Source organism: Amphiura filiformis, chromosome 16 (genome assembly GCF_039555335.1).
Source record: "Amphiura filiformis chromosome 16, Afil_fr2py, whole genome shotgun sequence".
Lineage (NCBI taxonomy): Eukaryota > Metazoa > Echinodermata > Ophiuroidea > Amphilepidida > Amphiuridae > Amphiura > Amphiura filiformis.
The window spans coordinates 44012575-44289370 of NC_092643.1; the positions used below are offsets into that span (position 1 = coordinate 44012575).

A 276796-nucleotide genomic window follows, 5' to 3' on the forward strand; every position below is an offset into this window, starting at 1 on the left:
TAGCCTATTTCTTCGGTAATATTTCACTATAATGCAAAAACTGGAGAGAAAGCACGACGGATTGGAAGTAATCTTGATTTCATGCGTGGAGTGCCGTGATTTGATTATTTACTGATGATGCATAACATTGTGCCTTGTAAACTCTAACAACACAGTTAATTCAATCATCTTCTCATCGTTGACAAACATGTTATTCTAAATCTAAGGGTGTTCGAAAAGTGAACCCGACTAATTATGGTTCAATCCAAACCTATATTATTGACGTAATAACGTTTTAACAATTACGAAGTGACGTGACAACAAACCATGATTACCGGAAGTAATTTTCAGTCAAAATCAAATGTGATTCATTCTTTATTCAGAATTTTGTAAAATGGACACCCGGTATAATATTGAATACCTAAATGCAGTTTGTATGATATGTTTTGATTTTTAAAATACTAAATAATTCGAACCGGAAACATGGAGAAAGGAAATCAGGAAGGTCAGGACATACATCGATGTTTTAAAGCAAGACATCGGACTTGATGCAACAGACCTTGGGACAACAATGTTGGGCAAGAAATTGTGGTACACCATTACGAGGACACCACTCGGTGCTGTAAGTAACAAAGTATGCTAATACATATAACAATATAGCAGGAAAAGTAGAATTATGGGTAAGGAGTATGTTTGTATAGGTAAGGAGTATGTTTGTATAGGTTCCATACTTTTCCAAAGGCAAGTACCCTGACCACCATGACCACTTGGCCACGCTATCCGGCCCGGTCTCCGACACCAAACGTATACCAAATTGGACCCCTTCTGTCTCAGAACATACAGTCAGCCCAGAAAATAAGTTAACAGATAATAAATCATAGCCTTATAGCCAAAGTGAGGGTCGATTTCAAAAATCAAGGTGACCATAATGACTGCAAGGATGTTTTCTTTGATTTGAGAAGGCAACGATACAGAAAAAACCAAGTTATAAAACTGAAACCGATGGAAGGTACAAATGCAAAACTTGCAACCCTATGGTTCGTATGCACAAATGATTTAGACCGGGTCTAAAGTTAGACCTGGTCTTAAGTGAAATTTAGTCTCAGGAGAAAGGACATTTTCCTTAAAATTCGCTTAAGTTACTTTGTATTATTTTTGAACTTTGCATTAAAATCTTTAGAATTTGCTAGCTACTATTGGAAGGAAACAATAGTAAAGGACCATTCCTGATGCAACTAAATTCCACTTAGACCAGGTCCAACTTTAGACCCGGTCTAAGTCTTTTGTGCATACGGACCTATTGGTTTGTGCACACGGCATGTCTTGAGTTTTCACTTTACCGTCAATATGGTCAACATTTAACAGAGCAAGCCCCATTGCCCCTGGCACTCACCGTTAGTGAACATGTTAAGTTGTTGTCATTACAATGTGCACAAACCAGAAGAGCTGCAACTTTTGAATCCGTACCTTCTATCGGTTTTAGGTTCATCTTGATTTTTGAAACGACCCTCACTTAAGGTTCGTTCATACTACCACCGCATTTGCGATGCGTTGCTTTGCGATGCCGATATATCGATTACTTTTTGCCGCAACTCAAGGCAACTCGTCGCATTTCCAAGTTAAAATGTATTTAACTTCATTGCGATATCGCAATGCAGTAGTTTGCAGTACGATGCGATGCGGCATCGCAGATGCGGTGGTAGTATGAACGAACCTTTAGGCTATAAGGTCATGCTTAATATGAACTGCTTCCTTGTGTTATGCTGACTGCATGTTTTGAAACATAACAAAGTGCTGAAGTGATGTGATTAGTAAATTTGAGAGCGTGTTTATGGTACTTGCTTTTGGAGCATGAGGTCCCATGTTCAACCTCCAACCGGCGGGGCTAAATTGGGAAATCAGACTTCCGCTTTTCCCAGGGTGCATTTGGAATTTGGTAAATTAACTATGAGATTATACTCCGTTCCTTAGCTCAAGACCAAGTTAGCCTAGAGCATGAAAATACCACATCGTACTGTCCAAACACCCATAAGTACATGATACACCGTGCGAGTGACCAGCATGCTGAACAGCAACACTGCAGCAACATAATGCAAACACGGCAATATATTGTGCACTTGGGTCGATGACTCTGAATGTAGAGTTATTGACTCCATGTTAACACCGACTCCTTTTGAGAGTCAGTGTCAAAATAACTACCACACCTTGCACTTCAGTGCTTGTTCACTCCAATTTGAGAGTATGTATATAGTTGAATACAGTAGTGGAGTGGAGTGGAGTAGTGGTATTTTTACTTCTACTTCTAATCCTACTTCTGTACTCGGTAGGATCCACGTGTGGCTCTATAGCCGAGGGACTTCTTTGTCCATGAGCGGTGCAAGAGTGAGTGTGCCAGTGCGTATAATAGTGTGCGAGTAAACAAGCAACAGCTGCAAACTAGATTGATGCAGCCACAGCTCCCCTGAAAGTCTCAACAGACGGTGAGACTAGGATGGTGCCAGGAAGTGAGTTCCACCATGTGACTGTATGAGGAAGGAAGGATTTGGCGTACAATTTAATGCTGGCTGGTATTTGTTAGGGTGGTAGACTCTGGTGCTAGTTGGAAGAGCTGGAGACATATATTGATCCGGGTTAACTGCAATCATGTTGTTTTGCATCTGTACAAAAGGATGAGGCTTGCAACTTGACGTCTCTTCTATAAGGTGTCCCACTGGAGAGTGTTAAGCAAGTCAGACACGCTTTCTGTACGATGGTACTTCTGAAGAACGAATCTGGCAGCCCTGCGTTGGATCGCTTCAATCCTTACTATGTTTTTCTTTGTGTACGGACTCCACACCGGGCTACAGTACTCAAGGTGGGGTCGAACAAGAGATACATACGCTTGCTGGCGGATTTTGGTGGAGCACTTACGCTTCACAAGGCCAATCATCCTATTTGCACGTAATGTGATGATGTTGATATGTTTCTGCCAAGACGTATTATTTGCAAAGGTGAGTCCCAGGTACGGACTATCAGTTACAGTGGCGAGGTTACTCCCTTCAATTCCAAGATGGTATTCAGCCAAGGTGGTATTACGGCGAAGGGTGAAATGCATCGTAAAACACTTTTCAACGTTGAACTGCATTTGCCATGTTTGAGACCAACGATGTAGACGATTAAGATCCTCCTGTAATTTGCGGTTGTCTTCTGATTTCAAGATGGTACGGTACATGAGGCAATCGTCCGCAAATAGACGCAGATGAAGAGATGTCATCAGGCAGGTCGTTGATGAAGGAAAGGAACAATAAGGGTCCCAAGACTGTGCCCTGTGGGACACCTGAATGAACAGGAACCCATTCAGATGATTGACCATCTGCTACCACTCGCAGACTACGTTGCGTGAGAAAGTTCTCAATCCAAAGGAGAAGTGGCCCTCTTATGCCATAATGATTTAACTTAGACATCAACCGTTGGTGAGGTACTCGATCAAAGGCTTTTGAAGTTGCGTCTCACACGAACGACCTGGACGGAATCCATGTTGGGCATCAACTAGGACGCTGTTCTTATGATAGTGGTCCATAATGCTACTGAAGATTATATGCTCTATCAATTTACTACAGATAGAGGTGATTTTGATTTTTTTTATCTGATTTGTTCGGCTTTTGACAACCCTGGATAACCCAAGAAAGCCTCTATTGAAGCTTATTTCCATTGGGGTCCATTTGAACACCGGGACGGGTTGGGAACAGTCAGGGGTTAACACCCTACTCTTTACGAAACTGGCTGCGAGATACATGTACAGGTATGGCTCTCTGTACACGGGTCCGACGGTTTAACGTCCCCTCCGAAGGACGGAGTACTTTCATGATTCGTTTACCCAATTTTAAATGAACCATGGGGAGAGCGGAAGTCTGAATTTAATCTACAGAAGTTGCCAATTAATTTCAGACTGTTTTTCCAAGTCAATATCCCAGCAAATCGCCACCGCCGGGAATCGAACCGGGACCTCATGCACTAAAGGCAAGTACCCTAACCATTGCGCCACGCTCTCCCTGATGGATACTAGTCTATAGTTAGACGGTGTGCTTCTATCCCCCTTCTTGTAGATAGGAGAATATGAAAAAGAGGATATGGTGTACTAAAATGGTTCAATGACTCCAGTCAATGTTATTTTACAGTTGGTGCAATTTTAATGCAATAATAGAGAAACTATTTAGTTGACATTTACTTTCATTACATGTTTAATTTTAGATTGGTTTTTAATGCAAGGAATAATATTTAGAGAAAACACAAGAAGAAAAATGACTATAAAGTTCGTGGGAATTTTGAGAGAACATAATGTATGTTTTAATAAGCAAGATGAATATGATGTTCGTGAACTCTATACCACGCCATTGATGGGTGGACTTTTGTGATCACGTTTGGCCCACTGATGGCGCTACTAGAATTCCTATGATATTGTAAGTTATCTTTTTACTCACTTACTACTCACCCACGTACTCCTTGCTGGCGTACTGCCTGACCAAAAGGTATCACGAGCACACGGCTGTCTGTCTGCCTAGTAGACGCCGCCATATTGTTCTGTTACATTTTGTGTATACGCGTTAAGTCGATATCTATATAATAATAAATGCTCTTAAGATTTTTACATACTTCTTGATGTTAAGATCTTCAGAAATAGATAATACAAACTTGACATTAAGTATGGAATATTTCTTAACGAAGTGCCAAGACTAGTCAGAAAGGGTTATGTATAAACCGCATGGGGTGAGTCGGGAGATGGGGTCAAATAATCTTTAATACAAAATGTGCTTTCTATCCGTTTACATTATGGTGTTCATAATGTATGGAATTATCCTAAAATGGCTTTACGTAACCGAGACTGAATTTGTAACATTTCCATAGTTGGACAACATTGTTCTGATATCATCAAATGTTATTGAGGTTCGAGGAGATATTTACTTATTTACTGTACCTAAAACCCAATTAGTGTCGGTCAGAACTGAAATACACTTGTAATGTATTCAGTTTTGAAAGTGGGAGCTTTAAAGAATTATGTCTCTTAAAAATGGTACGTACTCAGAAAGTTTGAATGGCCTCCTGGGGCCAAATGTTATAAAACTTACTGTACACAAAGAAGTTCATTGGACAACCAGGAATCCACGCAGTTGTTTTTAGTTTATTACATTTGACCCCAGAGTACGTACCACTTTTAAGAGCCATATCTTAAATTATCCTATCATTTTCAGAAAAATTGGTACATTGCAAGTGCATCAGCTCTGACGAATGCCAATAATATTGCTGTCCAAGTTTAGGAAATATCACCTCAAACCCCAATAAATTTGATAATAACAGAACAATGCTGCATGAAGTCCGAAATTGTATCCCCACAAAGCTTAAATTAAGTCTCCATAAATCTATCATTTTTGGCACATTTACTACATTAAACTCATTGAAAGCACATTTTCTATTAAACAATTATTCTACACCATCTCCCGACACCCCAAATTAATATTTAGTCGGTGCGATTTATGCAGACCCCTGCCAGGATAGTCAACGGGATTTATTTTAGTGACATACTGCCCTGCATTATTTGGGTTTAGGGTTAGGGTACTGCTTTTCGGACTGGCGACCCCTTCCTAATTTTCGGACTAGCCAACCTTACGATAAGCGAACCTTGGGGATAGCGGATCCACGCCTGCTGCAAGGGTGGTACCACAAATGACGAACGTTCATTGCTTCCTCAGCTTTGGTACTGGGCATTACCCATTTTGTTAACATTTGGGCCTTCCTGATGCACCACATAATGCTCCAGAAGGGTCACTATAGTTCAAATGAAGAAGACATTCCCATGTGGTGTATGTATAAAAAAATATATCTTTTTATTCATTCGCATTTATGTTTTTAGGAAAGACGTGATGTTTGAATTGACCAATTTCACAAGGAGGTGATCATAGTAATGTTTGACCAATGTTTAAACCAATTTCCAATATTATTTCACTTATAAAAGAAACCATCGTCCATCCGTATGTTGAGTTGAATGTATAAAACATTAATGAAAAAGCTTTCAGTGACATTCGGTTCAAAATTTACCGGATATCAGAATAATATAGACATCTAGCGGCTAGGAATGATACATTTGTGCAAAAGATTTAACCTCTCTCGGTGTTTACTTTGTAAAATTATACGTTCCCTGTATATTTAGGCCTATATAACAAGTTTGCGCAAAACATTTTTGTATCCATACCTTTCATGTGGCGGTATAAAAGGTGTTATTTATATTATTTTTTTTTCATTTATTGTTATAAATAGTATAATAGTTCAAAATATTTAAAACTATTTTATATACTAATTTCAAATAAATTTAGTTTATACAATGAAATGGTCTTAATATCAAACCTTTCTTCCTCGTATTACTAAGGGGTGCACCAATTTTTTTCGGTGCACTAATAGTCTTAACACCCTAGTGCTCTCAATCTTTTTGTACGCATGTGAGTCGTGGACCCTGACGGCAGAACTACAGAGAAAGATCCAAGCTGTAGAAATGAGATGCTTACGAAGGCTCCTTGGCATATCATATACCGACCACATCACCAACGAGGAAGTGCGCAGAAGAATATCACAACACATGAGAAATTACGAGACCTGAAAGAAAGTGAAAGTGGTATGGCCATGTAACAAGATCCAGTGGCCTATCTAAGACGATCCTACAGGGAACAGTGCAGGGAAAGAGAAGAAGAGGCCGGCAGAGAAAGACATGGATGGACAACATCACAGAATGGACTGGGATGAACTTCTCTCAGACTCAAACCCTGGCACACAACCGAGACAGATGGAGGATGTTGGTGGAGTGGTATGTCATGCAGTGCCCCTACTAAGTAAGTAACACTCTTAAAATAAGCCCTCAAATTACTTTTTCTAATCGTAAGTTCATCTCTTGCGTTCATTTCTGTGAAAAAAGTTTGATTCACCACTTTACTGAGGTATTTGAGCATAAGGTGCAATTTTTCAATCTGTACCTTCTATCGGTTTTAGGATCATACCTTTGTTATTTCTACATTGTTTGCCATCCCTGATATCTGAAATTCAAGAAAACATCGATGCGTTTATTATTATTATTATTATGATCACATTTTTTTTTGTTAATAACCAGAATTTCCGACTTTTGCTAGACCGCACTTATTCTATAGTGCAGGTCATGTAGAAAATATTGGTACTTATTTTGGTATCACTGGATAGAAGAGACCGATATCCATAGAGGTGTTGGTGTAACCCTCAACTTTTAGCAAAGAGTGCAACAACAAAACAAATGTTAGTAAGACAAAGTATATCCAATAAGCTCGGTATTATATCACGTCATGTTAGAACTTAAATAATTGTTGCTTACAACACCATCCCTCGGTAAGATGTAAAATATACACATGATTACGATTAACCTTAGTCCTACGAAGAGGGTTGGAAGTTTTTTCATTTGGCATACTAAAACGCGTGTTCACCCCCAAATTACTCATTTAATTGTAGAGCCATCATTTGCGCTCATTTTATTGTTCGATCATCGGATCATCAAACAACGAGGTTGGGGAGATCTACAATACTTTTACACATGCGTATGACTAACCCTAGTCCTGCGGAGGGGGCTGGTAGGTTTTTCATTCGGCATACTAAAACACCTGTCTTTACCCCTAATGACTAAAGTTAATTGTAGAACCACCTTTTGCGCTCGTTTTATTGTCCAATCATCAATCATCGAGATTGGGGTCAGTGAAGCCAATATTTCTCTTGTAAAATTATTCTAAGGGAAATAGATCATCGTGGGATTTTCAGCTGAAAATCAATTTTGCCAGTATTTTTGCACATAGCGAAAACTTTCCCAATTTCGCGAAATCGCGCTCAAATTAGAACTTCATGGCGTCATTGCGTTTGTACTTATATTTTGATATCACTGAATAGATGAGACCCATAGCTATAAACATTGGTATCAAATATAACAATATCATTTTTGACGTTTAATAAAGAAGCATTATATAGGGTAGGTTACCACAACCCTCTTCATAGTTAGTGCTACAAAACCGGCATCATCAGAGGGCATTATATATAGCTTAGATGGACTCGCGCTCCAGTGGCCTTCGGTTCGAATCCTGCTTCACCTTTGATCCCTTCCTCGTTTAATAATGCTGTCTGGTCAGTTTCTCTGTATTATACTGTTTAAAATTGGTCGCAGTAGGAAGAGTGTTAGCGAAGCGATAAGAAACAACAATGGGAAAAAAACAATGGGTCGGTTCAAATCGTTCGTATTGCATTACAATTCTGAATTCTTGTCCTGTTCAGGTCTAAGGAGCGATTGCCAAATAGGGTGCAAATCTACTAGTCTTATTACAAGACTGCCATACCCCAACCCTAAGCCCTAACCCTAAACTCCGTAAACGAGGACTGGATTAAATTACATCTTGGGACACACTATTTTATAACTCATATTGTTAAATTTCGTTGACAGGCCACTAGTGTAGACTCGGTTTCGCTAGTCCTATTATGAAGAAAAATTGAATGCATTATATAGGAAAATTCCAACGGCTCGATACATTTGATTCTGAATTGATATGGATTCGGATCGGCAGAAGGATTAGGCTTGGAATAAAGAGTTCCTCTAAATTGTTTCGGTTCAGATTGATTTTCAAGGCGTATTCGTACTTATTAACAAGCGTACTATATTCGTACTTATTAACAAGCGTACTATATTCGTACTTATTAACAAGCGTACTATATTCGTACTTATTTACAAGCGTACTATATTCGTACTTATTAACAAGCGTACTACACAGAGCCGTTAAAAGGTTCTACATTCGTCACGTTGGTCCGGATTAATATGAAACGCGTGGACACGACCATTAGCGATGTATACTTGGAACTCGAATCGACCTTACGAATGAGGCCTGAGCGGGTGTGAGGTTATAATGCCAAAGTGTAAATGGAAAATATGCTGGTACACTTTGAACATAAATCAGTGTCAAGTAGTATTGACCACCGAGCTCACTCTGAATCTGAGGTAAAGAAAGAGATGAATATAGTTGTCAACACCATCGTAATTCTTTGACATCATGCCGATACCATTGTCAAGTATTGCATCGAGGAATTTATATAGGACTTTGACCTTGACTGCCAGTGAGTTAAGTGGCTAAGTTAGGTACCTAAATCGATACGTAAATCAAATCAAGTGTGGTATACACTATACTCTCAGACATTCACTTAGCTTCTGGCGAGCAAGCAAACCTGGGTTAATAAAGTTCACACATGTCATCTGCTAATAATATATAATTAGATTTTTGTGAGAAATGAAGACGGGATTTTATTGGCAGTCAACAACATTCGATATGGATAGTCAAATGTCTTGTCTACTCCGTAGAGGACAATTAAGGCCGCAAAAACTTCCGGTGTTTTGACGAGTAAATTTGAGGCTTCATCATACATTGAATGTTACTATTAATTACAACACATGCGCCAACTGACGAGGATTTAAAGGAAAAATTTATATGATTGAGAATAATATGTAAGATGACAATTTATAGCATGTACAATTTGTGGTACTGTATTTGGTATATACCAGTAATTTAATACGCATCACATGATGTTTGTCCATGTAAGACGAATGAGTTGATGTAAAGTTTTAAGATAATTGAGTGGTATGAAATGATTGCCATGCTATAGTATGTTCAGTATATGATGCAACATGACCCCATCCATTAACCATTATTATCTCATACACCATCTTCCATCTTCTCTAAATGATATCTAACAACTAAAGTGTGTTCTAAAGCGAGTATAAACTTGGCAACGTGATCCCTTTGTCCCGCTCGTATTAAATACGTGCATTTTGGAGTAGGTCGTAGTCCACATTATACTATAGAAACTATAATAGTGTTCCTGTCGCATAGGCGTCAGTGACTCTCCTACTGAATGGCAATTAGAGATCAATCAAATTCTGACACCACTGAATGTATATTGTACAAAGGCACTAATCAAGAAAGTCATCACTAATCATCACACACAATCTCAGCACTGAGTGAAAGTGCCAAAGAAAACCATACAAGCAACATTATATCGTATTATACCAAAAGGATATTTGATTCATAAATCGTGACGAGTGAACATAGTTAATAAATTACAACCAATTATGATACAACAAATGTCATGTGTCATGTCATGGCAAGAATTAATCAGTGTCTCATCGGTAAGCTTTTACATTATTAAGTTAGCCACGCGTAAGGCCAGTGTATATATGATTTGACATGTGTTTACAGTTGCTACGCCTTCTGTTGATCTGAGATATACAAACTCCTCAACAAAAGTTTGGAAAGTTTTTTCAGCATCTATTTCTCATATTATTTGTGACATGTTCATATCGTGTTGCATATCAATGGACAACTAATGTATTCTCCTTTACAATGACACCACATTCGAAACAATCACCTTTTTTCACGGCTGAGTACATGTTTTGTAAATGTAGTGAGGTCTCAAACAGAATGTGCCAAATTGACTAGTATTCTGTTCAGCAAGCTGCAATCACATATCCTCTCAATCTGGGACCTAAGGGACGCACCATTAGATTCTCAGGGGGGGGCATGGGAGTTTGGGTCAGACAGAATTTTTTTTGTTCGCCGCCGAAGGCGGCAGAATTTTTTTTTTTTCGCCTCCAAGAGCACCAAATTTTGTTTTTTCGCCGCCTTCGGCGGCGAAGTTATTTTTTTTTCAATTTTAATGTACATTTATATACAAAGTTGGGTGGGGAAATTTTTTTTACTCATCAGTGAGGCAAATTTTTTTTTTTTTTCTCACTAGTGGGCAAAGTTTTTTTTTTTTTCTCACTAGTGGGCAAAGTTTTTTTTTTTCAAAAAACTCCCATGCCCCCCCTGGAAATCTAATGGTGCGCCCCTAATGTAATCCTCCAAGATAACTAGTCGTATGAAATCACAACTATTCCAGACGACACTAATCACTGCTAATAATTTGAGATATGAGACATTTCTTTTTCCACTCCACAGGCAATTACAGAAAATTGGCGCTTTCGCTAGATTTCGTTATTGCACTGCAATACCGAATTCAGCAGCTCAGTCCCCCATTTAAATGGCTCAGGTGTACAATGACACGATACCGTAGCTCATTGGTACGAGCTTCGTTCGACTCGTAAACACGAGACTGCAGCAGTGGCATAGCCAGGAGCAAGGGGTAGCGTTTCCCCTGTTAGAATATGCCCCCACTTGCCACCTCAGTTGGATGCTAGCCACCTGATATTGATATTTAGGATTTCTAAGCCTTTAGGCAAGGCGTGTGTTAAGAAAGTAAGCATCATTCAATGGTCTCAACCCTGCGAATAATTAACCGAAACCAAATTCAGAAGACAGAATATGAGCATCTACTAGAGCATTATCGTCACTTTCGTACCCTTTGGAATCATATTTGATACACAACTATAAACCTCAATATTTTCATTGAAGGAACCCCGAGATGGTTATTGAATAAAAATGTATCAAACGTCAAATATCCTCAATCTGCTTATTTGAATAGAAAAGCTCTGGTATTTATATGAAGACTCTAGCGTAATCACATAACCTCGGCATTTTTCTTTGCAAATACCCAGACAGTGACAGCTTCCACGATACCAATCTGGTAGGTAAATCAACCAATACACCCTGACAACGAATGGTAAATACATTGGTTTGTACTTTAATTTTCCTTACTCATGTGACTTTTATTAGTTGGTATTATTCTAAGCCATTCTACGATAGATAAGGTTATATCCAGGGAAAGCTTTTGGTAGATTTGTGGGGTTTATGTGCAAGTAGCGGAGTAAAGGACTTCATCATCAAAGGCAAATTGATTTTGAATCGTTAAGACTGAGACCTAATAAAGGTGGTAATGTTTGAAAGCAAGGTAACGTACGGTATATATATATAATCTCGCCATTGGAGTAGTAGAGTCAAATGGACAATTCCATCATCTGGGCATGGCCAAGCAAGGTTACATTTCAGGGTATAATCGCTAGGAGCGTAGCGTTTGTATTTTGTTTTGTTTTTTGTTGTTGTTTGTTTGTTTTGTTCATGGGGGTTGCCGGAATATAATTATGTCACTGAATAGATTCATCAGGTTTGTAGATAAACAGATTAATAAATTTCGTATGCACAAAACCAGAAATTTACTCACGATTGACGGTTTCGTCTATCATGGTCGATAGACATCTTCAGAATGATGATGGTAGATCCTCACCACTTCCGGTTTGCCGGATCCCGACTGTAGATGGGAATCCGCGCGATTAATGAGCTTAAAAATGAAAAATCTGTGCTTATACTCCCAGCGGATAAGGGTAAAGCTACGGTTATCATGGAGGTCTCGGAGTATAAGGATAAATTGTCAGACATGTTGAGTGATGCAAGAACGTACGAGCAGCTTGCATCGGACCCTACGCAAAAGTACAAGCGAGAGTTAGTGACAATCTTGAGTAGACTAAAGAAAGAGGAAAAAATAACTAGATCACAATACGATCTCCTCTACCCCACAGCGGAAAATGTCCCTAGAATATATGGTACACCCAAGATCCACAAAGCAGGTAATAAGGTTCGTCCGATTGTGGATTACACTGGTACTATCGGATACCAGACTTCGCGAGCCTTAGCTGATATTCTAGGTCCGCTTGTTGGTGGTACGGAACACCACGTTAATAATTCTAAGCATTTAGCGGAAGAGATGGCGGAGGTTTTGATCGAAGATGGTGAGATTTTTAACTCCCATGATGTTGTGTCGTTATTCAACAACACAAATCCTTGGAAGTGATAAAGACTCGGTTGGAAGCAGATAAAACCTTGAAAAAGAGAACTCTACTTTCGGTTACGGATGTTTTGGACCTCCTACGCTTTGTTCTCACGACGACATATTTCTTATTTCGTGGAAAAATTTACAAACAACGGTTTGGAGCAGCCATGGGGAGCCCGGTGTCACCGGTAGTGGCTAATTTGTACATGGAATTCCTTGAACAACATGCGCTAGCTTCAGCCCCGTTAGATTGTAAACCAAGACTTTGGAAAAGATATGTCGACGACATCCTAGAGGTGGTCAAAGAAGACCAGGTCGACAATCTTACCAACCATATAAACCAGAGCGATCCCACAGGCAATATTAAATTCACGTATGAGAAAGAGCAAGAGGGCACCATCCCGTTTCTGGACACTCTCATAGTTAGAAAAGCTGATGGCTCGGTAAAGCTTCTCGTCTACAGAAAGGTCACTCATACAGACCAATATCTCAACTTTAATTCTCACCGCCCTCTACACCACAAACTGGGTGTAGTGCGCACTCTCCTTGATAGGATGAACAGTATTGTGACGGAAGAGGGAGACAAGAAACAGGAAGAGGATAAGATCAAGCAAGCGCTAAGCCGGTGTGGCTATCCTAGTTGGTCGTTCAAGCAGGTGAAAGAGAAAATGGCTAACAAGCAGGTTAAGCCCAAGACCAAGAAAGACAGTGATAACAAGACAAAGGGCTTAGTAGTAGTCCCGTACGTAGAGGGATTGTCACAGAAAGCCAACAGAATTTTCCGCAAACATGGTATAGCCACAGCAATGAAACCTAATAACACTCTTCGTAAGATTCTTGTGCATCCTAAGGATAAAATCGACCCCCGTAACACTACTGATTGCGTCTACGAAATTCCATGCACCAACTGCAACCATTCCTACGTGGGCGAAACTGGTCGCAAATTCGAGACTCGTCTCAACGAACACCAGAAAGAAACAGCCAGGGTGTCAAAGAACAAGCAAAACTTTACCCCAAGCTCGAAAACAATCGTCAAGTGAACAGTCAAAATCAGCCATAGCAGATCATGCTGTGCAACACAATCACATCATTAACTGGGACAATGCAAAGATCCTTTGTAAGGAGTGTGACTCCAACTCTAGACACATCAGAGAATCCATCTGGATCAGGAGAAGGGGAACCAACGTCATGAATAGAGACGAGGGGGCCCACTACTTAAGTCACGTATACGATCCTCTCCTGGCTGAAACACCATCTACAGTCGGGAAGTGGTGAGGATCTACCATCATCATTCTGAAGATGTCTATCGACCATGATAGACGAAACCGTCAATCGTGAGTACATTTCTGGTTTTGTGCATACGAAATTTATTTAATCTATACACCAATCCGACTAAGCCATTACTGCGGTGTCCCCGACCCTGCCTGCACGTAAAACTGCGGTGTCCCAAGGTCGGGGGTTCTATCATTTACTTGTTAGTGTGCTATACAGAATTGTACACAACAGTGATTTTCAATACACGATCATGAATTCATTGAACAAGTTAAATCTCCCGCACTGGTACAACTGTGGTACCGTCAATAGAGGGCCAAATACAGTAAACGCTTCTCGGATTGGTGTATAATTATGTCGCTTACAAGAAAAGCGATTGCGATATCCGATCGAAAGTCGCTGGCATGCTCTAGCGTCAAGTCGCAAGCAGTTGACTTGAAGGTAACGTTGTCGCTACGTCGCTGGTAGCGATTGTGAAAACGGTACTACTTTAATACAAGCGATTCTGAAAATCGCACGCTGACATGCTCTTAAGGGGATAAATCATATGCGCCCAATGGGACAAATTGCGGGAATATTATAAAATGGGTGACAACCTGGCAAACAGGCTTTATAAAGAATTTTGATATAACAAAAAAAAACCATGGTGTACAATGCAAGCTATTTCTTCACCGATTTACGGTACGCAGCATATTAAGTGCAGCACATATGGACATTCTATTACAACTCAAGTTACAGGAAGTTTCATTTCCCTTTTTGGTATCTTAGCCCCAGTTTATAGATACGCATGTACTTTTCTGCTACTCTGCAAATATGCCCTATATTGTGAATACCCTCCGAATCCTAGATGCAAAGAAAGGAGTTCTTGATTTTACGATTTTCCGAATGGGCTTTCAACCGGACATAACCTTTGAACACGAATATTAAAAGAACCCAACTATATGGTCCACAACTTATAAGTTCCCCCTAAATACTTTTTTAAATAAATCGAAAAATATTAGACGAGATGCAAACGTGTAAAAAGGTATTGGTAGCCGTCATTGCGTTCAGTCACAATGGTTCATTATGTTAAAAAAGAGACCGTTATAAACAGTATTAAAAGTTGCATCTGAGACCATAGGAATCAGCTCTCAAACAATACAGTAGGCCAGGTCTATTCATTAAAGAAAACCTGACTGCTATGGACTCAGGTGCAACTTTTAAAACGGCGTCTTTTCTTACACAATTAACCATTGTGACTGAACTCAATGACGTATGACGCTATAAATTGGTCCACATATGTAAAACAAATAGGGCTATTATACATACCTTTTTACATTTTTACGATTCGTCAAATATTTTTGGACTTATTTTAAAAAGTATTAGGAGGGAACTTATAAGTTGTGAGCCCTATACAATGCTGCTGTGGCCTCGAAGTTATTATGCTATTGTGCTTTTTTTTTTTTATTATATAAAAAAAAAATGAAATTGTAGATTGTTCTCTTTTACACTACAGCCTGTACTATGATTTTATCCTACCCACAATGGCCAAAATTATTGCAACATCACTCACTAAAAAGAAGAATTGGGCAAACTGTAAGTTCAAAATTCATCCAATATCCTGCGATTTCACTTTGCGTACTCTATGGTCATGTTCTTTGCATGAAATAAGTAAGATCATGCTAATAAATGGGATGGAAGGTGTCACCTGTGATGACATCATGCACATATTACAGTACTTACAATGGTGGAATAATGGAAATCGATTTGACGGCAGAGACAGAGAAAAGTTTCCAAGTCGAAACAAAATGACCAGTTACCTTTAACAAAATGATTAACTGTGACCATCCACGACGAATTCAGTGTAAAGTCGCACTTTTGAGTTTCTTAGGTTATTAAACAGTTGAAATATCCATTAAACAAGCTTTTAAATGATATCCCAGCAAACACCGCAAAAACGTTTTAAAAACATTTTAAATAAGTTATATTTTGGCTTTTGGTTTAGGTTAAAACGTTTTAATAACATTAAAATGTCGGGTTATATAAAGGTCATGATAACGTTTTAAAACGTTTTCTATGAAAACACACTATAACAATATTTTTAAATGTTTTCAAACAATGTTAGTGTAAACTATTTTTGCAAACATTTTTGCCAAATATTGTGTAAATACTTAAATAACATTATGTTAAAATATTTGAAACCAGCAAACACAGAAATGTTCTTAAAATGGTTTTTCAAAACCTTTTAATAACATTTAAATGTCGGGTTATATAAAGGTCATGAAAACGTTTTTAAATATTTTGGGCAAACATTTTTTGCAAAATATTTTTTCAACTCCAAAATAACATTCTGTTTAGAATGTTTTGTATCAAGTTTTCAAGAATGTTTTGGGAATGTTATTAAAACGTTTTTATACCCTTTATATAACCCGACATTTAAACGTTTTCTGTAAAACATTTTTGTTTGCTGAGCAGTAGATGATCAAAAAATGTCTTTAAGGTCATGAAAACGTTTGACACTCTAAATATACCCTTTATATAACCCGACATTTAAACGTTTTCTGACAACCTTTTATAACCTTTTGCGAATTATGTCGAAAACGTTTTGTGTTTGCTGGGATATCACTTGTCATAAATGCTTGGGAAATAGGTGCTCAAAAATCAATTTTGCTCTTGAAATTCTATTAATTTCTGTAATGCTTTATTGGTCCATATCTCTGAATAAGCACTGGCGACTTCACACTGGATTCGTGGTGGATGGTCACAAATAGGTTCTGGAAGGTATCAGGATATGGATATGGAGGAAGGTTGCTCGGAAGTGATGCTTGGACGAAAATAAAAGTCACAGATTCTAGACAGAGGGTTAAAAGACTCTGTAATTTTAATTGCAATAATAAGGTCACATGGCTTACTCCATAATGTCATATAAACACATAATGATTACACAAGACAATATTTTGGTGTGATTCAATTATTTCTTCTGAGTGCCCCAGAACTAGAAGAACCTTTAACTTCGAAGGCTATGAATTTTCCTCCACCCAATACTTCCATGAATCATTCTGTCACCACCATTTTCTTGATTCCTTGCAGAAAAAAAGAAACAAACACGGCATCTGTACATTTTGTTTACAAAGGTTTCCGCATTCAAACCAATTTATGTGTTTCCGTCATTGCAATCACTGGAATACGCGAGTAATGTCACAATAGGTGACACCTTCCATCCCATCGATTAGCATAGTTCATAGTTATTTCATGCAAAAAACATTATCATCTAGTATATAATGTGAAATCGACAGGATATTGGATGAATGTTTAACTTACATTGTGCCGAATTATTCTTTTACAGCGATCTTGCAATACTTTGGGCCAGTGTGTAGATTGTCACAGTTACCTGTTTAATTTTGAGAGATAATTTTTATACTTAGCACATATTTAGCACTCCCGAATCAGTGATATCATCATGTTACATACCAACACATGAGTGTAAAAGCGAGTCACCGCGAGCCATCTTATGCAATGATCCCTGGAAAATATACGATGGTCACTGCATGCATTGAGAAAGCAATAACAATATTATTTGATTATTTTAATTGATTAGTTTGCAATAGACGAAAAAATGGTAGAACAATACTAATTCAGCCGTCATACGAAAACTGTGTCATCCAATGTACCTATTCTAAATCTTATAAATGCCTTTTATCCGTTGCATCCGCCTTAGAGGAGAAATGAAAATATGTAATTTTCCTCATTACGACAGTAAACCAACAATTCATCATCCCAAAATCAATTGCCCGAGGATAAGTGGGAAGTCGTCGTGTTTGGAAGCAAGTGATTATGCTGTTAGTTGTTTTCTCTCACCGTGTTGCTTAAAACAATTACTCTTCCTGCAATAAGCTTACTGATAATTGGTTTTATTAACAACCCTTTTCATGAAATAGAGGGCGCTTAACTAACCAGGTGATAACTGTCCCTTTTAAGGATCTGATGTTGGAAGTACAACTGCTGCTTGAATAAGATAATATAGCTATGTGGTATGATAAAACATTAGAAGGAAGTCTTTTGTTACAGATTATGACTGCGCATCAGTACTGTTATTTGGAGGGCATTGTGAAAATTGTAAATATTTTGTCTTTGGAACTGAGGATATTCCGAAGTCCAAAGCAAAATGTTTCGATTTTTCACAATGCTCGACATACAACTGATGTAAAGTTATTAACCGAATACATAACCGTCACTTCTAATCTTTATTTAAATTTCTGACATTTGTTGAAATAACAATTTTAATCACAACTCACATTTTGCCCTTAACGGACTTACCGATCACAGCAGTGCAAAATCACGCCATGTGCAAATGCGGAAGTTTCTCATGCGTGAAATATTCCAGCAAAGAAAGCCATTTTACGCGGAATTTCTAGTCATTGGTGGATATCAATAACCTCTGCGAGCGATTTGATTGGGCCGCAATATAAGAGGTGGTACGCGGAGGTTATGAATATATTTTAAATTGTAATAAATACGCAACTAATTTCATTTACAAATAAATAAACGACTAAATAAATAAACAAATTACTTACGAGGTAGTTTTTTATTTTTATCGTGTTGTAGTTTCGGAATATACATTTTCATAACCGTTAGTTTGTGTCTCCCAAGTTTATAATTACACAAACTTGCGGAAATGCATTTTAACCACTAAACACGTATACATTTATTGGATCGACAGGGTGTCAACATGTTAATTTTGTTATATGTCATCAAAAAACCCACAATTTTCAACATGGGAGTTGCGTTACTTCTAATCATAACGTTTATATCAAGTTATTTCTTGTGGGATTTCGTAACGCACATCACATAAACGGGTACATAATGGAAGAAATAATGAACCGTCTGTCGTATTCATCCTGCTTTTATATCATTTGCATTCATATTGGATAATTTTGACTAGCGTTATGAAAAGCACAACGTTTCGTCCTTACACTTATTTCAACCATTGTTGATTTTCAACAAAAATTCACCCGGGAATTACTGCACGCATCGTATATACTCGGAATTACATAGCGACTAACCAGTCGGTCGGTCACCCTATTAAATATGGGTAAAAGACATCCCATAGTAAATTCTTTGTCATTTGCACGGAACGTAAAATATTCTGTTTGTTTTGTCTGTGTTCAGGCACTTTATTACAAGCTAAGATATATGAAAAATATTCATGGGCGTGTAATTAAATAAGCTTTTGATATTCTATTTACACATAAAAGGAAATGTCAATCTCACTTACGGCTGCATCGAGAAAACGTTTATAAAGAGAAAATAATTTATAAATATTTCTAACTTTTTTGTTAACGCCATCAGTGAAACATGATAGAAAACATCGCATATAATAAGTCATTAAGGGGTCACCCACCTTTGCACAGTGTTTTGGAGGGCCTGAGAACACATCAGACATACCAAATTGCATTATTCTGAATACGAAATGCAATTACGAAATGTCTTTCTGATATCAAATAATTTTGATTTTTTTAATTCTCTCCTCAGATCCCACAAAATTACTATGCAAACGTCGCTATCCGAGTCCTTTATATCTGTATCATCGGAACATCTCTCTGTCTCACTTTCCTGCAGCTGCCCATTCAGTATTCATTCAGTGTCCTTTCTTTAAACCAGGCATTAGGGCAGAAGCGTTTGCTTTGTCTGATACATCGCGGATGAGTCCACTGTATATACAATATATACATGAAGATCAATGTACCATACATTTTGGATTACCCGGCGGGTGCTTCCATATGGGGCGGATGCATGGGCTATCACAAGAATGGCTTGCACAGGAGTGTCAGAGTACACAGCCTGGAACCAAAAAAGTTTGAGCTGATGATAATTCGCCATCCAAACGAAGAGTGTTTCTAATACTGCTATCGTTTGACTACTGTCCCCAAATTATCTACCCACCAAGACTATTACATCAGCATCCTGTCATCATCGATAGTGGCTGACCAGCAAATCCCCAACGGATGAAGAAGGCAGGACCGCTTTTAATTTCTGACGCAGGACCTCACACACACATCGCTACCTTGTCACACCAGTTACCATTTACCACAACATTGGAACATCAGATCACTACTTTGGCAAAACAACAAAAAACCTCACTATTGTATAATGTGACTGTACCAAGGCAAACGTGGCTTTACAATAAAGCTGACTTGAATAGACTGAGAAACCATATTGCAGCTGCTCCACGGAACGCGGAATAGTCATCTCACAAGAGACTGCCCAAGGAATGTGAGAATTTTAACAACACGTCATGCAACAATTCATACCACAAATGAAGACCAACGCTTTTGTTGAAGACCAACACTTTTGTAAAGTACATAGAATGGCGGGATGAAGGCTGCGAAAAGGCTCTAAAATGAAAGACAGCGCTTGGAGACAACTGCTCGCCTTAGTCACAACAAAGTTAGAAACGAAAACACATCTGTTTCTAGGAAAGCTGCTTCCTCTCATAAAACCGGAGTAAGAGAGAAAATGCCATATGAGCTCCAGATAGGATCCGAGTCCTATACTTTGATCAGCAGGTAATTGGCGGGAATTGTTAGGCTTTTACCAATACGCCAAAAAGTAGACCCATACTAAGAGTGATATACAGTAGTTGACCTGTCTGGTGTGCGTATTAAAGAAAGTATATAGATAAAGTATTGACTTTAATGTGGCTTCTAATCTCTTTAACGGTATCTCAAGTTTTTGTGACGCGGCTCGAAGATTGTGCAAGACTAAGTCTGTCTCGTCCACAGAGGAGTAAGATAAGACAGAGCGCGTACCACCAGTCAAAGTCTCCGCCTCATCCGATAATGAGGGCCGATTGTTCCATGAAATGCGACAGGCGAGACTGCTACGCAATTACCGTGTATTTTCATGGTCTATCGCGTAATCGCGAAAGCACGCAACGCTCTATCGCGTATACGCGAAGGCACGCAGCGCTGGCGTGATTGTTTGACACAGCACGATCGAACAATCGGCCCTCATGAATATGCGAGAACTGGTACCATACAATACACGGGGACTTTGACTGGTGGTACGCGCTCTGTCTTATCTTACTCCTCTGTGGTCTCGTCTCAAGTTAAGAGTAACGCCACAATGTTGGATTCTGAAGTGGCAAGTTCAAATCACGCGCGCCAACCTATTCCCGCGGGGAGTATACCCAAGTAGAAGGGCGTTTTGTCGGTATGCTGGCGACGCAACCGCGTAAACGCACTGATTCGAGTCTTCCACTACAACATCCAACATGGCGTTACTCTCAGCTTGAGACGAGACACAATATAGCCAACTTAGTGTCCATCATTTTTAGAAACAAATATTATTAATAATACTGTAGCTTCTTATATCCAACTGTATACGGTGTGGTTATACCTGTATTCTTTGGCGTGAATTTGAGGATGAAAAAAAAAGATTTTACCCTGTAAGTTATTCACAAATGGCTCTTTTAAAATCAGATTAATACCTGGTCCCCAGTATTGGTTGATATATACAGAAACCGACAGAGAAGTATAAACACTCCAATTCAAATCAGAATGGTACAAGTAAGTCGATAACGGTCAGGGCGATTGAATAATGAATCAAAAAATTCGTGCATGTTGTGTAACCTGTTTCACAATAATGATGAAAGAACTCAGGAAATTGGCCGTATTTAATTTCGTTGTTGAGACCTTATCGCTCGTGACTATGGATATTAAATAGGACTGGTCACCACATGCACCAGTTACATAATTCAATAGATGATACGTTGCGGTTTTATCTGGGACATGTATTGGAAAAGAAAAGGATAGCTGACCAATTTGTAGTCGGAAATTGAAGCAAGAATTTTCATGTCATTGACCTGTTTAGGTCTTGGGATGGTTGAGTCAGGACCCACATCACCCTACGCAAAACATAAATTCGACTTGCCCGATTTCCCTAAAATGAACATTGTGGATCTTTAAGGGGGTACTACACCCATGTGGTAAATTTATGACTATTTTTGCATTTTTCTCAAAAAATAATTACACACACTCTTGTTCCGGCAGTTAAGAGTCGCCAAGTATAAGAAGAAAAGTTTAAGATTTTTAAACAATTACTGTTCAAAGGCGTGATTTTGCGCTTAATCTGCAAAGTTTAACGTATGTTAAAAGACTGTTAAACTCGAGCGTATAAAGGTGGTTATTTTTTGTTACGTTAAAAGGCGTTAAACTGTGTAATGTTTAGTGGAATTGTACTTTACCTGTTTAACAGCCGGCGTTGCGGAAACAAATGTATGCCGTTGTTGATGAGTATCCGAGTTGCATTTTAATGTAATAAAATGTATATTGAAGCTTGTTAACCCTAATTAAATAACTGCAGTATTTATGTCATTTTAAAGCAAACAAACTTGAATCGTTTTTGACCTCAAAATATGTAAATAAGTAAAAAGCTGCATCAAATAGTTGCGAGTACGATCCTTTGTTCATTACTCCGTACCTTCCACCGGACCTTCGCGGCGCCGCGGCGGCAACCAAATTAAACAACTCTTGTTTTAACTAATCAAGCATGGCGGACGAGTGGGTCGCAACGACACTGGAGTCCTGGGGACTCCTGGAACTTGTGCCGAAATTTGAAGATAAGAGAATGTTTTTAATTGTTATAGTTTTATTATTAATGTTAGAGAGCGAACGCTGATATTAAAGAATCACAAGAACTGCCAAATAGGCCCTGTTTAGAGTTATTAAGCAAATATTGATTAAAAGACCTTAAACAACCTAGTTGGTTAAGCACTTAAACTTGAAGCTGGTTAAAGTGCTATATGCATTTATTGGTTAAAAGTTTTAACCAACTATTGATTTGAGCCTTAAACAACAAGAAAATTAAGGGCCCTTAACCAATATTTCGACGAGAGGACCACGTAACTAACACGAGTTTAAGATTGATTAAGATTGTTTAAGACTTTTTTAATTGGCGAAATAAGAGTGCACTGGTAACAAAAGTTATGTATATTATTGGGGCAAGGAATCCAATTACTACATTAAAATTTCAGTGACTAAAGACAAGCGGTTCAGTATTATATGATTATACATCCTAGCTGTACCTTATTTCTGGTCATAAATAACAAACCGCTTGTCTTGGGTCACTGAAATTCCAGTGTAGTAATTGGATTCCTTGCCCCTATAATATACATAACTTTTGTTACCACTGTGTTATTAGTTTTTGAGAAAAATGCAAAAATAGACACACATTTATCGAGGGGTGTAGAACCCCCTTAAATCAATCAATGTTTACTGATAAATACCAACCACAAAAAACAAGAACAGGCGCTTCAATGAGTCAGTGACGGGACAGTGACGTCATAGCGTGGACGCAATTGTGTTTAATATGTGCACTTGCTTTGTTTACAAAACATTTTAAAATGTTCCAGCATTTTGGCAAAAATAACTTTATTTTGACCAGAATCCGATTTCAAACTCATTCGTTGACTGTAGATTGATTTAAACCTGTTGTGCTAGGAATGGTGTATTAAAATCCATACGAATCTCAGCAAAAAGATTGTTGTTAATAAGACTTTGCAAAAGGTGCTGATAACAGCTATAACAGCTTAGAGGAATTGTCTATATCTATTGATATCAGGTAATTAAAATGTTCATCTCATAAGCACAACATACATTGTTATTCTTAAAAGTTAATGGAAATATGTTCCGTGCATATTACACTAAAACAGACATGTATGTTAAATACCATAATATATCAAAAAATAGATGAATGAATTTCAATCAAAGCTTTTAGTAGCTTCAAATATGACACTGAGAAAACATCATCATCTAGGAACTTTTGAAAAGGAGGTTATTGCCCGATTTAACTAGTTATTTTGATGCATTGCGCATGCGTAATACTGTTGTATCTCATTGTTATACTATTATGCACTTGAGATGTGACGATTTAATTGAGTAACAAAAACAAAAATGGCAAAATAGGAACAATTTAACATTTACACACAAAGGACTAATCATACATTTGTGTAAACTTCGAATCGACTGAGACACCCGTCCTGGCACCATTAGCTTTCAGCTTACACTAATTAAGTATAGTAAAAGCTATCATTAAATTATTCTTGTTGATTTTCAGGAAGGTTTTTAAAAACTGTGATGTTATATCTGACAGAAGGTTTGGAAGGAAAAACAGGTTAACTATGTGCTGGTTATAACTTCTATGCGTCCTTCATTATTATCGTGTTTAATAGCAGTTTACTAGTAAACAGCTGCCTTCGACTATATTTATAAATACGTATTTATAAATACGCACGTGACCCATGGGCACGACACACCAAGACCAGTAAGCGTGACCAAATCCTCATGCCATTGAAATGGATAAGAACTCTTGAGATAAATATCATCAAATTTCCGCATTAATTCAATAGCAAAATTATTACACATGGGGGGATTCCGTATTTGTAATTATGTTATCAAAACCAACGGCCTTTATATTCAAATATACAAGAAGACCACCCGCTATATAGAAGGTCACTTCGAGACTTACTGTCTACATGCGGTTATGGTAGCGCGGAGGTGGTCACATGCGTATTTATAAATACTTATTTATAAATATAGTCGAAGCATACTGGTAGAGAGTAGATAATTGAAATTAAGCGTGGACGAGTCAGTGACGTCATAGTGTGGACGCAAAAGTGTATTTTTATGTGTATATCTTTACGCGTGTATACTAAAGTCATCGCCTCACCTCATATTGTTCAGTGTGATGATTTATAATCTGTATTAAGGAAGATGTCACCGTTTATTGTCGACATTATAATTAACAGTAAATTAGTCATATTTACTAGTGTATTACAATTTGTTTATAAGTGTGTTCAATTATCTGGAACAACATCATTCACATTATAATTACCACTAATCTGTTTTTGTTCACAGAAGCTTCTTTAAACTCGTAAATAAAGTGAAGCAATTTATTTTTAATCATCACCACAATTAAAATATGGCCCATAACAACCCTGCGGTGAAAAACGTATTTAAAATCTGGGTCAATGTGATCTAGTGATTAGTCAAGTCTGTGCCCTAATGAGGCAATCTAGTAAATATAATTCCACCCATTCTTTTTGACTCGATTCGGCATTGAAGCGATAAGACTTACATCTTGTGGTGATGAAAATTGGCGGTCAGATTTCCTTCTCCTAACCTTACCCGTCTGCGATGTGCTTCATTTTACAGGGGCAATTCCATTTATCTCGTAAATGCTGATGAAAACAATATTGAAGGTCGGTTTATTCCTAAGGGCTCCGAAATAAATCTCACGTAAAGTGGCTTATGTTATTACAAGTTTATTGGAGCTTATTATTTCATTGACGTACCATAAGTCTTTTGTGTTCACACAATTATTACAATATCCGTGAACTTCATAGATGTATATAAAATATAGGTCGAGTTGATTTTCTGCTAAAACATCATACAGATTTTTGTGATTTTCGCAGTATAAGGTATTTGAGGTCTTTATCATATCGAATATTTTTTATCAAAAATGTTTTTCTCACTATCGCCTTACCTTCGTTATTTTGTTTCAGAATCTTGCATCATTTACCGGGAGCAGCGTGGCATACTGGTAAAAGTATTTGTCTTTTTTGTGAGAAAGGTTCAATTCTTCCAAGGACCAAAGAAAATCTAATTTCATTTCTCCACTCGGCTGGTAAAGGTGGAGAAGGTAACCTCTGATTGGCTACACTTGCCTGTCTGTCCTGTAAAAAAGCTCCGAGCAGCTATCTATGGCGAAGTTTCGTCAGGGATATCTCCTAGATTATTTCACCACTCAGACCACTACATGCTCAGGAAGGCTATTCTGAAAATATAATAGTGATACGGTTGGATACATCAAATTTGTACTTTCGGCAATATTTTAAAAACTCATACCTCATCGAATGAATATGTGTTTTGTGCACATGTTATATTCCTGTTTTTTATCTTACATTGAAGCCTACCATTAAAACAATATGTTTCCAAAATTTGATGTACCTTATTTCTTAACATATTTAGCAAATTTATCAGGGGTGTAGTACCCCCTTAAATACTTTAGGAGGCCGCAAAAATCATCGTAACCACAATAATTGATGATTTTGATGCTTTTAATAAAAGTAAAATGACCGAATTCAATCAGGATTCGTCAGTCCTAGCAGGGTAAGTATCTGCATGAGCCAGAAGGTCGCTACAATGAGCGCAAAGCATGGTTCTACAATTAGCCAAAGTGATTTGGCGTATCATCCTCTGTTGGTATAATACAATAATAGTACATTCATGTCAATAGTTTGGTTAGTTGAATGACATGCATGTTTTAAATAATTGAATTTTCTTTAAGCTTGTTACATATTTTAGTTTTAATTTGATGGTTCACTGATAGCAGAATTGAATACGTGGATATGACTGAAAATTTGATCCGTCTGAATTAGAATTTGTAAAGTACAAATGCTACATATCAATATTGAGGTTTGATAAAGCTTTGTTCATAATGATTATCTAGGGATTTTCATTACGATGGTGTTGAATTATTCTTTTATGTGGGCTTGTTTTGTTTGTTTGTTTGTTTGTTTATGGTGGCCTTTGTTTGCTTGTTTGTTTGTGTTAGTTTAATTTGATATCCGAAATTATTTCAAATCACTATGATCATAATTATGTTTGAATGTATAACCATGTGAAATTCTGCAATAATAATATCGGAACACATTATAATAATATTTCTACTATATGTACTCCGAATGCATTTCGTTTTTTTGGGACCAATGAGTTTCACGAAGCTCGTAAATTTGTCTCGAAATATATCATCATAATTTTCCATACGCCATGTATGGTGCTCTTGACAAAAGACATATTTATGATTGTAGGAAGTTGAATTCTACAGATTTGGGTTAATAACGCCAATCTTCTTTCATGCAAGTTGTTATTCTGTCTTGATTAGTGTGGTTGTGGCTCCGGAAATGAGGCCAACATTGCGACAGACTCCAATCCGTATTTTCTTGCAAAAAATAGTGTAATCAGCGTGCCATCTTGATTGAAACGATTGCGATGATAATTCAAACATTAAGCTTTTAGGTATACATAGACACAGAAATTTGATGTTTTGTATTTTGTGTGGAATTTGGCAATGAAGAAAACTGGAACTTATACCACAAAAAGATATGAAGCATCTTCTTCTTATAGTTCGTGTGTGCGGCATTTTAGTGTGGTAATAATTGGGCTATTCCATTCAAAATCCATACTACCTTTGTGGAAGATTTTTAAAATATCTTCCACAGGGGAAGTATGAATTTCAAATGAAATGAGCACATTAGGCATAAATGTTGAATCTTTCTCAGCGGGTGTAAGAGATTCAAATAGAGCTACCTAATGTGTTCATCCCATTTGTAATTCTTACTCCCCTGTGGAAGGTATTTCCAAAATCTTCCACAGTGGTAGTGTGGATATTAAATGGAATAGCCCATTTGACCTCGTCGTCCTTTATTATAGAGTAGGACACGTTTGTCATATTTGTCCACAAATATTCACAAATTTTCAAAATTAATATTGGATGGTTCTCTAAAATAGACAGTTCCATGCAGATGGTTGTCGAATTCTACAACCCTACACTAAAGTTTTCCCTCAAACTTGTCTCATGTGTGTTTTATTTGATAAATTTACTGACTTCGCCAAAAATCATCAACGTTATCGCACTCTTCGGGTAAGCAGGTCCATACTGCAATGAAACGCAAAAATAGATATAATCAGAAAATTCTACGATAAACAGTAGCGGCCTGTGATTATCCTATTATCCGCACTCCACTAAATGGGCGTGTATATATCCGGGGTTTACGGCCAAATATAAATACATTTTGACCCGTTTTCAATCACAGAAAGTGGTGCTCCTTGCTTACTCTAGGTAAAATTGAACTGTACTCGTATTGATATAAGAGTTAATTTGACAGTTGAAATTCTGGCGATGAACGACTAATAATTGACCAATGAGATCACTTGTTACATCATGAATTGAAATGTACGATCGAGTTAAGTGATCGAAAAAGCAATCGCTTATTTACAAGCCAGTTGTAATATAAATGTAGTTTTAGAGTTTACCGTTGGTCAGATTGAACAAGGTGTCCTTCTTTAATCAACACTGTCAAGATAGTCCAATTGAGTTGATGATATAGGGTGGAATTTGCGGCAAATAGCAGAGTATTTACATACGATTGCGTGAAGTGTGTCTAAGGGAATAGGAGTTTTCCTATAGAGGCAATGAATGTATACGACGGTTGTGAAGTAATTCAAGTACTGCATTTATTTAAATAATAAAATCGGAATAATATCCCATGTGTATATACAAAAAGTTGAATAGCCTTTTGCGTTGAATTGGTTTGCTCAGTCTCATATATGTATTGAGGATCTTGTTGAACCAAAATTGGAATCAAAGACTTTACCTATGCACTCGGGAGACACGTTAATATAAAATATTAAATGTGAATGCATTTTACAATTTATTAACTCTCTCCATTCGGGTGTTGATTGCAGACGACAATTTTTTTAATTAAAAAATTTCAGAATTGTACATTCTTATGCTTATATTTGGAATCAGTTTGTAAAATGCATTAAAATGAGTACAAACAAGCCTAGTATTGGTTCAGTGGTTCTTAAGATAGCTCTTGATATTTTTAGAAAGTATCTCAAAATTTCCAACTTTTTATGTTGGAGCACGATGAGCAAATAAAATTGAGAGAACAAAATAATGCACTTTAGGATAGCTTTAACATTGTTTAAGAATTCAATTCAATGTATTTTTATATTCAACCTAAATACCGATATAATTAGATGGTAACATGTCATTTAACATACGAACATTATCTAAAGAAAATTTAACAGAAGAGGTTGTTAATCATCAGTTTCGGTATAAATAATAGAAAACGTTCAATATTAATGGTAATTTGTTACAACTAGTCATTGGAGTAAAATGTATACGATTTGTTTACTTGATATCCCCTAATATAATGGGCTATTCCACTTGAATTATACACTACCCCTGTTGAAGATTATGGAAATATCTTCCAGAGAGAGAGTACGAATTTCAAATGGAATTAGCACATCAACCAACTCTATTTGAAACTCACCTCTAACTCTTTGGAAGTTTCCGGTAGAATCTTTCTCAGAAGGTGTATGAAATTCAAATGGAGCTGCCTAATGTGCCCATTCCACTTGAAATTCATACCCCTTCTGTGGAAGATATTTCCAAAATCTTCCATAGGGATAGTGTGGATTTTAAATGGAATAGTCCAATATCACTTGCACAAGTCGGATTACAATAATCAGATGCCTTATTTGAAATGGTCTCTAGTGACTGGATATAGAATAAAACTAGTGGCAGAATATTTTATTTATGACTATTGCCTTTTTTCATAAATGACTGAATCTATTGATACAGTCATATCCAATGCGCGTAGGAAACATGATAATCTTAACCACAACCATGATTTCCAATATAAATGAATCGTACCATTTTTAATAACTTCCATTCCAATAAATCATTTTTTTCTGACACACTATAATTAATTTGATCCGGTACAAAATACAGGCAAAGCATAAGACCTATGTATACTTCGTTTAGCTACAACGCAATTCTATATGGGTGCTGACCTAGTTCTGTGACTGGTAAAATTTGGCCGTTGATGGCGCATGCCGCTGAAAATAGCATTAGGAAGAAAATAACGCTGGAAGAATGTGAAATAACACTAGAATTTGTAAATAATCATTACCTTTAATTGATTTTGTTTCATTTTCGGTTGGTTAGGGTGTCGGTACATGTACTTCATCTGATGACACTTTCATAGAGGGTTTTTGTTATTAATTGCTGATAGGTTGGTGTCTGTGTTTTGCTTGCTTGTGTTTTTTTGTATGTGGGGTGAAGGGTGGGTGTCCCGTTCAGTGGCGTGCTTTTTGTCAGTCATTTTTGTCAGTCAGTCGGGGGAAATGCACCCATTCGGAGGGAAATTGGTGAATTAGCTTTTGCGGGGAGCAGAGCGAGTCGCAAATTTTAGAACAGACGGCGGAATCGAGACGCGACTGTTGTAAACCTACGCACGCCACCGGTCCCTTTTTTATTTGGTTCTGATTCTTTACATTAGTGTGGAATTTGGAATCATTTATAGCAGAGGTCATTGGTACACAACCTTTGTAAAGGTAAAAACTACGTCGGTAATAATAACGTTGTAAAATTTCTTATGTGTCATCGGCCACTGAAGATGTTTAAAGCAAAACCTCCTTTTTTACCTCTTAGCAGTTTTGTTTTAAACATTTTCAAGGGCCACAAGTACATAATAACGATAATAATCAGAAAGAACACCTTTTTTTAATATCAATGCGATGCGTGATGCACTTAACCTTATTCACATTTCATTACTTAATTTCCCTTCATTTTGTTTTCCTTTGTTTTCAGAATCACTTTCACCTGTGTAACATAATAAGAGTAAAATACAGTGCCGAAACGAAACTGTCAAGACGTTGTCCTCACGTCGTAAATCACTTCTACACCCACGGACAGTGACTACTAATAATTAACTCCTGTTTTCTTAATTACCGGGTCTACCTGATTGACTGACCATTACGCTTTACAAGAAGCTTTTTTACGCGGTCTAGCCAAGATTAACTCAATGAGCCACGACTGTAATAGTCAACTACTGAGTCCCATGTGTGGGCAGACGGATATATTACGCTGACCTGGAAGAAACAGCCTTACCCTTCATGACGTATTGTTTGGTTATACGCTTACTATGGGAGGATTGTGACTTTATACAAAATTGATTTTGGGCTAAAAATTGTACAAACACTGAAAATACTACTCTAATCTCGATATCAAGTTTGAACTCAGTATCAGTTGGAATATTTTTATCAGAGCAAAAATAAAAATCGCAATATCTCTATTAACTGTCGGAGTTTGACCGACTACCCTACTTCCCTGTACGATCACAGATCTGTGGTACGATGTGCAATGCTGGTGTGCAATAATTATGACCCCCCCCCTAAAATGTCTACACTGCAAAAAAAAAAAAGCTTGCCCCCCCCCCCCCTCTCACCCTTCTCGGCCTGCCACAAATTGCTTTCCCCCTTCTCAGCCTGCCGAAAAATCGTTCATTTTTGGGTTCTCACATCCCCGGCTAAAACATATTTTTCTTATCATTCTCATTCCCAGCAAACACAAAACGTTTTCAACATCATTCGCAAAAGGTTATAAACGGTTGTCAGAAAACGTTTAAATGTCGGGTTATATAAAGGGTATAATTCAGAGTATAAAACGTTTTTATAACCTTACAAAACATTTTTGATAATCTACTGCTCAGCAAACAAAAATGTTTTACAGAAAACGTTTAAATGTCGGGTTATATAAAGGGTATAAAAACGTTTTAATAACATTCCAAAAACATTCTTGAAAACTTGATACAAAACATTCTAAACAGAATGTTATTTTGGGGTTGAAAAATATTTTGCGAAAAATATTTGCCCAAAATATTTGCAATAACGTTTTAAAAACGTTTTCATGACCTTTATATAACCCGACATTTAAATGTTATTAAAAGGTTTTGAAAAAACATTTTCTGTGTTTGCTGGGTTCAAATATTTTAACATAATGTTATTTAAGTATTGACAAAATATTTGGCAACAATGTTTCAAAAATAGATTACTATAACATTTTTTGAAAACATGAAAAAATATTGTTATAGTGTGTTTTCATACAAAACGTTTTAAAACGTTATCATGACCTTTATATAACCCGACATTTTAATGTTATTAAAACGTTTTTACCTAAACCAAAAGCCAAAATATAACTTATTTAAAACGTTTTTAAAACGTTTTTGTGTTTGCTGGGTTCTTACACAAATAATAAGCCCTTCAGTTTGTACAAATTTCGGATCTGTGTACAAAGCCTTAATGTTAAATTCTCTTAAACCTATCTTGCTACTATTACTACGAAGATAGTACAAGCAGCAACGCATGATGAGACACCACTCTGTTCTTCCACATTCTGGATACTGGTGACATGGCTGTAGTCATGGTAGTGTAGGTTAGAATTAATATTTGTATTTTAAGAGTGAGTTTTGTTCCGGATTGACTGAAAAACTTTAAACTGCCGAATAAGAGTGCGGTAAGATTATATATTGTTTTCATAGTTAACCTCAACTAGTATCACTGTTGTACATACACCAACTGATTGTTCAATATCTTCGACTGACCTCCATATGATCACGTGGACCACTAGAGGAGGCACAACATCTACCTCATCCTCTGTGATTTTGATGCCAGATTAGGAATAGGTAGTCATATCAACCTTGGTTTATGGGCCCCTACTGCTGTACCGAATCAACAATGGTGAGCGACTGGTCAACAATTTACCAGGAGTATGTACAACCTTAGGCCTACTAAAATCAGATTACCCATTTCTTTGGACTTTTCTGGACCGCCACGTCAATGGGTTACAAAGAATGGGGAACTCTCCCTCCTTACGACAAATCACTGCAGTATTGCAATAATGTCTCTGCCACGGTTGTTTCATGAGATCATTTATTGTTTTAAGAAAACATTATGTTATGTGGAAAATTATTCATCTTTTTCCTTCTTTTTTGTGGTAATTTTTATTATATAAACTGCACATTTGTGTGCAAATTGAGGGCGCTATTCATATACATTTTGAATTTAAATTAAATAATATGAGTTATCTTTACATCTTATGATAAAAAGATTTTTTGAAAAATTTCTTGCCTTTAGTTAATCTTTTTTATGTTCTAATGCCATTATACAAGTGCCCTTCTAAACAAAGATGCAAATAAGATTTAAGATAAAAAGCGCCATCGTTGTTCATCTTTTCTTTAAAATGACTACAGTTTACATGCCATCAAACAACCGTGATGCTATTACGACAAGATCCTTCTGAGCAGGATTCAATCTCATATTGAAACAGAATAGTTTTAGACACATCTGGTGCTCAGCAACAATACATCTTGAGGAGTACCAACTCAAGGAGTATCAACTGACCCTGAAAGTCACTTTTGTCAACTTCAAGAAAGGAATACCTAGGGTTGTGGTCAGTGTCATCTAGGAGTTTTACCATGTTCATTGTCCTGGTAGACTACCTTCTGGAGTCGATCCTTGAGTTGTGACACATCCACGCCGAACGTGTCTTGCAAGCTTGCTGCATGATCTGGATTTCGCTTATGACATTGCCCTATTTGAATCTTCAAGATCAGTTCGAGTCTTCTAGTGTGAAGAATTTATATGGAGTCCAACTACATACAACGTACACTTGTATTTTAGTGATTTGGTCACCATGTATGCCCTGTTTTGATTTCAGCTTCTGAATACCTCGGCGTTTCCTACATAAAAAAGAACATAAATTCTAAAATCTTTAACAAAGTTTATAAATTTGCATTCCTATGGACTTTGAGACTTGTACTAACATTGTGCTAGATCTCTCATCATCTTCCGTCTAGACTACTGTAATCTTCTGTTAAATGGTATGAAAGATCTCAATTGTTTGCATAAGCTCCAAAACAAATATGCCCAGCTGATTTACCAACAACCAAAATCACCCCTTTGCTCACTGACTTGCATTGGCCCCGTATTGAAGACCGCGTCAAGTTCAAACTCCCCCTGTGCGAGTGTGCGTGTATGAGGCAATAGAACCAAATTAGTTCGATCTTTTGATCGATCATCAATGCTTGGTCGACCCTTATTATTTATAAAAATCAATTAATTGACTGGTGTTAATTATGATTACATATGAATCTGTGCATGATATTCACCAATACAAATTTGCCAGTAACTCTGATTAATTAGCTCATTAAGGGGGTACTACACCCCTGGTCAATTTAGTGCTTATTTTTGCATTTTTCTCAAAAATTATAGCACATGGTGACAAGTAAGATATGTATATTGATTATAGGGGCACGAACTACAACTACTGTACTGAAAATTCAGCAACTCAAAGCAAGTAGTTATTGATTTATTGATCAAATATTGGTTTCCCTCATTTTTGACTGTAACTCCACAACTGTTGTCTGTGCTGAAATAAAAATTTCCAGTGCAGTAGTTCTAGTCCTTGCCCCTATAATATTCATATCTTACTTGTCCCTAATCCGCTATAATTTTTGAGAAAAATGCAAAAATAGGCACAGGCAGGGTAGGGGTGTAGTACCCCCTTAATAACAAGCTTCGAAGAGGCATCGACGTTCGATCCAAAGATAAAACAAATTTGGTTCTGGTGCCTAAGTTACTGAATGGACTCTGTCCCTAGTACAAGAAAGACCGTCTGTGAAAAAAACACGTCTTAGGCCAGCAGCCAATTATTTCCCGTTCTTGTCAAGAGCTGAACCTATAGACAAGGTCTTCTCAGTGGCTGGTCATAGACCTTGGAATAATCTTCCAAATCATATCCGTAATTCTCCAACAGTTTCAAGACTGCTCTCAAAACTCATCTGTTTTAGATTTCCTATGTTTAATTTCTCTCGCTTTTTGCTTCTCTGTTTTTATAAGATTACGCTTTGAATCCAGCGGTAAATACGCTTTATAAGTGTTGATTAATGTAATGTTATGGGTATAGCTAACTGCTGCGTTGTTCTTTATATAATTAGCTTAATTTTAATAATGACATTGATGAATGAGATAATTAAGTACATTATTATGTTATGATGGATTAATATTTGGCAAGTTTATATATAACAGAGAGCCTGGAAAATGAAAGTATATTTACTTATCTATAATCGGGAGCGCCATGGGTATTTAATTATTTCCCTGATCTATGTGAGTATATGGTGATTTTGGATGACCCCTATTTAATGCCTTTTTGGCTTGGAAAATTTAATTATTAAGAAACTCATTTTAAAATACAGAATTAATTTTGAATTTCAATATTGGAGCATCATGATGGCATACACTAGATGACCGAGTGTTGACATTTTGTTATTTACTTTTCGAAGCCTTCTTGGTGGAAGTTGAACTATGTGCTCCAAATTCAAACGACCTATAACCATGATATTAAACGGCCATCCTTCACATACACAAACCTTATCAATGCACGTATTTGTCTGCTGGCCATTGGGTTATTCCAGTTAAAATCCACACTACCCCTGTGGCAGATTTGGGAAATATCTTCCACAGGGGAGTATGTTTTTCAAATGTAATTGGTCAGGGTTAATCATTTTGAATCTCATACTCCCCCTGTATTATGGCTTTACCTATATCATCCACAGCTGGAGTGAAATGGGTCTATGGCTATATCAAATGGGTGTTATCCAACTGTCTATTCTATTCAAAACGCATACTCCCTCTGTGGAAGACTTTAGCTAAATCTTCCACAGGGGGAATGTGGATTTCAATCGGAATAGCCCATCGCCTATGTACACATGATATCATCTGATCATAATCAAACAAACAATCGCACAGTACATACTAGGTAATCATAACAACATTATAAGCATATTTGAATTACATTCCAATGAGTGATATATTCTCTCAACAAACTTGTAATCAAAGGAGGCAATTACTAGGTTATTCAACCTCACCAATAGTTGAATACACATATTATATGGGGCTTTGATTTGCTGTTCTCACTAAATTGAACATTTTTATTTGCACATTGGTTGAATAAGACATTTTTATAGTGGATTATAATGCTTATTTTAGTATTAAATATTTATTTCATAATTTATGTTCATAATAAGCAACGGTTTGGAATTATTAAAAATCCCAAACGGTATGTGGAAACTTAATGTCGATGGTCCTCGTAATTTCGGCGTTATTATGCGCTACCACTTACCACCCACCCCCATGAACTCGTCTACCCCCATGCACACCACTCCATACATAAACACACGTATATATAACCACCCAACACGCCCCTACGTACACGACACTTTTTGTGGGGTCCACCATTAGGCCAGGGGTTCTTTATGGGGTATATTTGTAGCACACCATTCTTGTGGGTAACGAAAAACATGCCCCTGTGTGGTACCTCTAAAATAGCATTTCTGCACGTTCCAGGCCTTACGGGGTCCTGTAAGCTATTTTTAGTAGGATCCATAATTTGTACCCCACAAAGATATTGTACCCCACCCCACAAGCTACTACTGCAACCTCTCTGTGCAGCAACTTACACAGTACCACGCGCGAATGCTTACACATAAGAGTCTAATTGCTAATGCCCGGGATGGCTTGCAAATGGTTAAGTTAGTAACATGATCCGTTGGGGGCGTTCAACGTCAACTTGCATGACAAATGCACAGTTAAGACAAAAAGACAAAGTTATTTAAGTAACAGGAAACAATATGTATCTTATAATTGCCATTCATCAGAATTGAAAAATGTAATTTGCGGAGTTCCGCAATGATCTATTCTCGGCCCTCTTTTATTTATACTATATATAAATGATATAACTAATACATCTAATATACTTGATTTCATCCTCTTTGCAGATGATACAACAATTTTATATTCACATGAAAACATAGAAAAGCAAGTCAATCTTATAAACAAAGAACTAGAGGAAGTGAGCAATTGGTTCAGAGCAAATAAATTGTCTGTTAATGCCAGTAAAACAAATTACATGATACTAGGAACGCCAAATATGACACAAATTAATGATCTGAGAATCATACTTAACTACACTTCCTTAGAAAGAGTACAACAAACCAAGTTTCTTGGTGTGTTAATAGATGAATGTCTCACTTGGAAAAGCCACATAGATTGTATTTCAAAACAGTGTCAAGAAATGTTGGTGTCATGACCAAACTAAAACATTATGTACCAGAACGTATTTTACATACCCTTTATTGTACTTTGATAATGCCCTATCTTAATTATGGAATACTTGTATGGGGGATACCTGTAAAACTTACTTAAGTAAATTAATGAAACTCCAAAAGTGGGCTATAAGAACGATAGCAAACAGTCACTACAGAGAACATACAGGACCGTTGTTTGCAAACTATAACATCTTAACTATCGAAGATATGTACACACTAGATTTGGGTACATTCATGTACAAGTATTCTATTAATGAACTCCCTCTTATATTTAATAATTATTTTTCCAAACGCTCTGATGTACATAACTACAAGACAAGACATGTAAACGTTGTGATTAACTACCCAAAAGTAGAATGAGGTTCCCGCCGACTGATAACTAAATGTTTCGGATTTCATAAGCTTATATACCACCAGTGCAAATTGTATCTGACCATAGACCGTTGCATGTTCAGACCAATATGCATATATCTGAAACAGAATTCCTTATTTTTATCATCCACAGATGACGAGGTTCAGGAGCTTAATTTCTTTAAAGGACAGATCAGCACGTATAAATTGCGATGGCGATCTAGATTAAAATAGACGATGTGATATAGAGGTGATGAAATGGTCATATAATCATGTGGTTCTGCTCACTTCCTTAAGCTAAAGGTTTGGTATAGTATAGTGTCCTAAAATAACCGTAATTGCAATTTCATGTGTTTTTATTGTTCTTCGTACTGACATCATTAAGTTACGAAATCATGAAAGATTGATACCATGCCCATATTAATTTTGATATGCTTGTAGAATTCTTCATAATGGTACCGATGGCCGCAATGTTGTCATAATGTTGAGGTTTTTCAGATTGTGTTTAGATTACACTGTCCATAATGACGATGACATCTTTATTCAATTCATTATCCCGAATACATGTTCACTCCATAGCTGCTTGCTGATATTTCCTTTATCCGTCCATCTCGGCCTGAATCGGAAGAACATTTCCCAGACCATGAGGATAAAAATACACTTTTTATTGTCTTTCCTAATTGCCACTCTTAAATCTGAGGCGAAAATTTCTCTAAAGAGTCGATGTGTAAACAAATGGTTAAGTTAGTAACATGATCCGTTGGGGGCGTTCAACGTCAACTTGTATGACAAATGCACAGTTAAGAAAAAATACAAAAACGTCTACCCCGGCCTAAAAATCGGAAGAACATTTCCAGACAATGAGGATAAAAATCTTTAATACAGATTTAAAAAAAAGTGATTATTATTAGTCAGGTTGGTCATAAGTTCACGGATCAGACACGATATTGTCTTTGATGTCACCGACGCTGTGATTAACTACCTAAAAGTAGAATGAGGTTCCTGCCGACTGATAACTAAAAGTTTCGGATTTCATAAGCTTATATACCACCAGTGCAAATTGTATCTGACCATAGACCGTAGCTTGTTTAGACCAATATGCATATATCTGAAATAGAATTCCTCATTTTATAAACCACAGATGATGAGGTTTGGAGCTTAATTTCTTTAAAGGACAGATCAGCACGTATAAATTGCGATGGCGATCTAGATTAAAATAGACGATGTGATATAGAGGTGATGAAATGGTCATATAATCATGTGGTTCTGCTCACTTCCTTAAGCTAAAGGTTTGGTATAGTATAGTGTCCTAAAATAACCGTAATTGCAATTTCATGTGTTTTTATTTTTCTTCGTACTGACATCATTAAGTTACGAAATCATGAAAGATTGATACCATGCCCATATTAATTTTGATATGCTTGTAGAATTCTTCATAATGGTACCGATGGCCGCAATGTTGTCATAATGTTGAGGTTTTTCAGATTGTGTTTAGATTACACTGTCCATAATGACGATGACATCTTTATTCAATTCATTATCCCGAATACATGTTCACTCCATAGCTGCTTGCTGATATTTCCTTTATCCGTCCATCTCGGCCTGAATCGGAAGAACATTTCCCAGACCATGAGGATAAAAATACACTTTTTATTGTCTTTCCTAATTGCCACTCTTAAATCTGAGGCGAAAATTTCTCTAAAGAGTCGATGTGTAAACAAATGGTTAAGTTAGTAACATGATCCGTTGGGGGCGTTCAACGTCAACTTGTATGACAAATGCACAGTTAAGAAAAAATACAAAAACGTCTACCCCGGCCTAAAAATCGGAAGAACATTTCCAGACAATGAGGATAAAAATCTTTAATACAGATTTAAAAAAAAGTGATTATTATTAGTCAGGTTGGTCATAAGTTCACGGATCAGACACGATATTGTCTTTGATGTCACCGACGCTGTGATTAACTACCTAAAAGTAGAATGAGGTTCCTGCCGACTGATAACTAAAAGTTTCGGATTTCATAAGCTTATATACCACCAGTGCAAATTGTATCTGACCATAGACCGTAGCTTGTTTAGACCAATATGCATATATCTGAAATAGAATTCCTCATTTTATAAACCACAGATGATGAGGTTTGGAGCTTAATTTCTTTAAAGGACAGATCAGCACGTATAAATTGCGATGGCGATCTAGATTAAAATAGAAGATGTGATATAGAGGTGATGAAATGGTCATATAATCGTATGGTTCTGCTCACTCCCTGAAGCTAAAGGTTGGGTATAGTATAGTTTCCTAAAAAATAACCAACTTTTGTCTTATCGCAATTGCAATTTCATATGTTTTTAATTTTCTTCGTACTGACATCATTAAGTTGGCATGATTGGTACCATGCCCATATTAATTTTGATATTGTTATTGTAAAATTCTTCATAATGGTACTGATGGCCGCAATGTTGTCATAATGTTGAGGGTTTTCAGATTGTGTTTAGATTACAATGTCCATAATGACGATGCCATCTTTATTCAATTCATTATTCCGAATACATGTTCACTCCATAGCTGCTTGCTGATATTTCCTTTATCCGTCCATCCCGGCCTGAATCGGAAGAACATTTCCCAGACCATGAGGATAAAAATACACTTTTTATTGTCTTTCCTAATTGCCACTCTTAAATCTGAGGCGAAAATTTCTCTAAAGAATCAATGTGTAAACAAATGGTTAAGTTAGTAACATGATCCGTTGGGGGCGTTCAACGTCAACTTGTATGTCAAATGCACAGTTAAGAAAAAAATACAAACACGTCTACCCCGGCCTGAATCGGAAGAACATTCCCAGACCATGAGGATAAAAATCTTTAATACGGATTAACAAAAAGTGATTATTATTAGTCAGGTTGGTCATAAGTTCACGGATCAGCGTCTTTGATGTCACCGACGCTGTGATTAACTACCCAAAAGTAGAATGAGGTTTCCGTCGACTGATAAGTAAAAGTTTCGGATTTCATAAGCTTATATATACCACCAGTGCAAATTGTATCTGACCATAGACCGTAGCATGTTCAGACCAATATGCATATATCTGAAATATAATTCCGCATTTTATCAACCACTGATGATGAGGTTTGGAGCTTAATTTCTTTAAAGGAGAGATCAGCACGTATAGATTGCGATGGCGATTTAGATTAATATAAAAGATGTGATATAGAGGTGATAAAATGGTCATATAATCACGTGGTTCTGCTCACTCCATGAAGCTAAAGGCTAGGTATAGTATAGTGTCCTAAAATAACAATCTTGTTTCGTCGAAATTGCAATTTCATATGTTTTTTATTTTTCTTCGTACTGACATTATTAAGTTACGAAATCATGAAAGATTGGTACCATGACCATGTTAATTTGATATTGCTTGGTAGAATTCTTCATAATGATACCTATGACCGCAATGTTGTCATAATGGGTTTTTTCAGATTGTGTTTAGATTACACTATCCATAATGACGATGTCATCTTTATTCAATTCATTATCCCCAATACATGTTTAATCCATTATCTCCAAAATAGCTGTTTTTCTTCATCTGTTCATTCCCGTACTACGATGACTACTTCCTATCAACTCCCTAAAGATACCATCGCGTCAGTTTTTACAGGTTTGTAGCTGAACTCAAGGTTCAGATACATTATTGTCAATACATTTCATCGTCATTTAGTAATGTATAATTCTCGCTTCCTCTTTTCAACACGCAGACATATTAATGGCTACAAAATGTACCACAAAATGAGGTCACGTCAAACACCCACCCATGCACCCCCGCACGCTCGTCCCCAACCTGCCTCTCCGCGTGTCTCTCTGCGTCTGTCTCTATGCGCCTCTATCTAATACGCACATATTTTTTTATGGATATAGCACACATAAAACACCAGTAATACCAGTATTTTTCATGCTGATGTGTGCTGGTTTTCTTTATCAGTTCTCACACAATCCCCTTTAGTCTTGTATGAGTCTGGCGAGACGGTGCTCCCTCACAGGTCTGGAAGCTTGGTACACCTCGGTTTTGATCTGTGTTACATTCTGTTCAAGTTGATTTGTTGAATGAATGAATTAATTTTTAGATGTTAAACACTTAACGATTCATTTTCATCTTGACACTAAATTTTAATAACGAATTGTAAGTAGCTACTAGTACTGCCCTAAACGATTGACACCGAACTTGATAAACTTCTCAAAGATGATCACAAAAGTGTGCTTCTTTTAATTACTTCAAACCTATTTCAACCGTTAACATATACGTGATACATTTCGTGCATTTTGTATTGTATTGAGATTGCAAAATTTGTTTGAAACGTTTGAAACAAAAAGCATCTCATGCAAATGCCTTGTTAAATGAACTGTATAACTCCCGTTGTGGTACTTAGATTTGGCTCGTCGTAGCAATGTGAAACATATCTGTGTGTTTCATTAACTTACCAGTCATTTTTCATTTAAATCGTGACATCTGATGCTGATAACATGATTTCTACCCCCTCCATGCGTGTCTCGTAAATGTTACAAATAATCAGCGTGAATGTAGTTGGACGAGGATGATACGGGAAGCTGAATAAGAGCTGATCATTATTTTGTATATTGGTGAATTTATATGAAAGATGTTACAATTCTGCATGTAGCCAAATGCAACCGTTAAAGGAAGAATTTGAACTCTTCTGTGTAAAAATATTTTGCCTCAACTGTACCACCAAATTTAAATGGGCTATTGCAGTTAAAATCCACACTACCCTTGCAGAAGATTTTGGCAATATCTTCCACCGGAGGAGTATATTTTTCAAATGTAATTGGTCAGAGTTTATCATTACTTCCCCTGTACCTATAACTTTACCTATATATTCCACAACTGGAGTGGGTATTTCAAATGGATGTTACCCAAAAGCCAAAAGTGTATTCTATTCAAAACTTATACTCCCTCTGTGGTAGACTTTAGCTACAACTTCCATAGGGGTAGTTTGGATTTTAAATGGAATAGCCCAATAGGTCAATAGTTGATGGCTTGTGCTGGTATGTTAACAATGATTCTCAATTCGACGGTCTTACTTGCACGACAATAGTCCAATTATTCTTCCTTGTCATCTTCTCTAAAACGCTAAAACACTAAACTAAATATGTCACTGACTTTCCATGTAATACTTTATAAAGCATCTTTCGTTAAAATGAATATAGGCAACGTGAACACCACTTATTAACGATTTTAAAAGAATGCTTTCCCGTAAATTGGAATATTGACCTTCTATGAACGGACAATATGCTTGTGAAATGAGAATTTCAAATAGCTTATTTTGCCTTGGGACGTTACATGTATTGCTCAATCACGTGGTACATAAACAGGAATATTATTTGTTTTTCTACACAGCGCTAAAAATACCCGCAGGAATCGGGGGAAGGAAGGAATAAGAATCGTGATCAAGTGGCATCCTGCGCAAGAGAGTAGGTGGCAGTCAACTCGGTGTACTTATGGAACCATAGCTAATGGGGGCCAGTTTCTACATCGTGTTCTTGACTGAACTTAGTTCTGTCTAGTCATTGTGCATGGCTAGTCTTTTTTCTTTTTTGGTTATGGCCTCTTTTATTTCCTTTGCGCTATTTATTCCAATATCATCGCCTCAATGTCATGAATTCAACCTCTGGCCACTTCTCTGACTCATATCAGTTTACTGTGGCTGTCAAATGAAATTCTCCTTGACCATCAGGTGTTTTGATTTCTTTAACGCTCGTTCTTGGGGTCCCAGCGAACAAACATAATAATCTACAATTTGTTATCCATTCGAAATACATGTTACTGTTCTACCAAATATTTTAGATTTTTGTATTTGTTGAAAATGTCAAGAAATTGTTTTGGGAATATTATTTGATCATGTTTTATCTTGTTCTAACTTCCAGCGGGTTTTTAGAATTAAAAGACTAAGCTTTGCAAAAATGATTGTATAATATTATAAACGGTCAAAGGGATGTTTATAGTTTTTTAGTTATATTACATTATAATATGTACAGGTCCATTAGATAAATACAAAATATCCGACTTGATGCGATTATTTCCGTTAGACACAAAGAATCTTTGTGGGGAAAATGTGTCGGCTATGCTCTCCCCCCTAAGTCCTAAGTAGGTTAGCACTGTACCTGTATATTAAACGGTTAAGCAGGCTCTGTTGAATAAATGATAATGTCTTTACCGGTTGTCTGCATTGGTTTAGGTAAGGAAAAGGTCTGGTATTCAACTTTTTTTAAAGTGGGGAATCAAGTCGATTAAATCTGTCCCTACAGACAGACTTTATTGCTGTTTTTTATCGTTAGTCATCCACAGAAACGTTCCTTGTTGGGGAAGTTTACGATATAGACTGATCTGGATATGCACTTGCTTTTGTTTTTAATATTGAATAATTCTGTTCTTGTTTACGCGTCAATACATGAAGAGACTTTGTTAATTTTACCCAAAAGCATAGTGATTAGATTTGTCATTACTCACAAACAACAGATTGTAAGTCTCTAACTTCATAGTAATTATCATCGTTGTGAATATGCAAATCCTGTGCAAGAATGTCAAGAATTTCGGTACAATTTTTGTTTTTACACTAATTTTCATCATTCCTACCTCATTCTTGTCTTTGTCCTATGTATATTAACAATAGAGGGCGCTAGGTGAACGAGCGTGAACGCGGTACCTAAACGTGCGATGTCACGTGATGTCAATATAACCAATCGCTATTCTTTTATGACACCAAATTGACATCCTGCGTTCACATACCGCGTTCATGTTCAATTACCTAGAGTTACCTAGAATTATATACCTTAATTTGCCTACATACATGATGAACATTGCTTAATCGCTTCCGACATCATGGAAGACAAAACTGGTCAGGTGTAAAGCTTAATTTATACCCCATCGCTGAGCGACGGGTGATTGGTAATTGGCCAGTAAGATAGCTCTCTTTTCCCATTGGCTAAAAACCTCATCGCGCGCTATCCCTCAGCGATGTAGTAAAGATTCAGCTTAAAGGTAAAACAGATGCACTTAATACATCATTGCTTTCAGTTTCGGTCTAAAATTAATTTTCTGGTGAATCAATTATACATAGAGTAACAAATATATTTTCAAAAAGGCTGTTAGTAATATATTAAACAGTGGATAGTAGACAATGTTGCACCCAGTCGTACATTTCGTGAGGAAGTCTATAAATAAACTTAGGTCTGGGAATGTAATCAACACGTTTTTGCTCCAATAAAATTCCAATGTGTGAAGAGAAGGGATTACTAAACGAAAACTGACTTTGATGAATTGCATTAGACTGGATTCGGCAACCGTTAGTTATTATAAGCTTAGCTATTATTTAGTATTTTCTATTTTTTCAATGAGGAGATGTTGACAGAATTTACTGAAGTCCACCATTTTGTAGAAATGAGATATAATCATACCAATAACTTATCCAGTGTACATTTTTGGTACTACGATCTGTCAATTGTAGATATAAACACGAAATATTCTATTCAGACATGTGCCTCATAAAATAATGATTACTCTCTACACAGTATTCGTAAGTTGTATATAATCGGAACTTATTCTTACACTTTCATACAAAGTACAATACTTTGACATTAGTGTTGGCAAGAAATATCTTTAGAGAGAAATGATTTTAATCATGTCAAATATGCGGTCTTTAATTTACACTTCAACTAGCCATTTGTGTTGTTCAAATAGTTTCCTCTGCCGCAGTGGTTTTATATCGTTTTGTCCGCAGTACATGACTTGCAATTGTTACCCGGGGACATAACAGATTTCAAAAGCCGTTTTCACTATGAAGAGCAAGGGAAGACGGTTATATGAAGACAAACTCAACAGATGTAACAGATCGAGTATAATTAAGTTACAGTTATGTAAGCAAACATGCGATGGGCGGTATATCTGATCACTGATTGCTGATTGAGCAGTAACTGATAACTGATTGGTCAATAACTGATTGGTCGATAACTGATTACTGATCAGGTCACTGATTGCTAATTGAGCAGTATCTGACAACTGATTGGTCAGTAACTGATTGCTGATTGGTCAGTAACTAATTACTGATATCTGAATTAACAGTGTTGCATTTGTGAGCTTAAAATTCAAGAGATGAATACACATATTGATAAAACAATTGGCACTGACTTACAAACAATAGCATTTGTTTATTTGTTTATCGCGTGCAAGGTGTGGGTATAAAATTAAATATACTTATTGTTCAAACAATATAATAATGTTTTGCTAAACAGGGGACCAGATAGGAACAAGTAACGCTCAGAATTATACTTATTCTTAGTCAGTTTAGTCATCGGATGGGACACGATATCGTTCTTTGATGCCACCGATATTGTAATTACCCAAAGGTAATATGATCAGGTTCCCGTTTTACTGATAAGTAAAACTTTCAAATATCATAAGCTTCTACCACTAATTAAAATTATTAAGATGGGAGGTGGAGTAGAGGCCTTCTTTCTGAGGAGTGCAACATACGAAACTGTTACACATATACCGCTTTTTGTACGATCTTTTGCCTAAAGGCGAAGCCGCACAACGCTATGTCGCGTAAACGCGAGGACACACAACTTTCTGTCGCGGACACACAACGTTCTGTCGGGTAAACGCGAGGGCACACAACACGTGTGTGATTTCTTAGGTACGTGAACTTTGCCTGTTGATTAATTGTCTGTATCATTTTAGTCGATGGGTAGAGGTGATAAATTTAAAATCATGTGCTACTGACATCATTAAGTTATGAAACCGTGAAGGATTGGCACCATGACTATATTAATTGTGATATTGCTACGGTAGGACTCATCATAATAATACCAATGACCGCAATGTTGAATAATGGTGTTAATTTTACAAGATGGTGAATAGACACTCTCCATAATGACGATGTCAACTTTATTCAATCCATTGTCCTACTTATTTTGATGTGCTTGCAGATATTTTCCTGTATTTCTAGGCATTAACTGGATAATACATTATATCAGAGCACCACAAGGTTCAGATATAGCCTAATTGTCAGTTGCATACAACTTTTTTTTTCTGCAAATGCCGTGTTAAATAAACCAAATGCTCCGTTGTGGTACTTGTATTTGTCTCATCGTAGCTGTGTGAAGCATATCTTTGTGTTTCACTTAACTTACCAGTCTTTTTTCATTTAAATCGTGACAATCGCGACACATGATGGTAATAACATGATTTCTACACCCCCATGCGTGTCTCATAAATGTTACAAATAATCATAGTGAATGTAGTTGGACGAGGATGATACGGGAATAAGAGCTGATCATTATTTTGTATATTGCTGAATCCATTGAAGCCCCCCTCCCCAACAACAACAACAACGTTTTAAGTGATTGTTTTCTATACCTTGCAAACAAGAAACAGGGTTATGTCATTGTAAAGCTACTTTGAGGATAATTTCAATGTCCAATAATGCCGAGATTAAAGCCTTTTTCGGCGGGATTGTCACATACAGACTTGACATTTAGTATGGAATATTATTTCGAAAAGTATCAAGACTGGTCTGTAAGGGGTTTGCATAAACCGCAGGGGCAAAATATAATTGGGATGTGTCGGGAGATGGTGTAAAATAATTGTTTGATAGAAAATGTGCTTCTCATGAGTTTACATTATGGTTCTCATAATGTAGCGAATCTGCCTAAAATGGCGGATTTAGGGAGGCTAAATTTGAGCTTTGTGGGGGACACAATTTCGGACTTTATGCAACATTGTTCTGTTGTTATCAAATTTATAGGGGTTTGAGGTGATATTTCCTAAACTTCGTCAGCAATTGGCATTCATCACAGCTGAAATAAACTTGCAATGTATCAATTTTTTTGAACATGGGAGGAGCTTAAAATATGGCTTTTAAAAGTGGTACGTACTCTGAAAGTTTGAATGGCCTCCCTGAGGTCAAATGTTATAACCTTAAGGTACAAATCAACTGCGCGGATTCTTGGTTTTCCAATGAACTCACACACTTTCTTTGTGTACAGTAAATTTCTGAGTGCGTGCCACTTTACAGAGCCATATTTTTAAAGCTCCTCCCACTTTCAAAACTGGTAGATTACAAGTGCATTTCAGTCGAACACTCATTGGTATTTAGGTTCAGTAAATCTCACCTCAAACCTCAATAAATTTGATAATATCAGAATAATGTTGCTCAAATTCAGAAATTTTAACCCCCACAAAAATGGAATTCAGTCTACATAAATCCGCCATTTTAGGCTAATTCACTACATCATGAGAACCATAATTTAAACTAATGGACAGCACAGTTTCCCGTGCTTTCCCGTAAATTGGAATATTGACCTTCTATGAGCGGACAATATGCTTGTGAAATGAGAATTTCAAATAGCTTATTTTGCCTTGGGACGTTACATGTATTGCTCAATCACGTGGTACATATAACAGGAATATTATTTGTTTTTCTACACATCGCTAAAAATACCCGCAGGAATCGGGGGAAGGAAGGAATAAGAATCGTGATCAAGTGGCATCCTGTGCAAGAGAGTAGGTGGCAGTCGACTCGGTGTACTTATGGAACCATAGCTAATGGGGGCCAGTTTCTACATCGTGTTCTTGACTGAACTTGGATTTGTCTAGTCACTGTGCATGGCTTTTTTCTTTTTTGTTTATGGCCTCTTTTATTTCTTTTGCGCTATTTATTCCAATGTCATCGCCTTTATCTCTTGAATTCAACCTCTAGCCACTTTTCAGACTCATATCAGTTTTCTGTGCCTGTCAAATGAATTTCTCCTTGACCATCAGGTGTTTTTATATCTTTAACGCTCGTTCTTGGGGTCCCAGCGAACAAACATAATATTCTACAATTTGTTATCCATTCGAAATTCATGTTGCTGTTTTAAATTACACGTCAACTTGCCATTTGTGTCGTTCAAATAGTTTCCTCTGGTGCAGTGGTTTTATATCGTTTTGTCCGTAGTACATGACTTGTAATAGGTACCCGGGGACATAACAGATTTCAAAAGACGTTTTCACTATGAAGAGCAGGAGAAGACGGGTATATGAAGACAAACTCAACAGATGTAACAGATCGAGTATAATTAAATTACAGTTATGTATAAGCAAACATGCGATGGGCGGTATGTCTGCTCACTGATTGCTGATTGGGCAGTAACTGATAACTGATTGGTCGGTAACTGACTGCTAAACAGGTCACTGGTTGCTAATTGAACAGTATCTGATAACTAATTGGTCAGTAACTGATAGCTGATTGGTCAGTAACTGATTACTGATTTGGTTACCACTGGGTACCAACAGTTTCTCCTACACCCTAACTAAAGTTTGATCTGAATTAACAGTGTTGCATTTGTGAGCTTGTGAACAATTGGCACTGACTTTCAAACAATATCATTTGTTTATCGCGTGTAAGGTTTGGGTATAAAATTAAATATACTCATTACTCAAACAATATAATAACGTTTTGCTAAACAGGGGACCAGATAGGAACAAGTTACACTCAGAATTATACTTATTATTAGTCAGTTTAGTCATCGGATGGGACACGATATCGCGATATCGTTCTTTGATGCCACCGATATTGTAATTACCCAAAGGTACTATGATCAGGTTCCCGTTTTACTGATAAGTAAAACTTTCAAATATCATAAGCTTCTACCACTAATTAAAATTATATCTGACCATAGATTGTAGAATTTTCTGACCAAGCTGCATATAATCGAAATAAGAATTCTTCATTTTACCGAGCAGAGATGATGAGATTTGGAGGTAGTTTCCCAGGTATGGATTAGGACGGTGATAGAGATTAAGATGGGAGGTGGAGTAGAAGCCTAATTTCTGAGGAGTGCATTCAGTGCAACATACAAAACTGCTATACATATACCGCGTTTTGTACGGTCTTTTGCGTAAACGCGAAGGCACACATCGTTTTGTCGCGTAAACGCGAGGGCACACAACGCGTGTGTGATTTCTTAGGTACGTGAACTTTGCCTGTTGATTAATTGTCTGTATCTCTTTAGTCGATGGGTAGAGTGAATAAATTTAAAATCATGTGTTTCTGACATCATTAAGTTATGAAACCGTGAAGGATTGGCACCATGACTATATTAATTGTGATATTGCTACGGTATGACTCATCATAATGATACCAATGACCGCAATGTTGAATAATGTTTTACCAGATGGTGTATAGACACTCTCCATAATGACGATGTCAACTTTATTCAATCCATTATCCTACTTATTTTGATGTGCTTGCAGATATTTTCATGTATTTCTAGGCATTAACTGGATAATATATCATATCAGATCGCCATACGGTTCAGATATAGCCTAATTGTCAATGTAGCTCATTATGAGATACATTTCAGTTGCATACAACTTTTTTTCTGCAAATGCCGTGTTAAATAAAACAAGTAACTCCGTTGTGGTACTTGTATTTGTCTCATCGTAGCTGTGTGAAGCATATCTTTGTGTTTCACTTAACTTACCAGTCATTTTTCATTTAAATCGTGACAATCGCGACACATGACGGTAATAACATGATTTCTACATCCCCCATGCGTGTCTCGTAAATGTTACAAATAATCATAGTGAATGGCTTTGGACGAGGAAGATACAGGAATAAGAGCTGATCATTATTTAGTATATTGTTGAATCCATTGAACAACCCCCCCCCCCCCACAACAAGAACAGAAAGAGATTTCACAACGTTTTAAGTGATTGTTTTCTATACATTGCAAACAAGCAACAGGGTTACGTCATTGAAAGCTAATTTTGAGGACAATTTGAATGTCCAATAATGCCAAGATTGAAGCCTTTGCGTGCGGCGGGATTGTCACATATATTCGATCTTTCTTTAACCAGGAGTAGCCCCTTTAGGAACTGGTACTGATCTCTATGGGGCCCTTCAAGGAGAGCCATATGTAATTCACCTATTTACGTATGTATTTTAACCATTGTTCCCAAATTTGACACCCTCACTGTTTTGAGAATGAATTTATCTTTTACCATAAAACCAGAGTTTGTCTTTATTAGTTTTCTGGTTAGCAAACCACTGATTATCCATAAGAGCAAGTCTGCAAATACTACATATTCCAGTTAGTACCTCTCATCTACATCTCTTAGAAACTTAACTGAATATTTCACTGACTAAGTCTGGAATGAGCGTTTTGAGCGTTTCAACAGTATTTTTTGTGGGACATGAGAGCACATCAGACATATCGAATTGCATTCTGAATACAAAGAATGTCTTTCTGATATCAAATAATTATCATTTTTTGAAATTCACGATATAATACAAATTTTATGACAAATTATTAAAATTGGATATTTTTTACATTTTTGATATATAACAGTCCTCGAAGTAAATCTTATAAATCTAATGATATATTCTTAAAGTGTATGTAGCTGGGAGGAAAAGCCGACGATCAATTGAAAATTTTGACCTTTCATATTGAAGATATGGATTTTTTCCGCAAAAGACCTAATTTTTGTGGGTGTTTTGGGAAAAAATCCGTATCTTCAATACAAAAGGTCAAAATTTTCAATTGATCGTCGGCTTTTCATCCCACCTACATACACTTTAAGTATAAATCATCAGATTTATAAAGTTTACTTCGAGTACTGTTAAATATTAAAAATATAAATTTTTAATCATTTGTCATAAAATGTGTATTACATTGCGAATTTGATATCAGAAGGACATTCTTCGTATTCTGATGTGCTCTAATGTCCCACAATAAATACTGTCCAAACGTTCATACGCCATCCCTTAAAAGAGATTTACATGTTATAACTTATAAAGCTAATTGCTTGTTTAACATTGGCAACGTGAACACCACTTATTAACGATTTTAAAAGAATGCTTTCCCGTAAATTGGAATATTGACCTTCTATGAGCGGACAATATGCTCGTGAAATGAGAATTTCAAATAGCTTATTTTGCCTTGGGACGTTACATGTATTGCTCAATCACGTGGTACATAAACAGGAATATTATTTGTTTTTCTACACAGCGCTAAAATACCCGCAGGAATCGGGGGAAGGAAGGAATAAGAATCGTGACCAAGTGGCATCCTGCGTAAGAGAGTAGGTGGCAGTCGACTCGGTGTACTTATGGAACCATAGCTAATGGGGGCCAGTTTCTACATCGTGTTCTTGACTGAACTTAGATCTGTCTAGTCATTGTGCATGGCTAGTGTTTTTTCTTTTTTGGTTATGGCCTCTTTTATTTCCTTTGCGCTATTTATTCCAATATCATCGCCTCAATGTCTTCAATTCAACCTCTGGCTACTTTTCAGACTCATATCAGTTTTCTGTGGCTGTCAAATGAAATTCTCCTTGACCACCAGGTGTTTTGATTTCTTTAACGCTCGTTCTTGGGGTCCCAGCGAACAAACATAATAATCTACAATTTGTTATTCATTCGAAACACATGTAGTTGATGTTCTACAACCTATTTCGAATTTAGAGTTTCTTATTTGTTGAAAATGTCACGAAATTGTTGGACAATATATTTGATGGTGTTTTATCTGGTCTTTTATGCATCATTTTATCCTATCTGTCATGAATAGATGATAAAACACAGAGCCCTTTTATTCATGCACAGGTCTGACATCATTTATCACAAATCTATAAGAGTACCTAAGGTTAATTTACAGATTTGGTGGTGAGGTATGATAAGGTATGATGAGGTATTCATGGTATTACACAAATAAAATAAACATCCAGCGGGTTTTTAGAATTAAAAGGCTAAGCTATGCAAAAATGATTGTATAATGTTATAATCCGTCAAAGGGATGATTATAGTTTTTTAGTTATCGTCAAAAGTGTGGTCTTTTTTTAAATGTTACATATATGTATAGGCCTATTAAACAAAAAACCAAATATACGTCTTGATACGATTATTCCGTTTGACGCAAACAATCTTCGTGGTGAACTTTTATGGGCTATGCTAATTAGTTTGGGTGTATATTGATCATTTAATATGGTTGAAAAACACTTGGACAAAATGGAAAAAATGGCTAATTGTGAGTAAAATATCACCATGACCTATTTTATGGTTCCAAATCACACAGCAGTATACTTTCATCAAGTGGATCCGCAAGTCTCCATCTGACGGATATTAAGTGAGGTATGAAAAGAAGCAGGTAGCCATATTAGTGCCTTTTGTCTAACAACAATGCCAAAGCCATATTGGTTCCTTTTGAGCCCTTTTGTCTGACAACGTATTTAAATGTTTGTCGGAAGTTGGATTAACCACATCCATATCCAGCAGAGAAATACATAAGCATATGGTAAGCAACCTCAAATCACGTTCATGTATTCAGCCAATTCAACCTTGACAGATGGATCAAAGTACAATACCTTTCTTCTGTTTGGTTATCTGCTACCATCCGGGTCTACCATCAATCTTACAGGGTGTAACCTACAGGAAATAGCATAAGCAAATATACGAGGATGTCAGATAATATCGGAGCTTTCAATATAGCATAGCATGTCTACATCACTGGTGTGATTAATGTACAGTACATGTGCTTACCTTTCACAATTGTCGTGTAAGTTGATGATTCATTAGAAAGTAATAAATCCGTTTAAGGTTGACGTCTCTAGCAGTGTAGCCTAATTATAGTTCAAATTATTAGTATTTACATTCGAGTATTCTAGCTTGTTTAGCTTAGTAAGAAGAAAGTCTGGTATTCAAGGGTTTTTTTACAGTGGGAATCAAGTCGACTCAAATTATCCCTTACGAAAGACTTTTTTTACTACTTTTTATCGTTTATCCGCAGAAACATAGAAATATATTAACCTTGCCTAACTGTGAAAGATTACATTGGGTTATAACAGTTGAGATACATACACCCCCTATGGAAGACATGACCTTAATCTCCTATACAAAGGATGTAGAGTCACCGATTCAGGTAACCCAATTTAAATTTCTATTCTACCTGTGTGGAATATTATGGAATGTATGGAATGGCAAATTGCCAACGGACCTAATAAGCACTTGCTTTGGATTCCTGATTATGGAATGATTCTGTTCTGTTTATCGTTATCAGCGTCTAAACATGAAGAGGATTTGTGAAATTTACCCAAAAGCATACTGTTTAGATTTTTACGACTCGCAAACACCATATACTAAGTGTTCTAACTTCTTAGTAATCATTGTTAATGTGCCAAGAGACTTAGTTTACTACTGTCGGCATACTGTGCATATGTAATATCGAAGTTAGGAATTTCTTTACATTGTATTTTACTCGTAACATTATATTTTACTCGTAATAGTGGATTTTATTCTCAGTTGTATTTATTGTTCATAATTCCTATCTTATTCCCGACTTCGTCCTAAGTAGGTCAACACTGTACTGGTATACTTGAGGTTAAGCAGGCTCTGTTGAATAAAAAAAATGTCTTTACGATGTAGTAAAGATTCAGCTTAAAGGTAAAACAGATGCCCTTAATACATCATTGCTTTGAGTTTCGGTCTAAAATTAATTTTCTGGTGAATCAATTATACATAGAGTAACAAATATATTTTCAAAAAGGCTATTAGTAATATATTAAACAGTGGATAGTAGACAATGTTGCACCCAATAATACACTTTGTGAGCAAGTCTATGAATAAACTTAGGTCTGGGAATGTAATCAACACGTTTTTGCTCCAATAAAATTCCAATGTGTGAAGAGAAGGGATTACTAAACGAAAACTGACTTTGATGAATTGCATTAGACTGGATTCGGCAACCGTTAGTTATTATAAGCTTTGCTATTATTTAGTGTTTTCTATTTTTTCAATGAGGAGATGTTGACAGCATTCATAGAAGTCCACCATTTTGAATGAGATATAATCATACCTATAACGTATCCAATGTACATTTTCGGTACTTCGATCTGTCCATTGTAGATATAAACACGAATTCTACTCAGACATGTGCCTCATAAATATTATTATTCTCTACACAGTATCCGTAAGTTGTATATAATCGGAACTTATTCTTACACTTTCATACAAAGTACAATACTTTGACATTAGTAATTAGTTGTGTTGGCAAGAAATATCTTTAGAGAGAAATGATTTTAATCATGTCACATGTGGTCTTTAATTTACACGTCAACTAGTCATTTGTGTCGTTCAAATAGTTTCCTCTGCCGCAGTGGTTTTATATCGTTTTGTCCGCAGTACATGACTTGCAATAGTTACCCGGGGACATAACATATTTCAAAAGACGTTTTCACTATGAAGAGCAAGGAAAGACGGTTATATGAAGACAAACTCAACAGATGTAACAGATTGAGTATAATTAAATTAGAGTTATGTATAAGCAAACATGCGAAAGGCGGTATGTCTGATCACTGATTGGGCAGTAAGTTCAGTAACTGATAACTGATTGGTCGGTAACTGATTACTGATCAGGTCACTGATTGCTAATTGAGCAGTAACTGATTACTGATTGTCAGAAACTGATTACTGATTGGTCAGTAACTGATTGGTTGCCGCAAAGTACCCACAGTTCCCCCTACACCCTTGTTCTGAATTAACAGTGTTGCATTTGTGAGCTTAAAGTTCAAGAGAGATATTTTGATAAAACAATTGGCACTAACTTTCAAACAATATCATTTGACTCTGTTTATCGCATGTATGGTGAGGGTATAAAATTAAATATACTGATTGCTCAAACAATATAATAACGTTTTTTTCTAAACATATAGGATAGGAACAAGTAACGCTCAGAATTATACTTATTATTAGTCAGTTTGGTCATCGGATTGGACACGATATCGTTCTTTGATGCCACCGATACTGTAATTACCCAAAAGTAATATGATGAGGTTCCCGTTTTACTGATAAGTAAAAGTTTTAGATATCATAAGCTTATAAAACTAATTAAAATTATATCTGACCATAGATTGTAGAATTTTTTGACCAAGCTGCATATAGTCGAAAATAGAATTCTTCATTTTACCGAGCACAGATGATGAGATTTGGAGGTAATTTCTCAGGTATGGATTAGGACGGCGATTTAGATTAAGAGGTGGAGTATTTGGGAGGTGGAGTAGAAGCCTTCTTTCTGAGGAGTGCAACATACGACACTGCTACACATATATACCGCTTTTTGTACGGTCTTTTGCGTAAACGCGAAGACACACAACGTTCTGTCGCGTAAACGCGAGGGCACACAACGCTTGTGTGATTTCTTAGGTACGTGAACTTTGCCTGTTGATTAATTGTCTGTATCTCTTTAGTCGATGGGTTGAGGTGATAAAGTTAAAATCATGTGTTTCTGACATCATTATGAAACCGTGAAAGATCGGCACCATGACTATATTAATTGTGACATTGCTACGGTTGGACTCATCATAATGATACCAATGACCGCAATGTTGAATAATGTTTTCCATTTTACCAGATGGTGTATAGATACTCTCCATAATGACGATGTCAACTTTATTCGATCCATTATCCTAAATTATTATATAGATATGCTTGCAGATATTTTCCTGTATTACTTGGCATTAACTGATTTATATATCATATCAGAGCGCCATACGGTTCAGATACAATTTGCCAATTTTAGCCCCAAAAGTGCTAATTTTCGCGAGCTACGCGCGCATTTATTCTACTTTTACACCATATTTCGTCAGTTTAGCTTCAAAATAGCAAAATTTTCGCGCGCGTCGCGCGCAATTGTACCATAAACTTATTTTGTTGCCAAAAAGTGCTGGATTGACTATACTTGAAGATTTTTTTTCCAACTCCACCCCCCTGTCAAAAAGAAATCTACGCCACTGCCCCTGTGGAAGGTTTTGGAACTATCTTCCACAGGGGGAGTATGTTTTTTAAATGTAATTGGTCCATACTCCCCCTGTATTATGGTTTTACCTATTCGCTGTCGTAGTGCACGTTAGAATATGTCCGTTGCTTTCTTTTTTACGAACCACTGATCGAAATGATCACAACACAAAGCCTATGGCATATCAAAATTCGGAACGACAGCAAATATCTTCCACAACTGGGTGAGTATTTCAATTGGAAGTTATCCAATTGTCTAATCTATTCAAAACTTATACTCCCTCTGTAGAAGACTTTAGCTAAATCTTCCATAGGGGTAATATATATTTTAAATGGAATAGCCCAATAGGTCAATAGTCGATTGCTTTAGCTTTAGCTTTAGCTTTAACCATTGTTATACAAATTTGACGGTCTAACTTACGCAACAATAGTTCAATTACCGTTCCAATTATCATCTACTCTAAAACGCTAAAACACTTAACTAAATATGTCACTGACCATGCTGACTGAGATATTTACATGTAATAATTTATAAAGCATCTTTCTTTAACTTGAACGTAGGCAACGCGAACACCACTTATTAACGATTTTAAAAGAATGCTTTCCCGTAAATTGGAATATTGACCTTCTATGAGCGGACAATATGCTTGTGAAATGAGAATTTCAAATAGCTTATTTTGCCTTGGGACGTTACATGTATTGCTCAATCACGTGGTACATAAACAGGAATATTATTTGTTTTTCTACACAGCGCTAAAAATACCCGCAGGAATCGGGGGAAGGAAGGAATAAGAATCGTGATCAAGTGGCATCCTGCGCAAGAGAGTAGGTGGCAGTCGACTCGGTGTCCGTATGGACCCATAGCTTATGGGAGCCAGTTTCTACACCGTGTTCTTGACTGAACTTAGTTCTGTCTAGTCATTGTACATGGCTAGTCTTTTTTCTTTTTTGGTTATGGCCTCTTTTATTTCCTTTGCGCTATTTATTCCAATATCATCGCCTCAATGTCTTGAATTTAACCTCTGGCCACTTCTCTGACTCATATCAGTTTTCTGTGCCTGTCAAATGAATTTAGCCTTGACCATCAGGTGTTTTTATTTCTTTAACGTTCGTTCGTGGGGTCCCGGCGAACAAACATACTAATCTACAATTTGTTATCTATTCGAAACACACGTAGTTGGTGTTTTACAAGATATTTCATTTTTTGGTTTTGGTATTTGTTGAAAATGTCAAGAAATTGTTGGACAATTAAATTATGTATTATCTGGTCTTTTAACACACAGGCCTTGAATTCAGGCATAGGTCTGACATCATTTATCAACATTTTTGATATATAAGAGTACCTAAGGTTGATTTACAGATTCAGTGGTGAGGTATGAACTCAAAATAAAATAAACTTCCAGCGGGTTTTTAGAATTAAAAGGCTAAGCTATGCAAAAAAATGATTGTATAATGTTATAAACGGTCAAAGGGATGTTTATAGTTTTTTTTAGCTATGGTGAAAAGTGTGGTTGTTTTACATGTTACATGTATAGGCCTATTAAACAAATACAAAATATCCGACCTAATACGATATTTCCTTTAGATGCAAACAATCTTTGTGGGGAAAATTTGTGTGCTATGCTAATTAATTTAGGTGTATATTGGTCATTTAATGTGGTTGAAAAACACTTGGATAAAATGGAAAAAATGGCTAATTGTGAGTAAAATATCACCATGACCTATTTTTATGGTTCCAAATCACGCAGCCGTATACTTTAATCAAGTGGATCCGCAAGTCACCATCTGACGGATAAAGTGGCGCGTGAATAGATACAGGTAGCCATATTAGTTTCTTTTGTCTAACAACTATGTCAAAGCCATATTGGTTCCTTTTGAGCCCTTTTGTCTGACAACGTATTTTTTAAGTTTATCGGAAGTTGGATTAACCACAGCCAACAGAGAGCAAACATAAGCATATGGTAAGCAACCTTAAATCACGTTCATGTATTCAGCCAATTCAACCTTGACAGATGGATCAAAGTACAATACCTTTCTTCTGTTTGGTTATCTGCTACCATCCGGATCTACCATCAATCTTACAGGGTGTAACCTACCGGAAATAACATAAGCAAATATACCAGGATGTCAGATAGTACCGGAGCTTTCAATATAACACAGCATATCTACCTCACTGGTGTGATTAATGTACATGTACTTACCTTTCACAATTGTCGTGTAAGTTGACGAATCATTTAAGTAATAAATCCGTTTAAGGTTGGCGTCTCTAGCCGTGTATAAATTATAGTTCAAATTATTAGTATTTACATTCGAGTAGACTAGGCTGTTTAGCTTAGTAATAAGAAAGTCTGGTATTCAGGGTTTTTTACAGTGGGAATCAAGTCGACTTAATCTGTCCCTTAAGAATTTTTTTTTACATTTTTTACTATTATTTATCGTTTACCGCAGAAACATAGAAATATATTTACCTTGCCTAACTGGGAAAGATTACATTGGGTTATAACAGTTGAGATACATACACCCCCTATGGAAGACATGACCTTAATCTGCTATACAAAGGATGTAGATTTTGAATGGAGTCACCGATTCAGGTAACCCAATTTGAAATTTTATTCTACCTGTGTGGAATTTTACGGTTATGTTTTCTATAGGGGTGTATGGATTTCAACTGGAATGTAAAATTGCAAACGGATCTGATAAGCACTTGCTTTTGATTCCTGATTATGAAATGATTCTGTTCTGTTTATCGTTATCAGCGTCTAAACATGAAGAGGATTTGTGAATTTTACCCAAAAGCATACTGTTTAGATTTTTCACGACTCACAAACAACATTATACTAAGACTTCTAATTCTTTGTAATCATCATCATTGTTAATGTGCCAAGAGACTTAGTTTACTACTGTTGTCATCCTGCGCATAATATTATTTAATATCAAAGTCATGAATTTCTTTACACTGTTCTTTTAGTAATTTTAGTAATAGTGGATTTTATTCTCAGTTGTACTTATTTTTTCATAATTCCTACCTCCCTCCCCCCCGACTGGTCCTAAGTAGGTTAGCATTGTACCGGTATATTTAACGGTCAAGCAGGCTCTGTTGAATAAATGATAATGTCTTTACCGGTTGTCTGCATTGATTTAGGTAAGGAAAAAGTCTGGTATTCAACTTTTTTTAAAGTGGGGAATCAAGTCGACTCAATCTGTCCCTAAAGACAGACTTTATTGCTGTTTTTTTATCGTCAGTCATCAGCAGAAACGTGGAAATCTGAAACTTTCCTTGTTGGGGACGTTTACGATTTAGACTGATTTGGATATGCACTCGCTTTTGGTTTTGATATTGAATGATTCTGTTCTTGTTTATTTTTTATTTATTACATCATATTTACCCAGGGTAACCCGATCAGCAAAAATACGTCAATACATGAAGAGACTTTGTTAATTTTACCCAAAAGCATAGTGATTAGATTTGTCATTACTCACAAACAACAGATGCTAAGTCACTAACTTCATAGTAATTATCATCGTTGTGAATATACCAATCCTGTGCAAGAATGTCAAGAATTTCGGTATAATTTTTGTTTTTACACTAATTTTTCATAATTCCTACCTCATTCTTGTCTTTGTCCTATGTATATTAACAATAGAGGGCGTTAGCTGAACGAGTGTAAACGCGGTACCTAAACGCGCGATGTCACGTGATGTCAATATAACCAATCGCTATTTGTTTATGACACCAAATTGACATCCCGCGTTCACATACCGCGTTCATGTTCAATTACCTAGAGCTGTATACCGTACCGTTGCTTAATTTGCCTACATACATGATGAACATTGCTTAATCGCTTCCGACACATCTTTGAGGTCATCATGGAAGACAAAACTGGTCAGGTGTAAAGCTGAATTTATACCCCATCGCTGAGCGACGAGCGATTGGTAATTGGCCAGTAAGTTAGCTCTCTTTTCTCATTGGCTAAAAACTCATCGCGCGCTATCGCTCAGCGATGTAGTAAAGATTCAGCTTAAAGGTAAAACAGATCATTGCTTTCAGTTTCGGTCTAAAATTAATTTTCTGGTCAATCATTTATACATAGAGTAACAAATATATTTTCAAAAAGGCTAGTAGTAATATATTAAACAGTGGATAGTAGACAATGTTGCACCCAGTCATACACTTTGATAACAGGTCTATGAATAAGCTTAGGTCTGGGAATGTAATCAACACGTTTTTGCTCCAATAAAAATCCAATGTGTTAAGAGAAGGGATTACTAAACGAAAACTGACTTTGATGAATTGCATTAGACTGGATTCGGCAACCGTTAGTTATTATAAGCTTAGCTATTATTCAGTGTTTTCTATTTTTTCAATGAGGAGATGTTGACAGCATTCACAGCAGTCCACTTTTTTTGTAAAAATCAAAGAAATGAGATATAATCATACCAATAACGTATTTTTGTTGGTACTACGATCTATCCATTGTAGATATAAACACGAATTCTACTCAGACATGTGCCTCATCAAAAATATTACTCTTTACACAGTATTCGTAAGTTGTATATAGTCGGAACTTATTCTTGTACTTCCATACAAAGTACAACACTCTGACATTAGTAATTAGCTGTGTTAGCAAGAAATATCTTTACAGAGAAATTATTTGAATTATGTCAAATAAGCGGTTTTAATTTACACGTCGACTCTCCATCTTTGTTGTTCAAATAGTTTCCTCTGCCGCAGTGGTTTTATATCGTTTTGTCCGCAGTACATGACTTGCAATAGTTACCCGGGGACATAACAGATTTCAAAAGACGTTTTCACTATGAAGAGCAAGGGAAGAGGGTTATATGAAGAGAAACTCAACAGATGTAACAGATCGAGTATAATTAAATTACAGTTATGTATAAGCAAACATGCGATGGGCGGTATGTCTGATCACTGATTGCTGATTGAGCAGTAACTGATAACTGATTGGTCGATAACTGATTATTGATCAGGTAACTGATTGCTAATTGAACAGTATCTGATAACTAATTGGTCAGTAACTGATTGCTGATTGGTCAGTAACTGATTGCTGATTGGTTACCACTAAGTACCAACAGTTTCCCCTACACCCTAACTAAAGTTTGATCTGAATTAACAGTATTGCATTTGTGAGCTTAAAATTCAACAGATGAATGCATATATATATTGATAAACCAATTGGCACTGACTTTCAAACAATATCATTTGTTTAAATTTGTTTATCGCGTGTATGATGTGGGTATAAAATTAAATATATTCATTGCTCAAACAATATAATAACATTTTGTAGAACAGATAGGAACAAGTAACGCTAAGAATTATATTTATTATAAGTCAGCAGATGATGAGATGTGGAGGTAATTTCTCAGGTATGGATTAGGACGGCGATTTAGATTAAGATGGGAGGTGGAGTAGAAGCATTCTTTCTGAGGAATGCAACATACGAAACTGCTACACATATACCGCTTTTTGTACGGTCTTTTGCGTAAACGTGAAGACACACAACGTTATGTCGCGTAAACGCGAGGGCACACAACGCGTGTGTGATTTCTTAGGTACATGAACTTTGCCTGTTGATTAATTAATCTGTATCTCTTGAGTCGATGGGTAGAGGTGATAAATTTAAAATCATGTGTTTCTGACATCATTAAGTTATGAAACCGTGAAGGATTGGCACCATGACTATATTAATTGTGATATTGCTACGGTAGGACTCATCATAATGATACCAATGACCGCAATGTTGAATAATGTTTTCAATTTTACCAGATGGTGTATAGACACTCTCCATAATGACGATGTCAACTTTATTCGATCCATTATCCTAAACTATTATATAGATATTTTCCTGTATTACTTGGCATTAACTGATTTATATATCATATCAGATCGCCATACGGTTCAGATATAATTTGCTAATTTTAGCCCCAGAAGTGCTAATTTTCGCCCGCTACGCGCGCATGCGCATTTATTCTACTTTTACACCATATTTCATCAGTTTAGCTTCAAAATAGCACAATTTTCGCGCAATTGTACCATAAACTTATTATGTTGCCAAAAAGTGCTGGATTGACTATACTTGAAGAATTTTTTCCAACTACATCACCCCCCCATGTCAAAAAGAAATCTACGCCACTGCCCCTGTGGAAGATTTTGGAACTATCTTCCACACGGGGGAGTATGTTTTTTAAATGTAATTGGTCCATACTCCCCCTGTATTATGGTTTTACCTATTCGTTGTCGTAGTGCACGTTAGAATATGACCGTTGCTAGGTCAACTAGATCACGGTTATCTTTTTTACGAACCACTGATCGAAATGATCACAACACAAAGCCTATGGCATATCAAAATTCGGAACGACAGCAAATATCTTCCACAACTGGGTGAGTATTTTAATTGGAAGTTATCCAATTGTCTAGTCTATTCAAAACTAATACTCCCTCTGTAGAAGACTTTAGCTAAATCTTCCATAGGGGTAATATATATTTTAAATGGAATAGCACAATAGGTCAATAGTCGATTGCTTTAGCTTTAGCTTTAGCTTTAACCATTGTTATACAAATTTGACGGTCTAATTTACGCAACAATAGTCCAATTACCGTTCCAATTATCATCTACTCTAAAACACTAAAACTCTTAACTAAATATGTCACTGACCATGCTGACTGAGATATTTACATGCAATAATTTATAAAGCATCTTACTTTAACTTGAACGTAGGCAACGTGAACACCACTTATTAACGATTTTAAAAGAATGCTTTCCCGTAAATTGGAATATTGACCTTCTATGAGCGGACAATATGCTTGTGAAATGAGAATTTCAAATAGCTTATTTTGCCTTGGGACGTTACATGCAATGCTCAATCACGTGGTACATAAACAGGAATATTATTTGTTTTTCTACACAGCGCTAAAAATACCCGCAGGAATCGGGGGAAGGAAGGAATAAGAATCGTGATCAAGTGGCATCCTGCGCAAGAGAGTAGGTGGCAGTCGACTCGGTGTACTTATGGAACCATAGCTAATGGGGGCCAGTTTCTATATCGTGTTCTTGACTGAACTTAGTTCTGTCTAGTCATTGTACATGGCTAGTCTTTTTTTCTTTTTTGGTTATGGCCTCTTATATTTCCTTTGCGCTATTTATTCCAATATCATCGCCTCAATGTCTTGAATTCAACCTCTGGCCACTTCTCTGACTCATATCAGTTTTCTGTGCCTGTCAAATGAATTTCGCCTTGACCATCAGGTGTTTTTATTTCTTTAACGTTCGTTCTTATGGTCCCGGTGAACAAACATACTAATCTACAATTTGTTATCCATTCGAAATACATGTTGCTGTTCTACCAACTATTTGAAATTCATTCATGAAGATAAAACACAGAACCCTTTTATTCAGGCACAGGTCTGACATCATTTATCACAATCCTTGATCTATAAGAGAACCTAAGGTTAATTTACAGATTCAGTGGTGAGGTATGATAAGGTATGATGAGGTATTACACAAATAAAATAAACATCCAGCGGGTTTTCAGAATTGAAAGGCTAAGCTATGCAAAAGTGATGGTATAATGTTGTAAACTGTCAAAAGGATATAATGATGTCAAAAGGATGTTTGCAGTCTTTTAGTTATGGTGAAAAATTTGGGTTTTTTTACATGTTACACATATTTATCAACCTAAACAAATACAAAATATCCGACTTGATACGAGTATTTCTTTTAGACACGAACAACCTTTGAGGGAAAATTTGCGGGTTATGCCAATTAACTTGGACAAAATGGGAAAAATTGGCTAATTATGATTTTAAAAAAAATCTCCATGACCTATTTTTATGGTTCCTAATCACACAGCCGTATATTTTCATCAAGTGGATCCGCAAGTCTCCATCTGACGGATAAAATAAGGCGTGAATAGATACAGGTAGCCATAATTTTTGTCTAAGAACAATGTCAAAGCCATATTGGTTCCTTTTGAGCCCTTTTGTCTGACAGCGCATTTAAATGTTTGAAGTTGGATTAACCACAGCCAGCAGAGATACTACATAAGCGTATGGTAAGCAACCTTAAATCACGTTCATGTATTCAGCCAATTCAACCTTGACAGATGAATCAAAGTACAATAGAGGGTATGCAATACTACGTCACTCATGACAGAGTCATCCTCATTTAATTAAAGTTCTGTCCTCCGTAAGGTACCACAGGGCAATTCGCATGATAATACAATAAAACAGAGAATATGTATGAATGGTTGTGGAATCGATCTAGAGACCTGTCCCTCTGTCATCTTAAGCTATCTTAGAACTGTCCTCCAACATGTCTGCCATTTCAATTGTTATACCGTTCCGGTTGGTTTATTGCATAGGGTCTATACCTTTCTTCTGTTTGGTTATCTGCTACCATCCGGGGCTACCATCAATCTTACAGGGCGTAACCTAGAGGATATAGCACAAACAAATAAACGAGTATGTCAGATAGTACCGGAGTTTTCAATATAGCATAGCATGTCTACATTACCGGTGTGATTAATGTACATGTACTTACCTTTAACAATTGTCGTGTAAATTGAGGAATCATTAGAAAGTAATAAATCCATTTAAGGTTGACGTCTCTAGCAGTGTAGCCTAATTATATTTCAAATTGTTAGTATTTACATTCGAGTAGTCTAGCTTGTTTAGCTTAGTAAGAAGAAAGTCTGGTATTCAAGGGTTTTTTACTGTGGGAATCAAGTCAACTCAAATTATCCCTTACGAAAGACTTTTTTTACTACTTTTTATCGTTTATCCGCAGAAACATAGAAATATATTAACGTTGCCTAACTGGGAAAGATTACATTGGGTTATAACAGTTGAGATGCATACACCCGGCCCCCTATGGAAGACATGACCTTAATCTCAAAGGATGTAGATTTTTAATGGAGTCACCGATTCAGGTAACCCAATTTGAAATTTTATTCTACCTGTGTGGAATATTACGGTTATGGTTTCTATAGGGGGTGTATGGATTTCAACTGGAATGGCAAATTGCCAACGGACCTAAGAAGCACTTGCTTTTGATTCCTGATTATGGAATGATTCTGTTCTGTTTATCGTTATCAGCGTCTAAACATGAAGAGGATTTGTGAATTTTACCCAAAAGCATACTGTTTAGATTCTTCACGACTCACAAACAACATTATACTAAGACTTCTAACTTCTTTGTAATCATCATCATTGTTAATGTGCCAAGAGACTTAGTTCACTACTGTTATCATCCTGCGCATAAAATTATTTAATATCAAAGTCATGAATTTCTTTACACTGTATTTTTAGTAATAGTGGATTTTATTCTCAGTTGTTTCATAATTCCTACCTCTCCCCCGACGGGTCCTAAGTAGGTTAGCACTGTACCGGTATACTTAACGGTTAAGCAGGCTCTGTTGAATAAATGATAATGTCTTTACCGGTTGTCTGCATTGATTTAGGTAAGGAAAAAGTCTGGTATTCAACTTTTTTTTAAAGTGGGGAATCAAGTCGACTCAATCTGTCCCTAAAGACAGACTTTATTGCTGCTTTTTTTTATCGTTAGTCATCCACAGAAGCGTGGAAATCTGAAACTTTCCTTGTTGGGGACGTTTACGATTTAGACTGATTTGGATATGCACTTGCTTTTGGTTTTGATATTGAATGATTCTGTTCTTGTTTATGCGTCAATACATGAAGAGACTTTGTTAATTTTACCCAAAAGCATTAGATTTGTCATTACTCACAAACAACAGATGCTAAGTCTCTAACTTCATAGTAATTATCATCGTTGTGAATATACCAATCCTGTTCAAGAATGTCAAGAATGTCGGTACAATTTTTGTTTTGACACTAATTTTTCATCATTCCTACCTCATTCTTGTCTTTGTCCTATGTATATTAACAATAGAGGGCGCTAGGTGAACGAGCGTGAACGCGGTACCTAAACGCGCGATGTCACGTGATGTCAATATAACCAATCGCTATTGTTTTATGACACCAAATTGACATCCCGCGGTCACATATCGCGTTCATTTTCAATTTATACCTAGAGCTGTATACTGTACCGTACATACATGATGAACATTGCTTAATCGCTTCCGACACATCTTTAAGGTCATCATGGAAGACAAAACTGGTCAGGTGTAAAGCTGAATTTATACCCCATCGCTGAGCGACGAGCGATTGGTAATTGGCCAGTATTAAAGTCAGCTCTCTTTTCCCATTGGCTAAAAACTCATCGCGCGCTATCGCTCAGCGATGTGGTAAAGATTCAGCTTAAAGGTAAAACAGATGCACTTAATACATCATTGCTTTCAGTTTCGGTCTAAAATTAATTTTCTGGTGAATCAATTATACATACAGCAACACAACAAAAATATTTTCAAAAAGGCTATTAGTAATATATTAAACAGTGGATAGTAGACAATGTTGCACCCAGTAATACATTTTGTGAGCGAGTCTATGAATAAACTTAGGTCTGGGAATGCAATCAACACGTTTTTGCTCCAATAAAATTCCAATGTGTGAAGAGAAGGGATTACTAAACGAAAACTGACTTTGATGAATTGCATTAGACTGGATTCGGCAACCGTTAGTTATTATACGCTTTGCTATTATTTAGTATTTTCTATTTTTTTCAATGAGGAGATGTTAACAGCATTCATAGAAGTCCACTATTTTTGTAAAAATCAAAGAAATGAGATATAATCATACCAATAACGTACCCAGTGTACATTGTTGGTACTACGATCTATCCATTGTAGATATAAACACGAATTCTACTCAGACATGTGCCACATAATTAATATTATTCTCTACATAGTATTCGTAAGTTGTATATAATCGGAACTTATTCTTACACTTTCATAAAAAGTACAACACTTTGACATTAGTAATTAGTTGTGTTGGCAAGAAATATCTTTAGAGAGAAATGATTTTAATCATGTCAAATATGTGGTCTTTAATTTACACGTCAACTAGCCATTCTTGTCGTTCAAATAGTTTCCTCTGCCGCAGTGGTTTTATATCGTTTTGTCCGCAGTACATGACTTGCAGTTGTTACCCGGGGACATATTTCAAAAGACGTTTTCACTATGAAGAGCAAGAGAAGACGGTTATATGAAGACAAACTCAACAGATGTAACAGATCGAGTATAATTAAATTACAGTTTTGTATAAGCAAACATGCGATGGGCGGTATGTCTGATCACTGATTGCTGGTTGGGCAGTAACTGATAACTGATTGGTCGGTAACTGATTACTGATCAGGTCATTGATTGCTAATTGGGTAGTAACTGATTACTGATTGGTCAGTAACTGATTGCTGATTGGGCAATAACTATAAAACAATTGGCAGTGACTTTCAAACAATATCATTTGAGTCTGTTTATCGCGTCTATGGCATGTATGGTGTGGGTATAAAATTAAATATACTCATTGTTCAAACAATGTAATAACGTTTTGCTAAACAGGGGACCGGATAGGAACAAGTAACGATCAGAATTGTACTTATTATTAGTCAGTTTGGTCATCGGATGGGACACGATATCGTTCTTTGATGCCACCGATACTGTAATTACCCAAGAGTAATATGATGAGGTTCCCGTTTTACTGATAAGTAAAAGTTTCAGATATCATAAGCTTCTACCACTAATTAAAATTATATCTGACCATAGATTGTAGAAATTTCTGACCAAGCTGCATTTAATCGAAAATAGAATTCTTCATTTTACCGAGCACAGATGATGAGATTTGGAGGTAATTTTTTACGTATAGATTAGGACGGCGATTTAGATTAAGATGGGAGGTGGAGTAGAAGCCTTCTTTCTGAGGAGTGCAACATACGAAACTGCTACACATATACCGCTTTTTGTACTGTCCTTTGCGTAAACGCGAAGACACACAACGTTCTGTCGGGTAAACGCGAGGGCACACAACGCGTGTGTTGAGGTACGTGAACTTTGCCTGTTGATTAATTGTCTGTATCTCTTTAGTCGATGGGTAGAGGTGATAAATTTAAAATCATGTGTTTCTGACATCATTAAGTTATGAAACCGTGAAGGATTGGCACCATGACTATATTAATTGTGATATTGCTACGGTAGGAGTCATCATAATGATACCAATGACCGCAATGTTGAATAATGTTTTCAATTTTACCAGATGGTGTATAGACACTCTCCATAATGACGATGTCAACTTTATTCAATCCATTATCCTAAATATATAGATATGCTTGCAGCTATTTTCCTGTAATTACTTGGCATTAACTGATATATCATATATCATATCAGAGCGCCATACGGTTCAGATATAGCCTAATTATCAATGTAGCTCATTATGAGATACATTTCAGTTGCATACAACTTTTTCTCTGCAAATGCCGTGTTAAATAAACCAAGTAACTCCGTTGTGGTACTTGTATTTGTCTCATTGTAGCTGTGTGAAGCATATCTTTGTGTTTCACTTAATTTACCAGTCATTTTTCATTTAAATCGTGACAATCGCGACACATGACGGTAATAACATGATTTCTACACCCTCCATGCGTGTCACGTAAATGCTACAAATACTCATCGTGAATGTAGTTGGACGAGGATGATACAGGAATAAGAGCTGATCATTATTTTGTATATTGCTGAATCCATTGAACCCCCCCCCCCCTCCAACAACAAAACAACGAAATTGTTTGCATTTTTCCTCCTTTGCACTAAATTTGGACGTTACGGCTTGCATGCATTTTCCATGATTTCAACTTATTTTCTATTCCATATGATTTACCTCATTATGTTTTGTGCAATGATTTTGAGTAAATCAGTTCACCATGTTCTATACAAGTGGTTGAGTTTTACAGTGTATTATATTGATCATCAGTTTATACCACTTAACACTTCAAATCTGTCTTCTTTTGAGAGTGCCATAATTTATGAGATTTTGATTAACTTGTTTGTTGTGTACTTTGCCTAGTAGCATGTATTCATTATTCGATGTGATAACGCATTATTTTGTTGATCGTGGTTTTCGTAAACATAGTCCTATTATCGGCACTCGATAATATACTCGTATCTGCATCAGCCATCTATATACATCGATAATTTCAAGATATATTTGTCAATTCGTTTTATATATTGCTATTTAGTTGTTTTCATCGATGGTTATGATCAACCAGTTAAACGATTTTGCTTCATTTACATTTTCATAAAATGTTGGTATATTTAGTTTAAAATCATCTGAATTACTGTCTCAGGTGCAAGACAAATTTTTACTGTGTTGATTTGCTCAGTTCCTTAAAATTGATTGCTTAGACATGTTTTTAAAAAATTTCATTTTGGTCGAGAGGCCAGGTGCTGCAAAAAAAAAAAAAAATTTTGCAGGTATATTGTTTGTTTGTGTAAATTTGTCTTATTATTTATCTTATTAGTTAGCTTAAATTACTTTCAAATGCTGAATGCACACATCTGTATTATTTGTTCCAAATATGTTAATGAAATTGATAACAACCATAATTACTGCATTGTATGTCATGGTTATGCTCACAATGATTGCATCCTTGTAAACAGGAATGAAATATCTTCAAATCTTTGGAGTTGTTCTGAATGTACCACAAGAATAGTTAATTTTCCTTTTAATCATTATAGTGATGATGATGATTTCACTGATGCTATTGAAGGATCAGATGCAGACTTTCATGTTAATGCTGATAATATTCATTGTTATGATCACTTGTGTTTTAATCCTCTAAGAGATGATGATGATCTCAATTCAAATGAAAGCGAGCAAAACACAAACTGTAACAGCACTTATTTCACCTATGATAGCTTTAACAGTCATGTTAACAACTCGAGCTCAATCAGTGAAGGTACATCTTGTCTTTCAATTTTCATCTTAATATAGACAGTATGAACAAGCATTTTGATGAACTGAAGTTATTGTTGCAATCCATCAACCAACAGTTCTCGATCATTGCCGTCACCGAAACTTACTTTAAATGTACACCACCTGATTATTTTCAGCTACCAGGTTACCAATTTGTGTATAAAAACAGAGTAGATAGACCCAAAGGTGGTGTTGGCATTTTTTTTTATTATGACATAAATTTCAAAATTAGATCTGACTTAACTGAAATAACATCTCAAACATTTGAATCAGTGTTTGTTGAAATTGAAAGAGAAAATTGCAAGAATATTATTGTAGGAGCTATCTACAGACCTCCGGGAAATGATAACCCCATTGCCCATTTCAACTCTGAGTTTGATTATACTTTGAATAAAATTTCGAATGAGAATAAAATCAGCTACTTACTCGGTGATTATAACATAGACCTGCTGAAGGAAGAGATTCATAGACCAATAGGCGATTTTCTGAACATGGTATATTCTTATACATTTCATCCAATAATTAATAAGCCAACCAGAATCACCAAAACTTCTGCTACTATTATTGACAACATAATTACGAATAACAACACTCAGTATCATTCTGGTATATTTGTAGCAGATATCAGTGATCATCTTCCAATCTTTGCCAGGACTAATATTGATTTAAATAGTAAAAAAAAAAAATCTATGCAAAGAAAATAAAAGTAACTATAAAAGGCAATTTACAGATGATAACATAAACTTACTAAACAACAGACTTTCTTTAGTCAACTGGGATGAATTCTTAAATTGTCAATCACCAAATGATGCTAACGCAATGTATATTAAATTCATGGATAAATTTAGTATTTTATATGATGAGTGTATTCCCACCAAGAAAATAAAAAATAGGAGGAAAAATGAGCCGATTTCGCCATGGATAACTAAAGGTATTCTGAATTCAATTAATCATAAAATAAATTATACAAATCGTTTCTGAAACACCGAACGGCTGATAAACAAGATCGATATAAACTTTATAGAAACAAATTAAATTCAGTGCTAAGGAAAGCTAAGAAAAATTATTTCACTCATAAATTAGAAAATTACAAGCATGATATGAGAAATACTTGGAAAACTTTAAAAATATTTTGAATAAGAATAAAGTTTTAAAACAGTCTAATAAATTTCGGGACAAAAATAAAGTTTACACTAATTCAAAGGATATTGCTAATGGCTTTAACGAGTTCTTTGTAAACATTGGTCCAAATCTAGGTCAATCAATTGACAGTATTCCTGGCATTGACTATTCACATTTTCTTTCAAAGAGTAAGATTGCGAACAACAACAGCGTCCTATTTACACCCATCACTGAACATGAAATTCTCAAAATAATCACTAAACTTGATTCAAATAAAAGTCCAGGCCAGGATGGTCTTGGTTCATTCATCATCAAAAGGTAGCTCCTGGAATAGTGCATCCACTTGTAACCATTTTCAATGTATCCATTTCCACTGGCAGAGTACCAGACAGTCTTAAAATAGCAAAGGTCATTCCCTGTATAAGAAGGATGAATGTGATTTGTTTTCAAACTATCGTCCTGTTTCTGTTTTACCCATTCTATCAAAGATTCTTGAACGTCTTGTATTCAACAGATCTGTATCATACTTAGATACACATAGCATTTTGTATAAGCGCCAATATGGTTTTAGAAAGAACCACAGTACATATATGGCAGTGATAGATTTGGTGAATAAAATTACGGACGCAGTAAATGAAAACAAATTTACTGCTGGTATCTTCCTGGATTTATCGAAAGCGTTCAATACAATTGATCACTCAATACTTCTTAGTAAACTATACCATTATGGCTTTAGAGGTGTATGTTATGACTGGTTTAAAGACTATCTGTGTAACAGAAAACAGTTTGTAACTTACAATGGTGTTTCATCAGAGAGCAGAAATATCACTTGTGGCGTGCCTCAGGGGTCAATATTGGGGCCACTGCTCTTTATTCTGTATGTGAATGATATCCATCTCGTTACAAATTCTCTCGATGTTATATCCTTTGCAGATGATACCAACTTGTTTTTCTCACACAGCCAACTTGAGGAGGTAGAAACAGTAATGAATAAAGAGCTTACTCATATAGACAGATGGTTTAAAGTAAACAAACTATCTGTAAACGCCAAAAAACCAACTACATGTTACTTGGCAGTGGTAAAAATACATGCTCTGACTATACTCTACATCTTTGTCTTGACTCAAATGATAGTGAAGTCACCCCTCTTGAAAGAGTCACCAGCACAAAGTTTCTAGGCCTTCAAATTGATCAAAATCTTACTTGGAAGGAGCATATTGTAAATGTCATTAAAACTTGTTCTCGAAATGTCGGCGTTATTAACAGAGTTAAACATTTTCTACCCAGTGAAGCTTTGTATACATTATATTGTTCGTTAGTCTTGCCGTACATGAATTATAGTATTTTAGCATGGGGATGTGCCTGCTCTTCATATATTCATAATCTGTTTAAAATTCAAAAAAGAGCATTGCGTATTATTAGTAACAGTAATTACAGATCTAGAACTAATCCTCTGTTACTTAAATATAATACTTTAAGCATCAAAGATATGTACGCTCTAGAGCTTGGGACATTCATGTATAAACATACAAATTGCTTATTACCCAATGTTTTTGACGACCTTTTGACAAAGCACTCTGAAATTCACGCTATAAACACTAGATATAGAAACAATCTCATCTTACCTCGAGTCAAGAAAGTCTTTTGTGAGAAATCTATTAAATATGCAGGTATAAAGCTTTGGAATGCTATTGATTCTGATATCAAGTGCTCGTCATCAGTGAAGCAATTCCGGAAAAAGTATAAACAACATCTTATGCAAAGCTATTCTTAGTCTTTCAATCATGTGTACCTCACCAATATTTTGTTCACTAATTTCATTAATTTACTTCAATAATTAGTTTTTGATATGTGCATTTTGTTTTTCTTTGTTTTTCCTTAAATGTTAACATAGGATATGTCATTGATGGACATGACAGCTGGTTGGTTGGACTCGGCATTTTGTTGTCTACCAACCTGCTGCCATGTCAAATAAATGCCATATACCTGTATCAAGGGGTTACAGAGCTACAGGCCTTTGGGCCTTTACTGTAATTCCTTCACTCATCGTTGTATTATGCATTTCCATAATTATTATATTTGTATTATTATTTATATCTTTATAATGTATTATTCTTATGTATTTTTCTTGTATCATGTAATGAGTGAAAAGATAATAATAAATCTATCATCTATCTAACAACAACAACAGAAAAGAGATTTCACAACGTTTCAAGTGACTGTTTTCTATACCTTGCAAACAAGCAACCGGGTTATGTCATTGTAAAGCTAATTTTGAGGATAATTTGAATGTCCAATAATGCCGAGATTAAAGCCTTTTACGGCGGGATTGTCACATATATTCGATCTTTCTTTAACCAGGAGTAGCCCCTTTAGGAACTGGTACTGATCTCAAATGGGCCCTTCAAGGGGAGCCATATGTACTCTATTTCTTTAACAAGTTTACTTTACAAGTGACTATCTTTGGAATTATAGAGTGCTCAAACTCTTTAAAGGTGAGCTAAGAAACCAATTCATAGTATAGACCTCTGGTAAGGCAACTACTAATAGTTTCACGGAAGACCCTCACTTACGATCATTGGGTATACCGATCATCAGACGGATAATTTGTCATGATTTCGACTTAACAGATATGCGTATACATGTATACACATTCTGTGGTGTCAAAACCATGACAAACCCTGGTTTGTCATGGTTTTGGCATACTTCCTCCCTAACTCATATCCAGCACCAAGAGGAAATTTCACGCATGAGTGCCCATAAAAAAATAATAGAAAACATACATTAGTATACACGGAGATTGCCACAAAATAGAAAAACAGCAGAACTTAAAATGAAGATACCTTTTAATTAAAATTACATCTGACTAAGAACTGTGTCCCGTTGGAAATTTAAAAAAAGTTGTTGAGTTTGAGTTGTGAAGTCTGATTGCTTTCGGAGACCAGATAAGCAGACCAGATATCGGGTAGCAGAAGACAAACGCATTCGGCCAGATCTTGGAATCAGCTGAGATGAGAAAAGATCAGGTAGATGTCCAGGGTCATCCATCAGAGTCATATATCACAACAGTCAGATGTTTACTCAACAGATCAGCATAGAGAGCTTCAAAATCCTGCAGCGACAAACTGATGATCCTTCCAGCTTCATTCAAAATTCTATCAATTTCTTTCCCTATCAACATATGCAAAATTCCCTTCTCAACATAATAAACAATCTAGGCCATGGGTGTTATATTCTAATATTATAATCGATACACCAGAGAAAGAGTTAAGATTTTGCCATATCGAATGATACCATTTCCATTTTTAATTATGATAGCCAATTTGTGACATATCGACGGTAATATCAGTAATATCACTGATTACCGATCAAAGGGCTTGCATTTGTTTTTTGATATCATTTAAAAGAGACTTTGAACTTAAAGTTCACGTTCACTCTAATCAAATACATATGTGCTTGTATGGAAAAACTTCAATCTGGTGTATAGAAAAAGTTTCTCGTATCATTCCGAATCTATCTACGCTGATCGTCGCAATGTCGCTGTCAAAACCAACTTCGCCTGTCGAATCTAGCACCCAGGACTTCATTACTGTGTGTGGTATATGCCTATCAACCTATGAGGTTCCCAAAGCGCTTCCATGTTTGCATTCATTTTGTCTGGGATGTATTCGCGAGTGGGCTTCTCATGACAGCAACATAGAGGCAAGTGAAAGTCAAGTCGTTTCGTGTCCAAATTGTCGCAAAGAGTATGTGCTTTCAGCCGCTGGTGTTGACGGTCTACCGATGAACTTCTTCATCACGAAGCGAAATCAAGGTGACAAGCCACCGGTGTGTAGTTCTTGTGAAACTCATAATCGTGAAATAGTAGCTAGATGTCGCGAATGTGGATTTGTGTGTAATGAATGCTTGCTTCCACATAAATTCATGGGTACTTTGAAGAACCATTCTGTAATTATGCTCGACTCTCTTCGAGTTGGAAAAACTGGCAAACGGCTTGCGAGGTTAGGCATCGGTGAGGCTGAAGCTTGTAATGTACCAGGGAATGGTACATTTAAACTTGAGAAGACGATAGATTTGACGAGTGTCAACAGTTGCTACTACGCGTACTGCTGTGCGATAACATCTGCATCAAGATCACCCTTCCAGGTAGCGGTACCCTCATATACCTCTAGTAAAGTTTACGTTTTCAGTGTTGATGGCAAACTAAACCTGGTCATTAATACTAACCAAGGCCTCATTCCCGGAAGTTCAAGCAAACCGTGGGATATCACCAAGAGTGCTGATGGTCTTTACTACATTACTGATACCAATCCATGGGTTAAGGTTCACGACCAAGAAGGGAGATTCATGCGTCTGTTTCAATTAGTTGATGTCAATGGAAAGAGGTGTGTCAAAGGTTACGCAAGAGGGATAACGATTGATAACAAGGGACAAATCATTGTCGGAATTGTCGGAGAATCCCACAGCAAGATGATTAGCATTTACAACCCCAACGAATCGTTTGTCAGAGCATTCAAAGTTGATATCGTACCAAGTTATGTAACTACTAAACACTCTGATACCAATGTTCTTTTAGTTTCCTCTTTAGACGAGGGAAGCGTACTTGAAATAGATTACTCTGGCAAAGTCCTTAACAAAGTCACATCACCCGTCGCAAATATAAACTGGAAACCTAAAGGCATATGTTGCAGCAAGATTGGTGAGATCTTTGTCGTCAATAGCGCGGAATGTTTTTGCTGTGTATGTCGCTTTACAAGCTCTTCGCAGTACAGTGGTTGTGTGATACCAGACCTGGATACACCACGCGGAATAGCAATAAGTGAAGATGGTGAGCTGATAGCCGTTGTCGACAATTATGGCAAGAAACTAAAGATATTTCGACGCAGTTAAATCTCATCAGAGAGATCGCACTACCGGTAACACTGACAAGATGAAACGCGATCGGCGTGACTATATCTTTGACAACGTTTTACGTTCACACATAGAATCAGATATTTAAAAATATTGATACAGAGTATTATTATGACGTACATACATTACGAAATGGTATTGAATTAATTTTGTTCTGGAACTTAGTAATAAGTTTATGCAGAGTGTGGATGGGGCTGGCTACATTTATAAAGACCTCACAAAAAGTATCTCAGTTATAAATACGCCTTTAGTTTTCTAAGTATTAGCTGTATTTGATATTTGAAAACACAGGAAAAGACAATTATTGGGTACAATTGTTACCATTGATGGAGTATTGTGGTCACAGTATAAGTGTGAAGGTGACAAGTACCCATTTGTATTTTTGCGGTACGTAAATTGTATGGATTTGAATTCAGCGCGAAGATAATGGCGAGTTTTGCATGACACAATGCTTGCGTTAACAATTTTAACGATTAAAATCGTTGTAAAGTGCAACTTTCAAATTCAGGTATTTTTCTTTAAAAACACTACTGTGTTGGTAATATTGAACGACATTGGACGAATGAGGTATCAAAATCCGCGTAAATAAACCATCGTTCATTCTATGTTAAAATATTGTGAATACAATCAATAGTTCTGAAGCTATAGGCGTATTTATGACGGCTGTGTTACTTTTTATGAAGTCTTTATTTCAACTTGCTTGGTCATCAGCGTGCACAGGCTTTCAAAAAGAACCAATATTTCTTATTTTTCCATTTTTAGCACATTATAACACCTATTGAAATATACCTCTTGCTTTGGTTATGATAGACTAAAAAGCAATTATTTACATAATAGTGATGTAAATTAGACCCGTACTCCGATACTCCCTTAGCTCATTCATTCATTTGTTGTATTTTATTAAGTACGTAGGCCTCCAGCCCATAGTACAAAGCAAATAATAATTACACGGTGACAGACATTATTTACATGCATATGAAAGAAAAATCAACCATTTAGATAAATAGAGAAACATTATGTGTCAGAATGCATATTATACCTGAGTTTGAGAGCAATATAAATAAACTCTGAAAGTGTATGAATAACATTAATATCTTCATTTTTCATCAAAGAATTTAATGATGGATTGACTCTATAAAAAACAGCAATGTACTTTTCTCTTAAAATCCAAAAAAAAGGGACATACCAAAACAAAGTGATATTCATCTTCAACACTACCATCATTGCGCAATTCGCAAAACCTCTCCTCGGCGTTTATTTTATTCCACCTGCCAGTTTCAAGTCTGAGAGGGTGATCGGAACATCTTAATTTTGCCATTTTTAGCAAGATACTCAAGTATCTGACATTTAGTATGGAATATTTCTTAAAGAAATGCCAGGACTAATCTGAAAGGGGTATACATATACCCCACGGGTTAAATTTTTATTGGGGTGTGTCGGGAGATGGTGTCAAATAATTTTTGATAAAAATAGGCTTTCTATCCAAAACTATTTGACACCATCTCCCGACACCATCTCCACGACTCATGGAAAGCACATTTTCTATCAAAAACTATTAACGCCATCTCCCGACAAATAATTAACCCGTGGGGTTAATGCTAACCCATGGGGTTAATGCAGATCCCTTTCAGATTAGTCCTGACAATTTGTGAAGAAGTATTCTATACTTAAATGCCCAGTCTGGATATTTACGTGACCATAAAAAAGTAACCCGTTTCCTTAGTTTTAGTTAATTGTTGTACGCGGATGATAATTCCAATAACCCACTTGGGAGACTGACCAGTAATTAGTAATTAAAATAGAACAAGGATTTTGATTAGTTGTTTTATGCACATTATGCCATCGATCATGTCAATGTTGCAAACAATGTTTGTTCTAAATTTAGATGAACAAACATTAACAGGGATTAAGTTTAGAAAATAGAGTTTTCAAAAAATATATATACAAAGAATTCGAGTGCATCCTGAGCATATTTATTTAGGCCCTCATCTGAATGTCAACGAAAAAAGAATATTCCCCGTAATATTTTATCGAAATTTTGAAAGCGCGCGAAACATGTTGCTATGTTGAAGCTAAAATGGTAAAATATGGTGCAAAAGTGGAACAAATCCGTACGAAAAGCGCAAAAAATGCACTTTTTAGACGAAAATGGCCAAATATGAGGTCATTTAAGGTCAGAAATCAATATACAGGCGTCAACATGGGGTAGTGATTGTATGAACCACCCCTCTTTTCAAAATAAGGGGGACTGGGGAATTTATCCCCACCCCCTTTATTATATTGGTATGTCATCGGCCTGCAACAAACCGCTATTTAACAGAAATAAATCAACATAATGCAACAAACCTTGTATTTTATTTTACGATGCCCGCCGATTCACTCCGTAAGTACAAATACCATCAATCTAACATGGTGTAACCATTGGAAATAACATAAACAAATAATACCAGGATATCAGATAGTATACTAGCAACATCAATATAACTGTCTACATCACTGGTGTGATTCATGTGCTTATCTTTCACGATTGTCGTGTAAGTTGATGAACCATTACAAAGTAATAAATCCGTTTGAAGTCTGTAGCCGTGTAATTATAGTTCATATTACCACACTGTTTACATCCCAAGTATTCTTAAGGTTAAACAGGCTCTCTTGAATAAATAATATGTCTTTACCGGTTTCCATAACTTGGTTTGTGTCTTCATTGGTAGCTTGGTAAGGACAGAGTCTGGTATTCAACTGTTTTGAAAGTGGGGAATCAAGTCGACTCAAACTCTCCCTGAAGACAGACTTGGTTGCTTTTTTTATCGTCAGTCATCCACAGAAACGTGGAAATCTGAAACTTTCCTTGTTGGGGAAGTTTACGATTTAGACTGATCTGAATATGCACTTGCTTTTGGTTCTGATATGGAATGGAATGATGTTATCAGCGGCAATCCATGGAGAGGCGTATGAAGTTAACCCAAAAGCAAACTATTTAAGTTTGTCACGACGCGTAAACAACAGATGCTAACCTCTTTGTAACCATCATCATTGTTAATGTGTCACGACACTAAGTTTACTACCTTTGGCATCCAGTGCATATTTAATAGCAAGCCCAACAAACACAAAGTGTTTTGAAACGTTTTAAACAGGTAATATTGATTTTTTGTTTTAATAACATTAAATGTCGGGTTTGATAAAGGTCAAAGGTTTTAAAACGTTTTGTATGAAAATACAACACAGTTATAAATTTGTTTGCAAACATACATAAATAACATTATTTTAGAATATTTTGCAATAAGTTTTCAAAAAATGTTTTGGAATGTTATGAAACCTTTTCTTACCTTTTGCGAATAATGTTGAAAACTTTCTGTGTTTTCAGGAATTTCGGTTCACTGTATTTAGTGGATTGTACTCATTTTTCATCATTCCTATCATACCCGACTTTGTAGATTAACACTGTGTACCAGTATTTTTTCAGCTTCTAGGTATACATACACTGGTGATAAATTTAGATATGCCATAGGGTACCATTGCTCCCTATCTTTCATTGTGTGGACAGAAGTGTTTGGACACTTACAACTCGGAATCTACTGACCATTTTGGGAATTGCCGAAATACTTTGCAACGTCATTTCATCGTCAATGTGCATGCATAATCAGTCGAGTCGAAAGTGCCAAATGACCTTGACGTTGTTTCGGTTTGTTTGGCAAAGGATTTCGGGAAGTATCGAAATGTTAACTATTAGCAACAAATAACTCATTGTTGAAAGCAACATTGGTCATTTATTGTAAAGGTGACTAAAGATACGCATAACAAATTATTGCTTTTAGTTTATTTTTGAATACATTTTGGTGAATTAATTATACATACAGAAACAAATACATTTTTAATATAGTAATATATTAAACAGTGGATAGTAGACAATGTTGCACCCAGTCATACAGTTTGTGAGCAAGTCTATGAATAAACTTAGGTCTGGGAATGTAATCAACACGTTTTTGCTCCAAAAAATTCCAATGTGTGAAGAGAAGGGATTACTAAACGAAAACTGACTTTGATGAATTGCATCCGACCGAGTACAGCAACCGTTAACTATACGGTTTAAAATTATTTGTTATTTTTGTTAATGGAAAAATGTTAACATAATTCATACTAGTCAATTATTTTTTAAATCAATGTAAAAGATCAGAAGATTAGTGAGTTATTCACTGACAAAATGTGATTTTTTTAAAATTTTACATGGCCAAGATATGTTAGGGATGAAATCAAAATTCGAACGGCGGCTGACCGCGGTTGACCGCCGATCGATCGAGTCCAATTCCGTCCGGTTTCTATTGTTCTAAACAATAGAAACCGGACGGAACTGGGCGAAACCGCCGGTCGAGTTTTGATTTCATCCCTTAATGGATTTATCTGAGCACTGATGTAGTGAAAATAGGACTGAAATGCTATATTGTCTGTGGTCTTTCAATAATTGGAAAGAGCAGGAAGAAAACATACCGGTTCTTTACCATAAGGTCCAAGGAAAGCCGTGACGTATGTAACGCTTCGACTGTCTAGACTTATTCGTTACTGGACCTTTATGCCGTATTTGACCATGACCTATTTTGCGATGTTGCTTAGATAACGAAGATAATGCCTAGATAATGACGGTGAAAAAAAAGCTATTCCCTTTTTGGCTAATTTGTACATGATTAACAATTGAGACCAGTTTCGTTGAAATCGGAGCACTTTTCACCTTTTGACTTTTGACCTGTTTGCTTAACATGAGAACGATACGCAAATAAGTCAAACTATACTTTTCTGAATCCTTATGAAAAACAGTTTGGTATGGTTTTTGACCAAAATTGAAATTTGACCCCTATATTAGTGCAATAATTATGAGCCGAGCCCTGGGGAGGGTAAAATTGGGGGGGGGGGGCAAGAAGTTTTTTTGGGGGCAAGCAATTTTTGGCAAGCCGAGAGGGGGACAAGCGATTTTTGGCACGCATTCATGTGGCGCCTTTTTAATAAAACGCTCTAAAAGGCTTAAAGAAAACAGTACGTAAATGCTTAAATATGCAAATTTTCATGCTCGCTGCGCTCGTAATATACATCTAGACCATTTAAGGTTTGCAATTTGGGATCCCAAAAATTGGCATGTTCAAGGGGGGGCAAAGAATTTTGGCGGGCCGAGAGGGGTGGCAAGCGATTTTTGGAAAGCGATTTTTGGAAAATTTACCCCCCCCGGGGCTCATAATTATTGCATATCCCCTTACCCTTTAATGTCAAATTTGAAGTACACATAAATCATGATTCCGAATCACTACTTCCAACTTGACCAAGATCCACCCTAAAACATTTTGTAGCTCCCAATACAGACACCTTCTCAATTAGCCGCCTCTGGAGCCCAAACTATGTATGCTTGAGTGATGTCTGCGAACGGCTTCGGTTTTTGGAACTACAATCTACGCATTGTAGATATAAACGTCTTATACTCAAACATGTATCTTGTAAATAATATTACCCCTTTACACCATATTTTAATCGGAACTTATCCTGACACATTCATACAAAGAGTAACACTCTGGCATTGGCGATGAATTATGTTAACAAGATACATCTTTAGAGGGCAATTATTTTAATTATGTCAAAGATGCAGTCTTTAATTTACACATAAGCCCTCCGTTGTTGTTGAAATAGTTTCCTCTAGTGTGGTTGTTTTATATCGCTTAATTCACAGCACAGCGACTGTCTTTGACTAGCAATTGTTACCCGGGGACATAACACATTTCAAACGACGTTTTCACCACGAGGTGCAAGGGAAGCCGGGTATATGTCGACAAACGTGACAGATGTAACAGATCGAGTATGGTTAGGTTACAGTTATGATTATTATAAGGGCGAACATACGATAGACGGTATGTAGACATCATTACCAACACTTCATAATGATAACCAAGGCTGTGTGAGTTTATTCATTCAAGAGATGAAAATATTTGTTGACGTGATTGGCGCTGACTTTCAAACAAAGATCAACGAACTATTATATGAGTCTATTGTTTGTATGGTGTGAGTAGTAATAGAAATAATATACATATCTCTCAAATAATATTAAACTTAATTCTAAACAGAAGACTTATTAGTAACAAGTAGCGCTCAGAACGTGCATAATTATAAGCTGCCTTAAAAATGCCTGTCCAGGGAAGAGATCAGTCAAAGGAAGACCTGCATTTACTGTGTTTGTTTTCCATTTCAAAATCAAACATATGCATCAGTACAGTACGTGTTGAATGCCAGCAACGTGTTATGTATATATCCTAGTCTACGGTCTGTGCGTTATACACTGTATAATACTGAAACATGTAGCTGCTAAACATTTACAATATTTTCCTTTGTATATAATCAAAACTTGTCTACGCAAATTCATACAAAGAGTAGCGTTAGTGAACTCGACCTTTATATGGCCCTCACGAGAGTTATATTAACAAGATATATCTTTAGAGGGCGATGATTTTAATTATGTCAAAGAAGCTGTCTTTAATTTACACACAAACAATCTGTTGTTGTAATAGTTGCCTCTATGTAGTGCGGATTTGTTTTGTATCGCTTTTCTGTCTTTGACGCCGGGCTTTGACGCGCAATTGTTACCCGGAACATAACACATTTCAAAGACGTTTTCGCTACGAGGTGCAAGGTAAGTCGGGTATATGAAGACAAACGTGACGGATGTAAGAGATCAAGTATGGTTAGGTTGAAGTTTTAATCATAAGGCGAACATACGATAGACGGCATGTAGACATGATTACCTACAGTTTATCCTCACCAACGCTTGGTCTAAATGTATAGCGGAGGTCTAAATGTATAGCGGAGGTCTAAATGTATAGCGTTGTTTTTGTGAGTTTATCAAGTCATGAGATAAATAAATTTTGTCGAAGTGTTTGGCACCGACGTTTAAAAAAGATCAATGAATTTTGAAAATCGTTATTGTTTTGGTATTAGAAGAAATACGATGGGGATGTAATGTAAGGTAGATAAGGTAAAATACGGTGTTGAAGCGGGATAGTTTTCTAAATATGTGACCGTCCACGGCGAATGAGCCGTAAATTCCTCCCTCGGTCAATTTTGTTTGATTTCGTGTTTAAAAAATAAACATCATAAACTTAAAAATGGTATATCATTTGACTTCAAACGATATCCAGAAGCGGGGTTATGGTTTGTTAAACTTGGCTCCTTCAACAAAATTATAGCTTTTTACGTTTTTACATGTGTCTCTTTTTCCACATTGTTGGCAATAAATATCAAACAGTCATAATTGGCGGTCATTTCAAATCATCCCCAAGTCAACGAGGTTGAAGAAAGTTCTCTCATTGTTAATTGTTGGTTATGCATAACTGTACAAAATACAATGCCTGGTAACCCACCACTTGAACAGGATTTAGCAATATAAGCAAACAAAGACCAGAGCTATTAAATGTTCTATAGCCATCTAAGGTAGAAGCTTATTATCCACTTCAACAATAGGATTATTGATTAGATTTTGACTATCGAAATGAGACGGATGTCGGGCCAGCTTAAGTTACCGAGGAATATGACCTTCGTACACATTTTACACCGTAACTCAGAATACAATTTAGGGAATTTACGGCTCATTTGTGCTGCCGGGTCACATATGGTAAAAATGGAACAAGTAACGGTAAAATTATATACTGCCTTAGAAACATCTTCAAGGAACAATAATTTGTCAAAGGAAGATTCGCATTTTGCCTTAGAAAGATTTGTCCAGAAAATAATCTGCCACATGGAGACTTTTATTTCACAAACATCATGGACGATTGTGTAGAATACGTGTTACATACCAATAAAGTATCAAGTATTAATTATTGGTAAGGTCTGCGCATTGCTGATAGAAACGTGTACTATATTCAAATGTGTATCTCCAGTAAAACCCTCTAAAACATATTCTAGAGTATGTTAAGTTGTGCATAATTGGAACTTACTCCAACACATTCATACAAAGAGCAACTCTCTAACAGAAGTGAACTTGTCCTTTGTATGGCTCTCACAAAAAGTATTAAGAAGATACCTCTTTAAAGAGAAATGATTTTAATTATGTCAAAGATTTAGTCTTTAATTTACACGTACACCCTCAGTTGCTTTTATTTTGCTCAGTGTACAGTTCAGCGACTGTCTTTGACTCGCAATTGTTACCCGGGGACAAAGCACTCATTTTAAACGATGTTTTCACCACGAGGTGCAAGGGGAGACGGGTATATGCAGACAGACGTGACAGATGTAACGGGTCGAGTATGCGATAGACGGTATGTACATGTAGACATGATAACCACATAATGCGTTGTCTTTTGAGTGTATTGGGCTATACAATTTAAAATCCACACTCCCCCTGTGGAAGATTTGTGTAATATCTTCCACAAGGGGAGTGTGAATTTCAAATGGAATGAACACATAAGGCAATATCATACACCCTCTGAGAAAGATTCAACCCGAATCTTTCACAGAGGGAGAGTGGGTTTCAAATGGAGCTGCTATTGTCTTAATTCCATTTGAAATTCATACTGCCTCTGTGGAAAATATTTCCAAAATCATCCAAAGGGGAGTGTGGATTTTAAATGGAATTCAAGAGATGAACCATTGGTTGAAACGATTGACTGATCTTCAAACAAAGATTAATGAAGTACTAACCCGTCTGGGGTCTGTTCAGAGATTTGTCTGCCATATTGCAAGCCTGGGACCTGGATCATGACAGTTTCTTTTCCCAAACTGACCCCTCTCTTGAGGTCCGTCGTGAATCCTTCACTGTGCGCCATGCTGCAAGATTATTGCCGGCTTTCACCAGATTTTAATGTTTTCACACCTCACTCACGTTCCAACTCGAGATGTAACCACTCCCGCGTTCTCTTCCCACCTTTCAGTCGTCTTACACTTTGTCAAAGAAGTTTCTTCTATCTTGGACCCAAGTTGTGGAATGACTTACCTGGACATGTTGTCTCTTGTTCCACGTTGCCTGCCTTCAAGAATACTACTTTTGCTCGCTATCCTTCCTTCTATACTTGTCTGTTTGCCTTGTTTTCCTTATTTGGGTTAAGTTTTTGTTTGCTTTTATGCGGGGGCTTCCCCTTAATTAAGTGGTCCTTGAACACTATTGGTTTCTACTTGTGCGCATTGCCAAATAAAGAAATAAATTATTTATATGATTTAGGTATAACCAAATTAATCAAATATTGACAACATTGATCAAATTAATAATGTATTTCTAAACAGAAGAAATTATAAACTGACTTAAACAATATCTACCCAGAAGAGTGATAAGTCAAAGGAAGACCTGCATTTATTGTGTTTGTTTTTCATTTCAAAATCAAACATATGGTTCAGTATAATACGTGTTGGATACCAATGACGTGTACAGTATAAATCCTAGGTACTACGGTAGACATGTACATTTAGTATACTCAAACCTCATAATCCTTTACAATGTCTTACTGTATAGTAATCAGAACTTGTCCTCGCACTCGCACATGCATACAAAGAGCAACTCTAACGTTAGTTAGCTCGTCCTTTATATGGCCCTCGTGAGAGTTATATTAACAAGGTTTAGAGGGCGATTATTTTAATTATGTCAAAGATGCAGTATTTAATTTACACATAAATCCTCCGCTGTTGTTGAAATAGTTCCTCAAGTGTGGTGCTTTTATATTGCTTGGCTTACTGTTCAGTGACTGTCTTCGACGCGCAATTGTTACCCGGGGATATAACACATTTCAAACGACGTTTTCACCACGAGGTGCAAGGGAAGCCGGGTATATGAAGACAAACGTGACAGATGTAACAGATCGAGTGTGGTTAGATTGCAGTTATAATCATAAGGGCAACATACGATCGACAGTATGTAGACATGATTACCTACGGTTCACCCTAACCATAGCTTGGTCTAAATTGATCGCGTTGTCTTCATGAGTTTATTATATTCAAGAGATGAATATTATTTGTTACAGCGATTGGCACTGACTTTTAAACTAAGATCAATGAACTTTGAATGTCTTTATTGCTTTTGGTATTAAAAGAGAATGAAAGGCAATTCGTACAGGGGCTACAATCACAAACGACAAAATATAAAGACAATACACCAACAGGCAAAGTCGCTGTTCTATCTATGCTGTGAATTCTTGCATATCCATGAGGGTCGATCGTTCGATCACACCGATTTTGCGTGCCTTCGCGTTGTGCGATAACGCGTTGTTTGTCTCCACGTTTACGCGAATGAACATACAAATACGCGGTATGTGCGTTACATTTCCGTCTTTCGCACTTCATGGTACGATCGGCCCTCATTAACGGGTGATGTTGGGACTTTGCCTGTTGGTGGGTTGGTCTGTATAATTTTCACGTTTTTTCTCGGGATTTCTCTAATGATATTATCGCATGTAACGACACAGTACCTACTTCACCAGTCTATTCCAGTTGAAATCCATACACCCCTATGAAAGACATGACCTTAATATCTTACACATGGGGGTGTAGATTTCAAATGTATTCACCCATTCAGGGCACCCCATTTGAAATTCACACTCCCTGTGCGGAAGATTAATACCATGTCTTCCATAGGAGGTGTTTGGATTTCAACTGGAACAGGCTATTACCAACAAATATTTTGTTTTGAGAGTGGTAAAGAATAAAAGACAGTATATGTCATGTATGTGATGAGATCAAGCAAAATCAGTCGGAAGTCCCAAATATTGATTGCCAGATATAGACAAACAAAGGATTTCAATGGGGTTTTCTGCAAAATGTAGCTTTGCAAATGCATTATACAATCAGGTAGAAAACTGAAAATTGAATATGCCCGACTTCAGACTGATTTTGTTTGATCACACTACATATTTGTACTTTGGTAGTGGACTGGTGCAAAACTATCTCATTTTCAGAATTTAAGGGACGAAGACCAAATAAACATATATCACAAACGAAATTTTAATAAGGGATGAAATCAAAACTCGATATGCGGTTGACCGCCGGTTCCGTCCGGTTTCCTTTGTTTAGAAAATACAATCCGGACAGAACCGGCGGTCAATCGCCGGTCGAGTTTTGATTTCATCCCTGACAATATGTCCAAGTTATATGAATATCAATGTTGAACTATAATTAGAGAAGCGTAGTACATTGATGCATCAAATACAACTTACCATGTTATTTGAGTGTTTTAGATGCTAACATGATTAGTTTTACCAACTGCGCTAATAAAAGGTAATCATTTCCTTTTTATATTGAAAAACAACAGTTGAAATAGTTAAATAAAAATATCGGTTTATATGACATTTATTCTAAGATTATACTAAATTACGATTGTTGTAAAGATGGAAATATATGTAATCGCTTAAAACTATCTATGTTTTAGAATTGCATACGCGTGCTTTTTTTTAAAGTAAGTACCATTCCAATTATTTGGCAAACTCCTTTGAGCGACAAAGCCAAGTATGTCGGCGTTCTGTGATCAGTGCTACCGCTCTATCGTTATCATGATGACGTTACAAGTTTAATGAAATAACTTATCCGATCGACTGTATTAATTGCTTAATTTGATATTTTTACAACAAGCCTTGTGGGTGGTTATGTTTAGCAATTTACCATTCCATTGAGACAAACACGGGTAAGCGACCATATACATGTTACACAAATTATCATCATGTTTTTTTACACATTCTTCTCATGGATAGATCGTTTAAAACCAATGTTCATTAATAATTTCATTACCTCCTCGTATTTTCTACTTCACGCGCTCGTGAACAGGAAATTGAAAAAGATACACAGCAGAAAAAATTGTTGCAAATGGTTTGAATAATCAGGAAATTATATCGTAATTTATTAATATAATGCACACAAAATGTATTCCATCTGAATTTAATAGCCATTAAGAAGGTGGAATTATTTTGCTTATCATAGCAAATTAATAGATGTGTGCCTTCAAGAATTGCATATCCTGGGATATTTTTGTGTTAACCATATGCGTGTGTCGTGGCTCACAACGATACCAGTACTTCCAATACCTGCCACACCACACGGCCACTGTACTTTTAATAATGATAATGATATCACTAATAATGATGATGATGATGATAATAATATACCCTTATCTTATCTTATTATCTAACATATGTTTAAATCAGTAAAAGTGGTTAAAATGTAAATGTGGTTAATTTTGGACAATGTTACATTAAGGTTACTGTTTCTTTCTTGCCCCGCGGGGATCTTATATTGGGGTCCCATTTGGAGTGCTTAGTCGCCGGCCCTGCGACCTTGATGTTTTTTGTTGATACTGGGGCAAGAAAGCAATAGTAACCTTAATGGTTACTTTTTGTACTTTTTACCCCATAATTTCCATCATTCTTCAGGCCTGCCCTTTATCGGGAGCAAAGTTATATTTTAAGCTTGTTGGATATCAATATTTCGCGGGTAGTGGTTCTTTGTAGCCCTGCAGGGCAAATTAGTCAGATATCCACATTTCGCGGTTAGTGGTTCTTTTTAATATAATAATAATAATAATAATAAGAAGAAGAAGAAGAAGAAGAAGAAGAAGAAGAAGAATAATAATAATAATAATAATAATAATAATAATAATAATAATAACAATGATGATAAAAAATATTAATAATACTACTACTACTGCTATACTAATAATGATGATGATAATAATAACATTATATCATAATGACATAACATCTTTAAAACAATATACGTATATAATGATAAACAATACATTTTATAGAAACACTGATTATTTCCTTTTTCATTTCATCCCAACAGGTATCCAGGTATGTATGTTTACACATTAATTGAGTGATTCATCAGAGGTGAGTATAGGGGCAGTGTATTAAGTGGTATGTCAACTGGGTGCTGAATTTTACGCCAATGGGAAAATTTGTTCTCTCTTTTCCTAATGAACACAGGAAAGTAAATTGAAGTAGTTTATACAGCCAGTGGTTATTTTAGGAACATATTGGAGGGTAAAGACAGTTGATTCCTTTTTAGAACCAAAGCAAATTGAATGTAAGCTGATATAGCTGGAGTATCGTGAGTACATTGAAGTGTGTTATTCCAGGTGCCTATTGTGCATCGCGCAATGATTCTCTGTTCATTAATGTGGTTTTCATGTCTCAAATTCGGTACTTGTCCATCTCCAATTGATAGTGGTAAACGCGTCAACATGGCATTTTCCCAGGTGCCAGTTGTAGACTTGAGCGATGTTGCTGACCTGACATCTTAATATACTTATTAAAACAAACCTTGTATTATTATGCACTTACAAAACATATTTAGACTATCCCGGCAAGTTAACACATTGTTGTGCCAGTTGTGAACAACAACCCTGGTCCAATCTGGATAACCGGGAAGTTGATGGCAATGTGTTGGCTGCCACACATTATTTTTTTAAATATTATAGGCTAGTTTATTTTTCAATCGTTAAGTGGAGCATTCATTAAACAAGTTACATTTACATTACACTTAAATGGCAATACCGTACTGTTTAGTAATGTTTATAATGTACGTTTAACCATCTGTGTGTCTTCATATCAATTGCACAACTAAGAAAATGTTAACGAGACTTTATGGCGATGTTTGTATTGTGATAAAGTTTTTAGAAATTGATAGAGAAACAGCTACCTGGCTTCTTTTCGTGTTGTCTTTATTAATGTCAAAAATCGTCCTTGGAGTTATGTAACTTTACACAAAAAAGGTTTTGACATTACAATCTGAACTTTTGGTTATATTCATGTTGCAAAACCTGAAACAAAGGTATAGCTGACACCAATATTATATCAAGCACGTGCTGAACGACTGGTAACTGTATTTTGACCGAACTACGTAGAATGCATTGAAATAGACGATGAATTCAAGAACTTGATTTCACTTGGATCCGAACTAAACTCATCCACCAGGACAAAATTCTGTAACCCCAATATGCTTTTATACCGACAGAATAACATTTGAATATGTTTGGTACAAAAACTCATACTCAACAACTTGAGGTCAAATTTGGAGCTATGATGATTGAATGAATGTTATTGAACTGTACCACTGGAAACACGATTACATTAGCTCCTAGTCTTTGCACCTCTATGACTTAAACCTGTAGATATAAAGTTTCTGTCTGAGGAGGTAAAGATGGCGTTTAATTTAAGGCATTGATACCACATAACGAGTGCTAATTGGCGTCAAAAATACGAATAGTGTTTGAAGCAAAAAACGAGGTTTGTTGGCCGTGTACCAACAAATGCAAATGTACATGTAGTATGGGTTTTCTTTCCTTCTATACATTGAGAGTTAAAGCTGAATTGTGCTTGAAACATCAACAACCAATACTTGGTTGTTGCTGTTGTTGCTGTTGCTGTTGTTGTTGCTGTTGTTGTTGCTGTTGTTGTTGCTGTTGTTGCTGCTGTTGTTGCTGTTGCTATTGTTGTTGCTGTTACCATGCTGTTGAATGTCCTATTTTCCCTTCTCAGTCTGTAGTAAAGCAGGTAAATGGTAAAATGAGATTGCGTTTTGTAGAGCAGGTAGTTGTTGCATGACCTTCAATTAACCTGATATTAATGTAATGATAAAATTACAGCGAAGAGAATTGAAATGGAAAAGAGGAAGAAACACGATGGTAAGAGAAATGAGAAATAAATTAACGAAACACAAGTGACATAGAGGGACAGTGAAAATCACAAGAAAAAATGACAATGTCTTTCAGAAACGTGAGTGATGAAAGATAGAATATAGAATAAAATGCATGCAATAACAGAGACATAATAAGCTATAATCCGTGTCATCATCAAATCAGATCAAAATTATTAAACAACGACATAAAATGATTATCAAACAGCTTTTAGTGATTCTTAAATGATTACTCATTTGGTGGTTTAATCAAATATTTTAACGAAGTCCTGCACAAACATTTCTTTCTTGATTTATGGTGCAAAATCTATATATATGCGCCCAACAAACACATTTTAACACTTTAAATTAAAGTTGTAACATTTTCACAACATTTTCATAATTGAAAATATTATCGTAAGATATGTTTACATACCTTTTATATAACCCGATATTTAAATGTTTGACAAAATCCAAGACGCGTTTATAACACATTTATAACATTTTTAAGAGCATTTTTTTTTGGTTTTTAATTCAAAATAATACGTATCTTCTTTATTAGGTATAAGCAGAGAGGTGTTAACATTGTTAACAGGTTAAGGTAAGGTATAAAATACAAATCCAGATATGTAGGTTGTTGTGTTGGTGGACATTAGTGAGATATCGGTCAGACCTCTATTTGTGTATCTTATTTCCAAACCTTTTTTGTGTACTCACATTTACTTGAATAATCGATCAAGCAGTGGGCTTTCCATTCTGATATCACTTTATATACCAAGTGTAAGTGAACTTAGTAGTTTAGGCACGACTGACATATACCACTAAATGCAAGATCACATCACCAGCAAAATGAGTACGATAGAGATGCCACCGATAACAAAGCGTCACAATTATACAATATCAGTGCGTTTTTTCCTTCTCGCTTACTCTTACACACCCGGGAGCTCTAGATAGCAAGTAGTCCTTAAAATACAAAACACCCATCGCCTCAAGGTGCACCACGAGAGCCCTCAGTAACACATGCACCCGCATTGAGATGTTTCTATTTTTCAAGCTTTCCATTTCAACTTTGATTCGTGTGAGACATTTTTACATTCGTGTTAAATGTTTTACAGCTACAATGCCCTTATGATGAGCGGTAAATGAATAGACATCATATGAGAGAAATAAGAAAACTGTTAATGACATCCAGACGCTAATGTATAATTAGCCGTCGGCTACTTTCATTGACATGCACAATGAAAATTGACATAGCTGTCATAAAGAAAATTGATTGACTTGTCACGGAAAAATTAAACTGCTTGCATATCGTGGTTTTACCGATTTCACATAACATTAAATAGCGGAACAATATTAAAGAAAGATCACAGATGTAATAACAATGTGGTGCAGATTACTTCAAAGGCCAGATTTACTCTTATTATCATTGAATAATAGTGCATGAATGCATTTGCAACCTAATTCGCATGAGACTCCAAAAAGTGAAGATTTTATTTGCTCTACGTTATTTGCCTGTTTCGAAACGGTTATGTACATTGTTAAAATAGGAAAGACGACGGGTACGAATTCAACAAAATTATAGAGCCAAAAACGAAATAATCAAAGCAACACTACCAAACTAATTATGAAATCCAGATAGAGTTTGAAATTATAAGTAGAGGGTTGTCGCCTTTTTGAAATTATTAAAACATGATCTACTACATATTGCACCGTGGTCATATTTGTACTATAATCCTTCTTCTCCTGTTGGGATTCTTTCTGTGAACTATTCAAATTATTCAAAATAGCAAGAAATGTTAATAGTGCTCTATTATTTTTCGAGCCTTAAATAACAGATCGAGACGTGTTTCATAATTGAACTAGGACCCTTCTTTTCCTGTGGGGGTTTATTTCTGTGCATTATTCAAGTTATTCAAAATAACCAAAACAATTAATAGTTCCCTTTTATTTTCTAAGCCTTAACTCTATTCACGCGGGTGTCGGCTGCATACGACTAGTTTCAAATTTCATAAATGTAAATTTTCATGACCATATTTGGAATCAGCATGACAAATGCATTAAAATGAGTACAAACAAGCCAGGTATAGGATCAGTAGTTCTTAACTTAAGATAGCTCTTGATATTTTGAGAAAATATTTCAAAACTTGAACTTTTTTTCTGTTGAAGCACATGGCTAGCACGCAGAGCATTAAATAACAGATAGATACGGTATGTGTTTCATAATGAAAAACATCGTCTACCATTTCTTTTCTGGTAAAAGACATACATGTATAATAATAATAAGGAACAAAATACCTTTGTTAAATGCTAGAAGCATTCTGACCAGACGATCACCAATCGACATGACCAAGTTTCTATTATGGTTTCATTGATAAAAGTTTTATAAAAAAAAATACCTTGTATTCTTCGGGGAGATATTTTTTATGTATAAGGAAGCGGTTGTTTATACGAAATCTATTTCATTCGTCTTCCCCTGTTGCGATTTCCCTCTCCAGTATTGTTCAAAATAACAACAAAGCATAGTTCTCTTCTATTTTGTGAGGCTTAATTGAAATTTTGATTATGTTTCATATTGTATTGATAAACCAGCCACCGTCAACAGGTTGTTTTCTGGTGTAAGACGTATTACAATAATAAGAAACAAATACCCGTGTTAGGTGCTAGGAGCATTTGACACGACCAAATTCTGTTACAATTCCTTCTGACAAAGGTTTTACACAAAATCTTGTATTCTTAGGGGAACTTTTTTTATATGCAGGGTAGCATTTGTTTACATGTTATCTATTTTACTCTTACTCTACAAGTATTCTCTCTGGTCATGGTATAAGTATTATGACGCATACATACTTGTTTACAATAAGTAGTTCCCTTGTGGTAGAAGTAAGCCTGCTAATGTATTTGATTGCCCAGAGTGTTTATCAAAAAACTTCAAGAAACATCGCAAGCCCTCAAGTTCATTTTTGAGCAATCGTACACAGATTTTAATCAGACAGGCGGAAAAGCAGCAGAACTATGAGTTGGCTCCTAATACCATCAATTAGATGCGCTCATTAATTTTGTACTTTGCAAAATATCCATCCATAAAAGAAGTATATAAGTCGAATATTGAATCAGGGCAGGTGGAAACAAAGCGGTTTTGATATTTAATATCACGGTGTATAGGTGGATGAATATATCAATATTATATTCATGGATGATAATAAGCAAGCGATAAAAGGCTACGTGAACACTGATATCAGCACCTTACCCGGGGGCAAGACCGGCCATCAAAATGAACAGGGTGTGAGGCACACCATTGGTTTCTTTAGTAAAATCAATGATTTTCATTTCGCTCTTGTACAATTATTCCAAGATCTACTGACTTTTTACTGGTTAGTTAGATTTAAATAGTCATTTCCTTTTATATTGAACAGACATTTTGGTGAACATCGCATTTTCATGGAATTTTTTTAGCCGAAAATCAATTTTGCCTATATTTTTGTACACAGCCAGAATTTCCCAAATTTGCATGGGCGCCCACACATTATGACGTCATAGCGACATTCTGTGGGGAATGTTTATACTTATTTTGGTATCACTGAATAGAGGAGACCCATAGCTATGCATCGGTACCAAATATAACGGTATATGACGATTGGATATTACAAATGAAAATCGTAGTCCGTGTTACAAAACATTGCTCAATAGTGCCAGGGTTAAGTTTCATTGTCGTTTGAATTGAAACAGACGGCCTTTATTTTAACCTAGTAGGACTTAAGAAAATCTGGTACAAGAGAATATAAGTGATGATCGCATACAAAGGATGTAAATCCCAAGTAATAAATATTAATGAAACCAAGGCAAAAATATTTAAAAAGTCCGAACCGGTGGGGTTTGAACTGGCACACACCCGATTACCGGTCGAATTATTGTTATTCAGCTACGTCACAGGCAATGCTAGCTATTATGACTTCATTTTGCAAATGTCTCAACGGCTTCTTACGTATTCATTGAAATTAAAACATTAATTTTCATTTAAAAAAAACCTTCAAAACCCTATTTTCTAAAGATGGTGGCCCGATCGTATTTGCATAATGCCGATGTAAAAACGTTTTAAAATTAAAATGAGATCACAGCCTATTTATATCAATTATGTAAACGGAGCTATGGAGTTATTGGAGTTATAGAACTTAACACAGATCATTATACTGGCGTGTTGTTTGCACAGACATTTTTAAATCAGTTTAGTTAGTTAAATTATATATTTGTTACAAAGCCTGCAAAATCTCAATATGGCTGAAATGGCTACATTTTCTCGTGCAAACCATAAATATCAAGCGCATGTTGAACGACGGGTAACTGTTATTTTCACATTTTGACCGAACCAAGTAGAATGCATTGAAATATACGATGAATTCAGGAACTTGATTTCACTTGGATTCAAAATAAACTCAACCACCTGGACAAAGTTCTGTAATCCCAATAAGCTTTTATACCGACAGAATAACATTTGAATATGTGGGTACAAAAACGCATACTCAAAAACTTGAGGTCAAATTTGGAGCTATAATGGTTGAATGGATATTATTTAACGTTGCCAATGGAAATGCGATCATTTTAGCTCTTAGTGTTTGCACCTCTATGACTTAAACCTGTGGAGATAAAGTTTCTGTCTGAGGAGGTAAAGATGGCGTTTAACTTAAGGCATTGATACTACACAACGAGTGCTAATTGGCGTCAAAAATACGAAGAGTGTTTGAAGCAAAAACGAGGTTTGTTGGTCGTGCACCAACAAATGATAATGTAGTATGGGTTTTCTTTCCTTCTACATGTAGAGTTAAAGATGAATTGTGTTTGAAACACCATTAACCAATACATAGTTTTGTTGTTGTTGCTGTTGTCACTACTGTTAAATTTCCTAGTGTCCCTTCTCAGTCTATAGTAAAGCAGGTAAAAGGTAAAATGAGATTGCGTTTTGTAGAGCAGGTAGTTGTTGTATGACATTCAATTAACCTGTAATTATTGTAATGATAAGATTACAGCGAGACCATAATTGAAAGGGAAAAGAGGGAAAAACACGATGGTAAAAGAAATGGGAAATAAATATTAAAGAACCTCAGTGACATACAAGAAGAGTGAAAATCACAACATAAAGATGATGTTTTTGAGCAACGTAAGGAGGCACACTTAATGAAAGACAGAATAAAAGTTAGATTTAAGAATAATAAGAGAGATATAATAAGCTACAATCTGTGATATCATCAATCAGATCAAAATTAACGACGATATAAAATTGTTATATAACCGCGCTGAGTTCATTGAGCAAATACCGATTTAGGTGGTTTAATCAAACATTTTACGCCGTTGACAAAATTACAATCCTCTACAAACTTTTTTTTCGTATTTCATGTAACAAAATAGTGATTTAATATCTATATTTTCCTTGTGTATTTTGTTATAGATCAGTAGTAGTACAAACTAATCATAAACGAATTTCTGATGTTGTCTAATTCACATAATATCGTGTATTTTCGTTTTCAGTTATAAGCAGTTGTTAAGGTATAAATACAAATCCAGATATGTAGGTTGTTGTGTTGGTGGACATTAGTGAGATATCGGTCAGACCTCTATTTGTGTATCTTATTTCCAAACCTTTTTATGTGTACTCACATTTACTTGAATAATCGATCAAGCAGTGGGCTTTCCAATCTGATATCACTTTATATGCCAAGTGTAAGTGAACTTAGTAGTTTAGGCACGACTGACATATACCACTAAATGCAAGATCACATCACCAGCAAAATGAGTACGATAGAGATGCCACCGATAACAACGCGTCACAATTATACAATATCAGTGCGGTTTTTTTCTTCTCGCTTACTATTACCCACCCGGGAGCTCTAGATAGCAAGTAGTCCTTAAAAAACAAAACACCCATTGCCTCAAGGTGCACCACGAGAGCCCTCAATAACACATGTACCCGCATGGAGAAGGTTATTTCTTTCTTAAGCTTTTCATTACAACTTTGATTCGTGTATTACATTTTTACATTCGTGTTAAAATGTTTTACAGCTACAATGCTCTTATGATAAGCGGTAAATGGATAGACATCTTTAGATAGAAATAAGAAAACTGTTAATGACATCCAGACGCTAATGTATAATACGGTAAGCCGTCGGCGACTTTCATTGACATGTACAATGAAAATTGACATAGCTGTCATAAAGAAAATTGATTTATCTTGTCACGGAAAAATTAAATTGCTTGCACATCGTGGTTTTACCGATTTCATATAACATTAAATGGCGGAAAACAATATTAAAGAAAGATCACAGATGTAATAACAGTATGGTGCAGATTGTATCACAGGCCAGTTTCACTCTTATTATCATTGAATAATACTTTATGAATGCATTTGCTATTTTATTCGCGTGAGACTCCAAAAGTGAAGATTTTATTTACTCTACGTTATTTGCCTGTTTCGTAACGGTTGTGTACATATTAAAATAGGAAAGACAACGGGTACGAATTCAACAAAATTATAGAGCCAAAAACGAAATAATCAAAGCAACACTACCAAACTTAGTACTAGAGGGTTGTCGCTTTTTTGCAAATTATTAAAGCATGATCTACTACATATTGCATCATGGTCATATTTGTTCTAGGATCCTTCTTCTCCTGTTGGGAGTTCGTTCTGTGAATTATTCAAATTATTCAAAATAGCAAGAAATGTTAATTGTGCTCTATTATTTAAATAACAGATCGAGATGTGTTTCATAATTGTACTAGGATCCTTCTTCTCCTGTGGGGGTTTATTTCTGTGCATTATTCAAGTTATTCAAAATAACCAAAACAATTAATAGTTCCATGTTCCTTTCTAAGCCTTAACTCTATTCACGCGGGTGTCGACTGCATACGACTAGTTTCAAATTTTGTTTAAAATTCAAAAATTTCATAAATGTAAATTTTTATGACCATATTTGGAATCAGCATGAAAATGCATTAAAATGAGTACAAACAAGCCTGGTATAGGATCAGTAGTTCTTAACTTAAGATGGCTCTTGATATTTTGAGAAAATATTTCAAAACTTTTTTCTGTTGAAGCGCGTGGCTAGCACGCAGAGCATTAAATAACAGATAGATATGTGTTTCATAATGAAAAACATCGTCTTCCAATTCTTTTCTGGTAAAGACGTATAATAATAATAAGGAACAAAATACCTTTGTTAAATGCTAGCAGCATTCTGACCAGACGATCAACATTCGACCTGACCAGGTTTCTATTATGATTTCATTTGATAAAAGTTATATACAAAACTTTGTATTCTTAGGAGAGATATTTTTTATTTATAAGGAAGCACTTGTTTACACGAAATCTATTTCATTCGTCTTCCCCTGTTGCGATTTTCCTCTGCAGAATCATTCAACATAACAACAAAGCATAATAGTTCTCTAATATTTTTGAAGCTTAATTGAAATATGGCTATGTGTTTCATATTATATTGAAAAACCAACCATTGTCAACCGGTTGTTTTCTGGTCTAAGACGTATTACAATAATAAGAAATAGATACCTTTGTTAGGTTCTAAGAGCATTTGACACGACCAAATTCTGTTACAATTCCTTCTGACAAAAGTTTTACACAAAATCTTGTATTCTTAGGGGAACTTTTTTTATATGCAGGGTAGCATTTGTTTACATGTAATCTATTTTACTCTTACTCTACAAGTATTCTCTCTGGTCGTGGTATAAATATTATGACGCATACACACTTGTTTACAATACGTAGTTCCCTTGTGGTAGAAGTAAGCCTGTTAAGGTAATACACTATTTTAAAGTGTTGCGATTTGGTAGTTCACACCATCTTGCGAATGGTAGTGAGCTTTGGCAAAAATTGCATTGCTCATTTCCTTGCGAGCGTGTAGAAGAATTCAAATATCACAGAAATATTTTGTAGGTCCTGTGGTTCTTGAGTTATGTTGTAAAGAGGGCTGAAACAACAACACTTTTGTAAAATGTACATAACTTATTAGCAATTAAGCAAGTTTTCAAAGTATATGATTTGTATAATGAACTTTTGCAAAACATCAAAGTGTTATTTTTCAATAATATATTGATTTAGACAATAAAAATCGATGTATTTGAATTCCCAGAGTGTTTATCAAAAAACTTCAAGAAACTTCACAAGACCTCAAGTCCATTTTTGAGCATTCGTATACAGATTTTAATCAGACAGGCGGAAAAGCAGCACAACTATGAGTTGACTCCAAAAACCCTCAATTAGATGCGCTCATTAATGTTGTACTTTGCAAAATATCCATCCATGAAAGAAGTATATAAGTCGAATATTGAATCAAAGGGCAGGTGAAAACAAAGCGGTTTTGATATTTAATATCACGGTGTATAGGTGGATGAATACATCAATATTATATTCATTGCTGATAATAAGCAAGCGATAAAAGGCTACGTGAACACTGATATCAGCACCTTACCCGGGGACAGGACCGGCCATCAAAATGAACAGGGTGTGAGGCACACCATTGGTTTCTATAGTAAAATCAATGATTTTCATTTCGCTCTTGTACAATTATTCCAAGATCTACTGACATTTTACTGGTTAGTTAGATTTAAATAGTCATTTTCTTTTATATTGAACAGACATTTTGGTGAACATCGCACTTTCGTATAAGTTTTAGCCTAAAATCAATTTTGCCTATATTTTTGTACACAGCCAGAATTCCCCAAATTTGCATGGGCGCCCACACATTATGACGTCATAGCGACATTATGTGGGGAATGTTTATACTTATTTTGGTATCACTGAATACATGGAATAGAGGAGACCCATAGCTATGCATCGGTACCAAATATAACGGTATATGACGATTGAAAATCGTAGTCCGTGTTACAAAACATGGCTCAATAGTGCTATGGTTAAGTTTCATTGTCATTTGAAACAGGCGGCCTTTATTTTAACCTAGTAGGACTTAAGAAAATCCGGTACAAGAGAATATAAGTGATGATCGCATACAAAGGATGCAGATCCCAAGTAATAAATATCCCAAGGCAAAAATATTTTTAAAAATCAGAACCGGTAGGGTTTGAACTGGCACACACCCGATTACCGGTCGAATTATTGTTATTCAGCTATGTCACAGGAGCAAATTAATGTTCAAGCAATGCTAGCCATTATGACTTCATTTTGCAAATGCCTCAACGGCTTCTTACGTATTCATTGAAATTAAAACATTAATTTTCATTTAAAAAAATCTTCAAACCCCTATTTTCTAAAGATGGTGGCCTGCTCGTATTTGCATAATGCCGATGTAAAAACGTTTTAAAATTAAAATTAGATCACAGCCTATTTATATCAATTATGTAAACGGAGCTATGGAGTTATTGGAGTTATAGAACTTAACACAGATCATTATACTGGCGTGTTGTTTGTACAGACGTTTTTAAATCAGGAAAATGTTTCTTTAAAACATTACAATTGGACCTTTTAGTTAAATTATATATTTGTTACAAAGCCTGCAAAATCTCAGTATGGCTGAAATGGCTACATTTTTTCGTGCAAAACATATATATCAAGCGCATGTTGAACGACGAGTAACTGTATTTCACATTTTGACCGAACCAAGTAGAATGCATTGAAATATACGATGAATTCAGGAACTTGATTTCACTTGGATTCAAAATAAACTCAACCACCAGAACAAAGTTCTGTAACCCCAATATGCTTTTATAATAACATTTGAATATGTGGGTACAAAAACTCATACTCAACAACTTGAGGTCAAATTTGGAGCTATGATGGTTGAATGGGAATTATTGAACTGCGCCAATGGAAATGCGATTACATTAGCTCCTAGTGTTTGCACCTCAATGACTTAAACCTGTAGAGATAAAGTTTCTGTCTGAGGAGGTAAAGATGGCGTTTAACTTGCTAATTGGCGTCAAAAATGCGAATAGTGTTTGAAGCAAAAAACGAGGTTTGTTGGTCGTACACCACCAAATGATAATGTAGTATGGGTTTTCTCCTTCTACATTGAGAGTTAAAGATGAATTGTGTTTGAAACATCAACAACCAATACTTGGTTGTTGCTATTGCTGTTGTCACTGCTGTTGAATGTCCTGTTGTCCCTTCTCAGTCTATAGTAAAGCAGGTAAATGGTAAAATGAGATTGTGTTTTGTAGAGCAGGTAGTTGTTGTATGACATTCAATTAACCTGAAATTATTGTAATGATAAAATTACAGCGAGACCATATTGAAAGGGAAAAGAGGGAAAACACGATGGTAAAAGAAATGAGAAATAAATTAAAGAATCTCAGTGACATACAAGAAGAGCGAAAATCACAACATAAAGATGATGTTTTTGAGAAACGTAAGGAGGCACACTTAATGAAAGACAGAATAAAAGGCCGGTTTAAAAATAATAAGATAAGATATCAAAATTAACAACGACGTAAAATTGTTATATAACCGCGCTGAATTCATTGACACAATACTGATTTACATAGTTTAATCAATTATTTTTTAACTTTGACAAAAATACGGTCCTCTACAAACGGTTTTTATTTTCGTATTTCATGTAAAAATATTTAAGTGGTCTAATATTTATACTTTCCTTGTGTATATTGTTATATATCAGTAGTTGTACAAATTAATCATAAACGAATTTCTGATTTTGTCTAATTCACATAATATCGTGTATTTTCGTTATTTTATAAGCAGTTGTTAAGGTACAAATGCAAATCCAGATATGTAGGTTGTTGTGTTGGTGGACATTAGTGAGATATCGGTCCGACCTCTATTTGTGTATCTTATTTCCAAACCTTTTTATGTGTACTCACATTTACTTGAATAATCGATCAAGCAGTGGGCTTTCCATTCTGATATCACTTTAGATGCCAAATGTAAGTGAAGTTAGTAGTTTAGGCACGACTGACATATACCACTAAATGCAAGATCACATCAAGCAAAATGAGTACGATAGAGATGCCACCGATAACAAGGTGTCACAATTATACAATATCAGTGCGTTTTTTATTCTCGCTTACTCTTACACACCCGGGAGCTCTAGATAGCAAGTAGTCCTTAAAAACAAAACACCCATTGCCTCAAGGTGCACCACGAGAGCCCTCAGTAACACATGTACCGCATTGAGAAGTTTTTATTTTTCATGCTTTCCGTTTCAACTTTGATTCGTGTGAGACATTTTTACATTCGTGTTAAAATGTTTTACAGCTACAATGCTCTTATGATAAGCGGTAAATGAATAGACATCTTAAGATAGAAATAAGAAAACTGTTAATGACATCCAGACGCTAATGTATAATAAGCCGTCGGCTACTTCCATTGACATGTACAATGAAAATTGACATAGATGTCATAAAGAAAATTGATGTCACGGAAAAATTAAACTGCTTGCACATCGTGGTTTTACCGATTTCACATAACATTAAATGGCGGAAAAATATTAAAGAAAGATTACAGATGAATATAGGAGTAGATTAGTTGCCAAATGAAATAATGTTGTTATTTCAAAGTGAAATACGAATTCACTGCCATGGTCATTGAACATGTTGAATGATAATGTATGAACATATTTGTCATTATCTTACGTGAGACTCGAGACTCTGAAATTGAAGATGTATTTGCTAAACGATGTTTTGTCTATTTAAAAACAGTTTTGCACTTAATGAAAATGTAACAAAATTTCATTTATAAACGTCATATACAGTTATATTTGGTACAATGTGTAGCTGTGGTTCTCCTCTATCCATTGATATCAAAATAAGTACAAACATGCCCCACAAAATGACGTCTTAATGTGAGCGCGAATTGCAAATTTGGGTAATTCTGGCTATGAACAAATGTATAGGCAAAATTTCTGCTTAATATAACAGGAGTATTATTTTAACCTAACTAATAAGCAAAATGTCAAGAACCTCAACAATCTCCACTCCTCTATGGTCATTTTTGAGATGATGGGGTAAAACATTTATCACTAAAATGAGCGCAAAGGATGGTTCTACGATTAGGTCGTTTGGGCGTAAACACGCGCGTTTTTTTATGACGGATAAAAAATCTTACGCGGGTTGGTACAACCTTCGTAGTTCCAGGGTTAATACCGTGTAAAATGCAGGTGCAGTGTTTGAAATTGGAAAAGGATCGCTTTTTCGAATTGTATTAAGACGTCATCGGTTACAGATTGCACCATGGTCATAATATTAATCGGAATTCTTCTCCTGTGGAGATTTCTTTCAGCAAAATTATTCAAAATGACAACAATAACTACAAATGTTAATTGTTTTATATTATTTCCAAGCCTTAAGTAACAGAAAGATATGTGTGTCAAAATTGTATTGAAAAACATCGTCTACCGATTGTATTCTGGTCAAAGACGTACAACAATAATAAGGAACAAAATACCTTTGGACTATTGTGACCAAACAATCAACATTTGACACGACCAAATTCTTACTACAATTCCTTCAGATAAAAGTTTTACACAAAACCTTTGGGGACAGTTTTATATATAAGGAAGCAGTTGTTTACATGTAATCTATTACATTCTGTAAGTATTCTCTCTGGTACTGGTATAAGTATTATGACGCTTACACACTTGATTTACTATAAGTAGTTCCCTGGTGATAGAACTAAGCCTGCTAATGTTATTTGATTGCCCAGAGTGTTTATTAAGAAACTCCAGGAAACATCGCAAGGCCATGTTTATCTCATGTCCATCTTTAAGCAATCTTACAGATTTTAATCAGACAGGCGGAGAAGCACACAACTACGAGATGGCTCCAAGTTCCATCAATTAGATGCTCTCATTGATTTTTATGCTTTGCAAAATATGCGTACATAAAAGAAATATAAACGAAAATTGAATCACTGGGCAGGTGGAAACAAAGCGGTTTTGATATTTAATATCACGGTGTATTGGTGGATGAATACATCAATATCATATTCATGGATGATAATAAGCAAGCGATAAAAGGCTACGTGAACATTGATATCTAAGTCGTTTGCTTGAATATTGGTGTATCACACATTTCATATGAATTGAAAAAAAATCAAGATATTTGTAATTTAAGTTTCATTGTCATTTGAAACCAGCGGCCTTTATTTTAACCTAGTAGGACGTATGAAAATCTGGGACACGAGAATATAAGTGTAGATCGCATACAAAGGATGCAAATCTCAAGCAGTAAATAACCAAAAATAATGTGAATTGAAAGTGTGAAAAATCAGAACCGGTGGGGTTTGAACCAGTGCACAAACGATTACCGGTCGAATTAAAGCTATTCAGCTGCTTCATGCGGGAGAGTATTTTGAACCTATTTTAGCTATTATATACTTCATTTCTTAAGTGCCTCATTGGCTAATTATATATTCATTAAAATTAAAACATTAATTTTCATTAAATAATATCAAAACTATATTTTTTAAGATGGTGGCACCGATTGTTTGGCATTATGCCGATATAAAAACGGTTTAGAATTAAAATTAGATTATAGCCTATTTATATCCCCTTAATGTGTAAATAATTCAATCTGAAATGTATCAAATGAGGTTTTAAGAAACAAAAATATACAGCAACACTATTGGTATATAAGGCAAACATTATTCAGCCTGGAATACATGTCCCGCAAAATTAATAAAAAGAAGAACCCGTCCCATAGGCAATCCTCTCACACGCTCGGTGTATTGTATCATTCTTTGCAGGCATTTTTTGCCACTTCTTTTTTAACCATTCCCATTCTAACCTACCGTTTGAAAAACTCGTTACTACCTACGTATTTTAATATGTATTTATATTTCTCTATGGGATGTTCAATTTCTAATCAGTATGTGAACTCAAGGGATATGGGAGCGGGCTAATAATTGTTAAATCTGTTTGTTACGTACAGGAACCTATGGTGAGTCGGTCATCCCGTTAGTAATGTTTACGGTATTGCCTGGCCTGTTTCCCGCACAACATGCTCTACTGCCAAGCGGACAGCAGCGGGCGAAAATTGATTGGAAGAGACAGTGCATTGCGCTTGCGTCAAGCGCTACTCAATCAGGTTCATGCGCAGTAGTGTTATCAATGTGGCAACCGATACGATAGGTAATATGCATGGGGCATACCCAGCTGTTTGACACAGGTTAAGAAATAGCGCATGGCCACGGTCAGGAAGAACCAAGGTTGAAAGTTGTAAGGCGGCCTCATCGTCATGGAATGCTTACGGAATTCAACTTTCAAGACATGACAAATAAAAAGTATTACTATTACATTTGATTTGATAAAACTACCGCATTTTTTATCACTTATCGTATGTTGTTGCAATTTTCCAACCACGCGTCAATCATCGATGGCGAAATACTGTTGAAATTTAACTTGAGTCTCTGCTACTTTTACTGTCCACAGCAGACAGCATGCGGCTTGTGTGTAGCGTGGATTCCATCCTGATCGAACTCTCGCTTAAAACTTAACTTTAGAACCGAAGTGGAACCAGATTTGTACGGAAGAACCAATACCATCAACACCATGTAGTTATATGCGTCATCGGATATTCGATTATGATACGAAGAGCTTTAAGTGACATTAAGCCCAAGGTTAGAGGATAACGGATTCAATTAGCGGAACACATTCACTGGTCTAGAAGAAAGAATGGCGACCAACGATTGGACTAGATTTGGGAAATGTATCTGCCGAAGACGTGTCATTTATATGTTGATTTGTTTTAGTCTAATATCTTGCGCACCAACGAGTAAGTATATCTATATTTAACCATCCTAAGTTAATTAATATTCATTTTTAAGCTTTCTTGCGTTCACTTTAAAGTTATCTATAAATGTGCATTCATAATTAATACTATAATTCATTGCTAGTGAAATCAATATTGAGTACGCTATGCACAATCAAAGAATATCATAAGCTTACCAGGCAGATATCAGATTCAGGCAATGAATTGTCGTAGTCTTACAATACATTAAATAGAAATCAACCTGTAGGAGATACGAAATGAACAGCAACCATTTTTTTTCTTCAAACATGCCAAAACAAAAAAACAAAAAAATGATGAAGGGTGAAACCGGAAGTGTACCTTCGGGATACGATCTTCATTGCAGACTATACCCAAAATATGCTATTCCCTATAACAACGCAATGGTGGATTATGCGTTATGTTAAACACCTACTAGTTTCAGTGTTTGTTGGATCATCAATTGAAATACACTCGTGTCTTCTTTAATGTTTACTAATTAAGTTTTGAATAATTTTAATTATATATACCTGCTTCACGGTTGCTATTGCCTAAGGGTTGTTATTATCAAACAGAGGATCTTTTTTTGTTTACTAGGGTCTCAGATTACCTTTCTAACTGATGTACGTAGTTTTCTTGCGACTCAGTTGTCACCCAAGCATAATCACTTACAATATCAGATGTTGATGTTCCACTCTATATTCAAAAACGATTTCTGTTGTTAATTAATTATAATAATATGATCATTAACACTAAATCATGGAACAGGTAATTTACAGTATTCGAATCCTGAAGTGTTATTAATTATCCAAATCATATGATTCATGGAATTTTTACCCTTAAGTTGAATTTCTTTTCTTTCTGTCGATTGACTTCTACGAGGCGTGGAATTACCATAAGTTATCAAAATAATTTGAAACAACAACAGTGAATAATAAATTCATATACGCTTATAAACCATCTTGACAAACGACGCTGTAAATTTTACCTGCCTGTATATAGTAGCATCAACACTGACTATCATTTTACCACCTTTTTCACGTTGCGTGATGAGAAATCGAGAAGATACTGGTATTGTTCTTTTGTTTGCATTTCAAGATTGCAGAGACTAAAGAATATTTAGAACAAGATGGGCATGAATGTAAGCTTACACACTCCTCTGCTTGTCTGTTGCATTCAGCTCGTCACGTTTTATAAATTGCCGGGTATTCGTCGAATAATTTAAAAAGAAATACAACCGAGGTGTTTCAATTAAACTTGCAAAAGCAGCGCAATTGATATTGATAAAAGGCAGCACAAGACTTCAATTAAAACTCAGACATTGCGTACACAAGTACACCATTTTGACAAGTGAATAGCAACACAAAAGCTTCAATTAAAATGTGCCAATGCCAGTGCCAAAACACAGTCATTTGAAACTAGCGAAAGAGACACGTGGTCAAGCTTTGTGCGGCATAAGTACACCTGGGGGCGTGAAAATGTAAATAAATTTGTGTCTCGTGTCACAGAGACTATATTAACTAGGGGGTATACATGTATATACACATTTCCGAGACCAGTAATTACCCACATAGGGGTCACATACAATAGGTGACGCCAAGACCTCGTTTTCTTTCAATCATTGGGCTGTTCCATTTAAAATCCACACCACCCCTGTGGAAGATTTTGGAAATATCTTTCTCAGGGGAGTATGTTTTTCAAATGTAATTAGTCAGAGTTAATCATTTTGAAACCCATACTCCCTCTGTATTATAGCTTTACCTATATCTTCCACAACTGGAGTGAGTATTTCAAATGGAAGTTACCCAATTGTCTATTCTATTCAAAACTTATACTCCCTTTGTGGAAGACTTTAGCTAAATCTTCCACAGTGGTAGTGTGGATTTTAAATGGAATAGCCCATTGCGACTATCTGAAAGTGATAGGTCGATGTCAAATTGAAAATCACCCTAGGATAAAATATCACTGAATATTGACACTGAATATCAATGCATTTGACCTTTTATATTCAATATCGTTCACTTCGTTTAGGTCTTCAAATGCAGATTTTGAATTCTTCAATTTATATTAATTCCATTTTTCTATAACATTAATATAACATTGCCATTATTAACATCACATATTATATATGTCAACAAAGGTTTACAAAGAATGAAATCCAATGGAATACATCAATTAATACTTCAATTGTAAATGATATTATACTCTGAAATGTAACGAATACCACGGAATGTAAACCATATGCAATATAATATTAAAATCAATGCTGTGTTGTCAATAACGAACTTAATATTTATACAATAGTTGTTTTATTAAACACATTGTGAAAGCACGCGTTGTATTTGTCAGAAAATGTCGTAGAGAAAAACTATGTGCTGTTTTTGGCACATTAAGTGAAAACTGCATAACTTTCATATTGTTTTAACCAATTTATTAACCTGATAAATCAATAAAACACTTTTAGATTTATAATAGCATTTGCTGCCTCATTCCTAAATTGAAATATATTTCACTCGTACTTTACATTTTCCTTTTAAAAAGACGATTTTCAGAAGAGATTTAGATCTTCATACCGATATATACTAGCACTTCTAGATCCCATCTACCAAATTGAAATAGTAATCAAAATGTTCAAGTGCTTACAGAAATAATAAATCCAATCAGCAAGTACAGAAATTCAAACTCACCTTCGCATCTTCTACTTAACTCTTATTTAGATTGAAAATATACACAGCAGTCTCGACTAATCAATTATTGTGTCTTAGAAATATTCGCGTGCTTAATGTGCATTCTTTCATGTTCTTGGTACATTCTTCAGTTGCGATTGAAATTAGAAATTAATGTTATTAGAGCACATAAGGTCAAAATGTGATGCATGTACCCGTACATGTTTGCACAATTCTGCAAATTAATATTGATTAGATTTATGTAGGTTCTCCTAGTGTTCATGAGGAGCGACAACGTTCTCTCATGTGTGATAATGAAAACCTACAATACAATTTATAATAGCATCTAGAAATAGGTGACATACTTAATATTATATGACCTCAACACCACAACATCGGAGTTATAGAGGCAAGTTTCCGTAACAAATAACAATAAGTTAAATACATCAAGTGTCACAAAGAGTTAGCAGATTTTTAACATATGAGCTAAGTAGAATTCAGAGCAAAACAAATGAAGACCTGAGCGCAAGAAGACCGTAAGTCCACTTGGCCCCTCAACATGTATACACTAAAGTTACGTATAGTTTCTTTGGGTTTTATAATGTTTAATACATGTTCCAGGTCGAAAACATCATGAAAGGTTGTGAAAGATTTGTTTTGATCCCTGAACATGTATAAAACATTACCAAACTATACGAAACTATACGCAACTTTAGTGTATACATGTTGAGGGGCCAAGTGGACTTACGGTCTTCTTGCGCTCAGGTCTTCAAATGTTTCTTCTTCTGCCACAAAATGAATCAATGGCGCTAACTTTAAATCATATAGTTTGCCGTCGGTTCATTAACCCTGGCTACATATGGTATATGACATATGGTTGCTATAAATCAGGATATTCCTAAACGATGTCAAACGGCTAGCCAACAAAATATGACGCTGCCCTCCAACTGCCCTGACTTTTATTGCAAGAGTATGTTGTTCATTGGCAAAAATAACCTCCCTTAGTCACAGCCTTTATTATAATGTGTATGGAAATGTTATTCTTTTTTCCTTCATCTTCTCATTCGTTTCTTCCTTCTTATTTTTCTTTACTTTTGCTAATTCAATTCTTTTCTTCTTCCTCTTCATCATCTTCATCTTCTTCACTTTCATCATCATCTTCTTTTTCTCCTTCCTCATCCTCCTCCTCTTCCCTTTCTTCTTCTTCTTCTTCTCCTCCTACCTCATCCTCTTCTTCTTCTTCTTCTTCATCTTCATCTTCTTCTTCCACATCTTCTTCTTAACCGCCTCCTCTTCTTTTTCATCATTACCTTCTTCTTCTTCATCATCTTCTTCCTCCTCCTCCTCATCTTCTTCTTCCTACTCTTTTCTTCTTCTTCTTCTTCTTCTTCTTCTTCTTCTTCTTCTTCTTCTTCTTCTTCTTCTTCTTCTTCTTCTTCTTCTTCTTCTTCTTCTTCTTCTTCTTCTTCTTTTTCTTCTTCTTCTTCTTCTTCGTCGTCGTCGTCTTCTTCTTCTTCTTCTCTTTCTTCGTCGTCTTCTTCTTCTTCTCGTTCTTGTTCTTTTTCTTCTTCTTTTTTTCTTCTTCATCCTCTTCCTCATATTCTTCTTCTTCTTCATCATCATCTTCTTCATCGTACAGCGTCTTCTTTTTCTTTTTACTATTTCTTCTTCATCTTCCTTTTCTTCTCCTTCTTCTTCTTCTTCTTCCTCATCTTTTTCTTAACCGTCTCCTCTTCTTCTTCATCATTACCTTCTTCTTCGTCATCAACTTCCTCCTCCTCCTCTTCTTCTTCTTCTTCTTCTTCCTACTCTTCTTCTTCTTCGTCTTCTTCTTCTTCTTTATCTTCTTCTTCTTTTTCGTCTTCTTCTTTTTCTTCTCTTTATTCTTCATTTTCTTCTTCTTTTTCTTCTTCTTTTTCTTCTTTTTCTTCTTCTTTTTCTTCTTCTTTTTCTTCTTCTTTTTCTTCTTCTTTTCTTCCTCTTCAAGTTTTTCTACTTCTTCCTCTTCCTCATATTCTTCTTCTTCATCATCACCTTCTTCATCGTCGTCTTCTGTTTTATCTTCTTCTTCTCTTCTACTTCTTCTTCTTCCTCTTCTTCCTCTTCTTCTTCTTCTTCTTCTTCTTCTTCTTTTTCTTCTTTTTCTTCTTATTCCTCTTCTTCTTTAACTTTTTCTACTTCTTTTTCCTCCTCTTCCTCCTTTTCTTCTTCTTCATCTTCATCGTCATATTCTTCTTTATCTTCTTCTTCTTCATCTTCTCTTCTTCATCTTCTTCCTCCTCTAATTCTTCTTATTCCTATTCCTCCTCCACTTCCTCTTCCTCATTTTCTTCATCGTTATCTTCTTCTTTTTCCTCATCTGATTTTGCTCTTTCCTTTTTTCATTTGTCTTGTTCTTCCCTTGGTCCTTTTTTGTTCATCTTCTTTCTTTCTTTCATTTTTCTGTCTCTTCCATTTTTTTCATTCTTTTTCTTCTTCTTTTACTATTATGTCTTCTCCTCCTTTACTTTTTGCGCTTGATCTGCTTGGTTTTTGCTTTTGTTATTCCTTTGGTCTTGTCTTTTTGTTCTTCTTCTTCACCATCTTCTTCTACTACTTCTACTGCTAATACGTCTCCTCCTACTATCACTTCATATGCTTGTTCCGCTGTTTTTTTACTTTGTTCTGCAGGTACCATACCCTTTGTTCTTTAATGTATATAAATTTTCCATTACCCGATTTTCCTTATAAAAAATGAGCAATATTTTGTGCCGCACTTTTATTCTGCTATTGATATTATATTGTTGAATTCATAGTTTTTGTTGTCACTCTAAAAGGTGCTAAAAGGTTCTATTCTATTTTCATACGCAGTTATACTTTGATCAGCACGGAATATTTTGTGTCTTTGCTTAGAAAATAGACCGCCTTTTTGTGCAAGAAATAATGTATCTTCTTTGTTCATTTGTTTGGGTGAAGAAAAAGGAAGATAATAACCCATACAGGCCATGTTGTCATCTTTGTAAACTTTAATATGTATGTAACTCTGTGTAAAGTTTAATACAAAAGATATTTATATCAATCCGCTTTGCGGTGTAATGAAGCCCTCCTGTTGAGTACTGGTCGATGGATACGTGATATCGAAATGCCACAAATAATGTAGACTTACCACATCCTGGGTTTCTTCTAACAACAAATTTACCTATACTTAATGGTTTGTTGTTGCTTGTGCATGTTGTGCTGTTGACGCTTTACTAAATATTTCACCCCTTCATGATATAAATTCTTCAGGTATAGATTCTTAAAATGATGGCCATCGAGTGTACGTTGCAAATTAGCAGTACAACAAACTAAATTTATGTCAAAAAACTAGAAATCTAGTAGGATATAATCATAAATCAATGTTATAAATTTATTTAAAAAAATTAGAGTTGATATATCGGTTTACAGTTGTCTAACGATATGATTTCGACCTCTTTCTTGCTTGTGACATGCTGATTACCATGATCCTTTAGACTGAGCATGCTGAAACGTTTGGTTTGTCTGGGATACATGCTTGTTAAGTTGACAGAAAATTAATATTTTTAAAGCAACTGAACTGATTCATTAAAGGTGTCATATAAATTAAAGAATGTTAAGATGACAGTAAGATCTATTCCAGTTGCAATCCATACACCCTCTGTATTCGGGTGTATAGATTTCAAATGGGGTCATCCTTTCAGGTACCACATTTGAAATTCACACTCTCTGTGTGAGAGATTAAGGTCATGTCTCCCACCTTAATGTAAGGATTTCAACTCGAGTAGCCCGATGGATTTATTCATTAAAATGTATTTTAATTATTTCAACCATTAACCATCCTATTGCAGAAAAGAGATCATAAATTTCAAATATAAAAATAAAAAAGTACAAGATCATTGGGCTGTTACCTTTAAAATCCACACTACCCCTGTGGAAGATTTTGGAAATATCTCCCACAGAGGGAATATGAATTTCAAATGGAATTAACACATTAGCAGCTCCATTTGAAACTCACTCTCCCTCTGTAGAAGATTCAGGCTGAATCTTTCTCAGAGGGTGTATGAAATTCGAATGGAGCTGCCTAATGTACTCATTCCATTTGAAATTCATATTCCCCCTGTAGCAGATAGTTCAAAAATCTTCTACAGGGGTAGTGTGGATTTTAAATGGAATGGCCAATTACGCACACAGTTGCAGTCGTTATCTCTATAGCCTGATGGGTCAGTAAAGTTACACACCCCTACTCTATAGCCTCTTCTTTTGATGCAACTAAAGCTTCTTTCCCATTTTATTCATCTGCCTCAGTCCTCATCGACTTACTTACTCCAGTTAATATATCCTCGTATTCATTTTCACCATTCCCCTTTTCATTTATTTCCTAAAACTTAATCCCTCTAATATATTCATGTTGCAAATGAGTCGTACATTTCCTAATGTGAAGCCTTTTGCCGTCATTTGTAATAGGTATATAGCTTTGATGAATGTGTAATTACTGTCAAGTGAAAAGGGCGATATTTTGTAACACGCGGTATTGATGAAATGCTAGAATTTCGTGCATTTTATATATCACGTGAAACAAATCTAGTCGTGAAGGGAATTTTAGTATATCTCTTTAACTATATAGAATAGACTTGAACCACAAAATATCACGAATTGCCTCTTTTGTTAACCTAATTTCATGTTTTATTGGGACATCAGGTTTAACCTGTCTATTATACTGCTCTCTCGCAGCTCCTCTCCAATTAGTCCACAACATCTGTACAATGTAGCATCGCCATAGTATATCAGTATGTCTCGAGTTATCTTATCAGTCTAAAAGCTTATATTGTGAGTAATAAAAGCCTGAACTATTGAGCCTCATAATCATTTTAACAGACTAGCTATAATGACAACATAAATTTGTGTTGAAGTTTCTGGATTATCACCTTTGACGTTTTTAAACTCGCATTTATTACCTTTGACCTTAACCACGTGGTGCATCAAAATGATGTATGTAGTCAATGGGCGGTATTGATGACCATGATGGGCGGTATACAATATACCTATCATCGTAAACTCTGAGGTGAGAAGGTTATTGGAGAATGTGTCATCGTACACTGTTAGTGATACCAAAACATATCATGTTTGACCTTTTAAATGTATGTTTTGAAATACACTTACATACGTACTTACTGTCTTACAATGATATACTGTCAAACGGGGTTTTAAACAGATTCAAAGAACGTATATCTAAACAGAATGCTTCTCTTAAAATAATATTTAACAAAAAAAAAATTCCTGTTTATCATATAAAGTGAGTTCTGCGTTTATTATACGGCTGATACCTGGCTCGCAAAGTGTAACCCTATAGAGAGCGAGACGGAGACGACCGCGTAGTAAACTGCACTTGTAGTTAACTGATCCTATCGCGTTGCTTAATAGTCGCCATGCTTGAACTTTCCGTGGTGTGGCCTGACATTTTATGCCGCAATTATATGATAAGCTTCATCCATATAGATAAGTTTCAACGACCAACGCGGCGTGATGATAAAAATTTCATTCAAACCAAAAACGAAATTGACAATTGCTGTACTATGTAATTATTGATTCTTTGCTTCCATTGTCGTATTTGATTCATTAAGAAATATCAAAAGGAGTTACAAATTGTCATGAACTATTGGCGAACAACAATATTTTGGTCACGTCGAACATGACAAGGCATTAGATATATTTGTTACAAAGTCACATATATACATAATGCTAATGAAATCCTTGTTTGTGCTCACCTCTTTCACGTGCTTAGATATATTTCTTACTTGTTAGCTCGAGTATATAAGAGGCAGGGTGAAATTTCATTCTTTGAGTGTCACGACATTGATCATTGGAGAGAAAGATATTTCATTGTAGAATAAGAAACTTAAGACTTCTCTTCCTTAATGGTTTTACTCACGTTTAACACTTTTAAGACAAAACTGTCACACGTGTTTTCTTCGTATAATAAAGATGGGGACATTTGGTGTTTCATATGCTGCAAGCATGTCTTACTCAACCATCCAAAATTCGCCCGTTTAAGCCCGAGCAACCATGGTAGACAGCTATTTTGCAAGTCGGACAACTAGCTGCTTAATCAGGCATTCGTAAGTTATGTTGATCGTGCTTAACTAGATTACAGCGTAAACAGTTTATTTTCAGTGTTTATACATAGGGCCCTACTGTGTACTATAGAAGAAAAAGCTACCTAGTGAAGTCACTGTAGACAGTTTAGGTCAGCCACACGTGGCTGTTAGATTCAGTTTTAGTTCACTGAAATAAACAGGAGAACGCGTGCCCCTCCATGATTGATTTGTTATATGCGCACAGTATCTTAACTTGTGTGAAAATCCAACATGGCGTCAAACATAACACTTTCAAATTCTTATTCTCCCCAACTCCTTGTTCTAGCTACACAAACAAGTACGCAGGAGCACATAGCCACAATGTACGCCTTTATTCCTGATTCACAGTACGCATGTGGCTTGCTGATTGGCTAACATCTTATGAATGAAGCAAATCTCCAAGAATCTGAATTAGTCTGGATTTAATGCGCAATATGTAGTCGATCCCATTGAAGACGTGAATCATGGAACTGATGCCTTCAAACTCGATAGAGGTAGATTCCGGCTAAAAGGTGCTGATGTATTATGTTACACGGAGAACAAATGTGCCACTCCAATCAGTACATATGAATTACGGCTGCAAAATAACAGATTGATTAAGGTTTAAGTTGTTTAGAGAGGCCGGGGCCACTTTCTTGTAAAAGATTAACAGTAGCACTTGACAGATAGTGAACATTTCTGTTAACCTCAAACTACTGTCATGCCAATGGCTGTGTACTGACACTGATTTGAAAGTCTTGATGACCTAGTATTGCGCAAACATTAACAAAATACGCCGGAAAATTCGGTGTTAGTGACTAATTTTGGCGATAAAATTGTTAAATTAAGGGAGGGCGAGTTAGCGCAGCGGTAATTCCCTCGCTTTGCACCACTGAGGTCCCGGGTCCAAGCCCCGGCGCGGCCCAAGGACTCATGTGCATTTGGTTTATCCGATCCATGCTCGCTCTCGCAGGTTTTCTCCGGGATCTCCGGTTTCCTCCTGCTTTCAAAATCGGTGATTAGTTGTTTCGTTATCAAAAACTTCCTTCACCCAATGGAATTTGGGGAGCTGCAGAAAATGGGTGGATGTTACAATCTAAGTGCGGATAGGTTTGCGCCGGGTTCGGCTGCAACTAGCCTAGTTGATGCGATCTGATTGTGATGATTCACCACGCAGCGAAATTACAGCGCTTTGAATCCTCTGGAAAGAGCGCTATATAAATTCCGAAATTTATTTATTTATTTATTTATTAATTAATTTATTAATTAATTAATTTATTTATTTATTATTTTTATTTATTATTTAAATTGTTTTCTGAACATGGTTTTCAGCTTACACATATTAATTTATGGGAAATAACCTGCAATCTTTGCAGGATCTGTGGTTCAACCAAAGTCCGCAGTTGACCTTCGGGAGTCTTTAAGCCGGTTTCATGGTCGAGTTATTTACTCCTTGTAAGTGCGAAATTGGATTTAATTTGGCTCATTCTACCTTTTTAAAAATTAAAAACGCGCTAATGAAATGCGCTGTTCAAGGTTTATGGCTGTTTTATATCATTGTATCACATAATATTTAAAATGGGAACGCTGCAGGATTGTTCTATCCTATGGAATTGCAAAAATATCACACGGTTATACCGCACCTAGAAAATGTACTTATCACACACTATTATGTAGTCAATACCGAATTATAAATGCAACAAAACATTGTACATAAAACTGTGTTAATATGAAGTCTCCTCATCAAGAAACCAATTTAGATTACCCTTTCTCATTATTGCTCTTAAGGGTAGACGAGGTATTGTTGGTCTAAGCAACCTAAAAATAGATTTTCATTATCTAGATCAATATATTATTGAAAATTAACACCTTGATGTTTTGCAAAAGTTCATTCTACAAATCGTATACTTTGCAAACTTGCTTAATTTATTGTTGTTAATGAGTTATTTACATATTACAAAAGTGTTGTTGTTTCAGCCCTCTTTACAACGTAACTCAAGAACCGCAGCACCTATAAAAGTATATCTGTGATATTTTAATTCTTCTACACGATCGCTATGAATTGAGCAATGCAGTTTTTGCCAAAGCTCAATACCATTCGTAATACCATTGTGAACTACCAAATCACAACAGTTTAAAATAATTAATAACCTTAATGTTCATAAGAACACGCGTTATCTTTAACAATTACTGTTATCACTTAAAAACCAATTACCCAACACCAGACATGCTTCATGATCAATTATTATAAATTTGGTTTACAATGATATTTCATTCATACCAATTTAGAATCTACTTATTCACGATTCGAATTCTATTTATGATGACAATCTAAAAATTAACAATTAGTGCAAAAGCATGCGAATATCACTGTGGGTCCCGATACGCGATGCTGCGGGCTCGCACGTCCTGGCCCTCGAAGATGTTGGCTAATTTCAAGTACTTTAAAATAATATCGTAAGTAAACCTCACACAGAAATTACAGAACAGAAACTCTATAATAATGGGTAACTAGGTTTATCAAGTCATCTATAATTAACAAAATAATAACATTAATAATTGTTGATCGTATCGCGTGCATCTTATTGTAGCGAATTTAGGTCAAACACAGAAAGTGCCGACTTTAAGATAGATAGGTATTCAAAGAGCTTTAATAACCGCCATTATATACAGTGGAGACAATATTGGATTTCAAACGGAGCTACATTAAAATGTTCATGCTCTGCGTAGCCATAGGCTTCAACATTTAAAAAAATCCAAGTTTAAGAAAATTTCGCAAATTATCAAGAGCTATCTCTTGAGCCTCTGAACCAATACTGGGCTTGTTTGTGCTCATTTTAATGTATTTTCATGCTGATTCCAAATATGATCATGAAAATTTACAATTCGAACATTTTTCAATTTTTTAATTTTTTTTAAAACTTGTCGTCTGCAGTCGACACCGCGTGGAGTTAATAATCGGGTCCTAAGTTCATCGTACATTTGAACGCAACAAGTAATACATCTGAGATGGACAGCGTACGTAGAAGACCAGACATGATCGATGAGCCAAGTCCCTCTAGAAGAAACTTTTCAACAATATTTATTTTACTCCTTTCTATCCATTTATAGTGAGTCCGGCGATCGCACGCGCCATATTCTGTTACCAGTAGGATCGATCAGCGAAATTTAGGTAGATTTGAGTGAGTGAAAAGGTTATCACGGGACTGTCTTTTAAAGCAAAGCCACGCCATTGTTACTTGAGATACAAATTGTTTATGAAGTTAACGCTGCTTGCCTGTCTGTTTGTCAGGGGCCCATTAAAGTGTATATTTATCTTTATCTACCTCCTTTATATTCTGTTTAAATCATTTGAGGATTTTATGGTCTGCAAAAGAGTTTAAAGGAATTTAACAACCTATTATTTGTACCATTCATATATTGAAAGAGATGTTTACTTGTTGATTTATATATAATTATATAAGTTAAACTATTTTTGTAAAATGTCCCCACACATGGTCAACGCCATTTTAAAAATCTATTTGGCCAATGTGATGTACCGATGCCCTTAACTATCTGTGTGTATCACATTATACAATGACCACTAATGTTTCACGTGGTCAACTGTGCAATCATGTGAGTGCATATTTAGATGAATGCTTTGTCATTCAATTGGATGTCCAGCTACTCAATGCGCGAAGAATGGCCATGATGATGTTACATTTAATCGGAGAGTGCTTGAAAATTGCGCCTCCCATAAGTGTTGATTTAAAAAAGTACTACTAAACAAGACTCGCCAGAAGTATGGTGAGTATTAACATGTAAATATATTATCAACAAAATCATATTTTGATTTAACCCTATGATACAATTCAGTTAACAATTGAATACCTGAATACAAAACCCACCATAATCCATACTTTGGTAAAATTGAGTTAATTTTATTTTAGCAACTATTTTAAAGTGTTGCGATTTGGTAGTTCACAGCATCTTGCAAATGGTAGTTAGCTTTGGCATAAATTACATTGATCATTTCATAACGAGTGTGTGGAAGACTGGGAGCAAAGAGTAAAGAATACACTTACTATGTGATTAAAAACCCAAGTCCCGCATACAGAATTACCCTTCACGAAGTCCCCAAAATGCTAATCGTCATACCTATACAGTTCAACCCACTCATTTTAATGTAAAACTTGCCCTATTTCCCAGGTAACTCTAACTGAAGGAATTAAATGATATACACATTTTTTTAGTTTTCTAAAAATCACTTTCCATGGACTTGGGTGGGTTTTGTTTTCATGTATTCAATTCATTATACACCTGTTACAACTAAATAAGATAATTAAAATTATTTATTTTCCCCTAAAGAAATCAAAATTATTTATTTCCCCCTGTTATCTAAAAACATTTTGTTATTGCCCTGCAAGTAAATGACCCTTGGACACAAAGTGAGTATTAAAACACGAGTACATTGTCATATTTTACTTGAAAATATATTTTCTCACAACGCAATACTCTGGTCATTTGGCTACAATGTAACCCAACACTTCGTATTATAGATTTACCTCTACACATCTTATATTAAAAAACAAGATGAAGGGAGACAGGTAGATCACGTGATTAATTAGGAAACTCGTCAAGTAGAGGAGAGGATAACATTAAAGAATATCTGTAGAGAAATATACTGCGCCAAAAAGTATCCTTACACTTGGAAGAAAAATCAGATTAGATAGTGCATCTATTAAAACATTTATGGCGCAGTATATATAATTATGTAGGAAAAATAAAACAGGTTAAATGTAGGAATAAAGTATGTAAAATGATAAAGTATGTGTACAACGATTTGCTCTTTTCACACATACTTATCCTACAGCACCGAATCCGTAAATAGTAGTTAATGATTTATGATGTTTACTTTCACTGGTTGTCATTGTTGTTTTGTGGTAAGAAACTTACATCTGCTCATGGCTATATAAGTTTATTATGATCAAATTTGATATTACTTATTACATTAAGGTTGAATAAGTCAGTTAGTCCCCTCTCCCATTCGATAAAGTCCATCATGTAAAAGGCCACAACAAGAGCGCTTAATCAAAAGACACATAATAGCGGTCAAAGACCTGGTGAAAGATGCCGGCACAATGTTTTAAACAATACACATGCGCATAATAAAAATGTAAAAAATTAAAAAATAGTCTCAAATTCAGCAACTTTACCACTTAGGAGATGGGGTTATGTACTCTGAATAGAGTATTCTGTTAAAGAAATTAAAATTATTTATTTCCCCCTGTTATTTAAAAACACTTTGTTATTGCTCTGCAAGTAAATGACCATTGGACACAAAGTGAGTATGAAAACACGAGCACATTGTCATATTTTACTTGAAAATATATTTTCTCACAACGCAATACTTTGGTCATTTGGCTACAATGTAACCCAACACTTCGTATTATAGATTTACCTCTACACATCTTATATTAAAAAACAAGATGGAGAGAGACAGGCAGATCACGTGATTAATTAGGAAACTCGTCAGGAGAGGAGAGGATAACATTAAAGAATATCTGCAGAGAAATATATAATTATATGTGACCGTCCATCACAAACCGCTCGTAAAGTCGGCAAATTGTATTCTGAGCTACAGCCCAAAATGTGCATAAAGGTTGTATTCATATGTACCTCAAGTTGTTGCGACATGTTCCTCATTTTGTTAGTGACAGTCCAAAACTGTTTAAAAAACAATCATTAATCCTATTGTTGAAGAGGATAATAAGCTACTACCTATGTATAGAATTCTTAAATAGGTCTAGTCTTTGTTTGCTTTGGCTATATCCTGTTCAAGTGGTGGGATGTAACAATTACCAATGAGAGGACATTCCTGAACCTCGTTGACTTGGGGATGATTTGAAGTGACCGCCAACTATGACCGTTTGATCTTTATTACCAGCAATGTGGAAAAATAGACATACGTAGCACCGAAATATAAAGGTACCTATTGCTGAAGGAGCAAAGTTCAACAAACCATTACTCCGCAAATGATATATTATTTTAAAGCTTATATTTTCTAAACACGAAATAAAACATAATTGACCGGTGGCTGACTTTACGAGAGTTTCGTGGTGGATGGTCACATATAGGAAAAATAAACAGGTTAAATGTAAGAATAAAGTATGTAAAATAATGCAGTATACGCGTAGATGTCATATGATCTGCTCTTTCCAAGCATACTTCATCCTACAACACCGAATCCGTAAATAGCTGTTAATGATTTATGATGTTTACTTTCACTGGTTGTCATTGTTGTTTTGTGGTAAGAAACTTACATCTGCTCAAGGCTATATAAGTTTATTATGATCAAATGTGATATTACTTATTACATTAAGGTTGAATAAGTCAAGCTTGGCCCCTCCCCCATTTGATAAAGTCCACCATGTGAAAGGCCACGACTAGAGCGTTTAATCAAAAGATACATATAGCATCCAAAGACCTGGTGAAAGAAGCTGGCATTAAACAATACACATGCGCATAATAAAATTGTTTACAAAATAGTCCCAAATTCGGAACCTTTACTACTCTGGACATGGGGTTATATACCCTGAGTGTACCTTTGTATAACACATTTATAACAACAACCTTTCACACAGATATTTGGATCCCTGCGATTAATTAAGGGTACAACAGGAATGGATTTAAAATTGATAAATGATGAATAATTAACGTGTAGTATATGAATGGATTCAAAATTGAAACAACGGTATCAGAATAATTAGTCGTTGGTATAGCAAGGTAAAGTCATTGACTCATACCTTAGAATATTACCAAATAACAGTGCTTATCGCAGTACTGCATTTCTCATTTAGAATCAAAATTAATTTTACACTGAAAATCAATCATACACAGCAAATCTGATATTTTAGAGCTATTAAAGAATAAAATTCGTAGATGTTTTATTCAAGAAATTTATCAGAATAACATTTTGTTGATAATAATTCGAATTGACACAATCGATGTGTAATGACCGTAACAGTTTCCATATGTATTTCCTACCATTAAAAACATCGTTTAGACGAATTTATTAGTTTTGTCTTTTTATACGCAGAGAAATAACAGTAATGGATGGCAACAAAACATAAGAACCAGTTGTCTTGTCTTACTATTAGTTGGAATACAAAAATTAAATCAACGACAAAGCTTTTTTGTGACGTTTGTTACCTCGATCTCGGTGTATAAATCTTTACATAAGGCAAAAAGCGTTGCATTTTATATTGTATGTTAAAAATGCGACTTTGTGTTTAGTTTTTCAATGTTTACCATTCTTTTATTACATGAACAATTAACAAAGTGAAAAAAGTACTTGATTAATTACAATTGTAGCTGACTTCTATAGTAGCCTATATCTGAATGGAATGGAATATATCAAATTCGGTACAGAATTAATTAAATAACGTTTGGTGTAAAGGTACATTAATGAGTAGACTATTAAAACCCAAACATTGTCCGTTGTAGTAACGTGTACTTATCATAAGGTAATATAATACTAGCAAAGTTTTGAATATTTAATTGTATTGGATACAAAGAACTTAAAACAAAAACACAATCTTGCTTTGTTGAAAGACGTAAATTGTTTAGAAAGAGCTTATTCAAATAAAAATTCTTCTGCACTTTTGTTATACAGTTTTTAATACCCACATAACAAATCAATGACCTCACAAACATACACAAAAAGCACAATACAGTTGAGAACATGATACTTGTTCTCCTGACTTGAGTACCTTGCATTATTTTCTTTCTAAAAATGTATACTTGTATGTACTTATCATCATTACTTTTTATTACAATTACAAAACAACGTCTAAAATGTCCCACTTTGAGCGATCCTGCATGCCCCCTGAAACAGACGTTAACAACAACTGCTCTCACAGACAATCGGATGCCTGTGACTAATTAAGGGTAGGATAAGAATGGATTTAAAATTGATAAATGATTAACAATTAAGGGTAGTATAGGAATGGATTTAAAATTGAAACTCTAGTAACAAAATAAATAGCCGTTGGTAAAGCAAGGTAAAGTCAATGACTCGTACCTTCAGAATATTACCAAATAACAGTCCTTATCACAGTACTGCATTTCTCATTTAGAATTAAAATGAATTTTACAGTGAAAATCAATCACACACAGCAAATCTTATATTTTAGAGCTATTAAAGAATAAAATTCGTAGATGTTTTATTCAAGAAATTGATTAGAATGACATTTTGGTGATAATCATTTGAATTGACAAAATCGATGTGTAATGACCGTAACAGTTTACATTATGTTTTCCTACCATTAAAAACATCGTTTATACGAATTTATTAGTTTTGTATTTTTATACGCAGAGAAGTAACAGTAATGGATGGCAACAAAACTTAATCACTATCTTTCTTGTCTTACTATTAGTTATAATACAAAAATTAAATCAATAACATAGCTTTTTGGTCACGTTTGTTATCTCGGTGTACAAATCTTAACATAAGGTAAACATGGCAAAAAAAAGTATTGCAGTTTATATTGTAATTATTTTTAATGCGACTTTGTGTTTAGTTCTCAATGTTTACCATTCTTTTATTACATGAACAATTAACAAAGTGATAAAAGTACATGATTAACTACAGTTGTAGTTGACTTGTATAATATATCAGAATGGAATGGAGTATTGTCAAGTTTGTTACAGAATTAATTGAATAACGTTTCGTTAATGAGTAGACTATTATAACGCTGATATTATGCGTAACATGTACCTATTACAATAGCAAATTTTCGAACATTTAATTGTATTACTATTAGATACAAAAAAACAAGAAAAAAAACACAATTTTGTTTTGTTGAAAGACGTAAATACTTTAGAAAGAGCTTATTCAGATAAAAACTCTTCTGCACTTTTGTTATACAGTTTTTAATACCTACATAACAAATCAATGACCTCACAAACATACCATCATGGATGGCAACAAAACTTAATCACTATCTTTCTTGTCTTACTATTAGTTATAATACAAAAGTTAAATCAATAACAAAGCTTTTTTGTGACGTTTGTTATCTCGGTGTACAAATCTTAACATACGGTAAATATGACAAAAAGTATTGCAGTTTATATTGTAATTTTTTTAATGCGACTTTGTGTTTAGTTCTCAATGTTTACCATTCTTTTATTACATGAACAATTAACAAAGTGATAAAAGTACATGATTAACTACAGTTGTAGTTGACTTGTATAATATATCAGAATGGAATGGAGTATTATCAAGTTTGTTACAGAATTAATTGAATAACGTTTCGTTAATGAGTACACTATTAAAACGCTGACATTATGTATAGTACCTCTGTGTACCTATTATAATAGCAAATTTTCGAACATTTAATTTAGATACAAAGAACATAAACAAAAACACAATCTTGCTTTGTTGAAAGACGTAAATTGTTTAGAAAGAGCTTATTCAAATAAATATTCTACTACACTTACGTTATACAGTTTTTATACATAACAAACCAATGACCTCGCAAACATACTCACACATAACACAAAATACAATGGAGACAATTCTTCTTGTTCTTCTGCCTTGGATACCTTGAAATCAAAAAAAAATGTATACTTGTAATGTTGCATGAACTTAGTTAAGATACAATACAAAACAATGTCTAAAATGCTCCACTTTGAGTGATTCTGTATGCCCTCTGAAACAGACGTTAACAACAACTACTCTCACAGACAATTTTATCCCTGCGATTAATTAAGGGTAGGATAAGAATGGATTTAAAATTGATAAATGATTAATAATTAACGGGTAGTATAGAAATGGATTTAAAATTGAAATAGCGGTAAAAGAATAAACGTTCGTTGCGTTGGTAAGGTGTATAAAGCAAGGTAAAGTCATTGACTCGTAGCTTTCAAAAACAAAGCTTGGTGAGGTTAGTTATCTCGATATACACATCTTAACATAATGTAGAAAGTATTGCATTTTATAATGTATTTTAAATATGCGACTTTATGTTTTATTATTCAATGTTTACCATCATTTAGTTGCATAAACAAGTAATAAAAGCACATGATTGACTACAATGACAGTTGTCTTCTACAGTATATCTGAATGGAATGGAATATATTAAATTTGTACCAGCATTAATTGAATAACGTTTCGTGTAAACGTATATAAATGAATCGACTATTAAAACACTGAAATTATGCGTAGCGTGTACCTATTATTATAGGATTTATATAATAGCAAATTCTCGAACATTTAATTGTATTAGATACAAAGAACATAGGCCAAAACACAATCTTGATTTGTTGAAAGACGTAAATTGTTTACAAAAGGATATTCAATACAAAATTCTTCTGCACTTATGTTACAGACATAACAAAGCAAATTACCCCGTAAATATACACAAAATGCAAAATACAGTTGAGAAAAATGTCACGTGTTCTCCTGCCTTTCTCACAAAATGGTGTCAAATAAGCTCTACATTACAACAGGAATTCCGTTTATGTTTACTTTGTTGCTTCTTAAAATTTATTCATGGTCATGGACCCACGCAGACATACAAAATGGAGCACTAGCGGAGCAAACATAACCTGCAAATTAAAAGAGGTTCTCGCTATTAACATCTTGTCTCGATTCTGTGGAAACTCAAAGGAAATCATTGACCAATTTAGCACTACAAATGGCGCAATTCTGAACTTTCGTCACATCAATATGATCTTCCTGATGACATTAACCGTTATTGCCACAATATTACTTATTGTTTTAAACATAGAAAAAGAGATAAATAGTCGTAAGATTACAACAAGTATTGCCTTCATATTCATTGTGAATACATTCTTAACTATGAGATCAGTACGAGAAACAAAGGTATCAATACACTCGCCTTCACCCATACTTAAAGATTTTGGCATCAGAACAAAGTTCAGATTTTTCTCATAATCGCGCGAAATTTGATATATTTCATTTAGATGTTATGAATGAAAAAGTGATAACCTCATCCCCAATTGTGATATACCACACACATACCGTTCTGTGGGCCGTTGTGAAACATATTTTTATTTCTAATATCGAAACGCATTTGACCTCAAAACTTGAAAATGGATTGGAAATTGGTACATTTTGTGATCACGAACCTTTAAGTGACATAACAAATATCAGTGATTATTTTATTATCGTAGAACTCTGATGAATGGACTAGAGATGTTGCAAACTATATTGGTTCTTCTTATTTCAATATTTAATCAAGTATTAAAAATACCAAAAAGTGCAGACGATAAGAACATGTAAATTAACATTTGCAAACTGTTAAGCAAAAGTCATACATTTGGTTATTCTAAAAATTTAAAAATCCATACACCCCTATACAAAACATTACCTTAATCTTTCACACAGGGGGTGTGGATTTCAAATGGAGCCACCCAATCAGGTAACCCCATTCGAAATTCAAACTCCATGTGGGAAGTTAACGTTATGTCTTCCATAGGGGGTGTATGGCTTTCAATTTGAATAGCCCATTTTTATCCTGTTCATAGAAAAAACATATTTCCCACGATTCAGTACCTTTTAAGATATTGAATGCAAAAGTACAAAACACTTTTGAATAGCAGCATACTACTGTAAATGAAATGTTCAACAGAAAGTACAAATGTGTAAGTAATGTAATTTTGTTAATTATTGGAATAGCAACTTATGGTACTCTTCTTTATTTCAATTACAAAAGTAAAAGTACAAATGTACTATAGAAGTAATGTATAGTTTTATCAGTTATTGGAATTACGAAGTACAACACTCTGATGGTGAACTTTATAGGTAACAGTGCTATAATAAGTGCAAGGATGGTGGGTGTGATGAAGTTCTACCACATCAGGGAACAATATTTCTACTACTGTACTTTATGTGAAACTTTAGGTTAGTATAAAACTGTTCACGTAATGTAGCTTCCTTGTAATGTCAATGTTAATAATAGTAATAAATGATAAAATGCATTTATAAAGCGCTATATACACAGTTTCAAAGCGCTGTAAATGATAAATCCATGTTTATACTCTCCTTATACCAAAAGTTTTTATGAAGTATTATTGTGGAAGAAATGTAGTTCTACCACCTTTGTGAATACAAACACTTCTATGTATGGAACGTTCAAGATAAATTACAAATGTACAAGTATTGTAGTTTTAACACTTTATTGAAATACCAATGCATACCTTTCTTCTCCATGTGATAAGTTGAGGTAAAAGTAAAAATGTGCAAGTATTATAGTTTTAACATTTCTTAGGATACCAGTGCATACCTGTCCTTCTCACGCGAAGATTAAAATGTATCAGAATAAAGTGCGAGGATGATTACAAACACCCACACTATGTAGCCAGCACAATTTTGTGAGGCAGAGAGGCTAAGTTCACATTTACACTGCATAGGATTGTGTGTTGGACATTTGAATTTTTACACTTATTAAAACTGTTATTTCACTATGTAAACATCAGTTGATAAAAATATTAATCTGATCCATAAATAGTGTGAAGTGTGCTGCTAAAATACAGCTCGTTTGTTGTCTTAGCAACTGAGTAGATACTACACTAAGACAGTTTCAAAACAACATCGTATCAATAGAATTCAATGTGATTTGCTTGCTTTAATAATGACAGTTAACGACAATAACACCTTTGCAATGGATTATGGGAATGGGTTAAATCATCCTTTGCGTAAGAATACATTTCTACTAATAATTAGTATTACCACTTCCAGGAAATGTGCATAATATGCATCGTGTTATGATGATGTACTTTTACCACTACTTGGTATACTAACACACACTTCATGTGAAACGTTTATGGTATATACAATTGAGTCTGTAATGCAGTTTTACTACTCTTTAAATATCGCAACATTTTTACAATATATACATAAAAGTGCAATTCTGCTAATAATGTAGTTTTAAAAATTGGAATTACAATGTATCCTACTTTTTGTGAAATATTTCAATATTTAAGAAAAATTTATGTACTTGGTATGTTAACGTATATTTTATGTGAAACGTTTATGGTAAACACGATTGCGCTAGTAAATTAGTTTTACCATTTTTTATGGATTAACAACGTCTACTACATAGAACCTTTAAGTAAGCAGACACATGCTTTTGAAATATATTTTCTTCTCACTTGCTATGGTACAGTACAAGTGAAGTAGTTTTACCACATCTTGGAATAGTACGTATGTGTACGGCTCTTAGCTTTTGGATAAAATACAACAATTGTGGTGTAATGTAGTTATATTGCACTTCTTAATCACACCATAAACCAACCCACAGACAGATAGACAGATCCACCTCCACACCCCCACCCTCCCTACTCCACACTAAGTGTACATATTCCACACGCAATACACATCCCAGTGGAATAGGAGCTTGCTCATATTTGCTTACGAAACAGCTGTTTTAGTTTCTGATAGTTATTTACAAATGGTTTTGCAACAGCAGAAACGCTGGGATTTAGTAACCGTGTTTCATATTACCAGCATTTTCCATGTAAATTTACATAGCTTTATCTCAGTTTCCCACTAGTCCCACCCGAGAACGTTCTCGATGTTTTAATTGTGGTTATTGCAGTGAGTTCAACGGATATTAAATTTTGTTTTGTTTAATATCCTGAAAATTGTGTTATCGGGTTTAACATTCAAGCGTATGAGGGTTATCATTGCTATAAAACACCCTATACAGATCCACAATAACAGTCTGGAAATCTTGGTATTGTCTCAGCATTCATTGAATAAAAAGGTGATCATGTGACAAATATACAAGGAAGTATGTTTGGGATTTTAATAATGAAGATAGCATCAAATATATCCTGTTGTATTTCTAAATTGGGTCATCATCGATAAATATGTACAATGGTTATTGTTATTCCCCAATGTATATATGTGTTGGTGAAAATGAACTTTATCATGACTCAGCGACGCGATGATCTTATCGAATGTATTAACAGTACTTCATCAATGAACTCAATTACTAGCTAGCTATATATATAGCTATATATATAATGTCACCTAGTGTAAACCCAAGTCTTGATTTCAAGTGGCCGATACGTCAAACTACCCTAAGAGAGAATTCTATCGAACGCAGGAAAATCCTTTTTGCGGAACTAGGTAAATTAATTTAGTTGATGTAATAACAAGTGTTGGCATGTAAAAAGGGAGTATATATCGTACTCATATGTAAATATAGACAACCCTGTTATGTTTGATAAGCCTGACTGATATTTCCACATGACTGTTTTCATTACAATAGTGAAAAGTCCCTGCTACTACTAACCAAAGGGAGAAAAATCGTATCCCATGATTCATTTCGGTATTCGTCAAACATGTCGTTTCACGACATCAGTATGAATGGCATGACACCATTTTCCAGCAGTCTGTTTAACCAAATTCAGGTACGTATATTCGCTGGGATACATGAAAATTGAACCAGTTTGAAATGATCTTGGACAAGAACTGGTGATTGCCCGATCCTGCCTGGCTGCGAAGATACCTCTGGTGTATGGGCTGATTAGGGTAATATGCATGTACAGAGATGAGTCTTTGAGTGATGCCAATGGTTTGTTCCGTGAATTTTCCGACCTTCTTCGTTCTTGTCTAATTCTCTTCCGGTTAACATTATTCCGGTTTATAATAATCTAGGTTGCTTTTTAGTATTTCCTCTCTTAAGCTTTGACTATTTGCCCTCTACATGACCTATCTTTCCCAATATATCCCTGACTCTTTTAATTTCTATTTTATTATCACTCTTTGTGTCACTAAAGGTTATGTATAACATATTCTTTCAATGTCTCTCTTGAATTCTTGTTCTAAATCCCCCGCTGTTGGTTAAGCTTATAGTGACCAAGTTAAATAAATATTCACAGCAAGTATTGTGCCTTAGCAACTTTATAATGGAAGTTTTGTAATATCATACAATAATCAAACTGTGTAGACTCTTATTCATCGGATGGGTATGTTAAAATTAAGATTTAATTTAAATCTGGTCATCCAGATATATACCTTTTTTGACGGACGAACCGACGTTACGACTGAAACCTTTAGTCTTCAGCTGGGGTGTGATTCTAATGTCCTTGAGTACCGGACACTTCCGGTAACGATGACAATCGGCAAAACTCTCTCATGGCTGGGACAGAATCATAAAGGACATTCATCGCCGATTGTCATCAATACCTGAAGTGTCCGGTACTCAAGGTCATTTGCATCACAACCCAGCTGAAGACTAAAGCTTTCAGTCGTAACGTCTGTTCGTCCATCAAAAATAGGTATAACTGGTTGACCAGATTTAAATTAAATCTTAATATCATACAATAAAGACTACACAGCAGTGCTTTGTGCCTGATGATATATTGCTGACAGACAATAGCATTACCTGTGTAGTTGTTACATCATTGAAAAAAAATAAACACATGGTGTAAGATGTCTGTTACAACATATGCATTTGAATGAAACTGTCAAAATATGGTATTTCGTACGTTTTTTGTGGTGCATTGTGGGTAGACCTGAAATTAACCTAAGCCTTCTAACATTACTTCTTCATGTTGAGATGAAGTGTTTGTAAAGAGACCGTATGTCTTGATGTATCCTATGATATGAACGATTCCAAATCATAGATTACTATTTGTTTTGAGAAATCCAGATCACTTGTTTGTTGAATTCATTTGCATATATCCATCACTAGTACCGTAATTAATTGCATGCATCGTTATTACGACGGCGATGTGTCACGATTTTCAAGAGTACTGAATTATAATTAGCATTAACATTGCGTAAATTCCATTATGAAACATCCTTGTATTACTTATTTTTCTTCAGTTAAAAATTTAATGTGTTGACATCCAAATGAATTATATACCAGTGTATTTTAAGTGAATTACACTATTATTTTAAGCTATTTGCACAATGGTACTGATTGAATCTACAATTGCCGATGAAGCTTCTTGTTTAAACGTCCTGCGGGTGCTTTCATTTAATTTAGGATGCAAATAATTTAACTAGTCATAAATTTTGTACACCCAGTATATTTTTCAATCTCCTTATTGTCTCTCGAGGTATTTGATGCAGTAGCGTGATTATGTAACGAAACACCTGCCAAAACTCCTCCCAACCAATCAGGGGCGGCATTACGCATCGAATAGCATACCACCTGACCGACAGATCGTTATACAACCAACCCAGCCCTACGGGTTTTCATCTTCTTTGCTATACACAAATGTCGGTTTAATTTCGACGCTACTTGTGGGAGACAGTTAATTAAGACGGATTTTAATGATCATTAAAACAGAAAATTGTCAGTGTTCGATAGTTAAGTACGTATTCATTCCTCTCGGTAATGCTTTTCATCTCTTGTGATCATCTTTGTATATGGAGCAATTGAGATTCCACTCCATACGGATTGTTTTGGGGAAATGTTGGGTAACAGTTGATAAAACTGGGCTAACAATGGAATGTGGGTTTATGTAGGATTACTTGGCTGGTCTCACAAGCACAAAATGCACTTGTACATTCTATGCATACGGACGCGTTTTAATCGAGCCGAAGAAGACGTAATAGTCATGTTATGTAAATTTATGCCTGTGAATTACCTTTTAAAATGTTTTACTATTATCAAAATAATTGTCCTCGGCAAAATTATCACTTCCGAGGGAAGGACGTGGGGATAATGTTATAATAGTAAATGTTAACGTTATATTCATCTTTAGTTAAAACCTATACATTTGTCGTGTTTCTATCGTTTGATGTAGAACATGCAATATATATCCACTATTCAAAGGCTATTCGTAGATATAATTAATTGATATTTTAAAAAATCATTTGCAATCATATTTTTCTACATTATGGTTAGTTAATGTAAGGCCACAGTAATAACACCCACAACAGGTTAGGCTAAATACCAACATGTTAAGTAACATTTCTCTTTTCATCATGTTTCATATCAAAATATGAAATGACTCCTTCCGGGGCCTGTTTTTCATATTACAACCCATCTTCATATTTATTTAATGAATATGTGCCTCACACATTGTGTTCATCTGCAATAGAGGAGTAGTATTGATTTACGAAGTCCCAAATATTGGCGCGTTTTCTGCACCAATTGAGTTTATTAGATCTATTTTCTTTATTTTGCAAAATGATTTCCCCTAAAAATGTCGAATAGATTTGGTCCCAGAGGCACAGTTACGTGAAAAATTATTATTAACAGAATTATAAAGTTCGATCGACCTGAAATATGTTGTGGAGTCTGTCGTTGATGTGTTCCAATATAAACGGCGATGCTTTAGGCTTCTACGGGTTAACAAAATAATATAAATATGGTGAATGGTAATTAAGTTTCATGGCAAGGTTTCTTGATATGACCCTAAAATGTATACCACTTAGCACCTGACCACTCCATCGTAATACATGATAACATTTCAGAGGAACGCTTTACTAAAAGTGTCTTGACGGTCATAGAGTATCCCGCTATATTTCACATAAGATAGAGACTTATTTCATTTCAAGAAATGCATCTGACCAAATTACAAAATGCCATATTTTTAATGAAAACGATATTTTATGTCCAATTCAGGAACGGCAATGTGAGTGAGTATTTTGTTAAGCGAGGGAGAAGAACTTAGTATAAAAAAATCAAATGATACAAGGCGCGAATTTATTACGGCAGCATCCAAATTGTTTTGAGTTATTGATTATGATTCTTTAGACTGTTTTGTAAAACATATTTGCATTTGTTTATTATTGTGTCATGTATAATATTAGGTAAGTGTTTTGCATATTATTAATAATGCTAAATATCACAGTACTTTTGAATTGTAAAGTATAAATTAGTCGTTGACATCGGGAACATTATATCATTAAATTTATTTTTGTATCATTCGAATTTATGAATTTATATAGTTGGTAAGGCAACCTTTAGGCATATTTAGATTTTTCCAGACACATGAATATTCACAGATAGAAATTCACGGCTATGGCTGTGTCATCTGGAGTAACATGGACACTAAACGCTATGATAAATGTGTGTATGTATATTTATTTTCCTTTGTCTTTCTTACATTTGTCAAGACTTACAGGAGCACTAAAAGTAATGCCCCGAATGAAAACAAGAACAAATATAATCAATTTCAGATCATCAAAATTGAAAATAGTCTATTAGTGAAGCTTCAGATCTTTAATTACGGTTATCCGGCAAACATCTATCTTAATGTTAATATGCAGCTAATTTAAGTTGTAAGTAAATATTTTACACTTTAAGATGGGAAAATCCGTTGGGTAAAATGTTCTTTCAAAATCCGATTGATATAAATATTCAGCCGACATGTGTTCCAGATTTTCTTATCATTTAGTAACAAACATTTCAGTATTTTAGAATCACTTAATATAGCTGATATTACCCATGGGTAATCACATCTCGTGTATATGTAATTGAATCATATAATATTATTTTTCTTTGTAAAATGGCACTCTCATCATTTCCTTCTATTATAAGTAAGAGCAACGCACTGTCATAAGAAATCAACTGCAGATATAAAGATGAAGCGGCTGTGATGAACGTTCCGATTTTATAACTTAAATCGAGCGAATTTGTGCGTTTAATGGATCCACAGTTAAGGAGTGTCTGCCTCGAGGCTATCTTGAGGTTGAATTATCTGTACTTCACATCACGTAAATTGTATTGGCAGTCAGACCATGGGGTCGACGGGAAAGGGCCATCATATTAATGAATTGTATACGAAGATCATTTCCTTCCGTACATGTAACAGTTAACGAGAGTTATTTTAACGAAAGTATTGGTTTAGCAAGAGTTATTACGTCAAAAGCATTACGTAATATTTGTTTACGTGGAAAAATATTTTACAAATTCATTTAAAATAATAATACTAAAAAAATAATAAATTTGCAAATTGTTCTGTGACAATTTGTTGTTCTTCAAATTTTGACAAATTTCGTCTGTACTCAATTCCAGCGGGTAGGAGGTTAGTCTCTCTAGACGCCATTATTTATTCTCTTCTTAATGTATCTCTTAACATTAATGTTAATCTTAAAACAAAACTACATCGGATAGTAGTTTATTGTTTACATGGATGCACAAATGGATGGGGCTTAAGGAGAATTGCATCATCAGTCGAAAGAGGTTAGACGGGAGCGCTCATTAAGTTGATTGGTTGCATCAATCCAAATTCAATAATATTGAGAACAGATTTCTGCAAAATGTGAGAAAAGTACAATTTATTTTAAAGCGCTTCTAAAGTATCTAGTTCATAAGTCTGTCTGTCTGAATATCTCGATAACCAGCATAAAGAATTCACTTTTATATTTATATGGTCATTATAGCATTGTGATTACTACTATATATCATACTATGCATTCAAAACATAGAATATCTTTTCATGTCCATGATATGTGTAGAATAAAATGTCTTGATATGTTTAATATTATACCGTAAAATCTTAATAGTTAGCAAATGTGCTTACTATCGAGCGCTTTTGAAAACATGAAATTGTACCAAAGTCTGGCGCTTTACCAACTAAGCTAATGGGGTTGAAACACAAATTTGCAGGTTTACTTGTTCATATATAACTATGTGTATCGACGCGATGATTTGCTCAAAACCCTTCACATTTTTGTGGATGGGGCACTTCATGTTTACATGTTTTAAAAGCGCTCGATAGTAAGCACATATGCTAACTATCGAGTTTTTACGGTATTCTGCTCTCGTAAGTGTAAAATCAGCATCTGTTAATAAATAACATTTAAGATATTGCCTTTTCACTTGGGACTCAGGGAGTCAACTGGTTTTTAAATTAGTCTGGTTCCCAAAGTAAAACTATACCAATAAATAACGTAGCAGTGTCTTTGAATCGGTGTGATTCCCAAGTAAAATAAATTATCAGTCTGTAATTAACAGAGCAGAAGGACAGTAATGTTGTGTATTTGACAAATTTGTAATGTTCCATAGGAGAAACTTTGTGTTTTACCACCATTTGGTCATATATTGTACCATAATGTTTCGGAAAGAAATTAATGTTATATATTTGCTTCCTTATTGTGGTTTTCCATCTCATACATGCTATAAATCATCAAATGACTTTGGTTTATTGTGGAACCATTCGTCAAACTCATTTTAGCAAACAAAAGCAAAAACATGTATAAATGTAAGCAGCAGGATGTATTCTTTTATATATGGTAGAGATCAAATAAAGACAAAAAGCTGCGTAAATTTGTAAATTATTAGTAATGGATAGAAGAGGACATTCAAAATTTTATACCATGTGGTGTTTATATACCGTATCTTGCCACTGGATATAACTGTTCTAGAAAGCTATAAAATGATATATCTATAATAATTAAACATAGAAAGTATCTACGTCAGTTTCTACACATCTATATTAAATCTTTTCAATTCAACATGTTATGTTCCCATTTCTCTATTAATCTCTAGTTTTTAACGCTGTAAGGAAAATACTGTATCTTACCATGATCTTGAAAAAACAACAGGGTATAGAAAAGAAAACAAATAGTATTCGATTTTTATCAGATATACAATTGTACTAGAACGTTGTGGAAAAATATTTTATTCGATTCTGCATTCTGGTTTTCCATCTCATAAGCTTAAACGCTCCGATATGTCATCAAATGACTTTGACTAATTGTGGACCCATCCTTCAAACTCATTTTAGCAAACAAAAACAAGCAAAAAAACATATCAATGGAAACAGTAACATGCATTCTTTTAAAGCTAAATGAGAGCAAAGAGAGAAGAGAGAAGAAAACCTGCACACGTTTCTAAATTAGTAATGGATATAAGAGGGCATTCCAAATTTCACAACATGTGGTGTTTATAAATCTTGCCATTGGATACAATTGTTCTAGAATATTTCTTGTTCTTGTAAAGAAAGCTATAAAATACTATCTAGACGATATTTCAACATAGAAAATATCTAGGCAAAAGGTAACATTGGTTAATATCGATTGAACCTGTAAAGTTGATATTCTTGACAGCTTCTCTTGCTAGGTTACACAATGAAAGACAAGGTTAACACACCTCTACTTGTGGAGTTTAAACCTGCTGCAAGCAAATTCTACTTCAGCTTTTACACATCTATTAAGTCTTTCCTTTCGTTGAACATGTTATATTCCCACTCGCCTTTCTCTATTGACCTCTTGTTAGGGCATTTCCATATATGCTTGTCGATAGTGTGCGCGTCATAAACCTTCTGCTTAAGGGAATTATATGTTTAAATTTGATAAGGGCGTCAAAATAACTTTATTTAGCTAACCAATAATTGTTTGATGAAGTGCTAATAAGGACCCTGTAATGAATTTAAATTGAATAAAAATAACACGTGGGTTGCTTTTTAATGTTTTGCACGATTTTAAGCTTACAAAGAATACATCAATACCTTGCAGAACAAAATTGTCTCAAAACAAACATCTTGTGTTGAACTCTGTCCCTCCACAGTGAAAAAATACATTGTAAGCTTGTCATCGTACAAGACAAAGTTCGATATAACATACGGAACTTAACTCATATGTATTGAAGTGTACATGCTTCTTGAAAGACTATACCGTTATATGAATACCATGTTGTATATTGTAAGATTCAGTCGTAATTATTAGCAAAAATATTGACATTTTCTAGAGTTAAGGGGGTACTACACCCCTGTGGTAAATTTGTGACTATTTTTGTATTTTTCTCAAAAACTAAAAACACACTGGTAACAAAACTTATGTATATTTTTGGGGCAAGGAATCCAATTACTACACTGAAATTTCAGTGACTCAAGACAAGCGGTTCAGTATTATATGATAGGAAATGAGGTACATCCTAGCGGTACCTCATTTCTTATCATAAATAACGAACCGCTTGTCTTGGGTCACTGAAATTCAATGTAGTAATTGGATTCCTTGCCCCAATAATATACATAACATTTGTTACCAGTGTGTTATTATTTTTTGAGAAAACTGCAAAAATAGTCACAAATTTATCGAAGGGTGTAGTACCCCCTTAAAAGATGTATCATATATTAATATGGTATGACAAGGATTTACCTCGGAGTGTACCTTTATTCATTATGATTTATATCATTGTCAATGAAGGAAGATTGAGTTTTTTAAGTTCAAAAGAAGTGTGCTTTTGTATAGTAACCAATACATTTGTCTTTAATTAAAGAGATTATATGAAAGATATTGAAAGTTGAAAGAAGAAGTAAACAAAAACAGCCCAGCATAAATTAACCTACAAAACGTTTTGTCCAAAGCCTCTGCATCTCCTACTGTTCGCTATAGCTTTACAACGACCAAATCTAACACATTTGCACCCTTTTTTACTTCAAACATTGTGCCATAACAAATTTATAACTTATGTGAGAGAACTTTCCGATTGTGCCTCCTTTTTACGCAAGCGTATTATACTGAAACACCCAGTGACGTCACTACCAAACTTGCGGCAACACGAGGTATATATCGCACAATACTGACTTCAAAGCCATGCTTTTTGTCTTTGCTAATGAAAAGTTTTCGACAATGTGTACGTAGTTGTTACATCACACATAACGTAAGCCTTTTACCACATATCTATTTGAATGAAGGTGTTGGAAATAGATCTTTTGGTATTCCACACCATGTTTTCCGTAGTGCATTGTGGGTAGACCCACGATATCTAACATAAATTCTTTATGTTGCGATGAGGCGATTGTAAGGAGACCGTATGTCTTGATGTATTATATGGTATGAACGACTCCAGTTCATAGAGTTTGTTTTGTTTTGAGAAATCACGATGCCTTGTTGTTTGCAACTGGTATTAATTCATTTGCGTTTAGATATCTAGTAAGTAATTACATGCATAGTTATTACGACGACGATGTGTCACGACTTTCAAGAATACTGACTTATAATTACCATTAACATGGCACCAATTCTATTATGAAACAACATTGTACTGTCACATGACGTTGTTGACAACAACTCGTCATGTGACACTCATCAAGATCAATAACATCAGTTTGAAAAAAGGCTTAGCGACCGCAAGCCGAAAGCTCACGTAAGTGAACATTTTTGTTGTGAGAACAGTCATAAATTTATCAATATGTCAGAACCACAACGGAACATAAACTTTTACCAACGTCTCTCTACGGAATACGGCAAGGATTGCCTACATTTAGTCAGAGATCTTGAGAGAACAGGACGAAAACTTTCGCGGTATCAGAACCATCTACGTTTTACGCTGCAGTGTAAACACACGGGCTGTACACCGGTGAGTCTGACGCTGAAAACATCTATGAAGGGATCGCGCGTAAATGACATCATACGGAAAGCGGAAAGATCGCTGATGTCAGAAAGGATCCGACAAATTAATTTCACCCGGGATGCCTTGAATTGTAAATTTAATACGTGCAAAACTCTCATCAGAAATAAATTGCCGGACGACATTTATAACAACATCATAGATCATACCCAGAATGCTATGCGCGGTGAGCACTTCCGATGTAAACAAAGACAAATCGGGAAATACCAGCAACTGAAGGCGAAATCGTCGCAAAGCAAGGAGGCAAATTCTGATGAAACGCTACCGGATAACGTTGATAAATGGGTGATCAACCTCTCTGATAGACCCCTAAGTGTTCCTGAGAAGAAATTATTGTCCAAAGGCTTGAACTTTGCAGTTACCCCGTCACATATCCCTGTGGATGATTTGATCGTATGCACGGAAAACGCTGCTCGCATCCTGGGTCATAACAGTGCCGAGTCTGCTGAATTACGTGCCAAGACCACCGGCATCCTCAAGCAAGCCAAACTTCCATCCAGCAACATTTCTCGCGAGGAACGCAAGGCTTTACAAGATCTTAAAGCGGACAAGTCTATTTCTATCCTACCAGCTGACAAGGGTAGAGCCTCAGTTGTGTTAAACAAGCAGGACTATATCAACAAAGCCAATCAGCTGTTGGATGATCAGACAACCTATGTTAAATTGAAAAAGGATCCTACCACCCAATATAAAAAGAACTTGGTTAGTATCTTACAAAACCTGGAGAAAGAAAAGGCTATCACTAACATTGAAAAACGTAAACTGTATCCAACATCGGAAGATACGCCGAAGTTTTATGGACTTCCAAAAATCCATAAAGTGAACGTTCCACTCCGTCCAATTGTGTCGTGCATTGGTTCAATATCATATAATGTAGCCAGACTTGTCGCGGACATTATTGGTCCTTTAGCTGGTAAGACGCAACACCATCTTAAGAACTCACAGGAATTAGTGGATCAGCCTCGTGGAAGTAAGATAGATGACAATGAAGTGTTAGTCTCGTACGATGTCTCGGCATTGTTTACCAGTACCCCGGTGGATGAATCCATAACCATCATTCATAACCGGTTGAAGAATGATACTTCTCTCGCGGAACGCTCAACACTCAACCCTGACCAGATCATCGAACTGTTAACTTTTGTTTGAAAACAACCTACTTCCAGTTCAATGAGTGTTTTTACCAACAGCAAGAGGGGGCGGCGATGGGCTCCCCGGTTTCGCCTATCGTGGCAAACCTATTCATGGAGGACTTTGAGCAACGGGCCATTAACACCGCTCCTCATAAGCCGAAGATCTGGTATCGTTATGTTGATGATACCCTCACGGTAATACATCAAGATCACGTTAATGAGTTCACCGAACACATCAACAGTGTGAACAAAGCCATAAAGTTCACCATCGAAAGAGAAGAGAACTGTTCCTTAGCTATGCTGGACACCAAGATCCGTAGACATCCGGATGGCTCATTGTCGTGTGTGGTGTACAGGAAACCGACCCACACGGATCAATATTTAAACTTTAGATCCCACCACCCCCTCCAGCATAAATTGGGTGTCGTGAGAACACTCACGCACAGAGCCAATACCATCATCACGCGGGATGAAGACAAACAACAAGAACTCAATCACATTCAAGAAAGCCTCCAGAAATGTGGGTACGAGCCTTGGGTGTTTAATGTAAGTGACAATAAGCAACAAGACCTTCAGAAAGCGAAGAACAAAAATAGACCACCTGCCAAGGGTAATGTAGTCCTCCCTTACATCCAGGGGTGTCGGAGACAATGGCTCGCTTGTTCCAAGCTAAAGGCATCAGGACTCATTACAAACCCGTGAACTCCATCCGGCAACACGTGGTAGCGCCAAAGGACAAGACCAAAACAGATCAAAGATCTGGTACAGTCTATCACATAACTTGTGATGACTGCGACGCGGCCTATGTCGGAGAGTCGGAACGTTCACTGAAAGCTAGGTTAGCTGAGCACCGAAGACCTAGTAGTACCTCCTCCCCTGTGGCCCAACATGTCAAAGCGTCCAAACACACCATCGACTGGAACAATGTCAAAGTTTTAGATCAAGACTCCAACTGGTACAACAGATGAGTGAGGGAAGCTATTAATATTCACAGACACCCCAGCAACCTGAACAAGGACAAGGGACGACACGACCTGGCACCCGTCTACCGGAACATCCTGTCACATGACGTTGTTGACAACAACTCGTCATGTGACACTCATCAAGATCAATAACATCAGTTTGAAAAAGGCTTAGCGACCGCAAGCCGAAAGCTCACGTAAGTGAACATTTTTGTTGTGAGAACAGTCATAAATTTATCAATAAACATTGTACTACTTTTTTTCAGTTAGAAATTAAATGTGTTGACATCCAAATGGATTTATATACCAGTGTTCAGCTACTTTAAGTGAATTACACTATTATTTTAAGCTATTTGCACAATGGTACTGATTGAATCTACAATTGCCGATGAAGCTTCTTGTTTAAACGTCCTGCGGGTGCTTTCATTTAATTTAGGATGCAAATAATTTAACTAGTCATACATTTTGCACACCCAGTATATTTTTCAATCTCCGTATTGTCTCTCGAGGTATTTGATGCAGTAGCGTGATTATGTAACGAAACACCTGCCAAAACTCACTCCCAACCAATCAGGGGCGGCATTACGCATCGAATAGCATACCACCTGACCGACAGATCGGTATACAACCAACCCAGCCCTACGGGTTTTCATCTTCTTTGCTATACACAAATGTCGGTTTAATTTCGACGCTACTTGTGGGAGATAGTTAATTAAGACGGATTTTAATGATCATTAAAACAGAAAATTGTCAATGTTTGATAGTTAAGTACGTATTCATTCCTCTCGGTAATGCTTTTTATCTCCTGTGATCATCTTTGTATATGGAGCAATTGAGATTACACTCCCTACGGATTGTTTTGGGGAAAATGTTGGGTAACAGTTGATAAAACTGGGCCAACGATGGAATGTGGGTTTATATAGGATTGCTATATATTTTACTTGACTGGTCGCACAAGCACAAAATGCACGTCTACAATCTATGCCAGTGGACGCAAAAATCTCTGAAGTTCTTTTACAAATAACGCATATTCGCAACGGTAAATATAATTTTATGGAACTTGTAACTTTTAAGAATCAGGATGGCAATATGCAAATTCATGTGGTGTAAATTCATACCTAAACATTACCTTTCAAAATGTTGTACTATCAAAATAGATGTCTTCAGCCAAATCACCACTCTCAAGAAAAGGACGGAGAGATAATGTAAATTATAATAGTAAAACGGTACCATTTTAATGCTTAGTGTTAGATTCATCTTTAGCTGAAACCTATACTTTTATTGTAATTATATTGTTTGATATAAAACATGCTATAGATTTAAGGTTATTCGTAGATATAATTAATTGATAATTACAATCACTTGCTCATTTATGTTATAATGGGGGTTGGGTAAGTTAATGTAAGGCCACAGTAATGGCTTTCACTACAATATAGAATATATGTTAAGTAACATTTCTTGTGTTTATCATCCGTTTCATATCAAAATATGAAACGACTCCTTCCGGGGCCTATTTTTCACACTAGAAACCATCTTCATATTTATTTAATGAAAATAATGTGCCTCATAAATTGTATTCACCTGCAATAGTGAATGAGTATTGATTTATGAAGTCCCAAATATTGGAGCGTTTTCTGCACCAATTGAGTTTATTAGATCTATTTTCTTTATTTTGCTAAATGATTTCCCCTAAAAATGTCGAATACATGGAGTCCCAGAGGCACAGTTAAGTGAAAAATTATTATTAACAACATTATAAAATTCGATCGAGCTGAAATATATTGTGGAGTCTGTCGACGAGGTATTCCAATATAGACGGCGATGCTGTAGGCTTCTACGGGTTAACAAAATAATATAAATATGGTGAATGGTAATTAAGTTTCATGGCAAGGTTTCTTGATATGACCCTAAAATGTATACCACTTAGCACCTGACCACTCCATCGTAATACATGATAACATTTCAGAGGAACGCTTTACTAAAAGTGTCTTGACGGTCATAGAGTATCCTGATATATTTCACATAAGATGGAGACTTATTTCATTTCAAGAAATGCATCTGACCAAATTACAAAATGCCATATTTTTAATGAAAACGATATTTTATGTCCAATTCAGGAACGGCAATGTGAGTGAGTATTTTGTTAAGCGAGGGAGAAGAACTTAGTATAAAAAATCAAATGATACAAGGCGCGAATTTATTACGGCAGCATCCAAATTGTTTTGAGTTATTGATTATGATTCTTTAGACTGTTTTGTAAAACATATTTGTATTTGTTTATTATTGTGTCATGTATATGTTAAGTAAGTGTTTTGCATATTATTAATTTTGCTAAATATTACAGTACTTTTGAATTTGTAAATTATCATAATTCAGCCGTTGACATCGGGAACATTATATCGTTAAATTTATTTTAGTATCATTAGAATTGATGAAATTATATAGGTGGTAATATACAGAAGGCAACCTCTGGGCATTTTTAGATTTTTCCAGACATATGAATATTCACATATAGAAATTCACGGCTATGGTTGTGTCATCTGGAGTAACATGAATACTAAACGCTATGATAAATGTGTGTATGTTGTATATTTATTTTCCTTTGTCTTTCTTACATTTGTCAAGACTTACAGGAGCACCAAAAGTAATGCCCCGAATGAAAAAAGAACAAATATAATCAATTACTGATCAAAATAGAAATAGTCTATTAGTGAAGCTTCAGATCTTTAATTACGGTTATCCGGCAGATATCTATCTGTGTTAATATGCAGCTAATTTAAGTTGTACGTAAATATTTTACACTTTAAGATGGGGAAATCCGTCGGGTAAATTGTTCTTTCAAAATCCGATTGATATAAATATTCCAGATTTTCTTATCATTTAGTAACAAACATTTCAGTATTTTAGCATCACTTAATATAGCTGATATTACCCATGGGTAATCACATCTCGTTTATATGTAATTGAATCATATAATATTATTTTTCTTTGTAAAAATGGCACTCTCATCATTTCCTTCTATTATAAGTAAGAGCAACGTACTGTCATAAGAAATCAACTGCAGATATATAGATGAAGCTGCTGTGATGAACGTTCCGATTTTATAACTTAAATCGAGCGAATTTGTGCGTTTAATGGATCCACATTTAAGGAGTGTCTGCCTCGAGGCTATCTTGAGGTTGAATTATCTGTACTTCACATCACGTAAATTGTATTGGCAGTCAGACCACGGGGTCGACGGGAAAGGGCCATCATATTAATGAATTGTATACGAAGATCCTTTCCTTCTGTACATGTAACAGTTAACGAGACTCTAAAATATTAGTTAAGCAAGAGTTATTACGTCAAAATCATGACGTAATATTTGTTTTCGTGGAAAAATATTTTACAAATTCATTTAAAATATACTAAAAAAATAATAAATTGGCAAATTGTTCTGTGACATTTTGTTGTTCTTCAAATTTTGACAAATTTCGTCTCTGCTCAATTCCCGCGGGTAGGAGGTTAGTCTTTCCAGACGCCGTTATTTATTTTCTTCTTAATGTATCTCTTAACATTAATGTTAATCTTAAAACGAAACTACATCGGATAGTAGTTTGTTTACATGGATGCACAAATGGATGGGGCTTAAGGAGAATTGCATCATCAGTCGATTCCGTAAAAGAGGTTAGACGGGATTATGATTCTTTAATTTATTTTAGTATCATTAGAATTGATGAAATTATATAGTTGGTAATATACAGAAGGCAACCTCTGGGCATTTTTAGATTTTTCCAGACATATGAATATTCACATATAGAAATTCACGGCTATGGCTGTGTCATCTGGAGTAACATGAATACTAAACGCTATGATAAATGTGTGTATGTTGTATATGTATTGTCTTTTATCTTTCTTACATTTGTCAAGACTTACAGGAGCACCAAAAGTAATGCTCCGAATGAAAAAAGAACAAATATAATCAATTACTGATCAAAATAGTAAATAGTCTATTAGAGAATCTTTAATTGCGGTTATCCGGTAGATATCTATCTGTGTTAATATGCAGCTAGTTTAAGTTGTACGTAAATACTTTACACTTTAAGATGAGCAAATCCGTCGGGTAAATTGTTCTTTCAAAATCCGATTGATATAAATATTCAGCAGACATGTGTTCCAGATTTTCTTATCATTTAGTAACAAACATTTCAGGATTTTAGAATCACTTAATATAGCTGATATTACCCATGGGTAATCGCATCTCGTTTATATGTAATTGAATCATATAATATTATTTTCTTTGTAAAAATGGCACTCTCATCATTTCCTTCTATTATAAGTAAGAGCAACGTACTGTCATAAGAAATCAACTGCAGATATATAGATGAAGCTGCTGTGATGAACGTTCCGATTTTATAACTTAAATCGAGCGAATTTGTGCATTTAATGGATCTACATTTAAGGAGTGTCTGCCTCGAGGCTATCTTGAGGTTGAATTATCTGTACTTCACATCACGTAAATTGTATTGGCAGTCAGACCATGGGGTCGACGGGAAAGGGCCATCATATTAATGAATTGTATACGAAGATCATTTCCTTCCGTACATGTAACAGTTAACGAGAGTTATTTTAACGAAAGTATTAGTTTAGCAATTTAGTTATTACGTCATCGTCATTACGTAATATTTGTTTTCGTAGAAATAATATTTTACAAATTCATTTAAAATATACACTAACAAAATAATAAATTTGCAACCTGTTCTGTGACATTTTGTTGTTCTTCAAATTTTGACAAATGTCGTTTGTACTCAATTCCCGCGGGTAGGAGGTTAGTCTCTCTAGACGCCATTATTTATTCTCTTCTTAATGTCTCTCTTAACATTAATGTTAATCTTAAAACGAAACTACATCGGATAGTAGTTTGTTGTTTACATGGATGCACAAATGGATGGGGCTTAAGGAGAATTGCATCATCAGTCGATTTCGTAAAAGAGGTTAGACGGGAGTGCTCATTAAGTTGATTGGTTGCATTAAATCGAATTCAATAATACTGCGAAGACGTTTAATAATCAGACAGACTTATGTGAGAAAAGTACAATTTACTTCGAAGTTTTATGATATTTTAAATCGCTTTCAAAGTATCTAGTTCATAATTATGCCTGCTTGTATATCTCGATCACCATCATAACGAGTTTGCTTTTATTTTCGGGTGTTTTTTTTTTCAGACATACATATTGGCCCAAAACGGTCATGTCAGTAGCTTTGTGATAATAAATAAATAAATAAATAAAATAAATGAAATGAAATAAATAAATAAATAAAATAAATAAATAAATAAATAAATAAATAAATAAATAAATAAATAAATAAATAAATAAATAAATAAAATAATAAATAAAATCAATAAATAAATAAAATAAATAAAATAATAAAATAAATTAAATTAAATTAAATTAAATAAATAAATAAATAAATAAATAAATAAATAAATAAATAAATAATAAATTTCGGAATTTAGATAGCGCTATTTCCAGAGGATTCAAAGCGCTGTAATTTCGCTGCGTGGTGAATCATCACAATCAGATCGCATCAACTAGGCTAGTTGCAGCCGAACCCGGCGCAAACCTATCCGCACTTAGATTGTAACATCCACCCATTTTCTGCAGCTCCCCAAATTCCATTGGGTGAAGGAAGTTTTTGATAACGAACCAACTAATCACCGATTTTGAAAGCAGGAGGAAACCGGAGATCCCGGAGAAAACCTGCGAGAGCGAGCATGGATCGGGATAAACCAAATGCACATGAGTCCTTGGGCCGCGCCGGGGCGTGAACCCGGGACCTCAGTGGTGCAAAGCGAGGGAACTACCGCTGCGCTAACTCGCCCTCCCAATACTATTTATCTTTTTAAAGCATATCTTGCATTCAAAGCATAGACTATCTTTTCATACCTTGACAAGTTGACATGTGTAGAATAAAATATATAATAAATGATTTATAGTATATTCTACGCTCGTATTGTAAAACCTGTGTCATTAATATAAATTAAATAGCTAATACACCCGTTGCACTAGGGACTCAGGAAGGCAAATGGTTATGGTTAAAACGGATCTGCTACCCAAAGTAAAAATAACAATAAATGGCGTAGCAGCATTTTTAAGACACTTTGTCCTATCTGGGAAAAATTTACCGAAAAATTGGTCGTAAACCATTGTAAACCAGTGTTTTCTGCTTATTGCAATACAATGCGATTTTTAAGGGAATTAGCCGTTGCTTCTGATATTTTTACCATGTATCTGCTCGGTCACGGATTTTCTGCAATTAGATCCCAATATTTAGTTAAGACAACGTGCCTATAAAATCGGTGTGATTGCAAAGTAACATGTAATTATTAATTGACAAAGCAAATACTGTCTTTGTTCTCTTAGAAGGACATCAATGTACAGATTGGCAAGTTTGAGGTGTTTCATAGGAGAAAATTTGTGTAGTGTTCCATAGGAGAAACATTGTGTTTTACCTAGTTTTTTCATATATAAGTATACCAGAATGTTTCGGAAACCATTTTATTCACTTCTGCCTTCTGGTTTTCATCTCATAAGATTAAACGATGCGATAAATTATCAAATGACTTTGGTCAATTGTGTACCACCCTTCAAACTCATTTTAGAAAAAAAATGTATACATGTAAGCAAATTTATAAATTATTTGCAATATAAGAGGGCATTAAACATTTTATACCGTGTGGTGTTTAAAACCGTATGCTACTTGCTACTGGATATAACTGTTCTAGAAAGCTATAAAATGATATCTCTATGATAATTCAACATACAAAGTATCTACTTCAGTTTATACATATCTATTAAATCTATTCTTTATTAAACAATTATATTCTCCCTCCCTTTTCTCTATTGATCTTGATAAAAACAATAGGGTATTTGATTCTATCAGATATATAATTCTACCAAAACCAATATTATTTTGATTTTCTTCTTCCTTCTGGTTTTCCATCTCTATCAATGTAATCAACAGCATGCTTCTGTTATAGTTGAAACCAAAGAAAAGCTGCACAGTATTTATAAATTAGCAATGGATATGAGAGGGTATTCAAAATTTCATAGCTTTCTTTACAAGAAATATCATAGAACAGTTGTATCTTGCCATTGGATACAACTGTTCTATAATATTTCTTGTAAAGAAAGCTATAAAAATAGTATCTAAACGATACTTCAACATAGGTAAATGGTAAAATTTGTTAAATATCGATTGAATCTATAAAGTTGATATTCTTGACAGCTTCTCTTGCTAGGTTACACAATGAAAGACAAGGTTAACACACCTCTACTTGTAGAGTTTAAACCTGCTGCAAGCAAATTCTACTTCAGCTTTTACACATCTATTAAGTCTTTCCTTTCGTTGAACATGTTATATTCCCACTCGCTTGTCTCTATTGACCTCTAGTTAGGGCATTCCGTATATGCTTGTCGATAGTGTGCGCGTCATAAACCTTCTGCTTAAGGGAATTATATGTTTAAATTTGATAAGGGCGTCAAAATAACTTCATTTATTTAACCAATTGTTTGATGAAGTGCTAATAAGGACCTTGTAATGAATTTAAATTGAATAAAATTAACACGTGGGTTGCTTTATAATAGCTTGCACGATTTTAAGCTTACAAAGAAGACGTCAATACCTTGCAGAACAAAATGTCTCAAAACAGACATCTTGTGGTGAACTTTGTCCCTATGCAGCAAAAAAAAATACATTGTAAGCTTGTCATCGTACAACACGGAGTTCGATAAAACATACGGAACTTAGCTTAAACAGAATGTATTGAAGCGTACATACTACTTGAAAGGCCATAACGTGATGGGAAGACCATGTTGTATATTGTAAGCTGTAGACGCATTTGTTAGCAAAAATATTGACATTTTCGTAAGTTAAAGATGTAACATATATTACAATTCGGTAATATGACGAGGCTATACACGCAGTATACCGTTATTCATTATGATTTATATAAGCAAAATTGTCCATGAAGGAAGATTATGTTTCTTTTAAGTTCAAAGAAGTGTGTGCGCTTTTTGTATAGCGCAATAATCAGCATATTTGATGCAAAATATAATATTGTTTTAAAGGAAAAGTAATATATGGACAAAAAGACATTCTAACATATATTTTAAGATGTGGGTACAGTGTAAAAAATAAGCAACCCTAGATATCAACCTAACAATACATTTTGTCCATATCTAAGTTGTACCTTAAGGGAACTGGAATGAGCGTTTTGAGCGTTTCGAGAGTATTTTTTGTGGAACATGAGAGCACATCAGACCTATCGAATTGTATTCTGAATACGCAGAATGTCTTTCTGATATCAAATAATTTTCATTTTATGAAATTCACGATACAATACGAATTTTATGACAAATTATTAAAAATTGATATTTTTCACATTTTTGAGATATAACAGTCCTCGAAGTAAATTTTATAAATTAAATGATATAGTCTTAAAGTGTATGTATCTGGGAGGAAAAGCCGACGATCAATTGGAAATTTTGACCTTTAATATTGAAGATATGGATTTTTTCCCAAAAAGACCTATTTTTTTGGTGTTTTGGGACAAAAATCCATATCTTCAATACGAAAGGTCAAAATTTTCAATTGATCGTCGCTTTTCATCCCACCTACATACACTTCAAATATAAATCATCAGATTTATATAGTTTACTTCGAGTACTGTTAAATATCGAAAATATCAATTTTAATGATTTGCCATAAAATGTGTATTACATTGCGAATTTCAAAAATCAAAATTATTTGATATCAGAAGGACATTCTTCGTATTCAGAATGCAATTCGATATGTCTGATGCTCTAATGTCCCACAATAAATACTGTCCAAACGTTCATACCCTTCCCTTAACACAGAGCAAACTGTCTCTCTGACAGGTTATTTTTTGTAAACTCGGGTCATTAAACTGGGAGTAAAGAAAGCATGAATAATTATTTTAAAAGAAATTACATTTCTCTAAACATTGTATGTATATAGAAGCATTAAGAAATCATCTCCGTATATATGAAAGGATTGATTATAATTAAGGAAGGCAAACAAGTTCAAATTGTCCTGGATAATTCCCTGGTGGACCTAAAGTAAAGTTTGCAGATTCGACTGATGATATTGGGGAAGTATGCATGAGATAGCAGATTCGAATTAATATGCATCAACGTGATACTTATGTGGCTTACATTGTGTCTACACAGGCGTACCGCGATACTGCATCGCGTGAGGAAACGCGTCTTTTATTGCGTCTTGTAACTGTAATGCGCAAATCTCGTTTCGGTTATGCGTTGCATGACGTGCGTGTACGCGCTATTGCAATATTCGCGTTGTTATTGCATGAACTTAGACAGTAGACAGTCCCAAGTTCGCATTGATCTGGATTTAGTCTCATATGGATACTGATTTTGAGTCCATGTTTAGATTGCTCCATTAGGTTAAATACTACAAATTATCTATTACACGGTTTTCAATGGGAAAATGGCTAATTTCGGGCGAAATTTTCTCATATTCAGAACTCTCACAGTTAAACGCCGCCAATATCAGGTGAAAGTAGATAATTTAGATGCCACGTGATCAACATAGGTTGACTTGGGGCTTTTCTTGTTTAGCGTAATGAACCGTAAACACCTTAAAATTGGCTTTGTGCGCCCTCGAAGCTGAAAGTTACTAAAAACCAATGCCGTGCGGATGAATTTTGGTAATATTACAACCAAAATGTCATATAATAAGAGAAAATATACCATTTTGAAGCATCAAACCCCAAAATATACTTTCTTGGCTATGTAACATCAATATAATATAATATAATAATATTAAGTATAAAAATACATATTTCGGTGATTTTAAAACAGTCTTTTCAGATGCCACACAAGCAAACAGTTCATCGTCGTTTTTCCATGCATCGCCCAGGCCATTAGTGGTTTTAACCTGTACTCCTTACAGGATGTATCTTTTATCCACCGGAAACCGCACAGAACCTGCGGTCGAGTTTTGATTTAATCCCTTAGAAGATACCTCTCTGCGCATATATATATTATTGCTATAAATAGTGATATTTAATTTTGAATTTCTGATCACGAAAACAAAACTCCCAAGCCTACAGGCTCTTAATTGTCTATTCGAATATCCAGGGTCCAAAACAGTTGATTGGATTTGTAATGAGAAGGGGTGTGTCTTGTTTGGAATTCTGTTGTCATTAATACCTTATATAGACTCCAAATGTGTAGTATACAACATTCGGCGGGAAATACCTATCGTCTGCCAATTACTATTTGCACATTCTTCCTTCAACTCCTGTACCATTCCACGAGACGGGATACTTGATTACGGTGCAATAGGCTGTTCCAGTTAAAATCCATACACCCCCCTATGGAAGACATGACCTTAATCTCGTTCACAGGGGGTGAAGATTTCAAAATGGAGTCCCCCATTCAGGTAATCCCATTTGAAATTCGCACTCCCTTTGTGGAAGACTAAGGTCATGTCTTCCATAGGGGTGTATGGATTTCAACCAGAATAGCCCAATTTTAACAGCGATTGAATCTATTTGGTAATCACAGTGCTGTAAGTCTTGGTAATGGCCGGGACGTCGATGTTTTATGAAACTTGTTCAAACAAAATAACCATCACCAATCCAAAAATAAATTTTTAGACTCTTCCTAGCGCACATTTTCAAATTGCGTGTTATAAAGTAAGGTAATACAATATTACAGAAGGCCAAACGTCCATTTCGGCCATTTAAAATCAATATTTCTTTGCAAATAAATCTAACACTTTCTTTATTTTCTATTGACTTTGCCCAATCATCTTTTATTTTCATATAAATATCGCGGCGACTTTGCACCCTTTTTGTTGAACTAAGTTACAAATAAACCAAGCTATGCAGTATATTCATACTATGCTCACTAGGAGACCAGGTTGCCATATCTAATTCAAATTTCTTCCTGGACATTTTATGTGAACATACTTGAAATGTTTTGCTGTTAGTATTGCCTTTATGATATCAAACTGCCGGATCTTATAAGACTCAGTAAAAAACACAACTGCTTAAATCATATTTGTAAGGTATAATTTTGCACGTCTGATGGCATCATGTGGATGTTATCAGACAAGTTCGGCATACCTCTTAGCTGATTCAGGATACAAACTTTTCACTTTTGCTTTAGCAAGTATTTGCAATGCAATAAGCCAAATCGGCATTGGAAGTTTGCAATGCATTGTGGGGCAGTTTTTGCAATTTTGGGACACTTTGCCCTCTGACCTATTGGGAAAATATAGTCTAAAATGTTTTTAGAATGAAAACAACCCCCCCCAAAAAAACCCTTTTATATATAAATTAATTATTTAAATATTTTAAATGATGATATTAATAAATTAATTGGTAATAATTATAGCAATTTCCCCGATATGTCAGAGGTCAAAATGTCCCAAAACTGCTCTCAAAAACCGGAAGTTACAATGCCGATTGGGCTTATTCCGCTACATAGATTGTGTTTCTCAAACATATTGGTTGTTTGAATGGAAATATTTTTTACAATAATAGCAGAATATATAACATGTTATTCAAAAATGTTAAGTTTTCTTGATGATGGATAAGAGTTTAATCGTGAAGACTGCTTTCTCTCATATTTTCTTTCAATACAACAAAGAGTCATTAAAGACCACCATTTAACTTAACAAGAAATACGTGATTAAAAGCAATACAGAATTTTACTTTGAGCCCTACGTATTCCCTGCATAAGAAATAAAGGCTGTATAAATTACCAGAACTTTAAGTTTAAGATTACATTCTTGTAAATGGCAATTGGGAATTATCCATATGATCCATTCCTTAAATTGTCTATAATACACATCTCACGTACTTTGAAATTGAAGCCCGTTGCTCCACCGAGTTTTCAATGTAAACACTGTACAATTTTAATTTTCCAACTCATAACACAGATTACCTCTAAAGTAAGCAACCACGGTATTCTCCCCCATAAAAGTTTATCATTTATCTTCATCTTCGCTCTATTTGTTCAATTCTGTCCAACGTGTTTCATTTATTTTGTATAAAATTCTAAATAAACATAAGAGCCAGCCAAAGACATGTCTCGATTGAAAGTGCGTACTTTACACTGCTACAAACTACCCGTGGCCTTTCGTTAGGCATACTGGATAGACGTGATGTTGAATAAGATCTTGTCATTATCTTTGGGAGTTACACATGACACCGCATGGTCTGTACATGACACTCTACAGATAGGACGAATGAATTCACTACCAAGTCTGACTATAAGTTAACTCAATAGTGTCGAAATCATAACACAATTTAGCTTGTTTAAAATATTCAGCAAAAAATGTCAACTATTATTACCTGTGACGAAACATGTGTGGCAAAAACTGTCTTTAGTTGGTGCTTGTCACTGAAGATGTTTTGGTATGTTAGAAGCTTATAAAATACATTGAACTGCTTTAGTTTTAAGTTTGCATAATCCATCATTGAATAGTGGCATTAACTCCTATGTTCAACAGAAGCATATTAAAGAAAAGAAAGGAGTAGTCGACTGAAATATTCTGGCCCATGGCCTGTATTGAAATACGTATGATATGCAAGTATAATTTAGAAGTAAGCCTCTGGATGCCGTGTAATCCAATTGTAAAGGATATGGGATTTCTCTGATTGGAATTGCTTGAAAAATGACCCGACAAGGCGCAGACGAATTGTAAAATTATCACATAGAGCTCTATGAAAAGGTCACATAGTATCGGATAAACACAATTATATCACAAATCCTGAAGGGGCTAAATTTTCGATAACTTTTCATGCCGCCGGCATTCAAAATTTTGGATTGAACGTATATATGTATAATCAAAAATATAATATATCGCATGTCGCTTTGAATTCTCGTCAGTTGCGTGAACACTGATTATACACAGCTCGTCATCACATGTAATTGGGAGGAAAACAAGATTTAATACAGAACATTTTTCTTCTGAGCCTCAAAGGACCGATCTAAATTGTGTTGAAGTTAATATATATAGTGCTACTGGTATAAGCAATACTTTAGATACCAGTCCATTAACTTGTCCAGTCTGTCGATACAAATAAATGTAGCCTTTTTTCATGAAACATAAGTTCAAGAAAATGTTTTAAAGTGATTGTTTTTTGTTTTTGTTTTGGTTTTTTGGTTGTTTTCATTTGCGATGATGTAATTATTTCACCTTCTCTCGTCATGATTATTGTGTTCTACGTGACATCATCCAAGCAGCAAAGTTCATTTCCCATTGAAAAAGCGTTATCCGACGGATCTGCAGTCGACCATTCTGGTTCTTCTAAGTGTTGATCTACTCAGCGTTAATCTACTTAAATCTACTAAGAGCCTCTCAAAGTCCAACGCCTTACTACGGTGCAGAATGGTGTTTCTAGTTTTTAATCACTTAAAGTAGAAGTATGCAGTGGCTTATCAAAGTGTAAGCGTCGTCGTATCTTTTCAATTATTCTTCCTGTGCTCCTTTAATATGTAAATTTATACATCCATAATTAACGATGTTACTAATCAGCACTTTCAAAAACACGTTCATTTAATTATAAACACTTGTTTTGGAAAAAAGGCGAATTTGCACATGGAATCTAACTCATCTTTTAATTTTGATGTGCGAGAGACTTTTATCTCTTCAATTATATCTGATAAATTCTTGTACTACGAAGAAGGGTAAACACACGTCACTAATGTACTTAAGAGTGATTGATCACTAGTTGTTTTCAAATTGAAATTGAAAGCACGATTCTAATCGATAGCGTAACTGTCCTCTTAACTATCTTTTGTGATAACAGAACACACAGGGTAAGTATTTCGTAAAGGCTCTTGCCGCCATTTCAAGTGAATGTCCATGCTACAGAGCGTCCGTGAACAGGCTGAAACTGAAACCTCGTGATGAGCGATGGATTATTAACCAATGAGTGTGGTTGTACTTTGTTGCATGAAATGGTCAGATCACTTGTATTGGTTAAAAACAATCGCTTGTCGCGTCAAGTATGAATTTAGATTGAAATATAGAGGAAACTTGACGATGAAGCCCGCCTGTCGTACTGCCCAAAGGCGGTCCAGTTCATGGATATATTTCACAGTGTAGAGATTATTATTAATGATACTTCGCACCGTATTTCTCTCTCATTTTCTAGTTTGCTATAGAAAACTGCTTTGGGGAGAATCGAATGCCAACTGATGGCGTGGAAACACGCACAGAATTATCACGGATGTAGGGTATTTACTTTAATACGGCGCTAATTCTCACAGTATATAAAGACAGTCGCCTGGGATTGAACTAATCCAGGATGAAACGGGTGACATGGAATTAGTGTTGCCGTTGAGAAAACTTACGGATATTACATTCTGTTTTAGGCGAAAGATTGATGTGTGAAAACTATAACGACGTATTAATATATAAGATCTTATACAAATAAAAATAAATACTTCAGAGAGAGGAAACACACTCACAGACGGAAACTAACACAATTATAACAAAGCCAAACAAATGAATGCACAAACACTCATACGCGAACCTGGTATACATAGAGCAAATATATCTCCATCGACATACCGAGGACATTTTCCGCCATTTTTTGTGTGTATGTGTATAAATATGGCATTTTACCTGGAAACTGAGGAAGGTATAAATCTAAACGTACGATAAAAAAACGTATCTCGCATTACAGATACAATTATGGAATTGTTATGGGTAAAGACCCAAAACGCCTTTTTCCCAAGATCACTTCAGAATGCACAACAAAACACACTGTTTGTATAAGTTAACAAAAGTTGTTCTTTTATGCGTGTACATAATAAATAACACAAATCACAAATCTTAAAACAATTCAATATTATCAGCTTCTGATATGGATCAAAGTTATAGTGCACCCAATATTCCGGACGACTGATGTATATCCTGTTTCTACTTATCTAGCGAAGTTCACTGTTGACTTCAACATATCCTTTGCGAACAAGATCTTTGCACAGATGACAATTTCCAAAATTATGTTACTTGCACCAATCAATCATAGCTTCCGGGAACAGTTACAATTCACTCTATTCCACTTTCATTGACAGACGTGTCCTTTCACAAACCAGACTTCGGCAAGTCGAAGAAAGAAAAAACAATAGTTTTAAAATACATTTTTAACTTAAAACTAATTCCCTTTTTGGGAAAGATGAAGCACTTTGGCGTGCTCTAGATCTCCTTCGTTCTGGCGTAAAAGTAGTAGTTTAGCTTCGCAAAACAATTGACAGGTTCAGAGTTTGCAAGTGACCTTCTTCGCGAACACTTTTGTTAGTTATACAATGTTATAGGTTACACTCTCATAAATCTGCCACGGAAATATCTTGCTTCTGTCATTTATACCAAACTAGTAAACCTGGAAAATCTCAGCAGTTCTATTAACAGCTTATTCTCTTATATTCTCATTTCGCAACAGGGTTTTTCATATGATGCAATACAATGATCATATTGTTTTAATCTGAGAATTCCCAAGATAATAATAGATCTGACTGACTTTGTTGTTGTGATTACAGGAAAGGGAATTCCCCTCTCTCATGAAATAGTTTTAATGTAAACAAATTAAATGATCAAATAAAATTACTCAGGGTACATCACAACATTTGTAGACATCCTTGAACCGAGGACGACACGGTTTAAATAAAATAGCATGTGTGTATCCTCGTTTGCCGATAAACACCTACGCATATAAGCATTCTTTTTATTTGAGGAATCCCAGAAACAAGTAAATCCCGCGCATTAACGGATTCATGCACACATTTAGTATAAATCAATGCCGCGAACAATCTGAATACAAAGTATTAATAAGTAGGGCATTGCACTCCGCTTTTACCCTGCTCCAATTAAGTTTTCATTTGTCTCATAATTTTAAAATGATCAAAATCGGTTTGACAGCATCTGTTCCAACGACGCGTCAAATTAACTTGGTTTAATATACGCAATATTCATAAATGTCTAATAATATCTTTTTTAAATGATATGATCCTAATAAATGATAATCTATCAGAATAATTCGTGTTGACAGTTCATGGCATTGCCTGTTAAGTTGAAGTAAGAGCTAGTATTCAATAGTATATGTCTACTTCTATTTCCTCGTCGTCAAATGGCTGATATATGGCAATAGAATCTTGAACACTTGAAACTTGATACTCACACACAAAAAACCTGCCTGTCCGTATTAGGGCATATAAAAATTGCGATATAGTTCAACTTGCTCCTTTTTTGCATTCACTAAAGATATATGCTAGGTGTCGTACTAAAATATTAATGCCCGATTGTCATATTTGGTTATTATGTCGTACTTTTAATACTATTGTAAATTCAGAGAAAGTCCTGAGCTCCCCGACTTCTTATATAAGGTATATTACCTTATTCAAAATGCGATCGATTCTAAAATTGATCACGAAAGAAAGACGTGCAGGAGACAGGGCCAAGGCCTCTGTTTCTCTTGACGTTTGTTGCCTTTCTTAATATGGAAAAAATGTCGATGTGTTGAAGAGAAGAAATGAGTTATGAAAATGTATGCGTGCTATATTTGCGAACCGATCATTTTCTCATGTTCCATTTCACTAAAAGCAATTTCCTAGAAGCTATTTTCTAGCGTAATTAAAGTTCCATTATAAAACTGGTACTTATGACATGGAATGAAATAATATATTATTACACACGTCATTTTGTAGCCTGAATTACAGGTAGTTATATAGAAAAACAACCTCGTGTAAAGACATTCTTAAGATCCTGTTTCAGATGTATTTACATACACTCATATTTGTGTATGCAGGTGTTTACGAATACAATAGAACAGGCTTTCCAGGCATTTCGGAAGCTACCTACAAAATGTTTTTTAAAAAGTCACATGCCCTGTATTTTGACTGCTTTTAGATCAGTTCCCGAAGCACCTGACTTTTTAAGAAATAATATAATACATCCAAAGCTGAGCAATGTTTGCATGATATTGCTATAACTCGTATGTGCCCTAGATTTTATTTTTAGACAACAAAAAAAGGTAATCTCACCGTAAAATACGGGAAAAAATTTCTAACCACCAATCGTGTTATTTGCCCCAAATATGTTACTTAGTGTCAACCAACATTGCAATGGCACGTCTGGCGATTAAGTAGTCATAGTTTAATGTATACCCCGTGGACCTGATACTTCACACTCATCAGAAGCCTTCTTATTTTTGTTTACACCCATGTGCAATCAGAAGGGAAGGCTGAAGGCAGTACAGATGTTTTACCACTTCCTAGCGTACTACTCACTATGACCTTAAGAAATTACTTGCATACAAGCAACGGATTTACTGTGCTTGATTAACTAAACCCAATCTAGATGTTTTTTCTTGTTGAGATCTGTCTCAAGAACTGCTGAACCGATATAATAATGATAAAAATGGTAATTGCCTACACGTCAATTTAAATCCAAAAATATATACTTTCAAACGTTTAATTTTGTTAAACATTTTGTTTTAAAAAAAGCGCGCGAAATGTAATCACAACGAGAGGGTAAACCTCTTAACACTTTGCAATATGATATCAAAATCGCAGATTATTATCTCTGTATCGTCTTAATTTGATATTCATATTTATCCAAATAAGCTAGGATTATTATACTGTAACATGTTTTCTCATTTGTATTCAAATCAGCTGAAATTTGTTTTTAATTTTCAACTAAGATATGGATCTTACTAAACATAATTACTAGAATTGTTCAGGTCAAGCAATTTACGGGCTACCTACGTAGATATGACACCCGATGATTACGAGCGGGTAGATTAGAGAGAGAGAAAAACTGAAACCGGCATCAACTACTCATACGAATGCCTTTCAAAAATATTGAATTAACGGGTATCGAACTAGTCTATGTAAGTGAGAGAGTACATTTAGAAAATGGTGAATTGTACCCGAGGCATTCCTATATTCGTCCTCAGTTTTTTTTCCGTTACAGGTATTCAGCGCTGCTTCCAAAATAAATTAGCACCAAAATGCCCGCCATAAAATCTAGTATTAAAGTTCAATACTCGGTATTAGCCGTCAGAAGTGGAACAGCTAACTGTGTAATAAAACGGCAGATGTATAAGTGTACCTGAGACTAAAGCTTTCAATTAGTCAAACTGCTTTTTTATACCATTCTTTTTTATCAAATGGAGACGATGTATTGCATTGCTCGACTGTGACCAAAACATTTTTGCTTTTAAATGTAAGTTGTGAGCATACGTGTGAAATTAATATAGGGGGTGATAATAAACGGGTATACACCTCTCTCGCAACATTCTCGTTGAATAAGAAATAATATTATTGCAAAGTATTCAATTTAAAATGTCTATTTGCTTAAGAAATAGTAGGCTAGTTTTCGCAGGCCAAATATTTGCTTTTGCGAGTCTCTATGCTATTTCTGTAAAGGTTATTACAGTGGAAGGATGGATGGTTGAATGGATGGATGAATGGCATATAGTCTGTGATGGGAATTAGTGTCATGTAGTATCATACCTTTCCTGCCGAATGAAATATGTACTGTTTAAATGTTCTTATGACGGTTTGCAAAATGTATTTGAAATGTATTATTTTCATTAATTGAATTCAATACAACCATTATTTTATCTTATCATATAATTGTTTATCATATCATAACGTCGTGCATTATCATATCATATCATATCATATCATATCATATCATATCATATCGTATCATATCATATCATAATATATCATATCATATCATATCATATCATATCATATCATATCATAATATATCATATCATATATCAAATCAAATGATATGATATGATATCATACAATGTGTAATGTTATATATTATGTACTGTAATTTTACATACGTAGATTTCCGGTCAAAAAGTTGACGAAACTGTCCCGAGAAAACCTCTGTAAAAGAAAGAAATAGGGTTCATATTCTGACAAAAATTTTAGTATTTCCAAAGATTAATTTACTGAACATTTATGGAAACTTTAGTGCCAGCAATTTCAGTAAAATTACAGTGCATTATTTTTACAGTATATCATAACATATCATATCACATCATTACATGTCTCATCACATCACACATCATATCATATCTTTATTATATCATAGCATATCTGACAGAATAATATCCTATTATATTCATTATCATGTTATATCATAATACAATCGGCAACTTCAAACTAATTCCCTTTTTGGGAAAGATGATGCACTTTGGCGTTCTCCAAATCTCCTTCATTCTGACTGGAAAAGTATCACTTTAGCTACAAAAAACACGGAAATAACAAAATGACCAAATGACCATACACTAGACCTGACAACGTAAACAGAATATAAGACAATGAGCAAAATCAATCTAGAAAGATTTGACCATCAGTTTGTTTAAGTTTAACTTATAATTTACGTTAAATCTATTGTCCTATTTTGTCGTTTCAGAATGCATGGGTTCAATTGATGAAGAAAGACTCCTACAAAACTTAACCCAGTTTTATAACAAATCTGTACGACCAGTGCTGAATGACACGTCTCCGCTCAAAGTCTTCGTCGGATTGTCTATATCGCAAATCATTGATGTGGTAAGTAATATTAGGCATCGTGTTTAAATTGGTCCTATTGTGCTATCGGTGTCCGATAGGTACCGATGGGTCTTTTTATTTTATAGTACCCTGTTTCGAGTATAAGTATGAACATTTACATAGTACTGGCGTTTTCATTTACAAAAAAAAATAATAACACTACACTTTATGAGGGTATGGTAAAAAGACCCATCTGTACCTATCGGGGTCGCCCCGATGGCACTACATATAGAGCCATTAGTTTAACAATTGTAAATGTATCATATATTACGTATAGAATCAGGTTATTTGGAAATTGCACAATCTTACGCCTTACTGTGTGCTTCCGCCCGTTTAAAGCGACGAGCGATTGGTTTCTAGCCAATGAGGTAGGACGTCTTTTGTTACGTTGGAGAAATCGGGCTAACATATTGGTCAAACGCCAATCTCTCGTCGCTCAGTACGCACTGAGGAGTAAGAAGTTGCAACCTAGCTGCACATAATTTAATAATCAGACGTTACGTAATTTTTCGTCAAATCTTGGTTACCTTGATGGAATAAGGTTGAGGTTTAAACGCGTGAACATCCTATACACTAACAACGTGCATTGTACAATATGGTGATATATTGTACGCATCACTGAACGCTGAAATTAAATTTTAACGCACAGCGTTATAAAATGATTCTAGTTATGTAAAAATTCCTTTTCCAATGATAATTTATTGTATATAGATATTTTATATTGGTATCTTGCTCTTTAAAACATTTGTTAACGTTTATTTTTACGACTTTGCTCCTCCCTAATTTGCATACATATGGCTAACTTTTGCATAATGTACCATTCGTAATACACGTAACACCTGTATTATTCGAATAAATACATTTATGATTACGTACACCTGGATCATTTCAAATTAAACACACTGTTTGATACCAGCAACTGGTATTCATAATTTTTTATTTCGCACCATTTTTTATACTGGAAAAGCGTCAGAAACGTTTATGATAATAGGTACCCTGTCGATAAAACTTTGTAGTGAGATTCATTGATCTTTACTGGTACTATTATTTAGATATCGGCATCATATAACAATGAGAAGCAGCTACATGGCGACAGGTAACCTATTGTTGTCACGCAGTAAGAAGTAAACCAGTAATCCGTTGACCGCTATCCTGTCGATTGGGGGTTAGGGTTAGGGAAGGGTTAGGGTTAGGGTTAGATTGACAAGAAGATACCGAGGTTACCTGTCGTCCTGTAGCCGCTTGTTTACAATGTAACGGTGCAGCGTCTTTTTTCGACATCATTCTGATTTTTTAATGGAAAACTGTAACGCATACTTTTTTTTGCATTTACCGTGTGAAATAGTCTGATGTCTCGTTTAAATCAGATTCTAATAGAGTCTGTGTTTAAATGATATAGCAAAAACCTGTTTCCCTTGTGGATAACCGCAATAATTAGCACACAATGGCTTGTATGCAATTCTAATGCACAGGGATTTACACACCACAGCTGGAGAGTCAGGTTCAAGGTCATTCAATCAGTACCACGAATGTGATGCAAATATGTGGATCCACTCTCATACGAATCCTAGGTTTGGGTTTCTCTACCGGATGTCAGTTTGTACCTAAATTCCTTCCCGCAAGGTAATAGACTTATTGCGCAATAGATAGCTCGGAGGGTAATCCATCTCCTTTGCTGTCGAAGTGACGTAATAATCGGATTAACTATAGCAATAGATTAATACAATTCGGGTTCAAGGTCATTCAATCAGTACGACGTATGTGATGCAAATATGTGGATCAAGTCTCATATGAATCCTAGGTTTTGAATAGATCGCCCTGCACTACAAGCAGGTTGCACTCATCACCTGTGTATGTCTGCAATCATAGACTGAATACAATACCGCTCTTTTCAAAGATACTAATCTTACAGACGCGAGTGATCAGAATTTCTTTGACATCTATGGTTCAATGCAATGCAATTGCCAAATTGGTTACAGTGAAAATGTACATGAGTTTTTATCCTGACAAGAGCCTCTATTACAATAGCACTAGCACTGTATACAAAAGGATAGAAAATCAACACTTTACAGTAAATAAACAGAAAAAGAAGAAGCAGAGAAACTTAGACACAAATGACTGGAATGTTAATGGAACGGTAAGCTTATCAGATATTAATCATAAATATGGAATACAAAATATGTATAATTCACAATAAAGGAACTCAACACAAATAGATAATAGGAAAAGAGATCAAGAAACTATTTTGATTCAAGTCTCTACACACACGTGATTTCCTATGCCATATCTATTAATGATTACTGATTTCTTTAATACATAAAACGGATGCGGGTGTCATAATTGATTAATGCTAATATGATATACTCTTCTTAAAATCACTGTTTATGAGCCTATTAATCATGGCGCCATCTACACGAGATACTGAATCCAGATCAATGCGGAACTGCAACATAAATTCAGATCAATGGGATAGTACGTCGTCATATTTCACGAAGCACTAGCGCAAGAATTGCAATATTTGAAGCCAACTCTGGCGCATAAACGCACTTCATGCAAGGTACATGCAACGATGAAAACAAGTGTCGCGCTTTTAGTGCGTTGCTTACGCATTCACCAGGCAATGCAGTAATACGGTACGCCGCAATATCATGTATGTACATACCATTGAAGTGCCACAACCCATTGATGTATATCAATCCAGATTGGGTATCCCGTGTGAATTTCTCCATGTTGGTATACATGCAAAGATTTTACCAGGGAAGCGACATATGTTGATGTTGCAAACCATATGCTAAATGACTATGATTTTTAATAGTTAAGTCATGAAATATCCATTAAAAGCTATGATATTAAATACATTAAATCGAATGGTAACAATGAACAGTTAGGTTAAGCTTAAAAGCGTGTTAATGGGATGTGAAAATTAGGAAGCCGAACCGTTTCCGCAAACCATTTGTCTTGGAAGAATTTTATACACTAATTGAAATAACAATGTATATATTAAGATGAAATGTATAATAATAGCCTACTATTGTTCTAAGCCTTGGTGAGACAATAATACGCTATGTGCATATGCCTAACGATCACATTAATTGTTAATAGCATACTAGAATGACTACGTTGATTTTTGATGGTTGATGATGACTCTTAAGTTCAAGTTTATGGCTATTAGTTTCCAGCACATAGTGAAATGAAAATAGATTTCGAGGTCTTGTATTCGAAGTTTATAGTTTATGGTGACCCATTGCTTGATAAGATCAAATGTCTTGTGCTCTAAATTTTTAATTTGTGGTAATTCTGTGAACGGTAAGACGAAATTAGGTCTTTTGCCTCTATCTTTTGCTATCCGTACTACAGAATTAGGATAGTACACATTGCCCGATCGATGTACTACCTAATATTTGGTATATGTGCAGTGTGAAATATACATTGGGTAATAGATAGATATCCTTCGTTCATACGCATTAAGGATCAGGTGCTATTAACGGAATCGGGTACTTGTTCTCCAAGTTTATAATTTATGATTATCCAGAACATGACGACGACTGCTCATAGACTTGATGGTCTGCAGTTAATGATAACCCTGCCTGAGGTAATACGAATACCTTTTCCAAATTAAAGATAACAGTAACCCACCTCCTGGTAAAGACCGTGTTAGATTTTTAAAGTCTCGTAGTAACAATATTGAGGTCATGTTGATTTTCATCACCCTACTCAACACTTACTTTCTCATCATTTTAGTTTTTTTAAACACCTTCGAGTCTTGATACAATCAAATTTCGGTCAATTTACATTCCTCTATGTACGTGCTCTTAGTCTCATAAAACGAAGGACACTTGAGTTGGAATATAATGTTATTATATTCTATAGCTTATTTCTTGAACTAAGATATTACACTTGAATGAATGCAGCTTGACCTAATGCATTTTTGACTCCTTGGAATATGTGGCTGTTTGTCGCATTAAAATGTCACAGTAAATCTATTTAAGGGCCAATGAGTTGTTTACTAACAAGGTCAGTGTAACGCCGGTCAAACCAGTGCTAACTACCACTACAAATCGATAGTTAATGCCACCTGGGCATACTCACTCACGCTTGGCATGCTGACCATAGGTTTCCCATTGAAAGTTCATGTTTTTAGATATTTTCTGAAAATCTCATGAGCTATCTGAAGAACCACTGAACCAAAACTGGGCTTGTTTGTACTCAATTTAATGCATTTTTCATGCTGATTCCATGAAAATATCCAATTCTGATTTTTTTTTTTTTAAAGAAAATTTGAAACTTGTCTTCTGCAAATGAACCATGTTAAGATATTAACATATGAAATATTACAATGTCATATTTCATCAGATAATTTAGAACTTTCATTGATTTTGTCTTCTGCAAATTAAAGCTGTAGGTATGTATGATATTAAAACTAGGGTCTCAAAACCTCATCAAAATCTCATATGTCGGTACACAGTCCTGTAACCTCTAAATGCTTGCACACACATAGAATAATCTTGAATGTGCTGGGTACTAAACCCGGGGTACTAAAACTCATACCCAAAAGCATGCAATTAGATTTGAGATTCCTCTGTAGAAATGGAGGTTATTAAACCCAAATAATGAGATCATTTTGACAGTGAAAGCTCAGACCCGACCTCATGCATTTGGGTATGAGTTTTAGTACCCAACACAGTCAAGGTCATTCTATGTGAAATGTTATGAATTGTTCACGTCTGCATAATCCATTGGCGGCTACTTTTCCCTTAATGTTCTGGTCTGGGTTATATTTTATTCATCTGTGCAATTTAATTGCCTATGTGTTCCACTAACCAGTTGTTCCTATTAACTGTACTGCTAAATTAGATTGGAATATAGGCTAACTAGAGGTCATATAGAGGTTTCTATATGTGTGTTTCAATTCGATTCCAACATGAAGTTGGGAGAAACGTCCAAATGTTTCTGCATTAATATATTCACATTCGTTATGTTCAAATTGATCGTTGAAACTTGTAGTAAAATCGACCCCCATACAGATGCGATGAATTTAGAACGCGAAAGCCTACATAAAATAAGTGTTGGGGAGGGGGGAACAAAGCGTGTATGCTGTTAAATGGGGCTTATTTGATTCAGTGCCCGATAAATCTTAACTTGATACAATGATAACAAGAAACCATGCAAAGCCATCCGGTCAACTTCGTCTAAGTTTCTTGGCACGTGAGTTGGATTAAATTCACCACAAATGACCAGAAAAATAACATAACAACAAGGATAAAAAAGAAGGGAATTCCTTAGCAAAAAATGTTCTGTGGACACTTCTTTTGTTTTATTAAAAGTGTGATTAGTTTATATACGATTGAGAAAATTGTGCACATAAGAATATGCATGATGAAAATTGCCTGAAGCTTATTTTGCTGATGTAATATGATAGACAAGCACCTTTTGCAAAAAAAATAGAAACGGATTTTTTTCTCATCTCTCTCTTTTCCCTCTATCTCTCTCTCTTTCCCTTTTCAATGTGGTCGAAGTAAACTCATAGCCCAGGGTACTGAAGCTAATAATTATAAGGATCATGACCTCTTCTAATATTAACGACGCCTTAGGTTAGGCAAGGGGACAGTGAAGGTGAGCTTTTTTCAACAAAACCTGTGGTCAAAGAGGTTACGGTAATTTCAATTCAATGCTCTTAACTTTTTCTCAAATTTCAAAGATCAATAATTGATTATATATTACGCTTATGGGCTAGCTAGGTAAATTGATAAAATTAGTGGATACATTATAATTGTGATCAACTGAAGAGGTTGTTATTGGAAAGATGCAAAAATGAATTAGAAATATGATGACGAAAATACGTCGGAACTACTGTTTCTTAAACATGTGGATTATAATAAATAGATTTTAAAATGATTTATGGTATAACATACTTCAATATGCTTAATTTTGTGTATATTCATTCTTTTTTTTAACTAAAATTCCAGCAAGCAGGAGCTCAAGTTAATTTACGATAATTGAATTATCTCACAGATTATTCCGTCAACATTAAATCCATATAAGAATACATTATATAGTACGTTTTAATAAATAGTCAACCACCTTAGAGATAAATCATGGTTGGGATATTACTTAATCCCCTGATGCGGGGGCGATTAGTATTGGAGAATGGCATTTTATACTTCACCGGTTAGGTAGGTAAGGGGATGTATACTTATGTGCACATTCGGAGCCCGTTTTCAACGAGTGTTTATCCCGCAGGCGATGTAATAATCTTCGTTGTGGCTCCATGGATTGCCAACCCCTTTTCATGATTATTCAAAAGTGCTATTTCTGAACCCCCATCTCGCCTGCTATGTTCACTTCAGCTGTAGCTCCCAGCTGTATATATTTGCATTTCCTATACGATTTAGTTGTTCGATTAAAGCAAATTATTCCTCGAGAATGCGAAACTGAGATCATGTTAACGGTTCAAATTACCCTTTGAAGACTCAAGTACATCCAAGCACAGTTTGGGTTGTCATCAGTAAGAGAATAATTTCAGTTTGATCACAATAAACCGTCAGTGTCTCTTTTGGATTAAACAGACATTGACTTCATAAGTTATGAAGAGTACCACAATTTGCATAAATATCGTATCACAGCGCACAATTTCCGCCATTTCCCCCATTTTTACTAAATATGATAAACGACCTCATTACCCGTCATCTGTGTGCTAATTACCAAAACATGTTTTGTGTGAATAACGGAACTTCTTCTTCTTCTTCTTCTTCTTAGTGACAGGAGAAAAATCAAACACACGCATAATGCCTAACGGGTGATGATAAGCACTCGGAATTATTCAGACTTTCTCTAACGTTAGTGATTCTGCAGGATCAACTCGCTGTGTTTATCCTTACAGTGCCGGAACTGTTATACTACGACGAAGCTATGGCGTATGGCATTCACAAGCTTCCCTAGCAAAGGGGGCTAAAGTAGCATCAATGTCCTAAGCAGAGAATACGACACTATTCAATACCTCCCAATCCTTGGGTGTTTAAGAATGCATGGGCAATTACAAGTTTAATGATAAATCAAGTTGCAAGGCGTAAAGCCATAAAAGAAACAGGCATGAATCAATCATGGTGTAAGGCTTAGGCACAGACAGACAGCAACATGGCGATGTAAAGCAAGGAATGGCTGATTTTAGTCAAATCTAATGAACCTAAAACTTCCTATTTTAAATGAAGAAAACTGATTATGCATGAGTGTTCCTTTTTCAATAGCTATTTAATAATTTAAATTTGGCCTATTTTCGTACACTTGCAAAGAATGTGTTCTACAAATAACACGTATGTTAGATTATGCACACAATATTTCCGTCAATGTAAAAGGAATGTTTGTGGGGTATAGTAGTTCTTTAAGAGTAACATTTTGAAAAGAAAATGTGATTCCTATGCAGACGTTCAAAACAATTTGGTAATCCAGTGTCTGATAAAATGACATTTTATTTTAATGTCTTGTGCCCCAACTTTGCGACATATGGTAATCCAATGCCTTCTAAAACGCTTATATTTCAAAACGTCAGTAGATTTTGTAACTGATTTGAATTTTTTTATCACAGTTTTTAGTTAACTGTAAAGCAGACCTCACAAAGACGACTTTCCATAGTCTTGATGGTGTGAAGTTAGTGATAACCCTGCCCCTGGTAATACGGATTTTTGCTTCTTCAAAATTATAGCTAACAGTAACGCAGCTCCTGGAAAGACCGTGTTGGATTTTAAGATATCGTAGTGCCAATAATGAGGTCATGTTGATTTTCACCACCCTTCCTAACACTTATTTTCTCAGCTTTTTAGTTTTTTAAAACACCTTTGAGTCTTGATACAATTAAATGCCGGTCAATTTACATTCCTCTATGTACGTGCTCTCAGTCTCATGAAACGAAAGACACTTGAGTTGGATTATAATGTCATATATTCAAATGGTTATTTCTTAAACTAAAATATTACACTTTACTGAATGCAGCTTGGCCTAATGGATTTGTGACTCCGTGGAATATGTGGCTGTTTGTCGCATTAAAATGTCAGAGTAAATCTATTTAAGGGCCAATGAGTTGTTTACTAACAAGGTCAGTGTAACGACGGTCAAAACAGTGCTAACTACAACTAAAAATCGATATTTAATGACACCTGGGCATACTCACTCACGCTCTGACTGCTGACCATAGGCTTCCCATTGAAAGTCCATGTTTTAATATATTTTCTCAAAATCTCAACAGCTATCTTAAGAACCACTATATCAATACTTGGCTTTTTTGTACTCAATTTAAGGCATTTTTCATGCAATAGTCATGAACTTTTTTTGAAAATTGGAAGCTTGTAGTCTGCAGCTGATACCCGTGTGGAGTGGGTTAAAATAAATCGAGTTCAAATATTAACATATGAAATATTACAATGTCATATTTCATCAGATAATTTTGAACTTTAATTGATTTTGTTTTCTGCGGTGGAAGCTGTAGATATGTATGCTATTAAAACTAGGGTCTCAAAACCTCATCAATATCTTATAAATATGTCCTATAACCTCTAAATGCTTGCACATACATAGACTGACATTGAAAGTGCTGGGTACTAAAACTCATACCCAAAAGCATTCGGTCAGTTCTGAGCTTCCACTGTTGAAATGGAAGTTGAAACCCCGCCTCATGCATTTGGGTATGAGTTTTAGTACCCAACAGAGTCAAGGTCATTCTATGTGTAATGTTATGAATTGTTGACGTCTGCATAATCCATTGGCGGCTACTTTTCCCCTAATGTTTTGGTATGGGTTATATTTTATTCATCTGTGTAATTTAATTGCCTATGTGTTCCACTAACCAGTTGTTCCTATTAACTGTACTGCTAAATTAGATTGGAATATATGCTAACTAGAGGTCACATAGAGGTTTCTACATGTGTGTTTCAATTCGATTCCAACATGAAGACTGGAGAAACGTCCAAATGTTTCTGCATTTGCATACGATATATTCAACATGATCTTTGAAATTTGTAGTAAAACCGAAACCCATACGGAAACGAAGAATTTAAAACGTGAAATCCTCATAAAAAAGTGTTGGGAGGGAACGAAGAGTGTATACTGTTAAATGGGACTTATTTGATTCAGTGCCCGATAAATCTCAACTTGATACAATGATAACAAGAAACCATGCAAACCCATCCGGTCAACTTCGTCTAAGCTTCTTGATACGTGAGTTGGATTAAATTCACCACAAATGACCAGAAAAATATCATAGCAACAAGGATAAAAAAAGGGAATTCCTAAGTATAAAATATTTTGTGGACTCTTCTTTTGCTTTATTAAAGGTGTGATTAGTTTACATACGATTGAGATTATGCACATAAGAACATGTATGATGAAAATTGCCTGAAGCTTATTTTGCTGATGTAATATGATAGACAAGCACCTTTTGCAACAAAAAAAATAGAAACGGATTTTTTTCTCATCTCTCTCTTTTTTCCCTCTATCTCTCTCTTTCCTTTTTCAATGTGGTCAAAGTAAACTCATGGCCCAGGGTACTGAAGCTAATAATTATAAGGATCATGACCTCTTCTAATATTAACGACGCCTTAGGTTAGGCAAGGGGACAGTGAAGGTGAGCTTTTTTTCAACAAAACCTGTGGTCAAAGAGGTTACGGTAATTTCAATTCAATGCTCTTAACTTTTTCTCAAATTTCAAAGATCAATAATTGATTATATATTACGCTTTTGGGCTACCTAGGTAAATTGATAAGATTGTAGCTACATTATAATTGTGATCAACTGAAGAGGTTGTTAATGGAAATATGCAAAAATGAATTAGAAATACGATGATGAAAATACGTCGGAACTGCTGTTTGTTAACAATGTGGATTATAATAAAAAGGTTTTAAAACGATTTATGGTGTAACACACTTCAATATGCTTAATTTCATTTTGTGTATGTTTATCCTTTCTCTAACAAAATTTCCAGCAAGCAGCAGCTCAAGTTCATTTACGATAATTGAATTATCTCACATATTATTCCGTCATCATTAAATCCATATACGAATACATTAGAGCACGTTTTAATAAATAGTCAACCACCTTAGAGATAAATCATGGTTGGGATATTACTTAATCCCCTGATGCGGGGACGATTAGTATGGGAGAATGGCATTTTATACTGCTTCGGTTATGTAGGTAAAACGATGATATACTTATGTGCACATTCGGAGCCCGTTTCCTACGAGTGTTCATCCCGCAGGCGATGTAATAATCTTCGCTGTGGCTCCCTGGATTGGAAACCCTTTTTTCATGATTATTCAAAAGTGCCATTTCTGAACCCCCATCTCGCCTGCTATGTTCACTTCAGCTGCAGCTCCCTGCTGTATATATTTGCATTTCCTATACGATTTAGTTGTTCGATTAAAGCAAATTATTCCGCGTAACTGAGAAAATGTTAACGGTTCAAATTACCATTTGAAGACTCAAGTACAGTTTGGGTTGTCATTACTAGTGATAAATTAAACGCAGTTTGATCACATTAAACCAACAGTGTCTTATGTTGGATTAAAACAGATATTAACTTCATGAATAATAAGAGTACCACAAATAGCATTAATATCGTATCACAACGCACAATTTCCGCCAATTCCCACATTTTGACTAAATATGATAAACGACCTCATTACCCATCAACTTTGTGCTAATTACCAAAACATGTTTTGTGTGAAAAACGGAACTAGTAACAGGAGAAAAATCAAACACACGCATAATGCCTGACGGGTGATGATAAGCACTCGGAATTATTCAGACTTTCTCTAACGTTAGTGATTCTGCAGGATCAACTCGCTGTGTTTATCCTTACAGTACCGGAACTGTTATACTACGACGAAGCTATGGCGTATGGCATTCACAAGCTTCCCTAGCAAAGGGGCTAAAGTAGCATCAATGTCCTAAGCAGAGAATACGACACTATTCAATACCTCCCAATCCTTGGGTGTTTAAGAATGCATGGGCAATTACAAGTTTAATGATAAATCAAGTTGCAAGGCGTAAAGCCATAAAAGAAACAGGCATGAATCAATCATGGTGTAAGGCTTAGGCACAGACAGACAGCAACATGGCGATGTAAAGCAAGGAATGGCTGATTTTAGTCAAATCTAATGAACCGAAAACTTCCCATTTTAAATGAAGGAAACTGATTATGCATGAGTGTTCCTTTTTCAATAGCTGTTAATAATTTAAATTTGGCCTATTTTTGTACACTTGCAAAGAATGTGTCCTACAAATAACACGTATGTTAGATTATGCACACAATATTTCAGTCAATGTAAAAGGAATGTTTGTGGGGTATAGTAGTTCTTTAAGAGTAACATTTTGAAAAGAAAATGTGATTCCTATGCAGACGTTCAAAACAATTTGGTAATCCAGTGTCTGATAAAATGACTTTTTTTTTAATGTCTTGTGCCCCAACTTTGCGACATATGGTAATCCAATGCCTTCTAAAACGCTTATATTTCAAAATTTCAGTAGATTTTGTAACTGATTTGAATTTCTTTATCACAGTTTTTAGTTAACTGTAAAGCAGACCTCACAAAGACGACTTTCCATAGTTTTGATGGTGTGAAGTTAGTGCTAACCCTGCCCATGGTAATACGGATTTTTGCTTCTTCAAAATTATAGCTAACAGTAACGCAGCTCCTGGAATGACCGTGTTAGATTTTAAGATATCGTAGTGCCAACAATGAGGTCATGTTGATTTTCACCACCCTTCCTAACACTTACTTCCTCAGCTTTTTAGTTTTTTTAAATACCTTTGAGTCTTGATACAATTAAATGCCGGTTATTTTACATTCCTCTATGTACGTGCTCTCAGTCTCATGAAAAGAAAGACACTTGAGTTGGATTATAATGTCATATATTCAAATGATTATTTCTTAAACTAAAATATAACACTTTATTGAATGCAGCTTGGCCTAATGGATTTGTGACTCCTTGGAATATGTGGCTGTTTGTCGCATTAAAATGTCAGAGTAAATCTATTTAAGGGCCAATGAGTTGTTTACTAACAAGGTCAGTGTAACGACGGTCAAACCAGAGCTAACTACAACTAAAAATCGATATTTAATGACACCTGGGCATACTCACTCACGATCTGACTGCTGACCATAGGCTTCCCATTGAAAGTCCATGTTTTAGTATTATATTTTCTCAAAATCTCAACAGCTATCTTAAGGACCACTATATCAATACTTGGCTTTTTTGTACTCAATTTAAGGCATTTTCATGCTATAGTCATGAAAATTTTTGAAAATTGGAAGTTTATAGTCTGCAGCTGACACCCGTGTGGAGTGGTTAAAATAAATCAAGTTCAAATATTAACTTATGAAATATTACAATGTCATATTTCATCAGATAATTTTGAACTTTAATTGATTTTGTTTTCTGCGGTGGAAGCTGTAGATATGTATGCTATTAAAACTAGGGTCTCAAAACCTCATCAATATCTTATAATTATGTCCTATAACCTCTAAATGCTTGCACATACATAGACTGACCTTGAAAGTGTTGGGTACTCAAACTCATACCCAAAAGCATCCGGTCAGTTCTGAGCTTCCTCTGTTGAAATGGAAGTTGAAACCCCACCTTGGGTATGAGTTTTAGTACCCAACACAGTCAAGGTCATTCTATGTGTAGTGTTATGAATTGTTGACGTCTGCATAATCCATTGGCAGCTACTTTTCCCCTAATGTTTTGGTATGGGTTATATTTTATTCATCTGTGTAATTTAATTGCCTATGTGTTCCACTAACCAGTTGTTCCTATTAACTGTACTGCTAAATTAGATTGGAATATATGCTAACTAGAGGTCACATAGAGGTTTCTACATGTGTGTTTCAATTGGATTCCAACATGAAGTTGGGAGAAACGTCCAAATGTTTCTGCATTAATATATTCACATTCGTTATGTTCAAATTGAGCGTTGAAACTTGTAGTAAAACCGAAACCCATACAGATGCGATGAATTTAAAACGCGAAAGCCTACATAAAATAAGTGTTGGGAGGGAACGAAGCGTGTATACTGTTAAATGGAACTTATTTGATTCAATGTCCGATAAATCTGAACTTGATTCAACGATAACAACAAACCATGCAAAGTCATCCGGTCAACTTCGTCTAAGCTTCTTGATACGTGAGTTGGATTAAATTCACCACAAATGATCAGAAAAATAACATAACAACAAGGATAAAAAGAAGGGAATTCCTAAGTATAAAATATTTTGTGGACTCTTCTTTTGCTTTAAAAGGTGTGACTAGTTTACATATGATTGACATTATGCACATACGAACATGCATGATGAAAATTTCCTGAAGCTTATTTTGCTGATGTAATATGATAGACAAGCACCTTTTGCAATAATTGATTATATGTTACGCTTTTGGGCTACCTAGGTAGAAATACGATGATGAAAATGCGTCGGAACTGCTGTTTATTAACGGTGTGGATTATAATAAATAGGTTTTAAAACGATTTATGGTATAACACACTTCAATATGCTTAATTTCATTTTGTGTATGTTTATCCTTTCTCTAACAAAAAATTCCAGCAAGCAGCAGCTCAAGTTAATTTGCGATAATTGAATTATCTCACATATTATTCCGTCATCATTAAATCCATATAAGAATACATTAGAGCACGTTTTAATAAATAGTCAACCACCTTAGAGATAAATCATGGTTGGGATATTACTTAATCCCCTGATGCGGGGACGATTAGTATGGGAGAATGGCATTTTATACTGCTTCGGTTATGTAGGTAAAACGATGATATACTTATGTGCACATTCGGAGCCCGTTTCCTACGAGTGTTCATCCGCAGGCGATGTAATAATCTTCGCTGTGGCTCCTGGATTGGAAACCCTTTTTCATGATTATTCAAAAGTGCCATTTCTGAACCCCCATCTCGCCTGCTATGTTCACTTCAGCTGCAGCTCCCAGCTGTATATATTTGCATTTCCTATACGATTTAGTTGTTCGATTAAAGCAAATTATTCCTCAAGAATGCGTAACTGAGAAAATGTTAACGGACTCAAGTACAGTTTGGGTTGTCATTACTAGTGATAAATTAAACGCAGTTTGATCACATTAAACCAACAGTGTCTTATGTTGGATTAAAACAGATATTAACTTCATGAATAATAAGAGTACCACAAATAGCATTAATATCGTATCACAACGCACAATTTCCGCCAATTCCCACATTTTGACTAAATATGATAAACGACCTCATTACCCATCAACTGTGTGCTAATTACCCAAACATGTTTTGTGTGAAAAACGGAACTAGTGAAAGGAGAAAAATCAAACACACGCATAATGCCTGACGGGTGATAATAAGCACTCGGAATTATTCAGACTTTCTCTAACGTTAGTTATTCTGCAGGATCAACTCACTGTGTTAATTCTTACAGTGCCGGAACTGTTATACTGCGACGAAGCTAGGGCGTATGACATTCACAAGCTTCCCTAGCAAAGGGGGCTAAAGTAGCATCAATGTCCTAAGCAGAGAATACGACACTATTCAATACCTCCCAATCCTTGGGTCTTTAAGAATGCATGGGCAATTACATGTTTAATGATAAATCAAGTTGCAAGGCGTAAAGCCATAAAAGAAACAGGCATGAATCAATCATGGTGTAAGGCTTAGGCATAGACAGGCAGCAACATGGCGATGTAAAGGAAGGAATGACTGATTTTAGTCAAATCTAATGAACCGAAGGGTGCCCATTTTAAATGAAGAAAACGGATTATGCATGAATGTTCGTTTTTCAATAGCTGTTAATAATTTAAATTTGGCCTATTTTCGTACACTTGCAAAGAATGTGACCTACAATAAAGACTTATGTTAAATGATGCACACAATGTTTTATTTCCATCAATGTAAAATGAATGTAGATTGGTATAGTAGTTCTTTGAGAGTGATATTTTGAAAAGAAAATGTGATTCCTATTCAGACTTTCATAACAATGTGGTAATCCAATGTTTGATAAAATGACATCATATTTTAATTTCTTGTCCCCAACTTTGCGATTATATGGTAATCCAATGCCTTCAAAACGCTTATATTTCGAAACTTCAGTAGTTTTTGTAACTTATTTGAAGTTCCTTTATTACAGTTTTTAGTTAACTGTAAAGCAGACCTTACAAAGACGACTTTTCATAGTCTTGATGGTCTCTAGTTAGTGATAACCCTGCCCCTGGTAATACGAATTTTTGCTTCTTCAAAATGACAGGCTAACAGTAACCCAGCTCCTGGAAAGACCGTGTTAGATTTTAAGATCTCGTAGTGCAAATAATGAGGTCATGTTGATTTTCACCACCTTTCCCAACACTTACTTCCTCAGCTTTGTAGTTATTTAAAACACCTTGGAGTCTTGATACAATTAAAATTCGGTCAATTTACATTCCTCTATGTACGTGCTCTCAGCCTCATAAAACTAAAGACACCTGAGTTGGATTGTTGGATCATGTATTCAAATGTTTATTACTTAAACTAAACTATTACACTTTACTGAATGAAGCTTGGCCTAATGGATTTGTGACTGCTTTCAATATGTGGCTGTTTGTCGAATTAAAAATGTCAGGGCAAATCTATGTAAGGGCCAATGAGTTATCTACTAACAAGGTCAGTGTAAAGACGATCAAAATGTGCTAGCTACAGCTAAAAATCAATATTCAATGGCACCTGTACACACTCACTGTTCCAATTGAATAAAACATTTCCAGAAATTAAAATTAGGAATATTTGGTATTTCATCAGATTGGTTTTTGAAATTTCATCGATTTTGTTTTATGGATTTTGAAGCTGAAGATATAAAAACGTACAGGGTGTCCCAGAATGATTTATACCGTGTTTGAACAAAATCTCAAAAATATATAGTCAACAGTGTATCTAATTTTAATAAGTGCAATATAATGCCACACATGTCTCCTACTTATTCTGTGACTTTCATGGAAATAGCTTGATTTGTTTTGGCGTGACATTGCTATTACTGAAAATGGACGAAAACTGCATGTGTGTAATTTACAGTGCAAAGGCATCACAACACATGGATCCTTTATCACCATCGTCCAGCCGCACTGTGCAATATATTGGAGAAATTCTACATTCTTTGATAGTGAATACACCAAATTTGGCACAGATGTAGAGCTTACAATGCTAAATAATTCTTGATATGGGATTAAGTGAAACATGTCAATATGATATCAGATATTTAGTTGAAAAACATACTTTTTGTGTGATTTTTACCACAATTTGTACCCAAAAATGTCATTATTACAGATATAACTTCCTCAAGGATCCTCCGCAGTAAATTTTAATCTTCTTCGTTACGTAGCTGTGGGTTTGCCCATATACTGTGGACATAAATGCATGCTGTGACACTAAGGATGAACCTTCTCTATACTTTTATGAAAAATCCATCTCTGCCGGCATTTCAAATGATGAAACTCACACACCTCAATAATTGTCTTCAAAACTGCCGTCAAAAAAAGAATAGTTTAAGGTCACTCAAGCATAGCAAATCCTTTATTCCATACTTCGTAACATCATAAATAAACGATAGATATCGACTATTTAGTAGAAGTAAGAACAGGACACAGCAATATACTGCATAACATTACTTTGTGCTGAACGGTTAGTAATTTTACAGATTTTCAAAATAGGTTGCTTTGTCAAAACTTGGAATTCACCATTTTTATGCAATCCTCTCTAACTTCTACTAGAAACGTCCAATTTTTAGAATCTAAAAAATCTGAGAAAGTTAAATATACCGCGCCAAGAAAGTATCCTTACACTTGGAAAAATAATCACAATTTCAAAACTGAACCATATTGGGGTAAATTTGTTTTTTTAATAGATGCACTATCTAATCCGGCACATTTTGACACCCTATTGAATCAATGTGACTTCAAGAAGCAAAGTTACAAGCATTTGATTAGACGAAGGTCCAGTTTTAAAAGTGACACACTGGTCTATTCAAAACTCCACGGACTAGACATCTGGTTTGAGAGTGGTAAATGGCTAATTTGTGTATGCCTTTAATTTAAAACAAAAGGAACAAAAGAAAACTGAAACAAAAGAGCTGATAAATAAAATGCAAGTTACGAAAAGTACGGAGAAGTAAAAACTGAAATAAATACTGCTTTAAATAATGATTCATTGAAGAAACTGTGTAGTCACTTTGTTGCGCTTGTTGGAATCTTTTTACGCCTTGTATAGGCCAATTTGTCACTTTTAAAACTGGACCTTCGTCTATTCAATTGCTTGTAACTTTACTTTTTGAAGTCACATTGGATTCAATGTGGTGTCATAATGTGCGGGATTAAAAAGTGCATCTATTACAAAAACAAATTTACCCCAATATGTTCAGTGTTGAAATTGTGATTATTTTTCCAAGTGTAAGGATACTTTCTTGGCGCAGTATATGTAAAACTTAAAATGCAAAACAATATGACCAATAGAAATGCCGTTCATACCTAAAAAATTCCATCTTTCTCGGTATAAATCATTCTGGGACACACTGTATATCTCAAAAACTCATTTTTTATGTTACATGTCTTTACTTCAATATGCTTGTACACCATATAATGACCTTGAGTTTGCTGGTACCCGTTTGTTCTGAATTTCCTCTGTTGCAGTGCAAGTTATTAAACCCTAGAAATGAGACCATTTGGGTTCATAGTGTGATGTGGTGTATTGGGCCATTCCAGAAAATAATGGCACCCCCCTAAAGAAGACATGTAAGTTTGTACCATAAATTTTTGGGAATTCTCAGATCAAAATTGTATTTAAAAAATGGGAATTCCCATTTTGACAATAAAATAATTAAAATTTCGAATTCCCAGTGTCCCTAAAGAAGACAAGCAAATTTTTGCCAAATTTTTGGAAGTTCCCAAACCTAAAATAAAAAAGATGTCTTTTTCTTGGGAATTCCCATGTCTTCTTTAGGGTTGTGAAAATAATGACCAATTTATTTTGGGAATTCCCAGAGCAAAAAAATGGTGAAAAAATTTGGGAATCCCATGTCTTCTTTAGGGGGGTGCCTTTAAATTCTGGATTAGTCCATTGTCGACGTCTGTCTAATCCATTGTTGACTAATTTTCCCCTAATTAAAACTAACAGTAACCCACCTCCTGGTAAGACCGTGTTAGATTTTAAGATCTCGTAGTGCCATATAATGAGGTCATGTTGATTTCCACTCCCCTACTCAACACTTACTTTCTCTGTTAGTTAGTGTTATAAAAAAACACCTTCGAGTCTTGTTACAATTAAATGTCGGTCAATTTACATTCCTCTTTGTACGTTCTCTTAGCACGAAGGACACCTGTGACGGTGAAGGTGAGCTTTTCTTTCAACAAAACCTGTGGTCAGAGATGTGATGGTAATCCAAATTTCAAAAGATCAATAATTGATTGTGCCTATGGGCTACATGTAATTATGATCAAATGCAGAGGTCTTTTTTCTTGAGTTTAATAACCTGCACTTCAACAGAGGAAGCTCAGAACAAACATCATGCTTTTGAATATGTGTTGTAGTACCCAGCGGACTCAAGGTCATTATTTTGGTGTACCAGCATTTTGAGGTTGAAGACATGTGACCAAAAAGATAACATTTTTGAGATCCACGTTTTGATATCATATCTAGAAATCTACAGCTTCAAAACACAACTTTCAATGCATTTGAATTTAGCTGCAATATTTTTTGATGAAAATATATCAGTACTGCTGTTTGTTAAACATGTGGTTTATAATAAATAGATTTTTAAACGATTTATTGCATAACATGCTTCATATGCTTAATTTTGTTTATATTCATCCTTTCTCTAACTAAAATTTCAGCAAGCAGTAGCTCAGGTTAATTTACGATAATTGAATTATCACACTGATAATTCCGTCAACATTAAATCCATATAGGAATACATAAGAGCACGTTTTAATAAATAGTCAACCACCTTAGAGAAAAATCGTGGTTGGGATATTACTTAATCCCCTGATGCGGGGACGATTAGTATGGGATAATGGCATTTTTTACTGCACCGGTTAGGTAGGTAAGATGATGATATACTTATGTGCACATTTGGAGCCCGTTTTCTACGAGTGTTTATCCCGCAGGCGATGTAATAATCTTCGCTGTGGCTCCATGGATTGCAAACTCCTTTTTCATGATTATTCAAAAGTGCTATTTCTGAACCCCCATCTCGCCTGCTATGTTCACTTCAGCTGTAGCTCCCAGCTGTATATATTTACATTTCCTATACGATTTAGTTGTTCGATTAAAGCAAATTATTCTTCAAGAATGCGTAACTGAGAAATGTTAGGGTTTCAAATTACCGTCTAAACACTCAAGTACATCCAAGAACAGTTTGGGTTGTCATTAGTGAGGGAATTAACGCTGTTTGATCACATTAAACCAACAGTGTCTTTTTCGGGCTAAAATAGACATAGACTTCATAAATAATCAGGGTATATCAATTTGCATAAATATCGTATCACATCACACCATTTCCGCCATTTCATCTAAATATGATATTTTATTTACGTGAAATATGTAAACGACCTTATTGTCTATCATCTGTGTGCTAATTATCAAAACATGCTTTGTGTGAAAGGCGGAACTAGTGACAGGAATAAAACCAAATACTCGCATATAATGCCTGCCGGGTGTAGTTTAGCACTCGGAATTATTCAGTCTTTCTTTAACGTTAGTTTTTGTGCACAATCAACTCGCTCCGTTTATACCAACAGTGCCGGAACTGTTATATTGTGACAAAGCTAGGACGTATGGTATTCACAAGCTGCCCTAGCAAAGGGGGCTAAAGTAGCACCAACGTCCTAAGCAGAGGAGATCATACTATAAAATACCTCCACAATACTTCCCAATCTTTGGATGTTTAAGAATGCATGTGCAATTACAAATTTAATGATAAATCAAGTTACAAGGCGTAAAGCCATAAAAGAAACAGGCTTGAATCAATCATAGTATAGGGCTTAGGCATAGACAGGCATCAAAATGGCACTGTGAAGCAAGGAATGATTGATTTTGTCTCAGAGTCACACCTAATGAACCGACAAGTTCTTATTTTAAATGAAGAAAACTGATTAAGGAAGAGTCTTCGTTTTTCAATAGCTGTTTAATAATTTAAATGTGGCCTATTTTCTAACATTTCTTGGAATTTTAAGACCTATGTTTCAATAGCTGTTTAATAATTTAAATGTGGCCTATTTTCTAACATTTGCTTGGAATTTTAAGACATATATTAAATGATGCACACAATGTTTCCGTCAATGTAAATGACTGTATTTTGTTAAAGTAGTTATAAGGTACAAGAAACTGAATCCTATTTAGAATTTCAAAACATTTTGGTAATCCAGTGTCTGGTGAAATGACGCTATATTTTAATGTACTGTGCACCAATTTGCAGTTTAAGGTAATCCAATGCCTGCTAAAACAATTATATTTTGAGACTTCGGTCGTCTTGTAAGTCACCGATAAGACAGCGTTATAATTTTAAGATTTTAAATACCAAGCGTGTAGCTTATGGTTTCACAGCGCTTAGCGTAGTGAAATTAGATTTAAGTATGAGTTTTAGTACCTAGCACATACATTAGATTTTTAATTTTCTTCATTAAAAATTTTCGTTCAAGGTAAAGGAGACCTTACAAAGACGACTTATCATATTCTAGATGGTCTGTAGTTAATAACAACCCTGCCCGGGGTAATACGAATTTATTTTTTCAAAATTATAGCTAACATTAACCCACCTCTCCTGTTAGACCGTATTAGATAATAAGATTTTGTTGTGCCAATAATGAGGTCATGTTGATTTCCATCCCCTACAATATAATTTTTAAGTTTTTCATTGTCTTAAAACACCTTCGAGTCTTGATACAATTCATTTCTGTCAATTTTACATTCCTCTATGTGCGTGCTCTCAGCTTCATAAAACGAAGGACACCTGAGTTGGAATATAATGTCATTATATTCTATAGCTTATTTCTTAAACTAAAATATTACACTTGAATGAATGCAGCTTGGCCTAATGGATTTATGACTTCTTTGAATATGTGGCTGTTTGTCGCATTAAAATGTCAGGGCAAATCTATTTAAGGGCCAATGAGTTATTTACTAACAAGGTCAATGTAAAGAAGGTCAGCATGTGCTAATTACAGCTAAAGAAATCGATATTTAATGACACCATTTCGTATTGTTATCAATAAAACATTTCCCGGTATTGAATTAAGATTTCATCAGTTTGCAATTTTAAGTTTGATCGATTTTGTTTGATGGGTTTTGAAGCTGTAGATTTCTAGATATGACATTAAAACGTGGATCCCAAAACCTCATCTTTTAGGTCACGTGTCTTCAACTTCAATGAGCTGGTACACCCAAATAATGACCTTGAATGTGCTGGGTACTAAAACTCATCCCCAAAAGCACTAGATCAGTTTTGAGCTTCCTCTGTTGAAATGGAGGTCATTGGATCCCACATTATTTTGACTCATAGTATGATGTTGTGATTTATCGCCCCGTCTGCTTAATCCATTGACGGCTACTTTTCCCCTAATGTTCCTGGTCTGGGTCATATTTTATTTATCTGCACATTCTGTCTATGCACTGTGGTCTATGTGTTCCAGTATCCGGTTGTTCTATTAGCTTTATTACTGTTAAATCAAATTAGAATATATGCCAAATAGAGTTCACCTACTACAAATTCCAGAATGAAAACATGCAAAATTTAATGTTTTGGGCCCTTATTTTTAAACTTGACCCAATATTAAAATTTGACTTTAATTACCAGTAGGTCCAAATAAGGCATTAAGTTTGAGCTATGTTTTATTTGGTAAAACAGGATAATGTATTTGTAATCCAAAAAAATGAGTGCTGTGTTTTTCTGAAATCATGTGTAGATTTTTACATGTGTGTGTCAATTGGATTCCTATCCGAAGACTGGAGCTTCCAAATGTTGCGTAGCATTCATATATTTACACACAATATGTGACCATCCTGCACAACTGAGCCCTGAAGTCGCCAATCATCATTTTTGAGATATTCAACCAAAACATTCTGCTTGAAATTAGCTTTAAAATGATGTATATCATGTCTATAGTACTTGACATTTAAGTAGTGAAAAATCAATAAAACAGTCAATAAATCCTTTGTTTCCTATTGTTTATTGTTAAGTTCAATGGAGCATATCTCAATAGTGGCACTGGCGACATCCGAGCTCAGTTGTGGTGGATGGTCACACATTTTTTTTTTTATTCAACCCGATCTTACGGATATGAAGGATTTGAAACGTAAAATCCTACATAAAATAAGTGGTGAGGAGAGCGAGGCGTGTATACTGTTAAATGGGACTTATTTGATTCAATGTGAGATAAAAACAACTTGATACAACGATAACAAGAAACCATCCGGTCAGCTTGGTTTAAGCTTCTTGATTCGTGAGTTGGATTAAATTAAGCACCAATGACCAAAAATATAATAACCAATGACCATAACAAGAAGAAACAAACAAGGCAATTCCGCAAAAATTACTTTGTGAAAAATGTCTTTGCTTTATTAAAGGTATGATTTGTTTACTAAAGAGAGCAACATTTTGCACATAACAACATGAAAAAACTGTCTGAAGCTTATTTGCTGATGTCATAATGAGAGACAAGTACCTTTTGCAAAAAATGGAACCGCTTTCCCCCTTCTTCTCTCTCTTCCCCTCTCCCTTTCTGTCTCCCTATCTCTGTCTCTCTCTTTCTCTCTCCCTCACCCCGCTCCCCCTATCTCTCTCTTTCTCCCTATCTCTCTCTCTCTCTCTCTCTTTTTTCAAAGTGATCGAAGTAATCTCATGGCCCGGGGTACTGAAGCAAAATAATTATAAGTATCGGGACCTCTTCTAATATTTACGACGCCTTAGGTTATGCATAGGGACAGTGAAGGTGTGCCTTTTTTCCATCACACCTTATGGTCAGAGAGGTGATGGTAAGTTCAATACAAAGCATTTAACGTTTTCTCATATTTCAAAGATCAATAATTGATTACACATTGCGCCTATAGGATACCTAGGTAAATTGATAAGATTGATAGGTACATTACAATTGTGATCGAATGAAGAGTTCGTTATAAGAAGAGAGAAAGAAGCGCTAAGAGGGTTTCTTGCACACTGGCGCTTTAGATATGTCCTGTATGATTATTATTAACACGCATTAAACATTAGCTGGAATATTATATGTTGATGAAAATACGTCCGAACTCAGCTGTTTGTTAAATATATAATAATAAATAGATTGTTAAAATATCTATGGTATTCCATACTTCAATATGCTTAATTTTGTTTATATTCCTCCTTTCTCTAACTAAAAAATTCCAGCAAGCAGCAGCTCAAGTTAATGTACAATAATTGAATTATCTCACTGATAATACCGTCAACAATAAATCCATATAGGAATAATTAATTAGAGCACATTTTAATAAACAGAGAACCACCTTAGAGAAAATCATGGTTGGGATATTACTTAATCCACTGGTGCGGGACGATTAGTATGGGAGAATGGCATTTTATACTTCACCGGTTAGGTAGGTAAGGCGATGGTATACTTTATATGTGCACATTCGGAGCCCGTTTTCAACGAGTGTTTATCCCGCAGGCGATGTAATAATCTTCGTTGTGGCTCCATGGATTGCAAACCCCTTTTCATGATTATTCAAAAGTGCCATTTCTGAACCCCCATCTCGCCTGCTATGTTCACTTCAGCTGCAGCTCCCAGCTGTATATATTTGCATTTCCTATACGATTTAGTTGTTCGATTAAAGCAAATTATTCCTCAAGAATGCGTAACTGAGAAAACAGTTAACTGTTCAAATTACTCTTTGAACACTCAAGTACATCCAAGAACAGTTTGGGTTGTCAGTACTAGTGAGAAAATAAACGCAGTTTGATCACATTAAACCAACAGTGTCTTATGTTGGATTAAAACAGATATTAACTTCATGAATAATAAGAGTACCACAATTTGCATAAATATCGTATCACAACGCACAATTTCCGCAATTTCCCCCCCCATTTTAACTAAATATGATATTTTATTTACGTGAAATATGTATACGACCGTATTGCCTAACCTCTGTGTGGTAATTACCAAAACATGTTTTGTGTGAAAAACAGAACAAGTGACAGGAATAAACCAAACACACGCATAATGCCTGAGTGCTTATCATCACCCGGAATTATTCAGGCTTTCCTTAAGGGGGTACTACACCCATTGGATTTTTTTGCGGGTTTTCTGCATTTTGTGGAGAAATGAGAAAAAAAAATTGGTCAAAGTGGTATGCAAAATGAAGGGGCAAATCTTCTCGTTCTATTGGTGGCATCGGTATCAATGTAGCTTACATGCTTTTAAAGGTAGAAGCTCGGAAGAGGTACATAGACCTCGATTCACAAAATCGAGTTTCTTTAGAATTTCAGAATTGATACCGTTAATCCAATCACTCACACTTGTTAAGCATTTGTGACAGACGCTAAAAGTATAAAAATTATTTTTTGGGGGAAATTAATTAATTATGCACAGCTTTGAAAACATTAATATGCATCAATTTCATGTTATCAATGAAATTAAACTTATTCCCCCCCTTTTAGTTGACAATGATATGCAAAATTTGTGTTCGCAAGGCAGCATATTTGTTTCAGGTTTGATAAGGTTGAAATTAAAGAACAGTAAATGCCTTGGTTTTCAGTATTAGGTGAATTTTTGCTCAGTTTTCTGAGGACATAAGGGAAGCTTACAAAACATGATTTATAATGCATTTGTAATGTGAATCGGTATGTTCACAATGATAACAGCTAAATGGGACACCCTACTAGTTCACGTGTATTAACAGTTTCGTCACTTACCTGTACCGCATGCTGAAATCATTCCACTTTAAGAAAATCCATTATATATCCAGTATAAATCCATGAAACTCACTGTATTCGCTTGCCGAAAGACTTCCGCATACATTTTGTACAGACGCCATGATTTGGTTTTTCTAGCGGTGGGCGATTCGATACCATTTTGGTATCGGTCAATTTCCGATACAATACTTTTATTTTTATGGAACGTAGGCATATTGAAAACAAAAATAAGTATTCGAAAATTGAAAACAAATATTAAATAAAAAATCTTTCATTCTCTATTAGCGACTTCAGGTAGCGAATAAATTGTGTGTGGTAGGCCTATAGGGACCGTCGACCGTTCACAAACACTTGCTGGGGGGCTGACGCAAAAAAATTCATCACAAAAATTTTTCGGGGCCCCTTTAGCCTACAGACCTCCTATCATTCACATTTAAAAGTGTATAGAAACTAGTTTACGCTAGGAATCCTCATTTCATACAATTTTTAACAATGTTTCACACACCCGAAGTTTTCGTGTTCTTGAGCATTGTAAAGTTGCAATGTTCGAATCCAATCAAAGTAGGCCTAATTGCAAATCTTTTACAAAATATTTTACAAACACCACGGTTATATGTTATGAAAGATTTGAAACTATAGCCAATGTATTGGTTTTGTTTAATGTTTACAATTAATTTCAACACAAAAATTGTGTTAATAATATTTTAAACTTAAATTGTCAACAGAAAGAGTCAGCTGATCATCAGGTTTTATGTCTTCTTTTAACAAGAGTGGAAACAAAGGAACCCGAAGAATGTGCAAAGTTATTGACTTCGGCTAGCATCTTAAATTTAAAGTTGTTGTATCTTGTTGGTAAAGTGAAGTTTGCTACTGGTTTTATTATTACCTGTGTTGCGATTCGAAATCCCACAAAGAGTAAGTAAGTTCGTTATTAAATGTGGTAGGCCTCAGTACCCCCCTCCAATCCCCAACATAGGCCTACACATGGACTCAATTAAGGCGCGGATTCAGGTGGCTGACCGCCCCCCCCCCCCCAAATAAATAAATAAAGAGAAGAGAAGGGGAAGAAAGGAGAAAAGAGAAGAGAAAATGGAGGAAAGGAGGAGAGAAACTAAATTGCACGTAATTGAGTAGGCCCATGTGTAAATAACCGCACAGTCGGGACGATTGGAAGTAGGTCCTATAGAGGCCTGCGACTAGGCATTGCTTGAAGGCGGGTCCTCGTCCTAAAAGCACGTGAAAATTACTGCGGGTCCGCCGATATGCAGGGCCCCTCACATTTTGCCACCAAAGTCAAAAATTAAGACGGACTCCATAACGACTTCATCGATTTATGCATGCTTTAGTAATTGCCAATCTCAAGTTTTGCAAATTGATTTCGGGCCCTTTTTCTGTTTAAAGCAATTGATTCAAATAGTAGTGTAAAACAATGCACCGAATGGCTTCAATTCGACCTTCATTTTGCAAATTTTCAAACTTCTCAGGGGGAACATCCCCTCAGACTCCCTCTTGCGTAGTGGATAAACATATGATCATTTTCGCTCTTCTTCCAACATTTGCAAATTTAAGCCCAATTTGCGGTATAGGCTTACAGGGAAAACTTGTCCAAGGAAGGTTTCATGGACCATCATTTTACAAATTTGCGGCTTTTTCAAACTAAAATTTTACACACTAGTACCAAAATGGTCCACCAAATCACTTCAATTTAGTCTTCATTTTACCCTCCCCTGCGTAATCGATATACAAGTGGCCATTTTCGCTTCTGCTTTCGCCGATTTATGTTTAAAACAATTTATAGGCCTACGATAATAGGGAATTCGAAACTTGTCCACGAAAGGCTCTCACAAATTTTCGGCCGCCGAACTAAAATTTTACACTAGTATATAGGCCTTGGCATAATAGTGCCAAAATTGTCCACCAAATCGCTTCAATTAGATCTTCATTTTGCACACGTTTTTTTTTTTTTTTTTTTTTTTGGTACACTCTCCCTCAGATAACCCCCTTCGTCGCGCAAGCGCGCTCCGCGGCCATTTTTTTTTTTTTTTTTTTTTGTTTTATTTTTTCTACAAATTCGACCCAAACCCCCTGACTGCTCTACTTCGACAATGGGTACCAAAAGCTGGTATCGCCCATCCCTATGAAGATTGACTACGTACTCTCGTTAAATAAAAAATCCCTTAAAAAGGGATGAATAAGCGTCCTTATAAACCAATCAACTTTTAAGACAAATAGGTGAAAAACGATGTTTTTTCATAGTTTTTTAATTTCACATGATCCGTGCATATATCGCCTAGCTATAAATGAAAAAATATTTTTTTAGACCAATCAAACCAATATATGGGTGTAGTACGCCCTTAATGTTAGCTATTCTGCAGAATCAACTCACTGTGCTTATCCCTTCAGTGCCGGAACTGTTATAGTGTGACGAAGCTAGGACGTATGGTATTCACAAGCTGCTCTAGAAATGGGGGCTAAAGTAGCATCAATGTCCTAAACAGAAGAGATGATACTATTCAATACCTCCCAATCCTGGGGTGTTTAAGAATGCATGGGCAATTACATGTTTAATGATAAATCAAGTTGCAAGGCGTAAATCCATAAAAGAAACAGGCATGAATCAATCATGGTGTAAGGCTTAGACATAGACAAACAGCAAAATGCCATCGTGGTGAGAGAAATGGCTGATCTCAGAGTCATGATACCTAATGAACTGAAAAGTTCTTATTTTAAATGACAAAAACTGATCATGCCATAGTGTTTGTTTTTCAATAACTGATTAACAATTTAAATGTGGCTTATCTTCTTACATGTGGAAAGAATTTGACCTACAAATAAGATCTATTGTTCAATTATGTATACAATGGTTACGTTCAATGACGGCATGTTGCTATAGTAGTTAGGGACTGTTCTTAAAAACAAAATGTGTTCAGACTTTCAAATCCAGAATACTGGTATCTAGAGTAGCCAACAATGTGTAAAGCTCAATGATGAATTTGACGGAAATTTAGAACTTCATTTTCAAGACGTACCTATGCGAATGCAAAACATTGTTTGATGTGATCATATATGCAATTTTCTAACAAAACATTATATAATGTTCAATTCTAGACCTGGACAATACCAACAACTATCACACTAATAAGTACATATATTTCCAGCTCTTTTTAACATGGATTTTCGTTTCTTTTCTAACTTATTAATTTTTTCTGCTTTTTTGTGGTATTTTTTATTCTAGTAACTGTATATTTGTGTGCACATTGAGGGCGCTATTTACATATATTTTAAATTTAATTTAGCCAAATAACTTGATATAAGTTATTCATAACTTTTCAAGATAAAAATTTCGTTGTTATTTGTTACTCTTTTTGTGCTGTTTTAATGCCATCATCCCTTGTAAAGATGAAAACATGATTTAAAATAAATAGCGCCATCAGTGTTGACCTTTTCTTAAAAAAGATGCAGTTTTACTTACTATCAAACAACCATATCCATGATCCTTGTAAGGCTTAAAAGCTATTTGTGACAAAGCGCTTTCAATAAATAAATTAAAAAAACACCATTTGTAACACTCCCAACTGATTTCAAGATCTTATTTATATCATTTTTATATAAACATATTTTTGTATCAAACTGTATTTGTGTATTAAATGTGTGCACTTGTCATGGCGTCACGTAGTGCGTACTTCAAAACTCCAAAAATATTGATGAATATACACCTTATTGCAAGGCATGTATGTAAAATTATTCCTTACAATAATTTGTAAAATAATCAAATCATAACTTTAACCAATTAACGCTTAATTACCCGTTATTTTAATTGCTCTAATTGCTTTAACTTTTACGTAAATGCGGACCAAAAAGGCGAGCTCATATTTATTGCTTTTAGCTTGATGAATGTCATTAAATCAAATAGAAAATGTATTTATCATCATTTTTTTTTCTTTTGAGTTAACATAAATGACCCGGGGTTATCGTCCTAATTTTGTATGTAACAAGTCGTACTCGTATCTTGTTGTTATAGATATATTCATCCTTCCTCGTTGTTGCCCATATATGTGATGCGATCAAGCAAAATCAGTCGGAACTGGGAAATATTAAATTTTCAGTTTCTTACAGGCTACTAAATAGCATTTACAAAGCTGCTTTTGCAGAAAAACCCATTGAAATTGGACAACTAGTTCCAAAGATATTAGCAATTAAAGTGTTTCCAAAACAAGAGGAAACAAAAGGAAATATTCGCTTTGTTTGGTTATATCTCAAAATCAATATTGCCGAGTTCCGACTGATTTTGCTCAGATCGCGTCACATATTACGAATAGCATAGCAAATTATAACTTTTCTTAATGTGGCTGTGGAATACTAAATATTATGCACTTCTCATAACCTATATGATGAAATAAGGCCAATGACATTTGCTGCAGGACTCTTACATACCATCATCTGGTTGGAAGGAGGTCATAAGCATAATAGTTGCCATGTGTGTTAACAGGACGAATGATGATACTGTATCACTATGCGTAAGAATGGTATCATTGGCAGTGGCACATTTCATAAGCTCCATACAGCAGCGATAGCTTTAAAGTTGACCTCATGTTTGTGGGTATGAGTTTTGTACCTAACACATGCAAAGGTCATTGTTAAATGTACAAGCTTATAGGCGGATATAGAACAGCGTCCTGCCAAAATCGCATAGTGTATAGATACTGTTCTCATTCTTAGCCTTTAATTTGATCACTACATTTAGATACAAATGGGACCAAGCAGTTTAGGATTATTAATTTAATATAAAGTACTCCAGATAATTCTATGTGCCTAAATGGTAGGTAAGAAAAGTGAGCATATTATTGAGAATGGTAGTTTTTGCTCCTGGTACGCTGAAGTTTTTGGACTCGTGTTACCTGTTAAAGGAATTGTCCGGCAATCACAACATTAAGTCTTATTAATTTCACTTCATCATTAAGTCTTATATGTTAGAAATATAATTATCAAGCACTAATGACATGGTTTTATTTAAAACAAACTCATATTAACCATAAATCGAATAAAAATAGCAATCTTTCAACACGCGATATTCAAAATTCCCGTGCCGAAATGTTCTAGAGCAATGACGTCATGGTTATCTGTGCTCATTTGTCGTCAGACTTCATTGAATTATTGGGACGTCGTTGCTCTAGACAATTTCGGCGCGGGAATTTTGAATATTGCGTGTTGAGAGATGGCTGTTTTTATTCGTTTTTATGGTTAATATGAATTTGTTTTAAATAAAACCATGTGATTCGTGCTTGATAATTATTTTTCTAACATATAAGACATTATGTTGTGATTGCCGGACACTTCCTTTAATATGGTTAAAATCAAGCATCCAGCTACTGATACTTTAATACAAAGTTTGTTAAGTTTCATTTGTTCCAAATTAGTTACTGATGATTTTTTTTTTATGATATCATTTTTCTGATACTGTATACGTGGAAATCCAGGACCTAGTAAGACTATTTTAAATGTTTTGCTTTTAAGGTAATGATGACCCAAACGATTTCATAATCGTTGATAGTGAATTAATGATCCTACAAGTAGTATAAAGCAACTTTAAAAGTCCTAACTCTTGCTGGTCACGTAATTAAAATATTTTAAAGATTTAAAAGTCTTTACTTTAGTTGCTTCTGACTTGCAAAATGTCTAACTACAAAAAGAATGCTAAACTAATTGCATTAATGCTAAACATATCATACGCATAAAATTGCACCAAGACACGCAATTTGCAGGGAAGTAATAACTATGAAAAAGGCAGCTTTCAACGTACATATGTTCTGTCAAGCTATATATGATATACCTAAGTGTTATTCTGATCATATCCCGTAGTCTCTATATCGGACAATCCTCTAAATCTTTTGGTAAACTTTCCATATAAGTGTTATTGTGAATCATTCGTTTTACCACACTGATCTCTCGTTTGTATGTGTAATTGCATACATCCCAGTCTTGCCCAGTAGCATGCCTATCAGAATCTCGGAGTCAAACACATGTTCTAACAACCGAAAAGCCTTTGCTGAAATTCTATCCAACGCCCAAAGTGATGCAATTGTCCTCGGTGACAAAGATTATAGCACTTATATTGATGCATTATGCATGTTGCGCAAATGTCTCCTAGGTTTTGGTAAGGCGCTAAAGTACGACTGGAATACATTTCTACCTTTTTTCATTCTCCTACTTCAGACACAGTGTTAGCAATATGTTAGTGTCAAATTTAACTACAAATTCATTATGCCACAAATAAGTTTAAAAATGTGTCAGCTTAATGTGTTTTCACGATCTCTGAATAGCGTCAGTGGTACTGGTCTGAAATTTTAAGTTAAACTTAACTCACGAAAATCTTAATATAAGATTCCTAGAAATACTTGTATTTTTGGAGCTATACCGTTAGTATCAAACTATTTTAAACTGTTTGATTTCTGGTGAGTCTGTCAGAAATTCTGTTCAAACAATGCGTTTGACTTCATTGTTTTACGCGAATCATCTGACAAACATGAAAACATAGCTTCGAAAGTATATACCTGTCGGTGTCACCGCGAAGGTAATCCAATATGAGTTATAAATACGCAAAAAAAGTCGGGGTTACATCAAAAGGTTGTCGGTAAGATAAACTCCAGTTGAGGACGTGAGCAGAGGATCAAAACAAAAGAAGCATTCACCTCTTCGTTGTCATTTGGCGAAGTTTTATGAAGATCAAATCCCCTTTATTAAATAATAATTATTTTCTCACTTCCTTTATGAGACAAACTTATCCAATGCCTCATAGGAAAATGCAAATTCAAATTCTGCGCTTGGCACCAGCATCATTGATTTTATCCTTCCTCGAAGCGGTGAATACCAAGGCGTGACTAAATTAAATATCTTCAGCTCAAGAGATTCGATCAACCAATAGTTACTTCACCATAAGCAGATATATCCCAGCTTAATGAAAATCAGCGAGACTTTTATTACTTACATTTTATTATGTTATGACTATGGAGCAGGTGCAATATCAAAAGATTCGGATCTGATCTAATTTCTCGAGATAAACTTTGGTTGTGGTTATGGGTAAATATCAAAACTAATTCACGCTTAGTAAATGCAAAACACGAACAGTTTACAATCATTATGCTACTTGCCTAATATTAGGTTACTTACTTTGTTGATTACGTATTGATTGTGGCACACATTGCTTAAAACAATAATTAAGCTTTAGTCTTCACGAATCGTTAGCGCTTTCAGAATTAAACACTTAAATTGTGTATGCGCTTGGAAACATCAGTGCGACCAGGGGTCTGTGTAATAATGATATTGAACAACGTTGTTTTTCTTGTTCTAGCGTAAACGTATAGAACGTGATGTGGGTGGGTTGTTTGGGTATGTGAGTGTGTGATGGTATATTGAAGTGCGGGGTGGATGGAGGTTAATTTGGTGGGGTGGTTAGGGGTGGGTGTGTATATGTATGATGAATATTCTACTTTATACGTGATGCCTGTTGTGAACTGTTGGACAAGCAAACAAACAGAAGAAGTTACAAATGAACTACATGGTGTATATTTTTCCATGTTCAAAGTTAACAGTAACGTAGTTTTTCCTTCTCACGGATATTCACGTAAAATATGTTGGTTTGATTGTGTGAGGGGTGTTGGTTGGTGAGTATGAGATAAATACGCTACGTTCTATATAAATATAGATAATGAATATACTACTTTCTATATAAATGTTGTGAGCTGTGGGACAAATAAACAAACAAGCAAAAAATATTATGGATGGACTACAGATATACCTGATATGTCCAAAGTTCGCAGTAACGTAGTTTTTCCTTGACCTGGAGTTTCAATCTTGTAATAAATAACTTGCATAAACGGTAGTAATAGGTCCATTCATAATATAGTCATCTTCTAAAGTGAATACTTGTACTATCCACTGAAACAACCAGATGGTTCACGGCTCCATATCGAAGAGAAGTCGTAACATTGCATTGGTAATGTCGTGAAAAAAAAAAAAAAAACGCTTTAAATAATCTTGAATATGCAATATCAAACATATCGAAGACGAGATGTGGCTGAAGGCTGGCATTGTAAAATAGATATACTGATAAACAATAGAAACAAAAAAATGCATTATGGATGTATTTGAAGGATTGGAGCAATATTGCTTTTGACTACTGGGGATATTGATAATAACCTACTAATATTCGATTTTTAAAATGTCCTCCTTGGGCCCGAATCCCCTGGCCCATTGTGGATTATTGATTTTAGATTGGGCGGGAATGTGCTGCTTGAATTCCGAAAAACATACCCCAAAATATACCAAATATTACGAAAAAGATATACTATTAAATACCGTATAACGTTCGCCTAATGGCGCACCTGGGCTCCTTTACCTTGGGATAAATTTTATGCACAAATAGAGAGCTACCTCCCCTAAAAATCCCAACAAGAATTAAGGGTATATGCCCTTATTTGCTGGTTGGATTTTTATGGGAGGGCAGTTTAAGTTTGTGTCTAAAATTCCTGTTATGTCAAGGGAGCCCTTAGCGGATTTAGCCGAACGTTTACGGTATGCTATTATTTCTGTTCCAAATTTGTCCAAATCTGAAATCTAAAAAACCATACATTGGGCTGTTCCATTTAAAATCCACACCACCCCTGTGGAAATTGGGTAACTTCCATTAGAAATACTCACTCCAGTTGTGGAAGATATAGGTAATGCCATACCGTAATACACGGGGATTGTGGGTTTCAAAATGATTAATCCTGACCAATTACATTTGAAAAACATACTCCCCCTGTGGAAGATATTTCCAAAATCGTCCACAGGGGTAGTGTGGATTTCAACTGGAACAGCCCATTTGTGTAGTAATATCTTATGTGAAAATTGCTGATTTTTTATATACAGATATATTTGAAATAAATAATAGTAACTATCTAAAATTTGTTTTCAATTCGATGAAAAGTAAAGAAAATCATTGGTTATAATTTCAACACATATCACCTGTAAAAAGACTAATATATTTTACTGGTTAAACTACTTGGCATTCCATTCGCCACAGCACGTTCAAAATGTAAAGTATACTTTACCTAAGAAAAACATACACCTTACAAATTAATGATTCCTAAAGCTTAGTAGATTTATGGCATTTAAAGAAATAAATGTCGTGCTATATTGCAACATCCCCCTTTTCCAAACTCACACAAAAGAATTCGATCGATGCAATTGAATTGGCAGGCCAGGTTTGTATTTATACAGCTGCTGAAATCAGCATTGAACATCGAATCATTCACCCAGCATTATCAGCAGCCCGCATCGCAGCCACGCACCCAAGGAGTACACAGCAGTTTTTTCTTTTTAAGACCACGGAACACTCTCGGAAAACATTTTTTCATTTCGTCTTTTATACTTTATAATATAAATATAAGGCGCAATCTCTTATTTCGTCCGGGGAAATATCGGCGTGTCCCTGTGGCACTCGACATCTGCTTTATCAAGTCTAGTCAACGATTCGGAAACGAAATGGATGAAATATTTGGCATATTGCATACGAGCAGTCTAGCAGATGAGAACAGCAATGTTGATGAAAATCTAACAAAATGCTTACTTCGTTTCAATTTATTTAAAACTAATAAATAAATTAAATTGTAAATGTAGTGAAAGAAGGTAGTAGTTATGTTATGATATTTTTTTTGTTACCAATTTAAGATTTACTTAAATTAATTTGTAATAAGATTTTTTGTTTTATATAAAATGAAATGGTTAAATGAAACGTTTAAATATTGTGCGTTGGTGTAAATTTAACAGTCACAAGTGCACGTACGTTTTGAAGGATTTACAAGCTTAAGACGCCTGTAGAATAATAATAATATAGGGCAAGCTTTCAAGTATCCCAAGTCTTCAAAATCTATCTCAAATCGACTCGAAATCTCAACCACGCCGATTTTAAATCATATTAAATTCAGCCAGACGGGTCAAATTTCTTACTGATGTGTGTGTATATCTCCGTATGTGTGTGTTGAATTATCATGAGAGCCGGGGACCACCCCTTAGCGGATGCTACATATTACATTCTGGTTTCGATCGTGGATGGTAGCGCGGATGCCTCTCTTATCGCCTCTGTGGACATAGGCAAACGCCTGCCTTAGCGGTCTGATCAAATGTATAGAAACAGAGGCATGAAATAATCGATTTATAGTTAGGAGGACCTTATTTAGGTAACAGCACTGTGTTACAAGGATGCCAACTAAGATTTTCTTCACTTGCCGATATAAATAATTTCCGCCAGCTGAAGACAGGATTGCCCTTCGAGTATCTATTGATGCGAACATTTCAGCACTAGCACATTAATTTGATTAAAGATAGGGAAGAATTAAGTAAAATCACTTCTGAATATTTTATCATTACTGTAATGTATTCATTAATATGAGTAAAAGGTGTGAAATATAGGCGCTGAAAACCATTAGTGCTGATGTCTTTTTGGTTAAAAGTAGGTAAGAATAGACGGGTGATGTGAAATATACAGTAGGATATGTCATGTAACACAATATCGGGTGTCTCGTGCTTTAGAGAGCTGATTATGAAAATAGTAAGTATTCGATGTTACTGAACGAGCAGTGATTAGCCAAACATAGAGCATAAAATATAGCCACTCTTATCAGAAGCATTCAGGAATATTCCTTTTTTAATGAAGTGCAAGTGTGCAGAATGGCTGCCTTGTATACGGAAAGTATTTTATGCTTGGTGGTGGGATTTACAAAATTGCAGAACACAATAGCGCCGCCAGAATTTGAACCTGTAACATTGTGATCGTCAGTCGAACTCCGCGCCATTGTACCTTATAGGTTGGACAAGACACAATGTTTCTTGAATCATGAACAGATTTTCAATAGGGCTCAAAAACATATCAAATACTTTTGTTATAATTTTTAATGCGATCAGTGGCTAAGAAAGACACCGAATTTTTATCACGGTTGTTTGAGAGCATGTAAATCTATAGTATTTTTTTAGTAAAGGCGAACACTGATGGCGCTATTTATCTAAAATCATGTCATGTAGACACTTTTATAATGATTTTAAAACATCAGAAAATGAGTAGCAATGACCAAGGAAATTTTCCAAAAATTTTATATTATGAAATGTAAGGAATATATCATTTGGTTAAATTCAATTTAGAATGTATATAAATAGCGCCCTCAGTTTGTACACAAATATATAGTTTATAGAATAAAAGTTACTATAAAAAAGTAAACAAAGATGAATAATTTGATACAGAAACGACAATATATCTATGTATACATTTTAATACTTTAATAGCATATTTTAATGTTTTGTTAGAAAATTTGTTTCAAATAACTGTCTTTTGTGTGCCAGGAATCTTCAACCAGATATGATTCTAATGAAGTAAAATAAACATAACAAAGTGATAATATCAAGAGGGTTACTTAAAACTTGGCAAAGGCTGCTTCCTTCCAAGCCTTCCGATTGACATGAGAAACGGGAACTCAATCACTTCTTTCATCGGTATTACACAAGGTGAAAGTAGAAAGAAGGCCAAGTTAATATTTAAGATAACTACTAATCCCTTAGATTGGTCGAATGTTGACAGCAATAGTGTTGCAATTCAGATTAAAACTTGGCCAGCAATCCGTTGCTTTAATTACTTTAAAGCGTGAACATAATACTATCAAGAACCTCGTTAATTTGAGTCCAGTGTGCTGACTAGCCTTCTTATAATTTAACTAATAGCTAAGTATGAAAAAAGTATAAAAAGACGTAGGAATTGTTTTGTTTAAACGGCTACTGGTATTGTCTGTACAACTGAGCCCCGCTGGGTCTTACTTTTCCAAATTGGATTACAGGAATTTGAAAGGCACCATTAAGTATAATCACACATGTTGCTTATTTGATAGAAGAATTAAGAAAACGAAGTTCCCCAAACCATGATCAAAATAATGAAATTAAAGGATGATGGTCCGATCAACAACCTCATCTACACTTTTTCTCCATCACACTGGATATACTGGTAACATTTTTTATTAACCCTGTTAGATTTTAGGGCTGAAAGGTGTTCAAAGGAGGGTTAACCATAAACTCAACACAGCTCAAAGAGGCTAACCTATTTAATATTCAGACAATATTCTATGGGTCTTCGACTACACATATTGGCTCTCATATCAAGAGAGATTGAAATACGTGTGTGAAACTTTATAAGTGGGAAGTTGGAGTCAAGGTCATAGACCATGATAGAAAAAGCGCATGGTAAAATTGGACAATCTTCCTTTAGTTGATTTGTATCAGAAAAATATTAATATAATGAAACGTAATCTATTGCATTGGTATAAGTAATAAAATTAAGAAAATATAGAGCATAAAGATACTAGTACTAGATTCATGCATCGATATGAGCAATAAAACCACCTTTTTAATAATTGAAAAGGGTCTCATCTAAACTAATTAAATTGACCAAATTTAGACGTGAGTAGTAATACGAGCCAAGCTGATATGTTGTTGTAACGCACTACTAATTTACACAGTTGTCTAACGCAATTTTATGCGTCATTGAGATGCCGTACGTGAAATAAAATGTATTGGTTTCTCACCTAGTTATATTGCCCTTAAAACCCTACTGTTTAAGTGATCAAAGCAAATTAAATATTCAAAAACTTTGAAAGTACGAAGGTATTTTGGAAGCAACTCCTCAAGCGAATGCATATATTTGTTGCTTACTTGAGACGAATTATGCATGAATCATAAGCAAATTTTCAAAAGGGCACAAAACATGTCCAATATATATATAATACTTTTGTTGCATTATACAATATGATCAGTGGCTAAGAAAGACACGGACTTGTGACAAAATAATAAATAATACGGCTTTTACAATTCCATGGACTATCCATAAATTCAACCAACCAAATATGACTCTAATGAATTTAAAAAACGAAAAAAAACAAGGTGATTCTATTAAGAGAATTACTTGAAAATTGGGTTCAAGCCATCCGATTGAAATTAGAAAGAGAATCTCATTCGCTTCTTTCATCGGTATTGCACAAGGTGAAAGTAGAAAGGAGGCCAAGTTAATATTTAAGATAACTACTAATCCCTTAGATTGGTCGAATGATGACAGCAATAGTGTTGCAATTCAGATTAGAACATGGCTAACAATTGCGTTGATCCATTGGATTGATTAGTTTAAAGCGTCAACATAATAGCACCAAGAACCTCGTCTATTTGAGTCCAGTGTGTTGACTTCAGTCTTCTTACAATTTAGCTAATAGCTAGGCAAAAGAAAGTACATGTATACAAAAGACGTAGGAATTGTTTAGACGGCTACTATAATGAAAGCCAGATAATAAAAAGACTAAATCGCGTCTGACGTCAGGGCAAAAGGCGCGCCGTGATTGGTTGCCGACCTGCGCAGTACGGTATTTTCAATTTAGTTGTCAGAATTTCAGACGCGAACTAGTCTTTTTATCTTTGTCTTTCATTATAGTATTGTCTATTCGGAAGCACAACTGAGCCCCGCTAGGGCTTACTTTTGCAAATTACATTACAAGCATTTTAAAAAGCATGCTGCCGATTTCATAGACGAATTAGTAAAACGGATTTCGCAAACCAGGTTGAAAGTGAACAGATTAAAGGAGGGTGGACCGATGAACAACCTCATTCCTACGGAATTTTAGTGCTGAAATATGTTGTATTCGGATTTATGTAAGTAAAAATGTATCAAAAGTGTATTAGCCACACAATATTTTACGCACTTTCCTTCCATGAACTTTTATGCCTGTATTTCAATATTTTCTAAGAGCTAAGAATGTGAATTTAAAAGGCCAGGGTTCAAGGTCATAAAGTATGGTAGAAAGGCGCATGGTCATATCCGACTATATTCCTTTAAGTGGCTCGTGTCAGAATAATATTACTAGAACGGAAACGTAACCTATTGCATTGGTATAAGTAATAAAATTAAGAAAATATAGAGTATAAAGACATGGGTTTCATGCATCAACATGAGCAACAAAACCACCTTATTAATAATTGAAAAGGGTCTCTGCTAAACTAATTAAATTGACCAAATTTAGACGTGAGTAGTAATAAGAGCCAAGCTGATATGTTGTTGTAACCCGCTACTAATTTACACAGTTGTCTAACGCAATTTCACGGGTCATTGAGATGCCGTATGTGGAATAAAATTATTTGGTTCCTCACCCAGTTTTGTTGCCCTATATGGAGAATAAATTTGATATATACCGATTTTAAAGTATGAAGGTTTTGTTTGTTTGTTTGCTTCAAACCACCCACTATTTCGGTTTACGGTTATTTAATTGTGTACCATTAATCCTGAAAAAATTATATTACTTTGTGATAGCTGATCGTTTAAAAAGAAATCTAAAGTCACCATTTTATGTTTGCACCACGGTGTCTTAAACCAAAACAAAATAATATGTCTAAAGCATGTAGTTACGAAATTTTACATAATTATCAAATTACCATAAGTAAGAAGTACGTGTCTTACTTAATATGTTGAAAAATCTTTGTAAAATCTTAAAAAACATATTTAACGAATTTGAAATTATAATATATTTTATGTGTATCATTAAAATGAAAGCAACTTTGATGTTCTGCGCGCTAGCCATATAGGCTTCAACATTATAAAGGTTTTGAGATATTTTCTCAAAATATCAAGACCTATCTCAAGAACCACTAAACCTAGGCTTGTTTGTTCTCATTTTAATGCATTTTTCATGCTGATTCCAAATATGGTCATGAAAATATACAATTCTGAAATATTTAAATTTTTATTAAAAAATATTGAAACTTGTCGTCTGCAGTCGATACCCACAAGGAGAGAGTTAACATGAATGTATTTTATATATATAATATAGGTCATGTTCTAATATTAATAGGAAATTGAAAGAACATATTGGTAATAACTCAGACCATATGATCAGATTCATCGTAATCTCGTTAGGGAATTATTGGTTATAAAATATCAGTTACCCTAAGTGCATTTTAAATTTATTGTATTTATTACACTGTTGCTTAGATGTGTTCTATCTATAATTCAAACTTGTTTCTCTCTAAAGAATTAAAATAATTTGCGGCTTCTTTTATAATTAGCCTAATTCATATTTTACTCGCTAGCGACTTGCGGTGATTTATGTGATCGGTGCAAATAACAAGAACCAAGCAAATGTGGGTCGGATCTTAATCGCAAAGCGACATTCACAACAATTTCGTTACGGAATCGTCTTTGTGATATAAATAAGTAATTTCTGTCCTATACAACAATATTTATGTGGATAAGCATAATATTGTGGCCCAAATCAAGGTAATCCCTTATCACATATAACCTACCTCTTGTTGTCTTGAAATCAATGAGTTATTTCGGGGAATATTAGTGAACAGTCTACACCAGGCACAAAAAGAAACTCGTCAGTTATATTCATCCTTGCTGTTCAATAACTTGATAATGTTGGATTATTCTGAAATATACATTTTGTTAATTGGACTTTTCTGTCTCATTTGACATCCTGTTCGTGAACATTGAGCAAGAATTGACCAAGATATGCGCCTCTAAACTCTCAAACCCCAAAATGAAAAGTTGCAATTTTAACGATTCAATTGTGCCTGTTACACTGTGTGCTTTATTGATTGGCCCGTGGTGCTTGTGTGCAATACAACGATGCGTTCCCATTGAAAATCGTTGAAAATGCAACTTTTGATTTTGGGGTTTGAGGCTTTGAAGGCAAATATCTTGGTCAATTCTTGTTCGTTTTTCACAAATAGGGTGTCAAATGAGAAAGCAAAGTCCAATTAACAAAATGTATATTTCAGAATAATCCAAAATTATCAAGTTATTGAACAGCAAGGATGAATATAACTGACGAGTTTCTTTTTGTGCCTGGTGTATATAATTGTACTCTTTTAAACCGCATATGAGAATGAGTTAGTTAAGTGCATTTACATCCATACAAAAAGTATAAAGAACATTTATGCGTACCGCTGTAACTAGACTCCCCCAATTAGAGAGGCGAATGAAAGGCAATTGCATTTCGTCGGGTGCAATGTTAGGCAGGACATGTTATATAAAAAAGACCACTATCCACTAACATTGACTACAGTCTGAATTTGAAGCAGTTGATACATAGCATGCTGAATACTCCGCAAACACATAATGATTTACAGAAAAGGTTTAAATGTTGGGTTATATAAAGGGTATAAAAACGTTTTAATAACATTCATAAAACATTTTTGAAACGTGATGCAAAACATTCTAACAGAATGTTATTTAACTGTTGACAAAGTATATTGCAAAAATGTTTGCCCAAAATATTTTACAAGAACGTTTTAAATACGTATTCATTATCGTTATATAATCCGACATTTAAATGTAATTTAAACATTATAGGTTCTATAGCAATTTGATGAGAGAATGAAACTCCAAAAGAGGAAACCATTTTTGATATCTTCAGTGAAATTTATAGACGTTCAGCTCATTTGAGATCAAAGAAGAGGGTCCTGACTACCACAAGGTTCGATTATTTATCTCCCTCATCCATTTGACACGTAAGCTATACGATCTTTTAGAGCATTTTGGACGAATCTTAAAACTTGTTGAACTGTATGTGTAGTCAAAATATTGACATTCTATTAAGATGTTTAAATAAAAGGAACTATAGTCTGGAAGCTCAATTGGAGGGTCCATTTAGTCTAATATCATTTGACCTAATCTAATTTGATCTTTACTTCCCTAATTCGGTCACACTACGATCTTTTTTATGCATATCGTGAGATTTTAATCAGTATGTTGATAGCTTTAAAGATTGTCATTAATGTTTGCTAAGTATTCAAAAAGGTACATACAATTCTATGTTGTGTCACGTTTCCTTTTACCTGACGACTTCTATGCGTCTAGTTACTTTGAGCAAAACAGGCCTCATCGTATCACGAAGAAACACTTAAATAACATAGACATGGTGAAAATGTGAAGGATAAATGACATCTTGTAGACTAGAATGAACTATGGAGGGATTGACAAGCAAAGTCTTTGAGTAACTCACGCATAAGACGATAGACTTAAGGGCATTATGCAGGACATGTCATGGTAAAAAAAGACTATCCACTATCACTAGCAATACATTGATCTTTAAGCACTGCATAATTTTAACACATGCACTATTCAATTCAATGGAGTTATTCCATGATTTAAAAGGTTTTTGTACGAAGTGTCTTATCGTCAGTGTGAAAGGCCCCAACTAAGATAGACCATGAATGCATTTTGACATAATAAACCATTTCATTTAGATGGAAACTTTAAAACGTAGGAAAATGTTTAGACATATTATCTTCAATGAATGTATAGACTAAGAGCTCAATTTGGACGTATCAGACTGGAGTGACCTGACCACTACAAGATAATGCAACTGGGTAGTGTATACGTATACGTTCTCGTAATATTTTTATGTACGTAGAGGAGGAAACTGGGAAATCTGTTGAGCTGTCCGTGTAGTCAAAATGTCGGCATCCGAATCGCTATGCTAAAGAGTGTCATTAATGTTCACGAAACATTTTAAAAAGGTACATAAAATAATATTCTATGCTCTGTCACGTTTCCCTTTATCTGACGACTTCTATATGTTTAGTTACACTGAGCAAAACTGGCCTCATCGTATCACGAAGAAACACTTAAATAACATAGACATGGTAAAAATGTGAAGGATAAATGACATCTTGTAGACTAGAATGAACTATGGAGGGATTGACAAGCAAAGTCTTTGAGTAACTTACGCATAAGACGATAGACTTTAGGGCATTATGCAGGACATATCATGGTAAAAAAAGACTATCCACTATCACTAGCAATACATTGATCTTTAAGCACTGCATAATTTTAACACATGCACTATTCAATTCAATGGAGTTATTCCATGATTTAAAAGGTTTTTGTACGAAGTGTCTTATCGTCAGTGTGAAAGGCCCCAACTAAGATAGACCATGAATGCATTTTGACATAATAAACCATTTCATTTAGATGGAAACTTTAAAACGTAGGAAAATGTTTAGACATATTATCTTCAATGAATGTATAGACTAAGAGCTCAATTTGGACGTATCAGACTGGAGTGACCTGACCACTACAAGATAATGCAACTGGGTAGTGTATACGTATACGTTCTCGTAATATTTTTATGTACGTAGAGGAGGAAACTGGGAAATCTGTTGAGCTGTCCGTGTAGTCAAAATGTCGGCATCCGAATCGCTATGCTAAAGAGTGTCATTAATGTTCACGAAACATTTTAAAAAGGTACATAAAATAATATTCTATGCTCTGTCACGTTTCCCTTTATCTGACGACTTCTATATGTTTAGTTACACTGAGCAAAACTGGCCTCATCGTATCACGAAGAAACACTTAAATAACATAGACATGGTAAAAATGTGAAGGATAAATGACATCTTGTAGACTAGAATGAACTATGGAGGGATTGACAAGCAAAGTCTTTGAGTAACTTACGCATAAGACGATAGACTTTAGGGCATTATGCAGGACATATCATGGTAAAAAAAGACTATCCACTATCACTAGCAATACATTGATCTTTAAGCACTGCATACTTTTAACACATACACTATTCAATTCAATGGAGTTATTCCATGATTTAAAAGGTTTTTGTACGAAGTGTCTTATCGTCAATGTGAAAGGCCCCAACTAAGATAGACCATGAATGCATTTTGACATAATAAACCATTTCATTTAGATGGAAACTTTAAAACGTAGGGAAATGTTTAGACATATTATCTTCAATGAACGCAAAGACTAAAAGCTCAATTTGGACGTATCATACTGGAGGGACTTGACCACTAAAAGATAATGCAATTGGGTAGCATGTACGTATACGTTCTCGTAATGCTTTATGTACGCGGAGGACGAAACTGCAAAATCTGTTGAGCTGTCCGTGTAGTCAAAATGTCGTCATCCGAATCGCTATGCTAAAGAGTGTCATTAATGTTCACGAAACATTTTTAAAAGGTACATAAAATAATATTCTATGCTGTGTCACGTTTCCCTTTATCTGACGACTTCTATGTGTTTAGTTACACTGAGCAAAACTGGCCTCATCGTATCACGAAGTAACACTTAAACAACATAGACATGGTAAAAATGTGGAGGATAAATGACATCTTGTAGACTAGAATGAACTATGGAGGGATTGACAAGCAAAGTCTTTGAGTAACTCACGCATAAGACGATAGACTTTAGGGCATTATGCAGGACATGTCATGGTAAAAAAGACTATCCACTATCACTGGCAATAAACCGATCTTTAAACACTGCATACTTTTAACACATGTACTATTCAATTCAATGCAGCTATTCCATGCTGATTCGGAAGATATTTGCACGACGTTTCTCTTAGGCAATCTTTGAGGTAATATTTCATAGTTTTCAGCAAAGGTAAACGGTATATACAATGAAGAAAGTGATTAAAAAACGCATATCAAGCGGTTTTTGGCATTTGGGGGAGGTTTATGATTAAAACATTTTGTTTGGTTGTTTGTAATTCTGATCAATTGCTCTAGATACTGCTGGCAGGTTTTGGTCAATATCTTCTTGAAAATACTTAAATACTTGTATTTCTTACAAAACAGTCATGACTTGCGTATTCAATAGGCACATAATACACAGGTTCTTTGTGTTCTTGCATTCATTCTCGTCATCACTCTACCGCGGGGATGCAACATATCTCTATTCGTCCTACTTAAACAAAAGCGTATCTACATTTTAACCAAAGGCGAATCCTGTTTGACTTGCATACAGCTAGATTCCCAAAAGACAAGCAATGCTGTTATATACCTTGCAGGAATTTTAAATTATCTCCATGACTTGCTCAGTTCAAAATAATGTATTTACATGAGTTGGAGACTCCTTTATGTAATAATACGTATAATTACTTGTAAGAGAAGGACGTAAAGAAAACGCCACGTTTACTCATTTACCTTTTGAGAAAAATAAACAAATTTTCTATAGAAAGTGCTGGATTATAAAAGGTTTTCACTAAACATTAGGTGCAATGGGCTATTCCATTTAGAATCCACACTACCCATGTGGAAGATTTTGAAAATATTTTCCACAGTGGGAGTGTGAATTTCAAATGGAATGAACAGTGTTCATTCCATTTGAAATTCCATTTGAACACATAAGTAGCTCCATTTGAACTTCATACACCCTCTGAGAAAGATTCAATCTGAATCTTCCACTCGATGGAGGGTGTGTTTCAAATGGAACTGCTAATGTGTTCATCCCATTTGAAATTGATACTCCCATTGTGGCAGAAAATCTTCCACAGGAGTAGTGTGGATTTTAAATGGAATAGCCCAATAAAGGTGAACAGCAAGTGAATTTATTTGGTTTCAGACAATTTAAATTACTGCATGACTTACTCAACACCGTTATCAATGTGTATCAACGCTGTAAACAACATGCTTACCTACATGGTGTTTTTGTTTTGTTTTGTTTTGTTTGTTTGTTTGTATGTTTGTTTTGGTTTGGTTTTGGTGGGCTTTTTTTTGTTGCTGTTGTTGAGATATAAAAGTTTCTTCTAGAAAGTTATTAAGGTTATAAAGGTTAACATTCAACATAAGGTGTAGTCAAAGAAGGAATGCGAACTGAATGTGAATGTGATTGCTTTCTGTACTACATACGAAAGAGGTAATTGGAAGTTCAGAATGTTGGATAAGGTTGCAATGATATACAATTTTAACATTCATTCGCTCGTATAGAATTGCAATAATAAAAATTTAAACATGAATTTATCCAGCTGGTTTTTGGCAAATGAAAAATAAAAATGCAGGTCGAAGACGACGGCGGGTATTTGGTAAGTAATACCTTGGCTATGCACTCTCTTCTTCAGATGGCATGATAACGTGTCACTGTGAAGCCTCATACTTAAAACATCCTGATGGTGAAACCTATATCGGAGTGTGACACGGATCCAATCAAATTGTCCTAATCAATGCTTGTGTTGCATATGTCAAATACTATTGTTCTGTTACCGCGTTGATAAATGGACGCTGGCTCGGCCGTGTTGAGTTCTTTTCAAGTTTCTAGTATCATTGCTGTGACACCCGGGTTGCTAGTTCGATATTCAAAGCGACAGATCCAAATGGAGTGCGTTAAGTGCATTTAGCGGCAATTTTAGCAGCGCATTGTGGAGAAGTTGATATAAGCCAACAGATTCGATGTAAACACGTGCACTTACATTTTAGCAGACGACGTTTTCAACTAGGTCTGTAACATTAACCTTTTATCCGTAACGATGCCAAATAAAATAAAAACATTTATCGCATTTGTTGATAAATTTTTACTTTTCTGACCATTATTTGAAATCAAAATTCACGACATGAGATGAATGAAAGGTTACAGCCACCTATGTCAAAGGTCAAAGGCTAGTTATGTCGGAAATATGGTTTGCTATATGTCATGTCCAGCCATAACCCTAAACCTAGTCCTAACCTAACCTAGCTTTAACCATGACCCTAGCCCTAACCTTACCCATAGCAAACCTTATTTCATATTCGACATAGCAAACCTTATTTCATATTAACCACAGTGAGCAATATTTCATATCCGACATAGAATTTCATTTCATATTTGACATAACGAACCTTATTTTCCACAAAGCATAAAGAGTAGCCACCGTAAGAGAGCAAACATGTCCTGATTTGTTTTGGTTCAAAAGATTTCGAGATAAACCTCATCTACCGACATCAATACGTCTGGTAAGCCTAAACAGAAGTTCCGATAGGTGTCAGTGTTAATATTTAATACTGAGATGACAGCCAGATTTGATAGCAATGGCTTATTCATATTACGAGTTGTGTATTTCCTTCAAATTGTGCAGTATGTGTCAACTAGCATTATTTCTCTGTACCATTGATAAATATGATCAGTATCAACCAAAATCAGTCTGAAGTCGGACATATATATTTTTCAGTTTCTTATAGGATTGCAAAAAGCATTTGCAAAGCTACATTTTGCAGAAAACCCCATTCAATTTGGACAACCAGTTCAAAATATTTGAGCAGTTAAAGAATTTCCAAAACAATAGGAAACAAAAGGAAATACTTCCTTTGTTTGGCTATATCTCAAAATCAATATTTCCGGCTTCCGACTGAGTTTGCTTGATCACATCACATATAAAACCTCATACACTGTTCGCTTCAACCAAAATCTAAAATAACATGAATTGGATTGGTCATTATAGAGGGCATTATCAAGCAATATGTCAATGAAGAAAATAAGTACCAACAGTCAAAGTATTGAGTCTCCAAATCTTAAGATGAGACATTGCCATTATTACCGGTTTGAAAATCATGTAGCCTCGACGATGAAGACGATACTGTAAGGTTAAAAAGAATAACACATATAGATAGAATGATCAATGTAACAATAGCCATAATCACAATGTATGTGCTTATGATATAGCCTTTATATCAGAGCTTCATAGAATTCATTATCAGCAGTTTTCGATCTAACTCTTTTCTGCTGACACCAACCAGCCGTCTGCCTAGTGACCCTAGCCCATTTACAAAAGTCACTGTAAGTGTCAGTATTAATATTTGATACAGATTTGCGATAGCATAAATGACATCAATGCCTTATTCATATTACCAGTAGGGAATTTCCCCTGAATTGTAGTGTTTGTGTCAACTATGTTTATTTCATTTTTCCACTGATGAATACAATCAGTAAACGTTACAATCACCTGTCAACTTTGCTATGGTAAATGTATTGCAATGAACCAAGATATTGTATAGTTGATGTCCCTCGTGACTCTCTACAGATAGTTTCTATGTAACAAATATTTCATGTTCTGTTCTTTAGTATATATACAGCCAATGTCCACCCGGTCATATACTGAATCCGTTTCTTATTATAACTCGCTTCTCATTTTCACAATAAGTCATGTCAATATCCTTGCAACAAAGTTGAGAGTATAAACGGTAAGCGGTAAGCGTATACACTGTTTAAAACGTTCCAAACTGGTTCTTAAGTGTCCTTCTGGAAGAACCATCACACTTGAACATTTAAAAAGGTTCCTGACAATTGAAAGCCCTTTGTAGAACCATTACAGGTTCTGCAGCCTCTGTAGATAATAACAAATAGTTCCTCAGAGTAACCAAAGCTCCTTTTATGGTTCCTTTTCAGGACCATCAATGGTTTTCATGAGACCTCGAATAAAGGACTAACATTTTTCAACTGATGAATACAATCAGTAAACGTTACATTCATCTGTCAACTCTGCTATGGCAATTGTATTTGCAATGAACCAAGATATTGTATACTGTCGATGTCCCTCGTGACTCTCGACAGGTAGTTTGTATGTAACAAATATTTCATGTTCTGTTCTTTAGTATATATACAGCCAATGTCCACCCGGTCATATACTGAATCCGTTTCTTATTATAACTCGCTTCTCATTTTTACAATAAATCATGCCAATACCGTATCCTTGCAACAGTGCAACAAAGTTGAGATTATAAACGGTCACTTAGCGTATACACTTTAAAAAAAAGTTCCAAACGGGTTCTTAAAAGTGTCCTTCTGGGATAATCCTCACACTTGAACATTTAAAAAGGTTCCCGAAAATGGACAGCAATTTGCAGAACCATTACTACTATGTAGAAGACAAATAATAGTTCCTCAGAGTGACCAAAGATCCTTTTATGGTTTCTTTTAAGGGCCAACAATGGTTTTCATGAGATGGCAAGTCAAATAAAGCACACTTTGAATTTTTTATCTCTAAGATTGTATATGGAATAACATTTGAATGAATAATAGGTTATAACACATAGCAAAATAATTCATACAACATTGAAAAAATAATGATAATAATTGAAATGGATAAAATTAAAGCAAACACACAATTATATAGCCTTATAGCAGCGCTTTATAGAATTCATTATCTGTTGAGTAGATTTTGATCTTTTCTGGTGACACCATCTGCCTAGTCCCTTTACAAAAGTCCCTGTAAGTGTCAGTATTAATATTTGATACAGATTTGCGATAGCATAAATGACATCAATGCCTTATTCATATTACCAGTAGTGAATTTCCCCTGAATTGTACTGTTTGTGTCAACTATGTTTATTTCATTTTTCCACTGATGAATACAATCAGTAAACGTTACTTTCACTTGTCAACTCTACTATGGCAATTGTATTGCAATGAACCAAGACATTGTATAGCCGATGTCACTCGTGATTCTGTAAAAGTAGTTTCTATGTAACGAATATTTCATGTTCTGCTTTTAAGGTGGTACACACTGGTAACAAAAGTGATGTGTATTATAAGGGCAAGGAATTAAGTTACTACACTGGAATTTCGGTGACTCAAGACAAGTGGTACGTTATTTATGATAAGAAAAGAGGTATCGCTAGAATGTACCTCATTTCTTAATATATATATAATGAACCACTTGTCTTGAATCACTCAATTTTCAGTAATTGGATTAGTTGCCCCTATAACACATAACTGTTGTTACCAGTGTGTAGTTATTTTTTGCGATAAATACTAAATTAGTCACAAATTTTATCAGGGGGGTGTAGTACCACATTAAGATTACGATAAAGTAATGTCCATCCGGTCAAATACTAAATTTCATTTTATTATTATATTATTCGATTTTGCACCACTTTATAACGCGTATATTTCTACAGAGAATTTTGAGATGAGATGTTGAGAATAAAATTGTTCCTTGGTTAGCAAAAGGAATAACTTCATTTTGGTCTATACTTTATTCAACTATGTTTCGTTTTTTACGTTAAGGATACTAAGGATACATTTTACTGATTGATAAGGGCTTTCTATATTTTCTTGTATTTAATTCATAGAAGATTACTTGAAACTCAACAATTTATAAAGTCTTAACCTTTTTCGAATAGCCGTGAGACAACTGTATACTTAACCACGTTCCGTTAACTGATCAATTCAACAAGGAAGCAGTGCGCTTGTGACGAGAACAAAGTTGAACATCTTACGAGTTAAATTACCCACACTGGAACATGCATTGCATTCACAATTTGGTCAAATGTGGAATGCAATTCACAAGTATCGATCGGTGAGGCCAAAATAGACGTTATTCAAATAATCACGTTGTACAACATTGCCCAATATTGGCAATTACACGATATATTTTTGTCGCTACACTTATGCTGGTTTCATACTTTCCTGCCGCTTGCCGCTTTGCCGCTCTGAAGATGATTTTACTTCACTGCGCAATCTCACTAAAAACGCTAGCGGTGACCAGCGGCAAGCCGATATATCGATTACTCCACCGCTTTGCCGCGGCGGCAGCACCGCTGGGAGTTGAATTCAAGTCAACTCGGAGCGGTGCCGCTCTGACGTATGAGAACAAAATACGATTTTGGAGCGGTGCTGAGCGGCAAGAGTAGCTTTCAGAGTCATGCCGCTGCCGCTTAGCGGTGTGCCGCTCCGCTTGCAGAAAAGTACAAGCGGCATGATGAAGCGTCATGCCGCTCAGCGGCAAGCGGCAGAAAGTATGAAACCAGCTTTAAGGGCACACGATGTATTCTTGGTCGAAGCAGCCAAAAAAGGTGATTTTCATTATCAAAATCAATATATTATTGAAGAATAGCACTTTCTTGTTTTGCAAAAGTTCATTCTACAAATCGTATACTTTGAAAGCTTGCTTGATTTATTGATGTTAATGAGTTATGTACGTTTTACAAAAGTGTTGTTGTTTCAGCCCTCTTTATAAATCCAAAATGTATTTATTATTATTATTATACAACATAACTCAAGAACCACCGGACCTACAAAGGTATATATGTGATATTTGAATTCTTCTACACGCTCGCTATGAAATGAGCAATGCAATTTTTGCCAAAGCTCACTACTATTCCCAAGATGCTGTGAACTACCAAATCGCAACAGTTTAAAATAGTTGCTAACCTTATATACATAAAAGCGATGCGACTGTATTTTTCCAACCTACATGTGTGTCTTTCAATTTGCTGGTATCAATTAAAATCACACTCTCCCGGGACTACAGCTATAGTTGATATTTCACACTTGAGTTAGAAAATGGGAATTCACTGTGAACCGTGTAATTACGTGGCGACCTCGATGTCTTCACACTGCGTGGACGTTAATTAGTTACTAGAAAATATCTGTTACTACACATGCTCTGAATATCGCACTATCTCAACAAAGTGTTTATTTAAAGATTCGTACCATCATAGTTATTTAAGCTTTGCATGACAAATAATAGTGAAACAGTCTTTTTCTGGAATGGAATGTTTGCAATAGTTGTAATCGAAATCATGAAATAAATTTGAATTAAAATATAATTATGCTAGAGAAGTGTAACTGAAATGTATGCATCTGGGGATGGATAGATGTGTATGGATGGGATGGGATGGAATGGGATGGGATGGGATGGGATGGGATGGGATGGGATGGGAAGGGATGGGATGCCGGGATGGGATGGGATGGAATGGGGTGGGATGGGATGGGATGGGATGGGATGGGATGCCGGGATGGGATGGGATGGAATGGGGTAGGATGGGATGGGATGGGATGGGATGGGATGGGATGGGAAGGGATGGGATGCCGGGATGGGATGGGATGGAATGGGGTGGGATGGGATGGAATGGGATGGGATGGGATGGGATGGGATGGGATGCCGGGATGGGATGGAATGGGGTGGGATGGGTGGAGGTGTGGATGGGTTTGTTGGTGCTGGTGACAGTATAATGAACGATGCATCTGCGTCTTGAGGTTGAAGAATGTGATAGAAATTGGTATTATAAGTGGTATAACTACATTACTAGTCATTTGTATTTTTACATAGGCGTGTCACACAAAGAACAGTGGTACATGTATACGTTGCATGCACATCTGTACTTTAATCATAACATTTCTGTAAAAATAGATTAGTATTTATTTTCCATAAAATTCTAGCTTTTACTGTCAGATATGTCCCCTTTTAATTTTGAGCCGAACAAGTGAGGTAAAGCATAGAAAATTGGAATTTACTACTAGCGCCCATGCATGTTACTCCTGCGGTTGTAATACGGTACGGTCCTCGGGGGGGTCTGTGTATGTGTATCCCGCCCGCACGCCGTGTACGTACTGTGCATACGTGTTGGGCTAATATTTCCATCGTACTCATAATAGGCCGGTTGCGTCGTTTTATTCAAAATCTCAGATTTTGACAAAACTACAGCACCTAAAGTCTTGATTTTTGCAGAGTATCTTTATTGACTAAAGTACATTACAATCGTGTAAAACCAGATTTTAAATCTTTTAGGGCGTTCTCCTCAGCAAATGTTATAATATGGCTTTAACTTCATGTATTACAAGAGGTATACGTTGCCAATCCAAGAATTGGTAAAACTACATCACTAGCAAATTTGTATTTTTACATAAGCGTGCAGAATATAAGTACATGTATATGTTGTAATGCAGGAACTGGTAAAACTACAGTACTTGCACATTTGTATCACAAAGAAAATAAGTGTGCGTTGGTATTCCAAGATGTGGTAAAACAACATTAATTACTACAGTTAACATTTTAGTTTTTTTATTGCTAGTTTTTCTTCGTATTATTCATTTATTCTTAGAATAATCTATAGCTAAATAAGGATATGCACGATCCTTTCTACCTGTAAAATGCTATACACAACGTGTAAAAGAAGACATTTGTAAGATTTCTTATATAACTGAGTATACCGTATCTTGCAAATGCATCATCAATTGATGTATTGATGTACATTTCACGTCACACTCAATTACCTTTTTGCTTTAGTTTCATTAAATTGGGTAGTTCATATGGAGAAAATTATGTTTACATTATTTGTTTATGAATCAAAATTGGTAATTAATGTGTCACCGTTTATGTTTATGTAATTTTGTTAACAATGGTGTGACGTCTAACTTGCAAAACAAAATGATAAAAGCCATTTTGAAATTCATATAATTTTACAATTTATAGTTTCTGTATTTCTTTGGTTGTTTCGTATGCTCCGGAAATTATACAGGTTAGAGGAAATATGCTTTAACTTTTTCACCCAATAAAATATATCATTCTATGTGGTCTAAATTCAATAATATTTCATGCAGGTAAAATTGTTGATATATAAGACTTTTTGAGGAAGAAGAGGACAACCTTACTCGAGCATTTGCAAAAAACTTTGAATTTATTGTGGTGCGAATTCAAACATCAACGGTGAATATCAAATATAAATTTGCCAAGAACACTTTGTTTCGGCTGTTGAAATGTTGAAAAAGCCAAAATAAGGGGAAAAATAACACGGAAAGACGGAAATTGTCTTCATTTACATTCGTCACGAAATGCATTCAATATCAAATATATTTCAATGATTCAAATGCAAAAACAATTCACGTTTCAAATGCCGAAACAAGTAAAATAAAATGACATGAAAAAAAAAACCGATACGAAACAGGAGAAAAAAGAGCAAATGAAAGAAGCGTCTAAGACATGACAGAAAAAGAGAGAAGATATAGTAATGAAATAGGAGAAATAAGCATGAGGGGAAGGCAGAATAGAGAGCGTAGTCTAGTGAAGTAAAATAAGAAGTGGGGAAATAGACGAGAATGCCGTTTTGGGTCACGCGTAACGATCAATCATCAAAACTCAGAACACATAAAACTTTCGCCAGAGGCTAAACATGAGGAGTGTTTTTTTTAACGTATCGTTCGTCTTATTTTACCTTCCTTTGGTATCGAATTCCAAGAGGGAGAGTTTCTTTCATACGTATAGGAGGTACCTTTTTAGTGCAGTACTGTAATTTGTATGTCTTTGTTTTTAACTGACGCCTTGAAAACAAGTTTGTGGTGGCTCCATCATGTTGGTCAGTGTTCTATATATATACAGTCCAACCAAAAGCGCGTCTTCAAACACCAAGTAATTCTATCTGGACACTGTGGCATAAGAGCTGTTGAGAGTTAATAAGGAGCTATGGATACCTCATGTGGGATCAAAGGGATGCGTTGCCATGGTAACATTAAGACAAGCGCAGACGTTTTGCCCGAGTGGTCCTTTGGGTATTACACACAACATCTTAGTTTACAAAGGAAAATCATAGCCAATGATGAATTTTGTCTAAAAAGAGAGTAATTTGCTAAATTGATATGGACCAATTTTCACAAGCAGGTGACTTTGTCTTCGGATAACAGTATAAACAAAGTTTTAATTAAACTTTGGCTGGATTGTGCTTTGTTAGATGACGCTGATAGCCGCTTTGATTGAGTTACAAGCAGTGTTGTTTCTGAAAATGCGCGATTCCTTGTTTTCAATAGCATTTGATGAATATTACTTAAAAGTCAAGGTTTATTTCTTTTTCATTTTAAAACCAACTGACAACTAATAGTTGAAACATCACTGACCTGCATAGACTTTATTTAAGTTTTTGCTATATATTGTACATGTCACTTGCTTGAACAATTCTTAAAGCTACCTCAACTTATTTATGACGCAATTATTTATAAACCAAAATTTACGAGATGACAGATTTTAATATTGCAGGTTTTCCATATCTTGAGTTTCCTCTTGTAACGAATTCGTAGATGAATTGTATTACATTATGCAGTTTACACTGCTGCTGTGACTCAATATATTGTTGTTGCTGTTGCTGCTGCTGTTGCTGCTGCTGTTGCTGCTGCTGCTACCCTTGTTGTTCACATCGTTGTTGTTATTGTATTGTTGCTGTTACTGCTGACACATTCTGTGTTAATATTCCCAAAGATGTGAATTACGGGGTGTCTATGAAATAACAGCATTTAGAGATTCGGTTGTTACATAGCTTTAATCAAATTCTAGTCTTAAATATCAGCTCTTATAAACGGTCTCCAATGTCGGGTTTACTATAACCGACACTTGATAAATCTTGAGACAATAGGGACTCTAGAGTAATACTGTCCTTCACGTATTCCCAAGTCACGCATTTTTGTGCATCTGATCTTTACATTACATTTTGTGATTACTTAGAACGTTTTATGGAACGTTTACACTATGTTTGGTTTTGAAAGATACACCACGCTCTAAAGTTTTAACAGGTATATTAATACATATTTGTAAAGCGTTATATTACATAAGTAGGTCGTCTTTGTTACAATCTGGAGAATGTGTATTTTAAAATATTACAGAATGTAACACTTGCACGATACAGTGTGAAATTCTTATATAGCATAAACCTACCGTGAAATTCTTCACATTTTTCTGCAGGATATGAAATTTATTTATAACCTCAGAAATAACATCTCATTATGTCGCAAAAAAGAACCGTTGATAAAAGGAAAGAACATTCCGTTAAGATTTCATTCAATATCCTGTTTCTATACCGTAAATTACAAAAAAGCATTAGGAAATATAGTGTGGTTTAGTTGTTCATAATGCAATCCATGTCTTCAATGACCGGACCTTTGCCTTCTCACAGACATCAACCCAGCGGCTACGAACAACTCCTTCAAGTACTGGTCTATAGGGATGCCCACGGCTTTTTGTATACACTACTTTACTAGGAACCATGGTCTACTAATAATGTAAAAAACAACCTTAACTACATGGCTTCTTAGTCGAAGCAAGTAAAAATGCCAGCAGGGTTTTTGTCCTGTCCGAGAGAAGAGAAAACGCTTCATTCTTTATCGGATGTACATAGTGATGGATAATAATATATGGACATCCTATTCAATGATAAATTAGATTAAGTAGCCTATATTGCTATAGAACACTCTGGGTGTATTAGTGGGCGTGCGATTTTGTTGAGTGGAAGATTGTCGGAATTGCCTACAGGTTGTTTTGGATAGAGAACAACATACTGATATGTTACCGCTATTGTGAAGAACGTAATAGGATACTTAATAATAGGAACCTTTGTAAGCTTTGTGAAATCTTAATAAAGTAATTATACATCCTGATATGCCTATACTCTAAAACACATGGTCGCCAATATGAAACTATTAATTATAATTATTATAGCTTTTGTTCTCCTCTGTAGCCTGGTCATGAGTTTGAAAGAATACACATTTTTTTTAGGTTCTGATATTGTTAACAATACTTCTACAATCTTGACATAAATGGAAAGTTACTTGATTTTAAATCAACAAAATGCCGTTCGAACAGTACAAGAAATACATTTTAAATATAAAATTCCCAATGTAGTGAATGGCATCATAAAATAAGAATAGGCTAATATATATTTTACAATACCACGAGAAGGCAATTTCAGATATTTGAACCAAAATTATATCCTCAGATCACGTCCAGGTGGTATAATATCAATGTTGGCTTTTATGGTAAAGACGGCTATGTCAATCGTAAAACTAGGTACAAAAGAAACAACTTGGGTCTACTTTCACAAGCAAATCTGACAGTGCATTTTGGAAATGAATGATCGAAAGTAAGTACGATTTTTCTTATGAAACCTATACGACCCTTTTTCATCTTTAATTACTTGTCAGCTGTATAGTGGAAAGACGGTTCAAAGCCTTTTACTATGAGTACAAGTTGCCTCATCTACCATGCCATAGTTCCATATGCTCCATTCAACTATAATATCATAACACTTGACTCATGTTGTGGCATATGAGTTTAGGTACCCATCCAATATAAAGGTCACTCGATAGGTGTACAAGCATATTGGGGTTATAGAACAATAAGAACATTGTCCTTGCGGATTTGAATGTTTGCATTTTTAGTTTATGTTCAATCTTTCAAAGGATCTTATAACATATATGAGATATTACGGTCTAGAAATGTACTGGGAAATATGGAAGGCTAAATCTTCCTAAGAATCCATGACATTAGATCATTTTGTTTACAGTTTAAACTTGTGCATACTATCACCACTGCGGAGTATATGTACTTCAGAGCTCAACTTTGCAGAGATCTTATATCAAAACGTTTTATTCTACAAATTTAGCATTTTGTGCATTTTTACTTCTTTGAAAGACTATAGTGCGAGAATTGATGGCTTATAACTTGTATTGTTTAAATCAAATGTTAGGTAATATTACTTGAACCTACTCACATCAGTATGTAAAGGAAAATACTCCAGTGTGTGCCGTAGCATAAATAAACTTTATAGCAAAGACATATGTACGTATATTTTTCTTTCCAGACATACGAAATACTAATTATTATTTATATGATTTTGCGTTAGTGTGATTCTATCAAACCTAACTGTCATGGTAATTTACATTCAATAATAGTACGATCACATTAAATTGAGCAATATTAATACGAACCATAACCTATTAAGGGTACGTTTTCTGAAAAGAAGAAGTTATTTTGTATCGGTCCCAGTTTTGCTTTTATATTTTCATTTTCATCGTAGTGGATTTAGTATAATTATATAGACTTACTCACAGAGCTACATCATGTCATTCAAATGACCTCACTATTTTGTATTCAATCTCTTCAAGCCGTCATCTGATTTCCAATATATCACAGAAAATCGACATACTATCATTCTGTTTGCACATACCACCACAAAAATTCAATAAACACAACTCAATTTTGCCTACTGTATGCCTTTCAACCCAGCCTCCATGATTACTTGAAATAAGATGAAGAAACTATTTCTGGTCCAGCCTATAAGACATGGTGCAGCATTCATAAACAAAATCTTTAAACCCTCCAAAGATATATGAATACGTTGTATAGCGTAAGAACCTAATTGAAAGGGAAGAGTTAACTCAGGAGGGAGGAGAAAGAACAACAGAAATATTTATATGGAAATGTTTGTCGAATTACAAGAAGGGCGGATAGATATACACACAGGAATACTATAAAATGAAAATGAATATAGGCTAGCTTATGAATGTAAGATGAAATGGAAAGAAGGATACTATATTAACGCAGTCCTCCAATTGTTCGACACGCAATGATATTCCAGTTAAAATCAACACACCCGCTATGGAAGACATGGCCTTAATCTTCCACACAGGGAGTGCAGATTTCAAGTGGAATCACCCATTCAGGTAACTACATTTGAAATTCCCACTCCCTGTATTGGAGATTAAGGTCATGTCTTCCATAGGGGGTGTAAGGATTTCAACTGGAAGAGCCCATTACTTATGACTTTCAATATGGTTAAGGCGATAGGGTTATGGTTAGAGTATGCTGTTTGGAACAAGTGGAGTGTCGAGCAAAAGATGGCCTACCTATATTAAAGCAATATTTGCAATTATTTTATTATCGGTACAAGCTGGTAATATCATTAGTACGATTCGAATACTATGATTTTGCAAATATATTTATACCAACACGTCATCAAAACATTATTCAATCTGGAGATGAGAGTGAGAGTGTAGCTAGATCAGCACATTACGGAAGACGAAACTTCTAAAACGTAAATTATTTTACTTGTAAAACAAGATTTACCAATGGTTTTATTCAATATGGGTTTGTAAATTAGGATACTGTCAACTTTAGAATAAGATCGAAACTTTATTGATATTTACAGCACAGATAAAATGTAAACGATACTGACGTGTAAGGCATAGCCTCTGCGGTCTCTCGGACGTACGGGCTAAATGGACATTTCCGTTTGAAAATCCGCGACGAATTTATATTAGGAAGTTCTTATATTGAACGGTTGAACCCTGGTCGTCCGAATAAACAGAAGTCCGGAAAACTGATTTCAAAGGCTGGTAAGATTATTTTACCTGCTGAAGTCACCACCATGTAGTTATCATCTGGAAGTACATAACCAAAAATATTTTATTGGAATTGTGTTTTAAAGAACTGAATAACGGTCTTACTGGGGATACTCTGGTGAACATTTAACAATTACAATAAAGCTTTCAACTATCGTAAGTGAGTACCTTGGCAGTCTAATCACAGAAGATGCCAGATGTATTAAGGAGATTAAGAGAAGGATTGCACTGGCTAAGTCTGCGTTCTCAAAGTTAGACAAGATCCTAAAAAACAGTGCCCTCGGTATGGAGACCAGAATTCGGGTACTCAACTGCTATGTCGTCCCTGTATTAATGTATGGAAGTGAAGCATGGTCAATAACAACAGACATTAAAAGAAGATTGGAGAGCTGTGAGATGTGGTTCCTTAGAAGAATGATGAAGATCCCGTGGACTGATAAAGTGTCTAATGACGATGTCCTAAGAAGAGCAAATGTGAACAGGAAGCTGTTACGTGAAATCAGAGTTAAGCAGCTCAAATTCCTTGGTCATATCCTCAGAAAGGATGGTTTCGAGAACCTAGTATTGACAGGAAGAATAGAAGGAACAAGGAGCAGAGGCAGGAAGAGAGTGATGTGGTTATCAAATCTGAAAGACTGGCTAAAAAGAAAGGGAGCTGAACATAAAGCGACAGAGCTTCTGGAGATGGCTTATAACAGAGAATTGTGGCATGACATGATCGCCAACGTCTTAGGATATGGCACCTAGAGAGAGAGAGAAGTGAGTAATGAAGGTTCTGTCAGAGGCTAGTCTAAAGATGTATATCGTGGGAGGTACTGTTACTCTTTAAGGGTTGTGTAAACTATGGAACATGATTGTCATTAATGGTGAACACTTAAAAAGGACATCATTAGTAATACCGTAACAACGACCAAGTCAGACTATAGCTCAAGTAATGAACATCGTTTTACCAACATTGGAGCAATGTACATAAAGATTTGTTTAAATTATTATATATACAGCATCACTAATGTCCAGAATAAGAACACAGTAACGCATGATGCCAACGCGCATAATCTGTAAAATTCGCGTCGAGCTTATGCGGTCAAGCGGCAATACTGGATATACCGTAAAACCTCGTCTAAAAGCATATAGAGTTTTTTAATGAAAGCCAAATTAATACAGGCGCCATCCATCGAAACAAATTATAACATTATGGAGTTTGAGCAAATAAATGACCAAGACAAGCATATACAAACAAGTACTCTTGTAATACCAATGTATTGTATTGGCATATTTACGACTGCTTCATATTAATTTAACTTTCATCAAAAACACTCTATATGCTTGTAGACGAGGTTTTACGGTAGATCTATTCTATCATGTGGACTCAATGTGACTATTACTGGTCAACGTAACTCTAGAATAGTGATACATTTCACTTCCTTGAACAATTATATTTAACCTCAAATTGGCGATGAGGCAATTGTTTTTAACCAAAATTAACGAGATGACATTTTAATATTGCAGCTTTCTACATCTTTGGTTTCCTCTAAAAATGATGTTTGTTTATGCTCATGTTGTGACTATGTATATTTTTGTCGTGCTTGTTGTTATCTCGTTGTTGTTGTTCTTGCTGTTGCTTCTCCGGCTTGCTGTATGTGTATTACCCCCAACGAAGTGAATTACCGGGTGTCCATGTAAAAGAACTACCAGCATTTAGCGATTTGTCTGGTACATAGCTTCAACCAAATTTGTCTTAAAATCAGCTCTTATAAACGGTCTCCAATGTCAGGTTTCCTATTGCCGACACTTGATAAATCTTGAGACAATAGGGACTCTAGAGTAATACTGTCCTTCACGTATTCCCAAGTCACGCATTTTTGTTGCATTACAGTTTGTGATTACTTAGATCGTTTTATGGAACATTAACGCTATGGTTTCGGAAATAGATACCACGCTATAAGGTTTTAACATGTATGAATACATATTTGTAAAGCGTAATATTACATAAGTAGATCGTCTTTGTTACAATCTGGAGAATGTGTGTTTTAAAATATTACAAACTGTTGCACGATTCAGAGTTAAATTCTTTTATACTTAGCATACTAGGAAATGCTTAAAATTTTTCTGCAGGATGCAATGCCTATATATAACCTCAGATAATAACATCTCATTATGTCACAAAAAAAGAACCGTTTACAAAAGGAAAGAACATTCCGTTAAGATGAATTCGTATTGTTCACATATATTTCTTTCAATATCCTGTTTCTATAGTGTAAATTACAAAAAGCATTAGGAGATACAGTGTGGTTTAGTTGTTAATAATGCAATCCATGTCTTCAATGACCGGACCTTTGCCTTCTCACAGACATCAACCCAGCGGCTACGATCAACTCCTTCAAGTACTGGTCTGTAGGGATGCCCACGGCTTTTTGCATACACTACTTTACTAGGAACCATGGTCTACTAATAATGTAAAAAACAACTTTAACTACATGGCTTCTTAGTCGACGCAAGAGAAAATGCCGATAGGGTTTTGTCCTGTCCGAGAGAAGAGAAAACGCTCCATTCTTTATCGGATGTACATAGTGATGGATAATAATATATGGACATCCTATTCAATGATAAATTAGATTAAGTATAGTGCTATGGAACACTCTGGGTGTATTAGTGGGCGTGCGATTTGTTGAGTGGAAGATTGTCGGAATTGCCTACAGGTTGTTTTGTATAGAGAACAACATGCTGATATGTTACCGCTATTGTGAAGAACGTAATAGTATACTGAATAATAGGAACCTTTGTAAGCTTTGTGAAATCTTAATAAAGTAATTATACATCCTGATATGCCTATACTGTAAAACACATGGTCGCCAATATGAAGCTATTAATTATAATTATTATAGCTTTTGTTCTCCTTTGTAACCTGGTCTGAGTTTAAAAGAGTACACATTTTGTTTAGGTTCTGAAATTGTTCAAGATATTTCTACAATCTTGTCATAAATGGAAAGATACTTGATTTTAAATGAACAAAATGCCGTTCGAACAGTACAAGAAATACCCACTATAGTGAATGACATCATAAAATAAGAAAAAAACCAATGAATATTTTACAGTATCATAAAAAGACACTTTTGAATATTAGAAGCCAATACTTCAGATCCCGTCCAGGTGGTTTAATATCAATGCTGGCTTTTATGGTAAAGACGGTTATGTCAATCGTAAAACTAGGTACAAAAGAAAAAAACTTAGGTCTAATTTCACAAGCAAATATGACAGGGCATTTTGGAAATAAATGATCGAAAGTAAGTACGATTTTTCTTATGAAACCTATACGACCCTTTTTCATCTTTAATTACTTGTCAGCTGTATAGTGGAAAGACGGTTCAAAGCCTATTACTATGAGTACAAGTTGCCTCATCTACCATGCCATAGTTCCATAAGCTCCATTTAAATATGATATCACAACACTTGACTCGCGTATGAGTTTAGGTACCCATTGAATATAAAGGTCACTCGATGGGTGTACAAGCATATTGGGGTTATAGAACATTGTCCTTGCGGATTTGAATGTTTGCATTTTTAGTTTATGTTCAATCTTTCAAAGGATCTTATAACATAAGATATTGCTGTCTCGAAATGTACTGGGAAATATGAAAGGCCAAATCTTCCTAAGAATTTATGACATTAGATCATTTTGTTTACAGTTTAAACTTGTGCATATTCTCACCACTGCGGTGTGTATATATACTAGCGGGCTCAACTTTGCAGAGATCTTATATCAAGACGTTTTATCCTAGAAATTTAGCATTTTGTGCATTTTTACTTGTTTGAAAGACTAGTGCGAGAATTGATGACTTACAGTTTATATTATTTAAAATCGTATGTTAGGTACTATTACTTGAACTCCACTCACACCAGTATGTAAAGGTAAATACTGCGGTGTGTGCCGTAGCATAAATAAACTTTATAGCAAACACATATGTACGTATATTTTCTTTCCAGACATACGAAATACTAATTATTATTTATATGATTTTGCGTTAGTGTGATACTATCAAACCTAACTGTCATGTTAATTTACATTCAATATTTAATAGTACGATCACATTAAAATGAGCAATATTAATACTAACCATAACTTATTAAGGGTACGTTTTCTGAAAAGAGGAATTTATTTTGAATCGGTCCCATTTTTGCATCTATATTTTCATTTTCATCGTAGTACGTTTAGTATAATTCTATAGACTTACTCACAGAGCTGCATCATGCCATTCAAATGAACTCACTATTTTGTATTCAATCTCTTCAAGCCGTCATTTGAGCTTTTGGTCTCCTTTGTAACCTGGACATGAGTTTGAAAGAGGACACATTTTGTTTAGGTTCTGATATTGTTAACAATATTTCTACAATCTTGTATGAGGAAAGTTACTTGTTTTTAAATCAACAAAATGCCGTTCGAACAGTACAAGAAATACGTTTTAAATATAAAATTCCCACTATAGTGAATGATGTCATAAAATAAGAAAAAAACAATGAATATTTTACACTATCATAAAAAGACACTTTTGAATATTAGATGCCAATACTTCAGATCCCGTCCAGGTGGTTTAATATCAATGGTGGCTTTTATGGTAAAGACGGTTATGTCAATCGTCAAACTAGGTACAAAAGAAAAATACTTGGGTCTAATTTCACAAGCAAATTTGACAGGGCATTTTGGAAATAAATGATCGAAAGTAAGTACGATTTTTCTTATGAAACCTATACGACCCTTTTTCATCTTTAATTACTTGTCAGCTGTATAGTGGAAAGACGGTTCAAAGCCTATTACTATGAGTAAAAATTGACTCACCTACCATGTCATAGTTCCATAAGCTCTATTCAACTGTGATATGACCACACTTGATCTCATGTTGTAGCGTGTGAGTTTAGGTACCCATTCAATATAAAGGTCACTCGATAAGTGTACAAGGATATTGGGGTTACAGAACTTTGTCCTTGCGGATTTGAATGTTTGCATTTTTAGTTTATGTTCAATCTTTCAAAGGATCTTATAACATGAGATATTGCGGTCTAGAAATGTACTGGGAAATATGGAAGGCTAAATCTTCCTAAGAATATATGACATTAGATCATTTTGTTTACAGTTTAAACTTGTGCATATTCTCACCACTGTGGAGTATAATATACTACAGGGCTCAACTTTTCAGAGATCTTATATCAAGACGTTTTATCCTACAAATTTAGCATTTTGTGTAGTTTTACTTCTTTGAAAGACTATAGTGCGAGAATTGATGGCTTATAACTTATATTGTTTAAATCAAATATTAGATAATATTACTTGAACCTACTCATATCAGTATGTAAAGGGAAATACTGCGGTGTGCATGTGCCGTAGCATAAATAAACTTTATAGCAAAGACATATGTACGTATATTTTTCTTTCCTGGCATACGAAATACTAATTATTATTTATATCATTTTGCGTTAGTGTGATTCTATCAAACCTAACTGTCATGTTAATTTACATTCAATATTTCATAGTACGATCACTTGAGCAATATTAATACTAAACATAACTTATTAAGGGTACGTTTTCTGAAAAGAAGAATTAATTTTGTATCGGTCCCATTTTTGCTTCTATATTTCCATTTTCATCGTAGTGGGTTTAGTATAATTCTATAGACTTACTCACAGAGCTACATCATGTCATTCAAACCAACTCACTATTTTGTATTCAATCTCTTGAAGCCGTCATTTGAGTTCCAATATATCACAGAAAATCGACATACTATCATTCTGTTTGCACATACCACCACAAAAATTCAATAAACACAACTCAATTTTGCCTACTGTATGCCTTTCAACCCAGCCTCCATGATTACTTGAAATAAGATGAAGAAACTATTTCTGGTCCAGCCTATAAGACATGGTGCAGCATTCATAAACAAAATCTTTAAACCCTCCAAAGATATATGAATACGTTGTATAGCGTAAGAACCTAATTGAAAGGGAAGAGTTAACTCAGGAGGGAGGAGAAAGAACAACAGAAATATTTATATGGAAATGTTTGTCGAATTACAAGAAGGGCGGATAGATATACACACAGGAATACCATCAAATGAAAATGAATATAGGCTAGCTTATGAATGTAAGATGAAATGGAAAGAAGGATACTATATTAACGCAGTCCTCCAATTGTTCGACACGCAATGATATTCCAGTTAAAATCAACACACCCGCTATGGAAGACACGGCCTTAATCTTCCACACAGGGAGTGCAGATTTCAATTGGAGTCACCCATTCAGGTAACTCCATTTGAAATTCCCACTCCCTGTATTGGAGATTAAGGTCATGTCTTCCATAGGGGGTGTAAGGATTTCAACTGGAAGAGCCCATTACTTATGACTTTCAATATGGTTAAGGCGATAGGGTTATGGTTAGAGTATGCTGTTTGGAACAAGTGGAGTGTCGAGCAAAAGATGGCCTACCTATATTAAAGCAATATTTGCAATTATTTTATTATCGGTACAAGCTGGTAATATCATTAGTACGATTCGAATACTATGATTTTGCAAATATATTTATACCAACACGTCATCAAAACATTATTCAATCTGGAGATGAGAGTGAGAGTGTAGCTAGATCAGCACATTACGGAAGACGAAACTTCTAAAACGTAAATTATTTTACTTGTAAAACAAGATTTACCAATGGTTTTATTCAATATGGGTTTGTAAATTAGGATACTGTCAACTTTAGAATAAGATCGAAACTTTATTGATATTTACAGCACAGATAAAATGTAAACGATACTGACGTGTAAGGCATAGCCTCTGCGGTCTCTCGGACGTACGGGCTAAATGGACATTTCCGTTTGAAAATCCGCGACGAATTTATATTAGGAAGTTCTTATATTGAACGGTTGAACCCTGGTCGTCCGAATAAACAGAAGTCCGGAAAACTGATTTCAAAGGCTGGTAAGATTATTTTACCTGCTGAAGTCACCACCATGTAGTTATCATCTGGAAGTACATAACCAAAAATATTTTATTGGAATTGTGTTTTAAAGAACTGAATAACGGTCTTACTGGGGATACTCTGGTGAACATTTAACAATTACAATAAAGCTTTCAACTATCGTAAGTGAGTACCTTGGCAGTCTAATCACAGAAGATGCCAGATGTATTAAGGAGATTAAGAGAAGGATTGCACTGGCTAAGTCTGCGTTCTCAAAGTTAGACAAGATCCTAAAAAACAGTGCCCTCGGTATGGAGACCAGAATTCGGGTACTCAACTGCTATGTCGTCCCTGTATTAATGTATGGAAGTGAAGCATGGTCAATAACAACAGACATTAAAAGAAGATTGGAGAGCTGTGAGATGTGGTTCCTTAGAAGAATGATGAAGATCCCGTGGACTGATAAAGTGTCTAATGACGATGTCCTAAGAAGAGCAAATGTGAACAGGAAGCTGTTACGTGAAATCAGAGTTAAGCAGCTCAAATTCCTTGGTCATATCCTCAGAAAGGATGGTTTCGAGAACCTAGTATTGACAGGAAGAATAGAAGGAACAAGGAACAGAGGCAGGAAGAGAGTGATGTGGTTATCAAATCTGAAAGACTGGCTAAAAGAAAGGGGAGCTGAACATAAAGCGACAGAGCTTCTGGAGATGGCTTATAACAGAGAATTGTGGCATGACATGATCGCCAACGTCTTAGGATATGGCACCTAGAGAGAGAGAAGTGAGTAATGAAGGTTCTGTCAGAGGCTAGTCTAAAGATGTATATCGTGGGAGGTACTGTTACTCTTTAAGGGTTGTGTAAACTATGGAACATGATTGTCATTAATGGTGAACACTTAAAAAAGGACATCATTAGTAATACCGTAACAACGACCAAGTCCAGACTATAGCTCAAGTAATGAACATCGTTTTACCAACATTGGAGCAATGTACATAAAGATTTGTTTAAATTATTATATATACAGCATCACTAATGTCCAGAATAAGAACACAGTAACGCATGATGCCAACGCGCATAATCTGTAAAATTCGCGTCGAGCTTATGCGGTCAAGCGGCAATACTGGATATACCGTAAAACCTCGTCTAAAAGCATATAGAGTTTTTTTAATGAAAGCCAAATTAATACAGGCGCCATCCATCGAAACAAATTATAACATTATGGAGTTTGAGCAAATAAATGACCAAGACAAGCATATACAAACAAGTACTCTTGTAATACCAATGTATTGTATTGGCATATTTACGACTGCTTCATATTAATTTAACTTTCATCAAAAACACTCTATATGCTTGTAGACGAGGTTTTACGGTAGATCTATTCTATCATGTGGACTCAATGTGACTATTACTGGTCAACGTAACTCTAGAATAGTGATACATTTCACTTCCTTGAACAATTATATTTAACCTCAAATTGGCGATGAGGCAATTGTTTTTTAACCAAAATTAACGAGATGACATTTTAATATTGCAGCTTTCTACATCTTTGGTTTCCTCTAAAAATGATGTTTGTTTATGCTCATGTTGTGACTATGTATATTTTTGTCGTGCTTGTTGTTATCTCGTTGTTGTTGTTCTTGCTGTTGCTTCTCCGGCTTGCTGTATGTGTATTACCCCCAACGAAGTGAATTACCGGGTGTCCATGTAAAAGAACTACCAGCATTTAGCGATTTGTCTGGTACATAGCTTCAACCAAATTTGTCTTAAAATCAGCTCTTATAAACGGTCTCCAATGTCAGGTTTCCTATTGCCGACACTTGATAAATCTTGAGACAATAGGGACTCTAGAGTAATACTGTCCTTCACGTATTCCCAAGTCGCGCATTTTTGTTGCATTACAGTTTGTGATTACTTAGATCGTTTTATGGAACATTAACGCTATGGTTTCGGAAATAGATACCACGCTATAAGGTTTTAACATGTATGAATACATATTTGTAAAGCGTAATATTACATAAGTAGATCGTCTTTGTTACAATCTGGAGAATGTGTGTTTTAAAATATTACAAACTGTTGCACGATTCAGAGTTAAATTCTTTTATACTTAGCATACTAGGAAATGCTTAAAATTTTTCTGCAGGATGCAATGCCTATATATAACCTCAGATAATAACATCTCATTATGTCACAAAAAAGAACCGTTGAAAAAAGGAAAGAACATTCCGTTAAGATGAATTCGTATTGTTCACATATATTTCTTTCAATATCCTGTTTCTATAGTGTAAATTACAAAAAGCATTAGGAGATACAGTGTGGTTTAGTTGTTAATAATGCAATCCATGTCTTCAATGACCGGACCTTTGCCTTCTCACAGACATCAACCCAGCGGCTACGATCAACTCCTTCAAGTACTGGTCTGTAGGGATGCCCACGGCTTTTTGCATACACTACTTTACTAGGAACCATGGTCTACTAATAATGTAAAAAACAACTTTAACTACATGGCTTCTTAGTCGACGCAAGAGAAAATGCCGATAGGGTTTTTGTCCTGTCCGAGAGAAGAGAAAACGCTCCATTCTTTATCGGATGTACATAGTGATGGATAATAATATATGGACATCCTATTCAATGATAAATTAGATTAAGTATAGTGCTATGGAACACTCTGGGTGTATTAGTGGGCGTGCGATTTGTTGAGTGGAAGATTGTCGGAATTGCCTACAGGTTGTTTTGTATAGAGAACAACATGCTGATATGTTACCGCTATTGTGAAGAACGTAATAGTATACTGAATAATAGGAACCTTTGTAAGCTTTGTGAAATCTTAATAAAGTAATTATACATCCTGATATGCCTATACTGTAAAACACATGGTCGCCAATATGAAGCTATTAATTATAATTATTATAGCTTTTGTTCTCCTTTGTAACCTGGTCTGAGTTTAAAAGAGTACACATTTTGTTTATGTTCTGAAATTGTTCAAGATATTTCTACAATCTTGTCATAAATTGAAAGATACTTGATTTTAAATGAACAAAATGCCGTTCGAACAGTACAAGAAATACCCACTATAGTGAATGACATCATAAAATAAGAAAAAAACCAATGAATATTTTACAGTATCATAAAAGACACTTTTGAATATTAGAAGCCAATACTTCAGATCCCGTCCAGGTGGTTTAATATCAATGCTGGCTTTTATGGTAAAGACGGTTATGTCAATCGTAAAACTAGGTACAAAAGAAAAAAACTTAGGTCTAATTTCACAAGCAAATATGACAGGGCATTTTGGAAATAAATGATCGAAAGTAAGTACGATTTTTCTTATGAAACCTATACGACCCTTTTTCATCTTTAATTACTTGTCAGCTGTATAGTGGAAAGACGGTTCAAAGCCTATTACTATGAGTACAAGTTGCCTCATCTACCATGCCATAGTTCCATAAGCTCCATTTAAATATGATATCACAACACTTGACTCGCGTATGAGTTTAGGTACCCATTGAATATAAAGGTCACTCGATGGGTGTACAAGCATATTGGGGTTATAGAACATTGTCCTTGCGGATTTGAATGTTTGCATTTTAGTTTATGTTCAATCTTTCAAAGGATCTTATAACATAAGATATTGCTGTCTCGAAATGTACTGGGAAATATGAAAGGCCAAATCTTCCTAAGAATTTATGACATTAGATCATTTTGTTTACAGTTTAAACTTGTGCATATTCTCACCACTGCGGTGTGTATATATACTAGCGGGCTCAACTTTGCAGAGATCTTATATCAAGACGTTTTATCCTAGAAATTTAGCATTTTGTGCATTTTTACTTCTTTGAAAGACTAGTGCGAGAATTGATGACTTACAGTTTATATTATTTAAAATCGTATGTTAGGTACTATTACTTGAACTCCACTCACACCAGTATGTAAAGGTAAATACTGCGGTGTGTGCCGTAGCATAAATAAACTTTATAGCAAACACATATGTACGTATATTTTTCTTTCCAGACATACGAAATACTAATTATTATTTATATGATTTTGCGTTAGTGTGATACTATCAAACCTAACTGTCATGTTAATTTACATTCAATATTTAATAGTACGATCACATTAAAATGAGCAATATTAATACTAACCATAACTTATTAAGGGTACGTTTTCTGAAAAGAGGAATTTATTTTGAATCGGTCCCATTTTTGCATCTATATTTTCATTTTCATCGTAGTACGTTTAGTATAATTCTATAGACTTACTCACAGAGCTGCATCATGCCATTCAAATGAACTCACTATTTTGTATTCAATCTCTTCAAGCCGTCATTTGAGTTCCAATATATCACAGAAAATCGACATACTATCATTCTGTTTGCACATACCACCACAAAAATTCAATAAACACAACTCAATTTTGCCTACTGTATGCCTTTCAACCCAGCCTCCATGATTACTTGAAATAAGATGAAGAAACTATTTCTAGTCCAGCCTATAAGACATGGTGGAGCATTCATAAACAAAATCTTTAAACCCTCCAAAGATATATGAATACGTTGTATAGCGTAAGAACCTAATTGAAAGGGAAGAGTTAACTCAGGAGGGAGGAGAAAGAACAACAGAAATATTTATATGGAAATGTTTGTCGAATTACAAGAAGGGTGGACAGATATACACACAGGAATACCATAAAATGAAAATGAATATAGGCTAGCTTATGAATGTAAGATGAAATGGAAATAAGGATAATATATTAACTCATTCTTGCGCTTGTTCGACACACAATGCTATTCCAGTTGAAATGCACACACCCGCTATGGAAGACATGGCCTTAATCTTCCACACAGGGAGTGCAGATTTCAAGTGGAGTCACCCATCCAAGTAATTCCATTTGAAATTCCCCCTGTGTGGAAGATTAAGGTCATGTCTTCTATAAGGGGTGTGAGGATTTCAACTGCAAAAACCCATTACTTATATGGTTAAGGCGAACGGGTTATGGTTAAAGTCAAGTAAACGATGGTCTACCTATATTAAAGTAATATTTGTACGTAATTGTTTTATTATCGGTACAAGCTGGTAATAGCATTAGCACAATTCAAATGATATAATTTTCCAAATATAATCATACAACACGTCGTCAAAAAGTTATTCAATCAGGAGATGACAGTGGGAATGTAGCTAGAAGATGAAATGTCTAAACTGTAAATTATTTGACTTGTAAAACAAAATTTACCGATAGTTTTATTCAACATGGGTTTGTAAATTAGGATACTGTCAATTTTTAAATAAGATCGAAATTTTATTGCTATTTACAGCACATATGTAAACGATATACACGCGTAAGCCATAGCATCTGCATTCTCTCGGACGTACAGGCTAAATGGACATTTCCGTTTGAAAATCCGCGACCAATTTATATTAGGAAGTTCATATATTGAACGGTTGAACCCTAGTCGTCCGAGTAAACAGAAGTGCGGCAAACTGATTTCAAAGGCTGGAGTAGTAAATCTGCTGAGGTCGCCACCATGTGGTTGTCATCTGGAAGTAAAATATTTAATTGGAATTCTGTTTTAAAGATCTGAATAACGGTCTTATTTCTATATAATTGGGAATAATCTGGTGGACAATAGATTACAATAACGCTTTCAAGTACCGTAAATGAACAATTCAATTCAATTCAAAGGCCTGGTCTTACGGGTAATATCGTCGTGGGAGGTACCGTTACTCGTTGAGAGTTGTGTAAACTAGGGAACACGATTGTCAATAATGGTGTACACTTGAGAGAATCAAAAACAACATTATTAGTATTACAACTGCGATGAAGTCTAGGCTATAGCTCAAGTAAGGAACATCATTTACCGACATTGGAGCAATCTAATTGAATCTATATTTATTAAAAAATTTAAAATAAGAAAGATCTAAACTTTATTGCTATTTACACATCAGCACAGATAAAATGTAAACGATATTGTCATGTAAGCCATAGCCTCTCTAGTCTCTCGGACGTACGGGCTAAAGGAACATTTCCGTTTGAAAGTCCGCAACCAATTTATATTAGGAAGTTCGTATATTGAACGGCTGAACTCTGGCCGTCCGAATAAACAGAAGTCCGGAAAATTGATTTCGAAGGCTGGTAAGGGTAGTTAATATGCTGAAGTCGCCACCATGTGGTTATCATCTGAAAGCACATTAACAAATTTATTTGTGATTCATCACATCAAGATATAGTTTCAAATAGACAGAAAAAATAAATAAAAAATAAGAATTTGGGATGCATTTTCACGTGTAAAATATGAATGCTTTGATCAATGAGGTGTCATTATAAAGCTGAAATACTGAACAATATAATACAGGTTCTAATAGAGGCTAGTCCAAAGGGTAATATCGTCGTGGGAGGTACCGTTACTCGTTGAGAGTTGTGTAAACTAGGGAACACGATTGTCAATAATGGTGTACACTTGAGAGAATCAAAAACAACATTATTAGTATTACAACTGCGATGAAGTCTAGGCTATAGCTCAAGTAAGGAACATCATTTACCGACATTGGATCAATCTACATTAAGATGTTTTTGAATCTACATCTATTAAAAAATTTAAAATAAGAAAGATCTAAACTTTATTGCTATATATTTACACATCAGCACAGATAAAATGTAAACGATATTGTCATGTAAGCCATAGCCTCTCTAGTCTCTCGGACGTACGGGCTAAATGAACATTTCCGTTTGAAAATCCGCAACCAATTTATGTAAGGAAGTTCGTATATTGAACGGCTGAACTCTGGCCGTCCGAATAAACAGAAGTCCGGAAAATTGATTTCAAAGGCTGGTCAGAGTAGTTAATATGCTGAAGTCGCTACCATGTGGTTATCATCTGAAAGCACATTAACAAATTTATTTGTGATACATTTGTGGCAGAGTGCTTTTCAAGATATAGAATCAACTGGACAGAAAAGAATAAAGAAAAAAGTAAGAATTTGGCATGCTTTTTCACGTGTAAAATATGAATGCCTTGATCAATGAGGTGTCATTATAAAGCTTGCAAAATGCTTACAAAGCAGAAATACTGAACTCAAAATTGACTTTACCTGCAAGTCACCCCTTTTGACATACTGCATCACATTTAATTGAAATTGTGTTTTAGAGAACTGATCAACGGTCTTCTATATAATTGGGGTTAATCTGGTGGACAATAAACAATCACAATAAAGCTTTCAAGTACCGTAAATGAACAATATAATGCAGGTTCTATTAGAGGCTAGTCCAAAGGGTAATATCGTCGTGGGAGGTACCGTTACTCTTTAAGGGTTGTGTAAACTAGGGAACACGATTGTCATTAATGGTGTACACTTGAAAGAAGCTAAAACAACATCATTAGTGTAACAACTGCGATGAAGTATATGCTATAACTCAAGTAAGGAACATCATTTACCGGAATTGGAGTAATCTGCGATCAAGTCTAGACTATAGCTCAAGTAAGGAACATCATTTACCGATGGAGCAATCTACATTAAGATCATAAGGATCAAAACACAGTATAAACGCGTGATGGAAATAGCGCACAATCTGTAAAAATTCGCGTCATGCGTACCGTACATCAAGATAACGTATGCTCCATCATCTCTATTCTCTATTAAGTGGACTCATTATGAATAATACTGATCCACATAATTCTAGATTGGTCCCAGTTAAAAACCGTAGTGCATAAGTTCCATTGATCACTATTTGACAGGCGTTTTGTTTGTTAAGCAATAGATTATACAGCGTGGGCTACACCAGGTTATACAGAGCATTAGCTGTATGCACAACATTTGTTTTAATTTAATTCGTTGGTGAGAGAGAAAGAGTAAAGAAGGGATAAAAGGCGGTCGCGGGGGAAGTAGAGGTAAAATTAAACAAGGCATATGCCCCACATTTATACGGGTTAATCTTTTGCGCGTCACGTTTATGCTTAGGGAACGAATACTGAATAACACCGGTTTTTGAATACGCTTTACAATACAGGAAACTCATTATGCCATTGCGGTGAATGGCCGGTTTGTCTTCTTTTTCACTCACCAAAAGGCCCTTGTCTAATGTCGGATGAAATATGAACTGTTCACAACCTAATTAAATTTTAAAGCTCTGTGGTCCCAAGGAATGTTTCCATTCCTTCAATCGTCGACGTGCCTGCAATCTGCCCATCCACGTTTCAGTGTGCTGTAATTGGCTAGTTTAGGCAAACTTATACCGAGCCTCGACGACTGATGAAACGTTAGATCTACAGAGGTTCATGTGTATACTTTATGCCTTGAAGCCTTCTCTTAAATTGAGTATGCGTAGATCTGAATGTTATTAAATGTTTGAAGCTATAAAATGAAAGTTAGTTTCCACGGGTAAAGTAGAAGTAAATTGAGAAGAAAACGAAAGCGTGAAGAGTTACACGTTTCAATGGTTGGCCGCTCTTCGACGGTTTTCCGTTTTAACGATCAAATGTTTTAAAAGCTAAATTGTCCAGGTCGTTCCCTCCATTTAATTTAATTTATAAAACCCGCAGTCGCTGTATCCGTCACCGTCACACCATTAGCACAAAAGCATTAAAACAAACAGAAAAAATGCTGATCAGGAAAAAAGAGTTTTTAGTGCAGGATTTTTAGTTTTTAGAATGGTTCAAAAGATGTGATGCCAGAGGTAATGCATCCAATTTATGATATCTGGAGGATTCATTTTATTTGTAAGAAATCAATTTGTGCAATATCAGTATGTTTAATTTTACTAGCTAGGTTTTATTTCACGTAACCATTTTGTACAATAAGCAAATTGGGATAAAACAACGCGGTAAGATGTTGTGTGCTCCGTACAATTTAATTTCACATGCAAATGAAGCCAAATGATTAAATTACGTGTATTGATTGGCTCCTTATTGTCTATCAATGAGTAGATAGTTTGTTTCAATTGTCACTATCATAAACTGACTGCTCTACTCACAAAACATATTTTATATCATTTCGATCAAATCTTGCTCGTAATCAGAGATCGCAGACAACAGTGATAAAATACTGGCTGCGATCGAATTTCTTGGCGCCGTTGGGGTGTGTATTACATTCCGTCCCGGTATTTCTTCGTGTGCAATTCCGGAATGGACTGATCACACAAAAAAGCCAGAAAAGAAAACCCCGACCGTTGATGGCGTATGTACTGCTTTAATAACGGGCTCAGCCGTTCCATCGTTGAGGTACATCTGGGCAAATCATATCAGATCAGATTTCAAATTCATAATATAAATAACTCAATCCACGGTCAATTGGTCTTTAATAGCCACTAATTTTACAGCCGGGTAAATACGATTGGCTTCTGACATAAAAGAGGTAGCAATCGTTTTCAAATCCGACATTTTATGTCACTATATCGTGCAACACTTCAAGGGTTGTTAACCAGATAGCCTTAACTCACAAATATATACCTGCTCCCAAAAATGAGCATAAAGTTGACAAAATAACTTTTTGAGAAATTCCAGATTTGAAATCCTCCTTCAATACCCTTTAAAATCATACAAACATGTAAGGAATGATGGCTACTTGCTTTGGTCTACAAAATCAATATTTCTTCCAACATTTCTTTGTTTTCTATTCAATTTTAGTATTTCTAGTGGTTTAGTGGACTGTATCTTCTAGTGCCCTGACGACTTTATACTCATGTTGTGGTAGCCTGTCATTGTGAGATGAGGCTTTCTGGTTGTCAACCCTCGATTGTCTCATCATCTCAAACTAGCATTTTCTAATTAAACTATTAAACTACATTACCTTACCAAATCTATTTGTGTTTCCTTTTTATATTTGATTATTCAGGATGAACGAAATCAAGTGATGACGACCAGTCTATGGGTAAAACAACGATGGATCGATTATCGATTAGCTTGGAGTCCATTACATTATGGCAATGTTACAGTCATCCATATACCTATCACAACACTGTGGAGACCAGATCTTGTTCTATACAATAAGTAAGTAATTTATGTAAAGTATTCGAACACTTAACCCTAAGAGAACTACCTGCCTATTGGTCAAAAAGGAGTTTTCATTATCAATTGGACCAATCAGCAACATTGTTAGAATAATTTCACCACGCAAACAAATTGGGGTGAATTATTTGCAAAACTCCATTCTGATTGGTTATTAAAATGAAGATATCATGTAATTGACCAATCAGAGGCAATGTTATATCGGCAGGTAGTGCTCAGGGGGTTAAAACAAAAGCAATATCTTAACGACACTTAACCTAAATTACCAAATAAAGTAATCAATAGATAGATAAATTTGTTCTTCGTATTTTGATACCTCGTTTTACAAGATGGGGCTTTAATTTCCCAAGTTATATCGAATTGAATGGGAAAAGAGACCTCCTTCAGAGTGGTTTTCATATTCTCATTTGGCACGACGCAGCTTTATTTTACCCAAGTTATACCGAATTGAATGGAAAAAGAGACCTCCTTCAGAGTGATTTTCATATTCTTAGTTAAGGACTTCTGGGGTTCTCAACCCTCGATATATACTAAAGAGTAAAACAAAAATAACTACCCTTTAGGATTTGTTTATTTTAAAAATAATTTCTTCGATTGAAAATATTTTTGACATGCATCAACTACAGACTTATTGCCTATGCATATTCAGTGGTTCTAATCCCACAGGCGTTCTGATGCATGCATGAGTAATCACATAAGAAAAGAGAGATTGCTGATTTCAAAAGTCGCAAAAATGAGTATCCTTTTACAGTTTCCTGTCCGCATTCTGATCATTATCAGTGATTCTCAATTTGATATCATGCCCGCATGTCTGACAAGAATATGGCAATTGCAATCGGGCACTTGCATTACAATCAGGCACCCAGTATCAGGAAAAATTGCATTATTATCGGGCAACCATTATTAACAAGTACACTAGGATTATAATCGAGCACCCGGTATCAGGAAAACGTGGATTACAATCGAGTACTTCATATCAACTTTTTGTAACTTTTGAATTAGTGAACTCTTTTATTTAATGTGTGCTCATTGAATGAACACATTTACTGTTCATGGTATCTTTCCTTCTTTCCTATATACGTGCTTACCTCAATTTTTGAGTATCAACGCACGGTCTATTTGCGGATTATATTAAAAATCATAAGGGAAAAACATATCAAACACAACATTGATAAAGACTGAAACCATTCTGTATTCATTAGAATATAACGCCTTAATTTTGTCTGGCTTTAAACATCAAAATTATTCGCCATACTTTCCCGCCTGACGCAAGATGTCAAACTATTTAGTCATCTTTATTTACATACATTCACTTACGAGGGTCATATGTCAGGTCATCTCGTTACTGTCAGTAAATGTTTTCAGCTGTGGATTGCCATGATGGCATCTGGAAGTACTTTGTGTTGAAAGCCTAGAATACAATCCCATGCAAGAGGGTCGTACGTACATATCATTAACAGAGTACTTTCGACGACTGTGACGACTTTCTTACGTTCCATTGGCGTAATATTTTTCCAATGTCCCGCGCCAGCCAACGGTAAATTATTTTATAACTTTTGCCTTACCAAGATGTAGCAGCTGATCACATATGTCAGATGGTATAGTAACACGTACCCATCTGATATGCACTAACACTATGCACAACGATGAGCACAACATATTAGGATAAGAAGACTATTCACAGAGTCCCTGTTCAGACACCCTGTACTATTATCCGGAACAAACTTGACCAATCGCTTGACGGACAACTTTTCCATCACTATTTTTAAATGCCTGGCCGAGCTTGTTCCTAAGGACAATGTCTAATGTACCGTTACTCTAATTTAATCTTATGAAATCTTTATTGTCAAAAAGCATGCTTAATTATCATTGTGTTATACAAGAATAAATATCTGAGGATTCCGCTGCTGAACTGATTCCGCTGCTGAACTGATTCCGCTCTTTCATCTTATGAAATACAAACATGCTGCAGAATTTGCAGTATTGTTGATGTCTTCATATGTCAAAACATAAATTTTCCACCTTCAATTGATATTTCGTTAATGTATCTTTTCTATTACAGTGTTGATGGTCCGTACGATGTTACGAAGGAAACGATGGCTCTAGTACACGCCAATGGTACCGTCTATTGGCTGCCTCCTGCAGTTTATAAAAGTGCCTGCAATATTGACATTCAATATTTTCCTTTTGACGAACAAGAATGCGTCCTGAAATTTGGATCTTGGACATATGACGCTAGTAAAATTGATCTTGAAGCTTTAAGCTCTAGAATTGAGCGAGAATTATATTGGCCAAATCAGGAATGGGATATTGTTGATACTCCCATTGAGAAGCACACTATTAAGTACCCATGCTGTGATAACACATACGTTGACTTGACCTTTGCCTTTGTACTTCACCGGAAGTCATTGTTCTACATCGTGACCTTTGTAATCCCCTGTGTGCTTATAACGTTCCTAACAATCTTTGTCTTCTACCTTCCCACTGAAAGTGGTGAGAAAGTAACACTGTGTATCTCCATTCTCCTTGCCTTAATTGTGTTCTTGCTGCTGATTGCAGAGAGCATACCAACCACCTCTTCTTCCATTCCTATGATAGGTTGTTATCTGTTGTTTACGATGGGTATGGTCGCTGTGTCTACTGTTGTCACAGTTATAAACATTAACATATTTTTTCGTGGTGCAGACACTCACACCATGCCAGCATGGGTTAGACTCGTATTCATTGACAGTAACATGGCAAAGTACCTTTGGGTTGAAAGACCTAAGAATTACCTTAGTTACAACATAACATGTGATGAGATGGAACACGTCAAAGAAATAGAGGCATTAGCAAACTCTAAGAAAATATGCATGCAAACACATAGTTGTACAGACTCTCCAGCATTAGACAGATCGTGCTTTAATAGGAATGCCTTCGGTAGCCGAGCAAACAGCGTCAATTATAAGCCTCTACATCGCGGGTCGAATATGGAAGGTGCAAGATTTTCGCTGAACCCAGCTTTGGATGAAGGCTTGGAGTGGCGAGAGAGTGAGACTGGTGAAGAGATTGATCCAGATGCAAACTTAGATGGTGAAAAAGGACTTCCAGCAAGACTCAAGGAGGGTCTGAACTACATTAACTTTATTGTGGAAAGGACAAGGGACAACGACAAAGACAAAAGGGTAATGAGGATTTGCCCATGCGACTTCATAGTCGGTTTTTATTATTATTATGTCTATTCCCGTTAAGTGCATGTAAATTTGTAATGTTTTATAACACCCTAAAATGCATCCAATCCAAACTACAGCATATAAACGTGATATTGTAATATATCATACAGTATTGACAACATATAATCGTTTAGGCACTGCTGCATAATTTCAACACTGACTTTCGTAGCCTTCATAAAGCATTGGCCACTAGCTCAGGCATTGGCCGCGCTGAATTTTAAGCATGGCCGCTAGAAGCTTAACACTGTCAAGTATCTGGTACTTGAAATTTTGGATTCCTCTATATATGTCAGCTATCGCCAGCTAATATTAATTATTAATTGCTGTGTTTGAGGTACGATTGTACTTAGAATATCTCAAGCGCTACCATCGACTAGAGAGGAAATTTATGAACCTAATTAGAGTGTTTACTCTTGACAGTGTTTAACCACACATTTTCGCGACCGCTGCCTCTGAAGTTGGAGACCGCTACAATGTAGTGGCTACGTTTAGTGGTGACCGCTAAAGTTAGTGGTGGAATTATGCAGTGGTGCCTTACATCAAGGTAGGATTAAAATATATGTCCTGAAGCTATAGTATACAAAAATCCTTAGTCTATATTTTATACATGATATAGAGAGACCATGATATTAATCATCGGACAGTAAGATCGACAACTAATAACTCCATTCTCTTGTTTCTATATTTTTTTCTTCAGGTTGAAGAAGACTGGTCCTACGTCTCCATGATAGTTGATCGTATTTTTCTTTATATCTACATGATTGCTGTTTTCGTAGGAACCACTTCCATCCTCCTCTCTTCCCCAGTACTTTGGGAGCCAGCTGGGTTCCATCCTCCGCAGATCGTTGACAAACCTGAAATCATTAACATAAAGCCATCACCGTCTACTACAGAGGATCCGAACTGAGGACCACGTGCAGCTGATATGAACAAATGTTTTTTAAAGATGCACTTAAAAGATGGGACTTTTTGTGCTGCAGAGCGGAAACAAACTGTAAACTAACAAGGAATAATGAAATTTAAGAAAATTTTGTAACAATATGATACGTTTCCATGGTCACTGTTCAGTTGACATGCAAATTATTTTTTTTTAAATGCAATTTTCAAAAAGGGCAATTGAGTGCATCTTTAAAAGAAACCACTTAATGTACAGTTCAATCGCAGTCATGAGCGATTGGTATTGACCAATGAGATTCTACTTTTTGACACAAGAAGGAACAAGTCATTTGATTGGTCACTCATTGATCATCCATCACTGGTGATTAGACTGTAATTTAGCTTTAAGATATATATCGTTCTATGCAAACTTAGGTTATACTGTTTAATAATAACACAACATGGGAGGTATATGATATTAGTAATAATATTATTGAAAATAGGGAGTGCGTTCTTGTGTTTGCTGGTTAATAAATAATGAAAGAAACAATATTGATAAAATTCCTTTCCCCTAAACAGTTAGTATACGGCAATATTTGCCAATAAGAAAACAATAGACCGTCTTTGTAATCTAGCATCTGTGACCGCTTTTGACAGACTCAACCCTGCCAATTTTTTAGGGGTTTAAAAAGGTTTACATGTGATTTAAATTGGGGAAACGAAATTGCGATGTAGAGTCCTGATGAACGCGGCCTATCATTATTATTTTTCTATAGCCAACAGACTGTGATCACATGACATGACGTTTTCACCAAAACCAAGCATGCAACACCATAGAAGACAAGCATGTCAACTATGACCTTGACCAAAATAACTTTCTGACTTACCAACTTTTGATCTGGTCTGGTCCGGTTTGGTCGAGTGTTCCAACAGAGCGGGATCCCGCATCACGTTATGTAGAAGAAAAACGCGGGAAGAAAAATGACCTTACGCATTGACAGGACGGTAACTTTTATAATGTGAATCAAAATACTGATAGGACCTACCCTACTAATTTGAAAACTTATGACACTTTTATTTTACCAGTCGTCGCTGAGTGAGTTAAATTGTTAACGTAGTCGTGACACGATGACAAGATTAAATTGCATTGAATGTTTTGCAGGATAAAGCCGGGATATAAGGTTTGTGGGCTGAAACAAAGTGTGTATGTAAACCGAACCAACCTACCCGAATATGACAACATAGACGCTACGTTATTGCTATTCATGACTAAAAGCACACGCTTTATATAGTTTGTTTTAAAGCCTAATAAACTAACGTGACATACATCGAATGTGAATTTTGATTTAGAAAATTTTTAATAAAAAAACATCTGAAATATTCTGCAAACGTATACATGACTTGAACAACCAAAGACAGTGAATATTACTGGAGAATCCCGGTTGTGATCAATCTACCTTTTTATATGATGATATAGACGCAGACAATATGATAATCCAGATGACACAGTAATTACAAATAGTCATTATTATAGAATTAAAGCGAGACACATTACGACCTTTGAACTACGGCCTTTGAAATGCTTGATTATCCTATGACGGTTTGACTGTTGACCGTTGACATCTTTGGTATGACCGAAAACCATTGTATCTTGGTGAACCCTTGAGACATTATAAGACCATGACAGACCTGTGAAGTTATTTCAATACATACATTACTTGTAGTCAGAAACTATAGCGACAAGAACTCTGCAGGAACTTGACATCATGACTCTCAAAAGACTTATTGGTCTGATTTCTTGAAGCTTTGCCAGTGGTCAAGCTTTTTAAGCCAGTAGGATAGCCCTGCCAATGCAGATCCATGTTATTGATTACATTTCTAGGTGATGAATGGTATATGGGACTATTGGCTTTAAACCTGATGGCTTGGGAAGCCTGACCACTAGCCATGCTTCGAGAAACCGGTCTGGCCATAACTCTAACCTTTCTCGTGCACAGATTAAAGGTGCATGACCAGATTGTGGTCCGATATTGTAACTCATTGTGTTTATTTTGTACTGCACATTGAGGCTATCACTCAAACATTTTTTTTCCAAAGTTTAAGTTCATTTGCTCCAGCGATTTGGACTCTAGGAGTAATCCTAGCCTGTCTAGTGGCATCACACATAGAAGACTACACGACTTCTGAGAGATGGTAGCACCAGGGGTAAACCACCAAACTACCATGTTTTTTGTTCATACCGCCTGAATTATGGAAACATATTCCAGGCCTAAGATTCACTGGGGTATGAGAAACCAACATACTTTCACCTGATTCCAAAATCTGCATTGGGGTAATGTGAGGGGACGAGGTTGTCAATCTGGTCAAAAACACCCGCATGAATATGCTATCAATGCATGGGTTCAATACAACGGACAATATAGTTGATTGATCTTTGACCTCTATTACCTGACCTTTGACCAGGCCTTTGACTAGTGGCATTATACTTGACATAGCAACATTAGATCATGTTGTACTATAATTATATTTTGTTAGCTAGTTAATTTCTAGTTTTTTCAATTCAGATTGGTTGAATATATTTACTATTACATGACCTTTGACCCGTTTGAGATGTAGCTAGGGTTTCTGACCAAATATTTTGTATTGTGAAACAACAATCAACGTACAGGAAACGGAAGTCAACAAGTTGCCTGTTATGGTCATGTAATTCAGCAATTAAATTCATAATAGTTTTACACCCCATGACAACTACCTGCCGATTGGCCAAAATGAAGATTGTGTCCAATTTTGAACCAATCAAGGAGGGTATTAATAATATCACCTGCTAATGCAAGTTTGACTATAAAAAAATTTAAAGCCTAGTTATAATTGGCAATTGAATTGAGCATTTCAAGTTATCAACCAATCAGAAATGCTGTTAGATGATCAGTAGTGTCCAGGGGGTGAGCAACACAAACCTCTGTGCGTTACCTTTGCCAAAGAGGCAGATTATTGTTCATTGATGATAAAACTTCCAAATACACCAAAGGTATTCAGTTGACGTGAAGTTCAGTTGTTGGGACTGCACATGCAGGCAAGGGTTAGTTATAGACGGTACCTGTGTTCATCATAGGTAAAGAATAATGGGTTAAGACGGCCGGAATGGAGACTTCCATAAAGGAGGACTCTAGCTGTATAATCCAATTTGCGAAGTTGATATAATAGTTCAAGTCAAGCACTGTTTTTGTAAGGTTAATATGATCCCTTTTAGCTGTTGAATATGATGGTAATAAATTTTAATAAATAAATAAAAGAAAGATTTGAAAAATCAATGACTTGTACTGTAGCATATATTTGTGTTTATTATTTTAAGAGGGAACATTCTGATCAACCACATAACCCCCCCCCCCCCACTTACTCCAAAAACAATGAGATTTTCAGAAGCTCAGGGCTATATAATGAATGTTAGAGAGATTTCGATGTTCCATACGCAGCACGTAGACCGTACGTTTTTACGTACGTTAATACGGCGTTAAATATTGCTAGTCTCGGTTCCAAACTGGATTGTGTTCATTCGTCACGAAGGAAAACATGACGCCTGGAACAAAGACTATAAGCTACTATAATAATCTGATCTAGGTCAATAGAGGGCATAGTGATTGAAAAAATAATGGTGAGCTCAGGCTACCGAGTCGCTGCCCAATTCAAACAGCACGCTTTTGATTTTGACTAAAAACCAAGGTTAACATGCTGCTTAAACTTAATTGTATTTTTGTGCTCCCAAATATTAGAGTTGCCCAAAAACATACATTTTGGTTTAAGGATCACTACATTCATATATCATGACTTTACTTTCAAAATTAGACTTTTTCGTCCTGAAAATTGGGCGCGTTCGACATGAGGTAAAATCAGCTTATTTCAACATAGCACCTGCGTTTTATTCCACGTTGGAATCCAAAATGTCAAATCGAATGTCATTTTTATACGCAAAGAATCACACACATTTCAATATGGGCAATCTCTGCGTATGGACATCGCGTATAAATTTAGTCAATTTTTAACACATCGCTGCACCTTTATTATAATGATTTGTTAAAAAACAAAAAGGACCAAAATAACAATTAGACTTTCCTTCGTATGTTCATTATCCTTGACTGTCTTTAACATATTGTGAAATGGACAAATTTTGTGCATTTTCAAAGATGTATACGTTGGTTTCGCACATGGACAATTTTCGAAACTGGCTAAATACGTGACCTCGCTTCCATACAGGAGAGTGGTTTTGAATAGATCAACGTACGTCCGATACCTACGTTTGGAAATCGCAATCTCTCTAATGTTTGTGAACCTAACCAAATTCAATGTGCAAATGAATCTATTGAAAAGAGGATACTTGAGGCACAAAATTGAAAGTTATAACCTCATACAAAAATCTTTTCAATCATTAATTAATTTAACAAAACAATTTTAAAAAATCAAATAAGAAACAAATTTCTAACGTCCAGTGAATGATTGAAGCGAACTATGCACCTCTAAGATCGCCAACCAAATCCAAAAAGAAGGGGAGGGAAATATAAATCAGAGGGGGTAAAATGCAGGTTGAGTTAAGTTTGCAGTATGTGAATGTTTTCCATCAAATTTGGTATACTTTTGTGATATGTTTTTGGAATCCCAGTTACACATCTCTATTCAATACAAAATGTCAAGACCCTCGAATTCTGGAATCAGTAAGCATATCAGATATGATTCTTTTTAAGGGCTGGGGTATGAACGTTTGGACAGTATTTATTGTGGGACATTAGAGCACATCAGACATATCGAATTGCATTCTGAATACGAAGAATGTCATTCTGATATCAAATAATTTTGATTTTTGAAATTCGCAATTTAATACACATTTTATGGCAAATCATTAAAATTGATATTTGTGATATTTAACAGTACTTGAAGTAAACTTTATAAATCTGATGATTTATACTTAAAGTGTATGTAGGTGGGATGAAAAGCCGACGATCAATTGAAAATTTTGACCTTTCGTATTGAAGATATGGATTTTTCCCCAAAAACACCCAAAAAATAGGTCTTTTGGGAAAAAATCCATATCTTCAATATGAAAGCTCAAAATTTTCAATTGACCGTCGGCTTTTCCTCCCTGCTACATACACTTTAAGAATATGTCATTAGATTTATATAATTTACTTCGAGTACTGTTATATATCAAACATTTGAAAAATATAAAATTTTTATAATTTGTCATAAAATTTGTATTATATTGTGATTTTCAAAAATGAAAATTATTTGATATCAGAAAGACATGCTTCGTATTCAGAATGCAATTCGATAGGTCTGAGGTGCTCTCATGTCCCACAAAAATACTGTCGAAACGCAATAAACGCTCATTTTAGATCCCTTAAGCTGTTCAGAGATTGCAAAATTTTACAAATTTGTAACGTTAGATGGCAGCATACCAATTTTCGTAACAGTGTTCAAGTATCTTTTATACCAGTTGCGAGGTAGAGTCCGTACCGCCATCCCACCGTGCCCCCACAAAACCATAAAATGCACAAAATGCCCCTATAAGTGTCTAACTTGAAAGTTATCCCTCATGCAAAAATCCTTCCAATCCGGGTTCCAATCATTTTATATGATTTTAGATTATCCGGAAAATGGAAAATATAATAACAAAAACAAAAAACAAAAAATGCTTTTGGGACATTTTTGAAATAAATTGGAAGTTGGTTTAGTGCTAGTCTATAAAGCACCAGACACTTTCGGCGACCTTGAATTTTTGAATATCGCGTGTTGAGTGAGACACGGCTGTTTTTTATTCGTTTTTATGGTCAATATGAGTTTGTTTAAAATAAAACCATGTGATTCGTGCTTGATAATAATTTTCCTAATATATAAGGCATAATGTTGTGATTGCCGGAGAGCTGATCAGAGATTGGAAAATCACACAAATGTTGTAACACCGTAGATGGCGGTATACCAATTTTGGTAACAGTGTTCAAATACCTTTTAGATCGATTGCGAGTACAGTGGATTGCGAGGTAGAGCAACAGTGGCGTAGCTATGGGGTGGCGACTCGCCCACCCTGGAAAAATCTGGGGAAATTTTGGAGGGACAAGGGGGAAAAGAGAAAGGAAAGGGGAAAAGGAAAAAGAACAGAAGGAAAAGGAAAGGAAATAAGAAAAAAGAAAGAAAGGGAAAGAAAGAAAGAGAGAGGAAGAGGGAATGGTGAAAAGAAAGGGTCAAGAGGGAAGGCAAAATAACAGAGAGGAAACGAGAATAAAGGAAAAAGATAGAAATGAAAAAAACAAAAGAGAAGCCTAAGAGGAATGGGTGAAGGAATATGGAAAGGGGAATGAAAGAGGGAAAAGAGGTAAAGAAAACAACTTGCATGTATATTGTGGGGAAGCAATTTATGCACAAGGGGAATGAGTGTAAGAAAGGGGAAGAAATGGAAGAATATGAAGAAGGAAAGGAAATTTAAGGAAAGGAACGGGAAGTGATTTGATGGGGAAGTATGAGTGTAATGGAAGGGGGAAGAAATGGGAGAAAGGCAAAGACATTGGAGAATGAAAAAGACGGAAAGAGAAGGGAGGGGAACTTGAGGAAGAGAATGGGGAGTAATTTAGGAATGGGGTAGAGAGAAAGGGGGAAGAAATTGAAGAAACCTTTTTTTACATGGTAAAATGTTCACATAAAAACGTTACAAATGTATGCAAGGAGGCTTCTCCTCATGGTATAAAAATGCCCAAAACCCATGAGCTTCCGGGGGCTTCGCCCTCTGGACCCCACCAGGGCCCTAATGCGGGCCCCTGGACCCCACGCTATAGTAAAGGCTCCACTGGCTACGTTCGCTCGTTTTGGTCTGTTTCTTAATCAACTTGGGGGGTTGATTTTTGAAGCCTTGTCCGCCCTGACAGAGAGGTCTGGCTACGCCCCTGTAGAGCAAGTACCGCCATGCCACCGTGTCCCCGGCCCCACAAAATCATACCCTAAAAAGAGGATACTAGAAGCATAAAATGCCCCAATAAGTGTCTAACTTGAAAGTTGTCCCTCGTGCAAAAATCCTTTCAATCATAATTTAATAAATGTGATGCGATCAAGCAAAATCAGTCGGAACTCGGAAATATGAAATTTTCAGATTCTTATAAGATATAAAAAGCATTTACAAATCTGGATTTTGCATAAAACCCCATTGAAATAGAACAACAGGTCCCAAAGATATGAGCAATTAAGAGTTTCCAAAACAATAGGAAACAAAAGGAAATATTTCCTTTGTTTGACTATATCTCAAAATCAATATTTCCGAGTTCCGACTGATTTTGCTTGATCGCATCACAAATGTTTACCGCTTTTATACAGTATTGTAGTTCTCTTTAGGTTACCTGGAAGCTTTAATAGCAAATATGATAACAAAAACAAAAAACAAAAAATGCTCTTTTGGCGAGGTTCCATTCGAGCCATTTTTTATAATCCACTTTGAAATTAATTGGAAATTGGTTTAGTGCTAGTCTCGTACACCAGCCGCATGTGAATGATGGTTCCTGAAAACTAAACAGAAGAATATCCTGAAAAGGGGGACCGACTCTGAAATTTAGTTTATCTGCCTATGCAATCTCAGTTAATAACTGTATTATATATTTGAATACTTCTTTAAAAATCGTCCCTCTGATTAATAAATAAAAACTTCGACAAACAAAGCCCTTCTCTGTAGAGTTTGAGTGTGGAAAGTGGGTCCTTTAAAAATCGTCCTTCTCGATTAATAAATATAAACTTCGACAAATAAAGCCCCTCTCCGTTTTAGTGGAAAGGAAGTACGGGAATTTGCGGCAGTTCAATGGCATCCATTTGCAGGGTTTTTAGTATGTCGCAATTTTCAGAAAACTCGAAATTCAACAATTTGAGAAAACCGAATCTATAGTTTTATGTCTTTAGAACACAAATATACAATTTTCGTCAATTTGGATATTTAGGGCAAGTAAAAAATTGGCATGGAAAATCAAATTGGGCGCTTTTGTCATAAATTGTTCATTTGCTAGTTGGATTACGTGCATCATTTTCTTTCTGCAAAGTATACTTTTTATGTACTTATCATCATTATTTTTAAAGATATAATAAAAAACAATGTCTAAAATTAAAAAAGGGCATTTCGTTATTCACAGCATAATCCCCCCCCCCACTTTTCTCAAAAATTGTGTTTTTTTATATTACTGAAAACTTCTGGCTACATAATGTTTACGTTAAAAAAAATTCTTGCAGATTAATTCGTTCAGCAAAGATATCGTGAAAATTTAATTTCGTTCCCGTATACCAGACCGAAATTACAACACATTGTCTATGTCAGTTTAATTCACATAATGATGCATAACTCGCAAACGCAAAATAGGAATCAACTGAAATTTTTGGAATAAGCTTTTTCCGTGGATTGATTATCTACTGAAAAATGTCATAAAAAGAGCATGATATGCTCGCAAAATACTCCTTTAAGGGATTCACTTCAAATGCAGATACCAAAGAAAGGCTCTGAAGGTAAGCATGTTTTTTTCAATAATTTAGATGATAAATAAATAATTTAGATGATAAATAAATAATTTAGATGATAAATAAATAATTTAGATGATAAATAAATAATTTAGATGATAAATAAATAATTTAGATGATAAATAAATAATTTAGATGATAAATAAATAATTTAGATGATAAATAAATCTTAAGGGTTAGTGTTAGGGTTAGGGGTTTAGCCAGGGTTTAATAGGGTTACGTATTGCGGCCCATTATGGTTGCAGAATTATATTGCCCGGACAGGACATTTTAATAAGAAATTGATGGATACGGGTGTAAGACTGTTAAGTATTTCGTAGTAGCTCGCAATAAAAGACATTCGTTGAGTAAACAATTTAAAATATATATGGGGCTTTGGGTGAGAGGAGGATTCTTAGATTTTCATATCCTTGCTGCAAACCCTTCAAGCTGCTAGTTTCTGCTGAACCATGAAATGGTATCGGCACTGAAATAATGCATTTTCCCTCAAATCTAAGAATGCAGTTTTTTGTTAACGAATATTGAATATACATGTGACATACATGTATTCTCCACAGCCAGGGGCGTAGCAAGGGGGGGGGCAGGGTGGACGAAGTCCATGGGCCCCGAGGGTTCAGGCTAAGCAAAAGAGAAAATGAAATAAGCGCCGATTTATGAGATGCTAAAAGGCAGGGTCGAATTTACATGGGCCAGGCCAACATTTGGAGGCCCCAAACTCACCGTGAGGGAGGCATGTGGACTCAAGAGAGGCCAAGTTTAGTTTACAAATTGGGGGCCTACTATATAAGATCGACAGTGGCGGCAGAATTAAGCACTGCAAATTGGAGGGAGATAAGCATATTTTGTTCCGATCTTTCTATGATGTTTGCACGCGAAATAATTTTTAAAATGTCAGACAATATTAGCCCAAAATGAAGGTGAATTTTGCTATGTGAAAGGCTATGGCCATGGTATGCGCGAAGCGCGAACAATTTTGCAATTGTACCATATTTTGGTCCAAAACATGGTGTTGTTGGGCTAAAAGGAACATACACATGGCAATTTTGGGGCCCCCTCTGACCCAATGGTAAATCCGGCCCTGCTAAAAGGGCCCCGCACTATTTCTTGTCCATGAGCCCCCGAGGCTCTTGCTAGTTCGCAACACAAACTTAAATTAGCTGTGGTCTAAGACCACGAACACAGCCGTTTTGTGACCCCTTAATGACATTTGACCCCAAAATATATGAAAATCCCATAAACATTGGCTAATGTCAACGTATGTGTGCACGTGGCATCACTTTGCCATGTTATTTATGGCAGAAGAGGCATTTTGAAGGCTTTTATGTCTCAGACCGGAAGTGACCCCTTAATGACCTTTTACCCCAAATAAAAAATACCACGTATACACTGAGTAACATCAATTCATGAGTGAATGTACCGTCTCTGTGCTATATTTTTCTTGGCGGATAAAGTTTTTTGAAGTTATTTCGTTTTATACCGGAAGTGACACCTTAATGACCTTTGACCTCAAAGCTGTGTACACCCCATAGACACTGGGTAATAACAATGCATGTGTGTAAGTGGCATCACTCTCCTACGTAATTTGTGGGAGAAGATGCATTTTAAAGGTATTTCGTTTTATACCGGAAATGACCCCTTAATGACCTTTGACCCCAAATAAAAAAATACCATATATGCATTGGGTAAACACAATTCATGTGTGAACATATTATCACTCTCCTATGTTTTTCTTAGTTTATACAATTTTTTGAAGATATTTCGATTTATACCGGAAGTGACCACTTAATGACCTTTGACCCAAAATCTGTGTACACCACATTGACAGTGGTTAATAACAATGCATGTGTGCAAGTGGCATCACTGTCGTACGTAATTTGTGGGAGAAGATGCATTTTAAAGGTATTTCGTTTTATACCGGAAATGACCCCTTAATGACCTTTGACCCCAAATAAAAAAATACCATATATACATTGGGTAAACGCAATTCATGTGTGAACATATCATCACTCTCCTATGTTTTTCTTATTTTATACAATTTTTTGAAGATATTTCGATTTATACCGGAAGTGACCACTTAATGACCTTTGACCCAAAATCTGTGTACACCACATTGACACTGGTTAATAACAATGCATGTGTGCAAGTGGCATCACTGTCCTACGTAATTTGTGGGAGAAGATGCATTTTAAAGGTATTTCGTTTTATACCGGAAATGACCCCTTAATGACCTTTGACCCCAAATAAAAAAAATACCATATACATTGGGTAAACGCAATTCATGTGTGAAAATATCATCACTCTCCTATGTTTTTCTTAGTTTATACAATTTTTGAAGATATTTCGATTTATACCGGAAGTGACCACTTAATGACCTTTGACCCAAAATCTGTGTACACCACATTGACACTGGTTAATAACAATGCATGTGTGCAAGTGGTGTCATTGTCCTACGTAATTTGTGGGAGAAGATGCATTTTAAAGGTATTTTGTTTTAAACCGGAAGTGACCCCTTAATGACCTTTTGACCCCAAATAAAAAAAATACCACATGTACATTGGGTAACTGCAATTCAAATGTGAACATACCGTTACTGTCCTATGTTTTCCTGAGCTGATAAAAAAATTTGAAGGTATTCCGTTTTATGCCGGAAGTGACCCCTTAATGACCTTTGACCCCAAATATGTGTACACCTTATAGACACTGAGTAATTACAATGCATGTGTGCAAGTTGCGTCACTGTCCTACGTAATTTGTAGGAGAAGGTGCATTTTGAGTTGAAATCACGTTTTTGACCCTGTGACCCAGCATGACCTTTGACCCCACGAGTTTCATGTGACATGTAGGGGCAAGGTCAATGATCATTGTGACGAAGTTAGGTCAAAATCGATGTAAGCATGTGAGTGCTAGAGCAAATGTAATGGTTGACAGAAGAAGAAAGAAGAAGAACTAGACTTAGCTGTGGTCTAAGACCACGAACACAGCCGTGTTGTGACCTCTTAATAACCTTTGACCCCAAAATATATGAAAACCCCATAGGCATTGGCTAATGTCAATGTATGCGTGCACGTGGCATTATTTTGCCATGTTATTTGTGGCAGAAGGGGCATTTTGAAAGTTTTTCGTCTCAGTCCGGAAGTGGACCCTTAATGACCTTTGACCCCAAATCTGTGTACACCCCATAAACACTGGGTAATAACAATGCATGTGTGTAAGTGGCATCACTGTCCTGAGTAATTTGTGGGAGAAGATGCATTTTAAAGGTATTTCGTTTTATACCGGAAATGACCCCTTAATGACCTTTGACCCCAAATAAAAAAATATCATATATACATTGGTTAAACACAATTCATGTGTGAACATACCATTACTCTCCTATGTTTTTCTTAGCTAATAAATTTTTTTGAAGATATTTCAATTTATACCGGAAGTGGCCCCTTAATGACCTTTGACCCCAAATCTGTGTACACCCCATAGACACTGGGTAATAACAATGCATGTGTGCAAGTGGCATCTCTGTCCCACATAATTTGTGGAAGAAGATGCATTTTAAAGGTATTTCTTTTATACCGGAAGTGACCCCTTAATGAGCTTTGACCCCAATTTAAAAAAAAATACCACATATACATTGGGTAACTGCAGATCATATGTGAACATACCGTTACTGCGCTATGTTTTACTTAGCTAATAAAAATTTGTGAAGGTTTTTCGTTTTATACCGGAAGTGACCCCTTAATGACCTTTGACCCCAAATCTGTGTACACCATATAGACACTGGTTAATAACAATGCATGTGTGCAAGTGGTGTCACTGTCGTACGTAATCTGTAGGAGAAGATGCATTTTTTGTTTTTTTTTACGTTTTTGACCCCTATGACCCCTGCGTGACCTTTGACCCCACAAGTTTCATGTGACGTGTAGGGGCATGGTCAATGATTATTGTGACTAAGTTAGGTCAAAATCGATGTAAGCATGTGAGTGCTAGAGCAAATGTAATGGTTGACAGAAAGAAGAAAGAAGAATTCGTTTTATACCGAAAGTGACCCCTTAATGAGATTTGACCCCAAATAAAAAATACCACATATACATTGGGTGACTGCAGATCATGTGTGAACATACCGTTACTGTCCAATGTTTTACTTAGCTAATAAAAATTTTTGAAGGTATTTCGTTTTATACCGGAAGTGACCCCTTAATGACCTTTGACTCCAAATCTGTGTACACCCCATATACACTGGGTAATAACAATGCATGTGTGCAAGTGGCGTCTCTGTCCCACATAATTTGTGGAAGAAGATGCATTTTAAAGGTATTTCTTTTTATACCGGAAGTGACCCCTTAATGAGCTTTGACCCCAAATAAAAAAAAATACCACATATACATTGGGTAACTGCAGATCATATGTGAACATACAGTTACTGTGATATGTTTTACTTAGCTAATAAAATTTTTGAAGGATTTTCGTTTTATACCGGAAGTGACCCCTTAATGACCTTTGACCACAAATCTGTGTACACCACATAGTCACTGGGTAATAACAATGCATGTGTGCAAGTGGGGTCGCTGTCCTACGTAAGTTGTAGGAGAAGATGCATTTTTAGTTGAAATCACGTTTTTGACCCCTGCGTGACCTTTGACCCCGCGAGTTTCATGTGACATGTAGGGGCATGGTCATTGATCATTGTGACCAAGTTAGGTCAAAATCGATGTAAGCATGTGAGTGCTAGAGCAAATGTAATGGTTGACAGAAGAAGAAGAAGATCCTGTAAGAAAAAAGACACAGCCGTGACTAACGTCACGGCTGTGTAAAGAAAGAAAGAAAGAACCTGTAAGAAAAAAGACACAGCCGTGACTAACGTCACGGCTGTGTAATAACAGGCAAAACAGACACATCATTTATCGGTATGACATTTTCGTATTGGTGCTGCCCTATCTAAGTTATATCAATGGTGGAAGCTCTATAGTCCGACGGTTCTTTATTCCGACGGTTCTTTAGTCCAAAGGTTCTTTAATCCGACGGTTCTTGCTACGCCCGTCCACAGCAAATACGAAGTTTTTGAACTCAAATATCTCAGCCCACGTCACTTGAAATGCCAGCCGGGTAAAATGAAAAGATCAGAGTGTTTAGATACATTTTAACACCATTAGAAGCTTTGTCCAAAAATGTTGGACAAAAACTTCAAAATCACTATGTGGCCTCTCTAAATCTTAAATCATAGGACTTGTTATTGTGACCTTCCTGCAATGGGCTATTCCATTTGAAATCCCCCCCTTGTGGAAGATTTACAATGCTACCTAAATTCCAGTTGGGCCAAATGTACAATCCGGTTTGAAATAGTCCCACGTTTCATTGTAATTCCAGCTGAATCATGTAGAAGATTTACAAATTTAACTTAATTCCAGCTGGATACCCTGTGGAAGGTTTGCACTTCGACCTCAATTCCAGTTGGAAACATTTACATGTTTTTGCCTATTATAGGCCTATTATTTACATGTATAAAAGTGGGAAAATCCAAATAATATGTATTTCATGCTGAAAATGCCTATGGTTTTCTGGAAGGCAACTATGGGTCACAGAAATAAGTCACTGTGAACTGTTTATTCAAAGAATTCAAAAAAATTAATGTTACAGTCAATTTTCTTTTGAAGTTATAGCTACTTTTAGATTTGACATTTTTGGGTAAAAATTGGAAAAAAAAAGTCGCAAAAAAACACATTTTTAAACAAAAATATCCCAGTTCACGTCACTTTTCAGAAATGCCAGCCGGGTTAAAGAGATAAAGGAGACTCTACTGATTTAATTTTAACCCGGTTGTCCAAAAATGATGCACGAGACCCTATGTAGCCAGAAAATGGCCCCTGTACTATGTGGAAAGCCCATGCTTATTCCCGTTGACCCTCTCCCTCCTCATCTCATCCAGATTGGACCTTGTATTCACCACTACTTGTGTCCATAATATAACATCTGATATTAGGCCTACTCCCAGCATCTTGTACACGACAATGAACGACGAAAAACACCACATTTTGTAATATTTATATTTATATTTTTGTAAAATATAGACTATATCACATCAGATTGGTCCAATTGATTATAAAATAATAAGGCTCTACATTTTTTACAATAATACAGTAAAATGGCAGTATGCATAGTAGACTACTGCAGAAACCGCTAAATTGTGACCGTTACAATATACATGTGTTTTGTAGCCCTTCAGAATAAAATGCAGTCAGAGGTAAATTCACAGATATCGACAAATATATAACAGAGTACAAAGACAGTATATAATTTTAAGTAAGTTCCATATGATGCCTCTAAATAATATAGGCAAATTAACTTGTTGGTTTAAATATTATGATCTCACACCACCAAATCAGAGTCCCATAGAGATATGTACTAATTTTGCCTTAAGAAAAAACATCATTTTTTCTTCACAGGAGCTGAGACTAGTTGGTTTACTAGTCTCAGACAGAAGCGACTTAGGGATGGAATCAAACCTCGACTGCCGGTTGACCGGTGGTTGAACCATGTTCCATTGTTTAGAACAATAGAAACCAGCTCCAACCGGATGGAACCGCCCAGAACCAGCAGGCAAGTTTTGATTTCATCCTTAGTTCTTAATGACAGCTATGATGGTTGAAATCAGCCCTTGCCTGATCCCTCTGGCTAAGAATTATTTTTTATAATTGGCCCTCAAAGAGCTTCAAAGTCTATGATGTCCAGGAATTATCTAATTTACATGCAAAATCATGGCAGTGTTTCTGTAAAGATAACAGAAGAAAAATTACTCGATCTATCCCATATGTGGTACACTTGCAGTGTTTAACATTACTCATCATGACCAATCTAAATATATCCCAAATTATGCAAATATCTATTCATTTTAATGCTTTGAGTTGGTTTTTTTAATTAAGGGCGCACAACCATATAATACTATTTGGTGGTGTGAAATCTTATCGATAGTCTAAATTATTGGCCGAAATTAAACCAATACACTTAAGCCAATTGTTGGTTTCATTTTTTTGGCCATTCATTTAGGCAACTGTTGTGTTATTTGAACCAACGTTAGATAATATTTGCCCCATTTTTATCAGTGATAATATAGCTAGTATAAAGAGCAACATGCTTAAAAGCAGGTTATAACTGGGGAACTGAGATTGTAAACAATGTTACTATATAGGATAATATGTGATAACTTGCCAACATGGTTCATTCTAACCAACATTGGTTAAATTTACTTTGTTTGGTTAAAATTTAACCAACAGTTGGTTTACATTTTACCAACATTGGGTGAAAATATTTTAACAAACCATATTGTTGTTCACTTGGTAACCAAACACTGGTTCAAAAAGCAAAGTAGGGCACTTTTTACACAACTTTGTGTTAAAATGTGGTTAAAACACAGTGGTTGGTTAAAATAATTTAACAAGTAAATACATAGTAACCAAAGTTGGTTAATATTTTACCACTTTTGGATAAAATGTTGTTATGTCCGGCTATTACATTTAAAATCCACATTCCCCCTGTGGAAGATTTAGCTAAAGTCTTCCACAGAGGGAGTATGAGTTTTGAATAAAATAGACAATTGGGTAGCTTCCATTTGAAATACTCATTCCAGTTGTGGAAGATATAGGTAAAGCCATAATACAGGAGGAGTATGGGTTTCAAAATGATTAACTCAGACCACTTACATTTAAAAAACATACTCCCCCTAGCTGTGGAAGATATTTCTAAAAGCTTCCAAAAAATCTTCTTTATGAAGAAACATGTTTAAGGGTAATTATCCCATTTATGATTATCAACCATTTTAAGCAACTTCAGAGAATTTTGGAGATTTTGTTGGTCTTCAACAGATCTCAACTGAAATTCCTTTAAAAGAATCAACATGTACATACACCCCAATGCACATTCTTCAAAACATACTACAATAATCAAACTATTGATTTAATACAGCAGTATACATGTAAAAAGTAAAAATACTGTAAGTAATGTAAGAAAAATATATAAGTACATTTACAAAGTTCTGTGGCAGGAGCTTTCGATTCTGGCAGAATGCACTGCATGGGCAGTATCATTGTCAAAGACAAGGTCATAAAAATACTAACATAAAAAAGTAATTTACAGGCTTTAAGACTACATATAAAAATACTATTTCAGGCACTGTACAAAGAGGCTACATTCCAACCTCTCTTATCCAGACCTCATTTATATGGATCTCTCTATTATCCGGACATGTGATCTTCATAGAAAAACATGTTTTTAATGCTTTGGGAGCTTGATTTCATGCGCTGAAGCATTAGAAGGCCATAACTATGTGGCATACAGCATTCAAATACTATCTTTCAGTGTTATTACCCCATTTTGAGTAACCTTTTGCTGTCTCGATGTTAGCACTTCAGACATTCAATGCATAATTACATATAATTCGTTTATCCGGATTTTTCACTTATCCGGCCAATGCTTGGTCCCATCATGGCCGGATAAGAGAGGTTGGACTGTATTTACAAATATTGCAATTACTGTTTAATTAAGATTGTCAGGAACTGGTGTTCCAGCTGGTATGTATGAGGGGTAAAAAAAGAAATATACGTAGAGAGGTTTATGATAAAATACTATAAGACTATATATATATAATACTATTTAAGGCATTCCACAAAGAGACTACTTACAAATATTGCAGTAACTATTTAAGACATGTCAGTATTAAAATAGTGAATATTCTCAGCCATCCAGTCGTTGAAATCACAATCTTTTACTGGAACTCACTTTTACAACTTGCTACGTTGCGTCTGATACCATCAGACTTCATCAGGCAACTGACCCATACATGACCAACTCAGCAGGTCAGTTACCTGATGAAGTCTGCTGGTATCAGATGCAACGTAGTATGTTGTAAAAGTAAGTTCTAGTAAAAGATTTAATTCAAAACTTTGTGACAGGTCAGGTATTACTGGTGTTACAACAAAAGGTACTGAAGAACACGCCCTAAACCTCATTATAATCAGTTACCTGCTGATTTCCAGGTTCATTTCTTCTAAAATATCTGCTAAATATCTTAACACGTAATCGGTATGCCCCATAGAATATTGCATAGCCCAGTGCCCCCAATACGCATGCTAACAAAAGAAACCCAACAGTTTCCAAAGGCTTATCTTCCCAGTCCAATATAGGGTATATAGCAGTCTTCCCGCTTTGAGTTACCCCACCCGCTGCCCAGTATATCACTGAAAATAGTACATATATCATTCCATATATAAACGGGTACACAAAGTGGATGGCACGCAAAGGAAAGGCAGATATACACAGATCAACGAATAGTAGTACAGTACTGACCAAGTGTACATTAAATTCTGAAGCTAAACTAATTTTAGTTGTATCCTTTGCTGAGAAGAGGATAGGCCAGTATATCATGGTTATCATGGTACATGCACCTGTACTGATACTGAATAAACACCATGATATCCTGAGATAGATTGGAAGCCGATTGGTGCTGGTGTTGGCAGTATCCGAGCTGGGTAGTAATGGAGATGTTCGTTCTGGCTCAGAATCTTCTGATCTTCCTGCATATTTAAATTTGTCAGGATAAAAAAAATGATTAGAAAATAATAGTTACCGAGTCAAATATGATCAATAAAGTTGTTATCATAAATCATGATATACTCTGAAGTGTACTCAAGAACAGACCAGTGATACTTTTTCAAGAGATTGGCTTCCCAACTGTCAATGTTACCAAACTATTACCATGTTATCAAACTGTTACCAAACTGTTACCAATGTTATCAAACTGTTACCAAACTGTTACTAATGTTACCAAACTGTTACTAATGTTACCAAACTGTTACCAATGTTACCAAACTATTACCATGTTACCGAGTTGTTACCAATGTTACCAAACTTTTACAAATGTTATCAAACTGTTAACATGTTACCAAACTGTTAACATTTTACCAAACTGTTAACATGTTACCAAACTGTTAACATGTTACCAAACTGTTACTAATGTTACCAAGCTGTTACCAATGTTACCAAACTGTTACCAATGTTACCAAACTGTTACCAATGTTACCAAACTGTTACCACACTGTTACCAATGTTATCAAACTGTTACCAATGTTATCAAACTGTTACCAATGTTATCAAACTGTTGCCATATGTTACCGATGTTACCAAACTGTTACTAATGTTACCAAATTGTTACCAATGTTACCAAACTGTTACCAATGTTACCATATATTACTTACAAATATCTATATATTACTTACAAAATATTGAAACCCAAATTGGGAATCACACACTCTGTGCTTGCTGTATTCCCTGTAACTTACAGTGTAAGTGAAGGCTAATGCACTAAAATCTGCTATACTTAACTCTTCGAAACAATGGTCCAACTTTTTGTCTTGTAGGAGCCCCCCAAAAAAAAAAAAGGTTCATTATAGAACAAATCGGGGTTCTAAAGGTCCTTTGGAAAACTTGAGATGGTTCTTTGAAGAACCTCTGAAGGTTCTCCTGGACTACAGCCAAAAAAAACCTCTTAAAACCCCTTATTTCAAAGAGTGTTGGTTCACCTCAAGTTTGGTAGAATTGTCAATGCTTTTTTGTGGTTGCACTGCAAGCATGCCAACTAACTGCCTTTGTACATGTGCATTAAGCTCTACTCAATTAACTTTATGCATGTGATTCAAGTCTGGCAGTGATGTCAATGCTTTTTTGCAGAAGAGCGGCAAGTGTGCTGACAGACTTGTGAATGTATGCTCTGCACGATTAACTTTACATGTTTTTTACTGCTACAAGCAAACTACACACCTATGTTACCACCAAACTTAAGTATATGAAGTACCAATTAAATAACTACAAATGAACATTCTGAGACATATATATATATATCTACATGCTAGCCAATTATAGGCTTCAACTTTAGAAGTTCAAGTTTTGAGATATTTTCTCAAAATATCAAGAGCTATCTCAAGAACCTCTGAACTAACACTAGGCTTGTTTGTACTCATTTTAATGCATTTTTCATGCTGATCCCAAATACTGTCATAAAAATGTACAATTCTGAAATTCTTGAATTTTTAAAGAAAATTTGGAACTTGTCGTCTGCAGTCGACGTGGAGAGTGTTACGGTAATATCACTTACTCTGTGCTTGCTGGTATTCCTTGTGCGTGTAGAATAACGCACCCAAAGCCGCTGCTAAGAAGTAGCAATTAAGTATTATAAATGACCATTCCGAGAGATATATAAATGTGCGACTACCCCGGTCTGGAATTCTAATCACACATAATATAGTCAACCATGCCAAAAAGTAACAGCTGACAAGGACTCGGTAGGCCAAGAAGTAACCACTGGAATCAAACCACTGCAACAATGAAAGAGAAAACAAACAAAAAACTTGAATTTTCATTTGTTCTTGTAAATAGCACTGACATCCTAGACTTTTGCAATCGCAGGAAAAGGTGGGTAAAATCTGTCATCAGGGACGTCGAAATACCAATTTTCCATAGATGCTTGTGTAAACAGTCAACTCTTTTTTGGGGGAAGGATTCCATTTGAACCGTCCAAATCGGGGGGGCTCTTTCCCTGCAAAATGCATCAGATTATCAAGCTAGAATAATCTCACTAAGAATTACTATTTATAACTTCATATTTTTGTTCCTACCCAAAATATCTACCTCTACCTTACAGTTGTATAAAATTGCTTCCAATGAATTCATTTAAATCTCACATTTTATCTCTGAACTACTGTTTTAGCTAGCCACCCATCTGCCTGTCATTTTATATGGGGGAGTTTGCTCCTGGGACGGGCAAAATTAATGCCTTTGATGCTACACTATAATTGTAGATATTGAGAAAGGCTATTGACTTTACTTTTTATTAGACCAGATTTGCAAAACAAGACCATAGCAGCACAAACTCTTCAAACCCCCAGTGGTCTGTAAAATGTTTTAAGGGTCTAATTAGGACAGGCAAATTTATTCAAATGACAGGCAACCCCTACTCTGAACTAACATTACATGATCAATTCTAAGTATCTTTGTTCACTGCCACAGTTGGTTCCCTGTTTTAACTTCATATAAAACTGTACATTACCATAATTATCTGCAATGCACTTATAAACATTTGACAATTTCTACATGTATTGTACAAATTTGGCACCAGGTAGTTATTGCAGATAGAGCCCTCTTAAAATTTAAACTTGCTCAACTCAAATCTGACATCACTCACCTGTGATTTTGTGAATAGCTTCGGATCCTTGTGATCAAGCAACAAATCAGACCACTGGATTCTGCTCCGAGGTCTACAACAGCAACTACCCATATCTACTATAAAAGACGAACTACCAAATTGAAATATCACTGGCCTGTGGCAGAGAGGTACAGAATTGGAGAGGCTGGGCAGATCGAGTTTGGGCAGATCGAGTTCTCACTCACTGGTATGTGTTGCTTTTTCTCCTATATTTCAAGTAATTATGCAAGTGGCACCAAGCTAACATGCTAAATCCCAGCCTATAATAAACAAAAACAGGAAATATTTAATCAATTTTATTGCCAATTTAAATCGAAAAGGAAAAATGCCTGAAAAATGCTTTACCCCACATACATTACATTAATTCAAATTTTTTAAAGTTGACAAATCTTTTTATTATTTCTTTATTTAAAACACATTTCCTTCCAAATGTCAAAATTTACCTGAAATGTGGTTCCATAGTTCTCCACTTTTTCCAGGCTTGTGTGCTTATTTAAACTGGAAATTAATTCCAAATCTGTTCCTATATTTGTTCAAAGATATCTGTTTCTTCATAAATTTATTTCATCTGTAAGCCAAAGAGCTTACCTATATATTAAGTATAATCATACGTTCATCCTTGTTACTTGTCTTATGCTGTCTGTCACCAATCAGAAACGTTTAGCCATTATGTTTTCTTCGAAAAGTTAGCTTCAAATTTGCTTACCGATAGCTTTGCCTTCAAGCCTTGAGTCCAAAATCTAGTTGAATCGATGAAGCATGACACCGTATTAAGTTCAGACATAAACACAGCCGATCAAGACCGGTTATCGCTTCATAAATGTTACACTCAAATTGTACTTCAACTAAATTTTAGAATATTCAAAATAGGCATTGCATTCGAAATCTAGTCAAAATTGCTGAAGCATGACACTGTGTAAAGCAATGGAAGTTCAGAGGTACACACAGATCCCGATGACTGATCGCATCAATTGCACTTCAACTAAATTATAGATTGTTCAAAGTAAGCAACCTTATATTGGCATTTATACAGTACATGTTGTGTCTTCCTCAGGATGTGATTGTAGTTTGGAAAACGAATCGCACATTATTGCTTTAATCTCTACACAATAAAATGGAAAGACAAATGTCACATACCTCCTGGGAAATAACTAATAATGCTTAAACTTGCTCGAGAAGTTTAGCCACAAATTTGATCACCAATAGCTTTAATGGCACATCGAGGCGCAAGGCTAGAGACCTTTACATTCAAAATCTAGAAAGGTTCGCTGACACATGACACTGTATTAAAGCCATGGAAGTTCAGAAGTAAACACACCCAATCATGATGCATCAATAACGTTGCTAAAGTTGCACTTCAACAAAATTTTAGACTGTTCAAAATAGACAAATTTACTCAAACAGTTGACTCAGCCAAATAAACTTTCATCCAAATTGCAAAAAATGTCAACGCTTTCCAACCGAAGAACGATAGCAATGTACTCTAGCATCGAATCCGTAACTATCGTGTGCATATGCGAAGTTAGAGTTCTCCAGTAAGCTATAAACCAGTACAATTTGTATTGATGAATTTATGACTATTCTCACAACAAAAATGTTCACTTACGTGAGCTTTCGGCTTGCGGTCGCTAAGCCTTTTTCAAACTGATGTTATTGATGTTGATGAGTGTCAGTACAATTTGATCAACACCAGTGAAAAAGGTTTGAAAGATAAATGCATAATATTTGCAATGATGATTGAACTTGTTGGAGATCTAGTTGATTAGATACATCATCTACCGGTAGACAAGATTATATCCAGGAAGTGACAAACAAAATTTATTAGATTATGCCAAGTAAAAATAAAAATATGTTTCTCGTCCGGGTTTTTAAAAATTAGGAGGATGAGGGGCTTTTTATTTTCTATTTTTTATTGGAAAACGACCCTAAATACCTGTATTTTGTACCATATTTGGGGTATTCGACATGCAGATTGATATCTGAGTAAAAGGAGGAGGCCCTTTTTATTTTATTGTTTTGAGCGGATAGGCCCCTCTAGTGATCACAAAACTCTTCTTAAATGATGTATTATGCATTTACAAAGCCGTAAAATAAGTTTCAACTTCTGAAACATCTTTTTCAACAAGTTATAACTGAAAGTTTACAAAATAAAAAGAAATTTGAAAAATCTTCAAAAAGGAGGAGCGCGCGGACCAGAAACATGTATTTTTTTTTACTTGGCCTTAAGGGCTGGGGTATGAACGTTTGGACAGTATTTATTTTGGGACATTAGAGCACATCAGACATATCGAATTGCATTCTGAATATGAAGAATGTCATTCTGATATCAAATAATTTTGATTTTTTGAAATTCGCAAGGAATTATACGATGTCCTCATTCACAAACTGATACTATCTGTCCGAATTTTGAGCCATACAAGTTAACGTAGTGAACTAAGAATAAGTGGGAAACTATCGCCCTTTTCTTAGCCTTTTTAAGGTGGTAGGTAGCCACTTCCGGGGTTATATATCATATTAATTAAATTAATATAAATAGCTTTATGTAGGTATTCTAGGTGAATTCAAATTTGCCATCAAACTGCATCATTTTATATATCAAATTAAAGCCATTGAGTAAACAAAGCCAAAACTGAAAACCTTTTTTTCATAGCACTTTCCGTAGCAAAGTTACATCTTGTCAAAGATTGACTTTCATCAAAAAGATTCAGCTAGCAAAATTTCCCAAAACGGCATTTCGGGGGTGTTTCTAGATCTTAGTCTCATTATGATAGCAGCTTTTTTTTAATGGAACTGCTATCAAAATCCCTCTAAAATTCCATGTGCGTTTGTCTTATCACCATAACAAATCATATATTTGGGTCAAGTGAAGTATAGAAAACATATTTATGTAGATTTCCTTGACCAGCCTGTTCTTTTAAATTTCTATGTAAAATATGTATTGAGTTCTAGGCGAATTTGGTTGACTAACAAATGTGTTTTAAGTAAGGTTTGCCTGGCATACCTACTCATTCACAAACTGATACTATCTGTCCGAATTTTGAGCCATACAAGTTAACGTGGTGAACTAAGAATAAGTGGGAAACTATCACCCTTTTCTTAGCCTTTTTAAGGTGGTAGGTAGCCACTTCCGGGGTTATATCATATTAATTAAATTAAATATAAATAGCTTTATGCATATGACGTATAAGCTTACACACAGCACATGCACATGAACTCTTAACTTTAGTCACTTCCCTTAAATACTATCTAGATAGGCTACATGATAATATATACGACACAATAGTAATTCTGGCGTACTGCAATACCTACAAAAGCACATATCTTGTCATAGACGCTAGCCTTTCATTGACTTTGGTGTAGAAACGCAAACAAAAAACAATCCATTTCGTAATCGGATACAGACAGCCGGTATGATTGTACAACAAGGGCGCACACCACCAAATCAATGCGTCATTTGTGTAACCCTAATGAGTTCCGGTAAAAACAGAATCATTTTTGAGGTAGTTGGGGGGGGGGGGGCCTCTCTGTGCAGAACATGCAGTTCTATGAGAGGACATATAATCATAATTTTTAAATTATGATAATATGTCGAACTTTGCTCTGTTGACCTACAAAGACAACAAATTTGTCCGAATCCATTTAGGTGCAAGTTGGGACATGTGTAAACATTACAAATAATTATGCCAAAAAATCAGGTTTGAAAAAAGTTAACCAATTTCATATTATAAGATCATACATTATGGCTTTAAGCAGTAAATCACTTTCTGTGGTCGGGAGGGTATCCATATATGAGTTATTTTTGTTTCAATAAGTAGATAATATGTTTTTACAACTTGTTTTAACAGATTGACTCCCATTTTATGCTTTCTTTCTTGTATTCGGTCCATGATGGTCATGGAGCTTCATGTGTTCCAGTTACCCCCAACAAATAGGGGTGAAATGGAACAGTGGGGTGGTAATTGGAACAAGGGGCATTACTTGCAAGGAGCATACATTCATAGCTATATTTACATTGAAAAGACATCAGAATATTTTATTTAACATATATTTTGTGACTAAACAAAAGAATAATAACAAATTTAGTTTTCATGTTTTTTTATAAACATGGTAAAATACCACGTAAAAATACACTTTCTTTTGGTACATAACAGAAAAAAACCAACAGGGGTCCCAATTTACCATGAATTAGTTATTTGTAGTATTAATTTCATAATATTTAAACCAATTAGCAAAAAAAAATTATTAACATGTTATAGGCCTATATATTTAAAGTCAGTGAACCGTGTTCCATTTACCTCAAGTGGATCTGTTATGAAATCACCCACCACTAATTGCAACAGTTAATCACCATTCATTTCAGAAAAGCACTAAGTCCCAGAAAATCCCCATAGTGGAACAATGCCTAAGGGACTGTGCAATAATTATGAGCCCCCCCGGGTAAAATTTTCGAACGGCTCGCCAAAAATCGGTTTTACCAACTTTGAAATGTCACCCCTACATTTCCTCTCAAATAATTGAAAGCAGTATAGACTAAGTAGGCCTATTCGTCAAGTCGTCACTGTCCATCATCAGTAGACCTAGATAGCACTGACGCCACTATAAGCAGCTTAGATACTATCATAAGCATGCATCTATCAGCAGTAGATAGCTTTGTCACTCACTACGGCTAATGCTTCTATCAGCAGTCGGCCTATAGCATTGTCATTTCAGCAGTAGATATAGTATTGTTACGAAGTCAGAATTAACTCTATCCCCACTGTGTATAGCATTGTCACAAAGTCGCCAATGCCTATATCAGCAGTAGATAGCATTGTCAGAATTTATCAATGCATGTATCAGCAGTAGATAGCATTGTCACTAAGTCACCAATGCCTCCATCAGCAGTAGATAGCATTGCCACTAAGTCACCAATGCCTCCATCAGCAGTAGATAGCATTGTCACTAAGTCATCAATGCCTCCATCAGCAGTAGATAGCATTGCCATTAAGTCATCAATGCCTCCATCAGCAGCAGATAGCATTGCCACTAAGTCATCAATGCCTCCATCAGCAGTAGATAGCAATGCCACTAAGTCATCAATGCCTCCATCAGCAGTAGATAGCATTGTCAGTAAGTCATCAATGCCTTCATCAGGAGTAGATAGCTTTGTCACTAAGTCATCAGTGCCTCCATCAGCAGTAGATAGCATTGTCGCTAAGTCATCAATGCCTCCATCAGCAGTAGGGGCCCTTGACTTTTAACCTCTTGCTGGGGCCAAAACGGGCAAAATGATTTTTTTGTTTTTTTGGGTAGCCCTAGGTGTGCCATATACCAGACCTGATATCTTTTAGTTTTAGGGCTGCTATAAGCCTTGATAAGCCTTGATACTTATGTGGATGGAGGTGAAGAAGCAACACAAGAATCATAAATGTATATGTGCATGGGAATAAATAGAATGGTCTCTTGCACATACGGGCATACAATGGGCTGGTTAATAAGTCCTCGCAACTGCTATATCTCCGCTCAAGCATGACTTTGATGACTGTTACTTATCATAAATACATGCAATGTCGTGATATCAAATGATTTTGATTTTTTCCCCAAAACGGCATTTCGGGGGTGTTTCTAGATCTTAGTCTCATTATGATAGCAGCTTTTTTTAATGGAACTGCTATCAATATCCCTCTAAAATTCCATGTGCGTTTGTCTTATCACCATAAAAAATCATATATTTGGGTCAAGTGAAGTATAGAAAACATATTTATGTAGATTTCCTTGACCAGCCTGTTCTTTTAAATTTCTATGTAAAATATGTATTGAGTTCTAGGCGAATTTGGTTGACTAACAAATGTGTTTTAAGTAAGGTTTGCCTGGCATACCTACTCATTCACAAACTGATACTATCTGTCCGAATTTTGAGCCATACAAGTTTACGTGGTGAACTAAGAATAAGTGGGAAACTATCGCCCTTTTCTTAGCCTTTTTAAGGTGGTAGGTAGCCACTTCCGGGGTTATATCATATTAATTAAATTAAATATAAATAGCTTTATGCATATGACTGATAAGCTTACACACAGCACATGCACATGAACTCTCACTTTAGTCACTTCCCTTAAATACTATCTAGATAGGCTACATGATAATATATACGACACAATAGTAATTCTGGCGCACTGCAATACCTACAAAAGCACATATCTTGTCATAGACGCTAGCCTTTCATTGACTTTGGTGTAGAAACGCAAACAAAAAACAATCCATTTCGTAATCGGATACAGACAGCCGGTATGATTGTACAACAAGGGCGCACACCACCAAATCAATGCGTCATATGTGTAACCCTAATGAGTTCCGGTAAAAACAGAATCATTTTTGAGGTAGTTGGGGGGGGGGGCCTCTCTGTGCAGAACATGCAGTTCTATGAGAGGACATATAATCATAATTTTTAAATTATGATAATATGTCGAACTTTGCTCTGTTGACCTACAAAGACAACAAATTTTTCCGAATCCATTTAGGTGCAAGTTGGGACATGTGTAAACATTATACAAATAATTATGCCAAAAAATCAGGTTTGAAAAAAGTTAACCAATTTCATATTATAAGATCATACATTATGGCTTTAAGCACTAAATCACTTTCTGTGGTCGGGAGGGTATCCATATATGAGTTATTTTTGTTTCAATAAGTAGATAATATGTTTTTACAACTTGTTTTAACAGATTGACTCCCATTTTATGCTTTCTTTCTTGTATTCGGTCCATGATGGTCATGGAGCTTCATGTGTTCCAGTTACCCCAACAAATAGGGGTGAAATGGAACAGTGGGGTGGTAATTGGAACAAGGGGCATTACTTGCAAGGAGCATACATCCATAGCTATATTTACATTGAAAAGACATCAGAATATTTTATTAAACATATATTTTGTGACTAAACAGAAGAATAATAACAAATTTAGTTTTCATGTTTTTTTATAAACATGGTAAAATACCACGTTACCCCAATTTACCATGAATTAGTTATTTGTAGTATTAATTTCATAATATTTAAACCAATTAGCAAAAAAAAATTATTAACATGTTATATATATTTAAAGTCAGTGAACCGTGTTCCATTTACCTCAAGTGGATCTGTTATGAAATCACCCACCACTAATTGCAACACTTAATCACCATTCATTTCAGAAAAGCACTAAGTCCCCGAAAATCCCCGTAGTGGAACAATGCCTAAGGGACTGTGCAATAATTATGAGCCCCCCCCCCTGGGGTAAAATTTTCGAACGGCTCGCCAAAAATCGGTTTTTACCAACTTTGAAATGTCACCCCCTACATTTCCTCTCAAATAATTGAAAGCAGTATAGACTAAGTAGGCCTATTCGTCAAGTCGTCACTGTCCATCATCAGTAGACCTAGATAGCACTGACGCCACTATAAGCAGCTTAGATACTATCATAAGCATGCATCTATCAGCAGTAGATAGCTTTGTCACTCACTACGGCTAATGCTTCTATCAGCAGTCGGCCTATAGCATTGTCATTTCAGCAGTAGATATAGTATTGTTACGAAGTCAGAATTAACTCTATCCCCACTGTGTATAGCATTGTCACAAAGTCGCCAATGCCTATATCAGCAGTAGATAGCATTGTCAGAATTTATCAATGCATGTATCAGCAGTAGATAGCATTGTCACTAAGTCACCAATGCCTCCATCAGCAGTAGATAGCATTGCCACTAAGTCACCAATGCCTCCATCAGCAGTAGATAGCATTGTCACTAAGTCATCAATGCCTCCATCAGCAGTAGATAGCATTGCCATTAAGTCATCAATGCCTCCATCGGCAGCAGATAGCATTGCCACTAAGTCATCAATGCCTCCATCAGCAGTAGATAGCAATGCCACTAAGTCATCAATGCCTCCATCAGCAGTAGATAGCATTGTCAGTAAGTCATCAATGCCTTCATCAGGAGTAGATATAGCTTTGTCACTAAGTCATCAGTGCCTCCATCAGCAGTAGATAGCATTGTCGCTAGGGGCCCTTGACTTTTAACCTCTTGCTGGGGCCAAAACGGGCAAAATGATTTTTTTGTTTTTTTGGGTAGCCCTAGGTGTGCCATATACCAGACCTGATATCTTTTAGTTTTAGGGCTGCTATAAGCCTTGATAAGCCTTGATACTTATGTGGATGGAGGTGAAGAAGCAACACAAGAATCATAAATGTATATGTGCATGGGCATAAATAGAATGGTCTCTTGCACATACGGGCATACAATGGGCTGGTCAATAAGTCCTCGCAACTGCTATATCTCCGCTCAAGCATGACTTTGATGACTGTTACTTATCATAAATACATGCGATGTCGTGATATCAAATGATTTTGATTTTTCGCGATATTCGCGATATAATACAAATTTTATGGCAGATTAATATGTTTAACATTTAACAGTCGTGGAAGTTAACTTTATAAATCTAATGATATGTACTTAAAGTGTATGTAGGTGAGAGGAAAAGCCATCCATCATTTGAAAATTTTGACATTTCGTGTAAAGGCCCTGCATGCTTTTATCGATTGGCTCCAAACACAGGATTTGAACCGGTGTCTTTCACCATAAAAATGGCGCAGTGCAGTGCATTCAATCAAATTTTGTCATCAACCAATTTGATTGTAGTGCATTTGTTATGTGTGTGAGACAAACTGTCGCGGTAGATTGCAATCATGCTTTTGTTGAATGCATTGGAGTAGTCCGCCATATTACCGGTATGATACGTCATACGCACAACCTCTATTGAAGATATACATTTTCCCCAAAAAATACCTAAAAATTTTAAGGGACAAATCATTAGATTTATAAAGTTTATTTCCCGGATAGTTAAATGTCAAAAATATAAAAAATATCCTTTTTTAATAATTTGCCATAAAATTTGTATTATATCGCAAATTTCAAAAGGTTAAAATTACTTGATATCAGAAGGACATTCCTCGTATTCAGGGTGCAATTTGGTGTATCTGATGTGCTCTCAGGTCCCACAATAAATACTGTGCACACGTTGCTAACCAATGCCTTAAGAGAAACAAATTGCAATTCTCTATGCCCAGGCATAAGGAATTCTGTGTGACCCAATAGGGATGCAATCTCAAAGATGGACATAACCTAGTATACCGGCTAATCAATTTAAAATCCACACTCCCTCTGCGAAAGATTATCTAAAGTCTTCCACAGAGGGAGTATGAGTTTTGAATAGAATAGACAACTGAGTAACTTCCATTTGAAATACTCACTCCAGTTGTGGACGATATAGGTAAAGCCACAGGAGGAGTATGGGTTTCAAAATGATTAACCAATTACATTTGAAAAACATACTCCCCCTGTGGAAGATATTTTCAAAATCTTCCACAGGGGTAGTGTGAATTTCAACTGGAATAGCCCAATTATTTTCTGTTAATATTTTATCCGATTTATCAACCACTTTTAAGCAACTTCAGAAAATTTTACGGATTTTTTGGTCCTCAACAGATCTCAACTGAAATCCCTTTAAGAATCAACATCCCAATGCACATTCTTCAAAACACACTACAATAATAACAATATTGATATAATACAGCACTATTATACATGTGTAAAGTAAAAATACTGTAAGTAATGTAAGAAAAATATATAAGTACAAAGTTCTATAAGTGGCAGGAGCTTTCGATTATTGTCAAAGACACAGTAATAAAAAATACTAACATAAAAAAGTAATTTACAGGCTTTAACCGTATTCTATTACCCCCATCAATTTCGTGCCATATGGCACAAAATGGCTTAATATGCATGTAAAATATATTTACATAAATAAGGTCTTATCTCTTGAACAGTTTTGATAATTTATGATTTCTCTATCAACAAAAAAACTTTTTTTCCATTTACACATCATAAAATGGTTTAAAATGTTTGAAACTTGCATATTTTAACCATTTTTTTGCCCTAAAAATAGCCCAAAAATGTCCTTAAACTTTTTTAATTTAGTCCAAATTAACTCGGATTTCTTTTTATTATATGAAGAAACATGGCAGTGTATTTAAAACTGCATGAAAATGCCACATTGATGTAATCATACACTTATAAAATGTAAATCAAAATATTTTTTCAGTCATATCTGGCTTTGAGCTCATTAATTATTCATGAGCTAATTTGCATAAAATTTACATAATCATCGAACTTTTTTTTTCTAAAAACTTACAAATCCAAGCTTGCCAATGGTATATGCCACTTACCCAACCGATAACACTGCAACGCAGTAGTTAATATGATACCTCCACACCACTCAAATATACCACTTTTGTGGGGGTAATAGGGTTAGGACTACATATAACAATACTATTTCAGGCACTGTACAAAGAGGCTACATTCCAACCCCCCTTGTCCAGACCTCATTTATACAGATCTCTCTATTATCCGGACATGTAATCTTCATAGAAAAATATGTTTTAATGCTTTGGGAGCTTCTAAGTTGATTTCATGCACTGAAGCATTTAGAATCTTTCAGTGTTATTACCCCATTTGAGTAACCTTTTGCTGTCTCGATGTTAAAACTTCAGACATTCAATGCATAATTACATTGTACATATAATTCACTTAACCGGATTTGTCATTTATCCAGCCAATGCTTGGTCCCATCATGGCCGGATAAAAGAGGTTGGACTGTATTTACAAATATTGCAATAGCTGTTTAATTAAGATTGTCAGGTACTGGTATTCCAGCTGGTGTGTATGAGGGGTAAAAAATGCAAGGAAATATAAGTACAGAGGTTTATAATAAAATACTGTAAGACTATATATATATAATACTATTTAAGGTATTCCACAAAGAGACTGTTCACAAATATTGCAATAACTATTTAAGACATGGACGTCAGTATTAAAACAGTGAATATTCTCAGTCATTCAGTCGTTGAAATCACAATCTTTTTCTGGAACTTACTTTTAGAACTTGCTACGTTGCGTCTGATACCATCAGACTTCATCAGGCAACTGACTCATACATGACCAGCCTGTAACACAACACACTCGAAGTTTAGTCAATGTTGATCAGTTTATTTATTAGGGATGGGCGAGATCCTGAATGGTGATGTGATGAATAATGTTCATCATCTAAATATCACAACAGCGGGATGAAGTAACAGATGCAACGTACGTAGCATGGTGTAAAAGTAAGTTTCAGTAAAAGATTTAATTCAAAACTTTGTGACATGTCTGGTATTACTGGTGTTACAACAAAATGTACCTACTGAAGAACACACCCTAAACCTCATTATAATCACTTGCATGTTGAATTCCAGGTTCAATTCTTCTAAAATATCTGTCAAATATCTTAACACGTAATCGGTATGCCCCATAGAATATTGCATAGCCCAGTATACCCAATACGCATGCTAACAAAACAAACCCGACAGTTTGCAAAGGCCTATCTTCCCAGTCCAATATAGGGTATATAGCAGTCTTCCCGCTTTGAGTTACCCCACCCGATGCCCAGTATATCACTGAAAATAGTACATATGTCATTCCAAATATACACGGGTAAACACTGTGGATGACACGCATAGGAAAGGCAGATATACACAGATCGACGAAAAGTAGTACAGTACCAACCAAATGAACATTAAATTCTATAGCTAAACTAATTTTAGTTGCATCCTTTGCTGAGAAGAGAATAGACCAGTATACCATGGTTACCATAGTACATACACCTGCACTGATACTGAACAGACACCATGATATCCTGAGATAGATTGGAAGCCGATTGGTGCTGGTGTTGGCAGTGCTTGTCTCCGAGCTGCGTAGTAATGGAGGTTCTGGCTCAGAATCTTCGGATCTTCCTGCATATTTAAATTTTTCAGGATAAAAAAATAAGAGTTACAGATTAATAGTTATTAGGAGAAAGAACAAATACTGAAGTACATATCTCAGGTTCAAAGTCGAGATGAGCCCCAAATAAAGTTATTACGAAAAAGCCATGATTTAATCCTGTGGTGTACTCAAGAGGTTGGTGATAGTTTTAGAGAGATTGTCTTACCAACTGTTAATGTAGCTTCCAAACTGCAATAAAGCTTGAGGTATACTACTCAGAGGGAACACTTGGATATGCATAAATACCAGGACAAAAATTTACAAAATTAGGCCACAATTTTCCAAATTTTTAAATCGATATTTGTGTGCATCTATTCTGATATTTTGGTAGGGTGACCTGGTGAAGTGGATACGACAGGCAAGTATAGCCAACAATCGGGCTTATTAAGGGAAGGGGTATGAACGTTTGGACAGTATTTATTGTGGGACATTAGAGCACATCAGACATATCGAATTGCATTCTGAATACGAAGAATGTCATTCTGATATCAAATAATTTTGATTTTTGAAATTCGCAATGTAATACACATTTTATGGCAAATCATTAAAATTGATATTTTTGATATTTAACAGTACTTGAAGTAAACTTTATAAATCTGATGATTTATACTTAAAGTGTATGTAGGTGGGATGAAAAGCCGACGATCAATTGAAAATTTTGACCTTTCGTATTGAAGATATGGATTTTTTTCCCAAAACACCAACAAAAAATAGGTCTTTTGGGGAAAAAATCCATATCTTCAATATAAAAGGTCAAAATTTTCAATTGATCGTCGGCTTTTCCTCCCAGCTACATACACTTTAAGAATATATCATTAGATTTATAAAATTTATTTTGAGGACTGTTATAGATCAAAAATTTGAAAAATATCAAATTTTAATAATTTGTCATAAAATTTGTATTATATCGTGAATTTCAAAAATGAAAATTATTTGATATCAGAAAGACATGCTTCAGATTCAGAATGCAATTGACACGTCTGAGGTGCTCTTATGTCCCACAAAAAATACTGTCGAAACGCCATAAACGCTCATTCTAGATCCCTTAACCCGGATTACTGTCTTTTATCATGGGTCATCCGCCTTGCCACGCGGAGAGTAGATAAGATTTCTTTCCTGGGACCTCGCGCACCAAAGGCAAAGACCTTAACCAGTGTGCCATGCTGTTCCCTTTGAAAAAGCTTTGAAAGTTCCCCTGGACTACAGCCGAAAAAGCCTCTTAGAACCCTTAATCTAAGAGTGTGGGGATTACCTCAAGTGTGGTAGATGTCAATACTTTTTCGCAGATGTGCGGCAAGTGTGCTGACAGACTTGCGCATGTATGCTTGACTGCTATCAGCGAACTACACACCTACGTCACCATCTAACTTGAGGTGAACCAAAGCATATGAAGTACCAATTAAGTACTTCAAATGAGCATTCTGAGATATATATATTTAATGATCTGCATGCTAGCCAATTACTAGTATAGGCTTCAACATAAGAAGTCCAGAATTTGATATATTTTCTCAATATATCAAGAGCTATCTCAAGAACCTCTGAACCAATACTAGGCTTGTTTGTACTCATTTTAATGCATTTTTCATGCTGTTCCCAAATATGGTCATAAAAATGTAAAATTCCGAAATCCCTCAATTTTTAAAGAAAATCTGAAACTTGTCGTCTGCAGACTGCAAACGACACCCAAATGAAGAGTGTTAATAGCACTTACTCTGTACTTGCTGGTATTCCCTATATGTGTATAATAACGCACCCAAAGCTGCTGCTAAGAAGTAGCAATTAAGTATTATAAATGACCATTCTGAGAGATATATAAAAGTGCGACTACCCCGGTCTGGAATTCTAATCACACATAATATAGTCAACCATGCCAAAAAGTAACAGCTAACAAGGACTCGGTAGGCTAAGAAGTAACCACGGGAATCAAACCACTGCAATAATGAAAGAGAAAACAAAAAAACAAATAAAAACAATGACACTCCATGGTATTTTAACTTTCATTTGTTCTTGTGGCATAACTAGACTTTTGCAATCGCAGGAAAAGGTGGGTGAAATCTGTCATCAGGGAGCCAAAGGGGGGGGGGGGTCCAAATACACATTCTCCATTCATGCATGTACAAGCAGTCAACTCAGTTGGAGGAAGGATTCCATTTGAACCGTTCAAATCAGAGGGGCCTGAACTGAAATAAATTACAATTTTGATTATAAAGTTATATTTTTCAGTGTTCCTACCCTTAATATCTACCTCTACCTTACAGTTGTATAAAATTACTTCCAATGAATTAATTTAAATCTCTCATTTTATCTCTGAACCACTGTCTTAGCTAGCCATCTGTCTGTCTGTCATTTTAGATGGGGAATTTGCTCCTGGGATGGGCAAAATTAATGCCTTTGACAGATGCTACACTATAATTGTAGGTGTCGAGATAGGCTATTGACCTTTTTATTAGACCAGCTTTGCAAAACAAGGCCATAACCCCCAGTTTGTTTACCCAGGTTGGTCTGTGAGGAACACATGCTAATGCTGGCCCAGATATAGATTTGATAAACAAAGCAAGAAATGGAAGAAAATAGCAAGGAAAAGGAGAAAGAAGAGAATGCCACTCCCAAACACAATTGTACAATTTTACTAGGGCTTGCTTCGTGAGAAAGGAAATTGGAATTCCAATCTCAAGCCCCGATGCTGTAGAAGTCTGGTAAATGTTTTAAAGGTCTAATTTGGACAGGCAATTTTATTCAAATGATGGGCAAACCCTACTCTGAACTAGCATTACTTGATCAATTCTAAGTACCTTTGTTTGCTGTCACAGTTGATCCCCTGTGTTTTAACTTGTAACTTGTAAGTTAACATATAGCTACATATCTGCAATGCACCACAAACATTTGACAATTTTGACACATGGCAGCTATTGCAGATAGAGCCCACTTACAATTTAAACCATTCATTTCAAATCTGACATCACTCACCTGTGATTTTGTGAATAGCTTCGGATCCTTGTGATCAAGCAACAAATCAGACCACTGGATTCTGCTTCGAGGTCTACAACAGCAGGCACCCATTATCTATTAAAGATGAACTACCAATTTGACATATCACTGGACAGAGAGGTACAGCAGATCAAGTTCTCACTCACTGGTATGTGTTGCTGTTTCTCCTATAGGCAGTATTTCAAGTAAGTATGGTATCACCAAGCTAACATGCTAAATACCAGCCTATAATAAACAAAAACAGGTAAATCTGTAATCAATTTTATTGCCAATTTATATCGACAAGAAATGCCTGAAAAATGCTTTACCCCCTTAGATATATTTTAACTTTCCCAAAGATGACAAATCTTTCTATTATTTACAGAAATTTCCCTCCAAAATTTACCTGAAATGTGGGTCCTTAGTTCCATAATTGGTGATTATGAAAAATAATTGGTGATTATTTGTATTTTAATTTTCAAAAAAAAAGAAATGTGCCTATGTAGGCCTACATCATGGTACATGTGCATTTTGGTACTGAACAGAAGACGCTAACTCCAGGGCATTAACTCATGCAAGATCTTTGTAGTTCACATCTTATGAGCTACATGTAGCACTGAATGAGAGTTTAAATTTAACTTAAAATCACTTACATGTAGCTGGTAGCTGGTAACAAAAATGTTGATAGTGCTAAAGTATTCTATTACTAAAATAATAGAAGTCTTTATGTAGTAAGATTTAAGATAATGATCATCCCTTCAGAGTTTGCGGTTATTGACTCATTGTACTCTCTAGTAAGATGTTTTATTGAACAAAAAAATAATGCAGTAAGATCTGGTCATGCTTATTGTTTTCTTTGATGAAAATGGTTATTGATCATTCTTGAAGTTCTTTATTATGACTGTATGCTCTTATAAACTACTCAAATACCCTAATCTAAACAGTGATTCCCTGTTTAAACTTTGATTTTTAGATTTGAATGAAAATTCCTGTTAATTCCCATTAATTCCTGTTAATCCCTAAAATTTCTGGTGGAAACTTTCCACTCCGAAAATTTCCGGGAATTTTACAACCCTAAGTACTAAATAGTCTTCACCGCAGCCACTTTGGTTCCGCTCCATCTGCCATTTTGACTGCATGCTTATATGGAATGAGTGGAACTGGCTGCGGAAAGACTACTTCGACCCATCCGTTGGAAAATTATAATTTTGCTAGAGCTGTATACTTCATAGGGCTGTACTTCTTTTCAAAATATCTCATTTGCAAGGATTTTTTTTCAACAAATTGAATCAGTCGATGATGACGTTGAAAATGTAAGAAAGGAAACATAGGACCTGAAATTTGTAAGTGAATTTGTGATGATTTAGGACTCCTTATTGTCCAACTTTGAGGAGAGTATTCTGTAACACAAAATGTCAGTATGATATAAACAGTCCATGCCTGTGCTGACGAAACAAAGTTGGATGTGGACAACTGGATGTACCCTGATTGCACAGTGCCAATGCGTAATAAGCTACAGCAGCGATGTATTGGGAAAAACAAAACAATCCAGTGTTCTCCTGCGAACTGAGCAGAAAGTTTATTAACTAGGAACTGTTTTTGGTATGCCTCGATTCCATAAATTGTCTTGATTAATATTTCATGATTGATTAACAAATTTTCACATAGTTTCCATGTTATTCGGATGATTTTCTATGGTGCATAGAGTTTGAATTTCTCTAAATGATGTCATCTTTTCAGCTCACATATCACTTCCACATTACGTGTTGGGAAAGGTTTTTTTTTGTTTTTTTTTTTTACAATAATGAAAGATCGAGAATGTGCCAAAAATATTTGGGTACATGGGACAGCTAATTAGTGAGTAAGCATGGTAAGCTTAGAATGTGCATGTACTTAAGGATTTTACCACTCTAGATTTTATATATAAGTCATAGAATTGATTAAAAAGCAGTACTGCCGGGAGTACTGCATGACTGTGGGCACCAAACCACCGAATATTCACGTGTACGCTTAAGCTTACCATGCTTTTTATATATGCCCAGCGAGGTCACGTCACACTCGGTGTGACGTGTCCTGAACTCCAAATACACTTTCATAAGCGACAGACAAATTGCAAGAAAGCGTGCCAAATTAAGCTTCCTGTAATATCTATTGCACATAACATACGAAATCACAAACTTACCAACTTCAATATGCACTTTAGACTTCTCCGTAGTCCACTTGCCCATTTTGCATACTCTGGCTATTACATTTAAGCATAAAACTCTGATTTATATTGATTTGTGTGCAACTGATAGATTTTCACATCTGTATCTGATCTTTTCAGTCACCGCACTCCCTCTGTTTGTTAGCTTCCCAAGTGGACTACTGACTTTGCCTTGCGGTTAAGATTTTATTTTTAACACGGGACTCTATGGAGAGTTAGGCCAATTTCTGG

General features: G+C 35.4%; 6 protein-coding genes across 8 annotated transcripts in view; 4 read left to right on the top strand and 2 right to left on the bottom strand.

Annotated features, from left to right (window-relative positions):
• The first annotated feature begins 6715 nt into the window (after nt 1-6715).
• Nucleotides 6716-12780, top strand: LOC140172673 (uncharacterized). The gene is made up of 2 exons (XM_072195806.1): nt 6716-6836; nt 12305-12780. Exons 1-2 carry the CDS (start codon nt 6716-6718, stop codon nt 12778-12780), a joined length of 597 nt encoding a protein of 198 aa, XP_072051907.1.
• A 146-nt stretch (nt 12781-12926) lies between these two features.
• Nucleotides 12927-13799, top strand: LOC140172674 (uncharacterized). Its single transcript, XM_072195807.1, has one exon. The coding sequence runs from the start codon at nt 12927-12929 to the stop codon at nt 13797-13799; it is 873 nt and encodes a 290-aa protein (XP_072051908.1).
• Nucleotides 13800-74536: 60737 nt separating this feature from the next.
• LOC140172675 (uncharacterized) lies at nt 74537-75892 on the top strand. Its single transcript, XM_072195808.1, has one exon. The coding sequence runs from the start codon at nt 74537-74539 to the stop codon at nt 75890-75892; it is 1356 nt and encodes a 451-aa protein (XP_072051909.1).
• Nucleotides 75893-104598: 28706 nt separating this feature from the next.
• On the top strand, nt 104599-238955 carry LOC140136047 (neuronal acetylcholine receptor subunit beta-4-like). Of its 3 annotated transcripts, XM_072157749.1 has the most exons (6): nt 104599-104780; nt 104929-105271; nt 158949-159088; nt 234497-234651; nt 236732-237833; nt 238579-238955. In XM_072157749.1, the coding sequence occupies exons 2-6, from the start codon at nt 105172-105174 to the stop codon at nt 238786-238788; spliced, it is 1707 nt and encodes a 568-aa protein (XP_072013850.1). In that variant the 5' UTR covers nt 104599-104780; nt 104929-105171; the 3' UTR covers nt 238789-238955. The 3 variants fall into 3 exon arrangements, with proteins under 3 accessions (XP_072013850.1, XP_072013849.1, XP_072013851.1); XM_072157748.1 differs by having other exon boundaries at nt 104599-105271; XM_072157750.1 differs by lacking the exons at nt 104599-104780; nt 104929-105271 and adding an exon at nt 117811-117827.
• A 17164-nt stretch (nt 238956-256119) lies between these two features.
• On the bottom strand, nt 256120-262922 carry LOC140136048 (protein rolling stone-like). Its single transcript, XM_072157751.1, has 4 exons — nt 262837-262922; nt 259507-259787; nt 258421-258640; nt 256120-256843 (listed from the first exon to the last, which is right to left on the bottom strand). The coding sequence occupies exons 2-4, from the start codon at nt 259597-259599 to the stop codon at nt 256269-256271; spliced, it is 888 nt and encodes a 295-aa protein (XP_072013852.1). The 5' UTR covers nt 259600-259787; nt 262837-262922; the 3' UTR covers nt 256120-256268.
• Nucleotides 262923-268818: 5896 nt separating this feature from the next.
• The window catches only part of LOC140136049 (protein rolling stone-like), an 11049-nt gene continuing 3071 nt past the window's right edge, over nt 268819-276796 (bottom strand). Inside the window, exons 2-4 of the mRNA XM_072157752.1 lie at nt 274360-274605; nt 273104-273323; nt 268819-271361 (exon numbers count right to left, since the gene is read on the bottom strand). Of these exons, the coding sequence (XP_072013853.1) occupies nt 270787-271361; nt 273104-273323; nt 274360-274452 (888 nt within the window). The 5' untranslated portion in view covers nt 274453-274605 and the 3' untranslated portion in view covers nt 268819-270786. The remainder of the gene's footprint in view (nt 271362-273103; nt 273324-274359; nt 274606-276796) is intronic.

Coding starts and splice junctions, on each gene's coding strand:
- LOC140172673 (XM_072195806.1), top strand. CDS start 6,716: ATGGATGGACAACATCACAGAATGGACTGGGATGAACTTCTCTCAGAC. Junction 6,837..12,304: donor TCATGCAGTGCCCCTACTAA/GTAAGTAACACT, acceptor TTATACTCCCAG/CGGATAAGGGTAAAGCTACG.
- LOC140172674 (XM_072195807.1), top strand. CDS start 12,927: ATGGGGAGCCCGGTGTCACCGGTAGTGGCTAATTTGTACATGGAATTC.
- LOC140172675 (XM_072195808.1), top strand. CDS start 74,537: ATGTCGCTGTCAAAACCAACTTCGCCTGTCGAATCTAGCACCCAGGAC.
- LOC140136047 (XM_072157748.1), top strand. CDS start 105,172: ATGGCGACCAACGATTGGACTAGATTTGGGAAATGTATCTGCCGAAGA. Junction 105,272..158,948: donor AATATCTTGCGCACCAACGA/GTAAGTATATCT, acceptor TTGTCGTTTCAG/AATGCATGGGTTCAATTGAT. Junction 237,834..238,578: donor ACAACGACAAAGACAAAAGG/GTAATGAGGATT, acceptor TTTTTTCTTCAG/GTTGAAGAAGACTGGTCCTA.
- LOC140136048 (XM_072157751.1), bottom strand. CDS start 259,599: ATGGGTAGTTGCTGTTGTAGACCTCGGAGCAGAATCCAGTGGTCTGAT. Junction 258,641..259,506: donor AGCTATTCACAAAATCACAG/GTGAGTGATGTC, acceptor TCATTGTTGCAG/TGGTTTGATTCCAGTGGTTA. Junction 256,844..258,420: donor GGAATACCAGCAAGCACAGA/GTAAGTGATATT, acceptor TTAAATATGCAG/GAAGATCAGAAGATTCTGAG.